The sequence below is a fragment of the Artibeus jamaicensis genome, unplaced genomic scaffold (assembly GCF_021234435.1).
Source record: "Artibeus jamaicensis isolate MK-2021 breed Jamaican fruit bat unplaced genomic scaffold, CSHL_Jam_final contig_490, whole genome shotgun sequence".
NCBI lineage: Eukaryota > Metazoa > Chordata > Mammalia > Chiroptera > Phyllostomidae > Artibeus > Artibeus jamaicensis.
The window spans coordinates 15066205-15354562 of NW_026521861.1; the positions used below are offsets into that span (position 1 = coordinate 15066205).

The following is a 288358-nucleotide window of genomic DNA, read 5'->3' on the forward strand; positions in this document are numbered from 1 at the left end:
AGCAGGGTCCTGCCATCTGTAGCTTACCGTTCTACCCTCTTAGGGCCTAGGAGACCTTGGCTGTTCTTGCGTTGCTGCCTCTCGTCTCCCACATCCCTACATGGGGACAGTTGTGCACATACACTAAGTAGACTGACCACAGAGTGCCTACCACAGAGTCTTATGCAGAATGGGAACTCAAAAATGTTAATTATTGCTCTTGTAGGTATTTCCGTCTCTGGGTATTCTTCTCCTTTCTTTATAAAGAAGAATCATTTATAGCAGATCATCGCATTTTGGAAGAAGTTTCCTCTGAAAAACACTGTTACCAGCTTTGCAGATGGGAATACCAAAATTTTGTAATGGAAAAGTCACATAAGATTCTAATAGATAGATTCCATGGAATAAGTTTCAAGTGATAGCATCATGAATATTAGATATGGGGAAAACTCCTGGAGAGCTTATTTAGAAAAAGATTCTGGGCTATTTCACCAGTACGTGTGGTGGTGTCTCCCTGTTTGCCTGTAGAGACATGGCCCTTGATGGTTTTGACATCTCTACCCCTAGGAAGCAATTAGCCTGTTCTCAAACTGATTGTTGTGGGTTGAATTAAATCCCCTCAAAAGACATGTTCAGGTCCTAACCCCCAGTAGCTGTCAATATGACCTGGACGGAAACAGGGTCTTTCCAGATGTAATCAAGTTAAGATGAGGTCACACCAGAGTCCCAATCCCACAGCTGGTGTCTTTGTAAGAGGAAGAAAATTTAGATACAGATGCAGAGGGAGAACACCATGTAACAAGGGAGGCAGAAATTAGTGATGTTTCTGCAAGCCAAGAATGCCAAGCATCCCCAGCAACCACCAGGAGCTGGGGAAGAGGCAAGGAAGGATGGTCCCTAGAGCCTTCGGAGGCAACATGGCCTTGTCAACACCTTGGTTTTGGACCTCTAGCCTTCAGACTGTGAGAGAATGAACTGCTGCTGTTTTAACCACCCAGCATGGTGTAATTCACCTCGGCAAGCAGCCCGAGGAAACTAACATGCTGCTGACCAAATGGCCACATTTCTTTGTCCCTTTTCTTCTTTATTCTGTAAAACAGGACTACTTCTTTCTCTTGGCAGCTTTGAGATTTCTAATACAAATTTTACTATAATTATTAATATACAGTAGCTTTATATTACAATAGTACATATTTGGATTGGGGAACCTTTCTGGTGATGAGTTTGTAAGCTCCTAGGAAAAAGAGAGATGCTCTTCCTGTAAGCCATCTTCTGTGCTGCTCAATTGGGGCTGGAGATCCTGCCGGGAAAACCCAGGCACCCTGGAAATCGTCTGTAAGGGCTGTGGGCGCTAACTTCCTGCTACCTCAGAATAAAAGCATGTCTTACAAGTATTTTGAGCTCTGTAGAGACTGCTGTGGAAAATTAGATGCAGTATCATCTTCCTTTGCCTCCTTTTCTCCCCCCAGCCTCACCCACCCAGCTGGTTTTTTTTTACACTGACTTTCCCTTCCCCAGAACTTGTTATTCATATCTTTTTCCTTAAGACATCTTCTCCTTGGTACCTGACAACAATAATTCTTGTTCTGATATCATTGGTGAGTCCACACCTGAGCAAAGGTGATATTTTTCCAGTACCAGGAACTCAGCTGTTTATTTCAATCCATTCACAGACTTGTAGCAGAGTAGGACATTTTGGTTGACTATATTCCTTTACTTATCAGATTATAGATGTATCCCTAGCACTGTGGGTTTTTTTTTTTTTTAACAATGTGATGTTGATATAAACTCTGTGGACCTCATGGATTTTCTTGCTTTGTTTTGTTTTGGCTTCTCTCACTACTACAGTGAGTCACATAGAACTTGGAACTAACATGAACTGGTGACCTGAAAAAGGACCCATCACTTAATTACATCATTAGTGATAAGCTCTCTGGTCTCAAATTTTCTAACTCCAAAGAAGGTTCTGTTCTGCCTGTCGAACGAGGAATCCTCTGTCCTGGTGCTAGGGATAGTTTTTCATGCTCCTTTCTGGCTTCAGTGTTAACTCTCCCCTAGAGCACTCCCAGCGTTCCTTTTCCTCTTAAGCCCTAAAGAAAAATATGAATAGCTATTCGGTTTTGTATTTCTATAAGCACAGCCTCGTGGCTCTCATGCTGTCTCTTATACTTAGACTTTTTTCCTTTTTTTCCTGTGCTTTAAGAAGAAGACACTTTTTCACATTGGATGTTGGTTATGATTGAGGTTTTTATGATTGTTTTTAGAAACCTGTGATTATTCTGTTGTCTTGCTCATTTAGACTGTTGGTGTTATTTTTAGCACACAGTGTACCTCGCACCTGCTGTTTTAGATTAGATTAATAATGGAACGAAATTTCTTGACTCTGTTTTTTCCATTTTCTCAGCTAACAAAATACTTGCCAAATGTTTGAAATGATCATTTTAAGAGGTACTCTCATTTATCCAAGAATTTTGCAGAGTATATCAGTTACGGGTGGATTATTGCAAGTATCCAGTTTGTATTTTCTTTCTCTTTTTTAATTATTTATTTATTTTTTATTTTTTAAATATATTTTTTAATTATGCCATTACAGTTGTTCTATTCCCCCTTCATTCCCCTCCACCCTGCACACCCCTCCCCCACCATTCCCCCCTTCAGTTTATGACCACGTGTCTCAAGTTCTTTAGATTCTATATTTCCCATACTATTTTTGCCCTCCCCCCATCTATTTTCTACCTACCATTTATACTACTTATTTTCTGTACCTTCTCCCCCCTTCTCCTTCTCCCACGCCCCTGTTGCTAACCCTCCATGTGATCTTTATTTCTATGGTTCTGCTCCTGATTTAGCTGTCCTCTTAGTTTGCTTTTGTTTTAGGTGTGGTTGTTAATAACTGCGAGTTTGCTGGCCTTTCACTGTTCATCTTTTTTATCTTCTTTTTCTTAGGTAAGTCCCTTTAACATTTCGTATAATAAGGGCTTGGTGATGATGAACTCCTTGAATTTGATCTTACCTGAGAAGCACTTGATCTGCCCTTCCATTCTAAATGAAAGCTTTGCTGGGTAGAGCAATCTTGGTTGTAGGTGTTTGGATTTCATGACTTGGAATACTTCTTTCCAGCCCCTTCTTGCCTGTAAGGTCTCTTTTGAGAAATCTGCTGACAGTCTGATGGGAACTCCTTTGTAGGGGACTGTCCCCTTATCTCTTGCTGCTTCTAGGATTCTCTCCTTCATTTTAATCTTGGCTAATGTAATGATGATGTGCCTCGATGTGTTCCTTCTTGGGTCCAACTTCTTTGGGACTCTCTGAGCTTCCTGGATTTCCTGGAAGTCTATTTCCTTTGCCAGAATGGGGAAGTTCTCCTTTATTACTTGTTCAAATAAGTTTTCCACTGGTGGCTGGCTGTTCCTCTTCCCCTTCTGGTACCCCTATAATTCGGATGTTGGAACTTTTAAAGATGTCCTGAAGGTTCCTAAGTCTCTCCTCCTTTTTTTGAATTCTTGTTTCTTCATCCTTTTCTGTTTGGTCATTTTTTTCTCCTTCTGGTCCACTCCTTTGATTTGAGTCCCAGTTTCCTTTCTATTACTATTGGTTTCCTGTGTATTTCCCTTCATTTCAATTAGTTTAGCTTCCATATGTTCCTCTAATTTGTGACTAAAATCAACCAGTTCTGTGAGCATCCTGATCACCAGTGTTTTGAACTGTGCATCTGAAAGTTTGGCTATTTTTTCATCACTTAGGTTTATTGGCTCTGGGGCTCTGAGTTGTTCTTGAGCCAGGTTTTGATCTGTTCATGCCTGTTAGGTATGAGAGGCGGAGCCTTAGTTGTTCACCAGGGCGGGCAACCTAGTTGCTGGGTTGTGATGCTCTATGTGGGGGCAGGGTCAGAGAGGGACAATGGCGATTCCCTCTGCTGCTTCCCGCTGCTGGGGCCCGAGCGGGCCGTCTCACTGCTCGCTCCTTCATCTGTTTATCTGCGTGCGAATGTGTGACCGCGATCAGCCCTCAGTGGGTCCAATGCCTTGCGCCCTCAGTGGGTCCGTCCACTTCTCCACACCTGGAATCCGCCCACGGCTGCTGGTGCACCTGGGTCTCGCACCCGGGTAGGTCCAGTGGATCTTTCCTGCCTGACCCCGCTCTGCTGTTGGCTCTGCCCCTCTTACCGGTTTGGCTGAAGGGTTCATTGTTGTCAGACTTTCGTGTAGTTCAATTTTCTGTGGTTTGGCTGCATTTTTGTTGCTAAAACTTTGTTGTTTTTAAACTTGGTTGTGTGAGAAGGCACAGTGCTTCTACCTACACCTCCATCTTGGTGGAAGTCTCCTTTCTTTCTTTCTTTCTTTCTTTCTTTCTTTCTTTCTTTCTTTCTTTCTTTCTTTCTTTCTTTCTTTCCTTCCTTCCTTCCTTCCTTCCTTCTTTCTTTCTTCCTCCCTCCCTCTTTCTCTCTTTCTTTTTTCTCTCTTTCTCTCTTTCTTTTTTCTCTCTTTCTCTCTTTCTTTCTCTCTCTTTCTCTTTCTCTCTCTCTCTCCCTTTCTTTCTTTCTTTCTTTCTTTCTTTCTTTCTTTCTTTCTTTCTTTCTTTCTTTCTTTCTTTCTTTCTTTCTTTCTTTCTTTCTTCCTTTCTTCCTTCCTTCCTTCCTTCCTTCCTTCCTTCCTTCCTTCCTTCCTTCCTTCCTTCCTTTCTTTCTTTCTTTCTTTCTTTCTTTCTTTCTTTCTGTTTCTTTTTTTTCTTTCTTTTCTTCCTCACCTGAGGATATGCTTACGGAAAAGAAGGGAAAGCGGGGGAGAGAGAAAGACACCCATGTAAGAGAAGCATCAATCTATTGCCTCCTATGTGCCTCAACCAGGGATCAAACCTGCAACCTAGGCATGTGACTTAGAATTGAACCCTCAGACCTTTGGTGTACGGGACGATGCTCAACCAACAGTGCCACTTGGCCAGGGCTCTATGTTATTTTCTATATTTCACATTGTGTTTGCAAAAAGATTCCACATTTCTGAATGGTCCCCAAGAAGGGGTAGGGGATGATGGGACTAAGAGAGGAGAGTAGGTAGGCTGAAGATGAGATCTTTGGCTGATATTATGGGCTGAATTGCATCTCCCTGAGGTCTTATGTTAAAATCCTCAAACTGTGTCTACATCTAGAAATAGGGCTTTTAAAGAGGTAGTTAGTGTAAAATAAGGTCATATGAGTGGGCTTGAATCCCCTATGAGTGGTGTTCTCATGAGAAGAAGAAATTAGGACACATATGACGTGTAACAGACAGACAGACAATCATGTGAGGACACAGCAAGAAGGTAGCCAGTTGCCAAGGAGGGAGGCGGCGCCAGAAATCAACCCTGATGATAGCTTCCTCTTGGACTTCCAGTCTCCAGAGTTGTGAGAAAATAAACTTCTGTTGTTTAAGCCGCCTGGTCAGTGGCACTTTGTTATGGCAGCCGGAGATGCTGTTATGGCTGGGGATGGGTCACGAGTCCTTGCCTAAGGTGGAGCTCAGCTGGAAGGGCAGGGGGAGGGGCACGGAGGAGAAGGACGGTGGCAGAACCATCGATTGGGACATCAGCTTGGCAGCACTCTGAAACCTCTGAGTATGTCATCATGCGTAGGCGGACTGGCAGACATGGGGGAGGGGATGCAGTGCGGGTGGTGACAACACATGTTCCTGGGACAGAGAGATGGCTGCGGATACTCACACTGCAACAGTCTGCCTCCTGTCATGCTTGGTTCCCTGGTGGCTGCTGTTGTGCCTTTCCTTAAGAGCAGATAAAACTCTACTTTTCAGAAACAGAAGGAAACAAAACAGTTAATTCGTATGGGCTCCTATTATTTTCTACATGACTTTTTATCTGAGTAATGAGGAATTGGTGAATTGAAAGGGGCAGTAAAAGAAAATAAAGCCATTTAAGAGAGCTACAAATCTCTCCTGGGCAGGCGTACTTAGTTTTATAGTGTCTCCCACATCATGTCCATAAGGAAACTGTGAGTGTGACCTTATTTGGAAATAAGGCTTTTTGCAGACATAATTAATTGTTTACATGAAGTCATACTGCATTAGGGTGGGCCCTAAATCCAGTATGACGAGAGTCCCTATAAGACGAGGAGAACCAAGAGATACACATAGATGCAGAGGGAGAAATACTGTGTAATCACGGAGGCTGAGGCCAGAGTAGTGCTCGTGCAAGCCAAGGGAGGGAGGGAATTACCGGGAGGCTGGTGTGGCTAGGTGGTGGGTGGGGACCACCCTGGACTAGCAATTCCAAGGTTGGTTCCTAGGAGGCCTGACCTCAGAAATGTGCTGCCTCATCCTCATCAAGTTCCTGCAACTTTCTGAGTCTTCATTAGGCTAGATGATTGCTAGAGTTCTCCATCACTCCCCACTGAGTGAGAAGGGAGGGACATTGGCCGTGGTAGAATAGCGTGGGTAGAATAGCGTGTTCCCTCCCCACCCCCTGCAAAGGTACATCCAACTTCTAACACTCAGTACCTGTGAATGTGACCTTATTTGGAAACAGTGTCTTCACAGATGCAATTGTCTTCCTCTGAATGAGATCCTCCTGGACTAGGGTGGGTCCTAAATCTAATGACCCATGTCCTCGTAGGAGACAGAAAAAGAGAAGATACACAGACACAGGGGAGAAGGCCATGTGAAGACAGAGGTAGAGACTGGAGTTGGGCAGCTGCAGGCCAAGGATGGAGGGAGGCAGGGAACGGATTCTCCCTCAGAGCCTCCAGAAGGAAGCAGTTCTGCCAACACCTTCATTTTCTATTCTGGCCTCCAGTACCTTGACAGTACAAACTCCTGTTGTTTTAAGGCACCAAGTTTCTGATAATTTTATGGCCACCCTAGCAAATTAATGCAGTCCCCTGTAATCAGGAGGGCCCTGGCAAAATAGGCCCTCTCCACTAGAGACCCCCAGTAATCTTTTTTAAAGAAAATATTTTATTTATTTATTTTTAGAGTGAGGGGAAAGGAGGGAGAAAGAAAGGGAAAGGAACACCGATGTGTGAGAGATTTTACACAGATCTGCTGCCTTTTGCACACCCCCAACTGGGGACCTAGCCCACGACCCAGGTATGGGCCCTGATCAGGAATTGAGTGGGTGACCTTTTGGTTCTCAGGCTGACACTCAGTCCACTGAGCCACACCAGCCAGGGCAACCACAAGTAATCTTGATGCATCTGATGATTAGAAAAAAGCCAGTGCTGTCCAGGTCTGCCAATCTTTGGCAGAGCAAACACAGAATTCTAACAGGTTTGTATTAGTTTCTTGCATGACTTAAAACAACACATTTTTCATTCTCCTATGGCTCTTGAATGCAGAAGTCCAAGATCAGTCTCACCGGGCCAGACGAAATCAAGGTGTCAGCAGGACCCTGTTCCCTTCAGAGGCCTCAGGGCAGAATGGATTCCTTGCCTCTTCCAGCTTCTGGTGGCTGCTGGCATTCCTTGGCTTGTGGCCACGCCATTTGCATCTTCAAGGCCAGCATCTTCAAACCTCTCTCCACTCTGTCTTCATACAGAGGAGTGTCTTCTCCTCTGTGTGTGTAACATCTCCCTCAGCCTCCTTTTCACAAGGACACCTGTGATTGCACGGAGGGCCCACCTGGACAACCCAGGACAAGATCCTTAGTCACTTCTCAAAATCCTAAATAAGTTTGCAAAGACTCCTTTTCCTTATGAGGTAACATTTGGAAGTTCCAGGGATTAGGACCTCATATATTCCTAATTATTCAGCTGGCTACGGAGCTGTGGACTGTGCTTTTATTGAAATGTCAGATGAGCAAACTGAAGCAGTCCGGTAACAGGGCTGGAGGCTGTGCCTTCCTTGAACTGACTCTTCCTCATGCCCTTCAGGGCGAGGGTGGGGTGAGGCCAGTCCTCTCCTTCAGGCCTTCAGAGACCATTCTGAATGGATACTACCTGTGTCCTTGATTCGATCTCTGCAGTTTTTGAGTGTCTGTCTCCTGTCCCCCTATAATCCTGGTCCCAGTCTGATGTCTCCCAGTCCCTATTTTGAAAATTCCAACCTTTCCAACAGACTGGAACCTGTCCTCATCTCCCCAAGTATTTACTACTTTGGCTTCAGCCGGATGTGACTGAGGATGTTCCTTTGTTGGCTCTGGAGTGTGTGTGTTTGTGTGTGTGTGTGTGTGTGTGTGTGTGTGTAGTGTGGTGTGATGAGAGTGAGCTTGGGTTCCTACAAACCGGAGAAGGACTGGGGTGCCTTGTTTTCCAGCGAGTTCTTTGACCACAAAGGGCTGTGGCCAGGCTCCTTCGGGATCACCCAAGGTCAAGCACAACGTGCTACCTGGAGCATTACATTTCCTCCAAAGAGAACCTAGTGTGACATCACATGATGAAAACACTCTGTTCTTATTAACAGCACTTTTGGATCCACTCCTGGAAAAACCTATAACTCCAGCATCATTGAATCAAAGAACTCTTCCTCTCTCCGTTTTCACACTAAGAGCTCCACACCAGCTGGGAATAACTCTCTCTCTGAGTCATTTGGGATGAATGGTGCTATCTTTGAACACGCTGTTTCCGATCTCTAAATTTATCTCTTGATAGAAGTGCGTATGTAGGGTGTGTGTGGGCTGGGTGTGTTCACCCAACTATATGACTGCTAATGAATTAGAGAACTGGAAAGAAGCAGAATATACATCTGCATTTAGAAAGAGAGGAGGAACTACAGTGATACAAGAGAATGATCAAAGAAGGGAGTGCATCCCAAGAGAAGACAAAGATCAGGCCCCCTGCTCCCCAACCCTCCTGTAACGTAGAAGCACAGAACACTCTTTTATGTTAGTGTTGGAAGCAAGGTTTGTGGCACTGGAAGTTTTTTTAAAATAGGGAAGGTCCTCTTTAGAAGGAAGAATACAAAATAATGAATACAGAATTAAGTATAGGGCTTTGGATGAAATAAAAAATCCTGAAGCTTCATCTTTATTAGCTACAGGGCGAATCCTCCGTCTCTGTTGGGGAATCAAAACCAACATCCTACTTCTATTTACATGATTAGTATCTATTACTCCTGTCTCCCAGTGATGTGGTTCCAGGTGAAAACGCTTGAGTTTTGTGTGTGTGTGTGTGTGTGTGTAACAGCAAGACTCTAAAATATAAGTGTTATTTAATGTTAGGAAACTATAATTATAATATATAATGTTATGAATTTGTCAAATAACCTGAAATCTAGAGAGGAAACTTCGCACATAAAGCAGATTTTAAAAATTATAAAATAACATTTCTATAATACTTTATTGTTTAGGGCACTCTTTCAAAGACTTAACTTCATTTAATCCTGACAAGAACCTTGGGAAGAAATTTTATATTTTATCTCCATTTTACACGAGGAAGACTAACTTTGGAGAGTTGGGAGATTCGCCCAAGTATGTAAGGCTCAGGTTAAGGCAGGAAGGGGGTGGGACCCAGGGTTTGACACTTGCCGTTTGTGGACCGGGTGGGCGTAAACACCGTTGGCCAGCACATCTTACAAGGGGTAGGGGAGAACAAGAAGGGAGAGTTCATCTAAACTGCCTGTCTTTCCATATCGACCCTTCCTAGTTGTCGCTCTCCATCCCCTTGGATTTCTCAGCCCCAAATTTGACAGGCAGAAGAGTCAGTAATTTGCTCCAAATAGGGCGGGTCAGCAGAAAACGAGGGACTTCGGATGCCTTGGGGAATGCCCACGGATCCAGAGCTGTCTGTTTCTGCAGGCCGTTATCTGTCCCCAAGCTTGTCATTGTCCTCCGAGCCAGACACTCGAATTCCAATCATGAAATCACAAGGGGAGAAAAGTCCAGATACTAGTCTGGGAACTTTGAATGTAAGGGCCCAAAATAAAATTGTTTATGAGCTACCCTTTTTTCCCCCCTTCAAAATGAAAATAGTTTTACCCAGTTCCAAGGGAGAAATCAGGCTCCTGCTGGAGTGGAGGGATAAACCTGCCCTCTTTCTCCACAGCGAGAGAGCTCTGTGGCTTAGCCTCCTGCCGTCTCTCTCCTCCACCCTCCTTCCCAAACAGGACCAGACCCCTTCAGGGGAAATATCCCTAAGAGGTCAGATTTCACCGCAAAGAGCAGAAATAAAAAAGGAACCTAGAGAGCCATTTGGCCAGGAGAGGCATGGGAGTATCTGTGCTGTATGAGGGCAAGGGTGAGAAGTAAAGAAATAAGATAAAGAAAACCCCCCAAAACATTAAGGGGTTTATAATATTGGGGAAACACACACAAGGGACCTCCACTTCTTCAAATTACTGTTTAATTGTGTGGAATGGATCTTTTTAAAATTTCAGTGTTGCCCTAGACTGAACCCTTTGTGTTGGAGCTTTATAAGTAAGCATTAGCCCTACAACCTAGAACCCCTACTTGATCGAACTACAGAACAGCAATGAGAAATAATGCATAAGGTGCAGGCAATTTAAATGTTCGTATCTCATCATATTCAAGAAACAGAAACAGCAGTCTGCTTCTGAAATCAGACTGAGGTCCAAATTTTAAAAATATATTGGCCACTTTTGCACCTGGTCTCTGGTCGCCCACCCTGAGCCTCACTGAACACACTGTCTTGAAGATTGCAAATCTCATTCCATTCTTCACTTCCCCCTCCTATGTCCCCCCACTCCCTTTGCTCATCCAAACATCCTTCCTCCAACACACACCCTTCACTGGGCTTCCTCTGGTTCCTGGAAGAATTGCTGTAAAATTGAGAGAAAGGATGGAGCAGTATTAGGAAAACCCAAACCCTGTCTTTCCCTTGAAACTCAGGGCTGATTTTACAAAATGATGGAACATTAAGATATTATTTTTCTTTACTTCTTTTTTATTTAAAAAATGTATTTTATTGTATTTTTTCTATTAGCATTTATTCCCCCGCGCCCTCTTTCTTATTTTTCTTTACTCAGGAGAAGAAACAATGGGTTTAAAATCTGATTTTTCCAAAGATGTAAATACCAAGTTTCTACAGAAGTAATTTTGCCCCTGTTGTTTTCTGGTGCAGAACAAAGCATTCCTTGAAAAATCTCTAATGTGATTATCTAACAGGAAGCATTTTGGTCATTGTTATTGATTTGCCATGGTACAGACCCCAGAAGGCCATCAGGCTGAGAATTAAAATTGGCAGAGAGAAAGAACAGGCCACAGCCACTCCCGTGGTTTAGAAAAAGTGTTAAAGAAAAAACCCAAAAAGCCTCTGTTCCTTACACTCCATTTAAAAGAGTATACAGTGCAGAAAGATGGCTTATATACTTAACTATACCTCACTTTGACAGCATTTAAGGTATTAGGACTTCCTGTCAAGATGTCAGCATAAGTAAACATGGCTCATCTCACACAACCACATCAAAATTACAACTGAACTATAGAACAACCATCATTCAGAACCATCAGAAATCAAGCTAAATGGATGTCCTACAACTACAGGATTAAGGAAGAAACCACAATAAGATTGGTAAGAGGGGAGGATGTGGAACAGGCTGGTCCCACGCCTACACGTGGTGGATAAAAATTGGGAGGGATATCTGAGGAGTGAGGGGTCCGAGCCCCCCACCAGGCCCTCCAGCCCAGGGTTCCAGTGCTAGGAAGATAAGTCCCCGTAACTTTTAGCTGCAAAAACTGGTAGGGATTGAGACTATGAAAGATAGAAACTGCTGGCATCTGAGCCAGTTTCTCTTAAATGGCCCCCAGACAGACTTAATCAGACTTACTCCCTCTGAGCTCCAGCACTGGGGCAGCAGATTGGAAGGCATCAGAGACATACATGGAGAAAGTGAATTGTCTGTCATCAGGGTGAGAGCTGTGGGGCAGGTTTTTCCCAGACAGAAGTGCTGGCAGAGGCCTTGGTGTCTTTTCTGAGTCCTTCCCCAACAGAGCCAAGAGCAGGCAGGCAGGTGGCATATCTGAGACTCCATCAACCTGACTCTCCCTGTTTGCTTCACCCTGATGATTCTCTGAAGCCTGGCCCCACCCAACTTCTGGGCCCACCTAAGCTGTTTCCAGTGGCTTTTCCATACAAATGGCTTGTCTTGGCCCGTGCCTCAGATTTTCTTAAATTCTCTCAAACAAGCAGCATCGGCATTTAGCAAGCCCCATGCCTCTACCTAAGTTGCCCCAGGTCTAGCACCAGCAGCAGCTGGCCTTTGTACACAGCTTGGCCTCATCCGGGCACCTCCAAGCCCAGCACAAGTAGCAGCCATCTACAGATCCTTTTATAGCTTATGCTGTGTGACCCTGAATAGAACATAGGGATGGCTGACCTTGGATGTGCCAACAGCAATCAAAGCTCAACTACAACAGGAGGGAGTACACAGCCCATATGGTGGATGTACTTTGAGTACCCAGCTTAGGTAATAGGGGAGGCAGTGTCACTGGACCCTATAGGACACCTGCTACATTAGAACACTCTACCAAGCTTGGGAAACGTAGCAACTCTACCTAATGCATCGGAACAAATACAGGGAGGCTGCCAAAATGATGAGACATAGAAACATAACCCAAAGAACAGAACAAAACTCCAAAACAATAGCTAAGAAAAATGGAGACAAGCAATCTACTAGATGCAGAGTTATAACACTGGTTTTAAAAATGTTTAATGAAGCCCTGGCTGGTGTAGCTCAGTGGATTGAGCATGGGCCTGCGAACCAGACAATTATAGTTCGATTCCCAGTCAGGGCACATGCCTAGGTTGCAGGCTGGTTCCCAGCAGGGGACCCACGAGAGGCAACCATACATTGATATTTCTCTTTCTCTCTCCTTCCCTTCCCCTCTAAAGATGAATAAATAAAATCTTAAAAAAAAAAAGAATGTCTAATGAACTTAGTGAGGGCACTAATTGAAATAAAGAACAATTTTGTAGTGGAGTGGATGAAACCAAGTATCAAATCAGCAACTTGGAATATAAGGAAGCAAAAAACAACCAATCAGAACAGTAAGAAGAAAAAAGAATCCAAAATTATGAGGATGGTGTAAGGAGCTTCTGGGACAACTTCAAATGTATCAATATTCCCATCATGGGACTGCTGGAAGGAGAAGAGAGAGAGCAAGAAATGAAAAACCTATTTGACAAAAATAGTGACAGAAAGCTTCTCTAACTTGGTGAAGGAAATAGATGTACAAGTCCAGGAAGCACAGGGAGTCCCAAACAAGACAGATGCCAAGAGGCCCACTCCAAGACACATCATAATTAAAATGCCAAACGTTAAAGAGAGAATTCTAAAAGCATTAAGAAAAAAGCAGTTAGTTACCTGTAGGGGAGCTCCCATACGATTGTCAGCTGATTTCTCAAAAGAAACTTTGCAGGTTAAAAGGGACTGGCAAGAAATATTCAAAGAGATGGAAAGCAAGGACCTACAACTAAGATTACTCTAACCAGCAAAGCTATCATTTAGAATCAAAGGACACATGAAAAGCTTCCCAGACAAGAAAAAGCTAAAGGAGTTCATCACCACCAAAACAGTCTGACAAGAAATGTTAAAGGGTCTTCTTTAAGAAGAAGAAAATAAAAATGTGAACAACAGTATGGCAATAAATATATATCCACCAATGATTGATTCTAAAAAACAAAATAAACAAGCAGAACAGAAACAGAATCATAGATACGGAGTATGTTTTGATGGTTGTCAGATGGGAAGGGGGTTAGGGGTATGGACAAAAAAGGTGAAGGGATTAAGAAGTACAAATTGGTGGTTACAAAATAGTTATGGGGATGTAAAGTACAGCATAGGGAATAGAGTAGCTAAAGAACATATACTCATGACCATGGACATGGACAATGGTGTGGGGATTGCCTGAGGGAGTGTGGGTGGTCTGGGTGGAGGGGGGCAAAGGGGAAAAATTTGGACAGCTGTAATAGCATAAATGAAAAAATATTTTTAAAAATGATATTAGGAAATCTAAAAATAAAAAGCTGTGTATGAAGAATAAAAACAGCTAGGTCTGGGAACTCCTGGCTTGTCAAGGCAAAATGTTCTAGATCCTTAGGTAATAAGTTACCTAAATATATCTTTTTGGTTGTGGTGGAAGAAAATGAGTTTTACACACACGCATATACACATGTACAAGATAAGTATAATTTTTTAAGAATAAAAACAATCCCACAGGATTTATTGTCATCTGGTAATAACATAAGGGTGACTAAAGCAATATGAATAAATGTTTAAGAACTATGCCCCAACAAAGGACACATAAAAAACACAATCTGTGATAACTTCACAACAATTTCTCACTTTATTAGCCATTTCTAGTTAGAGACACTTTGGAGCAGAGTAATATTGTCTGACACAGTTGTTTTCCTGACTTTGTTTTAGAATGAATCTCTTTTGCATCATCTACTATGGTTCATCAAAAAAAAAAAAATAGCTCATCAAAACCAATGATACAGTCCTCTATCCACATGTTCACTTGCTCCTAAAGCCGCACCTGAATCCGAGATCTATTCTGCAAGTATTTGAAGATGAGGTTGATGGGCTGCACCATCACCTTCTGTACTTTTAAGCCCTGGCTACAGTATGCCATGGTGGAAGCGGACAAAGACTACACTAACCTATGCCTTTTAAAAGTTTTTTAAAGCATTAAAAACACATGGTTATAAGTCCCTGGCTGGGTAGCTCAGTTGGTTAGAGCATCGTACAAATACACCAAGATTATAGGTTCGATCCCTGGTCAGGGCACATACCAGAATCAACCAAAGAATGCACGAATATGTGGAACAGCAAATCAAGGTTTCTCTCTCTCTCTCTCTTTAAAAATTATTTTTAAAATGACAAGGAAAAGTTTCTATTCTCCCTTTATTCCTGATTGCCTTCCACTGCATCTCACCTCCATCCGCGTTCCTCAGAGGTAACCACACTAGTTATGTTTTTGTTTCAGAATGTTCTGGATGTATAAAAAAAATCTCTATCTCATCCTCCCCTTTTAAAAATGCAGATGGAATACTTTAAAATACTGTTCTGCAACTTGGATTTTTTTCAATTTAATGGTATACCTTGGACATTTTTCAAACTAGCTTACTTAAAACTATCTTTTAATTTTTAACATACTTTTTTCAATTTTATTTTTCAATTACAGTTCACATTTAATGTTATTTAGCATTAGTTTCAGGTGTACAGCAAAGTGGGTAGACAACCACATACATTACAAAGTGTTTCCCTCAATATTTTCAGTACCACCCGGTACCATACACAGTTATTACAATATTGACTATATTCCCTATGCTGTTCTTTAGAAGTCTCTAATTTTTAAACTGTCTTATCTTCTTTTTTAATTGACAAGTAAGTGCATAATAGAAAGGAACTGAGAAGGCTGGCTGTCCACAGATATGAAATTATCACTGTAAAAGTCTTTGTCTTTCCTCTGGAAAGAGCTTAGATGCAGAAAACACATTTCATTTTTCTTCTCTTTCATACACACAGAATTATTCTAGCTGATTTAAACAGTAACTTGGGTCCTCGACTATTTTATCAGGCCATGCAATGAAAAAGCCAGTACTTTTTAACCCCCAAAGCACAGAAATGAAGGAGGGATGGTCTTCTTCATTAAACAAAGTAGTCTCTCTCTTTTAGACCAATGGAATGGTCCCCTGAGGGACTTTCCCACTTTCTGTTCTTTGTTTGTTTAATTTTATATGTCTCAATGCTCCAAAGTAGTAATTACAATGTCCAGTTGTCCCTGATAAAGTTATAGGAGGACGTAGTGCATGTTTACTGGCAGACGAATCCATGAGAAATTGGCTGATGTTTAGTCAAGTGTAACAGTTGGCTTCTGAGTATGTTGGGCCCTTAAGTACCCCAACTGCTGACCTAAGAAATTAGCAGCCTCCTGGAAGGCAGAATATGTTTTTTTTTTAAATCTCTTCTTTGGGAGATTTCTTAAATACAAACAAGACTGAAAAAAGTTCTTATAGACCACATACAAGGCTGTGGTCAAGTGTAACAGGAGATGATGTCAAAAGTCAAATTGCAGCAGAGGATACTAGATTTTAATCAGAACCCCAAATCTGAGAGACAAATGCTACACTTGACACTGAAGGCCAAACTGATCATCAAAGTTGAGTCATTTGCCATCTTTATTTGTGTAGGTTTAACTACGTGGACTCATTTTCTTATGTTCTTTGATTACAGGGCTGGAAAAAACCCTAGTGATCATCTCTTTTAATAAATAGGCAAACCGAGACTAAGAGATTTCAGGGTTTGGCTGAGATCATATAGAACTGGCTGGAACCCGACACCCTGGTGAGCATAGTTAAATTAGTATAAATATACCCCACATGTAAAAGAAGATAGGTACGATGGTCTTCACGTTTAAAACCAGAACAGCATCATAAACGTTGCACTATAACCTGGGTGACACCATTCAAGGGCAGGATGGCCTTGAATTAGGAAGCTAGAAGGGAGTGATGAAGACAGGGAGGCCAGCCAGGGAGAAGCTTCAGGAACACCTGACAGGCAAGCCAGCTGAGGCAGTCAGCTGGGGACATAATATCTGCCAAGGCCAGAATATTTTCTCTTTCACTCGTTCTGCTCAGCCAGGCCAGGGCTCTACCTACCTCAAAGTCAAGGAAGTATTTAGAGCAAGAGGGAAGGAACAATATACGACTAGGTCAGCTTGATTCCGGGAAATTTTTCCTTCCGTTTTTTTCTGTAAGGACTCTGCTTGTTAATTCTGGATTTACAGGTACCCAACCCCTCACAGTGGTATTGGTTAAGGGTTGGTTGCTCTTTTGTGCTAAACTGTTGTCGGGCAAATTTTTGCAATTAATTTCGTGGGAAATAGTAGTGCTTACCTCAGACACACATTAGAATTATCTGGGGGAGCTTTGGGAAAAAAAAAACAAACTGATATCAGAGCCCACCACAATTAAATTCTGGTTTATTTAGTCTGAGATCCAAACATGGGTAGATTTGAAAAACTCCCAAGCCCCAACTGCTTCTAACAGCTAGGGTCAGAGCCACTATAGGTTTAAAACATCAGGCAAAGTTTCAGTGGACTAAGCAACTGCTTTAAAAGTTACAATAGCATTGTTTTCTTCACATCTGGCAATGTGATTCACTAAAAAATAATGAAGTCATTTGTAGAATGTTCTGTCTTCGTAGTGCTTTCTCATTATGTATCATTTTGGCTGAGGAAAGTCAATGCATGACTGAATTCAACCATAGATCTGAAACTGATGGTTCCACTGAAACTTCTTACCACCTTATTTCTATTTTCTGTGTCTAAATCACATCACAGTGATTTGATATGTTAATTATTCCCAGAGACTTTTATGTTGCGGTGTCTGGGCAGCATAGAAGGCATGGTACTTATCAGAGATTCCAGGACATTTTGTAATCATGGGACTTTCTGTGCTATGGAAATTCAACAAAGAAATCAGTGTGGGCTGGAATAATTAGTAATGTGGAATTCCTTCCTGCATCTGGGTCCTTTCACTTTGATCAAAGCAAAGGTAAAAAGCATTACCTTGCTTTTCTGGTCTCCCACTTTGTCTTTTTTTCTTCTCTTCTAAAGCAATGTTTAAAATAATTATTTTAGAATGAGCGAGAGACAGAGACACACGCACACATACACACAGGATCAAAAAAATTATTTTAGAAAGAGTAAGAGACAGAGAAAGAGACTCACACACACATACACACAGGATCACACACATACACACACAAACTGGGTATGTCTACCCAGTTTTCAGATTTTCAGCTCAGCGCCACCAGAATTTTTAAAACATACAATACATGACTATTTTAGTCCAGGGCACTGAACTCTTTTCCCTTAGATTGTCAAATGAAAAAATGACAACAGCCAACTCAATAATAGCCATGTGATGTGAATGAATCAAAATAACACCTATTTTTTGTCTGATTGGCAAAAAAAATACATTTTTTGGTGTGCCACAGAATTTTAGTAATTAGTTTTTATGTGTACCAGAAAATGAAAAAGGTTGAAAATCGCTGCTCTAAGTCATTAGAAAATGCAGGAGAGAGGGGAAAGGCTCGCTGATTTATACACCTGGCAGTGTAATGAAAGGTCATTTAATTCAACCACCACCTGAGACCAAAAATGATCCAGGTAGATTACACCTGGAACCGGGCCTGGAACTGGGGCCTGACTAGCACAATTCTGTTCACGAAGCCAGCTGGCCCGACACAGACAGCTCAAGGCCTGGGCCTCCAGGCTCAGGCCCTTCAGCTCAGGGCCTCCTCCTTCCATAAGAGGTTCTCCAGCTATCTTGCCCTTGTTAGACTAGTTCCATCCTCTTCATTAATTGACTTATTTTATGAAGTGTTCTCAGATCCATCCTGCTTAATTGGGGACACATTAGTTTCTGACTTTGTTCCTCCCTCCCGGCTACTTAGAGCCCTGTGCTACTAATAGTAGTGTATTTTCTATTGTTACAGGCTCTTTGTTGACGTGCACTTTTCGAATACCTGCTGTTGTCAACGGCCTCGAGGTTCTAAGAGGAAATGCCAAAATAAGACAGCCCAGCTCTGGCAGAGAGCCTGCCTCGACAGTCTCAGACCCCAGCCCCACCCCAGCCCCACGGCTGGCCGGCCGGCCGGGTTGTGCAGGTTGTGCTGGAAGCTGGTGCCTGCGAGAAGGAGTGGGTTTCGAGCTGGATTTAGGAAGTCGGCTTGGCTTTTCTCAGGGCCGGTGAAAGGAACGAATAACCTGCTGGCATGGGAAGGGAGGACCATGGGTGGGCTTCGGTTCCAAAGGCCACAAGGAAGGAGGCCAGCCGGCCTGACTCAGTCCAGACCAAGTTCTGCCCGCGGTGCCGCCAGCGGGCTGGCCGGCCGGCCGGCCGGACCAGCGTAGCGTAGGAGAGGGAGGCTGGAGAGGCGGATGAGGGAGGAAGAGGACTCTGGGGGCAGGAGCCGGGGGAGTAAACCCCGGGGAAGCAGGAGGAGCGCAGGCGGCCGGAAAGGGCAGGCGCCAGAGGAGAGGGAAAAGAGGCGCTGAGCTCCGCCGAAGCCAGGCACTGGGAGGAGCCTGGCGGGAGTCGGGGGCGGGGCCAGGCGGAGGCTGGAGCCGGGGGAGGAGCCGGGGGAGGAGCCGGGCGGAGCCGGACGAGGGGAGGAGCCGAGGGAGAGGCGTCTCCAGCCAGTGCTGCTGCCGGTCGCCGCGGGCCACCGCCTCCGGGGTGCGTTCTCTCGCGGGTCCAGCCGCCTGGGCGCTACCTCAGCCGCCTCTGCGGGGGGCGCGGGCTCCGGCGCCCCGGGCGGACGAACACCCTCCTCGCGCTCCCCGCGCTCCCCGCGGGCCGCCGCCGCCCGGGCCCGGGGGCCGCCGCCTCCCTCAGCTACCCGGGGCCGGCATGGAGCTCTTCCAAGCCAAGGACCACTACATCCTGCAGCAGGGCGAACGCGCGCTGTGGTGCAGCCGCCACGATGGCGGCCTCCAGCTTCGACCCGGTGAGGCTGGCGGCGCGGGGTCACCCTGGGCCTGGCGCGGCGGGGCGGGGGGCGAGGAGGGGGCGCGGCCCGGGCCCCTCAGCCCGCGACCGCGGAGGGCGCCGCCTGCGGCCCTGGCGGGCGCGGCGGGCACCGCGGGCACGAGCGAGAGCGCGCGAGCTGTCATAATTTCCTGACGGAGGGAGCGGGGAGAATCTCCTGGTCCCTGCCCCTCCGCGGGGACAAAGGGGCGGCGACCCTCGTCCCTCGGAGATGCCTCCGCGTCGAGCCCGGCTGGGCGTCCCCGGGAGGGCGGGCCCGAGCTGCCAGCAGTCGGGGTCCCGCCGGCTCCCGCCGGAAAGTTCGAGCGAGCAACCCCTGGCCTTAGCGGCCTCCTCCACTCGGAGCGGCCTCCTCCACTCGGAGCGGCCTCTGGCGCGTCCTTCGCCACAAGTTCTGGGTTCGAATCCCGCCCGCAGGCCAGAGGCGACCCCAGTGCAGTGAAGTGTGTCGCGGGAGCCTCGCTGTGTTGACACCTGTTTCTGGTCCCTTTTTAAAGGCGTGTTCATTCTGGTTCCCCCACAGGCGTCGGATTTTAAAGCCCCTTTCCTTCGATTTTAGTATCGCAATGAAACTGTACCGTAATGTCCAACTCTTAATATTTTTGTGTGATTCAACGTGGGGCGATGCGGCATGGGTCACGGGTCCGTGTTTGGGGTCAGGGAAGCTGCCCTGAGATGCCGATGTCGGTGAGGACCAGTTCGCGTTGGGAAAACCAGTTCGCAGTGGCGAGTGGAACCGCAGCCGGGGGCCCTGGTAGCACCTCCGCCTCCGGGGTCGTCGGTCCTCTTCCTCACCTCCGCAGACATCTTTCCCGGTGGAAGCGAGAGAAGAGAGTTCGTGGAAGAAACAGAGCCTTTCTAATTTGCTCACGTGTGATCTCGGCAAAGGAATTACGTGGTAGGACTTGAAACGTATAAAAGTCCAAAGGAGCTCTTCGTTTCGCAGCAGTTACTTTTGTGGGATGGTTTCCAGGCATCTGGTCCTTCGCGTGTCACTCCCAGTCCCCAGGCCAGGCTTCAGGGGCAGGTGTGGCAGGTGGCGTCGCCAAGGTCACAGGGAGAGCAGAGCTGGCTCCAGAGCACTTTTCGTCTGCAGGGCTGCCCGCGGCCTCGCTGGGAAGGACAGCCGCTGTTTTTCCTAGACTCCCGGGTGTATTTTCTCGCTGGTGTGCACTGTTCCCTCTTTTCAGAATGGAGGAGAGACTACTGCCCCCAGATAAGGTTCTTGATGATTTGGGGACAGAAGTTGTTGTCGATTGGCTAATTTGGGCCAGCCTCCAGCCGTTCTCTTTTTCTGTTTTTTTTCTGATTTGACCATTGTGCCTGGCTCTCCCCCAACCCCGACTTTTCTGTTTTTTGACCATTGTGCCTGGCTCTCCCCCAACCCCGACTTCCACCCTCGCCCCCAGAGTTTGGCTCCAAGTGGAGCTTGTGGAAAGGTAGATGGCAAACTTGCCCAGGCTGTTCAAGAGCCGACCCTGTAGGTTAACACATTACAGCTGCGGGAACTCGCGATCCTGTCCCACTCATGGGCCAGAACACCGTCTGCGCCTCCTTTCCTCAGCTGTGAAATGACGGCTGGCTTCTTAGTCCTGGTCCGTAAGGAGTGTTTGGAACAAGGCCAACTTGTTCAGCGTAGGTCTTGTTCCGCCAGGAGTCGACCTCGATGTGTTTCGTGAGAGACACTCAGAAAAGCTCATGGCAGTCACCTGTGTATCTGGGCAGTGAGCTGGGGGATGCATAAACAGGGTGGGCTGCGTTGCCTCCATTCTTCTTTCTCGGAGCTCCTAAGACTGACAGACATGAACCGAGCTGGCAGAATTACGCGGAACGAGGTGGCATCACAGGAGTCCTCTGAATAGGAGAGGTCTTAGGTGAGTCAGTGGTCATTCAGTTTGGTCTATCCAGTTCTCATCCGAGGGAGGCTCTCCTGACCTGGTGGTCGCTTGCGGGTTAGTCCTCCCACGTGAAGCCCCTCCACTCTTCCAGGACGCTGGCCAGCACCTTCGCTTTCTGTGGGAGGGCGCTTCAGCCTGTACCTCTGAGCTACAGAAGCTCAGCTAAGACACAGATCTGAGGCTTTTGTGGGTTAGGAATATCCACCGGGTAACCTGGGCCCGGATTTGGGGTTAAGCTTTGTGGTTTGAGTTACTGTTTATACATCCAAAGTCCACACCCGAAGGCAAATTAAACTTTTTTTTTCTATATAAAATGGCTGTAGCCTGTGCAATTACATTTAGCTCACTTCTTAGGGTGTAGTCACCCACAGACTGAAGTCGATTGAAAATCTAGAGGAAGGAAGAGGCCGCTGTATTTCAGAAGTAACAGCCTGTTTTGACCTTCAGGTGTTCAGGTAGACCCAGGGAGTAAAGAACCCCATGCACTTGACCAAATAGTTCCTCTTCTCCAGTACTTAAATCCTTTTTAAAGATGGGCTATTAATAATGGTATTTTAATTGGATAAGTGCCTTTCAGATCTTTTTCTATAGAATTACTTAAAATTCTTTTCATTTTATTGGGACCTTTTCTCTCTGCTTTTATAGCCAGTTTTGCTCTTATTTCTAATGACAGCATTTAAACTCATGATTTCCAATTGGCTGTTCAACTGAATAGATTACTAAGTGAATTCTTTGTATCTTTTCCAAATGGCCATATTATAAGACCAAAAAAGTCTGTGGGCATTGTGTGTGGTTTTTATGTTTATGGTTATTGAACAATTTGAATCAGGCCTTTGTTTTGTCTTAGAGACATCAGAAAAATCAGCATTGATATTAAAGTTAAAATGACCAATTTCTTATCCTGGAACGCTTGTTACTCTCAGCCTCGTTTCCTGCCTCGTTTATTCTGTGAGACCCATCTCGGCTGTCATGGCCCCTGTGCTCACCCCAGCCCTCATTCCTGGGGCAGGATTTTATGGTCACAATAAACGTATTACTGTGTATTCAGGTGCTTTATACACCTAGTACACACCTAGTGAACCATATCATAATAGTTTCCATACTTTTTCCTCAGGGGACAGTGCATTTCCCAAAGGCAAGGACCATACTTGACTCATCTTGGTGTCTCAGGGCTCTGGAGTGCTTAGGACACAGAAGGTATTTTTGGTTGAGTTGAGCTGAATTAAATTTAAGTCCAAGTTTTCTCTCAGTAATATCATTGCCCTAAAAATAGGATGTTTCTTGTATTGTTTATTGCTCATTTTAGGCCCTGTTTTGAATATCTTCTAATTGGGGTGGAAAATCTTTGTCCAGCTGGGTGAGGAAAGAAATGAGAAGAGAAGGTGCATTTCCTCTTGTGTGTGTGTGTTTTTTCCTATGTGACCTAACATCACCTTTAAAAAAAATCTTTGACGCTGACCTGTGTGGAGCTCAGTTGGTTGTGTACTCCTGCGCAGAGAAAGGTCGCCGCTGGTTTGCTCCTGTCGGGAACATGCCTGGGTTGTAGATTTGGTTCCCGGCCGGGGGTGCGTACGTACAGGAGGCAGCCAATTGATGTTTCTCTCTCTCTTTTCCCTCTTCTCTCTCCCCCTTCCTTCCTCTTTCTCTACAATCAATAAAAAAAATTAAAGTTTTTGTATTCCTTATCTTTAACATTGTTTATTTTTCCTATGTTTTCCTTCTAGTTAAACAGTTGAGAGTATTGTTATTTTTCCTGTTGTTTTTATTTTTTTAAGCATAGTGAGTAGTCTGTAGCATTGCTTTTTGGTGGTTGCTTATGTCTATTGCAAGGTGGCCACTACAGAAAAACATCTAGGTTGTTTTATTTTCTACCAGGGAAAGTGATAAAACACTGTGTAAACATTCAATAATTCCCTGACAGTGGAGTTTTACTATCTGAGAGTAAAGATTGTACAATGATTTAAAGACTTTAAAAGGAGTATAATAAAGTCTTCCGTTGGGAAAGAGTAATATGGTCTTATCTCTTCAGTTTTGAAACTGTTTCTACTGCCGTGTCTTTGTCTGATATGATTGTGTTATGTAATTTACCAAAAAGACCGTGACTTGTCTGGCATACACATGTCATTCATAACACTAGGGAGACAGAGAGAGAGGATACTCCGAATGCTGAATACTGGTGAATGTTTTTTGGAGGGGATACTAGCTGTCAATTAGAATTTACAGAAACATAAAAAGGTGTTTCTACTTAGAGTTATTTTTTGAAAATAAAATTTTTAGTATGTCTTGTTTTTGACGAGAAATTGTAGTTGTGGAATTGAAATCCACATAGAAGCTTTTTATCTCTTTTCAGGATCGATCATATTTTATGAAACTATATTCAGTGTATTTAGAGTTTTGTGTCATTCAATATTTACTTTGACAAAAAAGATTTTGAAATTAAAAAAAACATGTTTGCTAAAGAATCACAAATTCCCATGACAAAATATAATAGCACATTTTAATTTAAAGATTAATTAATAAATATATTGTAAAAATCATTGTTCTTCTTGTTGTTGAATGACCAGCTTTTTTCTAGCGGCTTTACCCTTCAATTTCTTTAAAGTAGCTTAGCAGTTTTTATATCTGGAACTACTTTTTACCCCATATTTTGTGTTTCTATTAAGCTGTTGGTTAGATCATGTCTGTGTGTTTGGTTTTATGAACACTTATTTTTAAGCATTTATATTCCCTCATCTTTCCAAAGTTTTTTCTTCCTTCTTGGGCTAGAAAGAAAGAAAGAGTCTTTCTAAGAAGGCAGATGACAGTTTTTGGATTCAGATTTCGTAGGCAGAGGGAAATTTTTTAGTACACTTTGTTGTCTACATTGCTAAATGAGATTCACAGTAGTTAATAACAACTTTTATTTATTGAGCATTTTTCTGAACCAGACACTGTATCCCCACAAACCTCAGAAGGGTTTATTATTATCATTGTTTTGTGGGTGAGGAGACCCATCACTGAGGCACAGAGAGGCAATGTGTTCAAGTTCACAGAGCAAGTGGGAGGGAGTTGGGCTTCAACTCAGCATGTGACTCCAAAGCCAGATTTCCCTCAATATTGACAAAAATGTTTTATAAACCTTCCTACCTTTTTGCCTATGAAATGGTAGGGTTTATATTTTTATGGATAATACTGAAATGTATCTTTAGCTATTATAATCATTGTAGTATAGCCTGAATAGAGAATTATAGCCTCTCATATGTCAAAGCACAAGCACTGAGGGAGGATCAATATAGAAAGAAAAGGTTGATAAAGGGACTATGGATTGTTTCTTTGACCCAACACCTACCCCGGACTTCTTGCAAAATTAGTTTATATGGTTACAGGGGATGTTATTATGTAATAGATTGACTAGTTTTTCCAGTCCCAGTTTATCAGGTTTCTCTTCTTAAGTTTTTAGAGCATCTTCAGTTTGGGAAGGGAATAGATACAGGGTAGATCTTTGTGCAGAAACATTGATAAGCACTGGATGGGAACTATTTCAGCCCGTGATGAGCAACCTGAAGCCCTTCTCAGTCTAGCTTTGCAAGAGTCCTAGATCCAATTTCACAGGCGTCTTTTCAGAGCCTACAAAATAGAGAGAGGGAATGGCTGAGAAAAAGTCTTTAGGGCAACTACCTTCAAAGAGGGGAGGGACTTTTGTAGAATCACTGGTTCCTAAATGCTCTGCTCTGACCAGGTACAGCCAGAAACTGGGGTGCCCTGGCAGCTTGGTCTTTCAGGAAACTGGCCACATTGGTACTGCTCCAGGATGCCTAGCAGAACAGCTACCCCTTGTCCTGCCTGCCCAGCCTGATTCATCCAGAGCAAGGAGGAGAAGATGTAGATTCATCACCATACCCCTAGCACCTGGCCCACAGCAGGTCTTCTGTAAAAATTCTGTTGAATGAATTGAAGTAATACTAGTCCCTGGATAGCCCTCTTTGAGCAGCAAAGAGGTTGTTGGGAGGATTAAATGGAGAATATAACAACAGAAGGCTAGAATGCTGCCTCTCTTGCTAACTAAAAAAATCGTGGTAATTTCTCATTTTATTCAGTAAGGTGGGGAATCTAACTTCTAAGTCTGGGATTCAGTAAACTTGTTCTCTTTTATGTTAAACTGTCTTTTTTTAAAAAATATTTTATTTATATTTATAGAAAAGGGAAGGAAAGGAGAAAGAGAGGGAGAGAAACATTGATGTGCAAGAGATACATTGATTGGCTGCCTCTTGCACGCCCCCAACCTGGCCCACAACCCAGGCATGTGCCCTGATTGAGAATCAAACCAGCGACCTTTTGGGTCACAGGCTGCCACTCAATCCACTGAGCCACATCAGCCAGGACAAATTTGTTCTCTTTTTGAATGAAAGTAAATGGGACCCAGAGACATTTTCATTTTTCTTGAACTGGCCCTTATGCAAAAAAGAGAAAAAAAAGTTGATAATTGTGGTTCTTGTGATTTATGACAAAATGAGCTGTTGTATTTGCAGATATATATTAGACTATTGGAAAAATCAAACTAGTTTGTCTGTGCTATTTATTGATTTGGTGAATTCTCAGAGCCATAATCTAACTTTAGTGTGGTTTAAAATCTAACCTTGGTGTGGTTTTGTGGGGATTTAAATATTAGATCTTTATAAGTTGTATTACTGTCTCTGTGTATCTTTTTGTTAACTTCTATTTCTATTCAAGTATATTTTAAAATGTCACCCTTTAAAGTCTAGCATTGCAAACACAAGTCTGAGAAGTAACAGCAATGTCATAGAACTGTAACAAATAATTACTTATTAGCTGGTTAAGTCATAATTATTATGTGCCAACTGACCAGAATTGAACTGAAAAGGACATTTGAATTAGATTATGTTTAACAAAATAGAGCACTTTAAAAAATATATCAGTTGCTATTGATGATCTTAATAATTATGTATAAATATATATTTTTAAAATTTTATTTAGTTATTTTTCAAGTACAGTTTTTTGTCTATTTCTCCCATCCCAGCCCCCCCGCCACGTGCTCCCCACCTCCCTCCCATTTTCTCCCCCCAAGTCCTCATCCCTGTGTCTTTCATACTTGTTTATAAATATTATTTTAAAAGTGAAGATACTTTCAGTGGTGGAGACAGAAAAGCAGCACAGACATGATAATTGAATTTGGTTTGGATGGTCAAAATCTGTGTGATCCTACAGCTGTATTTTCTAAACCATTCGCTTGACTTTAAAAAAAAATAAAATAAAATAAAAGTGAAGATAAACACTGAACACTTAGTTTTGTAGTACTATCACAACATATATTGGTAGTATCTTAATTAAATCCCATGCTCTGTTAGAATGACTCACTTTCTAGTTGCTGTGAGACCCTTAAAGGAACTGCTCATTCAGAAAAAGCATCCATGCTGCCTGCTTTCTTTGGAAAGGCTGGTTGAATGAAATACAGGTTGGTTTTAGATCAGTGTTCCTTGGTGTTTTTTCTTTTAAGTTATTTCATTTTAATTTCAGGTTCTTTCAAGTTTAATCTTGCATTTCTTCCACTTAATGGTGGGATGTTTAAAAGTACATTCAGCCCAGGCAGGTGTGGCTCAGTGGATTGAGGGCTGGCCTGCAAACCAAAGGGTCCCTGGTTTGATTCCCAGTCAGGGCATGTGGGACAGGTACCCAGTTGGGGGCACATGAGAGGTAACCATACATTGATGTTTCTCTCCCTCTCTTTCTCCCTCCCTTCCACTCTCTCTAGAAATAAATAAAATCTTAAAGAACAGTACATCCACTTTCTTTATGAATCTTATTTTTCGAATCAGCTTCTACAGGTGCCCAAACTTTTGGCATCTCTGGGCCACACCTGAAGGAGTTGTCCTAGGCCACATTAAATACATTGCAACACATAATCACAAAGAACTCTCATAATGTTTAAGTAAGTTCACAGTTTTGTGTTGGGCCGCATTCACAGCCATCCTGGGCTGCATGCGGCTTGTAGGTACAGGTTGGACACCCCTTATGCTGAGCTGAAATCCCACAATTTCTGCAGTGGTCAAAATATACAACCTGAAGCAGTTCATACCATCTAACTGAAATGTTAGGAAATTTGAAACATGCCCTACGCTTATACTTTTAGTTTGCATATATAATAACGATGCTCACAGTGTCATTACACATTGCTTTAATGGCAGATATAAATGTTTTTTTCTCCTCTAGGGAATAGCTGTGATGGGCAGACCTGAGTTTAGCCGAGTCATGGTTTGCCAGTCTCCCTTCTGGGCAGTGGTGCTTCTTGACTTCCAGGATTTGTTTCTCCTTCTTTAGTAGCTATTGCACTTATCCTCCTTTGCAGCTTTCAAAAATTCCCTTTTCTCAAAGAAGCATCCCCCTCCCCCTTCTAATTTCGTATTCTGTTTCTTTCTCCTTCCAAATATATGAAAGTTGAGTTTCTGTGTAGTCATTTACTTATTCTTTCAGCAATCATTTACCGAAGACCTGTCTGCTGGGCATTGTGCCCAAGTGAAAAGCTGCTTAAAACACTCTCTGCCCTTGCCAAGGACTTGGCCCAGGGCAGGAGGGACATGTACAAGCCTCTAGAGTGAAGATGCTGTGATGGGGCTGCGAGCCGGGTTCTGTGCGAGATTTGAGCTGGGTTTGAGGTCTCAGTGTTTGGTTTCTTTTCTCCCAAGATGGCAAAAATCTCTTTTTTTCCTGATAAAGAAAATGGGAAGAAAGGTGCTCTTTAATTTTATTCTGTGAAGTTTCTGCCAGCTGTAAGTAGTCTGATGGTTTTTCTCTCTGAGTGGAAAGCCATGGAAGAAACAGGCTCTCTGCACTTGTGGACTTCTACGGTTTTTGTTTTTGTTTTGTTTTGTTTTTGCCAGAAATAACTGTTTTTATGTTCAATGCCTTCATTCTAAGTGGGTACTCGAAACAACAAAACAGAAGTTTCTGAGGACGAACAGTGCCTAACGGGCTTCCAGTTGTGGTGGTCTTTGCCTGATCCGGTAGCAGTTCTTCGTTTGACCGGAGGGTGGGTTTGAAGGCAAACTTTTTGTTGGTGAGGACTTACAGGGCAGAAGGACTATGCAAACAATCCTGCATGGAAGAGAGTAGGTCAGTTTTGAACAAAGTTTACAGGGAAAGCTAGGAAATTAAGCACCAGGTGGGAGGAAAGTTGCACTTAGTTAATGATGGAAGTGCCAATTTTCTGTATCTCAGTTTAAGAGCTCTAAAAAGAGGGAAGGAAAATACCAACTGTTAGCTCAGTTGTGCCCTCATTTGGCTCTCAGAATCCTATTTCTGAAAGTTATGTCAAAGGATAATTTTTGGGAGAGCAGAATGTAAGAGACATATTTCAACACATTGCTATGTTTCTTGGGTGATGCATTGTGAATTTATCCAAAGGTTCATTTAATCCTCGTTTGAACTGGTTATTTTTTCAGCCTCTTTAGGTAATGTATTTGGGAAGTTGTGACTTAAGCTGTACTTCCTTTCACTTATTCTTAAGCCATGTCTTTTAAACGTGTGTCCCCTGCATTTTTATTCCAAATGTACTGTAATCTCCACACCTCTCATAATTTTATATGTATCCATTAGGTTTTCCCAGGACCTAATGACATTATTTGATCTTTCATGAAAGTCTCTTTAGTTATCTCCTGTTCTTTTTTGAGTTGCACTGGATCTTTCTTGAAATGTCACTATTAGGACTTTATGCTTCAGCATACGGTTTATGCTACAACTTTTGGTGTAGAGTTTAAAAATCAGTTTCTAATATCCTTCGTGATCATGATCACAGCTTTGTGACCCCTTTGCTGCACTGTAATCAGATGCCTCTTTTAATAGAGAAGTCTAGATATTCTTTTTAAAAAGATCTTATTTTTATTTATTTTTAAAATACATTTTTTTTTAGAGGGGGAAGGGACAGAGAAAGAAATGTCAGTGTGTGGTTGCCTCTCGAGTGCCCCCTACTGGGGATATGATCTGCAACCCAGGCGTGTGCCCTGGCTCTTAATCGAACCAGCAACACTTTGGTTCACAGGCTGGCTGGCGCTCAACCCACTGAGCCACACCAGCCAGGGCAAAAAAAGATCTTATTTATTTTTAGAGAGAGGAGAAGGGAGGGAGAAAGAGTGGGAAAGAAACATCCATCAGTTGCCTCCCAACTGAGGACCTGGCCCTGCAACCTAGGCATGTGCCCTGACTGGGAATCAAGCCGGTGACCCTCTGGTTTACAGGCCCACACTCAATCAACTGAGCCACACCAGCCAGGGCTAGACCAGCTTTTGTGCCAGCCGACTATATTATGAGATCTTTATGCAATTTATAGTATTTTATTACATGAAAGAGTTTAAAGTTGTACATGGCATAGGTATCATCTTTGAAGCAAATTGATAAGATAAAACAACCTACTCATGCACGTTCCATCCATTACCTTATAATTACTTAGGCTAGTACAGTAGTTCCCCCTTATCCGAGGTTTTTCTTTTCTCAGTTTTAGTTACTCTCAGTCAGCTGAGGTCTGAAAATATTAAATAGAAAATTCCAAAAATAATTATAAGTTTTAAATTGTGTACTGTTCTGAGTAGTGGGATGAAATCTCACACTGTCCCTGCCCATTAGTCACTTAGTGTATCAAACTGTCGAGGTCCTGTAGTGCTTGTGTTCAGTAACCCTTACCTTACTCCGTAATGGCCACGAAGTGCAGGAGTAGTGATGCTGGCAACTCAGATATGCCAGAGAGGCCATGCATTCCTTTAAGTGAAAAGATGAAAATTCTCCACTTAACAAGGAATGAAAAAAGTCGTATACTAAGATTGCTAAGACCTATGATAAGAATGAGTCTTTTATCCGTGAAATTTCCAGATTTGTAAATTAAACTTAATCACAGGTAGTGTATGTATAGGAAACAATTAAATATAGGGTTCTGTACTATGGTCCGTTTCAGGCCCCCACTGCCCCACCCCAGCCCACAATAAGGGAGACTGCTGTGATTCCCAACCTGGCTGCACTCGAGAGTCACCTGGAGGAGCTTTACAAAATACCTGCGCCAGAGCCCCACCCAATCCATTGAGTCAGACTCTCTGAGGGTTGGGGCCCAGCCATCAGTATTTTGTAAACCCCCCAGATGATAATCAGGAGCAGCAGGAATGAGCAGCCAGTGAGTTGGTGTTCACACTGGGAAATCACCAGCTGCTAGAATTTCTAAATTGGATTAGCTCTTTAACTTGCTGAATGCCAGAAAATCATCACCATTAGAGTGTTCAAAAAACTGTGTATCAAATTTTGCATTTTTAAGATGGCTCCTAAATCCAAATATTCTTTCATCTGTTTACTCTGACCAGTTAAATTCCAAGAGCTGAAGCATAGATGAGCTAACAATTGGAACTTTCAGTTCCTCCTTTTAGAACCCTTTTCCTCATCTGACTTTAGTGATTGTCTTTTCAGACCAATAATATCCATTGTTTTTAGCAGGAAATGAGACTTGGGTCTGATTATTTATGTGTACCCTGGCACCACCACCCTGCCTTTTTTTTTAGGCAAATGAAACTGCCCATAAAGTTCACCAGCAGTGAAAAACCCACGGTTGTTCTTGGGCTGAGGGAGTGTCGTCACTCTGGGCTCTTGGAATAAATGACTCATGCACTTTGCAGGCACATAGTATTTAATCACTTTCTGTGTACCAGGAAGAGGAGGGCGTGTGAAAATAGAAGCCATGAACTGCCGAATGAATCTGGAAATGTTGACCTACTGGGTCAAATCATTGAGCTTATGACAAAATACTTATATCTTTAGGTGTTTGTTGCTGTAATTATTTCACTAATTAAAAATTGGCATTATTCGTAAAATGGTGTACTTTTGTAATTTATAAGCAACGTCTGCTCTTTTACTAGATAACTTTGATAATGCCGAATTTCAAAACCTATTTGCAAACTTCAAATGTTTCTCTTTTCAATTTGTATGCTGCATTGGAATAAACTTTCTGAAGGAAGGATTAGAAAGCAGTGTGCTTGTTGGAGCAGATGACTTACATGGCTGTTCTTTGTGGAAATCGTGAGCCCACTGCCCATTTTCTTTGCCACTCCAATGCCTTCTGCCTCTAGAGTAGCCATTAATATTGGTGAAGAGTATCTGAGTGTATTTAAGACACATGCTTAGACTAATATCACTTATACATCTCCTCTGTACTGACGACTAATGCCAACTTTTTCCGTTCCCTCAATGAAGAGTAACAGATTAAAACACACACACACATTTTGAAGTGTGTGTCTATTGTGTGCCAGGCACTGTACAGGGCAGCAGCCACAGCAGTTCAGAAAGACATGTTGAGCTTCTTTGCTTGTTCCAGTTACATTGCCTGCCTCAGGGCTTCCTTTATGCCTGTGTCTCTCGTCTCTGTATTGGTGTAAGGAACCATGGGCACAAGCTAGAGATTGTTTCTCTGAATTTCTAGGGAAGTCTTCCGTTGTAAGAAATCAGATGCTCATCATTTATTATATTTTTTGAAAGATAAATGTTTTTATCAAAAGCGCTCGTATAGCAAAGACTGGTGTTTTAGGGCTTCCTTTAAAAATGTTAACAATTTAAAATGTTAGTCCTAAAAGTCACTGAAAAGAAGCAATTTGTAGGAGAAATCCAATTTTTGGTTTGCTTCTTTATGAATACTTTTACTCATTTATTTATTCATTTGGCTCAATAATTATTGAGTGAATGCCTGCTAGGCCACAGGTATACAGTGGTAAACAAAATAGTCATAGAATTAAATAAACTGATAGAGAGGTTGAGACTTAATAGTTGAGACTTTTAATTGGTTAGTTGAACTTTGTATTTAATATATTAGGAGTTATTTCTACCTTTTATTCTTGTTTTCCATTTATTGTACTTTTTCTTCTGTATTTATTTATTTTTTTCCTGTTACCTTTTCCTGTCTTCCACCCGATAGCTTGAATTTTTGCCAGGGTTTTTCTGTTGCTGATTGAAAGTTACCTTCCTATTTATGTTCTTCTATGGTTTCTCAAGACTTAAAACCCAGTTTCACACACGTAACTAAAATCTACCAATGGCTATGTCTTTTTCCCAAGCATAATTTTACCTCTATTTAGCCTCTACTTCTAGTTATTCTCTCTCTCTCTCACCAACCCCTTCTCCCCGCACTGTGGGGGATTTAAAGGAGAGGAGGAAGCTGGCAGTCATGCTTGACTTGCCATTTGGATCTGACCTGGGTTGCTGGGACTGAGACTGGATGTTTGGTTTGGGGCTGCATCCGAGATGCAGATCTGCACTTCATATTATGAGGAAACAATCTTAGGGGCTTATCTAGGTATTGAGATTTTCATAAAACATTTGTTACTCTGAGGGGGTTTTCAGGAATTATGGTCTCACTGTAAGATTTAATAAGTGAAAAACCACTGGAGGCTGTTACTTTTAAAGCCATATGTAGATCTTTGAAATAAAAATCTATGAAGAGATTTACTGAGTGGTAGGAACCTGGAATTTTAAATGCACATACATTTCCCAACTTGAGCTAAAAGCTACTGAACATTTATGCCCCAGATATTGTGCTGGGCACTTTCACATAATTATCTCATTTGATCTTAATAAAAATCTTATAAATGAGATTAAATTCCTATTTACAAAAGAGGGAACAGAAGCTGAGAGGGCTTCAGAGACTGTAGCAGAGCTGGGAGTCTTTTCATGGGACACCACGCTCAGGCTGTGCACACATCATGCCTGCTCGTTTCAGGCTTCCAGTTCCAGAGTCAGCTCTGGGCTGCCCTTGTACACGTGCTTATCTGGATCTCTGGCTTTAGGCCTGCCCTCTCGTGTCCATCCTCTACACAGGCCCCGATGTTCAATTTCAAATGCAAATCTCCCATGTCTGGGGGAAATAGCTCCTAAACTCACTGTCTGTTGGCCTCCTGAATTTGTCACTGTGTAGTTCTTCAGCCTTGTTCTTGCGGCCCCCTGCCTTCACCTTGGGGTCCTGCAGAACCAAACTGTCTGGAGTCTTCATTGCATCCAATCCATATTTGAGTGCCTGTTGTGTATTAAGCAGCCTGCTAGATAAGGGGCTGACAAGAGCTTTTTAATGATGTTGATGGAGGAGGTCTCGACCCTGGGCAAGGGCTGTGGCAGTGGGATGGAGAGAAGTGACCCATTCATCAGCTATTGGGTTAAAACCAACAGGACTTGGTGCATAAGAACAGTATTTTGCTGAGTGGAGGAGGGCAAAGGGGGGAAATTGGCACAAATGTAATAGAATAAACAATAAAAAAAATAAAAATAAAAGGGGGGAAAAAGAAAAGCACTGTGGATGTTGCCAAGATCCTGCTTATGCAACTGGGATGATGGTGGTGAGCTGAAACTCCCACACAAAAGCAAAATGAGAGTATTACACCTGAGAACATTTGGGAGGGGGACTTGTGATGTTGGACGTGTGGTTAGAAGGAGCCCTGGTCTGAGAGTGGGAAATGGCATTTTTATTTTGATACTCTGTGTAGTTATTGGACAGCTGCTTTACCTCTGCCAGCCCTAATATCTTTATCTGAGATGACCAGATGACTTTGACTTTTCCACTTTAAGTAGTAAACCCTTCTAACGTGATTCACAGCAAATTATCTGACTTCCACTTGCCTCTCCATTCTGTATCATACATTCATTTGTTCACCCAGCTTTTTGGAGCCTGCTGTGTCATGCACTAGGGACATAAAGCTAGATGAGACTAGGTCTTAATGAGCTTCCTGCTCTTGATGAGCTTCCTGCTCATTCGGGGAGACAGGAAAGTCAGTAATTAAGTGTGTTAAAACCAAGATAAGGTGCTATGCTGGAAATATGAGCAAGCTTCAGAGGAGTCACAAAATAGATCCTGATCCAGTCTGCTGGGTGGGCGGAGGAGGGAATATGTCAGGGGACACCAGTGACCCTTGTCCTGAGTCTGGAATGAAGAGCAGGCAGAAGTGGGTGGGGAGCAGCATTCCGTGGCCAGCCTGTGCATACTTCTGCAGGACTGAAGGAAGACCAGGATGCTGGGGGTGGGGAGGCAGGAGGAGGGTGGATGGGACCAGCCCATGCGGGGCTTTCCAAGCCTTTCCAAGGAATTTGGACCTTGTTTCTAAAGCTGTGGGGAGTAGGAGAAGTAATACAATTGGATTAGCAATGTTCATATTTATCCCTTTTTATACCTTATGTGTTTCTTTCACAATATTAGTGGTAGGCAAGCTAGACTTTTGGGGCAAAGAACATTATTTGAAATAAAGTCAGTTATTACATCCTGATAAACAGAGCAGTTTACCAGGAAGATATTATAATCCTGATTTATATATGCCTAACAACATAGTCTCAAAAATATAAAGAAAAAATTAAGAAAGAAAAATGGAAAAAACACAAAGCATGAGATTAAAAAAATAAACCCCCTGCCAAAACATATTAGGTTAAACAATAAAAAAAAAAAGTTAGCAAATACATAAAGGATTTGAACAAAATAATCAACAAAGTTGGTATAATGAGTCCTGGCCCTGAAGTTAAAGAGTGAGTTCAGATGTTTTATGTCCATAGTAAGAAATGCTTTTATAAACATAACCTGGTGAATAAATATGTATGTACTAGAAACAAAAGTTTCATGAAGTGTTTCCCTTACATGGTACAGTTTTTGTTTTTGTTTTCCTCAAAAACACTAAGTTAAAAATATACATGCTTTTGAAACACACATAGAATATCGACAAATTGACTTTGTGTATGTCCTTCACCACACCAAACCTCTGCTGTCCCTCTGTTCTTCTCTGTCCTTCGCCCGCTAAAGCAAAGCTGCCTTTGACTCCTATTTTTACTGAGTCCAGGCCATCCAATCTGTTCATCTGCTTCTCTTCCCCATTTCTATATTTAGCCTTTCATGTCTGCTTAAAAAAAAGTGACTTAGAAAAAAGTGGTTCCCTTCCTTTTCAAAGGTTAACTTTTACACCTGTACTTCTAATGTCATCATATTCTGGGTTTGGTTTTGGTTTTTTTTCTCTTTAATATCTCTGGTTCTTACATCTGGACATTTCTCCTTGATTATCCCACTGTCAGTTAATCTTAATGGGTATAACTGGTTCTCTTTCTGAACCTCAAAGACTATGAGTGACTATTATTTTTAGTCTTTATTCCAAAAACTTGGTTATCGTTTTTGTTTTCTCAAGCTAAAAAAAATTTTTTTGAGTGGCTGATGTATTCACATGGTTCAAAATGCCAAAGATGCAAAAAGGTCTTGAGTTAGGAGGTTCTACCCTGCCTTTTCTCCCTGGTACTGCATATTCTGTCCTTTCTGTACCCTCTTAACTCTTCTCGTCCATGTCTTCATCTTCTCCCACTGGGGAGAGATTCACTGTTTCAGGGTCATCTTTGATGTACTCTCTTCCTGCCCCTTATACAACTTCCTTTGAGGTGTTTTATGTTCATCTTTTTTGCATTCTTCACATACTTACTGCCCACCGCACTCCCCAAGCTAGGGTAGCTCTATGTTTTTTCAAGCCAAGACTTATTGTCAGTCTCCACCTCTTTCCAATGTCAGCTCGTTGCTGGCTGCCATCTTGTTCTACATGTCATTATCTGCCTGCCTTGGTCTCCAGGAAGTGGGGGCTCATTAGTCTTATATCTCCTTAGCCTGAGAGAGTGCCTGATTCCTGGCAAGTACTTGAGTGGCATCGGTCATTGGCCATTCTTGGGAGAACTGAGAAAACAGTCACCCAAATCATTCTCTGTTCTGTGGCTGAGGTGAGGAACCCTGATTGGTATGCCTGGTATACAGTAGGCACTCAATAAATGGAAGCGGCTCCTATTATTTTTTGCCCTAGAAGTCCCATGAAAGAGCACTGGCTTTCTGGATTCCTTTGCTTGGTGTAAGTTCCTTTGGGAAAGGGTGCTTCCCAGACTGTGATCCAGTAAGTGGACATCTCAATGGCTGTTTTGTAGGCCTGGTGTTTGGGTTTGGGGCTGGCTAGGGCGGTAGGCCAGATGACTGCTCTCTTTGCCGTTTTGTAGTGCACCAGCCTCTTTCCTCCACTGCAGGGCGCCAGAGTACTGCCTCCAATCTGAGCAGAGTTGCAGAATGTCACTTTTCTTCCCATAACTGTCCTTGTGACAGAAGCCTTATTCAGGCCTTGGGTTTAATGCTTTTTCAAAAGTTGCTTGCTAGTAATGTATTCAGTTCTGGGTGTTTATAACTGCTCCTTTTGGACACTGATCATTTTTTAATATACTGTTTTCTGATGAATGTTTTCTCATGTCTGTTTCTTATTTTATTTTAGCTACTGACCTACTTCTTGCCTGGAATCCCATTTGTTTGGGTTTGGTAGAAGGCGTTATTGGGAAAATTCAGCTTCATTCAGGTATGTTTTTGGAACCTCCTTACACTTGTCAAATTTAATGTGGCATTCTATGACGTTTTCTTCTTTGAGGATACATGTAGATTCTGTTATGGCTTTGATTCCTTCGTCTTCACTATGGGTCTCCCCAGAGTGGGTATATTTCCATATAAGTTTCATGAAATAAAAATGAAACTTTAGAGAAAAGGAGGTATAATATTACAACCCTTTCTTCCTTTCTACAAAAGAAAATCAAATGCCTACCACATGTCGGGAATTGTGCTAGTTGGTAGAACACAATAGTGAGTGAAAACTGACCCATTCTCACCCTCATGGATATTACTCTGTGGGAGAGAAGACAGACATTAGTGAATAATCACTGAAATAAATATATAATTATTTGATAATGGTGGTAGGTGCTCTGATGGAAAAATATCCCAACTGCACTGATTTCAAGGGAGAGGATAGTGGGAATAAGGCTGGAGAGGTAGGCAGGTGGCAGACCATGACTGATGGCTCTGGGTCAGCTGGCCATTCCTGATACAGTCAACTCTGGGCAGGAAAGAGTGTGGGTCTCTGAGTATGGAATGGTCCTTTCCAGGAGTCCACTCCGGTCAGGCAAATTGATGGAAGGTCTAGGCATGTCCAACCTTTTGGCGTCTCTGGGCCACACTGGAAGAAGAGGAATTGTCTTGGGCTACTCATTAAATATACGAATACTAATGAAAACAAAAAAAAATCTCATAAAGTTTTAAGTAAGTTTACAATTCTGTGTTGGGTCGCATTCATAGCCATCCTGGGCTGCATGCGGCCAGTGGGCCGTGGTGGGCTCCCCTGGACAAGGCCTTCTGTTTGAAGGACAGGCAATGTGGTTTTAACCCAGGTGCTTTAAAGGTAATTTTGTTCCTGAGAAAATAGGTGTTTTATAGGTGGGTCCTAAAAAGTTTTGAAAAAGGCTAAATGAAATAGTTTAAGCATTGAATTTAAATATGTGTTTTTCTTTTGGTATCAATTTTAATCTGAGTTATGAACTATTGGAGGCTTTACCATTATTGCTGGGTATTTGGGAGTAAAAAGTGTGCCTCTTTTAATTGTAAAATAGAATTTTGAGCATTTGGGAGTTAAGTCGATTTCTTGGTATTATAAAGCACATATTGCTGGAGACAACCTAATTTTCCTTTGTTGGATTTTTTGTTTTTGAAAATCTGTTTTCATTATGAAATATATTTTAGATACAAAGCTGCTTATCACAGATATATGGTACAGGTTATTGTAAAACAAGCACATGTCTACCACCCAGCTTAGGAAATGAAACGTGAGCAGTGTCTTTGGAGCGCTCCCTGTGCTTTTTCTCCAAGTATATCCTGCTTCCTTCCCTTCACAAGAGCCTGCTGTTTTAACTTTTGTATTTACTTCCTGGATTTCCATTATTGCCTGTATTATATATGTATCCCTAAACAATGTGTTGCTCAGGGTTGTATTTTGGGGATTTTTTATAGAGATATGAAGCTGTTAGTGTTTTTTCACTTTTTTCCTCTACTTTATATATTTTTTAGACTTATCCATGTTGATGTATGAAACTTTAGTTCTTTCTTTACAGTATTGTATGAATATATCATCCTGTTCTTAATCACTGGGTAATAGCATTCTTTCCTTTTCCTTTCCTTGTTCTTCTCCTTCTTCTCCTTCTCCTCCTTTTGTTTTGTTTTGTTTTGCTATTGAAAAAAAAAACCTACATGATTTTCTCTCCCTTTCTCCTTCCTTTCCCCTCTAAAGATAAATAAATAAAATATTTTTAAAAAAAAGAAAGAAATAATTCTGCTACAAGCATTGTTGTATATTCTGCCGTTGATAGTTTTAAAATTCTTTCAATACAATGGAGAAAGGCATTTAGATATTGTGTAACCATGATAAGTATTTTAGTTAACTCTCCTACCTGTCCACATTTACATACATATATTTTTAATTCATTTATATGCTGACAAGATAATTTCACAGCTGAATGTTCTGAACTAACATTCATTTTCTATTGTTTAAACGAAGTGTATGAAACCTTTGAGTTATTTTTCTTCAATTTGAGTCACATCTTGGAGCAGTGAATAAATCACTGAAATCAATCAAAAGACCTGGATTCAAGCTTTATTTATAAGCTTTGAGATATAAGGGAAGTTACTTAACATCCTTTTAATCTATTGATTGCTGTGTAACAAGCCACACCAAAAGTTCATGCCTTAAAACAACAGTTTGTAATGGCTCATGAGTCTGTGGATTGCCCCAGACGCTCTTCTGCTCTTGGGTGCTGTTGGCTGGGGTCCTTACTGCAGCAGCCGTGAGCCGATGTCTCCGTGTTCCTTCACGTGGCATCTCCTTCTGTGTTCTCTCATCTCTCGTGGGTCTTCTCTGTCCTGACACCTCTCCTTTGGGAGGAGTCAGGGTAGTGGCCAGAAGACAAGTTCCAATGTGCAAGGGTTAGTTAAGCATCTGCTTTGTCACTAAGTTTGCTAATATCCCATTGGCCAAAGGAAGTCATATAGCCAAGCCCAGAGTCACCATGGGAGGGAGGGGATGTCACAAGGGGCATCTGGTTCATTGGGGCCACAATATGCCTGAGCTTCTACTTTGTAAGCAGTAAAACACGAGTAAAAATAACTGCCCTCTTTTCTTCCTAACATATGATCAGTCTCCAATGAGATAGTATATTTGAAGGTACTTAATAAATTATAAATCACTATTTTATCAAGACTCTTTTGGTTGCAAATACAAATCTGTCAGCTAATGCAAAACAAAACAAAATAAAAAACAACCAAATTTCATAAAGAACCTAAGGAACCAAAACCAAGAAGTGGACATTGTATAGGATCCAAGGTTACTTTTTCTGGATGCAGGTGGTTTTTGACCACCACTTCTCCCTGTACCTTCCCTTTCTTCTTCTCTCCTTTTGGCTTTCTGTTTCTGTGTATGTAGGACAGAATTTTTGCCCTTATATGGTACTCAAACCAACTGTAACCCTTAAATCAACCAACATCCTATAGTCAGTGGAGACTGATTAGCTATCAAGGATTGAGTGGGAGTCTAGTTCAGGCCCCAAGGACAGAGACTCCTTTTGGGCTGAGGGCCTTCCCTGGTCACAAAGTTCACATGTTTTCAAGAGGAGCTCTTCTCTAGGCAGGAGGGACGGTTAGAGCAGTAAGATCTGAACTTGGCAGACAACCCCAAAATTGTCTCCTATAAACAGTGTACAGGTATGTTACTGGCTGATGAGTTTGTGGTGCTGTGAAAGTGCGGTCATTAGGGGGTGGTGAGTTATGGTCATCTCCTGTGGGTCAGCCCCACGTACGTGTACTTCCCCTTCTTGCACTGCTTACCTTTCTTTGGACAAAAAACAAGCAGTTGACAGGAAGTGGGGTATTTGTTGTATAGGATATTTTGGAAGAGGGAGAGGTGGAGGATAGAGTGAACTGGAAAGTGTTTCAGTTTTTCACTTTCCTAATCTCTACCCCCACCCCCCCACCCCCCCACCCCCATCACATCACTTTAAGGTTTGGCTGTTAACAAAGGGAGTGGAGAAGAAACACAGGAAAACTTTGCTGGGCCCCCTGCTGCTCTTCACCCACGGAGAGGATTGCAGCCCCACCCTGTGTGTGTCATTCCACCCCCGGCTCCTCGCTTTTTGAGCATTCATCTTATTCTTCTTGCCTTCTCTTTCTTCTTTCTCTCTCCTGGGATGCCTCCTCCCCTCCCAGCACCCCAGGAAGTTGCTTGCTGTGGCCACACCATCAGCCTGGCCCATGGGTGGTGTGCCCCTGGTTTGCACTGGAACCGAGGGAGTCGCTGCAGGCATGCTTTCCCCTGGGAGCATCTTACCTTCCGAGGGGAGAGGATGAGGGGCATAAACATATGTACCCAAACTTTTTCACCCTCCTACTTACTCTCTACATATTAATGCATGATTTTTGTTCTCGCCTGATGAGATGGGAACATAAATTTATTTGAACAGATGTCATTGACAGTCTTAAAACGGCGTGGGTGAGCCCTGCTGCTGTTCGTGACTGTCACTGAACTCTGAGCTCTGGGAATGTAAGCAGGCGTGACTTGGGAACTGTTAGTTTGCTCAAACTACCACAGCGAAGTTCTGCAAGCTGGGTGGCTTGAACAACAGAAATTTATTTTCTCACGATTCTGGGGGTTTGAAGTCTGAGATCAGGTTGTCATCAGGGTCTGAGGCCTCTCCTGGGCTTGTAGATGGCCATCTTCTCCGGTGTCTTCACGTTCCATTAACTTCTCCCTCTCTCTGGCTGTGTCCAGGTTTCCTCTTAAAGGGGACACCAGTCATATTGGGTTAGGGTCTACCCTAATGATCTCATTTAAACTTAATTACTTTTTGAAAGACCTTTCTTTTTCCTTTCTTCAAATACAAGCACAATTTTATTTAGAAAGTCAAAGAGGTAGAAAAAGTGAGCCAGCTGGGCTGTGTGGGCTCAGGAAATAAGTTACAGAAGCAAAAGCAGGGCCCTTGGAGCTGAGCAGAGAGAGAGAAAGGTTTGCGCCTTGAAGGAAAAGGAGGGGGAAGGTGGCTGTCGTACTCTGAACCCTGCGGACCACACAGTGGCCTTGGGTGTGGTTACTTCATCTAAGCCTCTGTTGCTGACTCTAAGACAGAGACGATAACACCTCCTTGATACAGTTATTGTAATAAAACTCACATAAAGTGCTTCACATGGTTCCTGATAATAGTAAGCATTCAATGGATGTAGGCTAAATTTTTTTTCCTTAGTTTTAAAGGTAACTTGGAGGTGTCCAATAGTCTATTAGAGAATAACTTGAGTTCTAGCTATACAGTTTTGAAGAAATTTTAAACTCGCACTGTTTTTTCCAGTAATGTTAATATTTGCTGGAACTATAGTAATTTTAATGTCACTAAAAGACTACATGATATTTATACAAATTAATGTTTTTGGTAGTAAAATGTTAGTAGCATTTGTGAAGGTCATATTTCATAATCCACATGCCCTTTTAAAAAAATGTTCGGTGAAAGAATTTCAAGTAATCTTTGGTGTGGTATTCTTTGCTGAGGATTGCCCTTGCTTTCTGCAAGCTCTGCCAAAACAGTGGTTCTGTTAACCCTGGTGCCTAGAAATGCCTGTTTAAAGCTGCAAACCTGTCTTCCGTGTGGAAGGCCTCTTCCCCAGACATCTGCAGGCGGGCGGACTTTCAGCCCGCGTTTAATATAGCCTGTCTCTGACAACTTGAATGTGTCTGACTGTGGTTTGATCAGTTCGGATTTATTCATATAAGGGACATGTAATGTGCTAACTAGATGAGAGGAAATTAGAGCTTGATGAAAAATCCATATTTTTTTATTCCTGTGGTGTCCAGAAGGAAGTGAGAATGATAGTCAAATTCTTATCACAATTTCCTTTTTTGTTTGTGTTTGTTTTGCACACTGCTATCTCCCCTGTACAGAGGCTGTTCACAAGTATGCGGCAAATGTTTATTTAACAAGTTATTTTTGGAGTGCCTCCTGTGAACCAAGTCCTGCATCAGTGCTGGGGGCTACAGGGTGAACAAAACTCAAAGCTTCCAGAAGCACAGACTTGAATCCAAGGGATGAACATTAATTACCCAACTACACAGTTTTATCATTAGGCTCAAGCTGCTGAAGAAAAATGTGGGTGGTTGTGAGGCATGTGACAGAGGGGCCTAACGGATGGGGCTGGCGGCCCTGCGTGGAAGGCATCCCTGAGGACGTGGCGAAGTTGAGGCCCGAAAGTAAGATCATCTGGACATAGCCAGGGTGAGGGGCAGGGAGTGAGAGGAGACGTGGGTCTTGGCAGAGTAAGTAGCCGTGCAAAAGGCCCACCTCACTCATGTGTTTCCTCCCTGTTCTCTGTGTAATGTCGGGGAGGCAGCTGTATCTTCACACAGCTCTCCATGAAAAGATGGCTTTAAGCTGGAGACTTTACATGGATCTCAAGAGCTCTTTAAATTGAAATCCCTTATGAAGATTGAGATAAGGATAAGCTCTGTTGGGGTAAGAAATATCTGAATATAAAAAGCAAAAGTATATATTCCGTGGTATGTTCAGAAATAGTTTGAAGAGAAAATTGTCAGGAATCTTTATTAATTTGGCAATAGAGGCCCTCAATTTAGAAATGAAGGGAATCACTACACATAGTATTGAACAGCCACAGACACAGTTCACTCAAGTAGCTCTCATTCATTAAAATAGTACTCACCATCTGCTATTTCTCCACTTGTGAAGTGGTGAGGATGTCTCAATCATTAAAATAGTGCAATGTATTATGCATAGAGTATTAAGTGTGTAATTTTAGTCTGCTGCTGTCTGTGGTGATTTTCTTGCTATGACACTAAGGACATGAAATATTGTATATATTTCAGTGATGAATGAATGGAGCGTCACTGACATTGCTTTATGCTTTCCTAAAAGGCCATTAGAAAACCCCACTCCTCAAGGGCACTGGAAGAACGGGAAGGGGAGCCTGGCATGGCCCATACAGAGCTTCCAGTCTCTGCTGCAGCTGTGGTCCTTGGGTCACGCCTTTACATAGGGCATCCTTTTTTTATTGTTGTTCAATTACAGTTTACATATTGCTTCTATTTAAGTACAGGTTTCATTGTCTGCGTACAAATTGTTTTATCAGAGCAATAGATTGTTTTATTGTCTATTGACAACTCACATTATTAAAAACTTGTAAGGATTGTGATGATGGTTACACAGTTCTAAATCTACTGAGTCGTTGCATATGTGCTTCCAATGGGTACATTTTATGGCATATGAAGTCATTATGACATACGGTGTATGAATCTATTAAAAACATTTAAGTCAGAAAATAGCCTTTGTTGTAGCTTGTTGTCATTATTTTTTACTTTATCTTAGTTAAAATAATTACATATATCTATCTTTCTGTAACTGATGATTTTTTAATGTATTAAAGTTACTTTGAGGGAAGTATTCTAAAGAAATACCATTATTTGTGACATAATATGTCTACCAAAGTAGGAATGACTTAAAATATAATTTTAAAAAAGAAACAAAGGAAAAAGATAAAACAAAATATGTAATTCAGTTACAGTCACTTCATATTCATTTTGTCATTCATATTCGTTTTAGAGGAAAGATTTTCATTGGTGACTAGGTACCTAGTTAACCCTTAAACGATCATTTCATTGTGGTTTAGCCGACCTGTTCTATTCGTGGTTTTGGGCAGGAAAGTGGTGTGAGAGGCTCCTTTCTTTGGCATCTTCTCACTGCTCTTTTTTGCTCCCCTTCTCTTCTGTTTACTGTCCTCAGTACCTATATGCTAACTGTTCTCTGCCTTCTCTCTTTGCTCCCCTCAGCCTGTTCCATCAGTTCATGCTCAGATACTTCTGTCACTCTCTTGTCCCTAACCTGAGCTCCGTAGTACAGATGGTCCCACCACCTTGGTAGAGCAGTGCTTGAACTAGATACCTGAATGTGACCTACAATTCTGGGCTCTCCTAAGTGTCATCAGACAAGCACGCTTCTTATTTCTGAGCATATTTGTGACTGGCAGATTTTATATTTTCAGGCAGAGAGACACTTGAGAGACAAGCCAGCTTGAGCTTGACTTTCTGCTATTGCACTGGGATTCCATTTTCCAGTTGTAAACCCATTTGTTGTTAGACTCCAGTTGTTTTCCTCAGTGATTCCTATGGTGGTGGTGGTAGAAGTTTTCAGCTTCGGAAAAAGGAGTTGTTATGGTAAGAGTATGTGTACGGGCCACCTGTAAAGGTGCTTTCTATATTTATTTCCTCCTTTATGTATTTTTTAGACTTTTAATCTTACTGAACATTTTGATGCGATTACAATTAAATTATTATCAGGTCTGATTGTGTTTAAGAAAGGAAATTCTTGGTAAATATGGTAAGTTCTCACTTACTTAGAGATGGCCAGTATCAGCCATTCAGAGGAGAAAATGAAGGTTGATTCATTTAATCGACTCAGTGATCAGGTTTGTTACAGCTTGTGGTCTTGGATCCTCTTAGGAGGGGCCAGTTGCCTCCGGCCTTGAAACGTAGTGTGTCAGCTTTCAAAGCAGTGAATTACCCTCATGACTACAAACCTGCATCATGAATGAAAATCCCAAATATATTTAGTATACTTAATTATACTCAGTAGGTAGAGAGGTATGTAATATGTTGTTTTCAATAAACATATAAGAAAACATCTTAGCACTTTAAGAGGATAAGCTATAGTTATCTAGAAAATGTACTCTTATATAAAAGTTCATTTCGCCCAGTGATACTTTAAAAGCTAGACTTTTCTAGTTTTCTCAGACTATTATTGATATAAAAGACTTTATCTTTTTATAGAGTATAAGATTATTTAATTTTATGGCAGTTGATTGTTAGGGATTTAAATTCATCCTAAGTGTCACAGGCTTGGCTGAATATGCTCCCGATATCACTATTCGGTCGTTTCAGATGGAGCCTATTAAAAGTGCCTCTTGTTCTAGACCTTCTCCTTATGAGTCATTATCAATTTGCTATAAGCCCAGACTTAGGAAACCTTCATAAGCTACAGAGCAACCAGTCAAGAAATGTTGAGTAGCTACTATGTGTGGAAGATAAACAAATGAATAATTAGCTCTTGCGTCACTGAGAGTATTAGATGCCCAATATGATGTACTTTTAGGTCCCATGTTCCTGACAGTGAAAATAACAGTGCTGGAGTGGTTGTATTGTAGTAGGGCTTATAATTCCACTTAATCGATGTATAATGTTCCCTGAAATGTAGTCTGAGAAATGTAGTCTGAGATGGATAGGACTGTCTTTCCATTAAGGGGAAAAAAACCCTACATTTCCCTTAAATGTAGTTTAAAAAATAGAAATGGTTTTGAGTGTAAAACAAAAATTATGTCAAACATTACCGTGAATTCATATCTTTAATAGAAATTTAGATTCATGCATAAGTTTGCATAAACCTATGTTACAGACTCATGCTCATGATCATTTAGAAGTACCAAGGGGCCAGCTAATAGTTTATGCAACAGATAGCAATGAAGTCGGTTTTATGCACACGTTGACTGAATTTAAATTGCTGCTAAAGATTTGTAAGGATGAAAAACACGATCCTTCAAATTGGAACATAATTTATCTTAAGATATCCCACGTATTAGATTCTCTTAGAAACATACGTATTTTTATTGTCAGCTTGACACAGAAGAAAGGAAAAGTGAACAGAATATAATTCTCTTTCCTAATTCTTTTTTCTTTTTTTAAAAGGTTTTGTTTTTTTATTTTTAGAGAGAGGGGAAGGGAGGGAGAAAGAGCGGAAGAGAAACATCAAGTGTGTGGTTGCCTCTCACATGGCCCCCATTGGAGACCTGGCCTGCATCCCAGGCATGTGCCCTGACTGGGAATCGAATCGGTGATTCTTTGGCTCACAGCCGCGCTCAGTCTACTGAGCCACACCAGCCAGGGCCTAATTCTTTTTTCTTTACCAACACATCTCCATTCCCTGACATATCCAGCGCAAGTGCAGGTGCCTCTGAGGTCCATCGAGGCATAATCAATCTGCAGAAGCCCTTCAAAAATTTAAATATTTACATTTGAATATTATGTCACAAATGACTTTGTTGTGTATGGTATCTACCTAGTTTAGTATGTATTGGCAGATGGATGTAATTATAAATTCTGTGCTGGCCCCTCCATTCACTGTCAGCTTTGAGTGTTAAAACAGCAGGTGCTCTGTACTTCACCGATCCCTGGCTCTAGGAGAAGTGGACCTAGGAGAGGTGAGGGGGGTGCTTTGTCATCAGGAATATAGTCTGTGGTATTGAGCAAGCTAGAAGAGGTAAACGTGTGAGAGTCATTAGCAGACCCACTTTCTCTTTTTATTTTTACCTTTGGTCATAACATGAATGTTTATAAAGAGATACAGAGAAACTGGAAAGTGTCCAAAAGAGCAATTGAATTTCAATGTTGGCAATACCAGTGTTTTTTGTGGGGATGGGATGCCTTTTGGTTTCCCAAGTAAGCTTATATATGGGGTAAAACTTCCATTTGAAAGTTAATAGTTTTATGTTTTGGTATTATATCACTAGATGGTTTATTGGATAGACATTTATGACATTTGATTATGCACATTATGTTCGTCATAGCTGTAATTTATTAAGATTACAATTCGTGATGTTACCATAAAATGAATCCAAAGTAATAAACTGCAGCAAGAAGGCTTAACTTGGAAGAGGACTTTCTGATGTTGGCTTGTCTGGTCAGCTGGCAACACTCTAAATTGTTCAGTGTAAGATAGAAATCACTCCTGTGAGGTGAAGAGACTTGGGGTAAGGACTTCTTTTTTGTCAATGAAATGTATTGACATCCAATAGCATATTATGTTTTATGCACTTTATTATGTGTTAGGTTTATTGTGTATTAGGTGCTTGGTAACCTTGATTCATGCCTTCCCAGTACACGGTAGGTCCTTGGTTAATGTTTAATGATAATGGATAATGAAATGGGCTGTAGAAGCCTTGAAACTTTGGAGTAGATTTCCACCCTACTTTATAAAGAATTATGAAACACTTCCAAACTCTTGCATTTTATGAAATGCCTAAAGCACATATTCAAAACACTATTCCTAATACTTGCGTTCCCCGGGAGAGAACCGAGTCAGGCCCCCCCTGCTGCCTAGCTTGTTCCTTGGTTCTTGTCTCAATTGCAAGACACAAATTCGAGCAAGAGACGTATATAGTGGAAATGAGATAGCAAGTTTATTTATGAAAGACAAGCACAAAGCTGTAGGCTGGCACCTGACTGGTCTGAATGCCCCACATGCAGAGGAAATAAAGTTGTTAGTAAGTTTGTTCTATACACTTGAGCCGAGACTACAAGTGGGTACTTGGCTAACTTAAGTACACTGCACTATTGGGGTTCAGGGGTCGTATACTTTAGTCAGTTTTTAGGTTCCCCTTCTCCCGCTTCTAGATCTTGGGAATAATGTACAGCTGCAAAGGCTTTCTTTCTCGGTTAGTAAAGGCTCTTTGTCCTAGCGAAATTGCCACAGAGGCTTCCTTTCCCAGCACAGAGTCTCAAGGACTCCCCTCCTCCTGCACCATCCCTGCGGTGATGTTCTGAACACCTGGCACTTTTATCTGACCAGGCTCAGGACTGCTGAGTTAATTGCTGAGACATGACTTCCTTGTGTTTCCAGCCTCCAGTTTTAAGTTCTTTGTTAGATTGTAATGGCAGGGGCCCTCCTTTATTTTCCCTCCGGCTGCTTATTTCTAGCTGCTACCTACAGTAGCACTCCAAGGTTGTGAGTTTGATCCCCAGTCAGGGCGCATACAAGAATTAACCAGTGAATGCATAAATAGGTGGAACAAATTGATGTTTCTCTTTCCCTCTCCCCTTCCCTCCCCACCCCTTCCTCTCTCTCTAAAATCAATTTAAAAAAATTTAAACATTTATTTCATTTGTTTTACTGTCTCCCTTTATCCCTCCTTTCCTGAATGTATTTATTAATTTGCTCATCCTAGTATACATATAAAGTAGTTTGGGAACTGCTAATCCACACCCTTGGGAAAAACAAATTCACGAACAAGAATGCAATTTGTGTTCAATTCTTTTTGTCTTTATACTTACAAAATGCTCTTTTCCAAAGTTATTTAGATTAGTTTTTTCCTCCCTATCTCCTATTTTCCATTTGTAGCTAAGTTGGTTTACTATTTGCGTTTAGTTTTGGGTTTCCCCCACATTCTGCTGTGTTTGAGCTATTTAGTTTTGAGGAGACATGAAAAATCACCATGGTTCTAACAAAGAGGTATACTCAGGGGACTGTTATTTCCTGTTCCCTTTATTATTCCCACTTCCCCCCTCTCCCATTTCATTTATGCCTATACCCTGAAGGTGACCAATCTTATTAATTTCTGACTTACCTTGCCTCTTGTTTTTTGTCCAAATGAGCAGATATGTGAAGATTTTCTATTATATTCTTTCTTATATAAAGGGTAGCATACTTTAGATAGTCTTTTGTACTTTGATTTTATAATATATCCAAGAATCACTCCTTACCAGTCATAGAATTCTTTCAATTCTTTTTCACAGCTGCCTAGTTCTCTATTGAGTGAATGTACCTTAGTTGATTCAACCTGTATTCTCTGTCTGGGCATTCGAGTTGTTTCTAGTATTTTGCAGTTACAAACTGCTGCATTGAATAGGCTTGAGTGTATATGCTTGTGTGTTCGGGGTAAATTCTCAAGAGTGGGATTTGCTAGGTTAAAAGGTAAGTGTGGTGTTTTATTGTTGGGTATCACTAAATTCCCCTCCAGAAAAGTTGTATCTGTGAAGTCCCGCCAGCTCTGCGTGAGAGTGGCTGTTGGCCCACGGCTTTGCCGGCGGATGTGCTGTCATGCTTTTTATTTACCCCAGTCTGATGGGTGAGGTCAGGATCACTCTAATTATGAGTGAGACTGATCATCTTTTCACATGTTTAAGGGCCATTTATATTTTGTTGTGTGCTGTACTTTAAAGGCTTATATCTACTGTACATATTTTGTTGTTGGATTATTCACCTTCAACTTCCCAGGACAGTAGCACTTTGTAGATACTAGACATTAGTGTGACCTTCTCTTTCAGATCTTCCATGGTGGCTCATTTTAATTCGGCAGAAAGCACTGGTCGGCAGACTTCCGGGAGACCATGAAGTCTGTAAAGTCACCAAAATTGCTGTGCTCTCACTTTCGGAAATGGAGCCTCAGGATCTGGAGCTAGAGGTGAGGTTCCATCTCAGGGAGTTTTATGGAAACTTGATGTAAATGTAATAGTGATTATGAAGATTTGGTTTAAGAGACCAGAATAATACAATTTTAGAGATGGATAATATCTTTAAAACAATCCTGTGATTTTCAGACTTCATTTTAGTGGTACGACCTTTGTTTCAAAATCTATGAAATCCGGGATGTGAGGTGCGGGACGGCAGAACTGCTTTGGGTGAGGTGGTGACGGTGGCGTGGGGTGCTGCTGTGAACATCAGGGTACAGATTTTTGGTGGGCATTTCTCTTCTCTTCTCTTGGGTATATACTGGGGATGGAATTGCTGGGTCATATGGTAACTCCATGTTTAACCTTTTGAGGAACGACCATCCTTTTTCAAAGCAGCGTGCCATTAAAAAAAAAAAGATCTATACAAGGATATGAAGAATCCATAAGGTTCAAATAAATAAGAACCTAGATATTCTTTCTTTTGGGAAGAAAAATCCTTTAAAGTTTTATAGGCTTGTGTTTCGTGTCTACATATCGTATTTGCTGTATCTCATTGCCTTAATAGATACCTGCATCATTTTCCATATTTAGTTTCCCATTAGACATCTGTTTAAAATTTTAGGTCCAGATGGACAGAGATAGATACCAGCTTTCAAAGTGAAATCATTTATTTTTATTTCCTTAAACAGCAGCAGCCACATCAGCTCTTAATCTTGATTGTGAAATGTAAGTTGCTGGAATAATAGAAGAACTAGGGGAGCACCGTGGGGCTCGCAGTGGTGGTTTTCTTTGGGGATCCTGTGTGTCAGTGTTGTGATAAGGGCCTAAGCACACGCTGCACAGAATTGGCCGGGCCTCTGGAAAAGGGAAGGCGATCCCGCTGTCAGCACCACATGTTGTGGTCCCAAGAACCTGTCTGAACAGAAGCGCTTTGGGCCTGCAGAGGATCCCGAGAAGTCATTTTCTCTGCATATTCTGCGGTGGGACTTAAGTTAACCTTTTAAAAAAGATAGCTGTCTACACTTTATTTTCTGGAGGTAATGGAATGGAAGATTCCAAAATATTCACTGAAAAGGTTTATGTTCAAAGTAATTTTAAATTTCTCTTTAGAAAAATCACTTTTAAAAGGTAGAGATGGATTTCTGGAGTAGATGGTGAGGTGAGTCTGTGCTTTGCTATGCAGGTCACAATACTTATCTGAAACCTTTGGGGCCACATTTGTTTTAGAATTCAAGTTTTTTGGGGGGGCTATTGAGAAGGTTATTTCATGTATTTCACATATGCCCTGTGAATCTGGGGTGTTATTCTACAATATAACACATTAATATTAAACAATCATATGAATATGCCTACTAAGGGAGGTAAACGATGACATCAGTAGCCTCTTATCAGTTTAGGGTACATTTTGGCATATTGTAAATGAGTTGTAACAAACTTAAAAATAAACTTTCAGATTTGAGAATTTTTTAGATTTTTGGAGTTGTTGATAAGGAAGGAACTTGGGGGCATTGGGCATATATCACCTCTGTTCCAGTCCCAGGAAGAGGACAGATAAAAAAAGAAAAGAAAAAGAAAGACAAGGAGACATTGCTGGGCCTGGAGAGAAGTAGTATCTTTATGGACCATAAACAGAACAATAGTTTGAACTGAGGCTGTAGGCCTTCTGGGCTCTGGACCCAGAAGCAGGCAGTGGCAGGGAGAGATTTGGCCCCTGCCCAGTAAAGAGGAGTAAAAGGGTTGCATGTGGGGTGGAGGCCTGAAGCCGTGCTCAGTGCTTGAAGCCTGGTGCTGGAGTGGGGCTCCCCAGCTCGTGAACGGAGGCTGTTAGGTCATCTACCCTAAGTGGGGTAGCTGTGCACAAGAATTCTCCTGTCAGGCCAGTAGCACTTCCTTTGAGAAACACTGGTGTGGGCAAGGATTAGGATTAATGCAATAGCAATCAGGATTCCGTGGTAGGGTTTGATAGGAGAGACTTTAGGAAGGAGAGTAATGGAAGATGACTGTTAGTTTTTTGTTTAAGTGATCCCATGGGTGGTGTAGTTGTCTGAGATGGGTGGGACCAGAGAAGCAATGAGGTTTGTGAAACAAATGTTGGCCAGTTGGAGATGCTGAATTTGAGGGACTGGTGTGTCAGTGGTGTGTCAGACACCTGAAATTCAACATGCGGGTAATTAAAATGAGGAGAGCAGATGAAATCTTCTAGACAGAGCTTGAACAGGAAGAGAGCTAAAGATGGAACATTGGGAGCCATCGTCCTCTCTAGTGACAAAAAGAGATGCCAGCCAAGGAGACTGAAAAGCAACAGTCAGGTGTGGGAAGAACCCAGAGAGATTGGTGGCATGGGGACCAGAGGCAGAGATGGCAGGGAGGGGTCGTTGTTAGAGAAAGGGTTTTAGCCTTTCAGACTGAGGATGCTTTTGTTTTACTCTGCCTGAGCAGTGTCCTTGGGCCTTCCCTCTGACCTGCCCCAGTAGACTACGGTCCTCATAGTTCCAGGGACGCTGGCCCTGTTTGCACGCTGCAGATTCACCCAGGTGATTCCACAGTTGAGGAGTGGATTTTTAAAAGATTCTGGTAAACTTGAAGAGAAGAGGGGGTGAATGACAGGGTGAGGTCCTGATCCCAGGGGGCAAGCGGCAGGAAACTAGCTTTGAAGGAGAAAACCACTCCCAGCCTTCTCTGAGTGAGGAACGTGTGGGTGTGGGCTAGGTGTGCTGCTGCAGGATTGTTGTAGAATAGCCAGATCTTCAGAATCGGTGGTGGTACCTTTCTAGGGGGAGATTTTGCTGGCTCGAATGCTCTTAAGGGTAACTGTGTCTCACAAACACATAATACCCTGTTTTGAATATTAAGATCGCAGTAATCTGTAACTAGGTTTGGAACATGTTTTCAGATTTTTAAAAATGAAGTGTTATTAATATAACTAGGTAATTACTGACATTCTATTAAAAATTGCTAACTGACAGTTGCTCTGTGCCACGAGCAGAGCGGCAGCAGTAGAGGACTCACGGGGAAAGCGTCTTTTAAAAATTGCCTCTGTGCTGCCCCACTGACTCCGCACTAGGGAGGGTGTGTGTGTGTGTGTGTGTGTGTGTGTGTGTGTGTGTAATGTTCACACAAGAAGGGGAGTGACGATTTTTCCAGGACTACTTACTGGTTGGTGTATGTGCCATGTATGAATCTGGAGGTTACCACTTAGGTTTGTAGCATCAAAGCCCATTCATTCATTTAACAAATACTTACTGCAACCTCTTATACCCGATGCTGCTAAGACTCTAGGGATATGAGTCAACAGAACTAAGGTTGCTGCAATTATGGAGCTTACATTGTAGTGGGGGATCAGACAAGGTACATCAGTTTAATAGTTATGTAACGTCGTATGTTGTAAGGTAATAAATGGTTTGGTAAATAAAAGTTAAGCTCAGTTAAGTAAGGATGGTGGGGGGAGTGCTGGGGAGTGGAGATTGTGGTAAGATATCTGGGCAGAGAGAACAGTTAGAACAAAGTCCCAGAGGTGGAGGCATTCCCCAAGACACTGAGAAACAGCTGGGAGGCCATTGCGGACAGAGTGGAGTAAATAAGCAAGGGGTGGAGACAAGTAGGAGGTGAAGGCCGTGGGGGGAAGGTGAGGGTCTAGTTTGGGACATGTTGAGTTTGAGATGTCTGGTGGAAATCCAAATAGAAATGTTGGGATTTGTAAGGTTCAAATTTTTGGAGAGAGTGGGGCTGGAAATACACATTTGGGAGGGAGGGGTTGAAATACAGGTGGTGTTTGAATCCATGAGACTGGATGAAGTCATTGAGAGTTAATTCGGATTAGAAAAGGGGGTTAACAACTGAGCCTTGGGTTGCTGAGACATTAAAAAGTCAAAAGGTTGGAAAGGAACCAGTAAAAACAGATAAAGAAAGTGACTAGCGTAGGGCGAGTGAAGACAGTGTATCAGAGTGAGGGAGTGATGAACTATCAAAGTCACTGAGAGGTTAAGATAAGGACCAAGAATCCGCTTTAGGGTTTAGGCAGGTGGAGGTCATTGGTCTCACTGAATATAGCAATTCAGGTGGACTGGTGTGGGGCCGAAGTCAGACTGGAGTGGGCTGTGGGAAGAGAGTGGGAGAAGAGGACTTGGAGGCAGTGAGGAGCACAAAGAAATAGGACACCGGCTGTCAGAGGAAGAGACTTCAAGTGGAGGTGGTAGAGGGGAGAGATATCAGTATGTTTGCAGTTGATGGGAGTAACCCAGCAGAAAATAGGGGAGAAGAGAGAACTGCCCAAGTGGTGTCCGTCCACTGAGTTCTTTCCTTCCCCATCAAGTTAAGATCTTGTCAGTTTTGCTCATTGGGAGGCAAGTTAAGTTAGCTTGGTGTTGGCAGTAGGACTACGAATCCTTTCAACATCATCTGTAGTTCCCTTGTCTTTTTAGTTTTATTTCTAGAGAGAGGGGAAGGGAGGGAGAGAGGGAGAAAAACATCTATGTGAGAGAGACACTAATCGGTTGCCTCTCACACACCCCCAGCTGGGGGCCCCACCCGCAACCCAGACACTTGCTCCGACTGGGAATCTAACCAAACCGGTGACCTTTGGGTGCTCACCCCACTGAACCACACCAGCCAGAACGGTCCCCTTGTCTTTAATGGTAGGCAGGAGCAGTGTAAAATTGTAATCATGTTTGGAAACCCATGTGGATCGAGTTTTTGATAGTTTTAATTTTTGAAAAGGCATAAAATCCATATGATTCCAGTTGGTGCAGTTGATTCATGTTAGTTAATGGAGTTTTCTGGTCTAGAAGGTATCAATAGTTTGCTCAACAGAGAATCCTCAAAGCTGGACATTTCAACCACTTCCTCTCCTCCTACCCTCACACACTAACACTGAAAACGTGGTCCAGTTATCAGTCTCCACTTCCAACTTTTCTTCTAGCTTTACTGATGTATAATTGACAAATAAAATTACTGATTTCCAAATTTGATTCAACAGGGCTGTTCCCTCTCTTTAAAAAATTATAATCAGAGCTTGAACTAGCTTTTGTTCTCATTATGCTTTTTTCATCCTTTGTCTAGTGACAGTTATTTTGTAAGTAAGCATTATTTTGTAAGTTAGCATTAGTTATTTTGTAAGTAAGCTCATGATAGGAGACTACTACTTGGTGTAGGAATAAAACTAGTATGTTAAAAACATGAAGTTGTCTGCGTCTAGTTAACAGAATTCCTATGTACCTTTCTGAATATTTGCTATGGATGTTAAGCCACGTGAAATGATATGTAAAGCACTTGATGTTGGCCAGGTAATTGTCTTCAGAACCTCTGTGCCCTCCTCTGTTCTTAACGTGCCCCATCCTCTTCCTCGCCTGTGCCCATGGGCCTGCACGTTTCCCGAAGTCTCCGCTTACTGCTTCTTCTAATGTAACCTTGGGACCCAAAGGGTGTGTTCATTGCTTATTGTGTTAGTGTGTGAGGGTAGGAGGAGAGGAAGTAGTTGAAATGTCCAGCTTTGAGGATTCTCTGTTGAGCAAACTATTGATACCTTCTAGACCAGAACACTCCATTAACTAGCATGAATGAATATTTAGACAGCGGTCAAATAATGCCCCCCGATGCACAGAAAAATGTGTATTTTGCAGCATATTAAATTTTAGATACCAATTTTTTAAAGAATTAGTTAACCTCAACTGGAGCATTTTATTCTTCAGTTATATTAACTAATTATGATCCTAACTTGAGTTTTCCACCCCTAAATCCTAAGTATATCCTGTCCTGTATTTTTTCGTTATCCTTTACTGTAGTTTGTAATCATTGAAAGCACAGCTGTGATTCCTGGTATCAGTTGTCTACTTACTTGATCATTTTTATAACTCTCAGGTTTACTTTTAACCACAATGCATGAGCAGTAGCATCCACTTCTGCACATTCTTGAATATTTAACAAGCAGATAATAATAATGAATTCTTTCTCTCTCCCTAATTATCTAGCTCTGTAAGAAGCATCATTTTGGACTTAACAAACCCGAGAAGATTATGCCATCTCCTGATGACTCAAAGTTTCTACTGAAGACCCTTACGCATATTAAATCCAATGTGTCTGCTCCTAATAAAAAGAAAGTAAGAGTTTAATGGATATGAGCTCAGAATTAATTTTTGATTAGTTTTAAATTGAGGGGTCATTTTCTTGCCAGTAAACTTAGTTTCAAACCACCTGTCATATTCCAGCACTGTCTCTGCATGTCCTCAGGAAGGTGTGTGTTATCCACATAACGCCTTCCATTTAATTCCTGCAGTGATAGTAGATTCGCTTTTTACAGGTTAAAGAAAGTAAAGAAAAGGAGAAGTTGGAAAGAAGATTACTTGAGGAGTTGCTGAAGATGTTCATGGACTCGGAATCCTTTTATTACAGCTTGACCTACGACTTGACCAATTCAGTGCAGAGGCAAAGCACTGGGGACAGCGACTCTCGGCCCCTCTGGCAGAAGGTACCCGTCACTGTTCAAAGCAATTTATGAACTCATTGGCTTTACAGGAAAACTGAAACAACAGGTTTCTGAACTGTTTACTCTCTACCTTTTCCAGGTCGATGACCGATTTTTTTGGAATAAATATATGATACAAGATCTTACTGAGATTGGTGTGAGTAGTTGTTTCTAAAATATTCCAAGATTGTTATAGTTAAGCAAATATATTTAAATTGTATTAAAATAAATTTAAAATCTCACAGTGATGTTTTCCCCTATAGAATGGAAATCGTTTAGCTAGGGAAAACCAAGGCATTTTGGTAGTTTTAAGGCAGTTCACAATTCCATTGTGTAGCCACAGGCCTATCTTTTTAGCAGGTTCCCATAGGATAGTAGTAATTTAAGGCTGGGGGACTAATGGCCTCAGGGTTCCTGTAAAAGAGGTATTTTTGTTTACCCATTGGAAATGTTGAAACCCAGTTGTCCTTGAATAATACCAAGTCTTTTAGCTTTACTGTTTCCTCCTCTGGGAATTGCACTAGACAGATCTCCAAGGACATTCCAGTACTGCCAATATTTGAATCAGGAAAGATAGGGAACATGATGAGGCTATTTCGTGAGACTCCTTCTGATTTGTGATTACTTTCTTCCCTTAATCTGTCATACGTATTGGAGAATTACGACTGTCCAAGGGCCGTTAACCCAGTTATTCAATCAATCAACAAGTGTTGGTGGAAGGCCTGCTATGCTATGTGCCAGTTATTGTTTTGGACACAAAGTGGGCAAATAGTTGCTTAGGGTCATAAATTATCTTTTTCTTAACCTTTCAAAAATTTCAAACTCTTTTTCTTCTATTTGTCTCCCTTTGGGGGGTTAGTATAAATGATTTTGATCATCCAGTGGCGCCTACCACTAGTTACCTATCACACCTCTGTTGAGAATGAGGCATGAAGATGTTCCTAGCTCTCTTCTTGATGCTGAAACTATGACCACCAAAACTCTGTGACAGGGGATGAGCAAGAAGGGTGTCTGTGATGAATATTTGTCCTGTTTGCCGACATACTGAGTTCCATGTTTTGCAGAGTTTTTTCCATTACCATTAAAACCGATGACTTGCAATAAAGGTGGCATTTGGCAACATACATTTCTCTGTTCCTGTCAAGAGTTTTGCATTTATTGCTAGAAGAAAAAAAATACAAATATTGGGAATGATGATAAGAACAATTAATGTAGGTAGACCCCTCATTATTACCCACCACCCCTATAAGATTCTATCTGCAGGCTCTGTAAAATAAAACTGTGAGCTGGGACCTGGAGCTGTGGTCACGGAGGAAGAGGTGGGTTGGAAGTTGGTGCTAAGGTTAAGGCTAGATAGCATTGTGGAGGCAGGAGAGAAAGAGGGGCTAAGAACAAAGAGCTTTTTATTCTTTATTGTCCCTGTATACAGCCAGTTAAGAAATGTGAGTATTCTAGTCTGAATGACAAAGAAGAGGGAATCTCTAACTTTAATTAATACCACCCTAATTATCTTAGATGGCATTTTAAAATAAGATATTTATGGAGAGGAATTTTGGGGGTTTATTTACTACTTTTTGCTTGGCCAAGCAAGTTTTTTTTCTGTACAGGAAAATAGAGTAGACGTCTGTGTTTTTATAATCAAGTGATCAGAGCTGGTTGTATTTTATTAAAGGCATAATACAATTGGAAATTGAAAAATCAGTCTTTAAGTTTAGTTTTTCTGTTCCAACAAGTATAATCATAATATCTACATTTGCTAAATGGTTACTATAAGCAGTCACTATGCCAAACACTTTTTACATTTTACTATTTAATCTTCACAACAACCACATTGTGGGGCAGTAGTTTTTCCAGTTTTTCAAAGTGAGACGTCCATGCATCGATGAGGTGCAGTGGTTCACCTGGTTGAGTTAGTAAGTGATGGAGCTTGAATTTGTACTCTGGCTGTCTGGCTCCTATGCTCTGGTCCCTCTCAGGTGGCTCCTCCAGTGATCCTTATTTAAAAAAAAAAAGGAAAGGCTCTCAGCTCCACCCCACTTCTTCTCTCGATTCCTTTGTGTTCTCCAATAAGCAGAGAATGTGATGAAAGAATGGAAGGTTTCTGCTTCTAATAAACTGATAAATATGTTCTGGCTACTGTTGGGTTTAAGAAAGTAGCGGCGCTGTATAGCATAGAAACAACATGATGCTCCTATTGTTTCCAGACACAAGATGTGGACTTCTGGATTATCCCCATTATCCAAGGTTTTGTGCAGATTGAAGAACTTGTGGTTAATTATAATGAATCATCTGATGATGAGAAAAGCAGCCCAGAGACCCCACCTCAGGAGTCCACCTGTGTAGATGACATTCACCCACGATTTCTAGTGGCTCTCATTTCCCGTCGCAGTCGGCACAGAGCAGGTGAGTGCAGGGTTGTAATAGTGCGCAAATCAAATCCAGGTAAGAATGGAAAAGCTGTGGGGATGCTGAAATGCTGATGACGGTATGGATCTGGAAACACAGTTGGTTTCAAAGTGCTCTGTGACTCTGATGTGATTGGGGGCAAATTATTGGAGAAAGGTGAATGGGGGAGAGTTAGCAAAAGGAGAAAGAAAGGAGATATATTTAGAAAGAAGAAAGTCACTTGGGATGTTCTTCTAAAATATCATTGTTCCCACTGATGGGCTGCATCACAGTAATAAATCCTTCCTGAGTGCTAGCACCTTTGGGAAGATCCTTATCTTTCGGTGCACAGCAGCTATCTTAGCTTCACCTATAAAAAAACAATGATGCATACAGTTGTGATTTGGTGTAAATTGATACAGTTCTGCCTGACAGTTGCACATTAGATCCCCAAGGCTATCCTGAAAGAGAGACTTGGGTAAGAAGCATAATCTAGTCAGACTACATTTTCAAAAAAATGTTGCTGTTTTCTGTTTTAATTTTTTTTAGGAATGCGCTATAAACGAAGAGGAGTGGATAAAAATGGAAATGTTGCAAATTACGTGGAGACTGAACAGCTAATTCATGTTCATAATCACACCTTGTCATTTATTCAGACACGAGGCTCTGTGCCCGTCTTTTGGAGCCAGGTTGGGTATCGATATAATCCGAGACCTCGGCTGGACAAGAGTGAGCATGTCAATTATTTAGTTTGCAAATGACGGTTTCAGACAGAATATTTTTAAAAATATTAGATACTTTACAGATTTGGATTTGTATTGCCAGATGCTTCATTCAAAAACAATAACTCATACAGCAAAATTTAGTAGAAAGTGATGTAAACACTATAATAATGGTCGTTGACGATTTAAGTAATTTAACAATAAAAAATTCCCCAATAATAGAGCAAAACAGCTTATTTCAAATTATTGTTTCTTTGAAGAATACTTTATTGGATGTTTAATTTTAGAAAAGAGCAAAGGAAGCCACTATTTATAGAAGTAGAAAATATCTTAACATGGCATCTACAAGATAAGATGCCTTTTATTCAAATGTCTCACTGTGTAATGTTGGTTGTTATTGTTGTTTTATTACTGAGTACCTAATTTCTTTCAGTATTTTAACTTTAGCACTAGAATGGCTAAGTCATGCCAATCTAATTATAGTACTGAATGAGGTTAATTTTTAAAATTACTTACATAATATTTTTCTCTCAAAACTTAATTTATATTCCTGAGAATTTGGTAAAACTTCAGTCTTAATATCCTTGGTTTAGATACGTTTTTATTCTTTTATTGTAAACCACATTAAACTTTCTGACAAGTAAGCTGGCTATGCAAATAATATGATTTCACAATTTATGCTTTATGTTTTTATTTAGTTTAATTGGAAAAAAACAAATTAGAGATCTTTGGCTTAGTATTTCATTTTAAAATACAGTTTTAGAAAATCTTGGTTACATTGGGGCTGTCAATAAGTTATTTAAAATCAAAAGTAAAGGTGGAATAGACATTAATTTTTGTCTTAAACATGTGAAAATAGATTTTGTATCGCTTCTTTGTAGGTGAAAAGGAAACTGTTCCCTATTTCTGTGCCCACTTCGAAGAGCAACTGAAAATTTACAAAAAACAGGTGGGCTTTGATCTGTAGTAGTAAATATTTCTTCTTATTTAGAAGTGGTTGTGTATCTCTTTCTTTAAATTTCATGAAAATAATAGTGTACTATTCATAATTAAGCAACATGGCATTTGTCATGAAGTTAAAGAGCACATTTAAGCTAAGAGTATTCTTGATATTTTTTCAGAAATATTGTCAGCTATTTTAGACCATTTTTAGATAAGAAATTAGTCTACTGTCAATTAGGATGATTTAAGAATTATCTAGAGTAAGAAATAAAAAGCTTTTTTTATTACTACCCATGTTGTTCTGCCTTCTAGAGAAAACAGTTTGATATATATCTTTCAGTATCTTTTTTTCTCTGCCCACTTTTCTCATATATTTATGCACTCATCTAGGAATGTGATAATTTAAACCAAAATTAGATGAAAACTGTTAGGTGAAATACAAGTTCAATAAGATGACCAGATTTCAGATAGATTGAGCTACAACAGTCAGTAACTTATCCATTAGTTATGACCAGTTAGAATGTATAATGCCATGGAATGTATTTTTCCAACAGCAATAAAAATAAAATAGGAAGATTTTACCTAAAATCTAATAAACATACAAGAAAGATATGGTGGCGGGGGAGGGGAATTACTGAAGAAGAACACACAAAAACATCTGAATTAGTGGAGAGAAAATACCATGTTCCTAGAAGGAAAGACCTAATATTGAATAGATTTCAGTTCTTCTAAAATTAATATATAAGTTTCATGCAATCCCAAAGAAAGCCCTAGCAGGGAAATAAAAACCAAACTCCAAGATTGGAAAAAAACTGTAAAGTTTGATAATAAGAGACGAAGGCAGATATGTGGGGAAATGAGACTCACACGCATTGCTAGAGGGAGGCTAAGTTGTTGGTACAGCCTTTTTGAATGGGATTATCAATCACAGTAAAATGTGCTCTGTTGTTAACCCAGTAAATTTGCTTCTGATACCTATCCTGCATACCATAAACAAAACTCAGTTCTAGATGGATACGGATTTAAATGTGTGAAGTTAAACAAAAAACCTTTTAGAGCCAAATATAGAACATCTTTTTGACCTTGGGTCTTAAACTGGAATTGAAAAGCACTAGCCATAATGAAAAAAACCCGATAAAATTGACCTTACTAAATTTTAAATTTTTATTAGATTTTTATTTCTTGAAACTTTATCATAAGTATTAAATGCTATTATACATGTTATAAATATTATTTTTAAACCTTTGTTGAAATGAAATAAGACTTTGAAAGCACCAACTGGAATGAAAAATTGATAAATTTGACTTTACTAAAATACTTTATTTAAAAGTATTTATTTTTAGATAGAGGGGAAGGGAGGGAGAAAGAGAGGGATTGAAACATCAGTGTGTGGTTGCCTCTTGTGTGCTCCCCACTAGGGACTTGAACCAGCAACCCAGGCATGTGCCCTGACTGGGAAATTGAACCAATAACCCTTTGGTTCGCAGGCTAGTGCTCAATGCACTGAGCCACACCAGCCAGGGCACTAAAATATCTTTTGATTATTAAAAGGCAGCATTAAGAAAGTAGAATTGGCCCTGGCTGGTGTAGCTCAGTGGATTAAGCACGGGCCTGTGAAGCAAAGGGTCACCGGTTCGATTCCCAGTCAGGGTACATGCCTGAGTTGCAGGCCAGGTCCCCAGTAGGGGACATATGAGAGGCAACCACACATCGATGTTTCTCTCCCACTCTTTCTCCACTCTTTCTCCTTCCCTGCCCCTCTCTCTAAAAAAAAAAAAAAGAAAATTAGAAATGCAATTTTCAAAGTGGGAGTATAGTATCTAGAGTATATAAAAAACCCCTATAAACCCATGAAAAAAGGTGTACAGTCCAAAAGAAAACTGGACAAATGACTTGAACAGACTCTTTATAAGGAAAGATATCCAAAAGGTCATTAAATGTATAAAAGGTGCTCCACTTCATTAATCATCAGGAAATGCAAAGTAAAACCACCATACACACACCAGAATGGCTAAAAAACAAAAACAAACAAGATGGGAAATAACAAGTTTTGTCAAGGATGTGGAACAACCGAAACGCTAATACAAAATTTTAAAATCTCCCTGAGAGAAATACGCATGCCTTAATCAGGGAGGCATGCATAAGAACATTCATTGGAATATAAAAACAACCTAATTGTTCATCAGGAGGTAGTGGATAAAATACGGCACATGTGAAGTGTTGACTACTAATGCTTAACCATGATAAGATGTATCTCTGTGCTAGTAACATGGAAAGATCTTAAAATCACATCCAGCATGGAGTGAGAAAAGAAAATTGTGTAATAGCATATGGTATGTTACTTCTTAAAAAATCCCCAGACCAGAATCATGTTATTTATGTATATGTACTTCTCTTCCATATATGAGTGTTCTCACACATACATGGCACGCTTGCTCATTTATATAGAAATGCATTTATGTGGCCTGAAAGGGTATACACCAAACTGTTAACGGGAGTTACCTCCAGGGAAGGCTGTGGGACTGGGCTGTGGTCAGAAGAATTCAACCTTTATCCACATTACAGTTTTTACAATGTGAATAAATTCACATATTAGCAATATGTGTAGTTATAAGCAGTATTACAGAATAAACCACAATTTACATGCCACCCATAATCATAAAAATTGAAGCAACACTGAGGTGTGTAAAGGAAGCAGAGGAAATTAATTCCTTACCACCCTCATTCCTGCTCCCTGTTGACTTTCAAGATCTGTTTGTGCACATCAGTCTTATAGGAATGCATTTGGAGCAGACTTCCTCGTTTCATGCACCCCCCCAATAATGTCTGCTTATCCACTCTCCTCCCTGGGTAATTGCTCTCCGGGAGGTGGGACCTTGGTGGGCATGACACAGTGGCACCACGCTGGCCTGTGTCTGTCTGTCCACTGGCAGTGGGGGTGGATGTGAGGAGAGGTCTGCTGGGAGCCTGCTGGGAAAGATTTCCTGCTCTGCTAAAGAGAGACGGGAACAACAGTCCTTCTGTGCTGTGTCCGGATTGGCTGTGGTGCTGCTGTAGTTACATCAAGCCCACAAATGAACCAGCCTGAGGATTAACCAATTTGCTGGGGATGGCAGAACAAATAGATGGAAAGAACTGGCATCAGTAACCACTGAATGAAGCAATTTTGGAACCATGCAACCGCCCGACTTCTTGTTCTGAGATTTGAGTCAGTGATTTGTCATTCGCAGCAAAACACACCTTGGCACATGTACGTATACACCTTCACACTTTAAGTTGGAAGAGGCCCACACCATGTACACTGTTCTGCAGCTGTTTCCACTCAGTACCTTGTGACTGTTGAACCACCTCTCCATTGGGGGGCTTTTAGGATATAGTTTTTTGCTCTTAGAAAAAAGTCCCCAGAAGACACCTTTTAGGTATTCTGTATGCTTTGTGAAATAAATTCTAGAAGTGAAGTGGCTGGGTCAAACAGTCCGTGTGTATAAAGTTCTTACCTGTCACTCCGTGCTCCCCCCAAGGTCACACCAGTTTACACGCTCAGCAGAATGGGAGCCAGCACCCGTTCCCACATATTTACCAGTGCTGTCTGTATTTAGCATTCAGTTTTTGCCTGTGTATAGCTGAAACTGGATTTTTTAAAGCGATTTTATTTATTTATTTTTAGAGAGAGCAGAAAGGAGAGAGAGAGGGAGAGAAACATCAGTGCGTGGTTGCCTCTCACATGCCCCGACTGGGGACCTGGCCTGCAACCCAGGCATGTGCCCTGACTGGGAATCAAACTGGCAACCCTTTGGTTCTCAGCCCACACGCAGTCCACTGAGCTACACCAGCCAGGGCTAGATTTTTGTTTTAAATTTTGTGTTTCTCTGCGTATTAACAAGTTGTAGTCGCGTGTTTATTGCCTACTTGTATGTTATCTCTTGTGAATATCCTCTGTATCCTTTACCCATTTATTTCTTATTGAATCTATATGATTGGTTTTTATGTTACAGGTATATTTCCCTAGGTAGTTCTTTTTGTTTGTTTTTTATTTTTAATCTTTGTCATTTGTTACACAGAGGCTTTAAATTTTTATGTTGTCACATCTGTTCATCCTTTTTTTTATGCCTTCTGTGTTTATCTTATGCTTAGAAAGTCATGTTCCATCTTACATTATGAAAACATCATCCCAAATTTTGTTGTAGCTTTTTTAATAACTTGAAGAAAAAATATTTAGGTCCTTCATGCATCTAGAATTTATTTTGTGTATAATAAGATATAGGGAGCTAAGTGAGTTTTTCCTCCCTATGTAGATAATTATCCTGTTCCATTTATGGAATAACCCATATTTTTTTCAGAAGGATATGGCTATTATAGCTTAGATTTCTCAATGTACATAGGCCTGTTCCTAGGCCACCTGTCCTGTTCTGTTGAGTCAATCATTCTGCCCTAGTACCACAGTTTTAATTGCTATAGATTTAGGGTGTGTTTTTCTCTTCAATGGGACAAAGTCTTCTTTTATTATTATTAGCTTTCAAAATTTTTTCACATATTTACTGTTCCAGATGAACTAGAATTAACTTGTCGAGTCCATAGAAAAATCCTGATCGATTTTTAATTGGGATTGTTCGGTATGTAGATTAATCTGGGGAGACCTGACATCTTTACGTATTGCCATCTAGCACCATGGTATGTCTCTTCATTGCTCAGGTGTTGTTTTAAGTATTTCAGCGAAGTTATGTAGTGTACAATATGCAGGGCTTGTGTATTCCCTTTAAAAGTGTTGCTGTTAAAAGGACCTTGTTTTCATTATGTATTCCAGTTGGTTATTTCAGATGTATAATGGATAAAAAAGCTATTAATGCCATTGATGTAAACAGTTCTCACAAACCTAGATGTAACAAACAAAAATCCGATTTTATAGGAAAATATTGATGCTTGAGGGTTTTGATTTCTAAGCATAGCTATAAAATATTTCTAAAACATAATTCCAAATGAATCACATTATGATTGTAGCATCTGATTAAGCTGATTACCCCTCCCCCTTACTCTCATAGGTTATTATTAACTTGGTGGACCAGGCAGGAAGAGAGAAAATTATTGGGGATGCTTACCTAAAGCAGGTGCTGCTCTTCAACAACTCACACCTTACTTATGTTTCTTTTGACTTCCATGAGCACTGGTAAGATGGCTTCCTAAAACGAGTTTTGATCATTTCTAATGGCTGTGGTGGATGCTGTCACAGGAACCTAAGTTTCTCTTTATCGGGAAGAAAAATTTCTTCTCATTGTTGGAAAGGGAAGAGGTATCATTTGTTTACTTTGCTTAAATTTCATATGGATTTTATTTTGGCTAAAGTTTTAACTTGATTGTTCCTGAAATATCTATACTCTTTCTGTTCCAAAATAACTTGGAGACCTAGAGTTCCATTTTTCCTTTTCTCATTTAATTAAATAATTTCCGGAGCTTTACTCTTCTGCTTGAGTCTGAGCCTGGCAGAAATAACAGAGTGCCCTTACTTAACAAAAATCATCCTGCTGGCTCATTTTTATACTCTGTGAGTGACACTTCTTTCCCTTGGATAAACCTCACTAGAATTTGCTCTAGGAAATCAACAATTAGTGAACCAGTACATATTCTGAAAGTTAGGTTCTTTTGTCATGATCCCAGTTCTAATGTGGGTTCATTTACCTAAGTATTAAAAATTTCGAGGGGGAGAAGCTTTTGATACCTTTATGTTTCAGTATATTAAGTATATTTTCTTCTACAGTACAAATTAGCTATATATATATCTATAATTGCCTATTTATAACAGTGTTAACCTTGTCTACTTATAGTAATAATTTTTAAATTATTATTAAAGATTTTTTTCTTTCTTTTGGCCTGCATTTTAGCCGAGGAATGAAATTTGAGAATGTTCAAACACTGACAGATGCCATTTATGACATTATTCTTGACATGAAGTGGTGTTGGTATGTATTTCCTATTTCATAAGAGGTCGGTTTGACAAACTCTTGGTCTGTGAAATCATGAGCATTTGTTAAGTACCAGTAAGCATTAAAATAATAGCAACAAGCTGAGAAAGCATTTTTGTTTTTCTTGTATTGCTTCCCAGTTCCTGTGCTGCTTTTTAAGAGAGTGTTAGTCATGAGGCATTGTTAGCTTAGACAAGGGAAGAGGTGTCAAGTTGGGCAACGTAGCGTGGAATGCTGTATGACTATTCTTTAACTCTTCCTAATGCTCCGTAGTCTTAATTTCCTCTTTCTCCTTTCTTGCCACCCCTAACATGGAAGGGAGGCTTAGAGGACCTTGGTCTCAATTTTCAGGCATTTTAAATTATCGGAGAAGGGCAGTGTTTCTCAGACTACAGGAGGGAGATGCGGGAAGAAAAAATTGCCTTAAATGACAGAAGAGAACTTCTGATTAGACTTTATGCCGTGGGTGGCCTGAGAAATTAGAGGAGCAGGACATAGTGCGCGACTCCCACTGGGTGGCAAAGGGAATGAGTCTGTTCCAGCTAGTTGAGATGCGTTTCTACTTGGATTCGAAAGGAGGGACAGGATGGTGTTTTGAAGTGCCTTTTGGCTTTAAATGTGCCAAAGGCACACTATGTCACATTGTGTGACATAAGGCAAGTGACTCTTCACCTCATTTTTTTTCCAAGATGGGGATAATACCATCCTCGAGTTGTATAATTTAACGGTGTCTACAAAGAACTCAGTAATTTCTGCCACATAATGGTTATCACAAGCAAACTGATAACCAGTGCTACTGTTCTTGTTACGCTTTAAAGAATTGTGGTTTTTGAAAATAATCCCCTACTGTTTTTGAAAAGGGTCGATCAAGCTGGGGTGATATGCAAACAAGAAGGGATTTTTCGAGTTAACTGCATGGACTGCCTGGACCGCACCAACGTGGTCCAAGCTGCCATCGCCCGAGTGGTCATGGAGCAGCAGGTAATTTGGAGTCTGTTGGATTGTGAATATTCATTTTTTTCCACATGTGAACAAATAACTAAAATCTTTGTGCCTTAGGACATTTATGGCATACAAACAACCTTGTCGCATTTAACCCGGAAAGCACAATCTCACTATAAATACCTTGAATCAAGTGGCATTTTCTTAAGTACTTATTGCAAAAATGTGAGGCCCACATTTAAAAATTTATTGGGTGGCACTGTATTGCCATTCACCTTTTCCCCTCATCTCTGAACCCTCCCTTCTGTATTTGAAGCTGGGAGTGTGTGCATTTCGTTTCTGCTTGGCCGGCTAGCTCTGGGTCAGGCCCTGCCAGTCGCAGGCACTAGAAGAAGGCTGTGAGGTTAGAGGAGGAAAAGGGACAAGCATCCTCATCTGTGCTGTGTTCCTGTCAGCGGCGCCATCACTGGGCCGTTGGTTGGTATGGCACCGCAGAACCAGCCTCTTGCCTTACTGCCCTCATTGGTGGCAACTGCCTCCTGTAGACATTGCGTCTGTTACCCATGTCCCCTTTCAGATCTTTTGGGCTGTCGATACCTGAGTAACCAATTCCCAGGTTATTTCTAGCATGGTTTCTAGGTTTGTTTGTTTTTTTTATAGAACCCAGTGACTCTCCTTTGAGGATATGAGTCGGTTCCTTTTAATGTCTCATTGAAGCAGTCAGGCTTTTGAGTTCAAGCCCTGGCTCTTCCACGTACTAGGCGCTGATCCTATGCAAAGAACTTAATCTCTCCCAGCTTCTCTTCCTCATCTTTAAGATGGAGTAACAAGTGCCTTGGCCAGGTGGCTCACTTGGTTAGAGCGTCGTCCTGCACACAGAAAGGTTGTGGGTTTGATACCTGCTCTGGGCATATACCTGGACTGTGAGTTCAGTCCCTGGTAGGGGTATATACAGAAGGCAACTGATCCATGTTTCTCTCTCAAATTGATGATTCTTCCTCACTTATTCTCTCCCTTCCTCCCTTTCTCTCTAAAAAAAAATCATAAACACATCCTTGGATGAGGGTTAAAGAAAAGTTTTCTAAATAAATAATAAAATAGTAATAAGCATATTGATTGCATAGGGTTGTTATGAGGAGTAAATGAGATAATTATTTTAAACATGTCTTGGAACCCTAGCACTAGAATAGACTTAATGTTTATTGGGCAATCAGTGCTGTGCTACTGTTAATTAATATTGCTGTTTCAATGCACTTTTAAAAAAATACTTATTTTTAGAGAGAGGGGAAGAGAGGGAGAAAGAGGTGGAGAGAAACATCAATGTGCAAGAGAAACTTTGATCAGTTGCCCCTCTCATGCCCCCAACTAGGGACAGAGACTGCAATTCAGGCCTGTGTCCTGGCGGAGGACGGAACTGGTGACCCTTCGCTTTGCGGAATGACGCCCAATCAGCTGAGCCCCACTGGTCGGGCCTCAGTGTGCTTTGTTGATAATTTCACTTCATAGCAAGTTTAAAACAAAGACAAAATATAATATGAGCATGCACATTGAAAATCACACCAAAACACCATAAATATCTCCTATTTTCACCTGTAGAATTCATACAATTATTTCTCAAGTGGTACTTTATTTTGAAAAAGTCTGAAAACACCATTTCTTTTATGTAAGGGTCCTAAATTGTACATGAACACAATTCTTTTTTCTGTAGTATACATTTTATGCTATGGCGTCCTGGTTCATATATCATTAATCCACCAATGTGTTAATTTTAGCTGAAAAAATTAGGTGTGATGCCCCCAGAGCAGCCCCTACCAGTGAAGTGCAGCCGGATCTATCAGATAATGTGGGCCAACAACGGTGACTCCATCAGCAGGCAGTACGCTGGGACCGCTGCTCTGAAGGTAAGTACCTGCAGCAAGCATTTATGCATCATTCTGTGGGACATGGGATGTGGTTCAAAACCATCTTTATTTTGAAGAGAAAGGTACATGGGTTACAGGTGGGAGTTGTCGTTGTTCTGCAATGGTTGACTAGGGCAGGGGGTCACACATTTGTATTTTTGCTGGGCCAGGTGATGTGACTCAAGCAGGCCACCCATTCGATGAAAGGGCGAGATGGGGTTGTGTGGACTGAAGGAAGTGCACGTTGTCTCAGAAGGGTGCTCTTCAGCTAATTCCTTGTAGGGAGGGGGGCCCAGGGATGCTAGATCTTCCAGTTTTTAAAGGGAGTTTGGAAATTGGGAATTGTATGTGAAATATTTGGTTTTTAAAACTTAATATAGACAAACCAAAACATGTCTGTTGATGGGGTTTGGTCTCTGGTATGATAATTTGTCTCCCAAATTTGTATCCCAATCCTGCTTCTTACTAGCTTGTTACCTTAGGCAAGTCACTTAACCTCTTTCTCAGTGGGAGAATACATGCTCTTCAGAAGTGCACGTGGAACATTTTCCAGGATAGATCTATGTTAGGTCACAAAACAAATTGCAACAAGTTCAAGAAGAAAGAAAATTTTATCAGAGGGTTTTGTTTTTGTTTTTTGGCAACAGTGGTATGAAATTAGAAATTAGTAACAGTAGGAAGGTTGGAAAATTCACAAATATGTGGAAATTAAACAAAGATAAAAGAAATCAAAAGGGAAATTAAACATATATTGAAACAGCCCTTGCTGGTGTGGCTCAGTGGGTCGAGCGCCAGCCTACAGACCAAAAGGTCACCAGTTCAATTCCTGGTCAGGGCACACGCCTAGGTTGCAGGCCAGCTCCCTCAGCTGGGGGCATGCAAGAGGCAACTGATTAATGTTTCTTTTGCACATTGATGTTTCTCCCCCTCTCTCTGCTTTCCCTCTCTCGAAAAATAAATAAGTAAATTCTTAAAAAATATAAAAATAACTTGAGACAAAGTAAAATAGAAGTATAACATACCAAAACTTATGGCATGCAGCAGAAACACTTCTAAGAGGAAAGCATATAGCTATAAATACCCATATAGAGAGAAAATTTAGACAGCCTAACACCTGAAATAACTAGAAAAAGAAGAAGAAACTAAGCCCACAGTTAGCAGAAGGAAAGAAATAATAAAAATCAGAGTAGAAATATGAAATAGAGAATAGTAAAACAAAGATGAGATAAAACTAAGAGTTGATTTTTTTGGAAGAAATAAAATTGACAAACCTTTAGATAGGCTAACTAAGGAAAAAAGAGAGGATTCAAAATTATAAATGAAAGAGACATGATTACAACTGATAGCACAGAAGTTCATAGGATCATGAGACTATGTTGGCAATTATATGCCAACAAATTGGACAGTTTAGAAGAAATACACAAAAAACCTGCCAAGACTAAATCATGAAGAAACAGGAAATCTGAGCAGACCAGTGAGTAAGACGAATCATTAAGCAAAAACCTCTCAACCAAGAAAAGCCCAGGACCAGATGGTTTCACTAGTGAATTCTACCAAACATTTAAAGAATGCCAGTGCTTCTCAAATTCTTCCAAAAATAGAAGACAATGGAACACTCCCAAACTTATTTATGAGGCCCTGATACCAAAGCCAGATAAGAACAATACAAGGAAGTAAAACTTTAGGCCAATATCCCTGATGAACATGGATACAAAAACTCTGGAAAAATTATAACAAACCAGATTTAATAGGAATACACACCATAATCAAGTGGGATTTATCTCTGGGATATAAGGATGGTTCAGCTTATGCAAATCAATAAATGTGACATCCTCCACTAATAGAATCAAAGATAAAAATCACATAATCATCTTGATGCAGAAAAGGCATATGACAAAATTCAACATCTTTTTTTTTTTTTTAAGAATTTTATTTATTTACCTTTAGAGGGGAAGGGAAGGAGAGAGGGAGAAAAATATCAATGTATGGTTGCTTCTGGTGCACCCCTTGCTGGGAACTGGCCCCTGCTGGGAACTGGCCTGCAACCCATGAATGTGCCCTGACTGGGAATCAAACCGCAATCGTCTGGTTTGCAGGCCCGCACTCTATCCACAGAGCTACACCAGCCAGGGCTCAACATCTTTTTATGACAAAAACTCTCAACAAATGGGTCTAGAAGGAACATACCTTAACATAATAAAGACCATATATGGCAAACCAACAGCAAACATCATACTCAACTATGAAAAGTTAAAAGCTTTTCCTTTAAGATCAGGAACAAAACCATGGTGCCCACTCTCATCATTCTAATTCATCATAGTTAGTACTGGAAGTTCTGGCCAGAACAATGAGGAAAAGGAAATTTGTTTATAGCTGGCATGGTGTTAAAGAGTGTAAAAAATACTTCACCAGAAAACTGTTAGAACTAATAAATGAGTTCAGTAAAGTTACAGAATACAAAATTGACATACAGAAATCAGCGGTGCCATTATACACTGACAACAAACTATCTGATAAAAAAATAATTCCATTTACAATAGCATAAAAATTACTTAGGAATAAAGCTAACCAAGGAAGTGACAGATCTGTATACTATAAACCATAAGACATTGATGAAAGAAATTAAGACACAGATAAATGTAAAGATAGCTTATGTTCATGGGTCAGGAAAATTAATATTGTTAAAATGTTTACCCAAAGCCATCTATAGATTCAATGCATTCCCTAATAAAGTTCTAGTGGCATTTTTCAAAGAAACAGGAAAAAAATCAATCCTAATGTCTCGATAGTTGTATTACATCAAATGGAGAGTACTTTGAAGGTGACTTCATTTAAACATGTGAGAGTAAATACACAATTTTTATAAATTCTGGGTTTGGGGGGGTTCCCCTTCATATAAAATCAGTGACAAATGTTGTTGTACAGCTGGTAAAATATGTTACAAGATGAATAAATTCTGTGGATAATGTTTGACAAGTGAGTCAGTGGTACTCAATGGGGAAAGGATAGTCTATTCAATAGTGCTGAGGAAATGGGGTATTCACATGTAAAAAAATTAAATTGTATCCCTGTCTTATGAAAAATTAACTCAAAATGGATTAGTTACTTAAATATAAGACCCAAAACTTTACAGTTTACTCCTACAATAAAACACAGAGAAAATGTTCCATGACATTGGTCTTTGCAATGATTTTTTTTTGATGTGACTCCAAAAACATGAGCAAGAAAGTAAAAGTAAATAAGAGGGTAAGGATGACATCAGACAAGAAAAGTTTCAGCACAACAAAAAACCAAAACAAAACAAACAGCTAACAAAATGAAAAGACAACCTATGGAATAGGAATGGGAGGAAATATTTGCAAACCATATATCTGATAAGGGGTTAATATCTAATATCTATAATATGTAAGGAACTCATACAACTCAGTAGCATAAAAAATAATTTGATTGAGAAAGGGTAAATGACCTAAACAGACATTTTCCAAAGAAAATATACAAATGGCCAACAGGTACATGCAAAGGTGCTCAACACCAGTAATCATCAGGGAAATAAACGCAAATCAAGATCACAATGAGATGTCACTTCATACCTGTAAGGGTGGCTATTATCAAAAGATAAGAGCTAAATGTTGATAAGGATGCAGGGAAAAGGTAGCTGTTGTATTGGGTTGGCCAAAAAATATGTGTGTTTTTTTCTGTATAATAAAAGACACACTTTTTATTTTCACCAGTAACTTGATTTGGATATTTCCCACATAGTATAACATTGATTGTTCTCCATTAATGTGTCAATTTGATTGTTATCACCCTCAGCTGGTCTCCAACATGAAACTTGGCAAACCACTTTTGGCATGTTCGCTCAGTCACATCATCTCCATATACTGCACAAATCTTTCTTTGTGTTTCAGTTGCTTAAAATAATAAAGCGTAATGTGCCAAAAACATTGCATAATTTTTCCATCTTTAAAATTAAAATGGCTACACAAAAATTTACCAATTTTGATGTTTTTTTTAATGCATGATGATGCAAAAGGTATTATAATACAATCTAACAAAACTGTTTTGAATGAACCTAAAGGCAACTAGAGCCATTGTTTGGAAAAAACAGAAGAACTTTTTGGCCAATACATTGTTGGTGGGAATGTAAATTGCCATAGCCATTATGGAAAACAGTATAGATGTTCCTCAAAAAATTAAAAACAGAACTACTGTATGACCCAGCAATCCCATTTATGGATGTACAGTCATACCTCGGTACTGATCGGCTTCAGAACTCATCAAACCTGGTACTTGTCACATTTTGACAAGAGAAATGTTTCAGCACTCATCACTTGCTTGCTACTCATAGCTCTTCGTAGGATTTGTATGAGTCATGACACCACCCCACAAGAGAAAATGCTTCATTGTCACTTGCTTGCCACTTGTAGGAACAAATTAACAACAAATACCGAGGCACCACGGTATATCTAAAGGAAATGAAATCACTATTTAGAAGAGATATCTGTACTCTCATGTTCATTGCAGCATTATTCACAATAGTGAAGACATAGAAACAATCTGTGTGTTCAGTGATGATGAATGACTAAAGAAAATATGTGTGTGCTATGGAACATTACTCAGTCATGAAAAAGAAGGGAGTTCTGACATTTGGGACAACATGGATTGACCTCGAGGGCATTTTGTTTAAGTGAAATAAGCCAGATAGAGAAAGACAGATACTGCATGATCTCACTTAGATGTGGAATCTGAATAAATCAAACTTCTAGAGTGAGTTGGTGGTTACCAGGGTTTGGGGGAGATTGGGAGATGTTCAAAAGGTACAAACTGAATAAATTCTGGGGATCTTATGTACAGCATGGTAATAATCATTAACATAGTGTATCATAAAATTGAAATTTGCTAAGAGAAGAGACCTTAAATGTTCTCACCACAAACACACACACACAGGCATTATATGAGGTGAGAGATATATTAACTAACATTAATGTAATCAGTTTACTATATATATAATATATATAATATATAAACTGATATAATTGTATATGTATATTGTAAACCAATTATAATCAGTTTATATATAGTAAACTGATTACATTAAGGTTAGTGTGTATGTATATACATATACACATATGTATATGCATGTATATATGTATATGTGTGTATACACACACGTATGTATATATGTATATATACACATATATCAAGTGATCAGGTGGTACACCTTGAATTTACACAGTGCTGCTTGTCAATTACCTCAAGCTGGAAAAAGAAATACTTTTTTCTTTGACATTAAACTTTGGACTCCGCATTTATGTCTCTCTCTTCTGTAATAGATATAAACTGAATTACTATTTCCTGTGGATGACTTAATTAATTGGCAATATCTCCTTCCAAAACTGTCAGTGTTGGGACAGGGTCTGTTTCTGAGATTCCCTTGGGTAGAACTAGGTTGGGGTGGGGGTAAAAAGGGACTATGCTCTCCTTGCCTTAAGTTTAAGTCACTGCCACTCTAAAGACTTGCTCTGACACCTTTATTGTGAAAAAACAGTTTTGACCTGTAAATGATCAAATTCTATATATTGCAAAGAATGGCTTTACCTTAAAGCATTATCGAGCCGAAGACTTGTTGCTGCAAATAATGTGTTTGGCATGCTTGGGTCAGAGTCAAATACTAGTAAATATTTTAACTTAACTACATTGTTTGGAAATTATAAAAGCCTAAAGAATTCCAGTCTTGAATTAAAAGCCCGTATCTACTTTGGGGACATTATTATATTTAAATAAATTGTCAACATGACTTTTTCCTTGACAGGGTGACTTTACAAGGACCGGAGAAAGGAAGTTAGCGGGAGTTATGAAAGATGGTGTTAACTCAGCAAATAGGTATTACCTGAATCGATTTAAGGATGCTTATAGGCAAGCTGTCATAGGTAAGGAATGTAAAAGCCTCTCTTTCTTTAAAATTTCTTATTCCTTCTGTGACTGTTTTATAGAAACCAATTTTATTAACATAGTTAATGTGTTTTCTAATATACTTGTGCTTCTATTTTAATCATCTTACTCAGTGAATCTAATTAAAAATTTTAGATTAGGATCTGATACATTTTTTAGGCTGGAGTAACACACAAGAAACCATCAATTTTCATACATATTTTTCAGTTTGCTGTTCATGTAACCGAAGGCAGCGCTGAGACTCCAGGAGTAAGGAATAAGGGACCCTAAACCTCATCAACTGAAAACTCCGTTTTCCATTTGTTTTTCTGTTACTCAAGTCCGAGAGATGCAACAAGATGATTTTCTTTCTTTCCATGCCATTTATCATGTGTTCTTGCTGTGGACAAATAGACCATCCTTTCTTCCCATTGGTGTAATTTAACAGGACTTTAGGGTATCCGATTGAGAGGTGACCCTAACCAATTCTTAGTTGTTTTTTAGAAGAGCATGGAGGGTAGATTGCCCAGTGGCATGCTTTAAATTTAATTTTCATTACAATACTACCTTATAGTATTAAAATAAATATAGAGTGTTCTGGAGTAGAACCAAATGTAACACCTTGTCCTATGGTGTCCAAAAGTTTTTGTAAATCTAGTTTTTTAACCTGATATTTATCATACATGAAACATTAGGCCAGTTAGTAATATGAGAAATCTGATGCAGAGAAATTTGGTTCATGTGCCATAGACAGGCCATGTGCTAACGGGAAAACTGGATTTTAGCAGTTTATTAAAGGAAAAATCGGATACCTTCCTTCTGTTGGTTGATCTAGTGACTGAGTTCTGTCCTTGAGGACTCAGGTTCTGTCCCTGTCTCAGCTCTACCATCCATAGCATCAGCTTCATCCGAATCCTCAAGCTGATCTCTCCAAGGTTGAGACAGAGGCCAGTGACAGTCTGGGCTATTGCTTCCCCTCGTCGGGCCGGTGCTGGCAGATCTCTCACAAGCCTCCTCTAGTTTCATTGTCCCAGACGACTGCAGGAAATGGGATTATAATGACTAGTTACAGTTTGAGCCACATGCCACACTAGGAAGAAGTTAGCTAGTCTATTCTCATTCTTTGCCCATTTTTAAATGGGCTCATTTGTCTTTTTATTGAGTTGTAGGAATTCTTTATGTTCTGGATACAGGTCTCTTACCAGATATGTGACTTGTAAATATTCTTTCCCATTCTGTGAGTTGTCTTTTCCCTATCACATTATTTCTTTTTGAAACAATAGTTTTTCATTTTAATGATGTACAGTTTATTTTTTCTTTTGTTGTGATTTTAGTGTCCTATTAAAAAAAAGAAAACACATCTAATCCAAGATCTCCAAGATTTACACTTATGTTTTCTTATAAGAGTGTAATGGCTTTAGTTTTTCTTTTGTTTTTTAAAAATGTGTTAGTAGCCCTGGCTGGTGTGGTTCAGTGGATTGAGTGCCACTGAAGCAAGGGGTTGCTGGTTCAATTCCCTGTTGGGGCACATGCCTGGGTTGTGGGCCAGGTCTCCAGTGCAGGGCACATGAGAAGCAACCACACATTGATGTTTCTTTCCCTCTCTTTCTCCCTCCCTTTCCCTCTCTCTAAAAATAAACAAATAAAAAATCTTTAAAAAATGTATCAGTAAACTAAGATGATGTTAGATATTAACACTTTCTATTCTAGACTTGATGCAAGGCATTCCAGTGACAGAAGATCTTTATTCCATATTTAACAAGGAGAAAGAGCATGAAGCTTTGCATAAGGAAAATCAGAGAAGTCACCAGGAACTTATTAGCCAGCTCTTACAAAGCTATATGAAGCTACTGCTGCCTGACAATGAGAAGTTCCACGGGGGCTGGGCCCTCATTGACTGTGACCCCAGGTGAGTATAAGTGGTGTCCTGGTAACTAATGTGTTTATTTTTCTGACGTTGCTAAGTTTTCACAATTAACACTAGAACTTGTCCATAAAGCTGTGAGCATGGTGCCAGGTGAGCATGGATGCACGCTGCAAGGCAGTTTTCAAATACAGGGCCCGGTACTAAGGCAAGCTGACTTCGGTCATGATTAAGGGGGCACTAAAAAACTCAGTAATGAGAAATATTTTAATGTAATATTTGATATTAAAAAAGACAATTGTAAAACGATGGTTTGCAGCTGGCTGCATGGGTTTCCCTCCTAGGAATCGAGGTTTATTGTGCTAACGCACATAACTCGGTGCAACAAGAGGTACAGTGATGCTACTTTGGTTGGTTGTAAAGTGGTCCTGGCCTTTCTTAAAATAAATAGGCCACCTAATGCTTAACTTAAAAAAAAAACCATCCAATTATAATCAGTATTATGGATTAGAAACATTTCAGATAATTTTAGCTCTAAGAATAAAAGGCTCTATTTAGATTTTGTCTTATTTTCTACTTATTGTATTTTTAAAAGATTTTATTTACTTATTTTTAGACAGAGGGAAGGGAAAAAGAAAGGGAAAGAAACATCTGTGTGAGAGAGAAACATCGATTGGTTGTCTCCGGTACTTGCCCCAACTCAGACAAACCCACAACCCAGGCATGCACCCTGATTGAGAATCAAATTAGCAACCCTTCACTTGGTAGTACAATGCCCAACCAACTGAGCCACAATGGCCAGGGCTGCATTTATTGTGTTTTTAATAAAAGAGACATAAAACAAACTAGAAAGAACAATTACTTGCAAAGTATTATTTACATATACTAAAATGAAATTTTAAATTATTTACTGTAGGTTCATAGGAAACTTTCTATGACTTTATAATTTCATGAATTTTGTTTCGTAGTCAATACTATATGTATGGAACAACTTGCTGACTCTTATAGATGAGGTTTTTCTCACACAATTTAGCAGAATATTTCTGTGCTCTTATAAGCCATTTGGTAAAAATTTTTTTGATTCATGTTCCTTGGTTTTTTTGTTTTTAAAATAGCAGACCAACTTAATCCAGCACCAAAAGAGAGAAGGGGTAATACTTCTAATTCCCATTCAGAAATAACTGCAGATATCATGCCTGCATTTTGCTTGTGTGTTAACTTTGCACTTCAGTTTTTTGAAGGTGGCATGATTGTCAATGTCGTCTTCCTTAGATCAAGTATTTTTGTTTCTACTTTGGAGATAAGTGAGATAGGAAAAGACCAAAATGGTTCATGTCTAAAGCTGACTGCCAGCGGCCAGTGCCTCAGTAGTCCCACTGTAGTCACGACCCTGTTTAAATATCTGGCAGGAAGTTACGGCAGGCAGTTTACAAACAGCCCTACGCTGGGCAGCAGGAATGGCTGCCATTACCTTTTCCTTAACCTCCTAGCCCTCCAATTGGAACCGTCCAGCCTGGCCCTGGCCAGTTGCTTGGTTTCTGCTCTCAGAGCATACCTAGTGCCCACTTGCAGCCCCACGCCTTTTTTCTCTTCAAACTCTGTTCAGAGTTTCATTTCCCTGTGGACAGCCTCTGGCGTGTACAGCTCAGACCTCTGACCTCTCCAGCCTTTCTGCGCCCTTTAACTTGCACCACCAGTTGCTGCAGGAAAAGCTGACTTGAGTGACAGCCAGTAAGCACCTGGCGGTGCACCCGGGCGAGGGGAGGAATCTTAAGTGGGAAAGGAGATCAGTGCACTGCCTGAGTGCCCTTCAGCATCTCCACAAAGCCCACTCTTTATTTTGTCCAAGGCATTTTACACACGGGCAGTCGATCACCACTCCCGCTACCGGTTTTAGTGGAGTAGCGAGGCAGCAACACTTAAGCAAGTGACAGTGCAGGGTACAGATGCTCGATCTTGGTGACGCAGTCCACCTGCTAGGGTCCCCTGGAGTAGTGGGCAGAGGCCTTCACTAAGGCCCCTGTGAACTCTGGCAAGGTTGGGTGGGGTGTGTGGAACCTGTGACTACCTCAGCGCCCCTTCTGCGTGGAGCTGTGGTCTGTGGTCTTGAGAGTCCCTCTGAGCTGGACTGGCCGCACATGCGCACTTGCCATGTGCCGTGGCGGAAGTGGGCGGGCAGAAGCGCCGTCGTCCTGGGCGTGGCTTGGCGCGGCAACGCTGTGGTTGCCGCAGTTGCCGCAGTCGCTGCAGTCGTTGTAGGTGTGATTGGTGGCTGTGGCAGCTGTGACTGTGAGCTTTGACTCGTAGACCGACGGACGGACAGACGGGCTGACAAGATGCCTCGCTCCCACAGGCCTCCGCCGACCTCTCAGCGGTCCGCCAATGCCTCGGGCAAAGCCACGGAGCCTAAGCCTGAAGGCAGCAGCCTGGCGACAACTTTCAAGATTTTTCTCCTTTTTGCAGGACTTATGGTTAAAGTTCCTGTGGGGTTATATTTTTCTTGTAAATTACTCCTTTTCCAAACTCTCCTGTTAATGTCCCCTGACGACAGTGGTTTTTACGCGACCATTGTCGCGGTGGTTGGGCTGCATGTGGTCCTGTCCGTTTTTGTCTTCGTGGTGTGGAAGGAGGGCCTGACCGATTGGTGGGAAAACAAAAATGACTAGAGCAGCTTTCAGAGCTGCAGATGGGGGGGGAGGGGTGCAGTACCCGAGGGGGTTTTCTTTCTTTTCTTGTGGGGAGGGGAGTCTTTTTGTTTGTTTATGGGGGGGGCGGGGAGGGAAGTTCAGTATTTACTGCTGCGGACACCAGTAAACTGGGGGTGGGGGAGGGATGGCGTTTGTCGCGACTGCCTGTGCTGTGCTGTGCCAAGTGTTTTTTTTAAAGGACATGATGTTTTTGACTGAGGATCACGTCTGACTGATGTAAATATTAATGTCGAATTAGGAAACTAGGATTAGGCGACACTAATTAATAGTACAATATTTTTCATGTAAGTGTTGTGACGTAGTAATTTTTATCGCTCGACTCAACAGTTTTCAGAATGCACGTAAGTATCGATGCGTAAAACTAAATTACAGTCTATAGTGCTATTCTGTATTCTCGGTGAAGCTACTGGAGTCTTTGAAATTATGTTTTTTTCCTTCCTTTGATTGATTAATTGGTGCTCATATTTTGGACCCATTGGCATATTATCGGCTCTTTGCATCTTACGTTATTCGTTGTATTTTTGGGTATATTTCATTAAGTGAAAATTGGAAATTTGTTATTTTAGATTAAGACTATTAGAGTTACACTGCAACATGGTGCTGCTAATGTAAAACACTGCAGTTTAAGCTTTTGGTGAAATTTTCTCTGCAGCACGGGTTAGACAGTGACCTCATTCTGACGCAGATTAAATACGTGACTCAAAATCATTGTACACATGAGTTTTCCGTTTGTTTTTCAGTAGTAGTTTGATAAGTATTGGCAAATAGGTACGGAATTCTGAGGCCAAATTATCCACTCTTATGGTGGAATTTGGAGACTTATGTAAGGACACAGGTTAATTTCTACCTTTTGTTTGGAAAGGCTGTTGTTAATATTAGTGAATATTAGATTAAAAATTCTGTTTGAGTTCACATTCTCCCTGTGTTAATCAGTTGATTATTTTTAGATTTTATACTTTTACTGTTTTCTTATTTGCAATCTTTATTGTACAGTAAAATATGTACATTTTACTGTAGTTTTTGGTTTATCAACACTCATCTAGGGTTTAACCTTTATTTTGATACTTGGTTTTAGAGTTCAGGTAAATATGGCAAAGTGTACATAGAATAAGGAAATGTTTGCTGTTCTTTAAAAGCCAAGTAAATTAATCTAGAGCAAGGAAAGTGCAAAGTAGCTTGGGCTCAATTCCGTTTTTTGCACGTTATATTTATATAAAGTTCTTTCAAAGGATGTATTCTACATGAGGGTAAAAATTTCCTTAATGTGCAGTGTCATTTCAGAGGTTAGGTCATGTGAGATAATCTAGACGATTTCTTTCTTCTCAACATCACGTTTTTCTTTCCAGTTCCCCCCTTTACTATAGCCCAGTCTCCCCTCCTGCCTGCCCCCCTATTATCCATTCCCCTCCATTTCCATCTCCTCCCTCCTACCCCTCTGAGAAGGGACCTCTCTGCAGCTCCAGTCCTTCCTTCCACCCTCCCCAAGCTGGATTCCTTTTTCTCCTTTAAAAATTTCCAAATGGATAGATTATACACATTTAATTTCAGAAGTAGATGCATTGATTATTTGATTTCTCCCTCCCCTCCCCCAGTCCTTTATGTAAAAATAAGCTTGGCAGAAATGTAGATGAAAATAAAAATGCTTAATGGCTCGTGTCGTGTTTGTTCAGCCTCATTGACGCCACTCACAGAGACGTGGACGTGCTGTTGCTCCTGTCTAACTCGGCCTACTACGTTGCCTAGTAAGTGGCTTATTGGTTCAAAGCTTTTCATTTTGGTTTTAAATCTGAGTGAATGTCCATTTTAGGAAATTAAGAATCTGGATTTGTTACATATTTTGAGAAATGTCATTGAACCCCTTTACCTTACATAACTGTTACATCACTCAGACTTTTATTAATTTGAAAATGTTATATTATAGTTGTACTAATGTGTTATGTAATATTTCTTTAGCATTTAGTATTGTTTCTTATATATCTCCTGAGTTTTGATGTGTCCCACCTATTTTTTATTGTTAATGACCATATATCATTGTTTTTACTACTGTGCCTTAATTAAATGTCTCCCCGTTGTCAGGCATTAAAGTAACTTTTTTTTTACTATAGTGAATGATACAGACAGCTACTTTTTGCTGATCATTTTGTGAGTGTGTTTATAAGGACACTCATGCACACATGAGCACACATGTACTTCTCTTTGGCTATAAAGTTATCATTTTGGTTTTATCACTTGGTTACAGTAATGAGTGTTATGACTTTTGTGGTTTATTGCCAGACAGTGCCACTAGCAAAAACACAAGTACTTCCTCATAGCCTTGCCTTTCCCTAGGATTTACTTTCTTTTCGGCCTTGTGTGAACTGTCTTTTTTCTTTTTAGTCATTGGTCCAGGTACCTGTTGGTCACAATCATTGATCACATGGATTTTTCCTTCTTGATTAGGATGTAATTTATCTGCTGTATTATTTACAAATACATAGCTTCAGTATATGTACCTCTACTTTCTGCTTTCCTTTTAGGTTAAGGTTTAGGTTTTGGGGGTTTTGTTTTGTATAAGTTTTTATAAAACTTAAATTATTTTCCTATGAATTGATTTCTGTAATGTAAGATCTATAAACTGATTTTCCTTTAGCTGTTAACTATGTATATGTTAATCTGATTTCATCTAGTTTTAAAAATACTTAACTGTAGGTATTGCACTATGGAAGATTTTTAACTACATAGTAGTTGCTACTATTAGCAACTGATAAGTTGCTAACAAGACAAATATGCCTTTGATTTTAATCCTCTTTTTAATCCCTTTTCCTTTATCTAGTTACGATGATGAAGTTGATAAAGTAAACCAGTACCAACGACTAAGTCTAGAAGACCTGGAAAAAATAGAAATAGGTAAATTTTAAGATACTAACCAAGTCATTGAAAGCAAATGCTGTTTCTTTCAAGAGCAGGTCAGATTATATATGGCGTCAGCATAACATTTTATTAGACCCAGAAAGGGATATTCCTAGTAGTCTATTTTTCTAGGACTCCTTTCTTTTCTTTAGAGATGAGTGATAGATATAATCTAATAACTATTTTTTTAGTACTTGTGAAGATTAACCCAGGATCAAGAAAGCTTAAATATTTGAGACTGAAAAAGTTTTGATGAATAGTCTCATCAAACCCAATTGTCACAATAAGCTTATATTTTGAGTGCTTTTAGATTATGAAGATAAAGGTGCTAAATATCTTTCGAAGATTTAGAAGAAGGTACATGTGAAACATTTACACATACTCATTTGGGTCTTCAGGTCCTGAACCCACTCTTTTTGGAAAGCCAAAGTTCTCTTGCATGCGGCTGCACTATAGATGCAAAGAAGCCAGTGGCTATTTCCATACCCTGAGAGCTGTAATGCGCAATCCAGAAGAGGATGGGAAAGGTAATGAAGAGAGATGAAATTAATGAGTGATAACTTTTCATCTGCTTTTATAAGCCCACATGGAATCGGGGGGTACATGCCATTACCAACTAAATGATCCAGAGAAATAGCTTTGTGATTTGAGACCTTAAAATAGCAACTTTGTTCTCAGCAAGGCAGGGAGATTACTTGAACTAATGATGTAGTTTGGGGCAAGGGAATCTATAATGGGAATTCTGTGTGTGTGTGTGTGTGTGTGGCCATGTGGATGCTGGGCTTTTTCCACCACATATGCCTCAAGTGGATAGTAGTCAGGGACCATGTCTGTCTTGTTCACAGCTATTACCTTGGCTTCCAGCACTTAATTGCAATTGATTTGGTTCCTTTGCTCTTTATTTACTCTTCTGTTAAAGTTGGTTTTAGATTACTGAATTAAGTGGGGGAGTTAATAAATAAGTAGCAGTTTTCTATAAATTGAAGCAAATAAATAAATGTGTATTTGACTGGAAGGTCACAGATTTCATTTAGGATTCTGAGTTAGAACTGCTGTTTTTTTTGTATGTTTTTGGTGAAAGTGGCAAGCAGTTTTATTTGGGTTTCAGATACTCTTCAGTGCATTGCGGAGATGCTACAGATCACCAAACAAGCCCTGGGGTTAGATGTACCTATAATCGAGAAAAAACTGGAGAGGTGCGTATGCTCCTTTGATTTACTCTCAAGATTAAAGACATTATTATCCACAGTCTTCTTTGAAAGTATTTGCACAGGTCTGGGGATCACATTATGCTAATGAGTTGGTATTGAGAAAGGGAAGTATCACATTTCTGTGGATCAAGAAGTGTAACTTTTTCTTAAAATTTAAGGCCCCAAGTGGTATGTTTTTAAACTTAAAATATACTCAAAGGGGGAGCACTCAAATTTAAATAACTTTGTAGAGAAAATAGCCAGTATATTTGAAACACTAGTTTTTTTAAATAGAATTGTTTCTGTAGTTTTTAATGTAATTTTTATGAAAGTTTCATGACCAAGAGTCAAACGTTTGAGATACCTGTGGCAAAAGCACAGTTCTTTGTAGCTGTTACAAGGGATGCCAAAGAAACTGCTAAGTTTAGTTGTCTTAAATGTCCCAAATCTTTTAAAATAAATTCAGATAATCCATAGGAAACACCAGCAAATGACATTCTTCCTCCTCCCACCTCTACTTGAATTCAGCCAAATTGGGATCTACGTAGACAGCTGTAGTCACAGTGCTGTAGATGAGTGTGTGGGTCTTCCCATTTCTAGTCTGCGTTGCCGTGGCCCATTTAGATCGTGGATGTGGAGCCTTTGAAATGTGATTAGCCTGAATTCTGGGTGTGGGTTTTTTTTGGTGTTTTTGAGAAAAATTTATTCTCAGAATGTGCAAAAACGTGGGCTGAGCTAACAGTCAGGAAGCTTCCCTCCCTTCCTCCAGTCTTCCTCCTCCTCTCTGAATGCCTGTGAGAATACAGTTAAAGCAAGTATGCAGCAGCAGACAGAGACCAACTCTGAAGCCCACCAGAAAGAGCTGCACTGAGTGGGATTAGGACGCTGCGGATGTGGTAGTGTTTCCCCAGCGTGGCTCTGTGTCACCCGTGATGCCTGTTTGAGGAAGATGAGGACAGCACATGTGGGAGATGTCTCTGTCCTTGCTGCACTTGGGGTTAGCGTCACACAGCCAGGCCACAGGTTCCCCTCGTGCCTGGGAACGATCACCAATGTTATGTAGAGGCTTCTGCTGCTGTCCTGTGAAATACTGCCCACCGACTGTGTCAGAGACTTAGTACGAAAAAGAGTAAGATGTACCTCGTTCTCTTTAATAACCAGTATTAAATACTGGTTATCTGCTAAAATGACAACAGTTTGTAGATATTGGCTTAATTTAAGTAAAGTACTGTTAAAATTCATTTCACATGTTTAATTATGGCTGCTAGAAAATTTTCAACTACATATACAGCTCACATATTTCTATCGCACAGTCCTGTTCTCGTATCAACTCCAAGGGGTTATCTGAGTTTATCAATTAGCAGTGCACCATTGTCAAGAAATTGGAGCCAACTTAAATAACAGCGTTTTCACTTTGATAATTGGAACTAGTATGTTGAATTCCAGGGAAAATTAACTTTTTTCTCTTCTAATTTGTAGGAAGAGCAGTAAACCTCATGAAGACATTATTGGCATCAGATCTCAAAACCAAGGCTCTCTGGCCCAAGGAAAAAATTTTTTAATGAGCAAATTTTCATCTCTAAATCAAAAAGTGAAACAGACCAAATCCAATGTAAATATTGGCAATCTACGAAGGCTAGGAAATTTTGCAAAACCTGAAATGAAGGTTAATTTTCTAAAACCAAACTTAAAAGTAAATCTTTGGAAATCAGATAGTAGTCTTGAAACCATGGAAAACACAAGTGTGATGGATAATAAAGTCCAGGCAGAGTCTGATGGGGAAATGTCTTCGGATAACGACTCCTACCACTCGGATGAATTCCTTACAAATTCCAAGTCTGACGAGGACAGGCAGCCAGCTAATTCTTTAGAGAACATAGGGCCAGTAGACTATGTTCTTCCCAGTTGTGGCATTATTGCGTCAGCACCTCGGTTAGGCAGTCGATCCCAGTCCATCAGCAGCACTGACATTAGCATTCATGCCCCTTCAGAGATTACTGTTGCTCACGGAAGTGAGCATGGAAAACGCTGTGAATCTCCTTTGAAAAAAAGTCCTTCTGCTGATTATATACACACATTGACTGGCTTTGCCAAGCCTGTGGATATTTACTGTCACAGATTTGTACAAGATGCACAAAACAAAATGACCCAACTATCAGAAACCAGATCTGTTTCTCAGCAGGCTAGTGAGGAAGGAAATCAAACGACCAGTCGAGTTTCTAATGAAGAAACCCAATCTGAATCGATGGAACAGATACCGTCTCGACCATCTCAATTAGATGTGTCTTTTTCTGCAACAGGCCCACAGTTTTTGTCTGTTGAACCAGTGCATTCAGTGGTATCTCAAAAGAACCCTGGCTCTGGATCCAGCATGCTTGAACTTGAGACAGGACTTCATGTAACTCCTTCTCCTTCAGAGAGCAGCGGCAGCAGAGCAGTGTCTCCCTTCGCGAAGATCCGGAGTTCCATGGTCCAGGTCGCCAACATAACCCAGGCCGGGTTAACCCAGGGGATCAGCTTTGCAGTGGCCAAGGTTCAGAAGAGCCCAGCAGAGCCTGAAGTGGTTAATGAAGTCCAGCAGAATGAACTTAGAAATATGTTTACGCAATGCCAGACGCGAATAATTCAGATTTAGTTTTTAGCCACAAAGAATCTTGTGGCTTTTACTTAATCCACCCCCTTTAAAAAAAAAGTTTCACATATTGGGCACGTAACCTGTACTGACTTTGAATCTAGGGATTTTAAATTGTTTATTGGGAAAGGTTGCCAGAGGTTTCTAAATTTGAGAGGACAACAGAAGTGCATCGTCCTACAATGTGTAGGCCTGAGTAGCTGATACACTACAGAGCAGATTGTCTCTTTGAAGGTAATTCAGGAATAGATTACTTTGGGATATAAAAATCTGAACCTTTCTGGGAGTGGGTGAGTGGGTGAGTGGGTGGGGTGGGAGGGTTGAGTGGATGAAGTGGACACAGGATGGTCATGGATCATTTAGGGATTAGCATTTTATAATTTTTCTTAATTTCTGTGTTACCTCTACAAGGTAATACATTTAGTTTTTAGTGAGTTTAAAGTGTTACTAATACGGAGAAGCATTTGGACATTTAAAACTCAGTTTTGTTTTGATGGCTTAACCATTCCCTATGAAGAATTGAAGGTTATTGGTATAGTCAGGAAATGTCTGCCCATTTAATCCTAATTTTCCCCCTCTAAACAAATTTTAAATTTTCTGCCACCTTGTACACCCCAAAATCTAGGAGCATTAAGACATGTCAGTCAAAACCTGAGACATCCGATGTGAATACCAGCACCTATTAATTTTGCTGTTTTCAGGTAAGAATGTACACTCACTGGATATTATTAATTCTTAAGTCTTCAAGTTCTAATTTTTTGTAGGGGTCATTCCTTAACATCTTATATAGACTGTTACAACTATTGAAACCTAGTCTGAACACAGTTGTGCTAAAATTGGTTTTATGACTAAACCTGACTACATGGACACAGGGCCTCTTCTGTAAGCCCCATACTCTAAGGAAGTTGCAGTTTATTCCGAACAAGTATTGGTTTGTCTGGTATCTTTAGAGCCTTACTCTGTTGAAGTGATTCTCAGCTAAACATTATGTCTGTTGTAACTTTGATGAGTATTTCCACTTTTGTTATTTATTAGTGGTATCTTTTTTTGTGTGTGTGAAGTATCAAATCTTGTGACTATTTAAAAATAAAGTACTGTTGTAATTTAAAGTGACAATGTATGAGAATTCCTTCAGTAACATTTTAAAGGGTTTGATTTTTGAATCAGATTAAAGACTTCATAAGCAAGTTTTCTATAACTAAACACTTGGTCCCAGCCTTTCCAAATATTTTACTCTTTTGAAGTGTTTTCATTTTAAAAAATGATGAAATGGATCACAAACCATCAAATTTTAAAATCCAAACACTGAAAATGAATGTGTTTGGATTTTAAAATAAATAAAATGTGTTTTAAGCTCCACAGAAATTAGTTTTGAAATTAGTTTAGATTTTTGAAAACTAAAATTAAGAAGGTGATTTTTAATTCCAGTTACAGTAATGTCTGTACAGTTTCTTGGTGATGGAAATAGATTAACGTCATGATAGATCGACAGCTGTAATGTCCACGTGTGTAGCAGGGGAGGAAAGGATTTCTGAAGCCTGGAGGTCTCTCCTGTCCTACCCCCTTCAAGTGGGACGTGAGTCCGAGGACGTGGTTTTCCACCAAGAGGCAGCGGGATCTCCTCCACACAGATCACGTGGGATGAGTTTTCTTTCTTTGAAAGGTTTTCCTTTCAAGGGAACTTTTCTGCTAGACTGCACTCCTCTGGTAAATTATAATTCACATTGGTACAGTAAACACACGGTAACTAATCTACGGTTGAAGTTTATTCCCATAAATTCACTGAGTTTTCATTAAAGAAGGTCTAGTTCAGGGATGTCAAACTCATTCACTGGGGGCCACATCAGCCTCACAGTTGCTTTCTAAGGGCTGAAATAATTTTAGGACTGTATAAAAGCAACTACTCCTTAAAAGTTAAAGAGTTGAAATTACATTTGGCCCTTTGGAGGCAGCCTCAAGGCTGATGTGGCCCCTGGTGAAAATGAGTTTGACAACCCTGGTCTAGTCTGAATTATTAAAATGAAAACCAGTCCAGAATACTAAATGATTATTTACATTAGTTTATAAAAATAGATATGAGTTTAGGAAAAGTGAAACTAGTAAGTTTTCACTTTCAATTGCTCGGCATAGTAAATTCCTTGATTTTCAAAGCTGGCCCCATTTCCTTGGTTAGCAATGTCAATTTAGGCCTGGGGGGTGGAATTGAGGGACTGGTAACTGAACTGTTAATGTTCCAACCAGGTAAGTTACTAACTGAAAGAAACTAGTCTTTATATACAACCACTGATTGCTTAAGTAATGTTCGAACCTTCCTAAACATTCTGGATTCCATAATTATACTGTACAGCATTGATTTGCTTCCTAGCTATAAATAATATTTTTGTTCATTTAAACTTATGTAAAAACTAATTGGTCTGAGGAAAACCCTGCTTACAGTTTTATCAGTGCATTCTAGACTAGCAGATAATGTTAGTTAGTTGAGCCGACAAAGTTCAAAATCTAATACAATCATCAAAGCAATTAAATGGCATTAGGAAAAGAATTTAAAATCTTTTTTTTCTAAAGAAGGCTCTTTTTAAAAGTTAACTTTTTTTTGCGCTCTCTTTATATCTGGGCAAAACAACTTCATACGGCAGAATTTGCTTAAATGTGTCCTGTAAAACAGTGGTTCCCAAATGCTCTGGGGTGAAATGAGAAAAATAAGGACAACGGAGTGTCGTCGTTGTTGTTGTTGTTGTTTTCCAAAAAGCTACATTTATTCCATTTAAAGGAGTATCTCATTCTGAGATTTTCCTCTTATGAAAAAAATAATGGTGATAACACAGTGATTTCTTTCAGGTAACTTGGCAAAATAAATTGGTGACCTTGTCCATCTCAAATCTCTGAGGAACATTACTGGTCTGTGAACTCCAGAAATATGGGAGCCACTGCCACATGAAAGGCAGTTCTGCAGGTTAACAACTATCAAATAGGAAAAAGGTCCCATGATCAGATGTTTGGGAAGTCATGTGAAATTCTGTGGTTTCATTTCCCAAACATTCAACCACTAAACACCTTCAGATCCACTGTTAACTGGAAAGACGTAAAAATCTGAAGTGAACAATTCCAGACTTTAGAATTGCTACGACTTTCTTCAAATGACATTGCTGCTAGCATTTTAACAGAGTCTGGCCTATGACTTAGCTGAAGCTAAGGAAATGGTATAATCAACAACATTATCTTATCAATATTAAACTTTTAATATCAAATACATTTTTTGTACATTGTTACTAATTTATATAATTATAAAACAAACTCCAAAAGCTCCATAAAACCAGCAAGGTAAAAGCCCTTACTGAATATGATATAAATTTCAGATGTCACCAGGCTTGATTTCAGGAAAAGTCATTGGTTTTTGATACAAATTATCTACAAAACAATGTGGTATAAATGATATTTGAATTGTACAATAATGTGGCTACAATTTGCCCATTATTCTTTCATAGGTATCAGATGTTTAAAGTTCATTTCCATTCACATATTTCTGTTGCTGAAGCCTGGTTCTTCTCAAAGACTCGAGCTGCTTTGCTCTTAGCCATCGTTCTCTTGACAGTGTGGTCTGACCGGCACTGAGAGACAGAAACCTACGTTGAGAGAGAGAGAGGCACACATAGTTTAAGTCCAGACGCAGGCTGATAACGGTACTTTGTTTCTTCATTTTTAAGACCTAGGAATACTGGTTTAGGAGACAAGATTTCTAGGAGGGACGCAAAGTCAGACTTCTACAAAGGAATCTTTTAAGGCAAATTTGGAGGATGACTCAGTTTTAGAAGCTTAAAGAACAAGCAGCGTGCTGGGTGGTTCCCCAGAAGCATTCATGGGCCAAACACAATGCCACTTCACAAGGTGTTTTTAAAAGGAAAAAGTTCCTTTCTATTCTTAGAAGTCTACCTCAGTTATTCCTAAGTAAACCAGGGGCTGTATTCATGCCTCACTGGAACCAAGCTTGTACTGACGGGCACACTCACCGAGCTACAATGAGCAGCTGGTGGAGATCGTCAGCAGTGATGCTCTGAGGATCGTTCTTGCGCATTTCCACAAAGTCGTCTTCAACGGCCTTAAAGAGAGTAAAACAAAATTTTGACTTTATAACCATTCCTTAGCAGGAAACAACATTTGTATTTAACAGGGAAAAGGGAAGCAATGTGGTCCCTGACTGATGTTAACTGAGGAAGTCAGCCCTGCTTCTTAGACAAACGGGATGATGCGGGTGAAAGGGTAACCAAACTTTATACATATGGATAACGCCACTGAGGAAAGTATTCCAAACAAAGTGAAGCTCAGATTCATTTGAGAAGACCAGGCAAACAGACATGTCAGCAATGTGTGCGGTAAGCAGGACGCTTTTAAACACAGGGAACAATGACATCAGCAAAAATGGCAGAGTACAGGCCTCCGAAAAGTCTCTCCACCATTAAAGGGAATAATGGTAAAAATGATCAACACTAACTTCTTCAAAACGAAATCAACCAGACTCTTCACAGCAATCTGAGGAGCGTTTACTCAAGACAGACACTGAGCTTTAGGACTTTAACTTGGCCTATTTCCCAGCCCATTTCCCAAGTAGCCCTGGAAACAGACAGCCTGGCGAACCCCAAAGAGGGTAGTGGGGCCAAGAATGGTCATCATATGGCTGGTGGTTCCCTGGAAGAATCATTTGCAAAGCTGTCTTTAACCTGCCTTGAAGCATGCCCGGTGTGAAGAGCCTCTTCCCCCCCACAACCAGAGCAGTTATTATCTTGGCTGCCTCAGGCACTAGATAATATTGGGGCAAACAGCAGCTAACTGAAAGCCTTAAGAGGATAAATAGGGAATGAGATGTCTGCATGTATGTGAAAAATAAATTGCCAGAAATTCAGAAAGTCACATGCCATGCACAGGTCTGTGTGCATGCTCACATCTGAGCAGGCCCTAAGCTCGTGCCTCTGAATAACCTTGTGACTCTGCAAGCAGAAAGTGAAGGAAGGCTAGCCCCAACATGGATACAGGGCCCCTTGGCTGAGACTGGGCAACATCCTGCTTCCAGGCATCTAGGGACATTAAATTTCTATCCAACCATTCACCACTAAGCTAACAGCAGAGACTCCAGTGCCCACATTCAACAAAGAACACAAACCACAGACTTAATTCGGAGAAGTCATTAAAGACAACAAGCCTTAGGGAGGGAGGACAATCTCAGCAAAGGGGGAAGGCGGGGAAAGGGGAGAAAGAATTTTAAAGAAACAATAGTCAAAACTCACCAAATTTCTTGACAACTCTCCTAAAATGTGCATTAATCTGCACATCCAAGAGACTCAGCTCCAAGTGGGACAACTCACTGGGTGTGAAAAAATTCACACCTAGACACATCAGAGTTAAACTGTCAAAAGCCAAAGAGAATCTTGAAAGAACAAGAGAAAAATGACTCGTACAGAGAATCCTTTCATCAGAAATAGAGGCCAGAAGATGGTTGGAGGACTCTTTAAAAAAAGATTTTGTTTATCTTTAGAGAGAGGGAGAAAAACATTAATAAGCTGCTTCTCACACACACCCAATAAGGGAACCTGCCCTGCAAGCCAGGCACGTGCCCTGACAGGAAATTGAACGGGCGGCCACCTTCCGGTTCCCAGGATGATGCCCCACCCCTGAGCCACACCAGCCGGGGCTAGGAGGGGTCTTGATGAAGGTATATATGTGTATCCTTTTAAAAAAGAATTCTAGGTCCAGCAAAAACTAGTCTTCAACAATGAAGGAGAAATTAAGACATTTCCAAATAAGCAAAACCTTAAGAGAATTTGTCACAAGCCAATCTACCCTACAAGAAATACTAAAGGAAGTTCTTTTAGCTGAAACGAAAGAACACTGCAAAGTAACTGGATCCACATAAGAATCAGTGGTAAAGGGAACTGCAAAGGTAAATAGAAGCAGTCTAAATGTCTTTTTCTTTGTAACTTTTTTCTTCTGATTTAAAGATAACTGGATAAAGCAACCATGATAATGTTGATTGGACAATGTATAAAGACGTAATCTGTGTGACAATAAAGCACAGGAAGGAAGAAGGAAATTGTAAAGAAGCAAAGTTTTTGTGTATTATTATGATGACACTGACATTAATCCAAATAAGACAGTTAAGATGGTTGACTGTAGCTCCCAGGGCAACTACTAAGAAAAAAAGTATAAAAGACATGGAAATTCAAACTGTATACAGAAAAATCTACTTCAAACAAGACAATGGCAGGAATAGAGGTATACAGACCTAGAGAAAACAAATGACGAAATTACCTTATCAGTCATGACAATAAATGTAAGTTGATTAATAAGTACTTCGAGGTGACACAAGGAAATCCCTTGTTTTACCCCAAACCTACCTTGGTTATTTCATCAGATATGCTATAATCCAGGAGCCTCAGGAGGGTGAGATAAATGCGGAATTTGTTGAGCACAGAAGGCAGCACCGCTGAGAGAAGGCTGTTCATGTACTCCTCCATGTTCGGGGGGGTCAGCTGTGGCTGTAAGTGGACCTGGCAGTCTGCCTGGAAAGAGGAACAGCACACAGTATTTTCCAAGTCCCTAAATTCATAAAAATCTCAGGCAGGTGGACACATCATCTCTACCGCCCCTACGAGAACTGAAGAGACTATTACGGGAGAGGGGTCTACTTTTTAGCATTAAGTTATACTACACCTACCTCAGCCATCGTTACAAGTTAGCCTTTTCTTGGTTACTCAAGTTTCCTCAACAGTATCAGCAAACATATAAAAAGGTAGCCAGCCTCTACAAAGCAGCTAATTAAAATGTTTTAGATGTTCCTTAGTCATGAAATATGTATTCTCTATCTTACTCACACATTCCCACTAAAAACTTACCCAACAGGCCCTTTCATCCTCATTTACCAGTCGTTTTCTCGTGAATCACAGTGAACACGACTACACTGAGACACGCGATGCCCTTCCAACACCTGAGGGTATTTCTCACCATTAAGAGCCCTGTCCGCACCCTCGGTGAGGATACCAGAGCCTTTCACCATAAGGCATGAAAATCATTGTCAGGAACACTCCAGAAGGAACTCTGAAACACTGCTCACTCGAGACTGGCAGAAAACAGTGGGACAGAGGCAGCGAGAACAAGGTCTGGACGTTATCAAGCAAGTTATGGGCAGCTTCTACTTTTTATGCCTAGACATGGGAGTTCATTAGTGCCTTATTAATAATCAGCAGTTTAAATTTTAAAACAAGCTTAACTTACTAATAAGCAGTAGCTAAGAGAGAAAAAAATAGTTATCTTTCCCATATAACCTCTCTCCATTTAAAAATGACTCATCATACCGGTAGGAGCGATCTCCCCTCTGAAGTAATCAAAACATTGATATTGCAGGGGAATTCCATCTGGTGGTAACTGAAATCATAATCCACCTTCTGCCAAGTTATTAGGTTGCTCAGGGCAGTCACATTATGAACACCTAGAAAGGCAATAAAATGACTTTTTAGTTATTTCATTTTAATCACCTAAACAAATCACTGTATTTTGCCATGTAGAGCGCGCACATTTTTGCCCAAATTTCTGAGAGAAAAATAAGGGTGCACCATACACAGAAGCACATTGTACACAGCAAAAATAAGGTAGTTTTGCTGACACTGATTGTAAGACATGAGGTTTCTACTTTTTAAAAACAGTACATGAGACACTATCCAATTCACTAAGCTACGTGTTCATTTGATAATGGGCTTCCCATGTGGTATTTGTCACACTAGACCAATGTTATTTCTGGGGCAAAAGACCCCCCAAAATCTAAACTAGCATCTAGTATGCAAGTAGGCAAAACATAGGTTAGTTATAATTAGTTTTTATGCCGCGTGTTCAAGAAGGCTAAAATATCGTGGTGAAACTAAAATTCTATTTATCCATAGAGATAAGGTTACTGAATTTCACTGACACGCCACTCATTTTTGCCGTATTATGTACCCACGCTACACTGTTTTTAATTCTATCTTTTCCCATTGAACTTATCACCAGCGTAGTGTCTTAATTCTCATTTGAACAGATAAAGCTATTTGCTTTCTTTTTATAATGTTCCATAACTAAGATTAGTTCAAACCATGTGATCTACTACTACCCTTTTTTCTCAGAGATTCTTTGAAAAGATGTTTTTCATTTTCACACTGAGTGGTAAACAATGTTTTTTTGAGACCTTTTCTACACTTTTTTTAGGTAATTGTGACTAAAGGCAAAACCTCTTCCCTGTTCAGACTTTGGCTGTTCACAGCTTGCTTGTTCTATCATTAGACCATTTTCATAAAATGTGACAAAACACAGTTGAGGTTCACAATTTATAATACGTACGTGTTTCAATTAAATTCATGCGGCAAGCCTTTACCTTAAATATTTCTGAAATGTAAATCTTTGGTTACAGTTATTCTTTTAAGAAGCCTCTACCAGATCTGGCTCTCATGGGCCAGAAGTGGAAGGGAAACACAGTGCACGCACCCGGGGCGTCCAGCTGGCCTTGCTCCAGCAGAGTCTCATCTACCACGAGAGACGTGTTGCTGGGGAGCTGGAGAAGCCCGCTGACCAGGCGGTTGGCTGTGTAGTCTTTGTGAGGGATGAGTTTCAGGTGGTTCATGTTCTCTATTGTCATCTGCAGACGGAAAGACTGCAAAGAGAATTTTTAGTGAGCAAGGTGGGAAGTTTCCGGTTTTAAGAAAACATGTATTTAGGACTAAATACTGTGTTTTCTATGGAAAGCTCTTATCAATTCCTGAGAGAGTAGTCTCATGGTTTCTGGAGCTCTTTTAAGCAGAAATTGTACCTAGATCCTAAATCAGAATTTCACTATGAGCTGCTTTATTCTCAACTTGAGAAAGAATACTCAATTCTCAGTAATCTTTCAGATTAATTTTTATTTTACCAGTGAACCATAAACAAATACCCAGAAGCTGAACTTCTTTAACCTTCCACCGGGTAACAAAACAGAAAATGGTTATGTACTCTTCAAGATGGGGAGAGAAGAGCCTAAGTTTCCTCTGTGCTCTCTGAGTGCAAATCACAGTCATTCACCACAGACCACTGCAGATTCGTGAACAAACTGTTCCAGAAACACCAAGGCGCAGGGTGCACGGAGCTGTGGCTGGCACCGCCAGCCCCCAGTGCACTCACCCGAGCTGCAGGCCGCCCCTGCGGCCAGTCGTAACAGCACAGCATCTGTGTAAGCCCCGCACCTCCTCACCCACCTCAGGGGTACCCTTCCCAGTGCCCGCTGCACCCTGCTGTGCACTCGCTCTGCTCTTCCAGCTGTCGGGCGAAGCAGCAGTGCTGTGCTGGGGGCGGAACTGGGGTGGGTGAGGAGAGTGCTGAGGAAGAAACAAGGCACGTGTTCCAAATGTAAAGGATTTTTGTACTTTGGCTTCACTGAAGTCAAAGAAAATAAGAGAGGGAGGCCACATCACAGGTACAGGCAAATCCCCCCAAAGGAAGCAGAGCCCGTCAAACAAGGCGCAGCTCCGTGCAGGGTCCAGCTCCACGCAGGCAGGGTACTCGCTCCGTCGGGAACACTACACGAGTTGTTACAGAGGCGCACGTTCAGGTGCACACACAGGAGTCCAAATCACACAAGCAAATGCACCACTGACAGCAAGTACAATTTTGAGAGCGTAACTGTAACTGGGTTCACTATTAAATTGACAAATTTCTGCTAAGGCAACGGTGAAATGTTTAGGGGCGAGTGTATTTTAAATTATGGAGCTTGGCAGGCTGTTTCCCCATCAAAACATCTACTAAATCTCAAATATTTGGGTTGAACGAAGGACATTCAGATGGATTTTAAGTGTGCTCAGATTTATAATACATATTTATACCGATCTTACCGCTGGAACAAGATGTTGAATGATTCGATATAAGTGTTCCGTGAAGGTACTGTTCCGTGGGCAACCACTCAAGTTAACTGTAAATTTTCCTAGTGGAAGAATGTCTCTTCTTGTATACCTAGGGGGGAAAAATAGCAGCCAATGATACTCAAGTGATTTCCATAGAACAAACAAACATGGGAAAATTAACAGTGTCACTAAAAATAGATTATTCTGATCAGTACTGCAGTATAGTTTAGAATAGAAAAAAACTAGGAAAATCTAACATTTAGGGAAACAGTACAACCATCTATAATGAAATACTGTCCAGCCATTCAAAAGTTCATCAAGAAAAAAATTAGCCCTGGCTGGTGTGGCTCAGTGGATTGAGCCCGGGCCTGAGAACCAAGCAACCACGGTTCGATTCCCAGTCAGGGCACATGCCTGGGTTGCAGGCCAGTTCTCTCCCTCTCTCCTTCCTTTCCCCTCTAAAGATAAATAAACAAAATTAAAAAAAAAAAAAAAAAAAAAAAAAAAAGAAAAAAATTAAAGGCTGTGACTGAACACACATAACCTGACAGCGGTAGCTGATGAACTCAAAAACAGAACAACACACAGGAAAAGAGAAACTTAGAAACTATTTTTGTTATTAACCAGTGACTAATATTAACCAATAAACGAGCCAAGAGTACAACAAAAAAAAAAGTTCATCAAGAATTATGATGGAGCCGTGGCTGGTGTGGCTCAGTGGACTGAGCTGGCCTGCAAACCAAAGGGTTGCAAGTTCGATTCCCAGTCAGGACACATGCCTGGGTTGCAGGCCAGGTCCCCAGTAAGGGGTGTGTGAGAGGCAACCACATATTGATGTTTCTCTCCCTTTCTTTCTCCCTACCCCTCTCTCTAAAAATAAATGGAAATCTTAAAGTATTTTTGATGGATGTTTAATACACATTGAGTGGTAAGAGCAAACTGGATCTGCGTTTGGAGCGCAGCTGAGCACTACGTGGGAATGTGTGCAGTGTAAACAAAAACACGGTGTGAACGTGCACTGGGACGTGTCGATGGAGGTGGTCTCTGAGTGCAGCGCCTGCAGATGACTTCTGTTTTTCTTTATGCTCTTGGAATTTGTCGAAGGTGCACGCCTTACTTTTGAAATCAGAAAAGAGAACTACAGTGACGTGAAAGTGGGGGTGCCCACACCCACACGGAAGCTGGATGTGCACATGACAAACCCTGCTGACTATCAGACAAAGAGCCGTAGACCTACGAACACAGAATTCCAAACACAAAACGAATAGAATACACTTTTCTCCAGGTCCTTGATCTGACTTGGGCTTTTACATTTAAAGAGAGAATCAAAACGCTAAATGTGAAACTTAGAAAAGGTAGAAAAGGAATTTGATTTGGTCTAACAAAATCTTTGATCTGGTTTTGTTACACTGAACAAATAAACCACGTGGTGATGAAAACCTCGGAAACCTCCCTGCTCTTTCTCCCTTTCAACGAGTCCAACCCCTCGATCCCCACGAGGAACACGGCACTCACACGGTGGAGATGAGATGTAATATAAGGTATTCAGCAGCCAAACTGTCTCCCAGAAGGGCGTGGGTTAGGAACCCAAGCAGCTCTGCTCTGACCGGAGACAATTCGGACATGAAGCTTGAAACAACTGGAGAAGGAAGGGAGAGCAGATTCAGAATAAACACACCAGTTCCTCTCAAGTGTCTTAGGTTAAAAAGGTAACTCTGGAACAAAAAGTACTACAAGTCAGTAGACGACCAAAAACAACTTATCAAGATCAGTCAACCAGGGGTGCCAATCTTCAAAATGAGACAGCTTGTAAACTCCCCCGCCCCTCCCCGCCAGCCCTGCATTTTAGCAAAGGGAATTAACCTAAAGGCTGATGGGGCAAAGGAACAGTGATTACTCTGACGAATGAGGACCTCTCAGTTCCATTATGAGCGCATGTCACAGGCAGCTCCCAATACACTGGGGACAACAGTCTCTGGGCCACAGGCCTTAGCACTTACAGGTTTTGCTCTCCTCTTTGTTAAGGCAAGCTGGCAGTAATGGGTTGATGTGCTGCAGCTTCTGGGCCCACACCACATGGATTCTCGGCACTAAGGAAGCGGGGGGGCTGTGCACTCTCTGCTCCTCGGCCGTGTCTGTGCACTCCATCGGGTCCAGAAGGGAACAGGCGTCCCTGCAGAGGGGGACAGAGCTTGGTTCCTAGACCCGTCAATTGTGGATGTGTGAAAATAATGCACCTTGGAGAAAAGTGAGCTTCCAAGCTAGGAACAGTTCTACCTGTACATCTCCTTAAGAACCAGAAAATGGCTCCCCGTTCGTCACCCCCCAGCTTTCCGGGCGGTCTGACCGTGCAATGATACGTGTTCCACTCTTTGAGAGCGGCCCCATTTTTACGCAATGTGCTGTCACTGCGCTCAAAGGGATACAGGAAGTCTACTCATGTGGTTATTTCAAAAAAGGCTCTTGAGCCATCAGTGGGGACATTTGATAGGATGTCTCAAAATGCTGTGTCTTTTCCTTAGAAGCCACCAGGTATCTATTATTCAGTAAGTAGAAAATCCACTCATCTCTAGCCTGCTAACAGTTATCAAAAAACCCCAAAGGACTCACTTTTCCTCATTATTCAGGATACTTAGCACAGGATCCACAGAGAGTATGCCGTATAACTCGAGAACATCATTTACTTTGAAACAATCCCAGTCTTCATAGACCTAACAAAAGACCACACGACAACATGTTGTTAGGACTAAGTAACACCAAAAAGCCTAAGACAAAAGTCCTGAAGTAAAGTAATAATAACAAGCCCTGGCTGGTGTGGCTCTGTGGATTGAGTGCTGACCCATGGAACCAAAGGGTCACTGGTTCGATCCCCAGTCAGGGCACCTGCCTGGGTTGTGGGCCAGGGCCCCCACTGGGGGGGGCGCATGAGAGGCAACCACACATTGATGTTTCTTTCACTTCCTCCCTTCTCTAATTTCTAGAAATAAATCTTTAAAAAAATAAGAGAACAAACTAGTAATATTTTTTATTGTGTTTTAAATACAAATGAGAAATGGATTTTGGCAAGAGAAGGAAGAATGGTGGAAATAAAGTAGATATTAGAAATTCAGAAATAATATAGGAAGAGAGCAGAAAAACGGACCTCCCAAAGTTGTCTATATCCTAATTCCTGAAATCTGTGACTAATCCTTCATAAGCCTAAGTGACTAATTTAAGAACCCCAAGATAAGAAAATTATCCTGGATTAGCTGGGTGGACTCGATCTGAGCACCAGGCCCTTAAAACTGGAGAACCCTTTCTGCCTGTGGTCTGAGGGAGACGGGACTATGAAAAAAATGGTGGGAGAGAGGCACTGTTGCTGGCTATGAAGGCGGAGGAAGGGGCCGCAAACCAAGGAGAGGTGGGTGGCCACTTCTAGAAACAGTAAAAGGCAAAACAAAACAGATTCTCCCCCAGAGAAACGTAGCCCTGCCGACGCCTCGGTTTCACTCCAGGAAGACCCATCAGACGCCGACCTAAAGCCTAGAAGTGATACATGTCTGTTCTTTTAAGCCACTAAGTTTGTGGTGCCTTGTTATGGCAGCAACAGGAAGCTGACACAAATCCCGAGTTTTCCACTGCAGTTTCTGGACACACAACATGTCTAGGTCAAGGGCAGTCTGCGAAAGGCCTACCTTCACGAGGCATGCAGGGCCCTTCTCTCCCGGCAGGGGGAAGTTCAGGTCAAATGGGGGAGACAGGCTCCGGGAGCTCCGCTGTCGTCCGGTAGAAGCTTCCGTTTCCAGACGTTTCGGCTCGCCACACCACTGAAGACCACCAACATTCCCTAAATTCAAAGGAGAGCACTGCGCTTAGCCACTTCGAAGGCCTTCTGGAGATAAAGAACCTTCCTAAGGAGACTTTCCAGTCTGATATAAATGATGCTTCTGAGCTCACAAACTTTTTAAGGAAGTAACCCATATCAACAAAGCCCTTTGCCTGGCCTATAAGGAGAACAAAGACTATTATGATGATGACCTGAAAAATATAATCACCGTTTCTCCATTAAAATGGCGACAAATCCCCACCCCAATTTCCAGTGTAAGTACTCTTAAAAGTTAATATTTAATAGTGTTTCCTTGACATCTCGGACCTAAGGAATACATGACAACAGAACCACCTAGTAGAACACTGTTTTCTACTTAGTAAGCAGAATAAAACCACATAGCAATAAATTCATTTGCCAAATATTATTACCATCCACTATGTACCAGGAACCAGAGTAGTGGTTGGGGGTGCAAAGACGATTGAAAAAGAGCCTCTACCCCAAACTGTGACAGTTCAGGGCTGGTAACCAATTAGAATCGATACACAGCCTGCTGCACCGCAGGGTATGGCTCAGAAATAAAAAGGAATAAGCTGCTGACACACGGAGCCACTCGGATGGAGCTCCAGGGAATCCTGCTGAAAAGGGGCAATCCACGAAGTTAACATACTGTAAGATTCCACTTATGTGACATCCTTCAAACGACAAAATCACAGAGATGGAGAATAGATTAGTGGGCGCCAGGGTGAAGGACTTGGGGCGGCAGAGGCAGGAGGGAGGTGGGCATGCTTCTAAAAGGGCGGTATGAGAAATCCTAGTAACAACTGTCCTGTATCTTGCCTGCCTGCAGAAGCAGGCACACGCATCTACACGTGTTGAAACTGTATAGACTAAGCGCACACACAAAGGTGTGTGTAAAAAATGTGAATTCTGAACAAAGTCAGTGGATTGTATCCAGGTCCGCTTCCTGGTTATGATATTCTACTGTAATTACACAAGATGTTACCACTGAGAGAAACTGGGTCAAGGGTATACAGGATCTCTCTATTATTTCTTACAACTGCTTGTGAATCTATACTTATCTCAGAAAAAGGTTAAAAATATTTATAGCCTGAAAGACTGCCCAGAAACCAGCAAGTTAAACTACAGAAATCATGTACTTGAATGAAAAGTTAAATGACTGGCAGTACAGCATTCAAATAGGGGCGGAAAGGAGCAGCAAGTGCTTACGTGGTAAGAAAGAATTACCGAAGATCATTTACTGTTACAACGCACCACTAGTTTTAATAGACACTGGGGGTAGGTGGAGAAAAATACTACATGTGTCTGTATTTACTGTAAAGCTTTCCAATTTTAAAGACGGTAAAGTATTCTAGACTAATGTATAGTTAAATGAAGTTCATCGGGAATTCTCTGCTCACCGCTGACTTGTGCTTGCCCGCGCAACCCCATCTGTCGGAGCCCAGGGAGCTAACTTGCTTTGCCTCCTCTCCCTTTAACCTGCCATCTCGTTAGAGGCGTAAGAAGTGAGTGAGCGAACACAGAAGGACACACGAAGACAAGTGTATCCACCTGCCACAGCACAGAGCGTCGCCACGCGTAAAAACTGCAATCAGTGAGATCAGTAATGATACACAAATTGTGAAATTCTCTCACCCAGAAAATTTCAACGTTTGGTCTCTTCTTTTAATCAGAACCAGTTGTATTTTAAGAAACAAGCCACAGCAAACGTAAACAGGACAGAACTGCGCCTCTCCTAAGGGCCGCCTCCTTTCAAGTTTAGGAACAGGCCAACGCAGTGTGTCACAGCCGCCTGTGTTTCCTGGTGCTTTCAGTCTCACTGAGATTAAAGTCCCACTACTCCAAAAGACAGTAAGGGAGGCTGTTCTCAGACATAAATAAATCATTTTTAGGGTAAATCACTACGCTTGCACATTACCTAAGGGCTGAGAGGGAAGTGAACATAAAGGGCCCTGCTGGGTAGCTCAGTCTCAGAGCATTGTCCCCACAGGCCACGGTGTGGACTTGATGCCCGGTCAGGGCACAAACGAATCAACCAATGAATCAGTAAGTGGGACAACAAATCGATATTTCTCTTTCTCTGCCCCTTCCCCTCTCTCTACAATTAAAAGCCGTTTCAGCTAACCACTGCAGACCCTTAAAAATGGACAGCAGAGCAGCCATGTCTCATTCCACGATCCTAACTGCGCAGTCTGACCAGCGTCCTGCAAAAACTCTCCACCCTGCAATTCTGCAGTGCTTGTGACTCTGATAACCGTGAACGCAAGGCTGTCAAACCCCCTCTGGCTCCTGAATCCAGAGCTGTGTTAGGCAATGACGCATTCTGAAGATGGATCCAACGAGAGAGGGAGAGCGGAAGTGTGGAGGAACCCACCTGTCCGCCTGGCCCCCGCGTGCTGGTCTTTCTGTTTGTGAGGCTGTAGGTCCATGTCTTCATCGTCTTCATAACTCCTCTTGTGACGGCTGGGCGTGTACGACGTGGAAGGAGTGACTCGAGCTTGGCTGGCGTTAATGTGGGCGTTCAATAGAAGGTTAAGAAAAGACCACCGTGTACTGAGGAACATCCTGAGTTATGTTAATTATATGACTAATAAAAGACTGCTAAATTGGCAACGTGCTCAAAATTAAAATGTATTTTTAAAAGAAGGCTGGACTTCCAGTTTTGGTCGGCAGAACCTAATAGCTTAACCTGTGCCCCCCACTCCTGAACAGAAGTAATTACCAGGTGAACTCCACTCCATGCCCAGCTCTCTCGGGGGCATTTTCTAAACTGCAACAAAAGAGAAGTGACCACCTAATTGTTTACCTAATTACCATGGTAGCCTTCTTTTCCAATCTTTAAATCTGCCTTAAGCTTGTCACCAGCACCTCACTACAGGGAAGTGCCACAATTTTACCGTTTCTAAGTGATTCCAAGTGACGGATACTTGACTGCTTCACAGGCGTCCCCACCCGAGCCCCCACTTCACCGGAGTAAAAAGAGTAAGTTTTTGCAAACTTGAAATCCAAATTATGGTCTTTTCAATTAAGAAAATAATCAGGAACCATTTACTCCAAAATGGAGTGCAGATGAAGGATATTTCTTTTACCCACATGGATTCTCCAGGCACTGGAACACAATAGAAAGTCTGTCTCTCCAAAGTGGTGGTTCGTGGAGAATTTAAATCAACTTCCTGCTGAGGCTGGGATGTGCACAAAAAATAGTTTTTTAATTTTTGTTAAGAAAAACAAAATTAAAAAAAAATCACCACCATATTTTCATGTTATTTATAAAACCACAGTAAATTATTTCACATCAAGAGTTAAGTGAATTAACAAGCAGAACTGTCATTTTTTAAAGAATACTGACATACAATCATTTTGCATGCAGTAATCAGTTTACTGTCTTCCCTCAAATCCGTAATACACAGCATGCTACATTACAAAATTAAATCCTTTAATATACAGGATGTTTCAGACAATTCATATGGTAATCCCACTATCTCTGTCATAGGAAATGTATCAGAATCAGCCTATAAAAAAGAAATGTAACGAAGCACTCATTGTGAGGTAGCTCCAAGGTGAGATCTAAGACTCAGCTATTATTCCTTAGAAAAACATTCTCTATTTCACATGTACTTAGAAAGTGCCCAAAGGTAAAAGGTCTCAAAATGTACCTTTTAAAAATAAACATATCATTTTATAGTACAGAAAATCCTCTTAAAAGTAAGATGTACATTCCGTTTTGTGGGGAAAAAAGACCCAGAAGACACCACGTGCGAGCTCGAGATGGTATTTACAAGCTGGGTCTTCCTGTCTCCCTCTCCAGGCCTAAAGCCCCTTCCCCGGTACAGCAGCGCTTTTGCCCCCAACTCTTCAGCCACACGGCACAACTGGTTTCTCTGTGTCTGGCGGCGTCACAGCTGGACGGTCGCGTCTGTTTTACTCCCTACTTCCAGATGTGGAGCTGCAGTAACACCGCACTGTGTACTAGAAAAAGGTGTGTGTTCGCTGTCAGCTTAATGTGAGACTTAGAGCTCCTTCGACAGGAGGTTCGGTCAGCATTTAGAGGCTGAGTTGTCAACCTGGGAGAACATTTTACCCTATGGAAACACTGGAAGTAAACATACACTGGGAGACCGGAGGGCCAGCACATGTAAGATTAAACAAATTCATCTTTCACAAGCCCATTGCTCTAAATAATTGTAGGAAGTTACGTTTTTGTTTAATAAAATCTTTTCGGCAACTTCCCAGACTGTCTAGACTGGGCCACCGAACTAGAACACTCTGTTCAATGAGAAACAAATCCCATGAACAAATGCTGTGGGATTAGGCACTACAAACCGATCTAGTGAGGTTTGAGTAAGCAGGAATCTGACCTCCAGATTGAGGGGTGGTGATGGGGGCGGGCGGAGAAAGCCCTAGAAAACCTGACTAAACTGAAAGGATGGATCTGCAAAGCAGAGAATTAGACCTAGAATGGAAATGACTCTACCCAGCCCCCACCTTTGTGCTGAGGCCCGGCCTGCTCAACCCAATTCCAAAAATTGAGAGTTACTGCCGGTGTTTCAATAGGACCACATGGAAAATACACAAAGCGCACAAAATAGGGGACATTTTTAGTTAATATATTTATTTTGATATGTTGATAATCCTTTCTTACTATTAAACTAGAAATAAATGTATACCTTTCTCCAGTTACAATGCCAGGTATGTTGAACAGGTTCTGAATGAAGTTAAATTAAGTGTGTCATTCATTATCAGAAAAGTAGTTTCTTAAAATGCAGATATTATGTTCTACTGTAATTGCTCTTCTGTAAGTTCCTACTGCGACTACTCCTTTCACAACTATAATTACACCCAGCATTCCGCGTCTCCCCCTCCCCTGCTGAATATAAGAGCATCTACTGCTTCCTTGCATCAGAAAAGCTTCTTTTCCTCCTGGGAAAAGCAGGAAGATCTTGATCAAATTTAATGAGCGAGTGTTAAACCCAAAGTTAATCTTCCACTTTCATTTTTAAAGAATTTATCGTAACCTGTAATTTTTTTTAACCAAGTACACAGATCTTGGGAAAAGAAATTGGTTTCATCATTTGTAACATTCTACCTTCTAAGAGATTTTTAGAAGCCAAAAATGTAAAAGGCAAAAACATTTCACAGCACTTATTAGAACTTATTACATACAAGATAAATTTAACATAAATCAAAAGAATGTAATAAATTATCTGCTTAGGCAAAAATTCTTATTAATGTTTTATAGATCTTAAGGATACATACCCCACATTCTGCTATATCTCTATATTTTCCAAAATGAAGAACCTATGGCCCAAAAAAAAGGATAACAGAATTATAGCAACACATTTAATTCAAAACTACTGTAACACAAGAACAAAATTAATACCACTTATTATAAACAAAAAGTTCCATGATAAACAGCTATACATACACGTGCTTTTGTGTTTCGGTTAACCGTTTCGTAAACTCCCATGTAGAACTCAGGGTCGAACATATCCTGAATCATGCAGCGAAACTTCACAAAACTGTTAGGTTTCAAATAATGAAGGGGAACCTCATTCAATGATGGTACCTTAAAGGAAAACCAATCCGTCAATAAGGCATTGTGTCCACAAAACATCAAGTTCATACACATACACACACACCAGAACCACAACTACATGCACCAAACACAGCCCTGTTAGGAAGCCAATCCCGCCAACGGTCAACACAACATAGTAACTGCTGGGCAAAACGACTTCCAAGTTCTTCCAAGTTTGCACAGTGACATCTTACCATCCGGTAAATAAAGTACAAAGTACTTTTCCTTCCGATCACTTCTCGAGCAGCGGAAAGCCATTGGCTTTGCCGGGCTCTTCTTTTAAGACTAGTACATGCCAATTCTTTTTAAATGAGTAATAATCGAAGGTTTCACAACTACCGATTTTGTTCTCAGAACATAAGGTAGTCAGTTACTGCCACCTAGAGGCATCAATACAGAACATTTAATTGGCTGGCTAAGTTTAAGCTTAAGTTGCGAGAGACCAAAATCTTCTAATACATATCACTTACAGCAGTGAAGGCAGAAGGCAGAATACATTAATTTCTGTTTTAAAATTTATGTGGGTTAGTCCTCTACTGAGAGAATGGAAGTCAGCCTAACCCTCTCCCCCAACAAAGAATAATAAACTTACCCATTTAGGAGCATTATTTTCCTTCAGCTTTCCCTTAAAATATTCAATTACTTTCTTCTCCCAGTCAGGATTAACTCCATTTTGGGCTGAAAGACAAATATACTTTTCAAAGGCAAAGCTACAATATAAAATAACAGACCATCTTGGGCAAGTGCCAAGTTCACAAAGCCCTGCACACACAAAGCCAGATGCCACCCCCTATATTCTTAGTAAAAGCCAGCCTACAAATATCTTCTACTGCTGGACAATTAAGGGACTGCCTTATACCCCCCCCCAATCAAGTATACAACAGTAACTGCCCATTATTTATTAAGCCCCTGTGTGCCCAGCACTCCGCCAAGTTCTACAAGGACACTGAGAGCTGAAGGAACCCAGAGCAAAGACAAGCTAGGAGGCTGCAAGAGAAGCAGCCATAGCAAAGAAAAACTAACGGAGGTCAAGAATCTCAGAGAGCGCTTCTGACAGACGGGGTGTTGAGCTGGGCCTTGTAAGAAAGCAGAACTGAAGCATGTGGACACACACGGGATTGGCATGCTCTGGATCGGCGATTTTCAACCGGCATGCTGCAGAATTTTAGTAGTTTGTGTGTGCCATAAGATGAAAGAGGTGGAACATCACTGCTCTGGGTGTAGAGCAAGGACAGGATGAGTATCACCAGCGAGGTTCAAGTTCTCAGAGCACGAAGTGCCTGGAAGCTGCAGGTGGCCACAGTACCACAATCCCCCTGAAAACGAAGCCCTCCCAGAGGACAACGATGTGGGCGGCAGATTCCTGCAGACACAGTTTAACTGCTGGGCTGCATCTGAGCCTGACATAGCAGCCCACTTGTGACTTATATTGCTGAGACATGCATTTGTCTTTCCCAGCTTGAGTAGCTGGGGCATTTTCAACCACAGTCCTGCTTAGAGGACACATACCACTCTATCCTATTTCCTGGGAGTTCTCCGCCAGCTGAACTTGAGCACCCCTGCATGTGGCCTTACTCTAGTTTAAGGGGTCCAGGGAACGGAGGTGCTAATTCTTTGTGTAGACTGGATTAACTTTTTTGTCTGATATATGTAAAACAAATAGTTTCTCCTAATCTGTAGCTTTCTTAACATCCTGAATGGCATCTTTTGATGAGGCTTTCATCTTGATTAAGTCCAATTTGTCGGGGGGGTTTTTTCTTCACAGCCACAGAGCATTCCGCTGTGTAAATTTACCACATTGTTTTTCTCCACTCATCTACTGATGGGCATGTGGGCAGTTTCCAGACCTCGGCTGTCGTAAATAACACTACTGTGAACACAGGCGTGCTGCCTGGGAGAACACATTCACCAAGGATACAGCTGATAAGGGCCAATTTTCCTAAATATATAAAGAACCTATACAACTCAAAATCAGGAAGACAACCCTATTTAAAAAATGGGTAAAGGACCTGAATAGACACTTCTCCAAAAAGAACATACAAACGGCCAATAGACATATGAAAAAAAAAGTTCAATGTCACTAACCATCAGACTGATGCAAATTCAAACCACAATACAGTATCACCTCATACCTGACAGAATGGCTACCATCAATAAACCAACAAACGAGTGCTAGCAAGGGTGCAGAGGAAAGGGAACCCCCTCATGCACTGTTAGTAGGACGAGGACTGGCGTAGCCACCTCGGAAACAGTATGGAGCTTCCTCAAAAAACTAAAAATGAATCTGCTATCCGACCCGGCAATCTCACTTCTGGAAATGTATCCTGAGAACCCCCAAATACCGATTAGGAAGAGTATATGCACCCCTATGTTCTTGTCACCTTTCTATTACCATTTCTAATCTAATGTTACAATGGTCAGAACAAACCAGAGGATTTCAGTTCTTTGAGGTTTGTTAGTATTTGCTCTGCGACCCAGGATGTGGTTGACCTTGCTGAATGTCCCCTGTGCACTTGAGAAAGATGCGCACACTGGGGCTGCTGGTGCAGTGCACCACGCGTGTCAACAAGACCTGCCTAGCCCAGGGCGGTACGAAGTTTTCCTACACCCTTGCTGATTTTCTACCTGCTAGAGTTCTACAGGGTACTCAGTGAGGAGCAGTGAAATCTCCAACTGTAATTGTTGTTTTGTTTATTTTTCCTTTCAAGTGTCAGTTTTTACTCCATGTATTTTGAAGCTCAGCTATCAGGTGCATTTACATTTTATGTCTTCCCTTATGATGACAGATACGTGTTTTATACACTTGTCCAGAGCCATGGAGGGGCACACCACCAAGAATGAACCCCAATGTAAACTATGAACTTCGGGTGATAATGATGTGTCAATTAAGTTCATCGACTGTGACAAAGGTACCGTCTGGTGGGAGAGGCTGAAAATGGGGGAGGCTGTGCATGTGTGGGGGTGGGAAGTACACAGGAAATTTTTGTATCTTCCACTCATTGTTGCTGTCAATCTAAAACAGCTCTAAAACAATAAGGTCTTCAAAACCAGGACAGGGGAAAAGTAACGGAGACTCAAATGGAGGATGGATACACACACACACACACACACACACAGAATAATGGTTGTAAGTTATAACGAAGTAATGTAGCTAATGTTTATGAACTCTCAAGACTATGCCAGGCACTAATCTAAGGACTTCATATGCAGCATCTCATTTAATCCATATGACAGGCCTATGGAATCTCTTACACCCATTTTACAGATAGTAAAATATGTGTGGTTGCCTCTCATGCACCTGCTACAGAGGGTGCACCCAGGTATATACCCTAGACTGGGAATCGAACCAGTGACCCTTTGGTTTGCAGGGTGGCACTCAATCCACTGAGCCACACTAGCCAGGGCTCCTGCAGAGAATTCAAAAATAATAAAACCAACTAAAAGTCAGTCTGCTTTTATCAGCACCATATATTTGCAATTCTATGCAGTATCATAGATGAAACATTCTTCCTCAGAAAATCTTTTGTTGGTCTCACTCCTAAACAGTCGTTGTTACTTTTGAGTTTTAATGTGTATGAAAGTGTCAAATTAGCACAATTTTTACTACCTATCCTTTAATAAGCACTGAATTCTGCACATTAATTATTTCAGAGAATCACCCTCAGTTAGGCAGCTGACTCCCAGCACAGACTCAGCTCCGCACACCCTCCTGGACAGGAAAGCTCTAAGCGGTCCAGGACAGTCGATCGACACTTGCTCAGTGCACAGGCAGTACCCCCCAGCCCCCGTGGCGATCTGGAGTCCTACCTGTGTACAATTCATGGGAAGTTAACACAACACAGTGACTGGACAGATGACGAAGCAACCTGAGCGAGACAACTTGGAGTTTTTGCATTTAATCTTTAATACAGTGAAAGTATGAGAAATTTTAGCTCATACATGAAATAGTTTTCTGAATTTGAATTCTAGCTTTAATACTAAAATATATTCTTTTAAAACTGTTATTTGCTTTAAAAGTAAGGAATGAATCAAGAAAATGTTTGAATGAGTCGAGAATGAATCAGCGGATGATTTGGTAATTGCCTCACTTGTCTTTTGCAGAGGTTTCCATTTTATTTGAATTCTCTTATTAGTTGCCAGATAATTCTGTACATAAAATATTATTACATCAAACCATAACCAAAGACCAAAATTCAAGCTATTAAGTAGCTATAAATATTATGGGGTAAAGAATTGAGCATTTTTGTCCTGCAGGAATTTGGGGAGTTACTCTTATTTCAAAGAATTAACTGTGGTTAAAACAAAATTATTCAAATCTGAAGTGTGAAACCCACACCAACATGGAAGTACATTGACACAGTAGAACTCAAAACAACAAAAAACTCTAAAATGGGGGTGGGGGCAGGGGGCGGTGATAAAACAATGATGTCTGCATCAAGCTTGAAATACTGTAATTGTGTATAGCTCTGATACACGACTATTACCGAAAATAACACTGTAGTAAAAAGAAGGGAGTGTTAAAAATTACCCACCCAGGGAGCCGCCTACTCAGTGTAGGGTCCTGGGGTTAAGCAGCAGTCTGGCTCTCGAGTCTGTAATCTTAACTATTCTATGGTATAAAAAGAACTTTATAAAAGCACTACAGATTCAATGTCAGTTCTATCAAAATGCTGTCTTTTTTGCTGAAATGGACACTCTGAGTGTAAATTCACAGGGAAACACAAGGGACTCGGAAGAGCTAACGCTATTTTGAAGAGGAACAAAGGCGGACTCATACTTCCTGATTTCAAAACTTCATACAAAGCTACAGCAATCAAGACAACACGGTTCCGGCAAAAGGTTAAACATACAGACCAGTGGAATGGAACTGAGAGTTCAGAAACAACAGTAATGACTTGAGGGGCAGACAAAGGCGCCAAAACCATTCAGCAGGATAAGAAGAGACTTGAGTTGGCGAAAGCACCCGCATGCTGGGGGGGGAGGGAGGGGGCAGCACGTCCCAGTTCCCTCCATGGACAAAAGCTCCTGAACAAGGGATCCTTCTGGACCGCACCCTACATGCTTCCTCATCTGGTGGTTTATCTACATGCTTTACGCTTTTATAACAAACTGCTAAATGTGAAAAAGAAACCAAAAAACAAATGGTCCCGGGACAACTGGATATCCACATGCAAAAGAATGAGTTTGGATCCCTAGCTCACACAAAAATTAATTCAAAGTGGATCAAAGACCCTAACGTAAGAGCTAAAACTATAAAACTCTTAGGACATAGGTGTAAATCTTTTGCATCTGGCTTCTTTCACTTAGCACATTTTCCACACTTATGTCGTAGCATGTATCAGCAGCACTGGGTTTCTTTTCATCACTGAAAATAACGTTCCACTGTATGACACACTTTAACCTTCATTTAACGCCATCATGCTTTTGCAACCCTGTACAGATTATTTAATGAGTTAAAAATTCACATATACATGTACCGCCTTTTGCCACAGCTGCCCAATCTATTCATCTCTGAGAATCTGCCCCCCGGTTGAGGTGTGGGTCTCAACAGTCATGTCTGTCTTACGGACTGTGCTCTGGCCATCGCTGATCAGTGCAGGAGTGGACTCCTGACTCTGTGCTGGGCCAATCCCATTCAGCGACTCTGGAATCTGAGATTAAATAGAAGGTGCCGACCGGTGGGGGTTGGAACTAAGTGCAGGTGAATTTGGGAGCTGTGTGGAGATAAAGCTGCTCAGTTTCCTGCTAGCTTTCCAGCTCCTGATCCACTCTACAGAGTGGATCCCTCCACTCAGCGGTCTCTAAGGATACCAAGCCACCCTCCCTGCCTACGGATTTCAGACAAATTCCCTTTCTTTTTAGAGGTCTACCAAGGGCGGGATAGTAGGACAGATCTAAGGTGGGCACAGACAAAAGGGTGTGAATTGTGTTTGGGACCACAGTTGACAATGAAAAAGCACACTGACTTTTAGTCTACTTTCTTACCGCTTTAAGTCTTTTAAACCACTAAAAAACACTCCTTCCTGCCATCCTCCACACCCCACTGCTTTTTTGCCTGACATGCTCTATCTCTAGTTGTTAGATACAACTTAAGTACCTTAACTGTAACCAAAAATAGTGATCTTGACCCACCCAACAATCTGAGCAGCATACAGTAAAAGAATCAGAATTGATGAACATTCCCACTGCTGAAATTAACAGAGGTTATTAATTCAAGTTTTTCATCAACTTGAGTAAAGAAAATTTATTTTAAATAAATGAATTGTTAAAAGAAAAAGTGTACAGAACTGTCTTTTTTTTTTTTTTTTAATTAAGATTCCTGCCTTTGCTTAAGGAAGGCAATTGAATACGGGTCACTACATGAACAGGGCCTGGGGATCTGACTCATTAGCATCATGCACATAATAGAACCCAGCAGAGACCTGCTGGACTAAAGTATTCCTAATCTTAATGTAAGCCTTGGACTACAGGTCCTGGACATAAAATCTTTTATATGTGTGGAGTAGACATTAAATATTAAAGGCATTTTATGAAGGTGTAAAAAAATTTTATTTTGGGTTGGCTAAAAAGTCTGTTTAGGTTTTTTTTTTGTAAAATAAAAGACATTTTCCAATTTCACCAATAACTTCATCCATTGATTTGGGTATTTTAAGTATGTCAGCTGTCTCCCACTATTGGCTTCTAGTGGGTAGAGGCCAGGGGCACTGCTAAACATCTTCCAATGCATAAGCCAGTCCCACAGCAAAGAATTATTTTATCAAAATGTCAATAGTACCAAGAAACTTCACAAACCACTTTGACACATTAGATCAGTCATAAGAACCTTCTCCATACACTGCACAAATCTTTTTTTGCATTTCAGTTGCCTTTTTACCTTTCTTGAAATAATACAGCATAAAACACCGAAAATATTGCATATCATCTTCTACCTTCAATATTAAAGTAGGTACACAAAAACTCACCAATTTTGATTTTTTTAATGCATGCTAATATGACAGCTGTCACAATACCATCTACAAATTTGTTTCAAATGAAGTTAAAGACAACAAAGCACCCCTGGCTGGTGTAGCTCAGTGGGTTGAGCACAGGCCTGTGCACCAAAGGGTTGCCAGTTTGATTCCCATTTGGGGCACATGCCTGGGTTGCAGGCCAGGTCCCAGTGGGGGAGTGGGAGTGCGTGACAGGCAACCACACATTGATGTTTCTCTCCCTCTCTTTCTCCCTCCTTTCCCCTCTAAAAATAAATAGAGCCAAAATCCAAGGAACCCAAGATACATGCTAATTCTAGGACACAACACATAGGATTCCTGGAGTAGCATTGAGCAGGGGTACTTACTGAACTTAGGTTCCCAAAGGAAGAGTAAAATTGAGCCATGAAATGTGGAAGTGGGATAGAAAGGAGGACCAGGCAAAGGAAACAGCTGACGCAGAAGCCTAGAGGCAAGAGTCAAAGTCAAAGACAGGAAAGAGGGTTCCATGTGAGGACTAATGTGGTGGTGAGCTCTGAGAGCTAGGTAGGGATGGAATCAAGAAAGGCCTCATAACCCACAACAGACGTGCATTACTTTTCTATCTGGGGGAAAAACATTTAAAACAATTTTCTACTAAACCAAAGTCTAGAAGTTTAATACCTGACACCTCACTGAACGTGCCCATAGTGCTGTTATTAAACAGGTATTCAATATATTCACAGTGACAGGAAAATAGAGCAAAAAATACATACACATCAGAACAGCTTCTAGAAAAAGTCCTGACCACAAGACAATATTAGTTTCTTCTCTGTAGGACACAACCTAGTATGGGAACAAGACATTCTGGGGGGTATGTCCATCAGCAAGGCCCAGGTCCCCACGACTCACAAAATTTTATTTACAAAAAAAATTGTATTTATTTGTTTTTCAAGAGAGGGGAAGGCGGGGAGACTGGGAGAGAAACATCAATGTGTGGTTGCTTCTTGCACACCCCCAACCAGGGACCTGGCCCGCAACCCAGGCACATGCCCTGACCAGTGAGTGACCTTTCAGTTCTCAGGGCAGCGCTCAATCCACTGAGCCACACTAGCCAGGATAATTCACAAAATTTTCAAACTATTTTAAAGTCAGTACTATATGTACAAATTATAACCTTTCTGTACCATGATGAGATGTGCCCCTTCGGATCATACACTTAGAAGACAAAATCTGACACAAATACATTCGAATCTCTATCAAATATAAAATCTTCTCATTTATCCAGCACAACTAGGGTATGGGGTATTTCTCATAAATAAAATTTTCTCAAGACCAGTAACTGGAATTTCACTGTTAAGCCCCTAAAGTTTATACTTTTGAAGGGTTTTTCCCCTAAAGTATGTACCTGCACCCAGGTAAACCAATTGCGCAACTTAACTTTCACTCCACAGCATGAAACATTATTTTTTTATTTTATTTTTTAAAGATTTTATTTATTTATCTTTAGGGGGGAAGGGAAGGAGAGGGGGGGAGAAACATCAATGTATGGTTGCCTTTCTTGCGTCTCCTGCTGGGAACTGGCCTGCAGGGAACCAGCCTGCAACCCTGGCATGTGCCGTCTGAGAATCGAACCACGATTGCCTGGTTCGCAGGCCTGTGCTCAATCCACTGAGCTACACCAGCCAGGGCAGCATGTTTTGATATCAGTTATGGGTTCCAGTATTCATTCTGAACATCAATTACTAGGATTTGGTGGAGAGACATTTGCCCCTTCCTCAAAGCCCTTCTGATAGATACATAATGATTTTTCTGGCTGGTTTTAAAAATTACCTGGGCCCCAGCCAGGTAGCTGACTTGGTTAGAGCGTCTTTCCAATACACGGAGGTTGTGGGTTCAATCCCCCAGGTCAGGACACACAGAAGCAACCAATGAATACATCAATAAGTGGAACAAATCAATCTCTCTCAAATCAACAAGTAAAAATAAAATAAAATAAAATAAATTTAAATACACACATATAGTTTTCCATTTCTTCTTTGTCGAGTTGTCAGTGTTCACTGGCTACCACGAGGAAGCTTTACCAGGATTTCTTCTACTTTGCTGCCTTTTATTTCAGCCTGGGAAACCCGATAACTAAACTAGTTCAAATTATAAGAAAATGATAGTGTTGCTCAATGCCTCCCTCCAAGAAACAGGAGATACATTTTACACCATCAGTTTTGGCTTCTGGGGACTACTTAGCCTCTTTCTGGACGTTCTAATATCCCACGATGCTTTAAACGAGTTAGGGCCACTCTACAGTTTTAAATTATTTGCAGACAAATAAGGTGCTACGGATCAAACACAGTGATTTGTGGTTGAGTGAGTTTGCCTCCACTCCCAACTGTAAGGGAGGTGTCAAAATGCCCAGTTCACCGACAACAAACCTAAACTTTCCTTCCCGTACCCTTAGAGAAGTAGTATTAAATTTACTAAGCTGGTCTGCAGCATCATAAGCTCTTTCTAGGTAGAAATTCATCTGAGTAATTCAACATTTCTGGCTAGTTCTGGCACAGGGGGTGTATACCTAGGCAGGTTTTAAAGCCGCCCTACCAGAAAAAATAAGCTGTTACACGAGATCTTATCTCGAAAAGGGAGGATGTGTGTAATAGTAGTTAGAGCCAACTTCTGCGGCCAGCGAGCCAGCACTCCCCCGGCGCACCGGAAGTTTTGAAATATCCTGCAGGCTTCCCCAGGCAAAGTGCTCGTCCTTCGCCCCATCGCTGTGGGCCCTCTCGCAGGTCCGGGGACCTCTCTGAGTTCTGCGGCGCGCGGGGCTCCGGCCCGGGTCCGGGCCCCGGCGAAGCCAGGCAGGGGCGCGCAGCCGTCAATCACTGCCCGCCTCCCGCTCCTCGCGGCGTAACCTTGGCCGCCTGCGGATCGCGAATCCGGCAGGTGGGAGGCACCTGCGGCCCGACCCGGGCAGGGGGCTGTGTGCGCGCCGGCGGCGCAGGCCCGACTGACCATCTGGGCCGCGGGAGCCCCCAAGACAGTGCCCGCGTGGGGCCCGGTTCCCCGCACAGCAAACTCGGCGGCCCGCCCCGCCCCCCGGCGCCGCCACTCACCGAAGAAGCCCTGCACGATTCCGAGCGGGTGGCTGAGCCAATCTTCCCCACACGGCATCTCGCCGGCCGGCGTCCCGCACCGCGGCTCTTCCTCGGGGGCTCGGCCGCGCCTCGCCCGCACTCTCCCACGCAGGGCGAGACTCGTGGTTCCGGCCGCCCGGCCTCAGGGAGCGGTGGCAGCGGTGGCGGCGGCAGCCCAGGAGCAGCAGGCGACGGGAAGACTGTGCGAATAGGTCCCCAGCCTCCACTTCGCACAATGGCGGGAAATAGGCGCCACCGATCGCGCTGCTTGCGACCTGGGTGGAGCTCGCGCGGGAGGGGCGGCGGGAGCGCGCCGCGCAGCCCCGCGGGCCAGGAGGCGGGGCGGGCCGGCTAGCCCGGGGGCGGGGCGGGGCGGGGCCGCGCCGCCGCGGCGACGCACCGCCATCTTGGAAACGGGCACAAGGAGGGGCATGCCGACCTCGAGGAGACTGGACCGCACGGAGCCGGGCGTCCCGCTCATCGACCTCCTGGGCAGAAGTGAGGAAAGAAGCTCCTGGAGTCCGATTTATCAATTCCTGGAGCGAGGCTTTGGGACAACAGCCCAAAAAGCACAACCCCAGAGAGACCCCAGGCTCATCGATCGCTGGGCAGAATTAATGGGCCCAGCAACCTTTGGAGCCCGCCCACCGCCTCTTTTTCCCCCTAAAAAAGTAGCAACTTTTTATTCTCTGGCACCGTGTCCAAAACCCTATATAGTGACTTTTCCTCAGCCTGATAAAGTCTTAGCCACCGAGGGAGGTCTACATTTAGAAGAGGGGGACTTTGGAAGGCCCACACCTCTTTTGCTGTCACAGGCACTGTGGGAGAGACACTAGTTCCTGAGAGCCAAGCTCCAAATGGGGACCACACCCTGGTCTGCGACTGCCCAGAGGCCGGAAACAGGAGCTTTGGCGAGGTCCCTGCAGAATGAAGAAATTTGGAAAATACCCAAGTTCACTATGTTATTGCGAGGCCTAGAATGTGCCTGAGAAAACTCCAGTCTCATTAGCTGAACTCAGGGCGTGTGAACAGGAGCGTGATCCGAATGGAGCCTGGAAAGCGGGGAGATGAGAACAAGAAGTGAACTCGGATTTCCAGCCCACCTTAGGGCAAAGGGAGGTAAATTTGTGTTAAGGTGCTCAGTGCCGCAGGCTGTGAAAGAATTCACAAAGACAAGAAAGTGTAGAGAATAAAGTTATTTATTCACTCTACAAGAAAGGAGAGGGGCTTGGTGTGGAGAGATACACCAGCCTTGAAGGGTGGGGGCTTTGAGCTTTGATTGGGTTATAATCAGATTAAAAAAATGGTAGGGGCCCCTGCTGTTGTTGGCCCCTGGGCAGTTGGGGGCGTTGTAACGAGGCTGCAGTTTTTTCCACTGTGATCTGCCTGTGGTTGTAGGGAATGGTTAGTTCTGTTTTTGCTTCTGGTCATTTCCTGTCCTGGGGACACAAGCTCAGAAGAGTAGAGTGGCAGCCATGTTTACCAAGGGCAGAGGCCAGCTAGGCAAACGATGCCATGATAGCAAATGGGACTGGCCTTTGTCCTTTCAATTTGTATTTCTCATTGTGAACTAATTAATTGGCACACTGGGTTATAGAATACATTTAGCTCTTCTGAATGTGGATGAGTGAGTGTGGATGAGTTTCTTCTCCGTGAGAAAACTGTTACAAATTTAGGGCGTTACCACCGCTTTTCTCATTCATTCATTTGTTTAGCAGAGAGGGTTGCCAAGTCCGTAGTATTAAATGAAGACTATTCCCTTTTGCAGCTTCCTGGACAGTGATAGGCAAATTACAGTTGACCTTTGAACAATATGGGTTTGAACTGCTTGGGCCACTTTTACTTGATTTTGTTTTTCAATAAATACACAGCCCTCTGTATCCCAGAGTTTTGCATCCTCAGGTTCAAACAACTGTGGTTGGAACTGACAGAGTAGGAAGTTAGAAAGACATGAGCAGAGTAGGAAAGAAAGAAAGGCCAGGTACAGAAAGTCACCAGGGTGGAAAGCCTTGGATACCTAGCAAAGGGCAAAACTAAGCTGGGACCTTGCCTCCAGGGTGACCTTCCCTTCTCTAGCATATTGATGGTCATGTGGTTTTGTAACAGGGCGCAGCCAAGGGGGGGGGGCCAGAAAAGGATTTGGAATGGGGTTCAGAGCTCAGGGTGTCCAGGAAATATTAAGATGTCCTCACCCCCCCCCAAGGTATCAGTTGGGGGAAGGGACAAATGGAGCAGAGCAATTTTGTCCCTTTTTGCTATTTTGCTATGCAAACCATTAGCAGACTAATGGTTTGCATAGCAACAGTTTCGCAGATAACCTCTGGCATGGTCATTTAACATCTCTATAACCTTTAACTAGTTTCATAGATATGTTAAATAGCTGTGGCCATGCTTTGAGCCAGGGAGAAGGGAGTGGCTTCTACCCAGGATGTGACTGGGGGCAGGTCCCCCAAGTTACAGTGCCTGTGTGAGAGCTTGGAGTTGATTGGGGCCATACCTGCTCAGACTAATGATGGCAGCCCAGTAAACTTGCGATAATATGGGAGTCCTGGCAGGTGTAACTGATTGTAGGAGGAGTCGGAAATGGGGCTGCAAAGGAGGATGGGTGCGGAGATTTAAACCCAGACGTGGCAACCATTGAAAAGAGGAGAACCATGCGGTTTTGGCCAGAGTGCAGACCCCTGCAGACAGGTGAAAGGGAGAGCCACAGGGTTTCAGCAGAGTAAGGGTCCCCTCTTGGCCAGGTGAGGGGAGAGCCATGCGGTTCTGGGCATAGTGAGGGCTCGCTCTTGGCAAGGTGAAAGAGGGAGCCACGCGGTTTTGGCAGAGTGCAGACCCCCTCTTCCCCAGGTGAAAGGGAAAACCACACAGCTTTGCCAGAATGGAGATTCCTGCAGCCAGGTGAAGAAGAAAGACACATGCTTTGGGTGGAGTGCGGACCCGTGCAGCTTTGGTAGAAGAGGCCCACGTGGCTTTGGGGTGCCCCCTTTGGCTGAGTGGCCTGGGAAGCAGGAGAGACTTTGACTGGAACTTGGTACAAAGAACTCTTGCCAGTGGACCGTGAGAGGGTACCACATGACTTTGGATTAACTAGAGATCCTGCCTGGATGGTCAATACAGCTGATGGTGCCAGCGGACTGAAACACAGACGTGTGTTCTTTTCCTGATTTACGGTACCTGGAGTTGGGACAGTTGGAGAAGGGAGTGCTGTGTGGGTGTAGGTGTATACCCTAAAGGACTTTAATATTTTAGTGGAGGCATTAAGCCTGAATAGCATTAAATAAACATTTTGCTTCCTTTTCACAAATCTCTGGCATTGAGAGATGTCTTTCCAATTGGCGGTAGACAGAAGAGCCCAGTAGATATTAGTATACTGTCCTTGGGAGGGGCCCCTGTTATTCTGTAGCAGTTTTTGGCATTTCTGGGTGGGCCAAATATTGCCTGCGCCTTGGGCCTCTTGTTCTGTAACAGTTTAGACCGCCTGACCATTCACATTGCTGGTCACGAGGTTTGGACTCTCCCCTGAACTTTCCTCCTCTGGCACATTGCTGGTCCCCTCTTAGAGGAGGAACAAAGGGGCCAGAGAAGAGCCTTAGATGACTTCCATACAAGCCCTGGCACAGCCACTGCCATAAGCATTAAGCCCTCAAAATAATGAGATTCTACAGATAGTGAGCTTCAGAACAAAGCCTCGGATTTGCTTTGGTCAAACTGGAGATAACATTATTCACTTACGACTGTGAAAAGTTCCAGCAAGAAAAAGTGAAGTTCTGTTAGAGGGATGAACAGCTCCATCTCTTGTCCCCAACAACTCTTGTTGTCCCCAAATGCCTTCGAATTTCACTTCAAATGCCAGTGCTGCCACCAAATCTGTTAAAGAACAAAAAATGAACTGAGTAAATTTGAAGATGTAATTGGCTTTACTGAAAAATTCATGAATTGGGCAGTGTTCTATTTAGTAAATGAGAGGTTCTCTGAGGAGCTGTACAAAATGGAAGGTTTTTATGGACAGGAAAATGGGACAAGGAAGTTATTAGCAAAAGAAAAAAACTGTTTCAGGCAAGGTCACACTCTTTTAATCTGAAAACTTATATCCTTCATTTCTGGGAATAGTTTTTTTTCCCCTTTGATGATTTCCTCCCCTGCATTTTCTCTGTCTCTATTCATAGCAGAACTCTAAATAAATATTCAGATATGGGCTCTCCTTGCCTACCACTCTAATTTTCTTATGTTCATCTCCTAAGTTTTCATATTGTTCTTTTTGCTTTATTTTTTGAGGGATTTTCTTACATTTATCTTTCTTCCGTTGACTTTACTTTATTTTTCAATAAATCTCTTTCCCTTTATTCTCTTCCAGCTAATCAACAGGACCACCGAGCCACAGCACTGTTACTGACACACAACATTCAAAAGTGGGGGGCTCTCTTGCATCCAGGAAGTATCAGGTGGGATACGTGGTAAACCAAGGCAGGGAGGAGGAGGGCGACAGTCTCCCCCGTCGACTTGTACTGGTGCAGCCAAGGTGGGAGGCCACCAATTGGGGATTTGCAATGGGGTCCAAAACTCAGGGTGTCCAGGAAATAATAGAAAAATATATACATATAGGATGTCCTCACCCCCACAAGTCTAAGCTGGGGGGTGGGACACATGGAGCAGGGCCATTGAGAGCATAGCAACAGTTTTGCAGCTAACCTCTAGAACGGTCATTTAACATATCTAGAACCTTTAACTGGTTTCATGGATATGTGAAATAGCTATGACCATGCTTTGAGCCGGGGGGACTGGAATGATGCAACTGGGAGGCAACTCCCCCTGGTTACTGAGGCTGCGTGAGAGCTTGGTGATGATCGGCACCACACCTGCCTGTACTTAATATGGCAGCCTAGCAAAGTCGAAAGAATACGGGAATGCTGGCAGGTGTAACTGATTGTGGGAGGAGTTGGAAATGGGGCCGCAGAGGAAGACTGGCCCTGGGATTTAAACCCAGGTATGGCATCCATGTGGGCTTTTTGGGACCACGTGGCTTTGGCAAAAGTTGGGACTGTGCAGCTTTAGGGTGTGCCCTTTTTGCCATGTGGCTTAGGAAGCAGGAGAGACTTTGCCTGGAAGAAAAGGGGTGAAAGGTCTCTTGCTGGTGGGCCATGAGGGTGCCACATGGTTTTGGATTAGCTGGAGGACATGGCGGCAACACAGCTGATGGTGCTGGAACTGAGGGGCTGCCTGAACCATGACTTCTACTTCTTTTCCTGAGCTACAGTACCCCAGACTGGGCAAAGGGGAGGAGGAAGGACTGTGTGTTTGTGGGTATCCTAAAGGACTTTACTATTTTTAATGAAGACATTAAGTCATTACTCTAAATCTGTATAACTTTTCAAATAAATAATCCCTTTCCTTTTCACCAATCTCTGGCATTGAGAGACATCTTTCCCTGGCGGTGGGCAAGGCAAACCTAGTACGGGGGGTGGGGTACCCCTGGAGCACAAGGGTGGGTCCATTTGGTAATAGTATGTCATTCGAACTGCGTGCCTCCCCCCCCCCCCCCCCCCCCAGGTCTGTTCTGTAACACACTCAGTAGTCCTGAGCCTGGTCCAATAAGATTGCCTGGTGTTAGGAACTTCACAGCAGGGATAGTTGGGAGGAGGGGAGTGCTTGAGACTCTGTGACAATTTCACTAAGACAAAGAGCCTTTACTAACTGAGAAAGAAAGCCTTTGTAGCTGCACATTATTCCCAAGGTTTAAAACGGGAAGACAGAGGGGTACCAGGAAGCTGACTAAAGTGTGTAACCCCTGAACCTCAACAGTTATTACTCAGATTAGCTGTGTGCCCGCTCGTAGGCTTGGCTCAAAGCATATAGAACAAACTTACTAACAAACTTATTAACCACTTTATTTCCTCTACATGTGGGGCATTCAGTCTAGCCCGGGGGCTGTTTGCAGCTTCATGTTCATATGTATTTCTTAAATAAACTTGCTGTCTCATTTCCACTGTGTGTGTGTGTTGTCTCACTTGAATTCATTTCCTGTGAGAGGCAAGAACTGAGGAGCTGGCAGGGTGGACCCCAACTGGGGTTTCTCCCTATAACAAAGGTATTGACCTTTTTTTGGTTTCCTGAATTTCTTTTCTTTAAACTTTTTTTATGCTCAATGATTTTAGAGAGAGGGGAAGGGGATAGAGATAGAGGGAGAGAAACACCAATTTAAGAGAGAAACACCCCTACTGGGGACTAAACCCAAAACCTAGGCATGTGCCCTGACCAGGCATTGAACCTGTGAACTTTGGGTTTACAAAACGATGCTCCAACCAACTGAGCCACATTGTCCAGGCTGCTTCTCTATTTTAAATATATTCTGATGCTATTCTTGGTTGCTGATTCTCTTATCCCTCCGAAGATATTATTCATAGATATTTTAATGTTTTGCCTTACTGTGTGGGCTGTTTCTGCAAAGTTGCCATTTTTTGTTTCTTTGACTGTGTCTCATTTTGCTCTTCGATGTTAAAAGATCTCAGCTACGTGGTGATCATATTTATGGTGTGGAGACTAAGAAAGTGGTTGGGAGATCAGAGCATTTACACAGGCCTTGGTGAGGTTTTGTTGTTTCATTTATATAAGTTTATTGTCGTACAAATATTTCATAGAAACAGCAATGTATGACGCAAGGTCAGGGGAGTAGGAAATGACTTTAAAATGTAGGTTTGGCCCTGGCTGGGTAGCTGAGCTGGTTGGGGCGTTGTCCTGATCTGCCAGGGTTGTGGGTTTGACTCCTAGTCGGTCAGGGCTCATCCAAGCGACCACCAATGGGTGCATGATGAGGAAAGCAGTGACTCAGTCCCTCTCTCTCTCTCAAATCAATAAATACAAATTTTAGAAAACAATAGAAAATGTAGCTTTGTACATGCTGTTCTGTTTACACAAGGGAACAGGCTTTTCCAACGTCAGGCTGGTCCAACACGTGAGGCTACAGCAGCAGCAGGTCTCTTCTGCAGGAAGTGTGTTTGCACTGTTTGCACGTTCAGGAGCAGTGCAAATAAGAGTTCAGGAGCCACCCAGCAGGAACATCTGGGGCTCATTTTGAGCTGAGGTGAGGTCAGAGGTCCAAAGCAAGTGCTGACAAAGTACTTGGGCAGGTGGAAGGTGTGCTCTGGGGCATGTTATGAACTTAATTATGGGGTGATCTGGCCGGGCTGTCCTACTGGGCAACCTTGACTTCAGTATCTCTTTCGTTCCCATAACCCAAAGACAATTCTTCTAATATCCTCCTGCCTAGAGGTTGAAGACCTGGCAACAATGTTTCTGTTGTCGAATAGATACATTGGGCTGGGTTGTGGGGGAAATTGTTTTATTACTCAGTATGTACATATTTGCTTAATCTTCATTTTGTTTTATCCTCTCCAGAAGGGAAAATTCACGGTCTTCTTCCAAGAAAGGGGTGGTTTATGTTCCAGTTACTCAAGTCGGGGAGGGGACCTAACTGCTTCTTAAACAGTTTCAACCAATCCTCCTAATAATAGGACCTCTCTCTTCCCCGTCACTGCCAGTTCCAGAGGTGCCTGAGGTTATCAGGTCCTAAACCTTTAGGTGATTCCATGATGCCAATAAAATTGCCCTTGAGCTTTCCCCGTAGTTGGTTTCCTAAACCAGCTAGTACTTGTCCATTTGGGGGATGCCTTCCAAAATGTTGTTGCTGCAGCATCCTCTCCCATTCTCCTTATCGACTGGTGCTTACAAAACCCAACCCATTTGTGTTTTCAACAGTTTTAGGAGAAAGAAAATAAAGATACATCTGTTCAATCTAGTATCTTTCCCTGGGAGCTACCCCTAGTTCTGCTCACTCCAACCGCGACCACTCTATAGCCTGAGCCAGCACCGTCGCTCAGCTGGTCCACTGCGGCAGCCTGTGGACTTCTCAGCCTAGTCCCAGGCTGCTCTTTTCTGACCTATTTTATCACACCAAAGTCAGAGTGGATTTTCTACAAAGCAAGTATTATTATTTCTCCACCCTCCTTTACACACTTTTTTGATTCCCTTTTTCTTTTAACTGTAAGGCCGTGCATCATCTAGCCTTGATCTGTTAGTGGTGATATGGCACCAGAGAATTACTGGTGATTGAAACTCGGTTCAGCAGCCTCGATACTTGAGCTCTGGCTAAAAAAGAATTCGGAGTCAAGACTCAAATACAAGCAAATTGTAACAGTACAATCAGGCCCCCCTCCCAATAGGGATTTGTAGTGGGGTCCTGAACTCAAAGAGTGTCCAGGAAATATTAAAAACAATACAGGATGTCCTCAGCCCCACAAGTTTGGAGGATGGGATGCATGGAGCAGGGCCATTGAGAGTCGCTCTGCATAGCAACAGTTTTGCAACTAACCTTAGGCATGGTCATTTAACATATCTATACTTTTGACTGTTTTCATGAATATGTTAAATAGTTGTGGCTGTGCTTTGAGCCAGGGAGATGGGAGTGATTTCAACCCATAATTTAACTGGGAGGCAACTCTCCCTGGTTACAGAGCCTGCATGAGAGCTTGGAGATGATTCGCTCTATGCCATGGGGTCATGCCTGCCTGGACTTACTATGGCAGCCCAGTAAAGCTGGAAAAATATGGGAATGCTGGCAGGTGTAGCCAACTGTGGGAGGAGTTGGAAATGGGGCTGTGGAGGATGATTGGCGCTGAGATTTAAACCCAGGCACGGCAGCCATGCTGGTTGGGACCACAAAGCTTTTGGCGAGAAAGGAGAGTCACACGGTGTGGGGGCTCACTTCGCCACACAGCTTAGGAAGCTGGAAAGCAAGATGTAGTCGTAATGCAGAGCTCTCTCCTAGCAGTTTGGAAGAATGCAGGAGAGACGCTGTGGGAAGGGGGTGAAAGGACTCTTGCTGGTGGGCCATGGAAGGTGCCATGCAGTTTTGGATTAACTGGAGACTATGGTGACGACACAGCTGATGGTGCTGGGAACTGCAGGAGGCCTGCCAGCCAAGCATGGACTAGTGGGAATAACCAGGGCTACTCGAGCCACACACCTCTGTTTCTTTTCCTGAGCTATAGTACCCCTAACTGGGCAAAGGGGGAAAGGAAGGACTAGGTGTTTGTTGGTATTTTAAGGGACATTGGGGTCTTAATGAAGATATTAAGTCATTACTCTAAGTCTGTATAACCTTTGAATAATTAATTCCTTTCCTTTTCACCAATCTCTGGCATTGAGAGCTATAATCCCCTGGTGGCAGACAAGGATACTCTAGTTACAGGGGGACCCCAGGAGAAGTGGGGGGTCCATTCAGTAATAGAATATCATCTCACCCTGCCTTGGGTCCGTTCTGTAACAAAATGTTTATTTAGAAAGTCAAAAAGGTACAAAAAGTGAGCCAGCTGGGCTGTATGGGCTCAGGAAATGAATTATCGAAGCAAAAGAAGGGGCTTTTGGAGCTTAGGAGAAAGAAAGCAAGGATCTAGATTCCTGGGGGAGGAGGGGGCAATGTTTGGATGTGAGAAAGGGGCAGCATTCACATGGGCTGGGGCCTCAGTACTGGGGTTTTTATCCTCTCTAAAGGTGGGGACCTCAGGGGAGGTCCTAGAGGAGGATCTCAATGAAACATTCGTCAGCTTTCCAGGTGTGTCCTTTCACGGTCACGGTCTCTGCTGATTGGCTGGCACTAGAGCAGGGCGTCTTTAGTCATCACACTTGGTCCTGATGTCAGCTGTGGCATCGCCCTGCCAGGCCTTGCTGCTTTTCCGGACCTGGGGCTGAAACAATGGAAGCCTAGATGTTATCTGTAGTTCGACCAAAACTGTCTCCGACTTTTGGTTAAGATGGCGGCATAGGTAAACATGGCTTGCCTCTTTGTAAAACCACAACAAAATTACAACTAAAATATAGAACAACCATTGCTCAGAACCAACAGCAATTGAGTTGAATGGAAGTCTGACAATCACAGAATTAAAGAAACCACATCCATTCAGACTGGTAAGAGGGGCACAGATGCAGAATGGGCTTTTACTCATATGTGGTGGAGAAAAATTCAGGAGGGATATCTTGGGGCTGAGAAGTCCCAGCCCCAAACCAAGTCCCCCAGCCCAAGGTTCTAGTGCCAGGAGGATAATTCTCCACTTACCCAGCTGCAAACACCAGAGAGGATTGACTCAGTGGAAAAAACTTCTGGAGCCCCAAGCAGTTCCCCTTAAAGAACCTACACATAGATTTATCTACTCAGACTCACTCCCTCTGGGTTCCAGCACTGGGGTGGCAGCTTGAGTGGCATCAGTGGGTGCAGGCAGGGGCTGAGGTATCTGGCATCAAGGTGAGCAGAGGCCATTGTCCCTTTGCTGAGCCCTTCCCCCACAGAACTGGCAGACTGGTGGCATAGCTAAGATTCCATCAACTTCACTAACACTGTTTGACCTGCCTTGGAGATCCCCAGAGACCCTGCTCCATCCAACTTATAGGCCCATCCAAGCCACTTTTCCATATGAATGGCTGGTCTTAGCTCAAGCTGCACAACTTCCTAAATCCTCTCAAATGGCAGTAGCTGTCCTCAGTGATTCCCAGGCCTGGAGTTTGCAGCTTCGATGCACAGCTTGGCTTCACCTGGAAATCTTCAAGCCCAGTACAAGAAGCAGCCACCTCAGATATCTTTATAACTCAGGCAGGGTGGCCCCAAGTAAAACACAGGTGGGGGCTGATCTTGGCCTGCACCATCCAGGACCCCCCAGGGGTCAGTGCACCCAAGTGGACAGCTACAGACCCTGTCAGAGCACCACCACCCTGTCCCTGCACAGCTGATCCTCCATGGAGGGCAGATGGTGGTGGTCAGCGGTCACAGCCAATCCTTGCAACCGAATGGCCTGGGAAAATCCCTCCCATTGATCTGCCAACAGCAACCAAGGCTCAAGAGCAGGGTATACCTTGAGAACCCAGCTTGGGTGATAGTGAAACCAGAAAAGACACCAGCGTTCAGGCTGCCTGTCACTACCAAACCCAATAAGCAGAGACAGGGATTGAATCTTTATGGGCGCTTTATTCAGATGGCTGGCCATCTAAGAATATGGTGGGTTCATACTCTACCAGACCATCTTGTCTTTCCAGGCCAAGATTTTTATAGCAGGGAATAAATGAGGTATGGTAAGAGGTTTTGAAATTCAGGGAAAAGCTAATTGATTAAAAAAATGACTTCAGCATTCTTGTTCTGGGCGGTGGTCTTTAGCTGTGTCCTGGGCAGCGGCTGTTTGCAGTCCTTTTGAGGAACAATGGTGGAACTGCTTATGGTCTCCTGGAGTCAGAGTGGGTCATACCTTCAGCTCCTGGAACGAAAGCTTTTGCATGCATCGATTACTAAGCATATTAGCTATCACTGAAACTAAAATTTTCCAACTCTTAAGTCCCCTATCAATAAGGATGGCTGTGCCACTGGACCCTACAAGACACCTACTACATTAGGTCACGCTACCAAGACAGGGAGGCTACCAAAATGAGATGAAGAAACATGGCCCAAATGCAAGAACAGATCAAAACTCCAGAAAAAGAATTAAACAAAATGGAGATAAGCAATCTATTAGATGCACAGTTCGAAACAATGGTTAAGGATGCTTGAGAAACTTAGTGAGGACCTTAACAGTGTAAAAGAGATCCAGTCAGAAATGAAGGATACACTAATTGAAATAAAGAACAATTTGCAGGGAAATCACTGTCGATTGGATGAAGCCGAGAATCAAACCAATAACGAACATAAGGAAGCAAAAACAATCAATCAGAACAGCAAGAAGAAAAGAGAATCCAAAAAAACAAGGATAATGTAAGCAGCTTTGGCACAACTTTAAGCAATCCAACATTCACTTCATAGGGTGACAGAAGAAGAGTAAGAGCAAGAAATTGGAAATCTATTTGGAAACATAATGAAAGAAAACTTCTCCAATTTGGTGAAGGAAATAGACATGCAAGTCCAGGAAGCACAGAGTCCCAAACAAGATGGAGAAGAGGCTTCCGAGACACATCATAATTAAAATGTCAAAGGTTAAAGATAAAGAGATGGGAGGGGGAGTGTGGGAGAATGAGTGAGAGGCAAGGGGATTAAGAGGCACAAAAGGTGGTTACAGAGTAGCCATGGGGATGTAAAGTCCAGTGTAGGAAAGGGAGTAGCCAAAGAACTTACATGCACGACCATGGACATGAGCAGGGGTGGTGGGGGGATTGCCTGAGGGATGGGGGGTGCTGGGTGAAGGGGGCAAACAGGGAAAAATCAGGGCAACTGTAACAGCATAATCAATAAAATATAGTTAAAAACAAGGAATAATGTAAAACCAAACCAAATCCTGTCTCTGTGATCAGCAGACCACAGGCTTTGTTTCCAAGATTATCTGACCCAGGTCAGAACCTCATCATCTTGAGGGCTTACTGCTGAAGGGAGTGGCTGTGCCAGGGCTTATCTGGGAGTCTGTTCTCTGGCCCCTTTGTTCCTCCCGTCCACCACATGACTAGCCACATGCCAAGGCAGGAAAGGTCAAAAGAGGGTCCAAACTGCGTAAGCAGTGATATGCTGGGGGAGGAAAGGTCACCCCGGGGGTGAGGTCCCACTCTGTAATTGCTGCTAGGCACCCAGGGCTCTCTGCACTGGCTCCTTTCTATACCTGACCTCTTGCTCCTATTCTGCTCATGCCTGTCTGAGTGCCCATTGTTCATCTCAGCTCCCAGTTTTCTCCCATTTGCTCACAGGGCTCCAGCCATACTCTAACCTATATTTCTCTTAACACCCAAATTGTCATCTCAGAGTATCTCTAAGAACTGTCCCTTACCACTTCCTCCAAACCCTCCTCCTCAAGCTTTTCCAGTTAATTTCTACTAGTTGTCTTTTAGGTATCAACTTTGATTTTGCTTCTTCAGAGAAGCCTTTTATGTCACTCTAGACTAGGTTGTTGACAGTCTGATTGCTTGAAATACCTCCCTCTCTTGAGAGGAAATTCTTTACTCAAACTTTCACCACACTTCACTTTATCATTGTTATGGGTTTAACTGTCTGTCTTTCTGACAGACAGGACAACTGCCATGAAGGAAGGGTTCTATGTCTGCACGATGGTACCCCCAGTGTTTAGTATACTGCCTTGTCCCCTCACGGTAACAACATGAACTCTCCTTGGACAAACTTTAGCGCGGCTTCTAGCAGCTTAAGGCCATGTGCCTAGGATGACCCGTCCCCTTTAAAATGCCTGCCTGAGAAAGCTTGAGACTGCAAGAAGAATTTACTGTTTGTTCCAGCCAAAACCTGGTGATAAGCATATAGTCCCCTGAACCCCTTCTTAAAGCAGTTACTTCAGAAAGCTTGCAACCATAAATCCTTTCTCCTCCCCTTTGAGATGCAAATCATGCCGAGCTATCTCCTCCAGGACTGGAGAGCTGTCGCCTCCCAGCTTGGTGTGTACCTTGCTCTAACTTGTGTCACGGCCTAAGGACAGAGAACTTGGTTGCCCCTCCAGATGAAGTTCCAGTGAACAGACTCAGGTGGCCTAGCCCACTGGACCAGTCCGCCTCAGTGCCCTTCAGTGGCTTTGCCTCAGCACAGTGTTTAAAAAGTCTCAAGCCTTTTGTTTTGGGGATGTTTAGTTCGCAATGTTCCCTCTTTCCTATTTCAATAGTTAGTACTTAATAAAAATCTATCCTTACTGCTTTTACTAGTGTCTGGTTTTGTTTTTAGGTTTGACAGTAAACACTAAATAGTTACTGAATTAACCAATAAACAGGTTCTCCATAGGTGTGAACAGCTAGGGGAGGTGTCGTAACTTTGAAGCTCCTTTTGAGGTCTCTTCTATTTCCCTCTTAGAGAAACTGCTTGTCTGTTATTTTTTTCTTTCTTAATTTCTATGAAAAAAATGACAATTAGATCCTTATTATCCACAGTGCATTTTGGGAATGAACTAGTCAGATTATTGTATATATACAAAGCTATTTAAAAAGTCACAACCCTAAATTTTGATTACCTGGTTTCTCTCTCTCTTTCTTAAAAAAGAATTTCCTTACTTACTTTTTTTTTTTTAAAGATTTTATTTATTTATCTGTAGAGGGGAAGGGAAGGAGAGAGGGAGAGAAACATCAATGTATGGTTGCCTTTCATGCGTCCCCTGCTGGGAATTGGCCTGCAGGGAACTAGCCTGCAACCCAGGCATGTGCCCTGACTGGGAATCGAACCGCGATTGTCTGGTTCGCAAGCCCATGCTCAATCCACTGAGCTACACCAGCCAGGGCTCCTTACTTACTTTTAAGAGAGAAGGGAAGGGAGGCAAGAGAGAGGGAGAGAAACATCAATGTGTGGTTGCCTCTCATGTGCTCCCCCACCAGGGACCTGGCCCACTACCCAGGCATGTGCCCTGACTGGGAATCCAACCAGTGACCCTTTGGTTCACAGGCCAGCGCTCAATCCATTGAGCCACACCAACCAGGGCTGGTTTCTCTTTTAAACATTTTTTTCCCCTTATGACTTATAAACTTCAAAAGTTTTACCATTTCTATTTCTAAGCCAAAGACAAGTTCAATTCGGCCTGAAAAAACACATAGGCTAGTTAGATATGGGTGAGTTTGGCTAGGCCTTGCCTACAATTGCCCCCACCCCCCTTCTTCTCTGCCTGCAGACTGCGCCCTGCTGCCTGGTCCCCTGGGCTTCTGCTGTTCCTCCAAAATGTTTGCCACTTACATGCTCTTGTCAGTGCTTTTAAAAAGCTCCCCCTTCAATTCAGGACTTTCAGCGTTAACTGGTGACTCCATTTAGAGGCCACACCACTTCCTCTCCCGCAATCCTGCCCCGAGCCTCCGCCTCCACCTCCAACCTCGCCTCAGCGGTGGCCGGGTGTCACGTGCTAGGACTCGAGCTTGAAGCCAGCGCCGCCATATTAATTCATGGCAGCTCCAGCTAGGGGCAAGGTGAGGGTCATGGACCAATCACGGAGTTCCGGTCCTTGTGCGCAAGTGCGGAAGTGTGTTGGCCCCGAGTGTGACTGGTTTCCGGCCAGTGGTGCTTCACCGGCTTCCCGGAGACGTGTAACGGGTGGTGGGCCACAGCCATGGCCGATAGGAAACCTAACGGCGGGGGCGCCGCCTCCACTTCCTTGGCCGGCACTAATTTACTCTTCTCTTCTTCGGCAACAGAATTCAGCTTCAATGTGCCCTTCATCCCAGTCACTCAAGCCGCCGCTGCCTCGGCCTCCTTGCTCCTGCCTGGAGGTAGTGAGGGATGGGGGTCTGGTGGGGCGAGTGTGTGGGGGAGGCATGTGAGGGGCGGGCGATTGGGTGACGACAGTCAGACTGCAGGTTTTTCTTCCCCGTCTGGACCAGACCCTCTGGGTAGTTGCCAGGTGGCTAACTTTGAGTGGCCTGGGTACTTTAGGACCTTGGAGGCGGGGTCAGGTCACAAGACTTGTTTTGCTCTTCGTTAAAGGACCCCTGTTCCGAGTGCTGGACACCACTGCGCTCCACAGATTTTTATTGAACACTTTCAGGTGTGCCCGGTACTTTCAGGGAATGCACACGAGGTAGACAGTGCTCTCTCTTCTAGGATACAGTAGGGTATCTCCTAGGGTAGACGTGTAACATTCGCAAAGTTGAGGTACGGAATGCAATGCTCGTCTCTAAAGACGCTGCTTCACTTCCTCTAGGGCTGTTTCTTGTTCTCTTTGGTCCCACTCCTATGTGCCCCTTAACTCCTTGTTCACATTCTTGTTATTGTAGCGAGATCGCTTTTTAGCGACTGTGTGGGATAACCCAGAGAGTGGCGTTTAGGAGCACATGCTGTGCTCCTGCCCTGGCCCTGCCAGTAACTTTCTGTGCGACCTCGGGCATGTTGCTTTACCTCTCTGAGCTCAGTTTCCATTGTGTGCAGCCTGATAGGGCTGTAATGAGAAGTGAGTTAATTTTTGTAAGGCGCTGAGTATAGTGCCTGGTGCACAGTGTTACATAAATGTTTGCAAAATAAACACACATGCCTGTTTGAATTGTGGGCTTCTTGAAGTTTGCAGCTCTGACTTATTCGCCTTTTTTATTTCTAGGATATTTAGTGCCTAGCACATAGATCCTCATTAAATGCTGACTATTTTCCCATTGAATAACTTATCCTTGTTTGGAGGACCGAGAGGAGGTTTTGTTGGAGAAGTGAAGGGCAAGCTGGAGGCAGTTGTACATGCAGATTCCCTTTCCCTTGTGGTATGTTTCTTCTTGGTGCTTGTCACCACCTGACCTGCACACATGTTTATCTTACCCCTCTAGAACGGAAGCTCCATGAGAGCAGGGATTTATACCTAGAACGGTTCCTGGTACGCTGTAGACCAATTTGTCAGTGGTTGGTTGTTGAATGAATGAAAGGATGGGAGTCAGGAATATATATGTCTCATTTCGACAACGTGGCTGCAAGGTTAGGCGTTGCCATTTTTGGCGAAGGACTAGCATGGTTGGAGCAGAATGCTGCAGGAGGTTGCAGAACAAATAAGGCCATAGACGGGACTTTCGTCAGGTGCTGGGGGAATTTACCTATTTTGAAAACTCTGGGTTCTTGGACATACCTTATTTTGTAGTGAGAAAGTTAATTTTTTTTGGAACTGAAATTCTGTACAATTATTTTTCCATTGCTAAAAAACATTTGATCATTAGCAACCCATGCATATACTTTCCAGAGACAAAGGAAGCAACAGTTAATTATCTCGGGGAAAGAGAAAACCTCACACATAGGGAGCAATTTCATTCGTTCAGCATACGTGGATTGAGTAGCTTCTGTTTGCCAGGCCTTGTCCCGTGTGTCTGGGAGACCCAGAGCAGATAGCATTGCCCACAGTGATTGCACAGTGTACGTGTACACACTGCCCAACTATGTGAGCAGTTGTGTTGCAGGCTTATAGTGGCTAGAGGGAGGGATTGATAGGCTGCCGTGAAAGCTATGGGTTTCAGTCTGGCTGACCTGGGAGAGGACATCCCTTGGGCCTCAGGGCCTCAAGGCCTCCAAGAAGAGGTGATTCTTGAGCTCAGTGTAGAAGGATACACTGAAATTAGGGAGTCTGGAGAGGCAGACATATGTAAAAGTCTGAGGTGTGAGAGAATATCTGCATATCTGGCAGGGTTTGATGGTAGGTGCTCACATTCTCTCTCCTCACCCATCTCCTCTCCCTGTCCCTTCTCCCCTCCCCCAGTAGAGCAGTGTGACTAGAGGGTGTGCAGGGGAGCAGCTTGAGTGGTCAGTGGGGACCAGATCACGAAGGGCCTCCTATAACATATTGAGTTTGTGGTCACCCTTGATAAACAAGGCAGCGAAATTAGGGGTTTCAGAAAGACTGCAGTGTCTGAGATTGCCCCGGAGTAAAGCTGACGGTAGCAGGAGTGGTCAGCCTGGAGGCCACTGTGAATCAGCAGGAGTGGATAGCACTCTAGCCCTAGTCAGCCACATCGAGTATAGAGAGCAGGGAATGGATGCAAGAGATTTTCAGGCTATAAAATCGTTGGGACTCAGTGACTCATTGGTGGCCAGGCTTTCTACCATAGCAACTCCTCCTAGTTCAGTTTTAGCATCAAGACCTAGCTCCAGTGCCTGGCACATAATGGATGCTTTGTACATATTTCTTGAATGAGATTCGAATGATTAAATGGAGGGGATGGGAGAGAGGGAGGAGTCTGAGAGGCGAGGTTCTGGTTTGAGAGGATGGATGGATGGTTGGGTATTGTGATAGTGAGACGTGGTAAAGGAGCACGTGGAAGGGGACGGTGCTGATGGTCAATTCCAATTTATTCATGCTGAGCTTGAGGTGTATGTGGCTGAGCCTGCTGAAAGTACTGAGGAAGCAGGTGGAAAATAGGTCCTGGAACTAATGAGAACAGTCTTGTTTGAGACAGAGTTGGGAGTGTCACAATATACAGGTAGGTAGGTGCCCATTAAAGGTGTGGGTTTTGATGTTAAGGGTGTTCACATGTAATTAGAAAGTGCCTGTGAGGTGAGACTGGCATTATGGTGAGATCAGTATTTCATTTGTAATTGATGCTAATCAGAAAAAAGCTTTCTGAATGAGGTTGATCCCTAAATTGTCTTAAAGGATGAGAGAGGTTTTTTTTTTCCCCTCCTTGTAGTTATTTTTCTTTTCTTTAAGATTTTTAAGATCTATTTTTAGAGAGAGGGGAAGGGAAGGAGAAAAAGAGGGAGAGAAACATCAATGTGTGGTTGCCTCTTGCACGCCCCCTACTGGGGACCTGGCCTGCAACCCAGGCATGTGCCTTGACTGGCAATTGAACTGGCAACCCTTTGATTCTCATGCCCACATTCAATCCACTGAGCCACACCAGCCAGGGTGATGCTGGTAGTTTTTGAGAGGTAAATACAGCTAAGTCCAAGTGAGGTTTAGATGACTGAAGAGAGAGGTTGGGAAGTGGAAATATGTAGGAAAAGTAGAATGCTACAAGCAGACAAAAGCCCTTGTACAGGAGGTGATATTTTTAGTTACAAAGAAACAACCTAGAAGAGTATTTTGAATAGTGGGTTATTTTTGTTAAGTTGATGAAATATAGTGGGAACAACCTATAAGCTCAAGCCAGAATCCGCCAGCCCAGGGTCCCCCTTCAGCAGATCAGGATGGAGCCTGCAGCTGGAAAGAAGGCCCCCTTTGTCAGGTCTCAGAGTCAACTGTGTACTGGGAGCAGGTCCACCCACGGACAGGCTCCACCCTTCAGGGGTAGGAGATGAGAGGGAATGAAACTAGAGAGGGAAGAGATTAGGGAGAGGACAATAGAAGGTACGCAAGCTAAGGGCTCACGCAAGTTTGGGTGGGTGGAAGAGCGGGCTGGACTTTTGAGGCCACAGAGGAAAAACGCTTTAACTTTACAACTTGGTAGTAGAATAGAAGTTAAATGGTCGGTGATCATACCTACAGTGAAGATCAAGTTGGACAAAGGGAAGTGAGGGAACTTCCCTTGGTTAGAAAAGGACTTTTCTAGTGATTCGGCTCTGATGACAGATTATCTGGTTGTGATGCTCTGCGGTTTTAGGGATGGCAGTTCACGGTTGACCTATTTTGCCTTGTGAATACAAATACCACGTGTTCATTTGTACAATCTGTGCTTTGCTGGTAAGAGCCCTGACATACCCCTTCTTGTCTTGCCATTACTCTAGAAATAAAATATGTGTATTGGGTAGCAGAACACTATGATTTCTTACCAGGAAACAAGTGCGTTCAAAAGAACATGTAAATAAAGGGGGGGGGGAGTACGTGTAAAAATAGTAGGCAGGGATTTTGTTTCTGTTTTTAAAAATTTCTATATACAAACATGTATAATGTTTATATACTTATAAAAGAAATAACAGGTATTTATGTTCATTTAAAAAGTGTGGAAAGGTATGGACCAAAATGTTGTTAGTGGTGATTGTCTCTGGAAAGTGGGCTTATGAATGAATTATAATTTTTCTTTCTTTTTTAGTTCTTTCCTTGTATTTATTTTTAATTTTTAAAAAGTTTTATTCATTTTTAGAAAGGGTAAGGGAGGGAGAAAGAGAGGGAAACATGTGTGAGAGATACATCGATTGGTTGCCTCTTGCATGCTTTCAACTGGGGACCTGGCCTGCAACTCAGGCGTGTACCCTGACTGGGAATTGGACTGGCGAACTTTTGGTTCACAGGCCAGCACTCAATCCACTGAGCCATACCATCCAGGGCTATTTATTTTCTTTAAAATTTTTTCTTATATTGACTTTTAGAGAGAGAAACAGCAATTCGTCGTTCCACCTATTTATGCATTCGTTGGTTGATTCTTATATGTGCCCTGACTGGGGATTGAACCTGCAACCTTGGTGTATGGCTATGACAGTCTAACCAAATGAGCTACCTGGCCAGAACCTTTTTGTTGTTTCTTATTAATATTTTTTAGTTTTTCATTTCAAAAAGTAGTTTTCAAAATAAAAGTTTTTCATTTTTTTCCCTGTAATGCAGAAATGAAAGTTTGAGCAACAAAATAAGAATTATAAGAGCTAGATGTGTAGAATGATGTCATACTTTTGAAACCATTTAGCCTTCTGTCTTTTTCAGAGGATTCCACAGATGTTGGCGAGGAGGACAGCTTCCTTGGTCAGACTTCTGTTCACACGTCTACCCCACAGACATTTAGTTATTTCTCTCAGGCATCAAGCAGCGGTGATCCGTTTGGGAATATCGGACAGTCGCCATTAACGACTGCAGCAACATCAGCTGGACAGCCAGCATTCCCCAAGCCCCCAGCGGCTCTCCCTTTTACAGCCGGGTCCCAAGATGCATTTCCACTGTCCAGCTCAAAGGCTCCACATGGTGCTCCACCGTCGTCACAGATGGGAACAAGTGCTTACTTGCCTCCCCAGCCGAGTAGTCTCCCTCCTTCCAGTTTTGGGAGCCCACCCCAAGGCGTGCCCCAACAAGGGTACAACCCCTATCGCCACACTCCCGTCAGCAGCAGAGCTAACCCTTACATCACGCCACCGCAGCTGCAGCAGTGCCAAACACCGGGCCACCCTGCCCATCCGCCACCCTCTGCACCCCCCGTTCACATGTACCAGATGCCTCCGGGGTCTTTGCCGCCGGTATGGAGACCTGTTTTTGTTTACTTTACTTGTTTTACCAATTACTCACTTTGATTTGTACTCTCCCTCAGTGCTTTTTGTAATCAATATGATGACACATTATTTTCAGAGGATAGCTTTGTAAGCTGTATGCTTTGATTTCTTACCAGGAAAAAAAGAGTATTCAAAAGAACATGTAAAAATAGTAGGTATAGATTTTGTGTCTGTTTTTTAAAACTTTTTTATACAAACATGTTTTAAAGGGAGCACATTGAAACAGAAACATTTTAGTTTCTCTTATCTGTACTGAAGCAGTAATTGATTTTAATGAGTTAATCTGTGCCAATATTTCCAGATTGTAGTGCTAGATAGATACCAATAATTAATGGGATCTAAGGACCAGTGAGAGTCAAAGCAATTATTATCTTAACAGACTGCCAACCTCTCATTTTTTAATTATACTATTCAATCTAGATACTCAATTACAGGGACTAAAATTAATTACTCCAATAATTTCTTTTATTTACATTTATGGAGTTTGGATCTAGACAGTTAAACTCTGTTTCAGGAGAGTGATAGAATAACATTTACATTGGGTAAATTTTGTAAAATTCCCATACGCTTTTTTCCCAACTGATATCCAACTGACTTCCTAGGGGAAATCAGCTAAATCAGAAAAGGGGAAACAGTGGAGAGAAGAGCCCCACCCAGAGTGGCAGAAGTATCAGCGTTATAATAAGACTGTAACATAACTTTACTCCTGGGAATGGAGAATGGGTTTCATTTTATTCAATTTATATCATACTGATACATGATAATGGGTCTGAAGCATATACAAAACCGTTCCTTGGAACAGTTGTGACGGTCGTAACTTCTTGTCCCCTCCAGATTCCTCCGCCAGTGCAGTCGGGGCTGTCCTCCGAAGGACAGTCACCAGCCCTCGCTAGGCCTGCGGGCCCCGCTGTGCAAGGGCCGCCTCCTTTCTTCCTTCAGAACCAGTATGAACCCGTGCAGCCGCACTGGTTTTACTGCAAGGAGGTCGAATACAAACAAGTGTGGATGCCTTTCAGCGTGTTTGACTCCTTGAATCTCGAAGAAGTCTATAACTCAGGTAAGCACTGATCGTACGTCACTTATCAGCATGGCTGGTTTTAGGGGGAGAAGGGGTGAAGGGTGTGTAGCTGTGGCTTACTTCTTGTGACTGTCACGTTGCTTAACCCTCCTAGATCCAGTGAACGCTGTACTTTAAGATGGTGATATTAGTATAATTCCTGGGTTATTTGAGCAAGTTATTTGAAGAAGTGTTTTAACAGAGGCTTTTTGAATCAGAGAAATAGAGCAGTTCATATAATCTAGGTGTCAGTTTTCTTTTTGGGTGTAAATTTTCTTATTTCCCATATTCATTTTAGCTATAGGGTGTTTGTAAAGTGTTTTCTCTGGAAATTTTATTTTTTAAGATATTGTGAGAAAAAGTGACCACGGTCAGCTGAGTCTCGGAACTGCGGAGGCTACGTCTGTTGAAGTAGCCAGCGCACGGGGCGCACTAAGGCTCTGAGAAGCCTTGCAGTGGAGAAGTAGGGTCTGTTGTTTTTGGTGTATCCTGATGATATTTTATCATGAGACTTAATTACCTATTAATATTCTTTAGAAATGCACTTCATGAGTGTTGCTGCTTTGGTTTAAAAAATATACCAGTTATTTCACTTATTTTACCATCATGTTTTTAAAAAGTTTGCTCTGCCTGTTTGTTCACTTGAGCAGAATCATGCCCTGGTCAGCGTGGCTTGAGTTGGTTGAATGTTGTCCCTCAAAACGAAGGTTGCTGGTTCGATTCCCACTTAGGGCACGTGCCTGGGTTGCGGTCTTGGTCCCCAGTTGGGCACGTGTGAGAGGCAACCAGTCAGCGTTCCTCTCACACATCAGTGTTTCGCTCCCTCTTTTTCCTAACCTTCCCCTCTCTCTGCAATAAATAAACAAAATCTTAAAAAAAAGGAATCATAATTTTGATCAGTACAGATTAATCTTAAATATTTTCAAATAAAAATGAGCTTAGTTCTTTGTTTTTCAGGGTCAGTCACTGGATTCGTTATTTATTACTTTTGAACATGCCTTGTAACTGTCCGGTTAAACTGTGGACTTTGTATGCAGTGCAGCCAGACCCCGAGAGTGTGGTTCTAGGCACGGACGGGGGGCGCTACGACGTTCACCTCTACGAGCGGACGAGGAGAGCCGTGTACTGGGAAGAGGGGCCCGCTGAGGTGCGGCGCTGCACGTGGTTCTACAAAGGGGACACAGATAGCAGATTTATTCCCTACACGGAGGACTTCAGTGAAAAGCTAGAGGTATGTGCGCTTTATTCCTTCACGCTTTTGTTGGAAAAACGCAGGCCCTGGGTATATTGGAGCCTCGGGTAATCCCACTCTCAGGAGCAGAGTTTGTTTACTGGAGGGCCGTCTTGGTCCTGTGCACACAGATCACCGTTGGTGTCAGACAGCTGCAGGCAGGAGTGAACTGCAGCTTCGCCTTTGTTGCTCATCGTTGTGTAATCTCATGCAACTCTGAACTTACTTAGCAGGCCTGCTCAGGGGTGAATTGTGTCCCCTCCAAAAAAGATATGTTGGCGTCCTAACCTCCAGTAGCTCAGAATGTGATTTTATTTGCACATAGGGTTGTTGCACTTATAATTCTTTAAGATGAGATGATTGTGGAGTAGGGTGGCCCCTTATCCCATATAACTGGTATTTTGAGAAGACAACATGTTTAGACAGACGTAGGGAGAACGCTCTGTGAAACTAGAAGATCGGAGTGATGCACGTGTAAGCCGAAGGACACTGAAGATTGTCGGCAGGTGGCCAGCAGCCAGGGAGAGGAGAGGAAGGAGTCCCCCTAGGTCCCAGAGGGAAGGAACGTGGCCCTGCGGACACCTAGGGTTCAGGCTCCTGGCCTCCGGGGCCGAGGGATCCGTTTCTGTTGTTTTAAGCCTCCCAGCCCGTGGCACTTTGTTATGGCGGCTCCAGGGAACTGACCAAGTCTCTAATCTTGGCTTTTGCTGCTGTGTAATGTGGGTAATATTACTTAGAAGTGATTGAAAGTAATTAATTAAATGAGGCAATATATGTAAAGTGGTAAGTATGGCAAACAGTTAGTACATGAGAGCTGCTGTTACTGTTATTTTTATTACCATCATAGTTACAATTTTCTCTTAACGTGTCGTAGATTTGTAATCATGAATATATGTTCTTTCCATTATTGTAGGCCGAATACAAAAAAGCTGTGACCACAAATCAGTGGCACCGCAGATTAGAATTTCCAAGTGGAGAGACAATTGTTATGCACAATCCAAAGGTAATGGTATTTTTTAAGATACTAAGAGTTTATAGGTTCATTAAAATAATTATTTTGAGGCCCTGGCTGGCATAGCTCAGTGAATTGAGCGTGGGCCTGCAAACCACACGATCACGGTTTGAGTCCCAGTCAGGGCACATGCCTGGGTTGCAGGCCAGTTCCTGGCAGGGGACTCACGAGAAGCAACCACACATTGATGTTTCTCTCCCTCTCTCCTTTCCTTCCTCTCTAAAGATAAATAAATAAACTATTTTAAAAAATTATTTTGCAGAACATGTCTGATAAATGTTCGTTTTTATTTCTGCAGTAAGGATAGATATATGACAATGCATTACTTTTAAGTTTATAGTTGACATTGATCATAGAAACAAAAACAACACTTAAATCTGGCTCATGAAGTTGCTGTTTGTGGCACCATGTTAGCTGAGCTTAGTCTGCAGCACAGAGGTTGCTTGATGAACTTTTGCACTTGATCAGAGGTCAGCTGACTTATTCTGTAAAGGGCAAGAGAGTAAATATTTAAGGCTTTTTACATCATATGGTCTTTGCTGCAGCTATCAGTTCTGCCTTTGTAGCCTAAAAGCATCTATAGACATCGGGCATAGCTATTTTTAATAAAACTTTATTTGTGAAAATAAGTGGTGAGCCAGTTTGGCCTGCAGGCCCTAGTTTGCCCACCATGCCCTTGATAACTATGTGTTTCAACCTTTGAAATGTAAAATACATTTTTCCTTCTTATTTGTATTGTCTTTAGAAACTTTTTTTCTTCTGCTTATTATTTTTAATGTGCTGTTAGTGGTGTTTGCATCCTTTTATTTACCGTTCTCAGTCTCTGACCTACAGCTTCCCCACTTGCAATAAGATTTACCTCCCTGGGCCATATTTTAGATGAAGTGAGGTAATTTATGCAAAAGCATCTAGCATAGTGCTTGGCATACAGTTGCTCAGAACACAGGCTATTTATTACAGGAAAGTATAAAGTAACCTACACTCTAACTGCCTCTGAGGTCCTATTGATATAAAAATAGCCTTGGCTAGGTGGCTCAGTTGGTCCCATACATCAAAAGGTTGTGGGTTGGGACACATACGGGAGGCAACCCACTGGTGTCTCTCCCTCATACTGAATCTGTCTATCTCTCTCTTTCTCTCCCCCTCCCCTCCCCTCCCCCTCCCCTCCCTCTCCCTTCCCTTCCCCCTCTCTTCCCACCTTCTTCTCGCTCTAAAATCAATTAAAAAACATTTTAGGGTGAAGATTAAAACAAAAAAATAAATAAAAATAAAAACATTTATATGTCAACAAAGTTTAAACAGTATAAAAGGGTATGAAATGAAAAAGAGCCTCAAAATAATAGCCTCTTACTTTTGCATCCCCCCAGTATTTCTCGTCTTGATGGTAACAACTCTTATTCTTTGGTTTAAAATTTTTTTTTAACTTTTTGTTTTGTGCACAAACACAAAATTTTGCATAGCATTTTTTTGAAAGAAATATTTTCATATGACATCAGGTTTAATTTCATACAGTTGGATTTAACAGAATATGTGTCTTCCTGGCTGGTGTGGCTCAGTAGATTGAGCACCGGCCTGTGAACCAAAGAATGACTGGTTCGATTCCCAGTCAGGACACATGCCTGGATTGTGGGCAGGGTCCCCAGTAGGGGACCTGTGAGAGGCAATACACAGTGGTGTTTTTCTCCTCTTTCTGCCTCCTTTCCCCTCTCTCTAAAAAGAAATAAAATATTTAAAAATATATATATTTCTTTCTAAAAAGTGGTGAGTAAATCCGTTTTTGGCAGTGAAAAAGTAGTTGTCAATAGACTCCTGTTGCAGGTAACTTTTCCTTAATTTCTTATGTGTAAAATGGGATGTTTATATTACATTTCTAAATCCAGGTATATTACTTCTGATTTAGTTGTATTATTTTCTAACATCAGCATTGGATATAATGGTATTGATTTGCTTACTTTTAATGGTTACTGAACCCTATCAGGACTGTTACAGATTGGTTTTGGGGGAGTGGTAGTAGTACTTGGCGTATAAATTATCCATACTATGAAGGTACTTTATTATGTACTGAGCCACATATTTAGTCCGTAGTGGAAATGAATTCGGTAGTGAGACCTGTCACAATCCTTCTGTTGTATCTTGAAGGTTATTGTTCAGTTCCAGCCTTCATCAGTGCCAGATGAGTGGGGGACCACACAAGATGGACAGACAAGGCCCAGGGTTGTAAAGCGTGGGATTGATGATAACCTTGATGAAATTCCTGATGGTGTGTATAATTTGTTTAGGACCAGTGTCGTTTCTAGACTTCTCTCTTTTAGCGTAATTTATAGAAGGAGGACGTAAAGAGGCAGTTATTAGGATTACCTGCCATAATGTGCAGAAATCAGCCAGGCTGGCACATATCTTTTAAAATTTTTTATTGCCTTTTTTCTTTATTTTTACATTTAGAATTCTGTGAAGATACACAAATCATGTAAGGTAGACTTTAAAATATGTATTGTTGTAAAGAAATATTTTGCTGGTTGAAACTCAGCTTTTCGCTGTGTTTTTGGGCTTGTTTTGTCATGCCTCAATTCGTTTTTCTTACTTTAGTGCCAGCGTGGCAAATGTTTTCTGTAAAGGCTAAGTAGTAAGTATTTTAGGCTTTGCAGGCCATATGGATTCTGTTGCATCTATTCCGCTCTGCTCTTGCAGTGCGACGCATCTACAGGCTATGTAAACAAATGGGCATAGCTGTGTTTCAATAAAACTTTATAAAAACAGACAGTGAGCAGGATTTGGACCATTAGCCATGGTTTGCTAACCCCTGCTCCAGTGTTTGTCCTTTGGTTTCTCCTGTTTCGCCACTTAAAAGTATAGATTTTATTTTGACAGTTACATACTTTATATTTATTTCATTGTGTTATGAAATTACAAAATGAATGTACTCATTATGAATCTGAATGAAATAACCAGAATAAAATAGTAGATTTAACTTGGAGATGTTCTTATTATAGTATATGTGTATCTAACAAATCAAAGAAAGGGATTTGGGGGAAATATTTTAAAGTTTTATATTGGCAAATTGCTTCTCCATATGGGGTTCAGTGCCCTGTGGAGTTCTGAAGAAATCACAAGGTTATGGAGGCTCTATAGGTACAAACCTGCTGGTCGTCATATGCTGATAACGTCTGGGACCAGAGACAGCCTGCTTCCTCCGCTCCTTGGTCCAGCTCACTGCTATTTGCAGAGACAGACTTTGGGTTTTGTTTTAATTTGGTAGAGGGTAATGAGGCCCATTAGGTCGGAAGGGCCACGTGTCCAGCTTACGTGTGTGTGTATTTCTTTTGTAGGGGAAATGCCTCAGGTTGACCATTTGGTGTTCGTGGTACATGGCATTGGACCTGTGTGTGACTTGCGCTTCAGAAGCATTATTGAATGTGGTGAGTGTTAGTCATTTTACTTCGTGGAATGGTTTGAGAGCTGATAGAGGAGCTTTTAAATGTTCAATTTTAAAATAGCTTCCAGCTGAGGGGCTGTAAGAGGTGATTTATGTGATCACTGGGAATATTAATTTGTACTTGATTTGCTTTTACCATGTGTATAACTCATAAAAATTGAGACTGTGAAGAATTAGGTGGGAATCTAGTCTTGGAAATAATTGAGCCTTTCTTGTAGCCTCTGCTTGAACACCTCTAGCAACTAGGAACATCTGTGTATTAAACTGATTTGTAGTGAATTAGTGGTGGGGAGTTGTTTAATGGGAGTATGAATTCCTGTGGCTTCTAGAAATTTTTGAAGTTTTTTAAAAGTATATTTTATTGGCCCTGGCTGGTGTAGCTCAGTGGATTGAGTGCAGGCCTGCGAACAACACGATTGCAGTTCGATTCCCAGTCAGGGCACATGCCTGGGTTGCAGGCCAGTTCCCAGCAGGGGACTCATGAAAGGCAACCATACATTGATATTTCTCTCCTTCTCTCCTTCCCCGCCTCTTTAAAGATGAATAAATAAAATCTTTATAAAAAAGTATATTTTATTGATTATGCTATTAAGAGTTGTCCCATTTTTTTCTCCTCTTTATTCCCCTCCACCTTGTAATCCCCTCCCTCCAGCATTTCCTCCCCTTAGTTCATGTCTGTGGGTTATACACATAAGTTCTTTGGCTTCTCCTTTTCCTATACTATTCTTAACCTCCCCCTGTCTATTTTGTATCTACCAGTTATACTTCTTATTCCCTGTACCTTTGCCTCCATTCTCCCACCAACCCCTTCCCACTGATAATCCTCCATGTGATCTCCATTCCTGTGATTCTGTACCTGTTCTAGTTCTTTGCTTAGTTTGTGGTGGTTTTTTTTTAAAAGATTTAGTTGATAGTTGTGAGTTTGTTGTCATTTTACTGTTTATAGTTTTGATCTTTTTCTTATTCAAGTCCCTTTCAGATTTCATATAGTAAAGGCTTGGTGATGATGAAGTCCTTTAACTTTACCTTATCTAGGAAGCACTTTATCTGTCCTTCCATTCTAAGTGATAGCTTTGTTGAACACAGTAATCTGGATGTAGGTCTTTGCTTTTTATGACTTCTTTCCAGCCCCTTTTTGCCTACAAGGTTTCTTTTGAGAAATCAGCTGAGTCTTACGGGAACTTCTTTGTAGGTGACTGTCTCCTTTTCTGTTGCAGCTTTTAGGATTCTCTACTTATCATTTAATTATGATGTGTTTTGGTGTGTTCCTCTTTGGGTCCATCTTCTTTGGGACTCTCTGAGCTTCCTGGACTTGCATGTCTATTTCCTTCACCAGATTGGGGAAATTTTCAATTTCTTGCTCTTCTTCTTTTTCTGGCACTCCTATGAATCAGATGTTGGAATGTTTAAAGTTGTCCCAGAGGTCCCTGAGCCTTTCCTCATTTTTTTGAATTCTTGTTTCTTCATTGTGTTCTAGTTGAATGTTTATTCCTTCCTTATATTCCAAAATTATTGATTTGAGTCCTGTTTTTTTTCCCTTCACTGTGGCTTCACTGCGTATTTTCTTTACTTCACTTTGTATAGCTTTCATTTCTTTTTTTACTTTGTGAGTGAACTCAGTCATTTCTGTGAGCATCCTGATTACCAGTGTTTAGAACTCCGCATCTGATAGGTTGTTATCTTGTCACTTAGTTATTTTTCTGGAGTTTTGATCTGCTCTGTCATTTGGGCCATATTTCTTTGTCTTGGCACACCTGTTACATTGTAAGGGGTGGAGCCTTAGGTATTCGTCAGGGTGGGGCGACCCTCTTTGCTGTGTTGTGGTGCAGGGGTTGGAGAGGGAACAGTGCTGGCTGCTCACCTCTCACCCTGCTTTCAGTCACTTCCCCTGTTTCCCACAAGTGAATTGCGCCCTTCCTGGTGCTGCCCAGGTGCCTCCCAGGTGGGTGGGCATGTGTACGTTCTAGGACCCTGTGGACTGTCCCCAGTGGACTCTCCTGGGAAGACTGGCAGTTTCTCCTGCCACTTCAACCCTCACAGGTTTTTATAGCCAGAGGTTTTTGAGGCTCTATTTCCCACACTGGAACCCTGGGTTGCAAGGTCAGTCTCGCTCCCCAGTTGTTCCTCCTGGCTTATCTGCATGTGAATGTGGGCCCACCCGGTCTGCCAGCTGCCAGCCTGCTGCACATCTCTCCCCCTGGGTGCCCGTCCCTGCCCCTCCTACCGGTCTGGATGAATGTTTCTTCTTTAACCCCTTGGTTGTCGGCCTTCCTTACAGTTCAATTTTCTGGCAGTTCTGGTGGTTTTTTGCTTTTAAATTGGTTGTTAGCCTCTTTCTGGTTTTGTGAGGAAGCACAGTATATCCACCTATGCCTCCATCTTATCTGGAGAAATCTGAAGCTTTATTTTTATGCCTGTATAAATAGTTCATATTTGTTGAATACTTAGTATGTGCCAAATATCTTGCATGTATTTACTTATTTTTATCCTCGCCTGAGGACATGCTTATTGATTTTAGAGAGGGGCAGGGAGGGGGAGAGAGAGAGAAACACCGATCGGAGAAACATTGATTGCTTGCCTCTTGTATGTTTCCCAATTGGGCACCAAATCTGCATCCCAGGCATGTGCCTGACTGGGAATTGAACCGGTGACCCTTTAGTTCAGAGGCCCAAGCTCAATCTACTGAGCCACATAACCCAGGGCAAGTTTTTGATAGTTAAGCTAATGTTTTTTACTCATTGACATGCCTCTAAAATAATGAAAAGTTTAAAAGAACTTTCTAAATGGTAGGTTTATTTTTTTTTTTATTCTTGAGAAGTTGGTGTTATAAAAAAATACCAATTTAGTTGAGATAATTGCTAACTACCTATCAAGCTAGGAGGATTTAATGAATATAACTTGTTGTTTTCCTTGATATTTTTTTGAAGTGGATGATTTTAGGGTGGTTTCACTCAAATTGCTGCAGACACATTTCAAGAAATCTTTAGAAGATCGGAAAATAAGCAGAGTGGAGTTCCTGCCGGTCCACTGGCACGGTGCGCTGGGCGGGGATGCCACAGCTGTTGACAGGTTTGTGGGTTTTGGTGACTTGTCCTTCAGAGTCTTCAAACTTAGATTCAAAATATAAGCCATAATGTGAAAGAGTTTATTATGACTTTAACGAATGTATTTTTAAATTTTAAATTTATACTTGCTCTGATATGTGATTAAATACTGGTTACATTTATATGCTGCTTTTTTGTGTGTGCGTACATGCACACACGTATATATGCAAGTATATGTGTATGCATATATTCTTATCAATATTTAAGAGCATCTAGGAAACATACGCTGGTTTTAGAATGCTGATGTGTAGTGCTTTAGCGAGGGGCCGTCCTGTCCGTGGTAGGTGTTTAGCAGCGTCCCTGGCCTCTACTCTCTAGGTAGTAGGAGCGCGTTTCTTCCCACAGTGCGACCGCCAAAGATGTGTCTAGTCATGGCCAAAGGTACCCTGGGGGTGGAACCCTCCTGGATGAGAACCACTGGTTTAGATGATTGTTTCTCAGTGGAGCTCTTTGGGCAGGACAATTCCTTGTCGTGTCGGGTTGTTTCGTGTGTATTGTACGCCATTTAGTATCCTTAGTCTAAATGCCACTGAATGCCCATGGCACTTAACCAGGCACTGTGAATAGTAAGAATGCCCTCACTCAATTTTGAATGCTCATAATTAAGAACCACAGATTTAGGTGATTTTTAACCACCAGAGAAAGGCACCAATTCTCTCCCTCTCTCCTTCTCCTCTTCCCCTCTAAAGATAAATAAATAAAATCTTTAAAAATAAAAAATAAAAAAAAAAACTTAAAAAAAAAGATTTTATTTATTTACTTTTACAGAGAAGAGAAAGGGGGAGAAAGATAGGGAGAGAAATACCCCTCACACACCTCCAAATGGGGACCTGTCCTGCAATCCAGGCATGTGCCCTGAGTGGGAATCAAACTGACGACCTTTTGGTTAGCAGGCTGGCTCTCAGTCCACTGAGCCACAGCAGCAGGGCAGGTAATTTTTAAAAAAGTTTAGGTAATATTTATGCTAGAACACCGGGTCAGTAACATCTGAATTTTGGTAAATGTCATAATGCTTCAGAGCACATGGTTTAATGAAACGGTTCCTACAAACAGCATTCTGTGAATGCCGGGCCCTGTTATGAGGGTGTTTTCTTTTTCTGTGGACGTTCTTGAACTTCACTATGGCCATTCTCAAACCAGGAAGGATTTTCATTTCTTTAAGCTCCTTTCTTCCAGATACTTTCTCTGTTCTCCTTCCTACTCACAGTTTTTGTCATCTTGATTTCCAGTACATTGGAAGACAAATGAAACTATAGGCTTTCTTTAGAAATAAAAATCTTTTTGTAAGCCTTATTTTATATCATAACTTCAGAGAATTCCAAAATTCATAATATAGGTAAAGGCACAAATAGCAAGTTTTTTGCTATAACTCTGTCTATAAATCAGCTCATAATTAGTCTGTAGGATTTTTTTTATGCAGTATATTTTCAGGATTCAAAATCTAAACTTTAAAAAATTCATAAGTTTAAGGTAGCTACTGACAATATACTTTTTTCCCTTTCTGAACAGGAATATTAAGAAAATCACTTTACCAAGTATTGGTCGGTTTCGTCACTTTACCAACGAAACCTTGCTGGATATTCTGTTTTACAATAGCCCCACCTACTGTCAGAAGATTGTGGAAAAAGTGGGAATGGAGATAAACCGTCTGCACGCACTCTTTATGAGTCGGAACCCAGACTTCAAAGGAGGGATCTCTGTTGCTGGTCACAGTTTAGGTAAAATTGTCAAATATCCACATTTTAAACAAAATATTTCTTTTTTATTATTATTTTTATTTTTTTATTGATTATGCTGTTACAGTTGTTCTATTCCCCCCCCTCATTCCCCTCCACCCTACCCCCCGGTCCCCACCATTACCCCCCTTTAGTTTATGACCATGTGTCTCAAGTTCTTTCGATTCTATATTTTCCATACTATTCTTGTCCCCCCCATCTATTTTCTATCTACTGTCTATGCTACTTATTTTCTGTACCTTCTCCCCCCTTCTCCTCCTCCCACTCCCCTGTTGCTAACCCTCCTTGAGATCTTCATTTCTATGTTTCCACTCCTGATCTACCTGTCCTTTTAGTTTGCTTTTGTTTTAGGTGTGGTTGTTAATAACTGAGTTTGTTGTCCTTTCACTGTTCATGTTTTTTTTAACTTCTTTTTCTTCGATAAGTCCCTTTAACATTTCATATAATAAGGGCTTGGTGATGATGAACTCCTTGAATTTGATCTTATCTGAGAAGCACTTTATCTGTCCTTCCATTCTAAATGAAAGTTTTGCTGGATAGAGCAATCTTGGTTGTAGGTCTTAAACAAAATATTTCTTGCGTCATCACTGCTTTCAGTGTGGATGACATTGTTAGTGCAAGATTTAGAAGAATCGATTTTAAGTTTAATGAAGGATAGAAGTGAGTGCTTTGAGTTTAGATTCTGCCTTTTCTATTCACCTTTCATGTTACCCAGTAAGACTTTATATTTTAATTTATTCTGCTGTTGGGTGAAACAAGAATATTTGATTAACATCTAATTTTTGTATGACTTCTGCCTAGGGACTTGGAGAAAAGGAGGAGGATGTATTTCGTGTTATAAAAAGCACCTAGAGCATTGTAAAGCAAAATGTTCTTTTTTTTTAGGTTCTTTAATATTGTTTGACATCCTGTGTAATCAAAAAGATTTGGCTTCACCAGCGTCTCCGAGGCCTTTTGCAGTCGCTAACGGAGCGGTGGGGCGGCCGCATTTTCAGGAGAAGCAGGTGGGGCTCAGTTAATGTTTGGATTGGAGTTGGAGCTGAGCAGTTTCCCAGAATCCAAACTGTTGCTGTGGATCAAAGTCCACTGTTTACAAGTGTAATGGAACAGTGTGGCTCATTGTTGCTATAACAAATGGGAAAATGAGTGATTTATTACATTTGTATGCTTTTTCAGAAGATAAAACTTGGATGACAAACTACTAAAAATTATGATTTGTTTATGGAGCAGAATGATTTTAGAGTTTCTGTAGATTAGGAGACATTTTATGGGAGTTTTTCTGAGCTTTGTAATGTTTCCCCAATTTTTTTTAAAGATGCATGAGGAGCCAAAGCTGACCTTGGATGAGTCTTGTGACCTTGATGTTGAAAATGAAGAAGTCCTAACTTTGCAAGAAACTCTGGCAGCACTTAGCCTCTCTGAATACGTTAGCACTTTTGAAAAGGAAAAGATTGATATGGAATCTCTGGTAATGCTGATAGTTTGATTCATTTTTGTATAAAACTATTTTTCCTGTGTATAAATTGAAAATTCAGAATGATTTAAACACTCTTATAGTCTTACATCATAATACATTCCAGATAAGGCAGAGACTTAAATGTTTAAAAAATGGAAAAACACAGGAGAACTTTAAAAAAAAGTCTGAGGAGATTGTTCTAAGTGTGTCACAAAACCCAGAAGCCATAAAAGCAAAAACACTGCAGAGAGGAGAGGCCATAAACAGCAGCTAAAGACCAGTGATAGGGTCAGAATACTATCTGGAACACACATTGTGTACAAATGTCTCATTTCCCACTATTCAAAGCTTCTACAATTTAGTTGTGCAAAGATATCAACACAATAGGAAAATAGGCAAAGAATAAGAACAGATGATATACAGAAAATAACATGGATTCCTATACTAAATCTCATAGGATAAATGCAAATAAAAGTGCAATGAGATTTTTTTTAACTTACCAGTTTGGCAAAACTAAAGAGTTGCTAATAGTGTGGGGGGGAAAGTAAGTTTACAGTTTGTGAGTACGTGAAACACAGAGTTTATTTTTGTTACTATTTATTAATCATTGTTCATGTTCCATAGGAGTGACTGTAAACCCACTTTTGCCCTACTCTGTGTACTGTGCAGCTAAGACGAGGGGAAGTCGGCACTGTTACATATTGTTGGTAGCAGTGTAAATCACTCTGGAGGGCAGTTTGCCAGTATCTTTTAAAATATAAAAAATACTCTGTGTCCCAGCATGTCACTGCCAGGAATATTTCCTGTAAAGAAATACTCAAGAAGATGCACAAGGGTACTGCACTGTTCACACTAGTAAAACCTTAGAAACACCTTTTACGTCCACTAGTAGGGCACTAGCGAGGTTATTTATGGTGCATCTATGTAATGGTGTACCGTGTAGCTGTTGAATGAATGAGCAGTGTCACAGATGCCAGTGAGAGTGATCGCTTAGGCACGTCATGTGAAAAGACCAAAAGTTCAGTCCTGTTTGCATAGTAGGCCACACACACACACACAGAGAAAAGCATGTAGTTGCTATGTACATATAAGATCTCTCTTGAAGGAGAGCGGATTGCCAGCAGCTGCTGCTGAGAGAGCTGGGTTGGGTGCTTGGGGCAGGACTGGAGGGAAGAGACTTCAGAACTTCAGCTTCACCGTAGCTTTTGAAGTTGCACATCATGCATATATTTTCTGTAAGAAAATTAATACAATGATTTGGATGTGGAGGGCTAAGGTTTTACAGTCTAAATTAATCCATGATTTAAAAACAAAAAAATATTTAAAAAGTGACTGGATCTTAGATTGCTTTCGATGTATAGTTTCTTTTTATAATCATTTTTCAGTTTCACTCTGTCAGACTAACGTGCTTGTTTCTTTTCTTTTTAAGCTTATGTGTACGGTTGATGATCTGAAGGAGATGGGAGTACCTCTGGGACCCAGAAAGAAGATAGCTAACTTTGTAAAACATAAAGCAATCAAACTGGTAAAGTTCATCTCTGCCCCCCAAAGAAAAGAAGACACATCTGGGACTAGTTTGTGTGTATTTTGGAAGGTTCCGTCAATACCGTCACGGTCAGGCTAGTTAGCGTGCCCCTGCCCCAGGGCACAGTCGTGGAGTTGATGAAGTTCTGACAGAACTGGATTTGATTCCAGTTAGGGTAACTGACCACCCAGTTTCCTTGGGACTGAGAATTCCCTTGAAAAAGGACTTTTTATTTATAAAGTGGGAATTTCCTAGAGCAAAAACTGGGTAAATCCCGGACAGATGGATGAGTTGATTACCCTGATGCCCAGTTCAACCACTTATTAACTACATATTTATGAGAAATTTGCTTACCTTTTCTGTTTCTTGGTTTCCTGTATTCCTAAACTGGGAATGATAATAGAGTTGGAGTGAGGATGAAGTAATGCATATGAAGATTGAGACCCAATAAATCTTAGCTCATGTGTCCTGACCAGGAATCAGCCCGGCGACCCTTTCGTTCACAGGCCAGCAGTCAATCCACTGAGCAACACCAGCCAGGGCCATTTTTGAACTTCCGTGTTTCTTTTATCTGTGTTACTTCTTTGAAACTTCACATATGCTATTTATGTAATATGACTGTGGTCATAGGACTGATTTGTTGTGATTAGCTTAAGCAGTTGAGTTAGTTAACATTTTATAAATGCGTGTTTGGGGTCAAGCACAGTGCTTGATTCTTGGAATGTGGAGATGAACTGAGGATATTGTGTCTGGTTAGAGGGAGAGATTTGACCACAGATGATGACACACAAGTCCTGTGACAGAATGCCGTGCAGGCTGTCAGAGGCAGGTGAGGGTGGCAGTTCTGGCCAGGGGAGAAGGGCCTGGGGGTGGTAAGAGAAGACTTTCCTCAAGATGTTGGTGCTTGAGCTTGAGGGAGGGGTAGGATCAGGGGACTTGGCCTTCTAGGCGTGGGCCTGCAGCTGATACTGAAGGTCAGCTGGGAGCCGGGTAGGGCAGAGGGTCCTGAAGGCCCACATGGCAGGCGCGGAAGTCTGGTTTCCTCTTGTAAGGGAGTGGGTCTCAGACGTGTTTTTATGGCCATGAAAGTCATGATGCTTTTCAGTGACCGCCATGAAATGCTGACCTGCATATTAATTCTATCACCAGTTATGACTTAGCACCAAATCACCTGTTTAGTCTAAATCTTAATGTTCACTTTAGACATTTTAAAATATAAACGTGCTATAAACTCATTATAAAATCTTAGCCCTGACCAAATGTTTCTATGATAAATACATTTTAAAACATATTGACTCCTTCCTGGTTTTTCCATGAACATTTTTCTCCTTGGGAAGCATAAGCTTGCAAAAACAAAAACAAGAAATGAGAGGCTGTTTTCAGGCCCTGCAGCATACCCTTGACTTTATTCTGTAGTAGAAGAAAAAAACAGTAGAAAAGCATTTTATTGTCCTTGGAAAACTTGCAGAAGGAGTCTGGTTTATACACTATAGTTGCTTGCATATATGAACTATGTATGGCATTATAAAAATATTTCGAAAGGTGTATATATAAATAAAAAGTGATCTTATTTTTTAACTTATTTTCAGAAGTAATTGCTTCTGGGTGAACCATGACATTTTCTCAGCTGTGTTGCTATTGATTGCTCTTTGTTCTTTACAGATGACAAGGTGCTGCCAGATCAATAATTAGATAGTATGGCATATCCTATTGGTTTAATGGAACTGAAATAATGGGACCAAAATTAGCCAATTATTTTATAATATGGAGATCAAGTATTTGTAGTCTGAGTGCTCTTTTTCCCCTTTGTAAACTGTCTTAGTGATTTTCATTTGAAAAGGAGGAGTTTTGTTTTTTTAAAACATATTTTTTAAATTTATTTTTAGAGAGAGGGGAAGGGAGGGAGAAAGAGAGGGAGAGAAACATCATTGTGTGGTTCCCTCTCACGTGGCTGCCACTGGGGACCTGGCCTATAACCCAGGCATGTGCCCTGACTGGGAATTGAATTGGTGACCCTTTGGTTTGCAGCCCGTACTCAATCCACTGAGCCACACCAGCCAGGGTGAAAAGGAGGAGTTTTTAATGTTGGGAATATTGATAGTCAAGTTATGTGTATGTTGTTTTTGTAATCATTGCATGAGTCTTGGGGGAACAGAACAGTTTGCAACAGGACAGTTTATGGTCTATTTAGGTGGCTCTCTTAGCAATCTGGAGTCAGTTCTGAGAATGTGATGGGTCATACTTCTGCAGGAGAAGGCAAATTTGAACTGAAGAACCCTGGGCACGTGCTTCGTTTTGGGTTTCAGAATTAATCCTATGCTGCCTTCAGAGGGCAAAGATATACCTTCCGAAACATTAACTGTGGAATCAGTTCTGAGCTGGCTGGCAGAGGGTTTACTTTTTTCTGAATTGCTGTTGAGTTAACCAGTTTGACTCTTCCTGATTTCCTAGTACTGCATTTTGCTGTGCACAAGGTGTACTTTTTTTTTGCCCAGATTTTTGAGGAAAAAATAAGCGTGCGCCTTCCACATGGGTATAATGATTATTTACCACAGGTATAATAATCCTGTGCATGAGATGCACAAAAATGTGGGTGTGCATTAATCACGGGAGCACATTATACACAGCAAAATATGGTATTTGGAATTCAGTGAGAGAGAAGACTGATTTGGCCGGCTGTTTTGTTAAGTCATTTCGGTAACTTTAGACAGACTCACACAGTCATTCGCAGCCTGCACATGTACTTGCGGGGTGTAGCCAGGTCCACCCGTGACAGCTGCCCGCACCTCCAGGCATCGTGCTGCTGTGTCAGGCTGTGCTGTCACGCCCGTGTGAGTTTCATCTCCTTCTCTGACATACCTGAAGCTTTCGTTCGCTTGTGGAAACGTGGAGATAAGTTGATCTTAAGTATTTGTAGCAATAAGTTTTGACAGTTTTTGTACCTTTGTAATGACAACCTAAAGCAAGCAGTAGAACATTTCTGTTACGCTTCTTTCTGGTTGGCTCCTCCTGCCCTGCAACTGCTGAAAGTTTTGCCTGTTCGGTATGGTAGAATGGACACTCTGGATGCTCTCTTCTGTGCATTTTTGGCTTCTTTTACTCAAAATGTCCTTTTCGAGATTCACCAAGTTGTTGAATCATCCCTCTGTTCTGAGCAGTCGGTCTGTTGTGTGAGTGTAACAACACCGTGTGCCGCTTCACTCCTCCCAGAGGCTTTCGAGGGAGACTTGGTGGTGGCTCCGTGCAGACACAGGGTCGAGGGAGGAAGTTTCTCCTAAGTTACACATCTTTATAGAAGTATTGTTTTAAGTTATATAGTGTTTCTAAACTGTCTTAAGTTTAGATCTTAAAGGAAGACATTGACATTTTTAAACTTTTTATTATTAAAACTTAATGTGGGAAGGTATTATGAACAGTATAATGATAATCAGTGTTTAGATTGAATTGGAGCTATTTTGCGGTATTTTTTTCATTGCCTCTTAATCTTTTTTTCTTAAGAATTTTAAAGAAAATTATAGACATAATGGCACTTCTTTCATAAATATTTAGTATGCGTCTCTCTAATGCCACAATGTCATTTCTCTAATGCCACAATGTTGTGCTTAAGAAATGACTAGTCGTTTCTTAATATTGAGATAGCATGTTTTGTGGTGCTAGCTCATAAATGAACTTTTCCCTCAAGGTTATGCTATGAAATTGTGGTATTTCACAGGAACAGAAAAAAGCAGCTTCAGAAAAGAAGGCGATGACGGCAGCTTCAGCCAAAGGACAGGAGGCAAGTGCTCAGAAACCTAAAGAGACGGCGTCCGGGAGGAGACCTCCAGGCGGCGCTGCTGCTGCTTCTGTGCGTGTCGATTACGAGTCTTTCGAAGTCGGCACCGGACAGGTAAGTTCACGTATGCCTAAGGCTGCATATTGTATGTTGGAGTCGCATGTCTTTATTATGATCACATTGCTTCAAATTCTTTAAATGTTTACTCAACATGTATGGGAGGGGTAGAGAAAACTGGTTTTAATAAAACTTGTATACTTCTATAATGTTCAGAATAGGGGATCAAATCATATAACTTTTGGGGTTGCCTTTATTTCAGTGGTTTATAGCATTATTCTCTCATAGCCACTGGCAACAGAAGTGGCAATAGTTAGAAGATTATGCTCAGATTACACCTAAATGCCTGTGGGAGAGGCTTGCTGTGTTTACACAGTTCATGTGCTTTTAGTTCTCTTAGTTTTTTTCCCTGAGGAAAAATCGATTAAATAGTTGATGATTCTACATTCAGTAATATACTTTGATGTGCCTGTATTTTAATGGCTGAGAAGTCTGAAAGTTTTTGGATGTTACTTTCAGTATGTTTATTTTACTTTATTTTATTTTAAAAATTTATTTAATCTTTAGAAGGGAAGGAAAAGAGAGAAGGAGAGAAATATCAGTGTATGGTTGCTTCTGGTGCATCCCTTGCTGGGAACTGGCCCCTGCTGGGAACTGGCCTGCAACCCAGGCATGTGCCCTGATGGGGAATCGAACCGTGATCGTCTGGTTCGCAGGCCTGCACTCAATCCACTGAACTACGCCAGCCAGGGCTCAGTATGTTTATTTTTATAAATAAGGTTCCATGATCATAAGTGAGTTCATAACGTGTCAAGAAGGCAGAAAATGAAACTGAATGTTTGCTATAGCTTGTTTCAGTTTTTAAGCCCAATTCATTTATAAAGATTGCCTTTTAAAAATGTCTCTTTAAAAACATGAGCGTATTTGAACAGACTCCAGCAAGTAAAGGCAGGTGTTTCCTCCCCACACGGGGCAGGATCAGGGTGTCAGAGGTTGGTGGAACCACGGCCTCCTTGCCACCAGGACCCTCGCTGTGTGCCTTTCTGTGGGACTTGGTGTGCTTCAAGGCGATGGAATCATGGGCGTCAGTGGCTTTGAGCTCATGTACAGCCGTGTGGTCACAAGAGAAAGGAATCTACCCTGGTAGTAGGTCCTGTTAGGAAATTTCAAGAAGGTATTTTACTTGATCCAGTTTAAGTCACAAGTCCATTTGGGACGAGTTCTTGTTGCCTGGGGAATGGGGCACTGGTTGATGGACCCAGCTCAGGTGGTGTGCCACTTCCGGCATGTGGGGTGGGCCGAGGTGGGCATGTAGGTGCTCGGGCAGTCTGCACTGCAGCAACGGTGCGCGTCATTTCTTGCCAGGAAATACTGATGAAGCAAACGGAGATTAAAAAGAATCTCAGAACTTCCTTAACCAGAACTAACCACCATTAGCTGCCTCAAAGGGCCTTCTAGTCTTTTATTTGAGGGTGTATTTACTTATATATTTTAACAAAAATGGGAGACTAGTACAAACAGTGTTTTACGTGGGGGTCGGCGCTCCAGCCCCCCTTGTGGCCGCAAGTCTGGCTCCCCCAAAACTTCACCAACGGGGTGCCGTGGACTGGGAGCCCGCTGATAACAGGAACCGTCGATTAACGTGTTTTATATGTTGGATGTATTATAGATTGTGTTCTTAAAGTAAGCTAGAGAAAAGAAAATGTTGAGAAAATTGTAAGGAAGGGAACATACATTTACAGTATTTATTGAAACAATCTGTGTAGGCGGACCCATGCAGTTCAAACTCACATTGGTGCAGCTGTATTATGAATATATTTTATATCAGTAAGTATTTTTCTACAATTTCATTTTTTAAAACAATTTTATTTTTTTATTTTTAGAGAGAAGGGAAGGGAGAGAGGAAGAGAGGGAAAGAAACATCAGTCGGTTGCCTCTTGCATGCCCCCAAGTGGGGACCTGGCCTGCAACCCAAGCACGTGTCCTCATTGGAATTGAATCAGCAACTGCTTGGTTAACTAAATTTTCTAAAAACTAACTAAGTTTTTTAGTCTTCTAAGTGATCCAGTGATGAACAGTTGTAAACCAGCTTTTCTGTGCACATTCTTTGTTCTTTCTTTTAATTAAATAAGGAGAAGAAGGTTAGCTGGGCCGAAGGGTGTACACATGAAAATGTTGGTAGTTACTGCCACCGCGGCTTGAAAGGCTGTGGCAATTTGCATATTCCCAGGCAGTTTGTAAGATTGGCTCCCTCACTAGTACACACAACCCCAACTTAACGGAGGTTCAATGTTGGTATTTCGGAAGTGATATATCTGCACTAGAAACTGTACTTTGAATTTAGGGTTTCGGTCTTTTCCTGGGCTAGTGGTGTGTGCCAGGACACTCTCTTGTGATGCTGGGCAGTGGCAGCCGCGTAATCCCAGGGGTGGACAGCCATTGTGTTCTGGATGTGGTATATTGTGTTTTCACATAAATTACATGAGATATTCAACCCTTTCTTATAAAATAGGCTTTGCGTCCGATGATTTTGCCCAACTGTAGGCTAATGTAAATGTTTGGAACATGTTTAAGGAAAGCTCTGCTGAGCTGTGATGTTCTATATTAAATGTATTTTTCATTTAAGATATTTTCAACTCATGATCATTGGAACCGTCATCTTTTATTGCTCTTTGGTTCTTTCTAGGTTTCTGTTGTTTATAGCCCATTAGACTTTGAACCGGAGATTTTCTTTGCCTTGGGATCTCCAATTGGTGTGTTTCTCACGATTCGAGGAGTGGATCGGCTAGATGAGAACTACAGACTTCCCACCTGTAGAGGGTTCTTTAATATTTATCATCCGGTGAGTGAACAGAATCAGCCTCCTGTTGTGAAGAAGGTGAAGAGCCCGTGCTCTCCATCCGAATCTTTTAGGAGTTAATACTGATCTAGGTTTTGTACAACTCAGCTCTCAGTGCTAACAGATACAGTACAGTAAGCTCCAATCTTTTCTACCAAAAAGCTTTTGTTCAAGGAAATAGTTATTTTACCCATAAACCTGAAAGTCTTCTTATAATTACCAATATTTGAATAGGTGTAAAAAAAATACCTAGTTTGCCAGTTTTTGTTTTTTTGCCCAACTAAGGTATATAACTCAAAATAAACTAGCTTTTTATAGATTTTAATTTTTCTGTTTGTAGCTTGATCCAGTGGCATACAGACTAGAACCCATGATTGTTCCAGATTTGGACCTAAAAGCTGTTCTCATTCCACATCACAAAGGCAGAAAAAGGCTTCATTTAGGTAAAAAGCAAATATTATATACTTGTTTCCTTCTTGTTTTTTAATCTGTCATTTGTAATAGATTAAATAAATTTTAACACTTAGTCCTTTCTTACAGAGTTAATAATGGTAAGTGCCTCCTGTGTTTAGAACTTGTTTACTAAATATTTGGAAAAGCTGTAGAGCACATTGTGAGTGAATTCCTTCTCCTTGATGACTTTATCCTTGATGACATTCCAATTGCTGAAATATTTAAGGAACGAGGGGAAGACAGTAATAAAGTGATGTGGTACATATGAGGCCTGTCCAGAAAGTATCCAGCCAAGTATTATGAAAAATAGAGACATTTATTGAACAAGATACAAGAAACATTGTACACAGGACAATGATGCCTCAAACCCCTTCAAAGTAGGGATCAACCTTACATAGTTCTTCCAATTGCTATCAGCTGCCCCATTGTATTTTTCTGAATTTTATCCATGGTCTGAAATCTCTTCCCTTTCAAAGGTGATTTTAGTTTTGGGAAAAGCCAGAAGTCACTGGGCATCAAACCTGGGCTTGTAGCAGGGGCTGAATCACCTGAGTGACTTGATGTTTTGTCAAAAAACTGCGTGAGACACGATGCATGAGTGGGTACGTTATCATGGTGAAGTTGCCAGTCACCAGTTGCCCATAGCTGCAGCCTTCTGAATCATCTGAATAGTTTCCACAGAGGAATGTTCAAGCTTAACATAAAATTTGATGCAGATTTGTTGCTCTACTCTCTCATTCATTTTGAATGCGATGGCCACACAGTGCACACGCTTACTCGACACCGTCTGCCACCCCCACCGACTAGTACAGTGACGTCGTCATTGTTCACATGTGCATATTCCAGTCCATGCACCTTGGCCACCAGGTTCATCAGTGTCTTGCAGACCATTCTCATTGTATTAACAATGGTTGGACTTTTTCTGGTCAGACCTTGTAGATTTTGATAGAGTGTGATTAAAATTTGGGGAATTGGGAAGCAGAGTAACATTTGAACTGAACAAACCATCAGGAAATGAGTTTGATGTTTTTGAAGGCACGTGGACGGCTTTTAAAAATTTCCTTGCTAACTGGACAGACTTTTCCCTTAAAAAATTCATTTAATATATGGATTGATAATAATTCTAAGTGGGGTTTACATTTTTCTCATGTCTATTAATGGTGTATATTACTTATCTACAGGTTTAAAAGAAGGAAAAATGATCATGCCCTCTTATTTAAAAGTTTTTTTCCTTGATTTATTTTTTGTTGCTTTTATGATGCTTTAAAAGAATATTTAAATCTTTGTAGTTAAAATGAGAAATTTGCTATTCAGAGTTCTTGATTTCAAATAGGAATTATTAGACAACAGTAGAAAAGGTGAAAGTGGGAGTTTCTTCATTTTTAAATTAGAAGATTAATTGTGCTTTTTACGTTTTCAAAATCATTTCACTGTTACAGATTAGAAAAAGTCATCTTTTTAACTTTTGGGGTCTATTTTTTAACTCACAGTAAGAAAAAACCACATGCATGTGTTTAGTTACTTCTTTATGGTATTGAACATCTTTTTGGAGAGAGAAAATTTCTAGGTTTTGGTTGTATCAAGTTTAGTCATTACAGAAATGAAAGGGATACGACCCCTCAGAACATTTGAACCTGAAGGGTTTGGTCGAGGTGCTCCAGGTGCCCGATGTGTAAGGGAGGACTGAGTGGCTTCACCTGCTTGAGAATCCTCTTAACTGTTCATTTTTGTGGTGCAGAATTTTACCTGCTGGCTGATAACTCGATGTGTTGTTTTAATCTCTTTAGAGTTGAAAGAAAGTCTCTCTCGCATGGGATCTGATTTGAAGCAGGGTTTTATCAGCTCTCTGAAAAGTGCGTGGCAGACACTAAATGAGTTTGCTCGTGCTCATACCTCTTCAACTCAGTTACAAGAAGAATTGGAGAAGGTAGCCCATCAAATCAAAGAGGAAGAAGAAAAGCAAGTCGTTGAAGGTAAATTTGATGTTTGAGGCCTTTTCCAGTTGTTCCAAATGTTATTTGTCAACAGAATACAAATAATTTAGTAATGTTTGTCCTCTAGTCTTTTTTGTTAAAATGTAAAGACTCCTGTAAGGGAAAATCTTTTAGGATAAACTGTACTTCCAAATGTGTCATCCTTTTGCAGCTGCCTGGTTCTGCCTGGTAGTTGCTGCCCGTTTTTACTCTGCAATGTTAAAATTTTATTGAGATTCCCAAGGCCGGAGTGTGACATCAGGGCGAGAACCGAGTTTGTATTCAGGCAGTTGGAACACCTACTCTGGGAAATTACCTTTTCCGATGCTGCTGTTTGACTGTGTTGTTACATACTTTACTGCAATGTCAGGTCATTGTGCCGTGATGTGTTTGATTTTTCAGATTCTAATTCTATTTCTTTTCTTTCTACAATGCTCTCTCACCCCTTTTCTTCAAAACCTCTGTCAGCTCCTTGGCTCTTCCTCCTCTCTCGGGGTAACCAAGCCCCTCTCCCCCTGGCTCTTTGGAGGATTGGGAAGTGAGCCCGGTAGCTGCCCAGGTTGCTGCGTGTGTCAAGCAATATTCTCATTGAGCCCAGTAAATCAGCTAAAGTCAAAGGAAAATGATTATGTGATTGACTTTGATATTGAAATGGTTTAAATTCTAGCAGAAAAGATTGTTGAAAGTCCCGATTTTTCCAAGGATGAGGACTACTTAGGAAAGGTTGGAATGCTAAATGGAGGCCGCCGCATTGACTACGTTCTGCAGGAAAAGCCAATAGAAAGTTTTAATGAGTATCTTTTCGCTCTTCAGAGTCATTTATGCTATTGGTAAGTATTTTCACCTCTGATCACATTCGTGTGGCCTTTAGGCGCGAGCGTGGGAAGCAGTGTTTGTTTTAGTGAGACTCGCTGATTCATCATGTTATGCAGTATTAATCCAAACACCCACATGTTCAAAGTCAGTGTTTTCTTTATTTAGTTCAGTCACTCACAAGATGGCAGTATGTCATCTGCCTTTGACCAGAGGCCCTTGACACTTGCACACTGTTTTTGCAGGGATGCCTTTCACAGGATGGGATGGCAGGGAGGGCCTCAGAAAAGCCCTTCTTGCACAGATCCCCTCACTCAGGAGAGTCGCAGCGTGCTTGTTCCGGAGCCGAGGGGTCTCCGTCCACTTTTTAAGGGCAGCTTCGAGATCACACTACTTTAATTTTGTTTGCCCTTGGGTGGAATTGAGTGGAACAAAAGCTGCATTTCCCATTGTTAGGCATACAGATTATTTCTACTAATTGTATTTTAAGTAAATATACTTTTTTTTTATAGGGAATCTGAAGATACTGCCCTGTTATTACTTAAAGAAATTTATCGAACAATGGATGTTAGTCCAGAACAGCCCCAGCATTAACTGGACTTCAGTCTCCCTGTGTAAGTTCACCTGTGTTGTGTGTAGATTCTGAATGAAGTCAGTCTCCCTGTGTGAGTTCACCTGTGTTGTGTGTGTAGATTCTGAATGAAGTCAGTCTCCCTGTGTGAGTCACCTGTGTTGTGTGTGTAGATTCTGAATGAAGTCAGTCTGCCTGTGTGAGTTCACCTGTGTTGTGTGTGTAGATTCTGAATGAAGTCAGTCTCCCTGTGTGAGTCACCTGTGTTGTGTGTGTAGATTCTGAATGCTTCATTCCGAAGTCCTGTTTATGGAGTTGACCATAATTTCTTCTTGTTTCTGTTTCCTCTGAGTGCTTTTTGTTTGAAAATTCAGACTGGATGGTAAAGGAAGGGAATTAGTAAACAGTGCATTTCTGACTTGTTGTGATCTTCTAATTCTGCATGGAATTTGAGTTCTTTTAATTTCATTTTCTTTTAATAATAGATTCTCAGGAACATTAGCTAGGAATTTCTTTGGTTGTAGATAACAGCCTAAGTCAAAGTTCCTTAAACAAATAGAAGTTTACTTTTGTTCTGTAACAGGGAAGGGTTCATTTTTTTGAATGATGCCAACAGATAAAAGGTAAAATAAGATGTAGAGAGTGACTGGGTTGCTTCTGGGGAAGGCCTCGCTGATTTAATGACAGTTGAATTGAAATTTGAATAATGGTAAGGAGGGTGGCTGTCTGAAGAAAAGGGGACAAACAACTTAAGCAGAAAGAAGAGCAGCTGCGAAGGTCCCGAGATGGGGACAGCTGTGTCCGGTGTGAGGGACTGAAAGCAGGGCGGTGTGGCCAGAGGGTCGTAAGTGAAGGGCAGGACGGAGGGGGAGTCGGAAGCACTGGGCGTGCTCGCGAGGGAACCGTTAACGCAGTTGCGTGTACTCTGAGTAAAACGGACACGTTGGGGTCTTTAAGAAGTGACATGATTGGGCTTCCGCTTTAGAAACATTGCTCTGGGTGTTGGTTGGAGGGTGGACTGTTGAGTAACGATGGCGGAAGGCAGACTCTGACGAGGGGTGTAGTGGAGGGGTGGTCATCGGGGGATGAATTCAGATCTCCTTTGGAGGTGGAGTTGTTTAGGACTTACTGACGAGTTCATTGTGGAAAATTATTCTTGGGGTTTTGATGTGAGCAACTGGGTAGACGGTGGTACCTTTTCCAGGGAGGGCTTCTGGGACGTTTTGGGGGTGCTGTGCGGGATGAGAAATCAGCGGTTCTGCTTTGTTCAGCCAGTAGTTGCTCTGAAGCACAGAAGAAAGCTCAGAGCGAAAAATAACACCTTTAGAATCGTCGGCATGTGCTTGACTTTTGAAGGCACAGACTGGGTGAGACCGCCTAGGAGGAGTGTGTTGGAGAAGAGAAAGGGCTTGTGGGGGAGGAGGAGCAGTGACGTGAAGGACAGTCTAGGGCTTTGTGATCTCAGGGCAGCGGAGAGAAGGTTGCCTCCGGGAGAGCGTGGGCGACCGCCTCAGACGCCGCTGAGGGGTCCAGTGAGGGGAGGACCAAGAATTTGCCGTTGTCTTGCAGAGGGCTTGGATGGCCATCATTGGTGACCTTGAGCAGAGGGAAGGCGGGCTGAGGCGAGGTAAAGGACCGGGGAGGAAAGAGTTGTGCCGGGAAGGGTAGCAGCTGTAAGATGGGGACGTGGCGTGCCGCTCAGTGCCACTCAGGGGTGTCTGCTTACTAGTGGCAGTGACTCAGTGTGGGGGGACTGATAATGCGAGAGCAAGACCGGGTAATGGTTGGAGAAAACACTTGCAAAGGCAATGGGGTAGCAGGGCCAGGGCAGACTGCAGGGTTGAGCCTTGGAGAAGGAGCCGGATGCATCTTCAGGTGGCACCAGAGGAAGGCAGACAGACCGTGGGCACTGATAGGGCTGCGTGGGTGAAGTTGGCGGTGGGAAGAGGGGCTTCTCCGGTTCCCTCGGCTTCCTCTCGGGAGTGTGGGAGGGGAAGGCCGCCAGTCCAGAGCCTGAGGGAGACTGGGGGGCGGGGGGAGAGGAGTAGAGAGACGCTCATCTCGGAGAGCGGGGAGAGGAGTGTACCAGCCAGGTGTGGTGGGACCGCATGGCAGGCGTGAGTGAGCGCTCATTGGATACTTTGGTCAAAGATCTGAAGTGAGCACAGTGAGCACAGTGGCCAGGCTTTCTTCTGGCCACTGCCACTGCCTCGGTGACGTTCGGGGTGAGCAGATACTCTGTGTTACCGGGTTAAGGTGTTGCTGGGTAAGACGGGAAGAGAGAGACACGGGCGCTGCAGGAGAGACACGCCGCTGCACGGGCGCTGCGGGCGCTGCACGTGGCTCGCTGCACGAGCCACGGAGAGCGGAAAAGGGCGCGGCCGCTGGAGGGGAGGGGTCAGAGAGTCACGGGGAGGGCGCTGTGTTCACGTGGGGACCCGAGGCAGAGCAGTGCGTCGCCGTGTCCTGGGGTCCAGTGTGGGGGCTGTCACACTCCGCTAAGCAAACGCTCTGTGTGTTTAAAAGCAACGTAAAAATTATAAAATAATAGTGCCTCATATAGAAATGTTAGAAACTATAGAAAAGAGTAAGAAGCAAGAGAAATCACCTATAGTCTTGCCAATTAGAAATATTAGAAGTTAATCCTTCTAAGTGTCATGTATTTTATATTATTTATTATTTTGCAGCCTGTTTTTTTCCACTTAGGAATGTATTGTGTAATTTTCCCACAGCCTGCAGTGTGTATTAGTGGGTGTGTTTACAATGTCTGTTGGTTTTTCTGAGTTACACTTACAGTTTGTTCAGCTTTTAAGTGACAGAAGTGAAGGATCTCCCTGTCTCTTCCCCCGTCCTCCTTCCCAGGGGCTGTTGTTGATGGTCTGAGTATATGTTCCTTTTCAAAAGGCAAATAATAGCTAAATAGATAGACTGCTATTACCTCCATGTCTTTGAGACCTTCCCGTATCCGTCCAGTATCTGATGAACGCTGTACTAAGTGCCAGGTACTGTTCTCGCACTGGGGTCGCAGCAGTGGACCACACATGTCTCTGCCCTCAGGGACCTTTTCCTTTGTGGGAGGACGGACAGCGAGTGAACAGTTGGATTGGGTCTGACGTGTATAAACAGGGCAGTGGGGGAAGGGTGAGAGGCAGTGCCTTTGTATGTAAGGTGGCAGAGGACGCCCTAACAAAGAAAGTGTCATTTGATTAGGTGCCAGGTGGATGTCTTGGGAAGAAGTTACTTCAAGGAGAGAGAAGACTATGTCATAACATAAGAGCTGCCTTATTCTTTTTAATGACAGTATAGTATTCCATTGACTGTAAACTGTGCTTTGTATAACCTGTTCCTTGCTGATAGGTATTTACATTATCCTTTTACTAATCTAAACAGTGCTTCAGTGATACATGGTATTTAATAGTTGCATTGTATTCCATTTTATTTTATTTACTAAAATAACATTGTTGGGTGTTTAGTGATTTTTCCAATTTTCACTATTATAAATAATTCTGACATGTGTTGTACATACATTTCTGACTGCTTGGGATAAATTGCTTAGAAGCAGGATTGTAGATCTGAGCATATTGCACATTTTAAAAGGCTTTTTGATTTATACTTATCGCTAAACAACATTTCAGAAAGGTAGGCTCAATTTTTATCTCTATCATCAATATATGTGCTAGTTTTTCTGCTCCCTTGCCAACACTGAGTATAATTGTTTTTTAAAACGTTGCCAGCTTGATAGAAGTTACTATGTCATTGTTTTATTTTATATTTTCATTACTAGTGAAACAGGGTTTTTTTTGGTGTATTTATTTGGCTGTTTGTGCTTATTGTTTTGTCAGTTTGCGTATTCTTGATTTTTACTCATTTTTCTGGATGTGTGGGGTAGCTATTTTTGTTTCTTATTCATTTATAATTGTGATATTTAAAGATAATGACCTTTTGCCATTGCAAATGTATTTGTTTCTGATTTGACACTTGCCACTTATTTTGCTAATGCTTTGGATATTTTGGGGGGATAGAGGTAGAGAGCACTGTTTTAAAATATGTAGGCCAAAATTTAAAATTACTACTAAATTATATTAAGTTCTTAAATGTTTTCATTTGACTTTATAGTTAGAAGAATATGGTTTAGAGAGGGATTTAACTTTTTCCTTAAATATTCTTTTTTGCCTGTGCTATATTTTGAGTAATGTACTTTTTTGTCATTGACTTGATATTTTTATAAGATGCTATTGTTTGACATTTTTAGCATATGCCCGTATTTGTTTTCTAGTCTTTCTGCATCTGTTTTATTGACTTATTTATCTGTCTACCATATTTCACTGACTTCAAATTATATATTTTTCACATTTTAGAATCTTTAAAATTGGAATGCATCTTAAAATCAGCTGTTGCCTGGATGAAAGTTGAGTCCTTCCCAGCGTGGCTTGCATTTCTACAGCCGGTCACTGGGGGGCACTACCAACCTGCGTCTCCTTAAGCTAATTTCTCTGAGGTTTAGCTGGACTCTGCTGGTGTTGTGAATTTAGACCACAAAATTTGCAGGCAGCATGGGGTGGGTGTATCAATTCAGATACCAAGGAAACTTTCCCCTCTTCCCATATTTAAGGAGGAGGTATAAAAACTTCTTTGTCCTCCCTTCTGTGGGAAGGGTTATTTTTTTACCCGTCATTGAAGTTGTAGCCATTCGACGTCCTCACTTTTTGTGACAGCCTCTGTCTCCTTTTCAATCTCCTGTCCTGGGCGTCTTTTCTTCGCGTGGCACGTAAAGCAGTGGTGCATTGGATTCATTGAATGTGGTGTTTGCTGTAACGTTACAGTTTGTACTGTCGGACAGTGATAAGTTACCGGTAGCTGGTAGTCTTGGCTATTATTCCAAATGAACTTTGAAATGATTCAAGTTCCCCAGAAGGCTCTCCCCGCAAAATGAACAAAACTCTAAACTCTACAGTCCTCAGATTTTAATATTACCTACTATGAAAAAGAACCATGCACACTTAATTTGCTCACTGTTTATTGTTTCATTTCTTTGTATACTTTGTTGTAAAGTTTAGGCAAGAATTTTATAGTTCCTAATACTGGCGTGATACCATAAAGTAATTAATTTAAAATACTAGCAGTTCTTCCATACATGGTTCACTCAAGCAGAGATCAGTTGGCTAAATTCTTTCATGTTCATCTCATTTATTCCTCTCTATTCTTATTCTTCCAAAGGCCCCAGATTAGGCTGTCAAAGCTTTCTTCTACTTTCTGCACTCACCGCGTTATAAAGGTGTCATGCTGGTTAGTCTCGCGTGTGCCCCTGGCTGCACTTGCGTCCTTCCCTCCCCAGGGCCTGTCTGCGGGCTGCTCCTGCCTCTGTTGTTCAGGGGGAGGCACTTCGCAGCCCTGGACAGCGCGTTCTTCTGGTTCAGGGGGGCACGGCAGTGCGTTGTTATATTATTACTGTGAGTTCATGATGTTCACCAAGGATTCCTTTTCTCCTTTAAAGACTTTCTTGTCTTTCCAGAAAGTCACAGTATGAATTTCATTGCTGAGAAAATCCTCAGAGGACATTCCCAGTTTGCTCCTGTGATGGATGACAGAAGTGACACATTGACAATTGCTCAGATGTAATTCTCAGATGCAGGGACTCATGGGGAAGAAAACACACAGAACAAAAGGACAGTGGGAACAGCACCACATTCTGACGGTATAGACGAGAATACGTAACTGCCAGAACGACACACTTAAAACCCCTCAGATCATAGGTGGTACCATTGTCAGAACAGTGTGTGGTGCCAGAGAGATTTGTAGCACGCAGATGGCTATTTCTGTTTCCTAAAAACCCAGGGTCAATCCCGTTAAGCTTGCATTTTTTGTTGTAGTATGTTCTTTTATTCAAGTATGGATTTCTTGAGAAACTATAGAAATATGATTTAAGAAAATGTATGTTCTACTTTAAATGTGAATTGTTCTGAGATGCTTTAACGTGGGGTCATTTGTATTTGTGACGAGGCAGTAACAGATCATTGATACTCCAAGTCGAAGCAAAGTTTTTATGAAGCCCTTCGAGCTGTTGCCGGGAGCGAAGCTGTGAAAGGAGATGCACAGGCGTCCTGGGAGCTTCCCCACGTGCCGCTGCCGCTGGGGAGGGGCGCGGGAGGGGCCTCCCGCCGGGCGTGGTGGGGGCTGTGTGCTCGCCTCATCTGAAGTTCCAGTTAACGTGGGAGCCAAACTAGAGGTTTTATGGTTTGTGTTGTTTTGCTTTGTATTAATTAATTTCACGGACACCAGAGTATTTGAAAGTATGAAATGTATTGCTTCTAGACCGTGAGTCTACTTCATGAAAAGACTGTTCTGTAATATTTCATTTTGTTTTACTACATCTTTAAATTATCTTAACTGTTTACTAATACTACATGGGAATGCTGATTTTTCTTCTTTTGTTATGCGGTAGAAACATTTTGCACTGTTTACATAGTTCTCATGGAACATAGAATTTTTTGAAAGCAACATACGATACACATTTTTGTGTATATGTTCTAATTAGTGTGAATAAAACAGTAACATCAATGCATTTTTTTAAGCGGCAAACTTCTGTTTCTCTTGTCTTCCTTGCAAGTATTCCTGTGAATTTGGCATTTATTTACTTTTCATTGTGGGTACGTGTTATATATGGTTAATACATGGCATTTGCTTCTAACATGGAATTAGGACAGTAGATTTCGGGGCTGCCGGTGACCCCAGACGACATGTGTGCCGCGCGCCTCGGTGTGGAGCTGCGGGGCTTTCTCAGGCCGCGCCGAGGTTTCCCCGCCTCCCCTCCGTCCTCAGTTCTCTGCGCCCGCGCTCCCGCTTTTCCTCATTTCCACTCACTTCCCCAAACTGACGGCTTCCAGAAGGACGAGATCATTTGTGTACATTTTAATAAAATCTAGTGTGATTTTTCAAATTACAACTGGTTTTGTCTGCATTATTCAGCCTGTCTTCTGCGTATTGGGCAGAGGAAAAGGAACAGTTAAGGCAGTGTCCATGGAAGAAAGGCGCGCCAGCCGAGTTTCAGGAAATCTTGCGATTTCATTTCAACACCGAGAAAACATAAAATGGAATTTTTGGTGACTCTGCCTGTGATGTTTATGTCACTTTTCAGTTTCCTACAGAAACAGGCAGTAGATTCCTGGAGGGCAGGGCCTCTGTCAGTGCCGAGTTTCCTGTCGGGGCCACTGTGCCTAATAGTCTTGTCCCATAGTAAGGCACTTCCCAGATATTTGGTGAATAAAGGAATTTCGAAAATGAAAATGTAATTTAACACTTGCATGAGACCTTGGAAGACCGTTTATATCAGTGGTTTACAAACTTTTAAGAAGCAGCAAAGTCCTTTTCCAGGTGAAACCTGCACCACATTTCAGTACAGATGAACTAGTACAGTTCAGTACATTTCAGTACAGTTCTGAACTAGATGAGAGTAAAGCTGCTGAGTAAAGCGTCCTCCCTCCCCACCTTCCCCTTTCCCCGGAAGTGGCTCATCCTGGCCTGGGTTAGTGCCCTCATTTTCCCCAGATGAGGGGAGTCAAGTCTCTAGTTATTCTGGTTTCATGTGAACAGTTTGGGACAAACATTGAAATTCTCAGTGTCCAAAGTTGAAGGTCAGAGCACCGTCGTAAAGCTGATGAAGATGATAGCAAAGGCCGGGTTTGTCATTGTGGTGTCGAGCAGGAGGAAACCGCACCCCCGTCTGGCAGTCCTGTGCATTTCCTGAACCTCAGAACCAGAATTCGATTTTAATAAATGGGAACTATACAACTTCTGTTAGTTTGGAGGTAAGTACGAGGTCCGTCCGGGAAGAGTCCAGCCATTAATATAACGAGGATGGTTTGTGCAACATCAATGTAACCTGGCAGCCAAGGAGGGGACTGGAATGCGCATGTGTGAACAGTGATGACTTCACTGTGCTGGTCAGTGGGGGCTGGAGATGCCATGAGTGAGCATGTGTGCTATGTGGCCGTCCATTCAAAATGAGCAAGTAGAACCATGAATCTGCATCAACTTTTGCATTAAGCTTGAACATTCCTCCGTGGGAACTATTCACATTACTCAGAAGGCCAAAGCCATGGGCAGCTGGTGATTGGCAGCTTCATCACAGCAGTGCGCCCACTCAGGCATCGCATCTCATGCAGAGTGTTTTGGTGAAATCAAGTCAACCAGGTAACAGCCCCCCTACAGCCCAGATTTGGTGTCCTGGAAATTTTGTAACAGGGTGCAGCTGGTTGGGCCCCAAATAGGGGTTTGTAATGGGGCCCAGAACTCAGGGTGTCCAGGAAATATTAAAATGTGGGATCTCCTCACCCCCACAAGTCTGAGCTGGGGGATGGGACACATGGAGCAGGGCCATTGAGAGTTGTTCTGCATAGCAACAGTTTTGCAGATAACCTCTAGAACGGTCATTTAATGTATCTAGAACTTTTAACTGGTTTCGTAGATGTATTAAACAGCTGTGACCATGCTTTGAGCCAGGGGGATGGGAGTGACTTCCAACCAGGATCTAACTGGGAGGCAACTGCCCCTGGTTACAGAGCCTGCATAAGAGCTTGGAGATGATTGGCCCCGCACCACAGGGCCCACGCCTGCCCGGACTCACTATGGCAGCCCAGAAAAGCTGGAAAAGTACTCCAACACTGGCAGGTACAGCTGACGTGGGAGGAGTCGGAAATGGGGCTGCAGAGGAAGATTGGCGCTGGGATTTAAACACAGGCTCAGCAGCCGTGACGAGAAGAACCACACAGCTCAGGAAGGTGGGAAACAAGATGTGGCAGTGACACGGAGCTCTCAGCAGTTTGGAAGGATGCGAGAGAGATGCGGGAATAAAGGGGGTGAAAGGACTCTTGCCGGTGGGCCATGGGAGGTGGTGCCATGTGGGTTTGGGTTAACTGGAGATCCTGGTGACACAGCTGGTGGTTCCGGGAACCAAGGGAGGCCTGCCAGCCGAGCCCAGACCAGTGGGAAGAACCAGGGCTACCTGAGCCACAGACTTCTATTTCTTTTCCTGAGATACAGTACCCCAGACCAGGCAAAGGGGGAAAGGAAGGACCGTGTTTGTGGGTGATTTAAGGGACTTTGGGATTTTAATGAAGACATTAAGTTATTCGTCTTAAGCCTGTATAACTTTTAAATAAATAATTCCTTTCCTTTCCATCAATCTGTGACATGGAAAGCTCTAATTCCTTGGAGTTGGGCAAGGCGAACCTACTACAGGGGGACCCCAGGAGAAGGGGGGGTCCATTCAGTAACATTGTGCAACCCCTTCTCTGCTGGCCAATCCGGGAAAGTCATGGGAGACCACATGTGCAGTAGCTTTAAAGTGACACAACCACTTGTACGTGCACAATAAGGACCCACCAAAACTAGCCAAGAAGGATCTACCCTGTAAGAATAGAGTCCCTCCAGCCCATGAGGTCAGTCTGTGCTTGGAGTTCTCTGCTATAAACTCTGTGTGTTAGGTATGATTCTTTGTCCTGATCACCAAGAACCTGGCTACCTGTGCCCACCTGTGACACTTTGGCCAGGTTTTTTTTTGGGGGGGTGCAGTGTAGATGAGACAAGAGGCTGAGTGTCTGCTGCAGGGGCGTCGGGGGGTGTGGGTGGAGGTCTGGAGGAGGGGCGGGTCATTGGAAAGGAGGGTAAGCTGTGGAACCAGTGGGGGCTGGCGGGGTGGGGGGGATGGCGATGCTCATTTGCCTGTCTTTCACGCAGGTTTGTGGGACTCTTGAATGGCCACCTTTAGTAAGTTCTACCCACCCTGGTTCTGTAAGCTCATTTTAGGATAGCACACCTGTTGTTCGTTCCTAAACCCTGTCCTCTTTTCTCCCTGATTTTTACTTCCCTGCTTTAAAATGTCATCTCCGTCGCAGATTTTCTCAAACATGTTGGCCCCACAGAATACTTGAAAAATGACATAGTGTCGTTCACACTCATGGGAACCTAGAGATGCAGCCTCGCACAGTCCCAGGTCGGGTCGAATGAGTCTCGGTGTAGTGGACGTACTTTTTCACGTTGCAGTGAACCGCCACAGTATGTGTTCGGGATACGAAATTGCGTGGTGACCTGTGAGACAGACAGGATGATCAAGGACCCACCCGTGAGACGGTGGGCCAGTCCGTTTGAGGGGTGAGCTTCCGTGCAGGTTCCCGGAGACAGGGCACACTGGGGATGACCCCTGTGCTCTTCTTTCTTCTATTAGAAAGTGGCTTCTCAGAGACTTTATTGTGGAAGTTTTCACTTGCTCGAAATATTATGCAGCGTGGTACAGTGAGTCCCCACGTTCCCTTCCCCAGCTTCTGTGGTGACAACGAGGTAACCTGAAGGACAGGTACGTGGCGGTCGCCAAGGTGCTTTGGAGATGAGGAAAGACAAAGACGTGAGATGGGAAAGAGCTCAGGCTTTTGGGCGACCGGGAGACATTGTTATGCATGAGATGCAAGAAACTATAGAAATGTTGAGTATGATTTTCACTAAAATTGCTTGAAAGACAATGTTTCTAGGGGTCTTTTCTTATTGTAGCCACCTGACCGCTCCCCTGCGCCCCTCGAAACCTGCTCCCCACCGCTTCTCCCAAACCCCTTTGTGTCTCTTTCTGGGGTGTACAGGGGTAGGCAGAAATAGGTTTGCAGTGGTTTGTGTGGGAACAGACATTACCTAAAAGATGAAGTACAAGGAAGGATACAAAATAATTAGAAGACAAATAGATGATACAGTAATTATAAAGAACCCAGGAATAAGTGGCTTTGCACACTCACAACTGCACACCTACTTTTGCCTGCCCCTGTGTTCGTTAGGAGTTTGCGTGGCTGTTTTGAAGAGTATTTCTAACTACTGGAGAAACTTCCCACAAACCCGGCTGTTGGGCGTCCCTGTACGTTACTCCCTGGAAAGAAGCCGGAGGGGGGACTCGGGTGTTGGGCGTCAGCTGTGTGCAGGCGCTGAGCAAGGCCCAGCTCTGATGTGACGTCCACAGAAGCCCGATGGGGACGGCAGTTATCCTCCCCATCTCACTGATGAGAGACCGCGTTGCTGGGGCCACACAGTTCATGGCAGAATGCAGTGCGCTTAGACCTCAAACGTGAAAAAGGGAAACCTCCACTCGGTACAGCAGGACGTCCCTCCAAACACTTGCAGACCGACTGCTTGCCTCTTTTTAAAAACACTAGGCAGTTGCAAAACCCATTTCATGTCTTTCTTTTTCACCTCCCTTCCTTCCTGCCCTCCCAGGAAAACATTTTGAGAGGATGCCTTTGAAAGAAAAGGGTGGTTTTAGGAGACGTAGGTTACAGTCTGCTTTGTCGTTTTTGCCTGCAGTGGTACTTCCTTTTCCTTTTCCTTTTTTTTTTTTTTTTTTTTTTTTATGTAGGGGTAAGAACCTTGTGTCAGTGAAGATTCCCAAATATTGATCTAAACAGGACCTTATCTTTATGTAACTACCCTTGAACCAGAAAGGGAGGAATAAACACCGGATGGTCTCTTGTTCCCATTTTGGAGTCTAGAACGAGTCCTGCCTAATCTGCGTGCCCACCTGAGTTTCTCAGTGGTCACAGCCACGTTTTATTGTTCCCCTTGGTGCCTCTGTTCTCATTTCCATGACCTGGGATTTCCTCAACCCCAGGGAGCCAAGATACCACGCAGACTCCGCAGTCTGTCCCCAAACCACTCCCATTCCCTTCGGGGGCTTTCCTTGTTTCGGAATTTCACATCATCTCCGTCTTCCTCTGCAGCCTTCTCCAGCCTTGCCTCTGCCCGCTGCCTGGGTCGGGCTAGTCAGTCATTCTCCCAGTTTGCTTTTGTTTGCTGCACTGCTCTGAGCTGCTGGGCTTCTCCCTCTGGTTGCAGGAAAGCCGAGCCTGCAGCAATTTTTTGGAAGCTTCCACATGCAGAATCCCTGAGCCAGAGCTGCTCAGTTGGTATTTCACTGACATTAATTTTGCCCTGGTTTGGTCTCAGGTATCTTATTCAAAAAGCAGAGTTCAACAGGGGAGAATGATTAATGGGATTCCGTTCCTTACCCTGAAAGGACATTAAAGGGAGGCAAACCCAGAGCCCACGGTAAGGCTGATAAGAACCCCTTTTCTCTCCAATGCCCTGGCACCTGCAGCCTCTGCCACGCTGTCCTGACGTCTGCACCCGCCCCCAACAAAATGGGGAAGCTCGGATGCACGAGTTTCTTACAGTGACATCTTGGAGGGTGCCTTCACCTGCCCACAAGGGCGGCACGTGCATTACCTGTGAGAGCAGGTTTCAGCCCCCAATGGTGGGCAAGCAGAGCAGGTGGCGATTTCTGAAACACCTGGTGAGGTGGCCTTTTTGGGCCAGAAAGCTCATATTCACTTTAAGGATCTGGACTTAAAGCCTTTCGTTTCTCTGAGTGGAAGAAAACTTTATCACAAAGCCTGTCTTAGACAGATGCAAGATACTTCCTCCCCAGAGTATCCTGTTTCCGCTTCTTTAAATACTCCCCGCAACAGCTTTTACCAGATAGACTTTTCCAGACGCCATCCCGAGACCCTTCATTTGTCTGTTTGGAAGTGTCCCTTTGCTGTCATTCTCATTTGAAGTTCCCTCATGTTTTGGGCATGCGTGTGGGGGGTGGGGGGGGAGGTTTGTTGTGTTTTCAGCATCTGGTAGGCAGCTTTTTGGTCTTACGTTCAACATACACAGTCGTAACACGCAGTGGCTTTATTTTTCTTGAGAATGTGTCTGGTCTCTTTTAGCTCAAACGTGTTTCACCTGACTTCTTTGGAAATTCATTTTCTGGTGCTACTTTTCCTTTTCCAACAACATTTAAGACCAAGCCTTAGATGTCCAGACAATTTTTTCCCTTCCCCAGTTGTTTTGTCAGCGCCTGAATCTGGTACAGCCGTGGTCTCCAGACGACTGTGTGTGATTATCTCCCTCTGTCACCACTTTTGTTGCCTGGGCCCCGTGGACTGCTGTTCTCTATGAGATGACAGTGTTTTAGTACCTGAAAATGATAGCTTCCCTCAACTCTTGTCCCATAGAGTGAGTTTGGAAGTGGTGATTTTGAGTCTCAATAAACCTCCAGAAGAAACAAGTAATGATTAAGATTTGTACCCTGGCTGGTGTGGCTCAGTGGATTGAGTGTGGGTCTGCGAACCAAAGGGTCACTGGTTCCATTCCCAGTCAGGATACATGCCTGGGTTGTGGGCCAGGTCCCCAGTAGGGGGCGCACGAGAGGCAACTACACATCTTTCTCTCTCTTTTCCCTCTAACAATAAATAAATCAAATCTTAAAAAAAAGATGTAAGGTTTCTGGCCCTGGCCCAGTAGGTCAGTTGGTTGGAGTGTCCTCATGATACGCTAACATTGTGGGCTTGATCCCCAGTCAGGGCACATACAAATGAATGCATAAATAAGTGGAACAAATAAAAACCTTTAAAGAAGGATTACGGTTTCCGAATCCTTGGGTGTCTTTAGTTGAACATGCGCAGTTTACATGCAGAGTTAAAGCCAGTCTGCCGGCGGGAGTTCAGGGCCGCGTGTGTCTCTGGGGTGCAAGTCACCCCACTTTTCTGGTCAGTCTCCTTATCCATGAAAGGGGCCCGCACCATGCTTGTGCCAAACACGTGTCTTTGGTGCTGAGAGAACAACAGTTTGTTCGTGGCATATCGTAGAGTTCTAGAAAGCTTTCTTGAATTGCAAAAGGGATCATGTGTCGTTAACTGGAACTAAATTCCCATTTGCTGGGACCCAAGGGAAATGGATATTTAAAGAAGTTTTTAGTTTCTAGGTTTTGTTTAGTGTTGCACAGTAGAAATCACAACCAGCTTAAAAGGGGTCACTTTTTATTTTTACGTCTAGAATTGTCTCCCTCCCGTCTTGGCTGTGGAAGAAATTGCTTCTCAGATTTTCTTATGGCAAATTTGGAGCAATGAAAAAAAATGGGAAAGGGCATGAATAGATAAGATGATTCACTTAAATACACTACTACACTTAAAATAAAATGTTCATCCTCAGCAAGAATACAAGTTAAAATGTAAAAAGAAGGGCTGTTTTAAAAACTCACCATTAAACAAAATCGAGAAAGGAGAGATGGGCACATACTTCATGATTGCTAACAGGAGTATCAGTTGGTACTTTTTTCTAGAAAACAATTTGTGTAATATGTACCAAGATCCTTAAAATGGCCTGTACCTCTTAACCTAGTAATTTCACTTTCAGAAAGAGAGATTTTTTTTTTTTTTTAAATCCAGACAGTGCTGGCTGGTGTGGCTCAGTGGTTGGGCACCAGCCTGTGAATCAAAGGGTTGCTGGTTCAATTCCCAGTCAGGGCATGTGCTTGGGTTGTTGGCCAGATCCCCAGTGCGGGGTGTGAGAAATCACATACTGATGTTTCTCCCCTTCTCTTTCTCTCTCCCTTCCCCTCTCTAAAAACATAAATAAGTAATATCTTTTAAAAAACACCTGACAGATTTATATACACTGGACTATTCACCATGGGAGCATGACGGAGTAAAAACCTGGAAACCAGAGTTCTCTGGAGTAAAAAAATGTGTTTTGTTTGGGAGTCAGTTAGAAGAGAAGAGGAGGAAAGAGCTTGAAGTTTCATAAAATTCTAGTTTTGGCCACATAGACTCTTACTGGACAGGTCAGGGCAAATCTGCTTATTTCTGTAACTGTATAAACCACCCGAATGGATTCCCGTCAGTGCGAGGCTGGCGGGACCATGCGTACGAGGTCAGCACGTCAGACAGAGGCACTGGCCTGGCCTCGAATGGTGGGTGGTACGAGGCGTTCCTGCAAGCACACAGCACTGATGGACACACCCTCCAAGTCTGGTTCCGTCCGGCAGGCAGTATTTACCGGGAGGTGGTGTTTTGTGCCTAAACCCACACGCTGGTTTACCCCGTGGGTGCCATTTAGCTGAGGCTTGCTCCTGTGGTCGGTCATGTCAACCTAATGAGGCAGTTTCTCTGAGTCTTCTGGAAAGATTTTCTATTTCACCGAGTTTGAAATTACCTTGTTTAGGCCCCACGTGTGATTTGCACTCACTTGCTTTCATTGAGATGCGCACATCTTCCCTGGCACTCGGTCTGATTCATGGAGCCGGTGGCATGAGCACTCGCCGTATCTTACATCCCTTCCACGGTGTCGGTGGCACTTCATTTCTTTACTCCTCTCTAAAAATGAAATTTGCCCTTGAACATAAAACTTTCATCTCAGGAAATACAGGTATTGGCTGTAGGTATTGTTTCCTCGCAAACCTGTTCAGATTTCTCTAATTTACCTTCGAAAGATTCGGATCCCAGGCACATGAGTGAGAAGGGCGGAGGGAGAGGGGGTGGCCCCTCAGTGCTGCCTCTCCCCGGGCGGACTTGTGTTCCAGGACGCACTCGACCCTGCTGGCTCCCCCTCCCCCCATTCTCACCACCCACGGCATCTTATTTATTAATTATTTCTAATCCTCGCCTGAGGATATGTTCATCAGTTTGAGAGCGAGAGGAAGGAGGACGACATTGAAACTGGTGCAATCCTCATTTACAAGGGGGACTTCTGCCGGAAGGTAAAGGACCCAGAGTATACTATATGCTGAGATAAATTATTGTGAGAACTCTATAGATGGATTCCCCTTTCCCAGACTGATGTGGAAAACCGCTGTCACAGTTTTGAAGACCTGGGTTTGAATCCCAGCTCCACCACTTGCTGGCTGTGTGACCTTGGGTAAGTTACTCAATATCTCTGAGCATTGGTGTCCTCATGTGTGAAGCGAAGATAATCCTACCGACCTCAGAGCATGGTTTAGAGTTTTAAATGAGATCTTGTATTTAAATGCTTATTAGCACATTGCTGGGACACCCGCGGTCCTGTTAAACGTTGTCATCGTCATCACTGTGTAGACGGCCTGCTTGGGCAGACCGTGTCCCCCTCACAGGGTTTCTGGGAGGGCCGGGTGAAACGAGATGTACGAGAGTGCTCTGCGAGTGTTATTGCACTTTTAGAGACGCCCCTGCACGGGAGGAATTGCTGCATGTAAAATGCATCTGTGTAAGGCCGTGTGTGTCTCAGGGACGGGACATCTGGGCACAGAGGAGCAGCGGGGGGTCGGTGCCGGGTGCCTCACTGAGGTCTTGTGGAGGCCGAGGATTGGGGAAGGTGCTAAGTGAGAGGAGCGAGACTCCTGCAGGGACGCACTCGGCCGAAGAGGCGAGGGCAGGGGTTTCTGGGGCACTCGGGGAACTGCCTGGATCTTCTCTCATGACGGTGGGGTCCGGCCCGTCACAGGGCGGGGCTGAAACTTCGGGCTCAGTGCCAGGGGAAGCAGAGGCTGTGCCCGGGGCCGAGGGTGGACAGAGGGAGGGAAGGGTCTGCGCAAAGGGCCTGGGAACTGGGTCCAAGCTGAAGTGTCAGCCTTGTGGCGGTGACGTGGGACAAACTGCTGGGGAGACTGGGTGGCAGCCTGGGCCAAGGGCTGTGACTACGCTGAGTTGTGGGCCCAGGGGGTCATTCACGTGGCAGACCGGGTACCGGGCCTGCCCACCCACCCGCCCCGCCCATGGGCCACCCGGCAGCTCTGCTCAGTGTGTTCCCGAATCAGAGAGCCTTTCACGTGGCATGGCTCCCGCGGGAATCCACTCGTTGCCTGCCTGTGGGGGAGCAAGCCCTCCACGGGAGAGTCTGATCCTGCGTTTTCATGTTGGTGACGATCCAAAATCAACAGCAACAAAGAAAACAGAACGACAGGGGACATCCTGGGCAGATCCCAGGGCGCAGGGCCATAATGTGTCACTCTGGGTTCAGACCAATTTGCTCTCAAATCCCAACTCCTAACAATTTTTTTTAGCCTTGCTTTTGACAGTTTTTTTAGATGTTATGAAAATAACAAATATTTAAAATATCTGGGGGCCAATCAAGCTGCCTTAGTCCACCTGGGCTGCTGTAGCAGACTGCCCCAGACTGGATGGCTTGCAAACAAGCAGAAACTTATTTCTTACATTTCTGGAGGCTGGAAGTCCAAGATCAAGACATCGGCAGATTCGGTGTCTGCTGAGGGCCCACCATCCCGTTCACAGCCTGTTGCTTCTTGCCCTGCCCTCCTACAGTGGGAAGGGTCCAGGAACCCTCTGAGATCTCCCTCAAAGGGCACCGACCCCGTTCATGGGGGCCCCACCCTCCAGACCTAGTCACCTACCAGGGGCCTTACCTCCTAACACCATTACCCTGGGGCTTAGGATTTAACATGAATTTGAGGGATAAGGAGACATATATGTTTAGTCCACTGTGCCAAGGAAAAAGTAAATTTTTTTTCAGCCCCGACCAGTGTGGCTCAGTTGGTTGGACGTCATCCCACAAAGCGAAAGGTCACTGGTTTGATTCCCGGTTAGGACACCTGCCTGGGGGGCCCCCCGCATTGGGTCCCAAGGTTGAGGCACTTACAGAAGGCAGCTAATCCATGTTTCTCTCCGAGGCCGATGCTTTTCTTCCTCTCTCTCACGCTCCCTCCCCCTCACTTTAAAATCAAAATAAAATTTTGAAAAAGTCAAAATTTTTTTCTTACTCTATCCCCTTGTCCCAATTTCCTTTATGTGTATTTTTCAGTAGATCTTTACAGGGCTTCCGGAGTGTTTGGTAGTTTTGGTTGTGGCTGTAAACGGGATGATTTAAAGAAAACAATTTCAAATTGGACAAGCCTAGTACATGGGGCAGCACTGATTATTTTTCATTTATCTCATGTCCACTGGCCTACTTGCTGGTATTAGTGCTATTAGTTTTCAGGGGGTTGTTTTTGTGTGTTTTTTTTTTTTTTTTTTTTTGCTGAGCATCCGTTTTCTCACCTGCAAAAGGCAGCTAATGTTGACCTTGCTGAGATGTCCTGGATTAAATGAGATGAAGGAGGAAGTGTAGCTGAATGCCTGGCTCAGCCGGGGCTTGATTGATAGTAACTGCATTCTCCCTCCTGTCGGCTTCACGATACTATCTTGTCCTCACCGATCACGGACAAGTGGATCACGGAGAAAAACGATTTGACTACAGAAGGCTCTGCTTACAGCTGCTTCTCCAGAAAGACGGACATCCATCAAGGGGCTGCCGATAGTCTTTTTTTTTTTTTTAACTCTTTACAAACTCTAAAATTGTGGTGAAATACACATAGCATAAAACTTACCATCTTAACCATTCCCAAGTGGACAGTTCAGTCTCATGCAGCACCTGCACCTTCCTGCGTGGCCATCGCCCCCGCTCACCTCCAGAGCTCATTTCGTCTCACAGAAGTGAACCTCGGTGCCCATCAGACGACCGCTCCCATCCCTTCCCTGCAGCCCTGGCAACCGCCCTTCTGTTCTCTGCGTCTACGGGTTTGACCACAGTAGGTGCCACGTAGAAGTGGGATCCCCTAGTGTTTGTCCTCTTGCGACGGGTCTGATTCATTTAACACAACGTTCTCAAGGTTCATCTGTACTGGAGCATTTGCCAGAAATTCCTTCCTTTAGAAGGCTGCATGGCATCCTGTTGTATTGAAGGACCACATTCTGCTTATCTGTTCCTTGGCCAGTGGACACTGGGGTTGCTTGCACCCCTTGGCTACTGTGACTGATGCTGCTTTGAACGTGGGTGTGCCTACACCACTTTGAGTCCCTGGTTTCAAGGCTTCAGGTATACAGGCCGAGGGGTGTTTGAACGCTGTGCAGCACTGAGGAAAAACTCCCATCTGCCTTCCGTGGTGTCAGCTGCCCTGGCTAGACCAGCCTAACGATCATCCCAGGCTCCCCAGCCTCCTGTGCCGGAAAGGAGGGGCTGCGTGTTGAGCTTGCGACGTCCCTGCCAGCCTGCCGCCTCAGCACTCAGGGCTGCAGGAGGTGCTCAGCGAATGCGAGATTTGCCGCGCCTGCTGCCAGTTTCGGGACTTCCCCAAATGTGCATTTTTCTATTTCATTGTGCGATTCCAGCCGTCAAAATGACCCTGAACAGTGTGCAAATTGCAGTAAAGCATCAGCATTTGGCTCCCAGGAGAATAAAAATGCAACAGGAAGACAGAGCAGCAGACGAGAGAAATCACCGGGAAACCCTGACGCAGTGAAGCGCCTGGGCTGTACGTTTCCCCCATTGTTTAAACTCTGCGTGTTACTCGGTGCAGCGTTGTGTGTGATGGTGGAAGACCACGGACACCCGGGGAGTCTGTCAGGGGGACGTGGGACAGCATGGGGCACCACACAGCTGTGGAAGAGAGAGGAGGGCCGCCCCCTCCACGAAGAGCGACCAGACGTGTTGAGTGGAATAAAAAGGGCAAAATGCCGAGCAGATTGGAGAGTACGCTGTCCCTGTGGAAAAAGCCAGCCCATGACGATGTGCGAGTGCACACACAAGACGTTCTCAGGCTTCTGTGCACACAAGCAAACTCTGGAAAGATGCCTAAGAAACCGGTGGTTATGTATAGGGGCGGGAAGGAGACTTTCACAGTAAGACATTATATGTATTTTATTTCATTTTTAAGCCATATGAACATACCATCTATTATAGAGAAAGAGAAAGGGCTTGTATTTCCCCACCGAACTTACCAGAGGAGAGGCTCAGAATCTAAATTAAGTTGATTTATGGGCAATAAACAATTGTACAATTTGTTGTAAGAAAAAAAAATCAGTTAGAGGCTATTTAGGGTTTATCTGTGGTCAAAGAAACCAACAACTTATTCTGCTCCCAGCCTTGGAGATGCCTGAGAAGAGCTGAGGGGAGAGGACCCAAAGCCTCACTCTGACTCTGAACTCCTAGGAGAAAGCTGGAGTAGCTGGGCAGAACCGGAGACCAAAGCCAGGGCAGACCAGGACTGCTTTCTCTCCCCCTCACGCTACCCTGGTGAACCAGGTGGTTGCTGGGAGTTGCTTGCCAGTGCAATGGCCAACTTTAGCTTGTATGGCTAGACCACAACTTGGCTTGTTTACAACCTCACAATCTACAGCCACTCAGAATCAAGCAGGTGAGCCAGCACACTGATTGATGAGTGCCCACCTCCATGTGACCAGAGCTTCTTGCACTGCCAGCCCAGAGCATGCCCAGGCAGAAGTTGCTGGACCTCAGAAAGCCTAGGTAGGGGCTTTCTGTCCCGATACTCCCAAGTCACCTGGAGAAGTGCATGGTAGAGCCCCTTCTCTCTACCAGAGAACCACACCTGGTTGAGGAATAGTTTTCAGGGAACAATAATGGACTCAGGAGAACAATTAGGAGGCATCTGAAGAGCAGGAGCCCCTGAAGGAAGGATGACTGCCAAGTGTGACAGACTTGGGTGGGCTAGACAAGAAAGTCCTGAGGCCCAGCAACATCTGGGGAAGGGCAAAGAGCAATCCCCAAGGACTCTCATCCTCTTTCTTCACTCTTGCTTTCTAGTACCTTTGTTTGGGGTTATGTGAGAAAATGGTCTTTGGGCCGTGACCACCCAAGAGAATTAACCAACCTGGAGAGCTTTCTCCTTTGGCTTTCTTTTAATGTAAAATAATAAGTCTCTCTTATTTAAGGCATTTTAGTTGGTCATTCTATTACTTGTATCTAAAAGCATCCAATTCATTATAACTTACGATATTAATGGGTGTGAAAAGAAAAATCACGATCATTTCAATATTTCAATATATATTTAAAAAGCACTTGAAAATGGTATTTAAAGAAATTCTGTTGTTAACATCATATGGAATATAACTACAATAGACAGAGGGAGGTCTTGGCCAACAGAGGGCAGTAAAGAGAAGTAAGAGGCCTTCAAAAATATGATGGCATCTGCTAAGCAACCCCCTATAGCTGTCTTTCTCTTCTTGTTCTGTAATGGAGTCTTGGAATTCTTGCTGAGGCCACAGCCACTTAGAATAAAGGGTACATTTCCCTGCTTCCCTTGCAGCTAAGATTCTGGACAGTAGGTTGTAAATAGGAGTTGTACAGGCAACTTCTGAGATGTTCCTTTTGTTTGTCTGCTGGAGGGGGTACACACAGAATGCCAGGAGCGACATTGTAGAACATGAGGATGAGTGACACATTCTAAGGCTAGTGAGCTAGCCTGAGTCCCAGATGACTGCAGAGCCATCCCACCAGACTGACTTCTTACAGCCCAACTTCTACTGAGAGAGAAATTTCTGTCCTTTTTAAGCCACTGTTACATTGTGTTTCTCTTAGACGCAGCTGAACCTAAATCATAACGAATAATAAGTTGAAGAGACAAAAATACCCTTATTTTTAAATGGTATGAGACTTTATACAGTAAGCCCATGAAAATAAATAAAGCATCAGAATGAATAAGAGAATTAAAAGTTCATCAAGGTTTGGGGTACAAAATCATTATAAACAGTAACTTCTTCTCTAGAAATAACCTATAAAATGTAAAGGAAAACCCAATTAAAATAGAAGAAAGCTGGAAGCCCCATAAACTTACAAATTCTTTAGGAATTAACATAATAAAAAGTATCAAGACTTCTATGAAGAAAAATTTTAAACTCTTTAAAGGATATAACATAAAATGTAAATAAATTAAGAGCTATAGCTGGGATGATAACATTATAAAACTATTGATTTTCATGTGATCTATAAATTCAGTGCAACTCCAATTATGATTTCAAGAGTGTTTTTAGGGGACTTACACAGATTAAGTATATAAATAAAGTTTCATAAGTAAGATTTTTTTGGGGGAAAAAGGAGCAAAGCAAGGAGACTTACACTATTAGGTATTAACATATATTATAGAACCGGGCATAAAAATAGGCCCAAATAGAACAGGAGAGCATCCAAAAATATACTATGCATATAAAGGAACTTGCTGTTGTATAGAGATGGGGGAAAGATGGAATATTTGTTAAATAATCTTAGGATAATTATGATCTGGATCCTCATCTCATTCTGTATTCGTAAGTAAATTCCTGGTGGATTAAAGACCTAAATTTAAAGTTAAACCTTTAAGATTATAGGGGAAAAATGTACATTACTTTTTGTGATTTTGGGTCGGGAAGGATTTTTTAACAGGATCTTCAGAACACATATGACGAAGGAAAACAGATTTGAATGCACTAAAATAGGCTTTTGGGGCCGCCGGTCAAAGGTTGACGCCACCGTCACAGCACATGGGCAGGGAACATCTGGTGATAGACTGGCAACATCTATGACTGAAGAAAATTAGTTCCTGGACTGGAGAGAAGAGCATTTAAAAATCAGCATGGGAAACAATAGGAAACCAACTAGGAAAAAACAAAAAGGGGCATTAAACGAATAGGCAGATCAGTGAAGGAGGGGCTGGAATGAACGGGAAGGATGTGTGAAGAGGTGCTCAACCTCATTCAGAGAAACACAGAGTTAAATCATGATGAGACCCCGTATACGTCAGGTGGGGGCCGTGTCCCTCCCCTGCAGGGGCTCCCTGTTTAAGAAACGCCCATGGACCTGGGACCTGGGCTGCACATGGACCAGGTACCCAGCCTCTCCACCCCCCTTTCCTTCCACACATCGGATCTACATTTTAGTAAAGCTCTATGACAATGGGGATTGGCCAGAGAAGGCACTAGAAGTGAAAAGACTAGTTAGAAGACCACCGAAAGAGAACAGGAAAAGATATGCCAAAGTTGGGGTCCACAGAGGTGAGGCAAGGTGGAGGAATACTGAGAAGGGAGCACACACAGACCTGCTCCTGGGGGACAGGGCATGGCTGTGACTGAGGGTGGCTTGAGTCCCTTGTTACAGAGGGCACCTCTCACTGACTGAGGCCGAAGGGAGGAAGCAGAGTTTGAAAGGCCGGGTGCCGCCATCGATGTTTGGTGAGTTTGGTCTCAGGGAGCCACAGGCTCTCCGGCGGGGCACGTGCAGTCCAGTGGCTATGGAGACGGGGAGTTTAGGAGCTGCCTGGCCAGAGCTGGTGACTGGGTCGCATCGATCCACAGGGACCCTAAAGCACACCAGCTTCCCATGGTGAGAAAAGAGGGCACTTTCTAGTCATTGTCGGAACACATTTTTTTGCAGAATTGGGTGATTCCTCACTTTTCCAATTTGACCACCTCATTTTTGGCCACACAATAAAACTTATCTGTTGTTTCAGAGTCAGACTCAAAGTGTTTGAAAAGGGACTGGTTACCATTAGTGACAAACGGCAGCACAGTGGAATGGATGAAAGGAAACCTGTGTACCTGCAGATTCCAGTTCATGACCTTGGCCTCTTTAGTGCTGTGCTTGAATCAGAGACCTCGTGGTCTGAAAATGTGGCATGAAAATAAGTGAACGAGCCTTCTTAATGTACTTGATTATTAGGTGACATTTTGAGTGACTTGTAGGCTAAACCAATAATTGCTGTTAGGCTAACTTCCAAGCTATTGATATTCAAAGATTTGTTTTAGGGTCACTTCCTGGTAAGCATTAATATACAAGTTCAAGTTGCAGAGGTTCTAGAAAACTGCCCTGAGCTAATTACAGGCATTTTGTGAATGAGCTACTGTGACATCGTAGGAGCCACAGGTCTGACTTTGCCTTGAGACCATTATCCTGGTAAGTCTTTTGGTGTTTATCCTATAGAAGACACAGAAATAATTCCATTTGAGACCTGTATATTAATCTAAATGCAGTAAGTGACATTTGTTTCGTTTTGCTTTGTATATGGAAAAAGTAAGAATGTTTTTCAGAGTAAAGTACAGAAAAAGTCGGTGGAGTATAAAGACAGGTTAGGACCTGGAAATATTTTGATAGTGGCAGGATACTCCAATAAATCAGATTTGCTTGTTTATGTTTTTTATAATTGATTTTCTGTATATTTCAGCAAGCCACAAAAAAAATCAGCTTTCAACATGCCTGTTTTTATCTAAGACCTTCTAAGGGAAGAAATTACTTGTGTCCATATTTTGAATTATTTGACTTCATGACCTTACCGCCAGCTTGCTATTCCCCGAAAGGGCTCATTCATTCATTCATCTGTTGTTTGTAAAACACCTTGCAGTGGATTCCCCATGATTAGCCCAGTGTCTGAGGTATAGGAGGATGTTGCGAGACGGGAGTGATGTGGAGAATCTGTGGGCGCAGTGGGGAGCAAATGGGAACTTTCTGTTTTAACTAAAATTGTTAGGGGTGAGACAGTGAGGGTGAGAGATGATTTAAGATACAAAATTTATCTTGAAATTCACTGTCACTATTATTTTTCTAGATAACAAAAGTAGAAAAATTGGGAGATACAATTTTAAGAAGAAAACAACTACCCATCATCCCACTACCCAGAGATAAACTTTTCCTGATGTACATATTCCTACATATGTCATGTTATGTAAGAACATGTTATACTTGATGCTTTATAAACATTTCCTTTGAAGAGTCTCTATAATCACTAAAGCAGCACACACACAGATGGACCATATGAACTAACAGGCCCCCTACCACCAGCTAGAGGGTTGCCATCCACATTTGGGGTGCCCCCTTCCAGACATTTTCTTCACATGTGTACTTTCTGCAAACTGACTGCTTTCACTTAGCTATCGGTCCCACAGCCACTGGGCCATGGATTTCCAATATCTCCCTCCTGTTCCCTGTGCCCGTGCCGGATAAGCTCGCTGTGCTAGACAGACTGGGGTCACTGCTTCAGTCCCAGCTAGTGCCCTTGGAGTCACAACCCAGGATGGCACTCCCACTAGACTGGCCATCGAACATGGGTGGGATGGTTTCCAGGACAGTGGCTGACAGTGACAGTCCACTTTCCTTTCTGGGAGACAGGACTCCTCAGGGTGACGTCTCTGGAGGACCACTGGGAACAGGGTGGGCTCTCCCTGTGCATTGGCTCAGGGCTCAGTCATTCTCATCCGCCTGCAGCGGTCCTCCTCGCGGTCATGGGGACTTACTCAGCAAGTGCCGCCCGCATTTGAATTGATTTAAAGACATGAAAGATGGGACGTGTCTTACATCTTAACGCTTGCAGTTGCACGTTCGTATATGTTCCAAACTTGCACTTGATCAGCTTCTCAGAAATGGGAGAGGTAGCTTCTGAGTTGGCCTCGAACTCGTCTGGGAAGTTCTTTCTGCCCGGGGGAGTCAGATCATCTAATTTGCCCCAGCAACATGTCGTCTGCCAAAACTACCCACCTCCTGGGGAGGGTGGTGGTGAGTATTAACATTGGCTTGGCCCCTGACAGAAGAATGGGGGACTCGGGCTCTCAGTTCTGTCACCAGCTGGCCTTGTTCTCTCCCCATTCAGTCTTCCCTCTCTCTGTTTTTCCTTCTCTTCTTCTCTCTCTGATATGCTGCAGGGCAGGCTCAGTGTTGCCAGAAATGCGTTTACAAAGTGCACTTGGAACCTCACATTCTTCTGTGAACTTCTCCGATTTTTAAATGCAGGCAATGAACTCATTTTCCCCAACTCCATGCAAGTGAAAAAGAACCCCATCTCTGAGCTACATCGGGCATCTACGGTGCTGGAGGTGAGGGCCCAACTCCAGCTGCCCTTCTGGCTACATCATCTTTTCACAGATTTTTGGATCTATCTCAAATCCCCAAGTCCATATTTGCCTGCGTCATGGGATTTGTGGGCGATCAGCTGAGTAGTTATGTTAAAGACCCTTTGGCTTGCCCTCCAATGGGACTGAGGGCCTCACTGTAAAACAGAAGGTGACTGTTCTTCCGGATGTGCTTTTAATGTCCACCAACGGGGCTGCGGTTTGAGCAGTGAGTTCTGCAGCCCCGTAAAGGGAGGCCGAATGGGAATTCAACTTACTACGGAAATGTCAGTGGTCCCATTTACCTTCCTCACGTACGTTTAAGCCTAAATTGATTTAAGAGCATTATGATGTTATTTATTTCTTTGAACAGAGTCAGATGGTAGCACAGATAAAAATGGTTGTACAGTTTCTTTCCCCCTTATTACAGTTTAAAGCTCATTCTTTTTCTAAGTTAAATAAAGATGACAATTATAGAGGAAAATACACTCTCTCTATCTGCCCCCCCCCACCACGTATCTTTCTCCTGCTTCTGTGGGGCGTCTGCACACTGCCTACCTGGGCAGTGAGAACGTAAGGTGGCCTCATCCTGTCCAGCCTGACTAGTGATGCATCTGTTTTCTGGCTCATCACCTTTTCCTTTCGAGAAGTTAACTGGCTCCCAGGACTCTGGGAACTGTGAATGAGGGATTCTAAAGGATGATGAGAAAAATGAGTGAATAGAATTAGGCCACAGCCGCTGCCTTCACTCTTCATGTTCTCATCACCAGTGCGGTACGATGACAAAAGCCATTTCTTTGATGCAATTTCTTTTCACAGGAGTATGGAGGCTCCAAGTGTCTAATTTAGTTCCCAGACCAGTGGAGGCTTTAAAACCTTGCCCTTCTATCAACAGCAGGAAGTTTGCCTTCCAAAGCAGCTCAAATATCTGACAATTAGAAAAAATTGCTCATTTGGGGTGTAGGGTAAAAATAGAGCTTCGTGAGATCTAATTCTTCCATTTAATCTGAGGACAAACAATACATTGGAGGGTCACCGAAATTGTTCCTTTGGACCATATTTATTTTTTCATAGTTCTTATGACAATCCATTGGGGCTTAAAATTCACAGATGGTTGCGCTGAACTTGTTCTTGCTCTTGTCTCTGTTGGTGAAGACATTCTCATACATACGATGTCCCTATTGACCTCCAGGAAAGGTCTGCTTGTTGATGTTCTTTAACACAGTTCTGGAAGCCACAGGTTTCCAACAGCAGTGTGTCCCTAATGTGGTACACACTGCCACTAGATAGTAAAAGTGACCTTAGGGGATACATGGATGGTGGTTGAATTTAAGCGGCCATATATTTAGCTTAAAGTAAGTAGAAAAACTGCAGCATACCAAACCAGTCCAGTGAATTCACACATGCACACACACACACACACATATATACAACTTTGGAAGTAAAGTAGATGATTTAAACAAAAGGAGTAAGTAAACAATAGTTTGGGTGATACAGGAATATGGCAGAAGTCATACCGATGGTACAGAAATGACACAAGCCTGGGAAAATGTGGATTAACGGAGTCTCACAGGTCCTGTCAGGGGGTACTATCTTTGACCTTGGAAATTTCAATCGGGTCAGGATAGATGGACCTCAGGGGTCATCGTGGATAATTCCAGTGATTTCATACCTCGAGGAGCCTGAAGAGACTGTCAAGTCAGCTGCTGACCTTAGTGTCCCCTTTTACCATCAGCTCAGGTTCCATTCCTTCTGGGCGCCTTGCTCTGTGCAATAGCTCAGGCTCTGGCCTCCCGACTCTCCCACTTCATCACTGTGTGGAGGCAGAATAGTTATTTTACCGCTTTGGACTTACTTTTTCTCTCTTTTAAAGTGGAGAAAAAACAGTACCTAGGTTGTGAGGTTCTTCTTAAGAATAATAAATCAAAGCATATCGGAGATTTAGGCTGTCAACTCAAGAAGCACTGAATAAATATTAGCTGTTTTTATTTTGTGTCTCTGAAAAGTTGCATAAAGATAATGGTTGAGGTATAAAATTTTATTTATGATGCCGCAAAATAGTTTAAGAGAAATACCTGGCGAGTCTCATTGTGAATCTAATAATCACTGTGAAGCATACTGCTTTTAAAGGTCTGTATTTTTGGATAGAATGGATTTAAGGTGAGGATGTTCTTAGAAACATCTAAGTCCCATGGGTTTGAAAGGAAATTTCTTTCTGTTGGTTTCTCACTATAACTTCGCACAAAGAAAGCTACTTTGAAAGGTAATGTAAATTAGCTCGGGATTCTTGAAGGCAAATATGCCAAACTGTATGTGGAATACTTTAGGACGGAGGTTTGTGTATCTGGAAAAAGAACTTCTACCTTTCTCCTGGGAACCTTTTGGGGGATCTCCAAGTTAAGGCCCTGGGAAATGAGCTTTGGTTTCTATTCTCTGCAGCACCATCTTGATAGGAAGCAATTTCACTTTCTAAAAAGGTTTGGAAGAGACAAATCTTTTGCAGTCGTGTGCCGTGTATTCTTACTTGGAAGAATTTTTGGATGCTAGCTATTTAGGTAGGTTCTATGTAGAATCAGAGACATTTTAGAGTTGGAAGGAGCCTGCAGTCTTGTTGAATTATCTTCTCCCTCCTGTTCTTTTCCTCGCGAGCCCTGGAGAAGTTTACTAGCTTGTCCAAGGTTGCTTGGCTTGTTGGCGTCAGGCTCAGCTAAGAAATAAGTGCAAGTAACTCAGCACATCCCCGACGGAATTCCTTTCCCGGCCAACAGGCTTCCTGAGGGCCAGGATGGTATCTTAATCACCTCTGTGTCCCTTGCCTTCCGCCCCCTTTCTGGCACACAGTAACTGGGTAAAGTCTCAGGATCATTAGATAACACTTATGTGATTTCCACTTTGGAAGAATCTCCTTATTAAAGACACATACATTTTATTTATAAAGTGCTTTTCCAGATATCTCTAGTGAACCATTCCTTAATGTGTGATCTATGGGTTACTTATACCAGAATCTTCTAGCATGCTTGGTAGAATGCAGGTCCAACCACGGAATCCTGGCGGTGTCTCAGAATCAGCATTTGGAATCCCCAGGCAATTTCGGCATTTGCTGAGGTGTGAGAACCGTTGCTCTAGGGACTCTTTGAAAGAGTGTTTATATAGTTCAGTCTTTCGGGTAATTCAGGGTTCTGCATCCCAAGCACAGATTCCAGGTGGAGTTCTTTAACATTTTAAATACAAAATGAACATTTTCTAGTAGGAATGGGGGGCATAGGGCAAGAGATTTCCCTTTCATATTCTGAGCGGGGGCTGTTTTGTTTTTTAAGTTTTTTATTTTTCAATTACAGTTTACATTCAATATTATTTTGTATTAATTTCAGGTGTACAGCATAGTGGTTAGACAATTGGCTATTTTACAAAATGATGCCCCTGATATTTCAGGTACACACTCGGCATCAGACATGGTTATTACAATGTCGTTGACTTTATTCTTTGCGCTGCACTTGACATCTAGCAGAGGCTAGATGAACCACGTTGAACCATGTTGTCTGGTGCCAGGCTGAACGCCGGCAAGTGCCTCTAAGACAAGTCAAGGCAGGTGAGACAGGAGGGGTCTCTCAGCCTTTAAAAATGGGCTTTATTTGCATAAACCAACCACTCCTTCTGCAAGTGCTGGGGGCTGTGACCTCTCCCACAGGCCGGGTTTCCTCTTGTCATTGCACCCCTTGCTTTTGGATCCCAGGACCTTGGAATTGACCTCCACTCCCTGCCCCTGCATTAAAAAAAAATCTTTTTTTTTAATTTACTTTCAGAGGAGAAGGGAGGGAGAAAGAGAGGGAGAAAAATATTGGTCGGTTGCCTCTCCTACGTGCCCATCAGGGGACCGAATTCGTAACCTGGGTGTTTGCCCTGACCAGCTTGAACCAGAGACCTTTCACTTTGTGGGGTAACATCGAGCCCACTGAGCCCCAGTGGCCAGGGCTGCCCCTGCATTTTCTACCTGCAGCACAGGCTCCACGGGCCTGGCCCCTGTTCCTTTCTGTCCTGGCTCTGGAGTACAGGGTCTCCTGTAGATTCATGCTTCGATGTTTGGAGATTCCAGTTGCTCAGACTGTGCTGATTGCATAACGAGAGCAGCAAACATGCATGGAGCCCTGAAGGTTTCACATGTATTAGTTCTCGTGATCTTCACAAGGGATCTGTGAGTGAACTCCTGGTACTTTCTCCTCCGTTTTGCAGAGGAGGAAACAGGTCTGGAGAAGCTCACGGGCCTTTGGCTGGTCAGTTGCAGAGCTGCGTGGAATGCAGACACACCCACTTCTAAGGCTTGTGTCCTTACCCACCGCATTGACTGTTCAGGCTGGCCAGCTCACATCATCCCTTCCCAGGGGCTGGGGGACCAGTTCGGCTCCCCTCCTTCTCCTGTCGAAAAGGTGGCGTGGCTCCTTGTGTTGGGAGCTACCTTTAGGTAGGGGTACCCAGTGGTTGTTGGCAACTCAAAGTCTGCTTGGCAGCAAAGCTGAGGGGACCCGGTGGGACACCCCTGAGCTTGCAGCTAGGGAGCTTGTTGCAGAACTACCACGGCAGTTCCAGGAAAAGGGGGTGGGGGAGAAGAGCTAGGGTCAGTCACCATAGAAGTGGCAGTTTCTCTAGAACATCTCCCCCCCCCCCCCCAGGAGCAAGTCTGGATTTGGTCTGTGAGCAGGCCAGCGTGGACCATGTGCTTCTTGCCTGGCCTATGGGGACCAATGTGGGTGGATTCATTTAGTTGTGACAAACTGTGAGGCCCGTGCAGAGAGCTGGGGCACGTGATCTCTGCAAAGTGGGGGTAGAGTGGATGTGTGAGGGGCACGGGTGTCCCTGGCAGAGTTGTCTGTGAGAACCACGTTTCTGTATGAAGTGTACTGAATCAACGTTTTAGAGCTGCTTGTGGGAGAGGTTACGAAACTGTTTCATGCGTAAAGGTGAGGGAGCCCTGAAACCATAGAGTGTTACCTAGAGACAAGACTCAGATGGGCGAGTTATTTAGGACTTTTATTTTCCTGTCTCTGGGCAAGGGTAGAAAACTCCACTGAGAATCTGGGGGCAAATAAATAAGTGTTAGAAAGAAATTATCCTGGTACTTAAAAAAATCATTTTATTTTTAATTTTTTAAATTATATTTTATTGATCATGCTACTACAGTTGTCCTGATTTTCTCCCCTTTTCCCCCTTCCACCCAGCATCCCCAACTCTCAGGCAATTTCCCCACCATTGTTCATGTCCCTGGATCTGAGTTCTTTGGCTACTCCATGTCCTATACTGTACTTTACATCCCCAGGGCTATTCTGTAACTACCTATTTGTACTTCTTAATCCCCTCATCTCTTCACCCATCCTTCCTCTCCCCCCTCCCATCTGGCAACCATCTGGTAACTGACTTCTTTTCTCTTGCTCTTAAGAGTCTTTCTTTATCTTTGACTTTTGGCTTTTTAATAATAATGTGACTTGGAGTGGGCCTCATCAAAACTGGGACTCTCTGCTCTTCCTGGACTTCATGTCTATTTTCTTCACCAAATCAGAAAAATCCTCTTTCACTACTTTTTTAGTTAGATTTCCAATGTCTTGCTTTTTCTCTTCTCCTTTTGGCACCCCTGTGAGGCTAATGTTGGACCTCTTAAAGTTGTCCCAGGGGCTGTTTATGCTATCCTCAACTTTGGATTCTTTTTTCTTCTTGTTTTTTTTTTTTTTGCTTCCTTATGTCTTAAATCATTGACTTGATTCTCAGTTTCATCCATTCTACTGTTGTTTCTTTGTAAATAAATTTTTACTTTAATTAGTGTATCCTTCATTTCTGCCTGGATCTTTTTTATGCTGTTGAGGTTCTCACTAAGTTCCTCGAGCATCCTTACAACCAGTGTTTTGAACTCTGCGTCTGATAGATTGCTTATCTCCATTTTGTTTAGTTCTTTTTTTAAAAATTTTATTTATTTATCTCTAGAGGGGAAGGGAAGGAGAGAGGGAGAGAAACATCAATGTATGGTTGCCTTTCATGCATCCCCTGCTGGGAACTGGCCTGCAACCCAGGCATGTGCCCTCATTGGGAGTCGAACCGTGATTGTCTGGTTCGCAGGCTGGCGCTCAATCCACTGAGCTACACCAGCCAGGGCCATTTCGTTTAGTTCTTTTTCTGGAGTTTTGATCTGTTCTTTCATTTGGGCCATGTTTCTTTGTCTCCTCATTTTGGCAGCCTCCCTGTGTTTGTTTCTATGTGTTAGGTAGAGCTGCTTTGACTCTGTGTCTCGGCAGTGTGGCCTAATGTAGTAGGTGTCCTGTAGGGTCCAGTAGCAGGGCCTCCCCTGTCACCCAAACTGGGTGCACCCAAAGTGCATCCTTTGTGTGGGCTGAGTACATTCTCCTCTTATAGCTGAGCCTGGTTGCTGTTGGCAGGTCAGTGGGAGGGATTTACCCAGGCCAATCAGCTGCAAGGACTGGCTGACCACTGACCACCAACCTTCACCCTCCAAGGAGGATCAGCTATACTGGGGCAGGATGGTGGTGCTCTGAGATGGCTTGTAGTTGTCTACTGGGTGTACTGGCCCTGGGGTATCCTGGGTAATGCAGGCCAAGGTCAGCCCCAACTTGTGTTTTTCCCAGGGAACACTGTCTGAGCTGTAAAGCAACCTGAGGTGGCTGCTACTTGTGTTGGGCTTGGAGATTCCCAGGTGAAGCCAAGCTGTGACTCCAATCTGGCAGCCGCTCTGGCTCTCTGAAGCCAGCTGTTGCTTGTTTGATAGGATTTAGGAGCCAAGACCAGCCATTCTGATGGAAAAGCCGCTTGGGTGGGCCCATAAGTTTGGTGGGGTGGAGCCTCTATGGATCTCTAAGGTGAGCCACACAGTGTTAGCCAGGTGGACGGAGACTCAGATATGGTACCAGACTACTGGCTCTTGGCGGGGAGGGCTCCTCAAAGGGACAATGGCCTCTGCTCACCTGGATGACAGACACTTCAGTCTCTCCCTGTGTACCACTGGTGCCCTTCAAGCTGCCACCCCAGTGCTGGAGCTCAGAGGGAGGATTCTGAGTAGGTGAGTCCATGTGTGGGTTCCCCAAAAGGAACTGCTTGGGGCTCCAGCAGCCTCCTCCACAGATGCGATCCCCACTGGTTTTCGCAGCCAGAAGTTGTGGGAACTTACCTTCCTGGCACTGGAAACCTGGACTGGGTTCCTGGTACTGTTTAAAAATGAAGACACAAGTTCTAGCTAAAAAACAAACCCTTGACTTACATAGGAGCTGAAGTCTATATTGCTATTGTTAAGAAGAAAGTCTAAAAATAACTGTTTTCATGAAAACTCTGCATGTATGCCCCATTTCTCCATTCACCTCTTGGTGTTGGGTCCCAGCAGCCCTGGTTAGTTCATCCCATTCTCTTTGTTTATGTTTAGCCTGTGCCGCACCATTCCTGGTTCCAACTTGTCTGAGGCAGCATAAATACTGATGAACTAATCTATCTTTTCTGCTAACAATGATAAGGAAGAGTAAATATCTGGGTGTGCTCTCTGTCCCTGCCTTTCTCTCCAAAAGAGTTCACCAAGTAGAGACTTTGGATTAAAACAAACCATCCTTTGGATAGTTCTAAAAGGGGAAGTATCAGCCACTCATTTCTTCATGGAAACATTTAGATTATTTTTCTTCCAACACCCAGTTGAAAGCGACATTAAGGAACAGGCTTATCCATTTATGAGGTGGAGAAGAAAGTGGGGATGAGGGAGAGGGGTGAGGCATCGTATCTGGGTTGCTTTTGACAACTCAGAATGCGCGAAAGGATGGCTGGTCAGCTGGGCGCCAGTGCTGGGAGGCAGGAGGAGGTTGAGGTTAACTCTGGCTCTTTGGTACTTTAGTCCAGAGTAGGAGGAGCTTCTCCAATTCAAGAATGATTGTAGGGACATTACAGTTTCTGCTCTTTCATATGTGTTTACTAGAAAATCATGCTGAACCCGCCTGGTGGGATCTTCGTCCTTCTTTTCATCTAGAGAGCTGTCCGGGGGGGAAACTGATGTACCCAGATTGGGGTTTTTGCTCAGGGAAGCGTTTGCCTTGGCCCCCCCATGCAGCCAGCCTTTCACCCGGTGGCTAATTGTGAATCTCAGAAGCTGAAACTAATTAGGAATCAAGAAATTGGAAATTTCTGTAAACGGGACATTTTGAAGGTCTTTGGGAAACTTTTGTTTCCCTTTAAAAGCAAGTTTTGCTCACGTGCACCTCTTGCTATTATAGTCTAAATGTCTTAACATGATATATTAAGAGAACAAAATACAATCACGTGCCACTGAACTTCGGGGCCACATTCTGAGAAATGGGCCGGAGGGTGATTTGTTTTGCAAACATCATACGGTGACTTACTGAAACCTAGATGGGAGAGCCAGCTGCACCTAGGCTGTGTGCTCCAGCCTCTCGCTCGTGGGCTACAAGCATGTTCCTGTACAAACCACATGAGATCAAATCAAGTACAAGATAAATGGGGCAATCAGCAGATGCTGTAAACACGAGATGTATGCGGATACTGCCAGCATAGCACAGTTATGCACTGTTTTACAGCAAACATTTGTTATAAGCAGAAAGAGTACACTCTTAAAGGAACCATAAAAAGTACAATATTGTAAATACATACACCAGTAGCTGTTGTTTATTATCATTGCGAAGTATTACGTACTGGGCCTGATTGTAGGGGCTGTACTTTTAATAGGGCTGGCAGCGTAGTAGGTTTGTTTGCACCAGCATTGCCACAAACATGAGGGTAGGGCCTTGCCCTGTGATGTTACTCGGCTGTGACGTCAGGTTGGCTATGGTGTCATGCTGGCTACGCCACAGTGACAGGAGTTTTTCGGCTCCGTTATCATCTCATGGGACCACTGTAGTATATGTGGCCCGTCGCTGGCCACCACATCCTCTATGTGCCACATGATGGGAAGTTTTGGGATTAAGCCTTATGGATGATGCATTTTATGTTAAACACGGTGCTGGAGACCCTCTGAAAGTAAATATTTGAGTATGTGTGAGAAAAGTAGCCGTCTCATGAGGTTGGATTAAGAAATATGATGGGTGTAAAGTGCTTAGAACAATGTCTAGCACAGTGTAAATATGTCACAAGTGTAAGCCATTACTATGATGTGATGTTTTTAGGACAATTCGTCCTGAACCTGCAGCCGAACTTACAGCAGTGTAGTGGGTTGGATTTTAGCCTTATCTTTAATGTTTAAATACCTTTGCAATAAAGAAGTATGTTAAAAAATTTCTTATATAATTTAAAATTAGTTTAACAGATTCTAAAAAAAACCCCAAGCAGATACAGTAAGACTGAAAATTTAAGAGGTATCACAAGAAGATCTGCCCTTGGAGCTCGACAGAGGGGACCCTGTCTTGAGCTCCATGCTTTGAGAGTTCTGCCTTGTACCCCACCAAATACACCCCCCAATACACACGAGCAGCTCTGCCACTTGGGAACTAGTTCTCAACGTGGGAGCAGTATAATTTAATGCTGATTTAAACACTATTTACAACCTACGCATCTGCTTTTGTAACTGACTCCATCCAGGCCCCCGGGGAATGTGCTCTGTCTCCTGCCCTGTGTCCTAAAAACACAGGCAAGTGCCCCTGTGCAGGGAAGGTGGCTGCTTTGGAATGTGGTGCAGGGAACTCAGGCAAAGAAAAGGCGATTTAATGAACTTACCTCCAATGAGCTTTCAACAGGTTCTCACTCAAAGAGTTACCGTTTCCTGGCGGTGCCAAGCGCTCATTTTCCTGCTTGTCTTTGTGTTCCAGTTCTTGGTTTCAGCAGCACTTGTAAGTTAGCTGAGGAATGTGTTGCAGTGTTAAAATGAGGTATACGATTCTGAGATTTGTATATATGTAGGTCTGTAACATGCCCAAAGTGTGATAGTGAGTCTTTATACTGTATAGACAACTACATGGACATCGAATGTTAGAATTAAAAATAGTTTCACTTCTATAAGATGTATTTTATAAGCTTTGATGACTTTTTATTTATTTTTTAAATATGATTTTTTGATTATGCTATTTCAGTAGTCCCATTTTTTTCTCTCCTTTATCCCTTCTGCCCCATACCCCATTCCCTCCAGCATTCCCCCCTTTAGTTCATGTCCACGGGTTGTACATTCAGGTTCTTTGGCTTCTCCACTTCCCATCCCATCCTTAACCTCCCCCGTCTATTCTGTACCTACCAATTAAACTTCTTATTCCTGTACCTTTTCCCTCATTCTCCCCAGTGATAACCCTCCATGTGATCTCCATTTCTGTGATTCTGTTTGTGTTCTAGTTGTTTGCTTAGTTTGTTTTTGTGTTTTTAGGTTTAGTTGTTGATAGTTGTGAGTTTGTTGTCATTTTACTGTTCATAGTTTTGATCTTCTTTTTCTTAGATAAGTTCCTTTAACATTTCCTATAATAAGGGCTTGGTGATGATGAACTCCTTTAACTTGACCTTATCTGGGAAGCACTTTATCTGTCCTTCATTCTAAGTGATAGCTTTGCTGGATAGAGTAATTTGGATGTAGGGCCTTGCTTTTCATAACTTTAAATATTCCTTTCTAGCCCCTTCTTACCTGCAAGGTTTCTTTTGAGAACTCAGTGATAGACTTATGGGAACTCCTTTGTAGGTGACTGTCTCCTTTTCTCTTGCTGCCTTTAAGATTTTCTACCTATCTTAAATCTGGCAATTTAATTGTGATGTGATTTGGTGTGCTCTTACTTTGGTCCATCTTCTTTGGGATTCTCTGAGCTTCCTGAACTTGCATGTCTATTTCTTTTACCATATTGGGGAGTTTTCCTTCATTATTTTTTTCAAATAAGTTTTCAATTTCTTGCTCTTCCTCTTCTCCTTCTTGTACCCCTATGAATCAGATGTTGAAATGTTTAAAGTTATCCCGGAGGTTCCTAAGCCTCTCCTCATTTTTTTGAATTCTTGTTTCTTCATTGTGTTCTGGTTGAATGTTTATTCTTTCCTTCTGGTCCAAATCATTGGTTTGAGTCCCAGTTTCCTTCCCTTCACTGTTGGTTCCCTGTGTATTTTTCTTTATTTCAAGCCTTCATTTATTTCTTTATTTTAATTTATTGCATTTATTTCTTTATAGCCTTCATTTCTTCCTTCATTTTGTGAGTGAACTCAGTCATTTCTGTGAGCATCCTGTTTAGCAGTGTTTTGAATTCTGTACCTGATAGGTTGTTTTCTTCTTGTCACTTAGTTCTTTTCCTGGAGTTTTTACCTGTTCTTTCATTTGGGCCATATTTCTTTGTCTTAGCACACCTGTTATGTTGTAAGGGGTGGAGCCTTAGGTGTTCACCAGGGTGGGACAACTCTCTTTGCTGCATTGTGGCACTATATGTGGCAGGAGGAGTTGGAGAGGGGACATTGCTGCCTGCTTAGCTCTCGCCCCACTTTTAGGCACTTCTGTTCCCCACAAGCAAATTATGCCCTTCCTGGTGCTGCCCTGGTGCTGATTCCCAGGTAGGTGGGTTTGTGTATGTTCTAGGATCCTGTGGCCCCCTCCAACAGACTGTCTTGTGAGACTGGTAATTTCTCCTGCTGCTGCAACACCCATAGGTTTTTACAGTCAGAGGTTTTGAGGTTTTCTTTTCCCACGCTGGAACTCCAGGTTGAATGGTCTGTCTCGCTTCCCACTTGTTTCTCCCAGTTTATCTAACACACAAGTGTGGGACCCTCTTCTGCCTCAGTCCTCCAGCTACTGCCGTGCTATGCATCCTCTTCACCCTGGCTGCCCATCTCCAACCCCCCTACCAATCTGGATGAATGTTTCTTCTTTAATTCCTTGGTTGTCGGACTTCCATGCAGTTCAATTTTTCTGGCAGTTCTGGTTGTTTTTTATATTTAAATCGGTTGTTATCCTTCTTTTGGCTGTGTGAGGAAGCAAAGCATATCTACCTACTCCTCCATCTTGACTGGAAGTCTTTGATTATGTTTAAAAAAATTAAATGAAACTTCAGTTTCAAGTACTTTTGACTAAAAAGATTTTATATTTAGTAATTAAAATTTTAATTTGCTCTTACATACCCTCCACTCCATACATACTTTGGAATATTTTAGAAAAAATTAATCTATTTTAAGAGCAGAAAAATAATTTTAATTTTAAAATTCTAATGTTTTCTTTTCACTTATATTTTTAATGAAAATTTGTTGCAATCTTGTACATTTTGAATATTATTACATTTTGATTATTTAATCATTTATGTCATTGCAATCAATAACACACAAATTATGTGAAAAATCTTGCTGGTAAAAATATAGTTATGATTTTACTAAAAAGAAGTTAAAAAAGACCCAGAACTTATAAAATGAGAAACTGTCTGGTCTTCCAAAGTGTGTCATTTGATCCTCCCATGAATAGCTTATGAGAGTTCAAGATGTTCAACATCTTTGTAGACACTTGCTACTGTCAGTCTTTTTAATTTTAGCCATTCTAGTGGCTATGTGGTGGTATCTCATTGTGATTGTATTTTGCATTATCCTGATGATTAATATGCCTATTTGCTACCCATATATCTTCTTTGATGAAGTGTCTATTCAGATCTTTTGCCCATTTGACTTCTTTATATTAAGCTGTAAGACTTCTTTATGCATTTTGGGTAGCTATACGTTTTGCAAATATTTTCTTCCAGCCTGTGGCTTGTCTTTTTATTGTCTTACCAGTGTTTTTTGAGTTCCAAAAGACTTAGATTTTGATGTTTTTTGTGCCTTACTTAAGAAATCTTGGCATAACCCAAGCCCTAAGATATTCTCCCATGTTTTCTTTCTTTTTGCAAATGGAGGATCAATTGTTTCAGGACCATTTGTTGAAAAGATTTTTTTTTTACCTATTGAATTGCGTTGGCACCTTTGTCAAAACCCAGCCAATCATACATGTATGTGTCTAGTTGTAGACAGTGTTCTATTTTCATGTGTATGTATATTATATATATATATATACATATATATATATATATATATCCTTTTGTAAATGACACACTGTCTTAAATGAATAAAGTTTGGAAAGACACTCTAACAGGAGCATTAAAAGCCTCAGCTATCTCAGAAACAACCTGTAATGAAAGAATGACCAGTGGGTGGTGTATATTTGGGGGCACCCCAAATCACACTGGTGATCCCATTTGCAGGGAAGAGAATTTCTATTCTGGAATTAAACCTTCAGTAAAGTTTTTCTATAGGATGCGTTGTGACACTCAAATCCAGTGTACCTCTGTATTTAGGGATACCTAAAACAAAGCAAATCTTAGACACTTACACTGAACTTGGAGAAACAGCAGTAAGTTATTGCTTGCTACCCATCAGAGGCTACATGTGGGGCGTTAAATTGCAATGTCCCTGCAGAACAAATTCTTATCAAGTAAAGAAAGATGAGGTGTCCCTCTTGCTGATAGAAAAACTAAAAACATTTATTGCTCTGTTTACCAAATGCCCAGATCCAATTCTTCTATCTTTGATTGACAGCCTGACCCTTACCTGCGATGCACTGCAGTTTCAGTGGATACACAACGTGACCGTGCTTTTTTTTTTGCCACCTGCCTTTTACAGAAGCAGATTGAACCTAGGAGCTGAGTACAAAGTGGGGTCAGGTCAGAAGGGCATCAGTGCGCATAATCTGAGCCCATTTCCCAGACCACATGGTCTATTTCAGGAGACAAAGACGTGATTAACCCAGGTCGCTCTGTGATGCTTTGGAAAACACAAAGCAAGAGTCTCAACATAGCAAGGCACGCAGGAAAGGTGAGTGGGTCACGTGATAGACTATTTGGCAAGTCATCTGAACCTGGATGTCCCCTTCCCCAACATCAGCATGGAAAATAGAGATTCCACAACCTTCTTGTTATACTGACTAAAGTTGAGTTGCTTATAGACTTCAGTAAGATCTGCTAGACAACATCTCTCTCTGGCAGGCTTGCTAATAGATATTTGTTGACTTGAATTGTTTGATACTGTATTCCTTCACTAATCAATCCATTCCACAAATTCTGCCCTTGTCTGCAACGCAGCAGCACAGTTAACAGGGGCCTTGCTATCGGGAGCCAGAGCGGCCCTCTAGCTGCTTCTCCCGTCTGAGCTCGTCCAGCCTTCCCCAGACACATGACTGGGAGGTAAGGGCCCTAATTCATGGGAACCATCTGGTCATTTCTACCAGTTAGTTCATTCCGAAGGTATTCCTCCCCCCACCCCTTGTTTGTGTAATCAGTTAAGATGGGCTATAGTAAAATTAGAAAACATTAAAATCTAGAAGAATTATGTTTAAAAAATCCAAGTTCTAAATTTATGTTAGAAAAATAATGAGTAGCATGAGGTTCCCCCCCCCAAATAAGAAACTTTTGTAAAGATGTCCATAGGTGTGTGTTCGTATAAGGCTGTGTTTGGGGGGGTAGTCAGGGGAGTCTCACCAATGCTGATGTTAACTCAAGAATAATAGCTTGCTCATTAGCACTGAGACTGACCTTCAAGATGATCACCTAACTTCAAACCTATAGTTTTAGAGGTAGGGAAACTGGGCACAGAGTGACGGGATGACCCTCTTAAGGTCCCACTGAGTCTGTATAAGAGAGTCCTGAGGAGACCAGGTTCAATGGTTTTTGTCTTTCGAGGGGTCACCTTATCTAGTGTATAGTATGTGCATAGCTTTGGCTTGCTTTAAACGGTTTTTTTAAAGCTGCCTTTCTCTGATTAGAATTTAACAAGCAGGGTGACCAACCATTCTGGTTTGCCAGGGACTCACAGGGTCCCTGCAACCCAGAATTTTAGTACTAAAGCTGGAAAAGTCCAGAAATACCAGGATAAGCTGGTGACCCTAGTTACAAGGGTTTGCCGCTGTTCACAGATGGTGTTGTCATCTCTTTCCTGGTGACCTGTGGCTCCTGGCCCAGGCAACATGAAAGGAAACAGATGACTGTTCTGCGGCAAAGAAGCGACAAACCATGACTTTCACTGGGTTGTGAGCAGGATTTAGACCCAATCCGCTGTGTCTTCAGGCCCCGCCACCTCCTCTCCCACCCTCCCTGGGCACTGTGGTGGGCCACAGTCCTACTCATTCATTGGCAGGACTGACTTCTGTGCAAATCATTTCACACTATACCATCAAAGATTCACCCTATACCTATACCACCCTATACCTATACTGCTGACTCTGATTTCACATGGAAAGATTCCATCTCATGAAAGCTTGTAAGGCCCTGAAAGGCAGGAGGGCAGATCTCTGTGTCCAGCCAGGTGAAGTTCATGGACTCTGGAGCCGGGCTATATTACAATCCTGGTTCTGTGCACTTTGAGAGCTAGGCGTTCTGGGCAAGTCTCATAACCTCTCTGTTTCTCGGTTTACTTCTGTGAAATGGGGGATAAGAGTGCCCACCTTGTAGGGGTGCTGGGAGAATTAACTGAGTTAATATCCCTAGAGTGCGGACAGCAGCACCCAACACACGACAGGTTAGCTAAAGAATAAGGTCTCAGTGGATTCGCTGTTTGTTGACTCATTGGAATGCATATTCATAAGACAAATTCCCTTACCTTCAACTCTCGCTGGTGAGCCGTGCACTTTAAAGTGAATATGGTTGCAGAGAATGTTCCTCGCTACCCAGGCTGTTAAAGGATTCCGTCTGTGTGGTTCGTTAGGATTCTAAGTGCAGTGGTGCTGGTCTTGAAATGGAACCTTTAAGCACAGTGCCATCTGAGGGTGTCCGCTGGAGGATTACCCTTCATAAACAAGGCTTAGCATCTTTGAACTGACCAGTTAGTGTAAGTATGTTATCAATCAAAAATAGCTTAAAAGCACATTAAAATGACAACTAATCTCAATTCACTGGAATATACCTTTATTATATTTGGTGCATGATTTGAACTTTATGACAGATAAAAGAGTGAACTGATAGGTAACTCAAATAGCATATGTGATTCACAGGAACTTAACTTTAAATTTTTTATAAACTTCAGTGTAATTAATAAAACATTTCTTACAGTGAAATTGCACAACCGAATGAACGCATGAGCTCCCTGAGTGTTAAAGCAAATCAAGCTACTTCAAATCTTATTTAAAGAATAAAGCTGTTCAAGTTGTAGTGGCCTATACGTTCCTGCCTTCAGGTGGAGGAACCCATACTGCCTTTGGAAGAGAAGGCAAACGTTTTCTGCAGTGTGAAACCACATTCCTTTCTCTTCTCCTGCAAGAAATCCAGCCAACCACGACGGCAGTACATTAATGTCGTGGTTTCAGCACTTGCCTGCCCAGTGCTCTTTACCCCCTTTCTTCTGTTAACGGAGCCCCTCCTCATTTTTGGGGTTACAGCTCTATTCTCCTCTCCACTTGTGTACAGGGTGCCGCTGTTCACAGAAGCCCCCTCCCCCAATCCCTGCAGTGGCACCTGATCAACCTGGGCCCTGCTCTCTGTGAGTTTCCTGGGGCTGCTGTAACAAAGACCACAGCCCAGGTGGCTCGCCACAGCAGAAGTGTGTTCCCTCGCAGTTCTGGAGCCTAGAAGTCCAACATCCAGGTGTTGGCAGCCTTGACTCCTTCTGGAGGCTCTCGGGGAAGATCTGGCTCCTGCCTCTGGCCTGGCTTGTGGTGGTGGCTGGCAATCCTTGGCTTTCCTTGGTTTGCAGCTGCAGCACTCCAGGCCGGGCCTCTCTCGACACACAGTGTTGTCCCTGTGTGTGTATCTCTGGGTCCAGATGACCCTCATCTTCTAAGGACACCAGCCATTGGGTCAGGGCCCATCCTAATCCAAGATGACCTCATCGTAACTTGGTTACACCTGCAAGACTCTATTTCCAAACAAAGTCACACTCCCAGACACCAGGTGTTAGGACTTGAACATGTCTTTTTAGGGGACACACTTTTCAACTCACAACACTTTCTTTCTCACAGTGACGAGTCCCATCTACTTCAGGATGACCTCATCTTAACAAATGGCATCTGCAAAGACCCTGCTTCCAAGTAAGGTCACATCCTGAAGTGCTGAGTGAGGGCTTGAACATATGAACTTTTGGGGGGTGTGAGGGCAAAATTCAACCCCTGACAGGGGGTTACCAAGCAATACACTTACTCTCCCTTGTTCTCAGTTCTCCATTGGTCTTTCTTCATTTATGTTAGAACAGGTTGGAACATGGATTTCTGTAAACTATGAACAGGGCTGAGAAGGGACAAGGACGTTCTCCAAATGTTAACAAAGCTAATAGAATTTTGAGTTGTGTGTGAAAATGACAAACAGGCTATGAATGTTAGTGATCAGATAAAAAATTCTATTGCTCCCCCACCTTGTGCATCTGTGTGAATAAACCATATGTTTTCTTTGGAATCAGAGTGAGGACACCTCATTTTTGTCAGTGTGCAGTTGGGAAGTCGAATGTAGTGCTGTCTTGTGATGGAAGGGCCCAGCCAACACAAGCCTTGTTAGAGGAGACCAGAAATGATGGAGGTGCAAGCCGTTCTCTAGCGCTTGCTGTGGCAGCTCTGCTCCAGGCTCGGGACTCACCCAGTCATTGCCCAACACCTCGCTACAAGGGGGCTGTTAAAATCCCACTGAGAGATGAGGAGATGATGTGCACAGAGTGGCCAGCAGATGGCGCCAGAGCTGGGTGTGCATCCAGGTGGTCTGGTTCCAACCCTGGAGTGGTCGGAAGCCCTGGCAAGGTGCTGCTTCTGACACATTGCTCCAGCCCTGGTTGGTGCCCACATCCTCTCAGGGATAACAAAGCTCCCAGAGAAACATGGCTACCTTTGCAGGGGGCTTTGAAGAGCGTGGTGTTGGTGGGGGCAAAAACCCTTGTGTTAGGCGTATGTGGGTTGTAGTTAATTTTTGACATGTCCTGGTAAAATGCAAAACTCAGTCTTTTGCCTGCCAACAATGCCACCCCATGTGTGACAGCACAGAGTCCAGGGGCATCAGGCAGCCGTGGTGCTGTCCCTGCCCTCCCTGGCCCAGGAAGCGTCTCCTCTCCCTGCGCCTGTGGGGGCCTGTCCCCTTTGGAGCCCCTCCAGCTTAGCGGTCTCCACGGGCCTGCCGGTGGCTGCTGCTCCCTGGACAGCCCCTCAGTTCATTAATGGCTCCCTCAGGGCGGGAGGCGGAGAAATGGGAGGAGCTAACGCGCAGTGTTGACTGTGGCAGACGGGCTGGCGGGAGCAAGCTCGGAACCCATGGCTTCAATGCAGGGAGGGGCTTCTCCGTGTTGCCCCAGCAGGAGGCAGAGCCCCAGCAAGCACCCTGCCTGGTGGCACCAGCTGGTGTTTTAAGAGCATTAAAGACAGACCGACACTCCTCCCCCTTGGTTTCCAAAGTTGGGAAGAAAAGCCAAATGTGGCTGGTCTCACAGTCTTGCCTTGACTGATCTGGAAATTCTGCTTTAGGCTTGACTCGTTGTTGTGGTTAACAGTTATGAAGTGGTCAAGTCACCGTATGGACCGATATGTACCTCTGTTCTCTTATCTGTAAAATGGGATGGCAGCTTCCCAGAATAACGTAGGGCTCGCAATGAGGGTTTTGCAGCCCCAGCACTTCCCAGGTTCCCATCCAGCTCTTCTGCTCTCTGTGGGAACTAGAGCATCTCTAAGTCTAGCTCATCTTTCAGCAGCAGAGAATGAGGGAAATACAGTGGGGTGGGGGGTGGGGAGGGATCTGGTTGGGACTCACATGCTGAGGATCAGGCCCTGCTCTCTCCATGCTGGAACGTGGTGTTTTAGGACTGTGATCGTGTGGATTTGCTTTCTGGGTCTGTGTGGGCGAGACAGAGCCCGGCCGTTCTAGAGGCCAGAACTGCTTCCACTGTTTGCCGTGTGAGACACATCAGCAGGAGCTTGTTGAAAAATGTAAGTAGGGCCAGAGTCTTGGGAAACCACACTATGATGCTAATGAGTTAGTTTAGTTTGGGGAATATCTGCAGACAGGTGCTGTGAATTTAAATGGAAAACTTCTCACAGTGCTGTACCTACCTGTGTAGGTTAAACTCAGGGAAGGCTGGAGGGTTGAAGACCTTTATTCCAAGTAAAATTGATCTGAACTCAAATCTCAAGTGGGCCGGGCCAGCCACTGACTCCTCCCTGAAACGAGCCCGGTGTGGTCGCCCATTGTGGATTCCCTCAGTAGTGTTCCCCTTGTTTTCTAGGGCCTGATTTCAAATTTTACAATTGTTCTCTGCCCCACCCTCCATTCTGGCACATAGTAGGCTCAGCAAAAATGGGTCGAACCAACAGGGTGAAATTCTAAATATGGTAAAAATGGGGGCAACTCCAGGGCTGAATCCAATTTAGGTTCTACTTAGTAATTTGATGTTTTGTGGGGGCCTTTTAAAGTAAAGAGTGTGGAGCTTTATCAAGTCGGCGATCTCTCTGAGAGTTTGATGAAATGTTTGACGCTCCTCTAAGATGTTGCACCTAAGCACAACCTTCTGTAAAAATTCCAGAGACTTCTCAGACTCGGGTGGTCCCTCCCTGGTTACGGATCTCAGCATAAACCTCTGTCTCTCTCGTGTTCCTTGATATGAAGGAAAGACTTAAGGAGAAGGATGCTGTATTTGTGGCTTGAGGCAGGTAGAGATGGACTGTCAGTATCTTGTTATTTTGATGAATTCCTTCCCTTTCCCCTCAAAGACATGCAGAAAATTCTAGAGTGAAGAGAGGAAGACAGATAGAATGGTATCCAACCCTTAGGGCTTATTTTGTTGACTGATTTTTAAATTATTGATTTGATGTACAAATGTTTATTTTTTTTTGGACATCAAGAAAACGACTTCCTCCTTCTCGAGGCGATTTGGTTAGAAACCCTGAGTAGTTCAGGGCGTGTACACTGCGGTGCGTTCTGTGCCCGCATCCGCCAACATGAGCTCCGGTGTAAAGTCGTTTTTAGAGTACTCGTGCATGTTTTCCTGTCAACACTGACCAGTCGGATCCCCCTTTAATACCTTGGAGTTTCTAAGTGGAGATGCTGTGTAAATGTCCCTTTCAGGCTTGCACTGAGCTCCTGCCTCCAGCCCTGCACGACTGCGAATGGAATGTTTTCTGTGGGCCCTCAGACATGTCTATTTTCCAGCTACTGTCCTGTCAACTTGGAAACAGGGTGTGTAAGGAAGCAGTGAGTTCAGATCACGCTCCCAAACCATCCCACATGGGAAGATTGCACCAGGAAACACACCCACTGTGTCTTCCACCAGTTCAGCTTTGAGCCTGCTTAAGCCGATTTGATGCCATTGGTAACCTTGTTCAGCAGTTATTTTACAGTCATGACCAGTCATTTTACAGGTTGAGCAGTTTCTAACTGCAGGGTGTTACTTTCTGGGGGGTGGGGAGCGGTGGGAACAGGGTTGTAGGAGTCATACGTTACGCATCTTTCGTGTGCAGCATCGTTTTTTAGAGTGGGGTTTGTGCAGGCCGCTGTGAAGCGAATCTCGTGGACCCCGAAACCGCCCCAGGTGAACTTGCCAGTGTTCTTAGATTCCCCGATCTGTTCGAAACTCAGGTTTCTTCCTCTCTCTGTGGAGGAGGACAAGGGTAGACCCTGAGGACGAGGGTAGACCCTCAGCCTTCAGCTGAGCCATGAACATGCTGGTGCACTTGGCTCCCACAAACCCCGAACCCGAGGAGCCATCTCTGGGTGGGGGGCAGCTTTGCTGTCCTTCCCCCAATGGGCCCAGACAGAGACAGACCCAATGAAGCACACCTTTAAAGAAGGGCTCTTGGGGGTGTTGCTATTTGCATTTTTTTTTTTTTTTTTTTGCATAAGGAGAGGCAGGGAGAATATTGTGGCTGGGAGTTGTGCTGGTCCGTGAGACCCACAGTTCTCTGATTGAATCCCCATTCTGTCACAAGGTTAGGACCTGCCCAGAGGACACTGTACTTCGATTCTGAGAGCTACAGAGGACAGGAGACCTGCTCTCATCACTGCGTTTGCATTAGAAGCATTTATCACACTGCCCTAACTCTTAATCTTTATTAAAATTTCCATGTGACATTTTTTCTTATTTTTTTAGTTTAAAAGACTTTATTTATTTAATTTTAGAGAGGGGGAGGGAGGGAGAAAGAGAAGGAGAGGGCGCAAGGGTTATAGGCCAGGTCCCTCTTGCGCCCCCTACTAGGGACCTGGCCTGCAACCCAGGCGTGTGCCCTGACTGGGAATTGAACCAGCCACACTTTGGTTTGCAGGCCGGCACTCAATCTACTGAGCCACACCAGCCAGGACTTCCATATGACAGTTTTAAAAGACATAAAGCAAATGCCTTGTGTTACTGCAAAATAAGATCCCAGGAGTCTTGTTTTTATCAAAGTGAAATTCACAGGAGATAAAACTGACCATTTTAAAGTGAGCAGTTCAGGGGCATTTAGAACTTCACGGTGTTATGCAACCACAACCTCTATTCGGTCCCAAAACATTCTCGTCACCCACGAGGACATCCTGTGGCCGTTAGGCAGCCGCTCTCTATTCCTGCCTCTCTCCAGCCCCTGGCCACCAGCAATCTGCACCTGCCTCTGTGGATTTATCTATTCTCATATTTCATATAAAAGGAATCATATCATGTGCAGTCTTTTACATCTGGCTTTTTTCACTTAGCATACTAGTTTCAAGGTTCGCCCATACCGTGGCATGTATCAGAATTTCAGCCATCACTCATTCCTTTTTATGACTGAGTAATGTTCCACTGTGTGGATAGACCTCATTTTGTTTATTTATTCATCTACTGATGGACATTTGGGCCATTTCCACCTTGGATGGGTGCTTCATTTTGGAAATAGACTCAAGAGCACAGGACATTCATGCAGTAATGCATATGGTGGCAGGGAAAGCGTCACTCCCTGGTACATTACTCCCTGGTGCATATAGCCAGGAGGTGATGCTGATTTCAGAGACAGAAAGAGCAGGAAGTTCCTGTTACTTGGCAAGTCAGTGAATGGCTGTGCCTGACCACCCCTGGACTCTCCTTGGCCCTCAGAAATAATTACATAAGGCATAATGTACACTGATTAGCAATATTTCCAGCTGCCTTGCTGCACAGTTACCATTTTGAAAAATCAGCAGCAGCTCAGTAGAACTCAAACATCGCCTTTCATGTGTGTGCTTGCCCTCCACATTTGTCTTCATTTCAATAGACTTTTTCCCAACTCAACACTCCTTAAGCAATCCACAGTGAAATTCAACAAATAAGCCACATTTCCTGTCACTTGTGGAGACAGGAAGTTGAACACAGGGTTCTAGGCCCCAGTTTTTGTGACTCCAATGGCAACATTTTCCAGTGTGTGTTGTGGCCCAAGGCCTTACCCTGAGACCTTTATTTATTTATTTTTTTGAGGAAAAATAGAAGCTGACCTGTTTCCCCATTAAATTTTGATATGTTCTTTGCTTTCATTTAAAATACCTAGGCTCAGCGCTTTTAGAATGCTTTTCTTTTTCTGACCCCCATGAGAAATGTACCCTGATGAGCACTGGTTAAGCAGTCTGCATCTCAGGCTTAGACGTGGCCTTAGGACCAACAGTTAATCGGAACTAAATGCACACTTTCTAGGGATGTGGCCATTGGAAGCCCAGGTGGATTTGTGTAGAACGGCACCTCTGTCTGCAGCATCTAGAAGGAGCCCTCGCGGAGCCCTCGAGTCTTCCTCGTCTCCGTCAGTCTTGGTGATTCTGCAGTTTTCACTGTAGGCTCAGAGAACACAGACCTTATGAACCCCAAGGGGGTTGGCTTGCTGCTGGTAATTGATTGTAGGTTGCAAACTTACTGCTTTCAGGAGATTCCTAATGTGCACTTAGATATATGGTGTTGTGTCAAAATCCCGTGGAGAAGTGAGGAATAATGCTCTGCTCCCACCCCTAGCTCCAGTTCCAGTTTCTACTTGATGATGGATAATGAGAGAATAATGAAAGAAACCAGTATTCTTAGAGCAATAGAAACATTACGTGGGAACACAATGAAATGCCACTCACTTTTAGCGAATCTTCTCACCATGCCTTCGGGTGCTCCTCACACCGATTCTCAGTTCATCTTCTTCCTAGGCTCCCACAGGCAGGGGCTACGGGTGATTTAGAAGCTGATGTCCTGGGTTCCGGGCTCTACCCCTTACCATCGGCATCATGCTGAGCAAGCCTTGACCTCTCTAAGTATCAATCTCCTCATCTGTAAAACAGCGATACTTCCTTAGAGTTATTGTGGGGATTAACTAAGATTATACGTGTAAAATGCTTAGCCCAGTTCCAGCTACTTAAGGATGGGGAGAGTAAAAAGTGCTGATTATTTAAATAAATGCCAAGCATGTCACTCAGCCTCAGTCCTTTGAGAAAAACATCTCGAGATCTGACACCTGTGAGATGGTTTCTAATTAAGTGTTCATCCCACAGATAACTTTGAGTTCACCATAATGAAAGTGGCCTTATATTCCAGAGCAACATAATATTGATAAATGAAGCAATCTCAAGTTCAAATGAAAAATTTGCTTTGCTGGAGAAGGTGCCAGAGCCCCCAAGGCAGGATGACTGTGTGTGAAATTGACTGAAATTGACTGCTGAGAAATAGGATTCCATGGGCAAGAAAAATTGCTCAGGAATTCAAAAAGTGGGGTTTGCCACGATCACTATCCATTCAATAGGACAGCAGGAAGAATTTACCTTCTTGATAATTCATGCACGTGCACAACAGGTGTTTACAGAATTCCCAGGACCCACCATGCTCAGTACTGACACCAGGGAACAGATTCCCTTTCTTCCAGAAACTCATGGTCTAACTTTGTGGGAGCACAGAGGTGGGTCCCAAACCCAGCAGGGCCCCAAAGGCTCCCTGGGGTAGCAGATCCATGAGCTGAAGTTTGGGGTGCATATCCTTCCAGTGATTCTCTTGTCTGCTGGGGAGAGCTCAAGCAATTTTTGTTAATTGCAACCAAAAGAGCATTCATTAGAAGAGACTTCTAAGGACACTAAGTTTATTGACAGAGGAATATGAAGTAAAGAGAACAAAGTGATCCCCCCACCCCAAGAAAAAGAAGAGAAAATAAAGTCTTCGTCACTGACATGGGGTGGAAGCTGACGGCTGGAAACAGAGGCGGGGACCATCGTGGTGAGTTGGAGAACCCGGAGCATTTGGTGTCCCTGGTGCATGAAGGGGAAGGCGCCTCTCGGACAGGTCACGGGCTCCATCCGTTGGTGACTGGAAGTCATAGAAAGCCTTCACACACAGGAACTATGGGTCAGGTTTCTGAGAACTGGTAATTTTTTGTTTTGATTTTAGAAAATTGCTCCTGCTTCATTAGTTTCTCTCTCTCCCCTTTCGTCCTGCTAATCAGGTGAGGACAATTGAATGGTGGTTTCTCTCCCTTGCACTGGAGGAGTGACTACAATTCACAGAACATCTTCCCATCTGTCCCTCCCGGGAACGGTGCAGGCCGAGAGATTTAGGAATGGGCTTGTGCGCTCTGGGAAGGAGGAGGCCACCTCCAGGAGAGTGCTGTTGACCAGATTCGTGTGACCCGTGGTGGGGGGGGGGCAGGTACAAGATCAAATGTTATTTGTGTGGCTCTTGGCTTTCCTAGAAGTAGGTCGCTTACTATGAGGCATTTTTTTGCTTCCTTCACAAGGAATTTAAAAAAGCATTTTAAATTGGCTCCCTTGTGTGCGTTCCCAAGTGGCCTATTAGCGTTGAGCGCACATTTGATATTTGTGGTCATGAAGAGTTGGAGGCCAGTCATCCTGGGCACGTGAGTCTCTCCAGAAATGTCCCACCACATGCTTGGATGAAACGGGGCCGGGTTTTGTCGGGCGAGCGCGGTGGAAGGAGAGAGCAAGAAGGGAGTGGAATGTTCGCAAGAAAGTGTTTCCGGTGCTGGCCACAGACTTTAGATTGGGCAAGGAAGTGAGAGCAGGATGGGGCTTCTGGATGGTGAACAAATGGTCAGCCCAGTGGATTGTACCAGGCGTTCGCGGGAGAGGGAAGCGAGAGAAGGCGAGTGGGAAGATGGGAAGGGATGGTCCACAAGCTGGATGATCGACATTCACACTGTGGAGGTGGCACTGTCACTGGTGATGATTTCAGTTGTGAGGCTGTGGTGAAGTAGAGGAAAAGGTGACTGAAGCTAGGAGTAAAAGAAAAATAACAGGATGGTCATCCAGGTGGACACTGAATCACCATGAATAATTACAGTGTTAGTGGGAGGAGAAAGGCGAGAGACAAATGCCAAAGACACAGTGAATGGGGAGGGGTGACCAGGAGGCTGGGAGGTGAGAACCACAAGGAATAGTCAGGTCTGATCATGGGCTCTCTGAACCTCCAGGTTTTGTGCGATGTGAAAGTGCAGAAGAAAAAGCAGCCTCCCCTTGACCATGATTCATGGTCACGAAATAGAATGATCATTGTGGAATAACAATGTGGAACAACATCTGCATCTATATGACTGGTGCCCTCTCCTAATGAACTTTCTCAAATGGTGGCCTTGACTTCAGGGGAGGGGTGTGCGTAGAGGCCATCTGGTCCCCCGAGGAACAGGAAAGAAATGTTCTGAGGAGAGGCTGAATACTTTGGGTGTGTGTTGATAACGGACTTGAGTGGCAGGGTTGGTTCTGAGGCCAGTGGGGTGAGAGGTGGGCTTGCAGAGTGGGTGCATGGAGTAGCGTGTTGGACCTTGCCTGGAGCTCGCTAGAAACAGAGTTACCCCATGTAAGAAGCACAAGTCGACAGCATTCAACTCAGTGAGTTTGATCTTGTGCTCATACCAGAAGCCACTGTGCATTTCCTTTTTTTCTGGCATCATGGGACATCTTTTTCAACAGATCATGCCTTGGGCTTTCGCTGAGGCTGAATCTCACTAGCCCTGGGAATGGCCCTAGGAACCTGACAGCCAACCCCTGGGAGCGCTGCAAGGTCTGTGTTTAATTCATGCCCCTCGAATGTCCCCCACATCGCTGCTTTTGTGTAACTTGGTAGTAAACTGCCAGAATCTTAACTTTACTTGCACAGATTCCCTGCCTTGTTCCACAAAAATATTATACCCTCCTATAATAATATGTTTAGTTTAATGAGATAAAAAAAAGAATGAATAATGAAATGGAGGTCAAAGGGAAATAAGGACACGAAAGAGCCAATGGCAGCCAAGAGAAGGTTAGCACATACGGTGCCATAGGATGATCTCAAACATGTGACTGTGAGGTTCTGAGCCTCTGAAGCTCAGAAGTAAACAAGGGCTGTGGTCCCCTAAAAGCTCAAACACAAACCAGTGTTTCAGAGATGCGTGGCTATCCTCATTACCGAGGGCTGAGATTTTTCTACCATCGGTCTTCAACAAGAGGCTCCATGAGATGTAGCAAATAATGTCCTCAAAAATGTTCAGATAGAACATGTAACAATATAGAAAAGTGAGCTTCCCAGGGTTGTTTCTCACAGTATCTTTCAATGTAGGTCAAGGGCATAATGAAGAAGTATATTTTAGTAAAGACTTTTACATGGGAAGCAAAAATGGCTCCATTCTTCTCGAAGGGTCTGGCTGACTCAGGGGGCAGCATTTAAAAGGAAAGAATGGACGCCAGGCAGTCCTCCGTTGGTTGGTGTCACTTCTTGTCACCAAGTGAGAGTTGCCATGCCCTGTCTAGCAGTGAGTTTGATGTTCTGTCCTCTGACTCACAGCAGAATGGCGTCGACAAAGCCACCCTTTAAGGGCAGGGCAGATCCCTGGGGTGGAGATGGGGAGGGAGTCTAATCAGGGCTTGTGCGAAAGCTAGATCACATTTCATGCAGGCATCTATGTGGGGTCTAGTCCCGTAAATGCAGTTTCTGTGTCCGAGGGCCTGTGTTCTTTATTGGTAGGCCCGTCAAACTGCCCTCCAGGAAGGCCCTATCAGGGCCCATTCCCCTCCACGGTGTCCAAGAGCCCTGCTTTATGGAGTGGTTATTCAAGGCCAGTGGCAAGCTTTATTTCACATTTTTATTAATTCTCTGCCTTTGAGCAGAACTGTGGGTAGATTTTTTTTTGCAGCAACATGGCTTTTCTACACAGGTGCTGGTTGCCCGGGGGCTGCCATAACAAAGTGCTGTGAACTGGGGTGGAAGAGCAGAAAGGGATCGTCTCCCAGCACCAGAGACCAGAAGTCATATCAAGGTGATGGCGAAGCCAGGCTGCCTCAGGAGGTGCTGGGGAAGGACCTGTCCAGGCCTCTCTCTCCCCGAGCTTCTGGGGCCGGGGGTGGGGGGGCAGTCCTTGGCTTCTGGCAGCATAACTCCAGTCTTCACAGAGCAGTCTCCCTGTGTGCATATCTACGTCCAAATACGTCCCTTTTTTTTTTTATAAGGACACCAATCATATTGGATCAGTATGACCATATCTTAACTAATTATATCTGCAAAGACCCTGCTTCCAAATAAGGTCACATTCTGAGGTACTGGGGGCTGGGACTTCAACGTAAGAACTTTTGGAGTGAGGACACAATTCGGTCTAAAACAACAGGTGTGACAAACACATCGCTCTAAAACACACAACAGAACAGTTTCTTCCCTCACTCTGGACAGCAGACCTCGCCCACCCCCCTGTGTGTAACAGCAGGTCCCCCTTTTGTTCCAGTCGCCCACACACACTTAGTGCTTTCCCTTCCCAGTGAGTTGAGGTGAATCCGAGAGACCTGCGCTCACACTGAGCACAACCAGATCCCGAATTCCCGAGAGAGAGTTCCACCTGCCCAGTGGGGTGCATGTGACCCAGGTGTGCAAAAGTACGGAGCTCAGAGCGATGCTCTGGCTGAAGTCTTTATGACGACAACCAGAGTGTGAGTCGAGACTAACAGGCAACCTTGACAGAGCACTGATGACCTGCTGGCCCTGCCCTAGGCACTCGGCAGGTATGAACTCACCTAAGCCTCACAACAACCCTGCAGAACAGGTTCCGTTAATGGCTCCGATAGACCAGTTCTCCAGGGTACGTCTCTGAGTCACGGGCAGTTCCTCACCCTTACCTGGTGGGTGACCCCGGTTCTGTTTTCCCGTCTCTACTCATTACAACTTATGTTTAGGAGTAAAAGCTTCATTTCACAACCAGCTGCTAGCACTGGTTGGAAAGTGGTCCCAGGAAACATGACCTTTACACAGCTGGGTGTTTAGACAGGGCTAGCGGGATAAGTCCTTGGCCATGTCAAAGTTCTCTTTTAAAATGAACTCTAACATGTGGAAGTGAGTGAAGACCACCCAAATGAGAACAAGCAAAGGCTATTTATTCAAAGCTTTGCTACAGCCAGAGTCAGCCTCTGTCACTGGCTTCTGGCTGAGACCCTAAGGCAGGCAGAGGAGTGGAAAAGTTTTGCAGCAAAAAAACAAGAGCTGAGCTTTCTAACAGGCAGCACCAACAGCTGTGCTCAAGCCAAACATCTGGCTGGACTGTAACTACAAGTGTGTGGGTTCATGTAGGTGCAGGTGGGGCTGGTTGAGGTTGGGTGGTTTGAACTGAGATGACTCACTGAGTATTAGTTTCAGCTTGTATCTCATGCCAGGTAAATGCTGACTTAATGACTTACAAAGTGATTTTGAGTTGGGAGAAAATATGCAACAGAGTTTCCCCCCCCCCCGTCTTCTGTCCAAGGCAAAGTTCCCCACACAGTCGAGATGATTTCATTCTGCTTGTTGCAATAGAGAGACTATTCATTGATGAGGAAACATCTCCAAGAACAGGGAGGAAAACTATGGTTTTAAAACATAAGGGCATCATTGGGGGAAGGTGGGGGTGGGTCGTAGCCTGGAATCTGTTAGAGAAGGGCGGTCCTTGTGGTTAGTCTCTTCTCTGCTTTCCAGGAGCACAGGGCTCAGGGGAAGTCCGACACTGTCATTTCCAACCTCCATCCTTGGCATTGAAAACCCAATCAGCGCATGCTCTTCTGGTCCTCCCGATTCCGAGTATCTGGACATGCTTCAGAAAGGTGCAAACATGCCCACACAGCTGCCAAAGTATATACGTCTATATGTATATGTATGTATGTGTGTGCGTATACTCACACAATGTACATGTATACATGTTAGTGTATATATATATTACTTTACTTACTTTTAGAGAGAGAGAAAAGGGAGGGAGAAAGACAGGGAGAGAAACATCAATGTCAGAAAGAAACATCGATTGGTTGCTTTCTGCATGCCCCCAAATGGGACCTGGCCCACAACCAAGGCAAGTGCCCTGACTGAGGATCCATCTGGCGACCTTTTGGTTCACAGGTGTTGCTCAATCCACCAAGCTGCACCAGCCAGGGCCATAATATATATATATATATTAAAGGCAGAGTTACTAGGACATTGTCTCTTAGAAAATCAGTTCTAGCATCTTCATTATCTGCCAGCAAATGAACCCTTTGTTTCCAAAAGTGTAGTGATTAAACCTTCCCCCCAACATTTAATGATTTCTTTACAGAAACTGTCTTTATAATTAGCATTTCTTTAGAATGGAATGAAAGTAATTATGGTTAAATTCACAAATATTTTCTCTATCACGGTTTTAACCAGAGTTTACGACTCTAAAATTATGGGCACAACAAATTCAAATTCCTCTGAAATTAAGGCATTTGAATTCTCTTTGTCTCTTCAGATGAGTTATCATCTATTCAACGTGAACCTCTGGGGCATTCACAAGGAAGTCAAATTAGCCAAAGGCATAGGGGTGACAATGACTAACACATCAATAAACTGGGAGTCAGCTCAGAAAGCTCTGGCGCCCCCTCTCTTTGGTGGGGATTATTGCGGCTGGGATGACGTAACATTCCGTTCACACCCATGTTGGGAATCAATGAATCCTCATATGGCACAGGTATGACAGCTGAATGCCCACAGGTCCACCCTTCTTAAACTGAGGAATGGGTTTATCGCCTCTAGTAAACCCAACTGAACGGAGGCGCAAGGCCAGGAGACAATATTCACAGAGAGATCTGGATCTCGAGAGTGTCTCTGCTTCATTTCTCAAACAAGCACATGGGGACTGGAGGAGCTCGCTGGCCACGATGCACCAAGGCTTGTCTCCTTCAGCGCTTCATGCCTGTGACCACGTCAGCTAGAGAGAGAGCAGAGCGCATGGTGAGCACGACAAAGGGGCCACGTACTGCACCTGACAAGTTCGGGGCAGGGGCTGCTGCATGGTGGGCCTTACAAACCACACAGGCTGGTCTGAAATGAAAACTTCTTAGCGAAAAGCCAGTCTTGGTGGGTAGTCATGTCCCAGGCCCTTATCTTCCTTGACAAGGGACAGTTTTGACCTTACGCGAGCCTGTTTATATATAGTTGTTTTGCATCTAAGGTAACATCCTTCGGAATGTCAGAGGTAGCCCCTCTGTCCAGGCCACTCAGGGCACAACCTCCCACCGGAGCATGAGACCACAGAGACCCTCGCTGTTCCCTCGTCCCCCAAATACCCTGTGCATCTGCTGTAAACATTCCTGGTGACCTGCCCTGCACCCTCTGATGTGAAAGAAGCATGTGCTTCTCTGCCCTACCTTTCGTCTGACCCCAGATCTCCCGGCTTGCTTTTCCCCACCTCCCTAATCTACCGCAGTGGGTTTCATGTGACCCCTTTACACCTCCCCCTTTGATTCTGATGTATAAAATAAGTGGGAAAACTGCTCCTTTCTGGATCATTTTCTGAATCTGTTGAGATTTTGCTTCCTGGTAATTGTCAATTTGGCTCAAATAAACTCATAAAATTTCCCATAGATTTAATGTTTGCTACATTGACATTGATATATGAAAACTCTGATGTCCTTGGGGGGTTTAGGAACGAGGAGAGAGAGAGAGAGACCGACCAGAGAGTGAAATTCTGTTTGTATTTAAACCAGAGCAAATGTTTAACAAGGGATTTGATGTGTTCAGCTGCACTAGGTCAGAAGCTGAGGTGCAGAAGCTCAATTACTGGCTTGGTACTCGTGTTATTTTTATTTTTATTTTTACTTTTATTAGTATGTATTTTATGCTGAATGTACTTCCGGCCATTAGGTTTTGTTTCTTTCCTTCTTCTGGGATGCTGTTTTCTTCTGTGCAGCCTCCTCTTCTGGTTTAGGGATAATCTGCCCTTTTTCGGTGGGGTCATCTCGGTGTGGCGGGGAGATGGTGTGTGTGGGTTAATCTACCCACGAACTCTGCAAATTCTGCATTGCATCTTGGGAGCTTTGTTCACCCGGATGTGCTCAACGACCAGAGAATCTATATCTAAACCCTTAAGTACAGCATTACTCTTGGCATTTTTAAGCATGTGCAGCAAATATTCAGCACTCTTTTTGGGCCACCAACCCTGTGCCCAGCCCCACTGTTTGGCCTGGGCACACCTACCAACTTCACCCTGGCAGAGATGGGGCGGAACACATTGCTTTGGTAAAGTGACATCTCTCAGACACTTGGTGGCTGTTTGGATATGCGTGCCCTTGATGGCCTGGCAATTTCATGTATGTTCTTAAAGTGACCATGAAGATTTGAAACTCTTGATTTGCATGCTTTTGTGGGGTTTTCTAGGTCAAATGAATAGTGAACCATTTTCAGAGGTCACCTCTGGCTGCTTTCGAGAAGAGTTAGCTCCTGGGTTCTTGACACTATGCTGGTTGTGGGCCAGGCACTGGGCCACATACTCATTTTCTAGCTTATTTCCATGTTTGTATCCACACCATGGAATGGGTGGGTACGATCAACCCTAAGTTTATATGAGAAGACTCACCTGTCCAAGGACGTGCACTGAGTAAGGGGTATAGCTGGGATTGGAACCTGCATCCATCTGACTCTAATTCCCATGGTAAATGGCTTGCTTACCAGTACCTGCAGCTGGACTGGGGAGTTAAGGTGTGGTAATATGAATGGTAACTAATAATTCACAGAACATATGATAGATGCAGGGGTGGTCCAGGAGCACATAGACAGTCTCGGCTGGAGGAGGTGTTGGCAGAGAGTGCTCTACAGCAGGTGTGGGCACTAGTCTTGACCACAGGTACAGAGATGAGTGTTCTCTTCAAGGGCTGGGGTGGGGCAGTGATGCCCTGAGCCCAAGGTTTTCACATTTAAGCCCGAGACAGAACCACCCAGAGTGCTTCCTGGAGCACAGATTGCCGGGCTCCCACCCCTGACACTCTCGTCCAGCCAGTCTTGTATAAGAACTTAGAATTTGGATGTCTTACTGGTTTCCAGGTGATCATGGTCCAGGACCATACTTTGAGAACCACTGCTTTAAGCAAAAGCAAGAACATGTAGAGTTATAGGCTATATTTGGAAACTAGTAATTTGGCCACTCGAGAGCCAGGGGAAGTTTTATGTAAACCAGAGCATTTGTGGAGGTGAGGCTGGAAAGGTAGTTTAGAGCCACATGCATTCCTGGCACCTAGAAATAAAGTTTCATAAAAAAATAAAATACTGGGCCCAATCATAAGGGGAAATTTCCATTAATATACATCATGGGAAAAGTGCGTTCTCCTCTAGGAACACTGTGCTACTGGATTATAGGATTGCATTGCGTTGACCCCAGCTCTTGCCCCAACACATAACCACCCTCCTTGTCACGTGACCTTGCATTTCTCCCATAAAGGTGGAACACATTTCCCTGCCCCTTGATTTTGGGTTTAGTTCTGCACTTTGGTTTGGACAATAGAATGAAGCGGAAGGACCAGGTCTGAGCCTTGTAGGCCCAGGGACAGTATGGGTTTCCATTTGCTCTCTTATGTCCTGGCCACCACCACGAGAAGGCTGTGCCCGGCTGGCCCACCAGCGCAAGGCACATGAGTCACACGTGGAGCAGAGCCATCCCGCTGAGTGCAGGCTAGAGTCGTCGCCCCCCAGCCGCTAGACGCATGAGCAAATAATAGCTGATTGTCACTTAACCCACTGAATTTTGGAATGGGTTGTTCACTCATCAATAATTTACTGATACCTCCTCTTTAAAACACATATATAAGATTTTATGGGGTAACTCAGTACACTGCCCCTCTATGACCTCAGAGAACAGGGGGCTGCCTGGCCAGCAACCATAATAAAGGAGAAAAACAGTCTGAATCTGGATGTCTCAGCCCCCACGTCTCGAGGCCCCTGTGTTTATCACAAGAGTGTAGAATTTTCACACACTACTCCCTCCCTAACTCTACGAGTATCAATAGCACCAACGCTGGAGGCAGGGTGCGGTCTTTCTTGCACTGACCTGCCGCCATGGGAGCGCTCCCCTGTAACAAGAATAACGGACAGCATGTCCCCAGCATGTCCCCCTCTGTTGGTCCCCTGGGTGGTTTTTCACACAAGTGCAGCTCCCCGGCTTGGAGCTCCAGCGTGACAGATTTGCATTTTCTTAATGCTACCAAATAAAAATGCCAAATTCATTATTCATTTTTCTTTGTATGAAAGAATCCTAAATGAAACTTCTTATGCTTTCCAGTGTGGTGATAATCTTCTGCAAAATGCACAGTGCAGCACCCAGACAGCTCCGTGGTGAGAGTCTGCTTCCACCTCTGGGTGTTTTCCACATTCTCGTCTGTGGCTGCCTTGATTTCAGGCTCAGGCAGGGCCCCCTCACTCAGCTGGGACTTATTATTCTTGAAGGATCTAATGAACAGTCCATTATGTTGTCATCTCTCTGATTAAGAGTGTCTTCAGTGAGACAGGAGATCATTGTTATGCAGATTTCCCCGCTCCTATCTATTTTTCCTAATGAACTGGGCACAAACGGGGACGGGAGCTTGATGAGAGAAAAAAGGGAGCTATTAAAGCAAACACTGGTTCAGCCCAAATAGTGGTTTAGCATCTATAAAACATTGTACCTTAATTTTTCGTAAATACTGGTACCTTGATTCATCGCTTAGGTCCTTGGTCTGCGTCCTTCTGCTGGTTTCAGACGTCAGAGTGTCTTCATTCTGGAAGCTGAAGACCTTGGTGCCTTCTCTGTTCTCACGAAGAACCTCCACCCTGGTCTTTCACAGGAGTGCGGCGTTTCTGAGTGTCATCTGCTTAACTAGGTGGGATCCGAGTGTCTCAGTGAAGCTGAGCCGTTGCAGCTGTGACCTTTCTTTACTCCAGTGTCCGGCCACACTGTCATCTGCTCTGTGGGTTCCTGTTGGACCTTCCCCAGTCCTATCTCATAGGAGGGCCCTTCTGCTCCCTCCCATGGAGTGTGCCAGGCAAACCTGACTCTTCTCTGCACCGGCACTTCTCACAGTTCAGTGCGAATGAGAGACACCCAGGGAACTTGTTCAGTCACACTGCTGGCCTCCCCCCGCAGACTCTGACCAGCTGGTTTGGGGCAGCACCCTAGAATTTGTCTTGTTTTTAACTTCATATGCATTTATTATTTTATTGTTGTTCAAGTACAGTTGTCTGCAGAATTTGTCTTTCTAATGAGCTCCCAAGGGGTGCTGCTGCTGCTGCTGGTCTGCAGAACTCACTGCTCGACTTGCCTTTTCGATGCTTACCCCGAATTCCTTTCCACTCGGTTCTCTGAGCTGCTTCCTTCCCACCCTCACGGGTTTCGTTATCACCAGGCTGTTCCTTACACAGGAAGCTCTAACTCCATCGGCTCTTCGGCTTCCTCTGGACCCGTCGTCAGTCCTCTCTCTGCGAGTATCAGTGGGGCAGGGGCCTGCACGGCGAGCCCTCCACTTCTCAGAGCGAGGCACGTGCCAGATCATAGTGATGGTGGGAAGTTGATGGTGTTTCTGCTCTCAGGGGCTTGAAGATCTGGACAGGAAGAACACTTCCCAGTAAAGGATGAACCCGGCCTGAAGAAAGGTTCCACTCTCACCCGGCAGCTGGGAGGTAGCCTCTAATGCTTTGGGATTTCTTGCCTGGGAAAGAGGGTCTTTGTCCACCCGGATACCGTGGTTTGTACCAGGTAGTGTATGCGAACAGTATGATTCATGGTGGGGGCCACGGGCCACATGGTGTCAGCTTGACATCTGGGGGGGGGCAGAGACTAAGGTCAGCCACACAGGCGGTCTGTGATGCTGACATGACCACATCCCATCAAAATCCTGGACCCCAAGGCTAGAGCGAGCTTTTCTGGTGGCTGCCACTGTGTGCGTGATGCTGTTCATGGTGGCCGGAACTGTAAGCTCTGCCCAGGTGATTCCTCTGGGAGAGGACAACCCGAAGCACATGCCTTGTCTCTCTTGGACCCTGTCCTATGATGCTTTTTTATTGGCTGATCTTAATTTGAGTCCTTTTACTCTAATAAACTGTAACTGTAATGAATTTTCTGAGTTCTGTCTGTCTAATGAAACTTAAAACTAAGGGTGGTCTTGGAATCCTTCTAAACTGAAATAAATATATATAAAACAAATATCCAAAGATAACACGTGCCAACTGCTAATGAGAAAAAGTCGTAATTTCATGGGTGCTCAGCGGAGGAAGCCAGCTGTGGGTGGAAAGGCTCGGGGAGGCCTGGGGGAGAGAGGACGGAGGTGGTCCTTGGAGGGTGGGTCGCGTTACAACAACAATACCCATAAAGCATCGGACACTTCTTAGTTTTTTATAATACAGAAAAGTATGGAGAAAATATGGAAATCACCAATAATGTTAATTCTAAAGGCCATCAGCAACTTAACACATTGTTGCATTTTTTTCTCAGTCTTCTTTCTATGTGTATGATTGTTTTAAAGTTTTTAATATGAAAAATTTTAAACATACAAAACCGTAAAGAAGAGTATAATGAACCTCTTATATTGCCACCCAAGTCTTATGGCCAATCTTATTTCCTTCATGTGCCCTTTCATTACACCCACCCCCTAAACTATTGTGGAGCGAGTCCCAGACGTTGTATAATTTACTTGTAGACATTTTAATATGAATCTGAGAGAGGAGGACCCCCTTTTAAACGTACCGCAATACCGTCATCACTCACCCCACGTTAGCAAGAATGGCTTAAAGCATAAAATTCCCAGGTAAGGTTCATATTTTCCAACTTGTCCTGTACATTCTTTTTTCCTAAACTATTTAAGTCAGAACCCAAAACAAGATCCATACCTTTCTAGTGGTTTAACAGGTCTTTTCAATCTTTTTAAAAAGTCAGCCGTATGAAGTGAGAGAGTGAATAGACAAACAGACAATGGCTGTACGTGTGAAAATAGAGCTTTGACCCACACCCTGCAGCGGTCTGCCTGGGGAACCAATCCCTTGTCAACAATGCCGGCCCCGGAAGCCGACCCGCTGTAAGTCAGACCCGCAGGAGGCCAGACTGCTATCGCTAGTGACAACCCAGGAAACTAAACTGTAACTTCTGTAATAATTAGCTCCAAGTGTCCAGGACTTGATCGATAACTAACAGCTTACCTAGTTTTTGTTCCTCTTTCTAACTTAGGACCAATCAGAGAAAGCTAGATGTTGAGTCGCTCCAAAAGTCTGTGTAGTTTTTTCTGTAAAGTAAAAGACACATTTTCATTTTTATTAATAACTTCATTGATTTAGATATTTTGAGTATGTCTCCTATCTCCTGCTATTGGCTTCCAGTGGGTAGAGGCCAGGGGGGCTGCTAAACATCTTCCAGGGCATAAGCCAAGTGCATAGTAAAGAATGATTTGGCCAAACTGTCAGTAGTACCAGGAAACATCGCAAACCACTTTTGACACGTTCTATCAGTCACGGCACCTTCTCTGTACACTGCGTGAATCTTTTTTTGTGTGTTTCAGTTGTGTTTTCCCTTTTCTTGAAATAATAAAGCATAATATGCTGTAAACATTGTGTATTTTCTTCCATCTTCAATATTAAAATGGCTGTACAATAATTCACCAATTTTGATAAGGTTGTTTTAAATGCACGCTGACATTACAGCTGTCAGGATACAATCTAACAAAATTGTTTCTAATGCAGTTAAAGACAACTAAGCACTACTAGAGCCATTGTACAGAAAAACTAAGTAAACTTTTCGGGACTTCTGCCAAGATGGAGGCGTAGGTGGAAGCACTGCACCTTCTCACACAACCAAGTTTAAAAACAACGTTTTAGCAACAAAAACGCAGCCAAATCACAGAAAATTGAACTACATGGAAGTCTGACAACAACAAACCCTTCAGCCAAACCGGTAAGAGGGGCAGAGCCAGCAGCAGAGTGGGGTTGGGCAGGAAAGATCCACTGGATCAACCTGGGCTTGCGACCCATGTGCGCCAGCAGCTGTGGGTGGATCCCAGGTGTGGAGAAGCAGGCAGACCCACAGAGGGCGGACCGTGGTTACACATTCACGCGCAGATAAACCAGTGAAGGAGCTAGCGGTGGTGAGACGGACCACGCAGGCCCCAGAAGCGGGAAGCAGCAGAGGGAACCGCCATTGTCCTTCTCTGACCATGCCCCCACACACAGCATCACAAACCAGCGACCTGGGTGGCCCCACCCTGGTGAATAATTAAGGCTCCGCTCCTCATACATAACAGGCATGAACAGATCAAAACATGGCTCAAGAACAACTCAGAGCCCCAGAGCCAATAAACCTAAGCGATGAAATAGCCAAACTTTCAGATGCACAGTTCAGAACACTAGTGATCAGGATGCTCACAGAACTGGTTGATTTTAGTTACAAATTAGAGGAACATATGGAAGCTAAACTAATTGAAATGAAGGGAAATACACAGGAAACCAATAGTAATGGAAAGGAAACTGGGACTCAAATCAAAGGAATGGATCAGAAGGAGGAAAAAAAATGACCAAACAGAAAAGGATGAAGGAACAAGAATTCAAAAAAATGAGAGGCTTAAGGAACCTTCAGGACATCTTTAAATGTTCCAACATTAGAATTATAGGGGTACCAGAAGGAGAAGAGGAACAGCCACCAGTGGAAAACTTATTTGAACAAATAATAAGGGAGAACTTCCCCATTCTGGCAAAGGAAATAGACTTCCAGGAAATCCAGGAAGCTCGGAGAGTCCCAAAGAAGTTGGACCCAAGAAGAAACACACCAAGGCACATCATCATTACATTAGCCAAAATTCAAATGAAGGAGAGAATCCTAGAAGCAGCAAGAGATAAGGGGACAGTCCCCTACAAAGGAGTTCCCATCAGACTGTCAGCAGATTTCTCAAAAGAGACCTTACAGGCAAGAAGGGGCTGGAAAGGGGTATTTCAAGTCATGAAATCCAAAGACCTACATCCAAGATTGATCTACCCAGCAAAACTTTCATTTAGAATGGAAGGGCAGATAAAGTGCTTCTCAGATAAGACCAAATTCAAGGAGTTCATCATCACCAAGCCCTTATTATATGAAATGTTAAAGGGACTTACCTAAGAAAAAGAAGATAAAAAAGATGAACAGTGAAAGGACAGCAAACTCACAGTTATTAAGAACCACACCTAAAACAAAAGCAAACTAAGCAGACAGCTAGATCAGGAGCAGAACCATAGAAATGAAGATCACATGGAGGATTAGCAACAGGGGAGTGGGAGAAGGAGAAAGGGGGAGAAGGTACAGAAAATAAGTAGCATAGATGGTAGGTAGAAAATAGATGGGGGGGGCAAGAATAGTATGGGAAATATAGAATCTAAAGAACTTGAGACATGGTCATAAACTAAAGGGAAGGAAATGGTGGGGGAGGGGTGTGCAGGGTGGAGGGGAATGAAGGGGGGAAATAGAACAACTGTAATGGCATAATTAATAAAATATATTTAAAAATTTTGAGTAGAATATTACCATAAAAGACTGTAATCATACCCAACAGAAAAGAAAACAGATGTTCATGTCAAAACTTGTACACAGATATTCACAGCAGCATTGTTCATAACATCCAAAATGTAGTAGCCATTCCAATTTCTATTGACTCGTGAATCGATAAATAAATGTGGGTATCCATTTAATGGAACATCATTCAGTCATAAAAAGGACAGAAGTACTGATACATGCTGCAATGTGGATAAAAATGGAAAACATTATGCTGAATGAAAGAAGACAGATCAGAAAGACTGCATACATGTATGTTTCTATTTATGTGAAATGTCCAGAATACATATATAAAGTAGAGAAACAGTTCTTGGAACTGGTGGGAGGAAGTAAAGAGGAGGAACTGCTAATGAGTATGCGATTTCATTATAGGGTGATAATAATCTTCTGGAATTAGTGGTGATTATTGCATGACCTTATGAATATACTTTTAAAAAACCACCAAACAATACACATTAAAAGGCTGAATTAAAGCAGACAGATAGCAGCTATAGGAGGGGAGGGATGGGGAATGGTGAAAGGGAGGGAAAGGAATTGGTCAAAGACCATGTATGAATGACTCATGGGCATAAACAATGAAGAGGGGACTGACTGTGGGAGAGAGGGGTGGTCTGGATGGAGGGGAGCAAAGGGAAAAATTGGGACAACTGTAACAGAAGAAACAAGAAAAAATAAAGTAGAAAAAAAGGAACATGCCAATTGGGGGACAAATATAAATTATTATCTTAAAATTAAATAAAAGACTGAATTTTATGGTATGGAAATTATATCTCAATTTTTTTAATTAAATACATTAAAAAAAAACTTTTCGGCCCAGCCAATATGCTCCCCTAACCAATCACATAGGTGACTGTGCCCTGCACCTAGCTCCGTGCCTCCGCTTTCCTGCGCCAGTGGCCTCCATCAGGGCCTGCCTAGAGCCTTCTCTGTCTCTTTCTCCATTCTGAAGCTTTCCTGGGCATTTGCTCATCTTTGATATGTGCCAGATGCAAGTGGTGCTGGCTGACTCCTGCCATAGCATGCTCTGAATAAATAGTCCCTGTTTTTCTCATGTGGTTGGTCTTCATGTATTTATACATCCGGTACAGTTTGCATGTAATAAAACCCACCCATTTTAAGTGCACAGTCTATTTAGCCATGTAACCACCATTCCAATCAAGCTATAGGACATTTTCATCATCCCCAAAGTCCCCCAGTGCCTCTCTGAAGTCAATACCCCCACCCACCCACCACAGCTCCAGGCAAACACTGATTAGTTGTGATCTCTGTGCAGTGTTTCAATGAATCATCCTGGTCATGGTCACCCACCAACTCCTGCACTTGGTTTCTCTCTTCCACCCCATTGGAGTTCTCAAGAGATCGTGGGATGAGCCTCGCTCACCCCAGCTCTTGGGGTGCGGTGTTCTCAGTGCTGATTTTTTCTACTGCTTTAACTCCATCTGCTGTCTTCCTGGGATTTAAAAAAAAAACAAAAAATGGAGGCTTTTGATTGCCTTTCTTGTTTGCCTGTACTATCATGGTTTCGTTGTTAAAATAAAAAAATCCAGAAGCTGTTAAACTCAGTGGGGATATAAACAAGAACTAGTTTTTATTTAAGTCATTGCCTCTAGCCATACATACTTTGTCAGTTTCTTCTTTCTGATCACTTGATAAAATCTTGGGAAAATTCTTTAACTTTACTTGCTTTCAACTTGGGTCCCAGTTAGAACTTTAAAGTTGCTTTAAGCTCTTCCTCTCCTATCCTGTGGCTCTAGGGACGTGTAATGTTGTGGGGATGGAGGCTTACTCTGCTCATGAAGTACAGTCCTCTTTACCCGTGTCTGCTTCTTCCTGAATTAGGAGCAGGTAGAAGGGACAGTGAAAACAGACCCGATTGCCTCTGAGCGAGAAAAGACGCCCTGACTTTGCTCTGGCTTGGAAGGGTCCTGTGTGGAATGGGTAGGCTGCCCCATGTAGGTCTGGCACTGTAGCAGTGTCTGACCGGGGAGGGCTTCCTGGTGGTCTAGCCATCTTGCTAAGGGGCAATGTCAATGTCCCCTAAACCATGGTCTTAGAATTGGGGGGTACAATTCCTCACAGAAAATCTGGGGCATTCTTAGCATTACGAATGGGAGGAAAAAGAGGCTAAACCAAAAGATGCCCAACACATGTGTTTAAAGAACTCACCTTTTAAATAGTTGCGTAGAGAAAAAGAGAAGCCATTTCCCCAAAAGAAAATGGGATGGTCTGCAACCAAGTCCTGACTTTTAATCTGCCCCTAATCTGTATGGAATAGTTTATTTTTCTGGAGATATATGGTTGGTAAAAAGTTTGGAATTTAAACTTCCAGCAGCTGCAGTGTTTTTCTTTTAAACAACTTCCTTCCTTTCATGAAGGTGATGGTGAGAACATCTTTGACTTCTGTCATCACAGCTCGAGAACAATCTCATGTCGGCATTACTTCCCATGTCTCCCTGGGCCCCTGGGCTCGTGGCTCTTTCAGGAGTCGAGTTGCAAATTGCCTCTAACCATTTCCCACCCCTGAGGCCCTCAGTGGTCTCCAGCTCTCTCGTCTTGGTCTTCAAGCGGCCTCCTCCGAGACCCGGCAGCTTTCATTCTCTACTTCCCAGGCTGTCATGACACGTGAGACTGAAGGCTGTCCAGCCAGGCTTATGAACCTGGGACAAATTGATTTGCGTTAGAAAATGAATGATCGTGAGGATTTACTGATGCTAGAAACAAATGGGATAAAGGAGCTTCTTTAGAGGGCGGAAAGCCGATGGTTTTAAATTCAGAACCTTTTTATTATTATTTTTGCCCAGATTTCAATGGACACTTCCGGGAGTTTACAGAGGACACACACTGCAATCTGCACCCAGACGTCTCTGGCCACCAGGTTTTACTGTGTCAGAAACAGTGTCACGACTGATGAAAGCATGTGACCGAAGAACACACTACATTTTTTTCTGCCCTGTAGGTCCTGTTTCACGAAGACAGTCTAAGGCACGTGAAACAATTACATGATCTCCATGGCATTTACCAGTTATTTTTCTCAAGTCCAACAGCATTTTGAGTGATTCTTTTGGCATTCAAACCCCTCTAATGAAAATAGCAGAAGACAGTGGGAAAAGCAATGGACTGGATTTGGCTTCCAGTTTTCACCTATAGCTTCGTGTAAACTTAATGAGCATATTCCAGTTGTGCAAACTCCCTGGGAGACAGTTTCCTCTTCAGCCAATAAGGGGCTCGGACTAGATAATTTTAAAATCCACCGATTCTGTGTTGTACACGCACACACACACAATCAAGAAATCATTCCGTAAATGATCCATATTATTCTCTAGATCATTAACTAACAAGCCTATGTCCTATGTTGCTTTATATTTTGAGAGGCATCTACTATTCCATTATGTTTTCTAATATTGCTTTGGAAAAGGGAAGCTTTGGTTTTTGTATGTTTGATTTGCATTCAGTTATGTCACAAAGTGCTCTGTATTCTAATAGGTTTTTAGTTGAAGTGCTTGGATTTTCTGGGAATAAAATCTAGATATAATAATTTTAGAACCTCAAGAACAGTGCTCAAAAACAGTGGTGTTCTTCCTCTTTTAAACTTGAGTAGTGTGTCCTCGTTTAATATATTACTATTATCATATTACATATCGTCATATGATGAGTGCTCTCTCAAATTTAGGATTTCTTTCCTATTTCAACTTTACTTGGGATTTTTTGTGCAATGCTTTCCTGGCATCTACCAAAACAGATGTGTGAGTTTTTTTTCTCCTTCAATCTACTGATTAAGTAAATTACATTAATAGATTTCCTCGTGTTTAACAATCTTAGAATTCTAAACCACCCTAAAATTCCTGTAATACACCCAACTGGCCATTATGCTTTAAAAATATACTATTAAATCCAGTTTGCTAATATGTTATGTAAGGTTTTGGCCACATATTGTTGGTAATGTAGGCCTATGATTTCTTTTCACTTTAAAATAATTATATTTTGAGCCAGGACTATGCTTATGTGGGGGAAGAAGCAGCTTTCCTCTACCCCCCTAGGTTCTGCTGGCTGCTCTAATAACCAGGTTGGCATGAGACATGTTAACAAAAGAAAACAACCTAATTAATTAATTAATTAGTTTATTTTTGCATTTTTTATTGTTCACATACAGTTGTCTCTGTTTCCCCCCACCACTTTCCCCTGCCCCACCCACCCCAAATTTAATGATATGCATACACACGGGACCCCCCCCCCCAACTCGGGAGGTTCAGAGGCAGATGGGTAAAATGAGGTCTCCATGGCGCCCTGAGCTAAGGGGGAGGTGAGAGCCCTGGGAGGAAAGCCTTTGGAGGGTGGTGAGAAGGGCAGGTGATCAGTAATAAGAGGTTCGCCCTGCCGTATAGACAGGGGATAAGAAGTTTCTTTTGGCGATAACTCTTATTACAGGCAAGGTCTATAGTTTCAGTTCTCTAAGGGAGCGGTAGAAGTTTCTCTTGAGCCTGCAGGGGCTCCGTAGCCTTCGGTTCAAAATGATCCTTGTACCAAAGTAGCACATCTTGGGAAGGCCTGTGTAGAATCTCTTCACTTACCTCCAAAATGATTTGGAAATTAATTAAAAAAAACTTTCATGCTCTGTTGGAATTTGAATAGTATGGGACTTCGCTGTCCTTTGAAGGACAGGTAGAGGTCGTGGGCAGCACCATCCAGGCTTGGCTCCTACTGCAGTGGTAGATGTTTGACATACTTTTTCTAGTAATTTTATGGTTGTTGTTTAGTTCTACCTTTTCTTGAGTCTCTGTTGGTAATTCAAATCTTACTAACAGCCACCGATTTCATCTCATTATTTAAATTTATTGTCATAGGCAGGTATTTTGCATGGATTGTTTAATTGCTTCTATATTTGTAGTCTCGTTTCTAATATTTATGACTTTCCTGCTTTCTTTTTTCCTCGTTTTTTTTAATTAATGAATTTTTAAAAAACTGAGGTTTGATTGGCATTCAAGATTGTATCTCTTTCAGGTGTACAGCATAATGATGCGATATTCGTCGATGCTGTGAAGTGGCCACCACAGGGAGTCTGGGTCACATCTGTCACCACCCATGTTCCCCTCGTTTCTTGAATTGCTTTGCTGGGGGTTTATTTTTTCACTCAGCATTTCAAAGAAAAATGTTTAGATTTTTAAACAGGAAATGAATTTAACTTTTGGGTTCATTATTTATTTGGCCCACCAAATATTTCAGAAAGGCCAATTGTTACCTTGCCAAGAGCACCCCCCCCCCGGCCCTCCTGTGCAGTGGGGAGGAGGGCCAGGTGGGGGACAAGGGGCAGGGAGTCCATCCTGGCTAGACTGGGAGCCGCCCTGAGTTTGTGACTTTATTACCACGAACACCGAGTAACATGTGGTCTGCAGCTGCCCGCTGGGGGGAGACAGTGCTCGGCATCCTGAGGGCAGCACGTGTGTGGTGAAGGTGAAGGCGGAAGCATTGGACAGACCTGTGTTTGAATCCTAGCTCTGCTACTCACAGGGGGTGTTACTTTGGGCAAGTGCCCCGCTACTGTGTCCCCTTCTTGTTTACGTAGGGAGGGTTAAGTGAAACACTGTACGAAGGGCTTTTAACTCAGTGCTCGGTGCTTAGTTAACCTCAGTGGGTGGTAATAGCAGAAGGAGTCGTTATTAATCTAGTATCTGGTCAAATCGTGGAGCCTCAGTTTCTCATTCCAAAAGGTAGTAAGTTTCTGTCCGCTGGGAGCTACTCCTGGCAGCACGAGCCCATTTCCCATCCTTGGCCGGAGCAGGGCAGGCCCGGACGGCCAGACGCATGGATGCTGGCCTTCCTCTGCACCTTCCCAGCCAGCGGGCGCGTCGAGTTAGGCGGCCTCTGTTAGACAAGCTCGACTCCTCACCTTGAATGCCACAGCATGTGGGCACTAGGGCTGTACGTGGGCAAAGACGGTCTGTATATCACTCGTCTGGTCCTTCCCCACCTGGGTTGTAGATTTAGTTATTTCTGAGGGTAGACAGGTCATTTTGGGAGTCCATTGTGGTCTCTTTGGAAAGGCAAAGGAGGATGAGAGGCCTCTGGGTTCCTTAAGACAGGATAGCTGGCAGCCACGCTTTGTCTCCTGAGGTGTTTCCCACCCTCCCCGCCCTCCCATTTCCTTCACATTCTGACATGAGTGGTTACCGTGCTGTGTCTGGAGGAGACAAAACGGGAGGGTCTTGAAAATAAGCTATAACGTTGGAACGTACACATCTTGGTGGAACCTTAGCTCCTATTCCATGGCACGTGCTACACGGCCACCAAAGTCTCTTCAGGTTTCTCCCACTGCTCTTACTTTTATCCCTTGGGGATTGTGAGGCCCATGGCTACTGGAGAGGGTGAGCCCTAGGGCCGTAGCAGCTTGTATAGTTTGCTGCAATTTACAAAGCCAAACGCCAACACTGTCTCCGTGACTTCTTAGAACAACCTGTGAGGTCGATAGAGCAGGTAGACGTATTCTCTCCATTTCGTATGTGAGGGAACCAGGGAGGTGAAGAGCTTCGCCCAAGGGTGAGAAGACATGAAGTGGACCGGGGCTCCTGCTGCTGATTCCTAGGCTGCTTCCACTGCAGGTCAGTATCTCCTCCACAGGGACCAAAGCTCAGGTCAGAGGTCAGGCATCTAAAAGTCTTAGTGTCTAGAGTCCCCAACTTGGCACATTTCCCTTAGTGTGGAAAAGGAGAGGAGGAAGAGGGACAAGGGACAGAGAGGAGGGAGGGAGGGGACAGAAAGGGAGAAAGCCTTTCTGGTTATCCAAGCCCTTCCCAGAGACGTGATCTTCTGATGCCCCGATTTCTGATCGCTTCTGAAAAGTGCCCCGTGTGGTTTAGCTCTTCACGTCCTCTGCTGGCAGAACTGACAATATAAATGTAAACTGTCATCATCATGGCACTGGGCCCAGGGGAAAGGTGACATTTTCTTGGGAAACTGAAGGGGAACAGAAGCAGATGTGGGGAAGGGCTGTTTTGCAAACCAAACGCCGTGGATTGATTTTTATAGTCCTGGGAGAGACACTGTGCTTATTCCAAGGGAGCAGACGATGTTCCCCGGGTTGGTCTGTTTCTACGAGCAAGAAATAAGCAGACTAGTCCAGGGCCCTGCTTGGTGCTCCCACTGCCCTTCCTCCCTGCCCCAGACAGATGCCAGCTTTGCCCTCAGCCAGAGCCACAGAGTTGACAGCCCCTTAAAACAAAGGTGGCAGTCACCGGCTCCCTTTTATAAAATAAGCAAACATTAGTTCTCCACCAGGGTGATTTTCCCCATGAATACACTTGGCAATATTTGTCAAGGGATGATTGTTACAATCGGGGATGTAGGTAGGTACCACTGGCCTCTAAAGGATAGAACCAGGGATGCTGCTAAGCATCCCACAATGCACAGGGGCAGTCACCACAACTGAGGAGTAGCCAGCCTAGAATATTGGGTTGGTAACCACATCAAGGAGCTGGGAGGGTGGCTTGCCTGGAGGGCAATGGAAGCCTCAGACTCTACTTCCCCCACCTTCCATCCTATGCATCTCGTCGGTTTGGCTGCTCCTGAGTTGTATCCTTTATAATAAACCTGTAAATTGTCGGTGTGTCTCCTGCATATGTTCCACAAGAAGCTGGAGGTGCGCTGGGACACAGAAGGAGCTGGAAGGACTTACTAAGGAATCAGGAACCTGCCATTTCTTCCCAAAGCAAACAACTAAGGGCTGCAGAAAATGCATCTGATGCGTAACTGGCACAGAAAGTCAAATGGCTCTGTTATTTTGCTTCTCTTTTCTCTCATGGAAGAGGTTCTCAAGAAGAATTGTAGGATACACACTGATGGAAGGGGAATCAAAGCTAAGATATTGAGGTTCTCTAAATAATTTCAAGTATTTTGAGGCTAAGGAAATATTTCCAGGTGGGGACACCGAACTGCTGGGAGTGGAGGTGAGGAGCTGTGAAAGAGAGGAGCGGTGGTGGAAGTTTGGGGACCTACAAAAACAGCCTTGACTTCTGCAAATGGAAAGTTGGCACCCCCTCTGTCGTGCATACGGCCTGGTGAGCTTGACAACTGAGGCCACTCAAGAGTCTAGAAGAAATTACTAAGGGAATTGCTTGTGACCACTTAGAATGGAAAGTGACTGATAGAATTAGTGTGGGTTTACCTGGAATAAGTAAAATCTGATCTCATTTCCTTTTTTCTAACAGGTTGTAGACCTAACCATCAGTCACCTAGTTAGAGTTTAACAAGGCATCTGGCAGAAACATAACAATCTCTAGATAGAGCGGAGCATTGTACCAGGGGTTAGTACGATCAGGTGATTCACACCGAGTCACCTGAGAGTCACTCAGAGAATAGTGATTAATTGACTTGGTCTCCCACAGAAGGTTTCTAAGCTGGATACAGACATCGTCTAACATTTAAAAATGCTGTACTTGGCATTTTTATTTTGAGCCCCGATGTTAGAGTGCATGAATAGCGAGAAGAGGGAAAATCATTTAGATGAAAGAATAATTTTGGAAAGGTCCCATGATTAAGTTATGGACCCAAACCAAAGTATTTATTGCTGCATTTTATGTGTAGAGTAGGCTGTAGAAACAAATAGACCTAAAATGTTGCAATGGCTCACACACAATAGAAATTTGTTTCTTGTTCACCTAATGGTCTAAAGCTGATGTCCACGGTCGGTTGATGAATTTCTATGAGGACCTAGGTTTCTTCCATCCTGTGGCACCTTCCAACCTCAAGGGCCTCATTAACATCGACCTCCAGATGTGAACTTGGAAGGAGAAAGAGCATGGAGGAGGCATACTTGCTTTCTTTTCTTAAAATTTTTATTTCTTGTTATTATATTTTCCTGATTATGCTATTACAGTTGTCCTGATTTTTCAGGACAACTTTGCCCCCCTTCGCCAGCACCCTCCACTCCCTCAGGCAATTCCCACACCACTGTTCATGTCCATGAGTCACACATACCAGTTCTTTGGCTACTCCATTTCCCGTACCATACTGTACATCCCCATGGCTATTCTGCTTTCAAGGTTCATCCACACTGTAGCATGTATCAGTGTTTTATCCCTTTCTTATGGTGGGATAATATCCTGAGATATGGATAGGGCCCATTTTGTTTATCCATTCATCAGTTGATGGACAATTGGGTCATTTCCACTTTTTGGCTGTTATGAATAGTGATGCTATAAACACACAGACATAAGTCTTCTTGTGAACCTCTGCTTTTATTTCTTTTAGGCAGATGCCTAGGAGTGGATTGCTGGGTTATAAGGTATATTTCAGCCCTGCTAAGAATCCTGTGAAACAGAGATTATTATTCTCATTTTACTACTAATAAAACTGAGGCTGGGAGGTTAAGCATCTTGCCAATGAGACATAGCTAGAGATTGGCTGAGTGTGTGTTTGAACCCAAGTCTTTCCAAAGCTGGGCCGCTTTCTACTATGCTCAGCAGCCCAGGTTTAGCTCTGTTTCTGGTCTGCACATTTGAGGTAGGAAGGCTACCATCAGCTTATGGAATTGGCCCCCTGCTTGTGGCCCTCACCTTTCTAAAACACACAGCTGTCCTGCTAGGAGCTCATGGGGTCAAGCCCAACATGAACTAGACTTAAACAGAATCCTCTCTCTACAGTAACATTTAGAAGTTTAACCTATGACCAGACAAACACTTCAACTGTAAGTGCTTTCCAAGTTGCAAGTTGCCCACCGCCAACTGTTAATTGCACTTTCATCCCCTTCTTTGTCCTTGACCCCATCCGTTCTGGTTCAGCAGCTGGTACGCCCCTACTGGGAACACACTCCTCTTTCCTTGGCTCAGCGGCTGCAGCCAGATTGTTATTACAGTAATGCGCACCTCTGACAATTCTTGGCAGGTCTGTGTACGTCTTGTTGAGGTATTTTGATTTCCATCTTGGGGAAGGCACGCAGCAGATGGCAAGGACGATGCTGACATGGGAACTGTGTGCTCAGGAATCACTGAAGGGAGGTACCCATCACGGGAGCAAAGCTCGGTAGGATGCGTGCAGTGATTTTGGAGGTGAAAATATTTAACTGGGTTGACATTTTCCTCCCCGAATATTGTTATGTGTAAACAGATGCTTCTTGCTGAAAGAGCTTCAAAAAAAAACTCACAGCGACATTTTATGTTTATATATCACAGTACCCCTCCCGATGAAGCCAGCTGCTTTGCTAATATTTAGAACCACTCATTCTATAAGCCGAGGTGGGGTGTAGACAAGATTATAAGAGGACCCTATTTTCATTATGAAATTTATATGAGACAAGGAAAATTTATACTATACTAACACAGCCTATACTAACACAATCCTTTAAGTGTTTTGCTTCATTTCCTACCAGTCTTTCTTTTTAATGCACAGATTAAAAACAAACCTAGTTCTAGACATGCTGCCAACACAATTTTATTTCACCCCATTCCTTATTATAATTATATAATATTATATGTATTATTGTGATTTCCCCTATGCTATTATATTATGTTTATGACCATTTTAAATGCTGCCAACATTTGATTAGGTATAATAATTTATCTTACTATTTGCCTAAATTGGACATTCAGATCATTCTTGTGCTTATAGAATTATTTCCTTAAGAGACATTCCCAGAATTGGCATTTAGAAGGATCTCTACGATCCATTGCCAAATTGTTTTTCAGAAACAGTTGAGCTGGTTTCCCCATATTTTTAGCAGCCTAGGCTGGCTGGTGTGGGGAAGTTCAAGTGCAGGGTGGTAAAATCATGCTTAAGGAGATGATGGGAACTGTTCTCCATCTCTGGGGAGGGTGTCCTGGGAAGGCAGGGAACTTGTCTTGAGGAGGGGGAAACTGGGACAGCAAGACAGAACTCTTTCTGTTAACCCTTTTAAGAGAACAGACGTTGGTAAAAGACAAGAAACAAAAAACGTTATTTGAAAGTTTTGAAACGCAAGACGCTGCAAAAAGAATTCTGCAGTTCAATGGAGTTGTGCACTCATCACCACAGTCTAATTCCAGAACATTCCCATTGTCCCCAAGGAAACCATAAGCTGTCACTACTTGCTTCTCTGTCCCTCAGTTCCTGGGAACCACCACTCTCCTTTCTGTCTCTGTGGGTTTCTTTATTTTGGACACTTTGTGCAAATGGAATCATATAATATGTGGTCCTGGTGACCGGCACGATGTTTTCAAGGGTCATCATGTTGAAGCAGGTATAAGAGCTTCATTTTTTAAAAACATTACTGAATAAGGTTTTATTGTATGAATAGACCACATTTTGTTCATTCCTTAAACAGTTTGTGGCTATCTGGGTTGTTTCCACCTTTTGGCTGTTTTGAAAAATATTGCTGTGAATGTTTATGTGAAGTTTTTTGTGTGGGTGCATGGTTCCATTTGTCTTGCCTAAGAGAAGTTGCTATCTTGGAGTGAAAATTGCTGGTTATATTGTCAATGTATGTTGACTATTTTGATGAACTGCCAGACTGTTTTCCAAAGTGGCTGCACCATTTTCACGACCTCACCAGTCCTTGTCAACACTTGTTATTGTCTGTCTTTAAATTTAGTTACTCAGTGGTTATGAGGTGGCGTCTTCCTCCACCTTTAATTAATGTTTACTTTGCATATTTAAGCTGTTTTATCTTAATGATATCAACACATGGAGGGGCATTCATTACACCCTGATTGTAGAGACAAGAACAGTACATTCACCAATTTTTCTGAATACCTACAAGTTTAGCAGATAAATAGATTTAAAATTATGTTTAAGCCCTCTTTGAGCCTTTGGTTCTACTTATTAAAACTCAAACTATATTCTTGGTTTATTTTATTCTGACAGTTTTAAATATCCAGGCAACAGTAGACCACTACTTTCTATTTCACTACAGGGCGATGTTTTTGAGCAGGAAATGGTTCACCCACCCCCACCTAGAGCTCCGTCCAGTTCATCTTATTTTCAACAGTACTAATTTCATGGGACGGCTGTGAGAGCTAAATGTGAAATAAGATTATGTGTGTCAAACGCATAACAGTAAGTCTTCAGTAAATGTTAGCTGATAAAAAAACTCGCCCTGATTAGATGTGTCAGTTGTTGGGCAGTGTGGCCTCATTTCAGGTCTTTTTCTAACCTTTTGCACCCAGATCACATCCACAACACTGAAACAGGAAGCGTTTCCGTGGGCTCCCACCCGTGGCTGCTTCATTCCGTTGGCCGGAGTCTAAACATCATCAGAGTGGCCCGAGTCCTCGATGTTTCTGGCCGAGTCGCCCAGAGAGGAAAGCCTGTAGCCGGAAAACCCCCTCTGGCTGCCTGGGGTCCTTAGTCCCCCCTGTACATTTCTCGAGGGGGAAGAATTTATGGTCTTGGGGAGTCTTTTCCGCAGCCAGCGTTTGGGAGAACTGCCTGCGTCACCTGAGTCCTTGCTTTCTGAAGACCAGCTGCCGGCCACAGTCTCAAGAACTGCCCTGTCCAGCCAGACTTTCCTGCAAGGGCAAAGAGCTGAAAGGTCACCTCTGATGACACTCCAACCGCTACAGTCCAGTAACACTCACCTGGGAACTAACCACAGTGTGGGCAAATGGAAGGGTTTCATTGGTTGATTTTAAAAGCATACTCCCATGTAAAAGAAATTCCTGTTTCATCGAGAGGATAATCTCCCCAATTAAACTCATAAATATTTTAAAGCCAGTAGGATGTGCTGATTGAACCCCACAGGCAGAACCCAGTGTTGGCTTTGTTCAGGGGGTTAGAGATGTTGTTTATATGAAAGCAATGGAGGCCTTTGATCTTGACCTACAGAAAACCACGCGTGAAAAATAAGAGCCAGAAGAATGAAAGCAAACAAATCTTTGCCTAATCTCTGGAGAAATGTCAAAGGGGAGAGCACCGTCTCGGTGTGTAGAAAACTCCTTTTTAAAAAAAAAGAATAGAGAAGGAAAGTAAATTGAAATTCATCTCTATAATATCTTTTTTATTTTTTATTTTAATTGTTGTTCAAGTACAGTTTTCTGTCTTTTACTCCCAGTCCAGCCCACCCCCCCACCATTCTCTCCACCTCCCTCCCATTTCCACCCCCCTCACTCCAGTTCTTGTCCATGTGTCCTTTATACTTGTTCCTGTAAACCCTTCCCCTTTCCCCCTGAAATTCCCTCCCCTCTGCCTTCTGGTCAATGTCAGCCTGTTCCCTATTTCAGTGTCTTTGGTTTTATTTTGCTTGTTTTGTTGATTAGGTTCCTGTTAAAGGTGAGAGCATGTGGTATTTGTCTTTCATTGTCTGGCTGTAGAAACATCTTCAAATCCTTTGCAGAGGTATCTCTTTCACTCACAGTCCTTCTCTTATACCAGATGGTGAGAGAATGAAGTTCTATTGTTTAAAGCCACCCACTCAGTTGTGGAAATCTGTCACAACAGCCCTAGGAAATCAAGAGGTCAGCTGCCACACAAGAAGTGTGACTACCCTACGACCGTGCTTTGGAGGAGCCTAAGCCAGCTGAGTAAAGACAATGGGGTACCCAGCTGGCCAGCCATCAGCTGTGTGAGAGGAGTCACCTTAAGTGTCTGTCCCACGGCTTCATCTGGTGGCCTCTGTGTAAGAGACTCAAGTGAGAGCAGCCCAGCGAAGGTCCAGCCCGAGCTCCTGACCCTCAGGGGTCCACAGCTGGCTTGTGGTATGAGTGAACACACCCTGCAAATGTGTGCAGAATTTCCCGGTTCCCTTCATGTATTGTTCTGGTAAGAGCATCCATACTTGGACTGCATTCATGAAGGAGGTGGGGCCTGGCCCCACATGGAAGAACCAGGTTTCAAGGAAACAGTGAGATATACGTCATGCACATAATATGATTTTTAAGACAACGCACATGATCACAACACACAGTCATGTTGCAGGCACACACAAAGGCGCCCAGCAGGCACTCCAGAGTGGTTGCCTTTGTTAGTGGCAGCGAGTATGTGTGGTTCAGAGATGAAGGGTGAAAAGAACCAGTGTCTGAGCCAGTGGCTGCCTTCCAAGTGGCCTGGCTCAAGAACTTGGGCCAGTGGGACACTCCATATTGGAAGATGACAAGCTGACAAATGGAGTCCTTTGTCTGGGGAAGTTTTAACGTGAGTGGCCTAAATGGAGCAACCGTGAGATAAGACAGAGCCTGGAGGAGCCCTGCGGAGTGAGAGCAGATGCCTGCTTCTGCACAGGGGACAAGACGCACGGGCTCTCTGAGTGGTTCTCCGCCCACCGCAGTGACTCGAGTTAATGCCAAGGAGAAGCTGCCTCGTTGATCTAATGCACTGTAGTCTTGCTGCGGACCTGGGAGTGCAAGAGCCTCCAAGGACTTACATTCCAGCTTATTCCAGGTCAACGGCAACACAAGTGGTGCTCAAGTGGCGAGAAGACTGCCAGCCTGTGCACGTGGGAATGGTTTTGGGGTGCAGCCCTGGCCTGTTTCGGTGTTCCTGAGCCCGGCTGTCTGTGTGCTTGCAAACCACAGGACACGTGTCTTGTTTAGGCTTCCTAGGCTGAGGCAGCTGGTTAAAATGCATCACGCCGAGTGACTGCAGAACTAATAGCCCTCATCTCAGGCTCCCACAAGCAGCACATCAGTCCGCCGTTGGCAGGAGGTCTGGGGAGTTCATCCAACTCAGGGGCAGTGTGGGAAAATGGGCTCTGGGTCGACACAGGAGGGAGACCATTACGGGAATGGCGTTTCTCCGTGGAGTGGCTGGGGTGTGCAGCTGGGGCTTGGGCTGGCACTTGTCTGTTCTGGAAGAGAGGAGACACATTTTCGCCCACATAAATTATCCATCCAATTAATGACCAACCACTGGTTCCCAGGCTCGGTGGAACGCTGTGGCTTTCGCCAGTGGTGGCCCCCTGAGATCCACGCTGCCGCTGAAACATTCTTAATTAGTGGTGTGCAGTGATGCGGCTTGTACGGGCTCCTCTCAGTTCCCTGGGGCAGTCCTTGTTCCACAGTGCTCACGGCTCTGTACATTCTGTTCTTTAACGTTGAGGAGGAGTTTGACCCTCTGACATGTTCCTTCTCAGAGCAGAAACATCGTGATGGACCCTGATTCAGTCCAGAAAAGACAGGATTATTACCGTTACTTCGCAGTGGCTGGACAACGTGGTCCCACTGAGACGTGGAGGGATTTCCTGGTGTGACCTGACGTCCCATCTGGGGGGAGGATGAAGTGGGGTAACTTACGGCCTTTGGGGTTCGGCAGACTGACATTCAGTTCTCGTTTCATTTTTCAGCTTGAACAGGTTGTAACAGTGTACTGCCCAGTCCTTGGCCCCTGTGTAGGGTGGGTCCATGTGGTCATTAGTATTCACCTGCAGAGCCTCAGCCCAGTGTCTGGCAGGTGGCAGGGGTCCTGACACTGTTTGCTCTGTCCTCCCCCACATCGCTGGCTGTCAGCTCGCCTTGCCTGCCGTGGGAGTCACGGACTCTAGGCTGGAACAGACACCTTTGTGTTTATTTCCAGCTCTAACAGACATTGCTTCCAGAACCCAGGCTGAAGATGGGACCTGGCTGACTTGACGTTGATGCCTTGGCAGTGGGCGATGTTGATATGACCGGACAGATAACCGGGGGAGCATTTTGGGTGCAGCTGGAATCCCTGGGCTGATTGTTGATGTTCTCTGAACTTAATAAGGAAGTCCCAACATCTAGGGAATGATGTACGACAGCTTCATCTCTTTAGTGCTGAGGTTTTTGTTAAAATTCAAACCAAACCGGAAACAAGTAAAAGGGTAAAACACCATAAGTCCAATGTATTTGTGAGACAACACATAATCCAGAAATAATCAGAATGGATATAAAGACATCACAGAGATGGTTTCTAGTATTTGTGATCACTGTCACCAACACTTGTAAGATTATGAAACTCGGCAAGAAAAGGAGTAGGTTTGCCATGTTCAACAGTTGACTCCCGAATGGAGCAGCAGCCGAGAGAGAGAGCGAGAGAGAGAGAGAGAGAGAGAGAGAGAGAGAGAGAGAGAGAGAGCGCCGGCCCTCTGGGGAAGAAAAGCAGAGCGATGATGGAGAAGGCTCCGGGCACCCGGCAGCAGGGAACAGCTTCCTGCAGGAGCTTTTGTCTTTAATACGAGGCTGCGGGCCAGGTGGCAGCACCATTACCCCTGGCTACACAGGAGGTACATGTCCCATGACTCTTTGCAGTAATAACAACGGGCAATATTTTTTGCACACTTGTTCTGGGCTGGCTTTGGCAGAGATTCCAGCTGATCCCCGGTCTCCGACGCCTGACATCATTGCTCTGTGCCATGCAATGGAGCACCCCCACCTTGCTCTCTGGCTCTTTCTCCTGTGCCATGTGTGCTTCCTTGGTGACACTGAAAACAACCTGAAGGGAGAATGTGTCTTTCTCATGTGTCCTGTGCTCGGCACCCCGCATGGGCCAGGCCCAAAATGCATGCTTGGTTTGATGGAATAGCTTGCAGACTCCCCTTATCTGATGATGATACCTGACACTGACGAAGGGCCTTGGGCCAGAACCTGCACTTGGTACTTTATCAGCACAACCTCATCTCATCTTTGCAACAGTCCCAGGAGGTCGGCAATTTCGTTTCTACCTTCTGTGTAGGGGATCAAGAGGCATGCCATTTACCCAAGGTCACAGTCGTAAACTTGTCAAAGTGAGTTTTGGACCTGGGTCGACCTGACTCCGAGGTTATGCCCTTCACCCCTAGGACACATGCTGTGCTGGGGAAAGGCCCTGAAAGGAGCCACAGAGAGCTCTTTTGCAGGTAATGAAGGGCTAAGGCACTTACGCAGAAACTTTGTATCAGGCCCAGGAACATAATGCTAAACGCTCTCCTCCGCTTTTGCCGACAACCTCTCACCTGAGGAGGTTTAGGAATAAGCTGAGTGGAAGGGACGCCGGCAAGCTGGAAGGGCAACTCGGTGGAGAACCAAAACTGGAAGTCAGTAGCGGGAGTGGATCCGTGCTCTCTTCCCTTTAAAACAACCAACCAACAAGTAATGCAAATGCATCCTAAACACTCTGTATAGTGTGTCCTTGTTCAAGGGCGTGTGCGTTCCTATGCAACATGTAGAAAACCAAGTTCTAGAAATAACCCAAATGATAAATGGTCTCTGTCTACAGATAGTGTTAGCAACGGTGCCAGATTATTTGTACAAGTTCGCTAACAGATGTGATCTGTTTAGCTAAACGGTTATTAATTTTCCAGCTCTTTGACCAGCTGATACATTGCATCCTGTTGGAGAGACGTCATGACAAGTTATAGCCAAGGCTGACGTTGCGTATGATTGTGGGGACATAACTCAGATGGGACGAAGGCTCTCCTGTCACAAACGGTGTCCTTTGGTTGGAGAATAGCCAAAATGCTATTGATATTGTAGGGTTTTTTAAAAACTATTTTCATGAAGTGATGTATTAATCCCAATGGGGTTCTCAGCACTTTGAGCCATTTATCATACCCGGGGCCAGGTTTTGGAATTTGTGATGCCTTTCAGAGCGGCGCTTTTCTCTAGCTGGTCTGCCTCACGTTTTGGAACCTCACACCTGCCTTGAATGTTGCTAGACTACAAAATAAAATCCCTCAGGGGTGCCCTAGGCTATGTGTGGCTTTTGTGTGATGGATGATCATGATTCGGAGTTCCCAGTAACTGGCGGGTGGCTGTGACGCCAGCTGATTTGTTTCATCTGTGAAAAGCAGATTTCTCAACCTCAACACTGTGGACACATTAGACCAGATAATTTTTTTTCTGTGTGTGTCTGTCCTGAGCATTATAGGATATTTAGCACCATCCTTGGCCTCTACCCACTAGATGCCAGCAGCACCCTCCCCAGCGGGACAATCAAAATATCCCCAAAGGTTGCGAAATATCCCTCAGGGGCAAATTTGCACCCCCACCCCCATCGAGAACCACTGATAATTAAACTTCAGAAAGTTCGATGTCCACAACCTTCTGCATGTTGCCCTGATTTCTTGGGTAGTAACAGAGCATTTTATACGTACTTTCCCTTTGCAGCACCTATTAACATAAATATTCTTATTTGTGTTTTTGGCAACAGCCTGGCAGGGAAGATTAATGGAAGGAAAAAGCAAAGTACATCCTCCTGAGATACTGCAGTGTGCTGAACTACAGGCCGTTGAGGTGCCAGGAAAGAAGGCCATAAAGGGAACAACCTTCAGTGAAGTGTCGTGTCCCCAGAGGACACCGACTTCCTGTTTTATGGTGTCCCTCACTGCAGTCTACTCTTCCTGAGCAGTTAATTGGACATTTCTTTTTCACCTTCATTGGTATCACCGGGCACTGACTCCCTAGTATTTCATTTTTTAATTTTCATAATCAGTGAAGCTCTGCTACCCATTTGTCATTAAAGTGTCAGCTTCCTTCTCATCCCATATATCTGGCTGACTTCCTGCTGGGAGGGATGGAAAAATCTATTTGACTTTGATGAAGCTAAGATTATGTCACTGTCGATCAGCAGCTTTTGCATGGCAATGCTTGTTCAGGTGAACTCATAGAATTTATACCTGTGCAGGTGAGCAGTACTACTGAAGACAAAAGCCACCAATAGTCTGTTAACAGGTTGAAGATAATAATCTCTTCAACTAGATCCTAGAACTAGGATCCTATACCTTCCAGTTTACATAATAATGTAATTTGGACCATGAATGTAGAATCTTGGAATCTTAGAGTTTAAAGAGCCACTCGAACACCATGTCACTTTGTAAATGAAAAAATTAAGGTCAGGTGAGAAAAAAAGTAATGCCGTTAGAACCGTACAGTCAGAGAGTTCCAGAACTAGGACCAGAATCCTGCGTGGAAGACTGTTCTACGCCAGGGGCTGGCAAACAACGGCCCTGCAGGCGAATCTGGCTGCTGCCTGTCTTCCTGAATAAAGTTTTATTGGGACACAGCCACGAGCTTCAGTTCACTTATTATCTATGCCTGCTTTCATGCCATAATCACAGAGCTGAGTAGAGGTGGTAGAAGCAGGCAAAGCAAGAAGGCAAATATATACTATATGGCCTTTTATAAAAAAGTTTTCATATGCCTGGAAATTCTTCACTCCCTCTCCACCTCTCCACTTCCTGATGCCGGGCTCAGTCACATGACTGCTTTGGGCCTGTTTGCTCTTGTGCATCTGCCGTTGGTAAGGAAAAGCGCCCGAGCTGGCCTGCTGGAAGGTGAGGGGCGTGTGGAACAAAGGTGGGTCATCCAGGTTCTCCCAGCTAAGGCCGGCCTAGGTCAGCTCCCAGCTGAGCCACACCAGTGAGCAGGGTCAGCCAGCAAGTGCCTATTCGTGCAGGAAAGCCCTGGTGTGTAAACCGGATATAACTCTCTTAAGAATTATGTGGTAGTTAAGGACCCAGATTTTAGACGTAGATAAATCTGGATTTGGGTCCTGTTGCTGCCACTTTTATGACCTTGTTACTTCTTAAATCATGTTGCTTCTCAAATCTCTCCTTTGCAGCTGTCTGTAGTAGATATCACTGCTTGCTGGACATCTGATTTCCTCACCTCCGACCAGCAGGAGGATTGGATTTCTCTGCCTTCCTGAAGATGGGCAGGGCTCTGTGACTTGCTGTGTGGGGCAAAAGCAACGTGCGTCACTCTGGATGGGAGCATTAATTTCTGATGCTGGCTCTCCACCCAATTCTCCCCTCGATGGGCATCTGTGGAAGAAGGGTGGATGTGGAGGTCGACCCTGAGCCACTGCATACTGGACAGTGTCACTGGGGAGTCATCTGGACCCATAGTGGACTCGGCATAAATGCAAACTTGACTTTTGGTAGATTAAGCCACTGGAATTAGGAGGGCAAGGGTGCTGGTTATCACAGTTGAACAAATAACTTTTTGAGAATTTTAATGTTTTCTGAACTAGAAATTACTGCAAGTGGAGAAACACTTGTGGAGAGAATGGTATCACTATGAGTTAATTGACAACTATGTGTTGGAAGAGATCTACTGAGTGCCAAGGAGTGATGAGAAAAATGATGCATCTCCTGGGGTCCGATCCAGAAATTGCCACTAAGTAACCTGTATGGTCTTTGGCAGTGACTTCATCCTTTTGATCCTCAGTTTCTAGTAAAATAGGAATGAACCTATTTATCCTTTGTAGGATGTCACGAGGGATTCAATGAGGTAGGATTATGATGATAAAGTATCCAGATTCTTGGATGAATTGGTGGGACTGTTACCTGCAAGGCAGACTAGATGAAACATTCTGGAGCCTGGGCCAGGCTGGGATACACAGTAGCCCAGTGGGCCATGGAAGCTGAGTTGTTGGGGAGAAATTAGGTTGCTTCCAGAAAGGTTTGGAAGGTGTGTAAGGACTTCCGGTGCAGGGGAAGTGAGGACAGTTGGGGGACGCTGACTGGTATGTCAGGAACCATGAGAGGCAGAGTAGAGGCCAAGGACAGAGCCTTGGAGTTAAGGAGTCCTGTGTCTGAATTCTAGTCTGCTCTTACTTGCTGTGTGACTGTGGGAAACTTGTTTAACCTCTCTGGGCCTTAGTTTCCTCACCTATGAATTGGGGATGATAATGCCAACCTGGTAGTGTTATTGCAGAGAGAATATCTGTATAAAGTACACTTGGTAAGTACTTAATTGCTAGATGTTATTCGTTATTTTTGGAGTTAATCTACAAATTTGGGGGCTCTGTAGGCATTGCCCAATTCAGATGATATCCACCTAGTGTATGTCTACCTGGTACACACAGCTGAGGTTTTTTAAAAGGAGGTAGGTGGGGTGGGGTGGGCAACAAGCCTGTTGCTCTGGCTAATGTGATTCGGAGGTTACTTGGCCAGTGTATAGAGTCTAAATACTGTAAAAAAGGGCATCTAACATTTAGGCATCTCTGCGCCACACTGGCAGAAGAAGAGTTGTCTTGGGCCACACATTAAATACAGTGCAACATGTAATCACAAAAAAATCTCAATGTTTTAACTAAATTTATGATTTTGTGTTGGGCTGTGTTCCTAGCCATCCTGGGCCACGTGCTAGACTCCCCTGATTAAGACCTTAGGGGAATAATATTTTGGAAATAGACTGAACTTGCCATGTTATAATAATAAGCTCCTTGTCTGATGATGCTAAACAGAACTAACCCCCGTGGGGCCCGTGAAAACAGAATGACCTAATTTGATCCTGGCTGAGTATCTCTGTGATGAATACTTGAATGGCTTGCTCAGTCTCCTGTATCTCCTAGCCCAGAGCAATTCAACCTGAACAGGAAATCTCATAGAGGCTTTAACTTTTTAACTTCTTTTAGGGGAGGAAAACAAAAAAAATAAAGACTTCTTAATCTATTATCTCCTCACTGCATAAAGGTAACAATTGTGCACAGATTAAATGATCTCTCTGGGCAATGCTGGTAATAAGGAGACGCTGAAAAAGAACGGTTAGGTTTTACGCAGGATGTACTATTCCAACCTGATGCCTCTGGTCCCTTCGTTTAATTGTTAAGTGCCCCTGGGGTTTAGCTTATTGGAAGGATCAGGAAGCAATATTGTAAGTGGGCCAAGTTCCAGAACAGGAGGATGAGAGCAGAGAGGCTTTCTTCCCTGGTGAGTACCACGCTGGGTGCACACAGATGAAACAGCCGACTTAGATCTAAGCAAGGACTAGCAAACCGAGGGCAGCCTGCTGGAAGGCCTCTGCAGAGAGCTCAAAAAGGACTCTTCATTCAGTAGCTCCCAGTGGGCACTTGGGGGCCCCTTTCAAGTTTACAATTATATTCTGGTGCAGGAAAGTCATGCAGCGCTTGATGAAAGACGTTGCCGTTAAATCTGCTTGAAACCAAGAGTTAGCATTGTCGTGTCTGTAGGAAAAAAAACTTTTCATAACCAGAAAGAAACACCCTGTGAATTAATTTTCCAAGCCTTCAACTCTTGCTTTGGATACCGCCTATGCCTGAGAGCGAAGGTGTGAATCTCAAAGAACTGAAATGATGAAACAAAAACTCTTGGTGATTATTAAGCTAACACCACGGGACTGTATTTACTTTGGAAGCCTTTGAGTCCAGAAGTATTCCTCTCCACTGCTACGGTGGTAATGCATGCAGAGTAAGATATTAAAACACTTCCATGCCTGAAACATCAAAGAGGATGTGGCCCTGGTTGTGTGTTGGACTCATAAGCGGAGCGCCTACCATCAGCCTCAAAAGAACCTGCTATCATCTAGGACTTCAGGTAACTATTTTAAAGAACAGTTCCCCCAAAGTAAGCAGTATTATCAAATAAGAATGCCTCATATTTGGAGATATGACTTCTAAGGGCAAACTTTATTTTTGTCCTTTTACTTTGCTTCTCTCATCCTCCTTTTCTTTTCTTCTTGGTCTTTTAAGTTGTTTTAGGATATGTGATACTTTTGCAATATTTTTCTAACTTAGTTTAAATTTTATGTGAAATCAGTCTTCTCAGGGGACCTTGGGGTACAACTTTCTCTTGTTTTAGCTTCAGAAAATTCAGAACATATCTCAGCAGTGCTGTGAAGCTTAATTAAAGTGATTAAGTTGCTTTGATATTCCAAGACAAAAACATCTAGGTAAGTCTTGAAGAAGAAAGCCAGTCCTTGTCCCTATAGCTCTATGGAAGGTGGGCAGAGAGTCATGGGAAATGGGAAGTGGTTGCCCAGGTTCTATTCTACCTGCAGCTGAGACATCAAAGTGTATATGTCCACATGCACATGTATGTTTTCATATGTGTGTGTTCGCATATCTTCCTATGTAATTATGATTGTTATAGGCATTATCCTTGGTTTCTACCTTCTGTACATAAGATCACACAAAAATGAATTCAAAAGTAGAAAGGGCCAAAGCAATGGGCAATTCCGCATTTGATTAATTGGCTTTTGGAATTGGAATGTGATGCTAAGTGGAGGGAAGTGGGATTTACATTTTGCATAGCCTTGAGACCCAAACTCCGAGCCAGTGTGCAAAAAGGCTTTTAGGTCAACGCCTGGGGACACCATGGTTTTTATTGGTCTAGTTCAGGATGCTTTCTGCCCCCCCCCCCAGGGCCTGAGGAAGCACAGTGCTTGGAAGAAAACCAATGTACACATTGCAGAAATATGAACATCAGTTCAAAGCCTGTGATTAATATTTTAATTAAGAAGCTCTTCGGTGTAAAACTAAATCTAAAAAATGAGTGTACCAGATACACTTTGGATTTCTACATGCAAAACAGTGGCAGAGTTTGAATGGCTGCTTTCCTTGACACATTGAACGCTCTAATTGCAATGCACTTCATCCGTGCTCAGATGAAGCCACGACGGAGCTCCCTTGATGATCCCAGACTCACCATGGGGAAGATTTCCTTTCCCAAAGGCTCGGAGTTTGGCAGCCTTTGAAAAGCTGCCCACCAAGCCAGGTCTCATTGAGGAAAGGGCCATTCGTCATCACAGGCAGGCAGGTGTCCAGTCATTTCGGAGCTGACGTTACTGTGGCCGGTTTGATTTCTTGGCTGTGTCTTGTTCTGCCGCCTCCTGAGCCCACCCAAAAAATGGCCTGACATGATCGACTGGTTTTAAACCTTCAAATTAATTGAAATTACGTTGGTGTTGCTAGTTTGTAAGTATTACTTCCCTTTATATGTTTTTAAATGCTCCAGAGCATCGTACACCTAAGAGCAGAATCAATAAACTGTAGAGAGAATTTGACTTATTTGTCCTGGTGATCGTTTGAGTTTTTCCCAAGAATGTGTACTTTTTTCTTTTTAAAAAACTTTTATCTATGAGGCTCCTTTATTTGAGAACGGTGATAGCATGAATTATTCTGCCCAAATTAGTCTTTAACCTTGTTGCAAGCACATACGGTGCCTTTAATCTTTTCAGTAAGAATGGTCACATGTTCCGTGGTGGGAAGTATTTTTAATGTGTATTTCCTCACACTCAATACAGCTCTGGGTTTGTGACAGATATTCTGGAAGTAATCTTTAATACTACATACATGGTCATGTGTGTTTGCCTGGTTAGTGTGCCTCAGAGTTGGTTTTCTTGGGCTCTGGGAGTCTCCTTGGGGAGCTGGAGAGCAGTCTCCCTGCAGAATCTTTCAGGGCTGGGCAGGAGGAGAAACTCTTAATTTCTTCTCAACTGATTTCTGTGTCTTTCTCCCCCTGCCATGGTCCCCACTTGGCCTGTAACTTTTTTCTTTGTTGTGTCTTTACCTGGTTTTGGATTTGGGATGATACTGACCTAGTAAAAGGAGTTTGGGAGTCTTCCCTCTTCTTGGATTTTTTGAAATAGTTTGAGGCGGACAGGTGTTAGTTCTTCTTTGAGTGTTTGGTGAAGTTTGCCTGTGAAGCCATCCCGTCCAGGGTTTTTGTGTGCTGGGAGTTTTTCGATTATTGCTTCAATTTCACTAGTTGTTATAGGACTATTTGGATTTTCTGCTTCTTCCTGATTTAGTTTTGGAAGGTTGTATGTTTCTAGAAATTTACCCATTTGGCTCAGGTTGTCTAATTTCTTGGCATGTAGTTGTTCACAGTAATTTCTTACAATCCTTTGTACTTCTGTGGTGTCAGCTACTTCTCTTTCACTTCCAATTTTATTAATTTGGGTCTTCTCTCCTTTTTTCTTGATAAGTCTGATTAAAGGTTCGTCAATTTTGTTTACCTTTTCCAAAAACCAGCTCCTGGATTTACTGATCCTTTGAAATTTTTTTTTTTTAAGTTTCAGTGTCATTTAATTCTGCCACGATCTCGATTGTTTCCTTCCTTCTACTTGCTCTGGGCTTTGTTGCTGTTCCTCTAATTCTTTCGAATGTAGGGTTAGGTTGTTTATTCGAGATTTTTCTATCTATTTTAGGGATTGCTATGAACTGCCCCCTCAGGACTGCCTTCTCTGTGACCCATAGGTTTTGGGTTATGTATTGATTTTCATTTTTTTAAGATACATTTTGATTTCTTCCTTGATCCCCTTGTTAACCCATTTATTATTTAATAATATGTTATTCAGCATCCATGTATTTGAAGGTTTTTTAGTTATTTTCTTTAGGTCGGTTTTTAATTTCAAGCCATTGTGATCCCAGGAGACATTTGATAGGATTTCAATTTTCTTGATTTTGTTGAGGCTTGTTTTGCCTCCTACCACGTGGTCTGTCTTTGAAAATGATCCATGTGCATCTGAAAAGAATGTACGTTTTGCTTCTTTAGGGTGAAATGTTCTGTAAATATCAATGAAGTCCACTGAGTGTCCCACCTGCAGCCTGAGGGCCACATGTGGCCCAGGATGGCTGTGAAGGCAGCCCCAACACAAAATCGGGAACTTACTTAAAACCTTATTTTGCTCATTAGTGTTCGTTAGTGTTTGTGTATTTAATGTGTGGCCCAAGACACCTCTTCTCTTCCAGGGTAGCCCAGAGCTGCCAAAAGGTTGGACATTCCTGACAGTGTGTTGTTCGATGTCCCAATATCCTTACTGATTTTTTGTTTGGAAGGTCTATCCATTGTTGGCAGTGGGGTGTTAAAATCCCTGATAATGACTGTATTGCTGTTTATCTCTTTCTTAAAGTCCTCCCGTATTTTCTTTATAACTTATATATTTAGGTGCTCTTATATTGGATGAATATATGTTTAGAAGAGTTATATCCTCTTATTGGACTACTCCCTTAAGTATTATGTTGTGATCTTCTTTTTCTCTTGTTATGGCCTTTGTTTTGAAGTCTGTTTTGTCTGATATAAATATTGCTACCCCAGCTTTTTTTCCTATGTTTGTTTGTTGGAATATTTTTTCCATCCCTTCACTTTTAGCCTGTGAATATCTTTTGTTCTAAGGTGGGTCTCTTGTAGACAGCATATATGTGGTTCATGGTTTCTTATCCATTCAGCTACCCTATGTCTTTTGATTGGAGCATTTAATCCATTTACATTTAAGGTTATTATTGATAGCTCCTTATGCATTGCCACCCCCCCAGGGTCAACTTCTCCCTTACCTCTGCACAGCTAACTAATAATTATCTTAGATCTCACCTCTTTGTGGAAGCCTCCTTCTTTTTCAGGCTAAATGAGGTCCCCTTGATCAATGTTCATTTAGCAGTCTATTCTTTTCATCACGGCACCCAATATATTTGTGATTATTTTGTGTCAGGCTTTTCTGCAAGGCATGCAACTGAATGAAGACCAGGCCTTGGGTCTGTTTTCTTCATCATTTTCTCTAGCCTAACACATACTAGGAGCTCTGATACGAGCTGATTGATCGATGGCTGGAGAAATATTCAGTTTGGCTACCCGAGAATTAGAAGCTAAGGAGTAATTTCAACATCCAAACAAGATCCAAGAGTAAAAGTCAAACCTAGAAAGGTAACTCTGTCCATAGAAAGTTGGCGAATCATGTCTGTGAGACAAATTAACTTAATTAACTGTTTCGTATACAATGATGATTCATTCACTGAGCTGGCTCTTGTCACTCACCACCTCATCTTACTGCTCTGGAGATCAGAGATGTAGAGCTGTGTGTTCAGAAGAATGAATCAAATCGCCTTTCCAATACAATGCAAGTCTTTGGGCATGGCACATTTTTCCAACCATCCCCATCCCAGCTCCAGGAGGCTGATCTGGGAGAAGGAGAGCAGGCATTCACTTACCTTCTTGTTCTTCTGTATTCTCTTTGTGAGTTGAAGATTCATGCATGGAGTCCTCTCCTTCGCTTCATTTTATTTAAGTTATGAGAAGATTCAAACCATTAAATGTGAAACTGAACACATCATTTGACAGTCTTTCCTCGGACAGCTGGGCTGGCCTTAGATGCTGTGAGGCCCTGGGCTCTGCCTATTTGGGGAGGGAAGTGGCTTCATCCAAAGCTCTGCCTCATCCCTCCACTCCCTCTGTACCCACTATTGGAAGTGTCTCTGTGTCTATATGGGCGGAGATGGTTATGCATCTTGAACCTGGCTCCTCCCACCCTGCAGGAGAATAGCTTGGTTTGGGTGGGGTGGGAAGTATCATGTCCTGCAAACTAGGAATTAGAGGAAAGCTCATTTCTCAGTCTAAGCTCCCACTCATGGAGGGGGCAGGGAACTCCTGCACTCCGGGCTCCCAACTCTCACCAGGGGGAAGCTAGGTTGACCCAGTTGGGTATTACTTAAGTGCTCTTAACAATGAGACTTTGGCTGCCCCCAGGGCCAGGTGTATTGGTGGCTCTTGAGAACAAGTCTCATCTTTTCCTTTCTGTTTTCTCATGGAATCAGCCAGAAGGAACATTTACTGAGCCCCGTTTGTCCTCTGGGCCCAAACCACTGAGTAAGGTCCCAGGGAAGTACCTTGCTCTTCCTTTTCCTTCTCCTCTTGAACTGAACTACTCTGAACCCTTCCAGAACTTTGTATCCACCCTTGTAGCTATAATGCAAGGTGATGTGGCTCCCAGGGGATGTTTGCCAATTTTGGGAGACACTGTGGGTTGTTACAACTGGGAAGATGCTGCTGGCTTCTAGTGGGTAGAGGCCAGGGATGCTGCTGAACCTGCTGCAGTACACAGGATAGCCCCACAACTGAGAATGGTCAGCCCAAAGAGCCAGGAGCGCCGTGGCCGAGAAGCCCTGCTCTAAAGCTGCATTGCAGACACATCATAAACCACGGTTTAGCGTCTCCCCGACAGGATGAACATGGGTGGAGCCGGACAGAGTTGTAAGCACATGGTGTCTCCGGTGCCCAGCACAGAGCTGACCACACGGTGGGCTCTGGGGGATACAAACACTAAGAAGACACAACCGCTGCCTTCTGGAATCCCACCATCACAGGGGTTCCTTGATATGTGTTTTTTCAATTATTTGACATTTGATATTATTTTCTATTAGTTTCAGGTGGGCAGCATAGAGGTCAGACAATGATGTATTTTTATGAAGTGAGCTCCCTATAGTTCTAGTGTCCACCTGCTACCACACATTGTTTCTGCAATATTATTGACTATGTTCCCTATGCGGTGTTTTCCATCCCCATGGCTATGTTATAACTACTGACTTGTTCTTAATCCCTTCGGTTTGCTCACCCATTCCTTGCCCCCACCCCAGTCTGCTCTCAGTATCTATGAGTCTGTTTCTTCGCTTATTTTGTTCTTTGCCTTGATCTGTGGGGGGTTCCCCCCCACCCAGGGAGCAATGGGAATCTTTTGATGTTGACAGTTTTCCCAACTTTTTCATTGTTAGCTACTTTCAATGCCTATGGAAAAAGAAAATAAGCTATTCTTTGAAAAATAGGGGAAAACAACAGGATAGGTTTTTTTTTTTCCACCAAAGACTATGTTTTCCTGCAAGTCAATGAAGCTGACTAATCTTGTCATGGAAATCAATATTTCCATTTGCAACCATTCTCTTTCTTTGCAGGTCTGAGAAGGCTCTCAGAAGCACAGTTTAATAAGGTGCAAACATGCAGCCCATTGCGCTTTGACCTAGAGATATTCCCTGAGGGACTCGATTGGACCTTGTCTCCTCCAATCAGGGAGAGGTGAGGGCAGTCTGCCTGTGGATCATGCTGGGGGCAGGGCGAGAAAAAAAGGAAGTTGCATAGCTGCTGTCCTGGACTGTTCAGAACTTGAGTCAATATTTTGAAATGTTACTGAGGGATTGAAGAGTGCAGAGAATAGGAAAGTCCACCAGGCGCTTGAGGTTAAGAATCAGTCTGCATTTTAAAAAATAATGGATGCATTGATTTTATTTTGCTGCTTTTAAAAACTTAGCTAGTGAGGTGACAGTTGGTGGCATCTCATTACTCCATCTCTAAGCAGATTAGAAATCAAATTAAGTGTGCTGCTTGCTAAAATTATAGCTCCTCCCTGGCAAGGAAATTCCGGATTTCTGAGAGTCAGTCTGGCACTCTGAGTGCCAGACAGTTTTCTCCTGAGACAGCCAGGTGCTGGTATGTCACCTTCACATGGGAGGGTGGTCTAGCTCCTGTCCTGCCGCTGAGGAAAGCGAGGACACAGCGACTCTCACCTGAATCAAGGAGCCCGTCTCACGCTTTAGGAGGACTGCTTTAGAGAACAGGAGTGTGGTTAAAGGAATATGTTTTTGTTGGCTTTTCTATTAGTGTGGTTTTTTTCCTAAAAAAGACCATCTGATGGGAGGCAAGGAACAAAGAAAGGCGAGAGTGTGGATTTTGGTGTGATGATACGGTCAGATTTGTTATTTTTATAATGGCCTAATTGAGATATAACTCATATATTATTACACCAGTCGCCCATTAAAGTGTACAGTTCGGTGGGTGTTAGCCCACTCACACAGGTCTGCAGCCACCACCACAGTCACTCTGAGAGCATTTTCATCAGCCTGAAGGAAACTCTGTATCCATTAGCATCACTTCCCATCCTCCCGATGCCCAACCACCTGGCCCCTGACAACCACTGGTCCACTCTACTTCCTGTCTTTACGGATTTGCTTGTTCTGAAGAATTCACTTCAGTGGAACCACACAACGTGTGGCCTTTTGTGCCTAGCTTCTTTTACTTTAATGTTTTCAAGGTTTGTCCATGTTGTGGTACTTCATTCTTTTCTTTTTTAAGGCTGAAAATATTCTATCGTATGCATAGACAACATCCTATTTATTTGTTCATCGGCTGTATTTTAATCACCCAGCAAAATCCTCTGGTGCCTGATGAGTGCTCAATGAGTGAAAGGATGAATTGATCCAGCCAACACGTATTTATGGATGGTCTACCGTGTGCTAGCAATTAAAGATTTGGAAGTGAACAGAGCAAAGTGTTTACTCTCCTGGGGATTAATGGCACAGGAGTGAGACAGGGGACAGATGGCTATGTAATATGGTGGGTGATGGCTAGTACTATGAAAACTGTCAAGCAGGGTGAGGAGCACAGAACTTGGGGGGTGGTTATGATAATACATATGAATGTAGTTTCCTTTCCCTGCGTGATCCCAGTACAGCCCAGGGAAGGGTGGTAGCACTGAGGGAGAAACCAGGTCTCCCAATTTCCAAGGGGTGCCTGTGATGTCATAGGTTGGCTTGACTGTGGAGCATGCTGGCCCACATCTTGCTTGCACCTGATGTCAGTTGTCCCTAGAGAAGGCACTCACCTTCTCCTCTTCCTTGCACACTGTGTACTCTAAAGTATGGATGTGTACATGAAGTGTTCACTGTCATTTTCTCTCGGTGCTTTTGTGGCCATTGAAGATTCCTTTATTTACTTATTTTAATCTATTTTTAGAAGGGAAGGGAGAGAGCGAGGGAGAGAAACATCAATGTGTGGTTGCATCCCTCTTGTATGCCCCTCACTGGGAACCTGGCCTACAACCCAGGCACATGCCCTGACTGGGAATTGAACCAGCAACCCTTTTGTTCACAGGCCAGCACTCAGTCCACTAAGCCACACCAGCCAGGGCTGAATATCCCTTTTTAAAAATCAATGGGATTTCATTTGTATCAATTGTGGAGGAAGCTTGCTCGTGGCCCCTCCTCAGGGGCTGGTGTTTTCAGGGATGTAGAGAATTACGTGGGGATTACCTGGTGCTCCGAGGACTGGCCTCACACCTGCGTTTGCAGGAACAGTAGCTGCCGATCATGTGCTGTGTGTTCAAACTCACCAAACACATCTACCAAAATGCCTTAAAGAGTGATCGCTCCCCTTGCAATGTTGACAATTCGGTTTTTAAGAGTCAGAGTGGGACTTTACAAAAATTGTGAGGAATGGTTTGCAGACATTAAAAAAGCCATTATTTTTTTTCTCTGACCACAAAAATGTGTATTTGAGATAACCCCAAAGGAGGGGTTGAGGTCCACTTGGGAGAAAATAACGTTGTAACTGTAACATTCCTTTTTAAATGAAAATATCTTTTCTTCCTTAAAAAACGCAGAGCCGAACCCACTGGGTCTTAGTCTTTGTACCATGATCTTTAGTCCTGGGGGGGCATAATGTCTGGCTTTTGGAACCACAAATAAGAGCCCCTTGAGTGTGCAGGGTCGGGTCAAAGCTCCATGCGAAGGGTCTGGGGTGCAGTGGAGAGGCTTCCTGCTTGCCCTCTGACTGCGGGGAAGAAATGAGCTCTCCTGGGAAAAGTCGTCCACCCAAATGAGGTCTGTTCACTGCCTCAGGGAGAAACACAGGCAGCGGAGCTCCAGGGAAACCTAGTATCCGAGGCTCTGTAGGTGTTTTCTCCTTATTTAACTAGTTAGGGTCCTTGCATGGGAAAGCAAGACTGTTTATTAAGAGTCTGTGGGGTAAGCAGAGGGTGAGGAAGACAAGTTAGCTTGCTCTGGGGCTGACCAATGGGCATTAAGCTGAGTGGGTTGGGGATGGGAGGGTAGATGCTGCTGACACCTGTAAATTAACTGGTCTGGTTCATTATTCTCTACTTGGCAGGCCTCCTATGACAGCTGGGGACCCTAGCTGCTGCTCCCAGGGTAGCCTTCCCTTTCTTAGTTTAGAGCTCAGACGCTGGCCACATACCGGTTTCTTTTCAGCACCAGGGCCAAGGGACAGCTCCAGGATGTTCCCTGCAGGGATGCCTGCTCTTAATCCAAAGGGTCACCAATTGTCCTGTTATCATCTCCCTATTTTTATTTATTTAGAATACTTATAAATATCTAAATTTCTCCTATTCCTTCATTTGTCTCATACCTGTGAACAACACTCTCACCATGACAAAGTACAATGTGTGGCAATAGTAAACCGTCCATAATAAAAATGGTGCTTGGAAGTTAGCAGTTTCTGGAACGTGTTTTTGAATGAATGACTACATCCCTTTCTAAAACTGTAGCATTGAATTCCTAGAGGTGCAGCGGTTCCTTAACAAGTGGTCATAGATCCAAATGATTTTGAGAGCACCTTCGTAGGCCCCCTTTCTTCCCAGAGTCAGAGCGGGTCTGGGATATAGGTATCTCCAAAGTCAGCTGGTCAAGCTTCCCTCTAAGTTTTGAATTATCCTCATAGCAAGGTCAGGGGCCCAAACACCTCCCGTGGGAGGAAATTCCAGCTCCCCGGAGGCTCCCGTCATCTCTGGGCAGCTTTGACTCTCAGAAAGCTGATCTCACAACCCAGCCCTTCTGTTCCATTCTGATTCAAGGGATTAGGCCATGTGATTGCTGGGCCCATGAGTGGATATGCTCATGTTTCTTCATCCTGCACTCTTTGCTCCTCATAATAATTCACTTGAGTTTTGCTCTGTCCCTCCTTTCCCTTAATTTTGTCTAAAATGAAGTAGAGATCAGCTTGTTCGCTTTGAAGACACGCAAGTCATCTTGGGTTCATAAATCTTTCCTGTTGCTTGATTGTCACAGGATTTCCTTTGAAAATTCTTTTTCCCCTTGAAATATTTCCCCTAAGTCAACGTGTTTTGAAGGCATTGTCATGCTATTATGCTGGTTAGCTGTTTCTGATCAGTTGTCCATTTGGGAATTATTTAGAACATATGTTCTTATTACTAGTGTAAATGAAGGACATTTTAAGAAGAATCCAAGGGGATGCAAATACAAAATCTTGTACTTGGTGCAAAATTTTTATACTCATTAAATTCAAGGCAACAGAGAATAGCTTGCAAGTGGTCAATGCCAGACTGGTATCTTCCCTTTAGAATTTTATGATCTTGTTCATTGAAAAAAAAAATTTTTATTGGAAGACCAGGGCATGATCCAGAATATCTGGTGTCACCAGCCCTCACATTATAACACCCTATTATTCCATCAGCTCTCAGATGCTTGGTTTACCTCACTGACCCTTGAAAAATGCTGGCACAAGGGAAAGGACAGAACACAAGGCGACCTTGGGAGCTACGTAGCAACTCTTGGCCTCAGTTCATTTCCAGCTGTGAAGTTGGAATGGCCTCGTATCCACTCGTCAACATGAGTCCCACAAGGACAGGCAGGGATGACACGTTTCAATGCACATCGATCCAAGTGAAAGATGTTAAACATGCTGCTAATAACTTACAAGTTTGTGATCCATCTGTAACCTCATCTGTTCATCATCCTGTCTGAGTGAGGAACCATTTTATAATATACACAAAGTAGAAGAGCCAGTGTAGGAAAGGCTAGGTACCACAATTCTACATAGCGTGTATTTGGTTCTGGAATTTCATCACTGGTGGCAAGGACTCCACTTTGCTTCTGGAGAGAAGGACTGGTCCAGGGAGAACAGTGTGGGGGACAGAGAACTGCGGGGAGGAGAGCCTTGGTTTCACTCAAAGCGCACATGGGCTTTACTGGGAACTTGGGGTAAGTGGCCAGCCTTTCTGTAAAATGTTATAACATGTGAGTCAGAGGCCTCCATTCTTGAGGTCAAAGATGATGCTGGTGAGGACCCACAGCACCTGGGTCTTTGCAGGGATTCTTGAGAATGAGGGTTGTACCAGAATATCCTCCAGTTTCATAGTTTTAATCATCACCTCACACAGACCCCTCTTTCTAACACAGGGATGTCCCCTGAGCTCTGTTTCTATATTTCTGGTCCTCCGCTGGGTGCACCCACCTGGAGGTAATGCTGGGACCCTGCGCACAGAAAAATCAAGATGGAAATAACTGCCTGTCTGTCCTCTACTCTCTACAACCAGCTTTTCTCCCTTCTCCTTATTTCTATGATACCCTGTTCAACTAGGCTCCCACTCAGAGATCTTTGCCTGGCCCTGGCTGGTGTGGAACACTTGGTTGGAGCATCGTCTCATAAACTGAAAGGTCATGGGTTAAATTCCTGGTCAGGACACATGCCCAGATTTCTGGTTCGGTTCCTGGTTGGGGTGCAAACAAGAGGCAACTGACGTTTCTCTCCTTCTGTCTCCACCTCCCTAAAATCAATAAGCATGTTCTTGGGAGAGGATTAAAAAAAAGACCCTTGTCTGACCATTATTTCCTTGCTGTTTCCTTCTATTTGGCCATCCTACGGTTCTTTAACACAGTGCCCATTTTCTTCTTTTTCCTGTTCTTCCCCCATCACCTTTGATCTCTTTCTCCAGACATGGACAAGAACTCCAACTTGGGCATATTTTCTATGCTCAGACCGAAACTCAGGACCCTGCATAACTAGGCTCACACAGCAGTTCAGTCCCAACCCCACTATTCTCCACTCCACCCAGCCAAACCATCCTCCCCACTGCTCACTGATCTTACCAGTGATTTTTTTCACCTCCCAGGTTTGTTCCCTTCTGTTCACTTCCCTGGGATACCCTCTTCTCCACCCCCAGCTCTGTGTCTCAGTATCCCCTTCATCCTTCGAAGGCCAACTGAGGCCCAGCCTGCCAGGCAGCCTGACTTCATCTCTCACCCTGGAAGCGGAGTCTCTGCTGTGTGACACAGGGGGAGTGGGCGCACTGGGGTCAGACAGAGCTGGGCCTGGGTGCTGCCTCCGCCGTGATCAGCTGTGGGACCCTCAGGCTCACTTTCCATCCATTTGAAATGAGGGTAATAGACCCTATGGGGCATCCCTATGAGGCAGTGCTCATGGAGCTCCTATAACAAGATAGATGAGTCCCGATGAATGAGCACTTCCCCCCTTCCCTCCCAGCTTTGTCTGCACTCACAGGTATCCACGGGCTTTCCTTTAAGGTTAATTCAGAGAGGCATTATTAAGAGACAGTCAAATTCCGGCTCTGTTGCTTGTGAGCCATGTAATTTGAGGCAAGTTACTTTACCTCTCTGTGCTTTGGGTTTTTGATCTGTAAATGGGGATCATAATAGGAGTGCTGACTTCACAGGGTCATTTAATGAGCTAATCCATGAGTTTGGCAAACTTTTTTTGTGTGTGTGGGGGTCCAGGTGGTGAATATTTTAGGCTCACGAGTCCAATGTTTCTGTCACAACTACTCAATGCTGTCATTACAGGGGAAAGCAGCAGTGACAGAACATAAATGAATGCACAGGGCTGCGCTTCAGAAAGACAGTGGCTGCCGCTGGCCAGCCCCTCAGTTCGTGCACCCACTGCTCAGCACAGAGCCTGCTACTCAGTTGCCACCGGCAGCTCCTGTCACTGTGGAACACACTACATTGCCTTTGCTTGATTGTACGAGTCCCTAGAGCAAGGTGTGTGGCTCATTCAACATAATCTCTGTGGTTGGCAGAGTAATAGTGTCCCCCCCACTCCCCACAAAGGTATCCTAGTCCCTAGTCCCCATGACCTAGTACGCAGACTGTGGTAGGTCACCTTTTGTCGTAGTGAGTTCAGAGCGCAATAACGAAATTGCCACGGGCTTGGTGCTTAAGCAACATGCATTCTCTCCCCAGGTTCTGGAGGCTGGAAGTCTGAGGCTAGGGTGCCAGTGGAGTCAGGTCCTGGGGAGGGTGGGCTGCTGGGCTGCAGCCTGCCAACCCCTCACTGTGTCCTCCCGTGGTGGACAGGTCCAGAGCGATCTCTGGCCTCCTCTTATAAGGGTACTAATCTCACTCATCGGAGCTTCGTTCTTATGATCCAATTATCTTCCAAAAGCCCCACCTCCCAATACCATCATATCAAGGGTCAGGATTTCAACATATGAATTTCAGGGGCAAGGGGTGACCCATTCAGTCTATAACATGTGGCAACAGGGAATTCAGGTCGAAAGTGAAATTAGGTGGCTAATAATCTGTCCTTAAAATAGGGAGACTGTCCTGGATTATTTGGGCCCAATCCAGAAGGATCTTTAAAAACCGGAGGAGAGAGATGGTGGTGTGAGAAGAGCTCAGTTGGCTGTTCCCACTTCGCAGATGGACAAGTGGGGCCACGAGCCAAGGAACGTGATGGCCTCTACAGCTGGAAGAGGCGAGGGCCTGGCTCTTCGCCTGGAGCCTCCAGACACGAATGCACCCTGCTGACAATTTGACCTTGGCCGTGGGAGACCTGTGTTGGATTTCTCATGTGCAGGACTGTAAGATAATGGATTGTGTTCTAAATCGCTGCAAGTGTTACAGTAGCAACGGAAAACAAGTGCAATCGCAGAGGGCGCCACTAACCATTTGTTGAATGGATACATTTCTCATGCCTGTCTCATGTCTGTGCTGGGAAGTGATTTGACCACATGTCCCTATTATAAACATGGATATGCTTTTAAGGCATTTTTCATCAGCTACTTATTGTCATATGGTTGCTGAACCTTAAATACTTATTGAATCCTCCAAGCACTGCTGACAATGTCTGCTTTTGGACATTTCTTTTTTTTTTTTCTCTCCCCAGTTTCCATTTTATAAATTGTTTTTACTTCCCAGGACATTATTTGAAATGTTATTGTGTAATACTTCACATCCTCCCAGACTTAGTGATTTACAAGAGAATTGCCTTCCCCCTTTCTTTTCGTTTCTGCTCTGAGCTTCAATTGTGCAACATGGAGACTGTTACTAGAACTTTCCCTTTGTATTCTAAATCTGTTGTCCTCTGCTCTTCCTTGTCACCAAAAGGGAGCATTTTTCCTACCCTTCTGGAAGTTTCCCTGACCCGGTTTCCCCGGCGCCCACAGAAACTCGGCAGCATGGCCCCCTGTGTGTTTTTGCAGAGTGTCTGTGACAGCGTTTCTTAATTTTGCTTTGACTTAAGAAAAACAAGGGTTCCCCAGGAAACAGAATCTTGTCTGAGTTAGAGCCCTCTGGATATGAATGTTCCTCCTGTTTCCCACTCAGTTGGCTCTTACAGCAGCAAAGACAGGCAGCAGCAACATCTCCTCTGCTGCCTACTGGAATTAGGGACCCCGAGAGGCACATGTCCCCCGGATTGTTTTGTTGGCCGTTGAAGGAATGTTCATTTAGCCACACTGCCAGGCGCGTGGAGAGTCCACAACAATGGAAACACTGCCCTCCATGTCTTTAAAATGCTCAGACCCCGGGGAGGAATACACCTATAAGCAACAAACCATTGGCCGTTTTAAGATTTCTCCTCCTCTCCTCCTGGCTTGTGGCCACAGCACACCCGTCCCCCAGCCTCCTGGTGTGTGAGCCAGGGAATGTGAGTAAATGTGATGGGCACCCCATTCAGGCCTGGCTATGACCGTCCAGCACGCTCTCCCAGGGCAGCCAGACTTTTTACTCTTTCAGGAGAAACTAGAAATTCCTCCGTTTATGGGAAACTTCATTTTATAACATTGTGCCAGCCAAAAAATAAACAAGAGACAGCCCAGGGAAGACCAGTTTCTGCCCTGAGCTGGGGAGGAAATGTCTACTTTGGACTAAACTAGGATCTTTAGGAACTTCAGAACATGGTTTTCTTACCCAGTGAACTTCAATGTGCTGAGGGGGGGCAGGCATTCCTGGATGAGGAGGTCTTGGGCCCTGGCGCTCAGGTCTGGCCAGCTTGCATGGAAAGCCATCTTGCCCGATGAGGCTGCTCCTGATCACCACAGCTCAGAAGGGGGGCTCCTCCTGGTCTGGCCAAAGCTCTTCATCGGGACTTGTCGCTGCTCATCTGAACTTGTGCACAACACCTGTCAGTCAGCGCCATTGCCTTCTGGGCGTAAATTAAGTCCTGTGACTATGGGATGTGCCCGCCCTGGCATCTCTGTTGCATGTGTGGCCCGTCTGCACCCGGATCAAAGGCTCAGGGACGGCCCACCCATTCTGTGGTTAAGGCGGCGTGTAGTTCCTCTGGACCTCTGAGTTGCACCAGGGATGATCCCCAAGCAGCCTGCTGTTCCCGTCTTTGTGAGAAATGCAAAGGAAACAAATTCACCCTGAGCAAGACTCTGCCTCTTCCGGTCTTCACTTACTTATCCGCACAGTGGAAACAAAAGCCTGCCCTAATTTGTGTCTCCATAAAAGCAGACCCTGAGACGAGCATTTGAATGCAGGTAGTTTATTTGGGGGTTAATAACAGGCAGCAGAAGTGAGGAAGTGGGAAGGAGAGGCAGGGAAGGTTCCGGTACCCACAGCATGTATTAAATAGTGGGTGTCTCTGAGGACACCAGGGCCCGCCCCAGTGGGTCATACAACCTTGGACAGATGGTGCTGGCAGGGCACAGGGAGGCTGGGCCACTGTCCTGACTCACCCTCCCTCTGGTTGAGGGTTGTCCAGGGGAGGGGTGATGGCAACCTTGTGCCCCTCACTCTGGATTGCACCTGTGTGTGATAGAGCCGGCTCCCGAGGGTTGGGGCCGGGTTCCAAGGGGACCTGCCATGAGGAGCTGCAGGTGAGCTCAGCTGGGCCAAGGAGATAGGCGGCAAGGTATCCATAGCAACCATCTGCTCTACACCCTGGGGTAAACTGAGAGTTGTGAGGAATAGATACAATGAGATAGGTAGTCCGGCACAAATGGGAGCTGGCCCTGTGATTGGTTACTTGTGATGAGATTCTTCCTCCACACCCAGGTTTTTCTTTCTGCCTTTTGGTTTTCTCTTGCCTCGCCTCTCCATGGGTGCTGCAGGGTGTCCATGTGGAGGATCTCAGGGGGCTAGACCACCTCGATGGTTTGGCCAGGACCAGAGGCAGATTTGGAGTATCCTGGAAAGGCCTGTTGCCAGAGAAGCATCAGCACTGACACGCACTGAGTGCAAGCAGCTAAAACACCCACATTTTTCACAATTCTGGGGTTACTCCCAGCTTCTGGGATATGGCACGGTTCTTAATGCTGCCACAGTGATGGATGTTGAACTTGCTGAGCTGAAAGAAAGAGCTGCTTGCAGAAACACAGTTTAGAAGGTCAGACATCTGGTCAACCTCACTGTAGACATTTAATGCACCATTCATTTTAATCTTTGCAACAACGCCGTGGGCAGGTATTACCTTTCTATCCATGAGGGAATTGTATATCTGAGTGGCAGTCGAAAGAGTCTGTCCAACGAGAGGAAGGGATTGAACCTTGGAATGTGGTTTCTGAGGGGTTGATGGTGGTTGATGGCGGTCGTGTGCAGAGCTGTAGTCAATGAATTCTGAATGCGCTTGGCTGGAAAATTGAGCTGTGTTGGGTTCAAAACACCTGCTGGTGGCAGGTGAGAGAAGCAAGGCAACAGCTGTGCCCCGTTTTGCTGTTCGGCTACAATATTTAGTTGTAATCACAATGATGTAAATCAGTGCTCAAGCCCCAGATAGTGGTTTACATGATTTGCAAATGAGATAATTTCTCAAGAAATGAGAGCTTGAAAAATTCTCTGAGTTTTACAGTCTATGATTTGAAGCTAAACCATTTCATACCAACGTCCTCCCATTCAAACACCTGCATTCTGCCCACCCTGCTTCTCTGAGAAAAAAAAAACCCAGAAAGGACGCTATTTTGTGAGCTGGTCCAGGTAGGCTCTGGACTCGAGCACTCGGTGAATTCCAAGTTCACGTGCCTGTACTTGCCCCAGCTGCACCCAGGACGTGACGGCAGGTGCTTACAAGAAAAGTGGCACAAGTGGGGGGTCCGCAGACGTGAACACGAGAGGAATAAGAAAGAACTGCAGGTATTAATAGTAGAAACAGGAAGAAAAGTAGAAAGTATAAATATAAACTGAATAAACTAGACCTGACTTATAATTTTATGTATTTAGACAGCACCGTTATATGTATAACTTTGTAACTATTAAATATATAGTAGACACAGGAAGAAAAGCAGAAACGGCCTAACCCTGGCTTGAGTGTGTGGCGCTGTCCCGGGAAACCCGTGTTTCCAGGTTTCACAGAAGGAGCCTCTTGCATCAGTAATGGTCTGAAGCCAGTGAGAGGCTGGAAACCATGGCCGAGTGTTTAGAAGATCCAAGTGCTGATTCCACACTGCAGGTCTGGGGACCACGGTGAACTTGTGAATGCAGGATGTCACACTGAGCATGCCATCTTTAGAGAAATCTGCGGGACTGGGGGGTGTGGTCCCTTGGGCTTACATGGCAAATTTTCACGAGAGGTAGGGTGTCCCATTTCCCAGAGACTTTGAGTGACGCCCAGGGCTCCTGCCAAAAATGAAGACACTTGTAAGAACAGCCCTTTATATTCGTTGAGTGGTTCATTTGTTTATTCTTCCACAGCGAGTTATCGAGTCCTCAGGAAATGTCGGGCACTGTGCTAAGTGTCGGGAATTCACTAGGGAGTGACACAGAGGTGTGCCTGCCCTCCCGGGGGTCACTGTTCAGAGCGGGGAAACCAGCACAGGGGAAGAGATGAATTACTGGCCTGTTGTGGACCGCTCTGCCTGGCTCTAGGAATTGTAACTCTACCCCTTGTGGCTAAGGACCTCTGGAATTTGAGCCGCAGGAGACAAAGCTTGTCTCTGTTGGCACACGCTGCCTCAGTTTCCTCCCTGCCCCCAAAGCATGGTCAGACGGGTAAGACCCCTCAGAGGAGGGGCAACCTAGGCCAGACATGATCACATGGGAGGCCATCATGGAAGGACTGGGGGGGGGGCTGCAACAAAGAGCAACGGACTCTCGCCCCCTGGCTTTGACAAATCCCAAGTCCCCATATCTTCTGGGAGAAGTGCTTCCTGGCTCTAACCCCCTTAAGCCTGAATACCTGATGGGGAGAGGTGCAGCTCTTTTCCTTGCTAGAGCGTGTATGTATGTGTGTGTGTGGGGGGGGGGAATCTGGCATCACAAAGATTTCCTGATAAACCTGTGAAATCTGCTCTGCTAAGAGTACTTTCATTCATATGTTAAGGGTTCGAGCAGGAAACCCTAAAACTCTGTTCCTGACAGACACTGACTCAAACTAAGCCTTCAGATTTCTTTGAAATGTTATCTACCGTGTGATCCTTGCCGCCCTGTATTCCTGTGTGTTACAACCCAGTAAAAGCCCTTGGAGGAAGGGGCTCATGTCTTTTTTTCCCCTGAGAAACTGGCCACCTCTCCTCTCCAAGCAGATCATGTCTCAGTCATGTTTCCTCTCATTCGCGGTACATGGGGGAACTTGCAAGGAAAGTCACCCCCACACTGGCCCATCTGCAACTGTGATGGAAATAACAGCTGGGGCCTGGGAACCGCATGGGGAAGGGCACTGAGTGAGGAGGGAGAACCTCCTTCGGGACACAACATCCTGGGTGACCAACCTTTGGCATCTCTGGGCCACACTGGAAGAAGAAGAGTCGTCTTGGGTCGCACATCAAATACACAAACTCTAATGAAAACCGATGAGCAAAAAAAAGGTTTTAAGTAAATTCACAATTTTGTGTTGGGCTGCATTCGTAGCCATCCTGTGCCATGGGTTGGACACCCCTGAAGTGGAGGTATAACGTGAAGAAGCTGGCAGTGAGCAGGGAGTCTGATGAAAAACACGTGGAAAGTTTGCAAATCATTGGTAAGGGAAACTCGTGCATTTGAACAGCTCTAGATAATATCGTGGACGTAGCAGTTTCTGGAGACAGCAGACCCAAGCTCCCTGCCCGTCTTGGCCACTTCTGTGTTGTGTGGTCTTGGAAGAAAGATGCTGATTCCTCAGAGCCTCGTTCTGTAATCTTGCAGGGGTGTGAAGGGACCAGTGGTGTGGAGGGCTTACCCTGATCTGAAGCTGCAGTCCTCTGCTTCGAGTGCTCGTTAGGACACCTGGAGACTTTGCCAACCCAGAGGCCGAGGTTGCTGCCCCGGCCAACACATTGGAATCTTTAGGAGTGGTGCCCAGGCGCCCAAGAGGGTTACAACTCCCCAGGCGTTTCCAGGGTGCAGCCATGGTTGAGAACATCTAGGTGAGCAGGTGGCAACCAGATCTGAAGCTCAGAAGCATTTATGCTCATTATTTGAAAATCTGGAAATGAGGGAATCCCCTGTAAGCCCGCATTCTGCTTTTGTCTCCGTTCCTCCCAGCTTCTGGTCAGTCATTCCACTGCTGCTATTGTCTGGAGTCCGGCATTCACGTTGGAAGTGTCTGAAGAACATTTTTAGTGAAGCAGAATACACATACATCTGCTAAGTGTCCAGCTCAAAGGATTGACACAAAGCGAACCCTCGTGTGTAACCAGCAGCCAGGCTGAGAAGCAGGGCGCTGTTCTCAGTCCCCCACGAGCCCTCACCTGCCCCAGCAGGTGCCTCCTCCATCCTGGCCCCACAGGCCATCACTAGGCTGACTTCCAACAGCTGCATCGGGACTCGGCTCCAGGTTGGCCCCGTCATCCACGAATGGATGAAAAGACATCCTCCCTTGGGAGACAGAAAGCAGCGAGGGGCGCATGCAGACAGCGCAGGCTCCCAGCCTGCCATTTAGGGGGCGATGGTGCTGATGGATTTGGAGGGGGTTACTTGTTGGCAGGAATCGAGACCCCTCCCCACTTGGGAAGAGCTGCAGAGGCTTCCTGGGCTGGGTCCTGGAACCCGGAGCTCGGAACTCCCAGCCCTGCTCTGGCGCCGCCTCTACTGAGTCCCAGCTAGGAGGCCGGGCAGCCGCGACCCCTCCAAGCCTCCGCCTCACCATCTCCAGATGGGATGCCCCGTGTCCCGTTTCCCATCTGACAGGCGAGGATGAAATGAAGTCCTGCCTGGGAACACCTTCGTCCAGTGTCCGTCCCGCAGTCAGTGCCGAATCAACGCTGACTTGTTCCGACACAGATATTTGCAGAATTCCCACAGAGAACGTGCAGCACAGTCGGGTGCTTCCCCTCCCTCCTTCCATTGCGTCACTTCAAACCCCTCCAGAGCTTGCATTGGTTCCCCTAAAAGAAGTTTTGGTAAAATACGTGTAACATCGAATTGATCATCTTGACCCCATTTAAGTGCACTATGGTTCGGTAGAGTTAAGTGTTTTCACACTGTTGTGAATCCGATCTCCAGAACGTTTTCATCTTACCAAACAGAAACTCTGTCCTGCTGAATAACGCCCACTCCTCCTCCCCTGAGCCTCAGGAAACCACCGCTCCACCTTCTGTCTCTAGCAGTTTGTCTCTGGACACCTCGTGCAGGTGAAATCACACAGTATTTATCTTTTCTGTGCTGGCTTCTTTCACTGAGCATAATGTCCTTGAGATTCACCCATGATGTAGTGCACATCAGGATTTCCTTCCTTTTTAAGGCTTCAATATAATAATATTCCATTGAATGCGTGTACTGCATTTTGCTTATCCATTTATCAGCTGCAGGGCGCGTGGGCTGCTTCCTCCCCGGCTGCGGTGATGCATGCTGCCCTGAGCACGGGTGTGCAAATGCTGCTTGGAGACCTGGCTTCCAGTTATCTTGGACATAGGCCCGCAAGTGGGGCAGCTGGATTGCATGATAGTTCTATTTGTAATTTTTTGAGGAGTCGCCGTACTGTTTCCATAGCAATTGCCCTGCAATTTTACATTCTCACCAACTGTGTCCAAGGGTCTCACTTTCTCCACATTCTCTCCAACACTTGTTGTTCTCTCATTGTCGACAGTAGCCACCCTGATGGGCGTGATGCACTGGTGTCTTCTGAAAAGCAGGCCTTTGCTGCCTCGTCCCAAAGCCCCGAGGTGCCACTTAGATACCACTTGTGTTGGATGGAAGAGGAGGGCAGCTGGGAACCACCGTGGAAATTTCCAGATGGGCCACTGCGGTAGACGCTGGCAGAGCTGAAAGTCTGCGTGCCGAGCGTTTCAAAGGGTGACAGACACCTGAAACCCATATAATTTCATTAACCAATGTCACCCCAATACATTCAAGAAGAAAGAATAAAAAAGGGTGACAGTTCACAGAAAACTCTGTGAGTTGTTTGGAATTCACTTGAGCTCAAGTCTTACAAAATCTGCCACGTTGTCTCGCAGAAACAAAACCCATCAAGCCCAGAGGTGAACATCTATACAGACGTTGCTTTTCAAGGTTGCGTGATGTGAACAGTCCACTGGGGTCAGCTTGCCTAAGAGAAAACAAGAACTGCAGATGGGTGTGTGCGGACCGGGTCAGCCTGCGCCCTGAAAACTGGGCTGTCTTCAGTTATTACATGGATCTCCTTTTTCCCTGCTTATGAAAAGTGTTAGTCAGCTTGGGCTGTCATAACCAAACACCATAGACTGGACATTTGAAACAAAAGCTATTCATTTTCTTACAGCTCTGAAGGCTGTGCGAAATCCAAGTTCGAGGTGCCAGCTGATGTGGTTCCTGGTGAGCGCCCTCTTCTGGCTGCAGACGGCTGCCTTCTCGCTGTGTCCTCAGCTGGGGGAGGGAGCATTTCTGGGGTCCTCCTCTTTTTAGAAGGACATCAGCACTGTTGGGTGAGGGCCCCACCCTTATCCTTCTAGTTAACCTTTAACCCCCGCCCCCACCCGCACAAGACCTGTCTCCAGATACAGTCACACTGGGGGGTTAGAACTTCAACATAAGAATTGTTTTTTTTTTCCCCCCAGGGGAAGGGGAGAAGTAATAAAAGAACCCATACACTGCAGAAATAAGTAATGCAGAAAGTGAAAGCCCCTAGTAATTCCATCCTCCATCTAAAACTACTGCTTACAGCTGGTGTCTGTTCTTCCCAATTTTATCCCTCTGTGCGTATTGACATGTTTTGGGGAAACACACGCTTAAGTCTTGAACATCCACGTGGGTTTTAACAACCATGTTTTTACTGGGACTTCCCAGGGAGAAGGCTTCTCAGCCACTTTTCTTGCAGGAATCAAAGCCCAGGGCCATAGCCAGGGCCACAGGAGACTCAGCCAAAAGAAAGCCCGGAGAGAACCCAAATTTGTGGGGAGAGAGTCTGAGGCAGAGAAGCGGATGCACACATCTGCTGTGATTCCGCTTTTTGAAATTTCTAGGTTTGCTTTCAGAGACCATCATTGATCGGATGATCTGTCTTCTAACCTGGCCTCTCACTTGCTCAATAATACATATCTGATAAACAAGGCCTGACTCAGGGAGCCGATTCCGCCCAGAATGCACTTCTGATCTCGGGTCCGCTGACAACAGTGAGTACCCGTGGGGATGCTGCCTCATCTCTCCAATGCACCTGAGCCTGGCCTGGGCATGACCTTCCTATCTTCCCTGTATTGATACAATGTTTCTGTTCTGTGGTCTGCCGGTCAGCACCCATGGCCTATTCAGTTCTTGTCATTCGCAGTAGTTATGGTCTACAATGTTGCCACCAGCACTGACTTGGCCAATACTGAGCCATTGCTTCTACAGGAAATACAGAGCTAGGTTCCTGTGAGCCTGTGGTTACAAGAATATTGTCAACTGGTTAATCCATAAACTTGTTTTATGTATGTTTCTGTTTAAAGACACCATATTTAATACATGGGGTTAGGGCAAATGTAGGTTTACAGTTGTTTGTATGGAAAATAATACAATAATTAATAATAATACAAGCATAAGCTGTGTTTTGCATACTCACAACTGGTTAAACATACTTTTGCTCCACCTTGCATATGGTTGTCTAAGCAGCATTAAATTCACTGCAAACAGCACGAGAACTCACGCCGGAAGGGAGGTTGCCTAACGCATGTATTTTCTCTGTAAGTCACATCACAACCTTCTTGCCTTAAGAAATGCTAGACCATGCTTCAGCACCATGCCGTTTCAAACACTGTAATTGCCAACAAAAAGCATAAAAATGTAAAAAGATGACATCAAATAGGCCACCAAAAGAACACTTGTTTACAATACGAGAGCTGGGACAAGTATGCAAAGGGTAGCTCTGTCAACCTTGGCTGGGAGCGTGCATGTCAGGTGCCTGGAAGTTTCTGCAGCTCTGTGCATGAGCATGAAGGACTGGGAAAGCCCAGGGGTACTGATTTTGGAGTTGCAAATACATACAGAATTAGTGAATAATGAGTGTCGCATTGTATTTCCAGCTTCGGGGAGGGGAGAGCTTTGAAAGAGCAGTGTGTGGGCACAAAGAACACTGGACCCAGAACCACATGATGGCCTGGGGTCTAGCCTGGCCCCGTCCCCAGTGAGCTGTGTGACGATGGGCAAAATCTACATCTACTGTGAGCCTTTGTCTCCTCATCCATAAGCAAGGAGTCTGACTTGAGTTATACCTCAGATTCCTTTTGCCTCTATAGTTTGTTGATTCTGCCTCTCTAGTTTGGTGACTGATTTCTGCTCTCAGGTAGAAGCCAAATGGATATATTGGGAATCAATTTTGTCAGCTGCTGCATTGTGTTAAAGAGATAATCACCTCCCTGTCCCTGCCAACCCCGAGGCACTGCATTTTCTCAAGTCTAGACCGTGAGCCTCAAAATAAAGCTTTCATACATTGCCTTGGGAAAGAATCTCCCCAGTAGCAATTGTGTCCAGAGCAAGGTGACACATGAGGCTTTTGCATCTAGAAAGAGCATGCAGTTCCAGAGCTGAGGCTGCCTTTCCCAAGGCAATTGGAGGCATTTTAGCAGGACTTCCGGTTACTATACCAACAGAGGTGAATGGCATTGTTAATCCTCAGGGCGCACTCTCTGTAACTTTGCTCAGCAGGTGAAATGGCAAGAATAACCTGGCAATGTTTTCAGAAGGGAAACATCCAAGGCTTGAACCGCAGTGCCATGTTTATTGTGAAGCGAAATTATCTGTTAGAAGAATTAATGAACACTCAGCATGTGGATACTCTCAGTGATTTTTAATAAGAGTGGGAAGTGTCATCATACAAGTTTATTTGGTCATCAGTTAATTAAATAAAATATAATGCAGTAGGAACTCCCATTTGTCCTCATCACTATGAGCGAAGGGCCTGGATGGGCTGGAGAGGAAGGTGAGCCTTCCAGGTAGGCAGGTGACAAAGCCACCAAGGAACACCCTGAAATTCATGCTTTCTATCATATTTTTAATTAACTTGGCCCCATTCACTGGAAGGTGAAGTAAATCCATAATGTGTTAGAGCATTTTAATTTCTTCCTAAATCAGAGCCCAATTTGTCACTGCCAGATGAGAAGTGAAAAGGTCATCTTCTCACTTTGAAGTTTCTGAATCATTTAATAGCTAATTTGTACTGCTAATTACTACCTCTCACTTCTGTAATTATTATGAATTATCGTCCCCTACTATAGTAATGAGGAAGGCAGGGGACAATGAAACCTGGCTCTAAGTCCAGTTGGTTCGCCTGGCCATCGAGCCACTTGGATGTGGCCGGCAGCGAGGGATTTTCTATTTCACTCGGCTTTGCTGGGTTGCTGACAAAAATTAACAGCTGAAACATTATTTGCAGTTTCCCAGGCTGGAGCTACTTTTCATTAATATTTTGTGTGGCGACTCTCTTTCTGGCTGAGCACCAGCAATTAGGCGGTTAAGGACATTTTCCCTGCTATTCTCATGGTTTTTGTGGTCCCCAGAAGTATCTGAAACATCTGGAGGCTTCATTGCCATCCATAGACCTTCTGCAATCAGCTCACCGGTCCAGTGACCAGACCTTAAGCAAAGTCTTTGTCAAAAGCTGAGAGCAGATTAGATGACATACATCTTGGGAAGATTTATTTTTTTATCCTCCCCTGAGGACATTTTGTTTTCATTGCTTTTAGAGAAAGAGGAAGGGAGAGAGAAAGAGAAGAAGAGAGAGTGAGATGGAGAGAAAGAGAGAGAGAAGCATCAGTGTGAGAGACACATCGATTGGCTGCCTTCTCAGATGTGCCGGGACCAGGAATCAAACCCACAACCTGGACATGTGCCCTGACAGGGAATTAAACCCGTGGCCTTTCGGTTTATGGGATGACGCTTCAACCAACTGAGACACACCAGCCAGAGCTTGGGAAGATTTTTAATGTTACGATTCTAGAATAACATTTCTATGAACTTAGCCTGTTATCTTATTTTCTGAGGCATTTTTGGTGAAGTTATACAGATTAACCTTAGATGTACAATTGTGTTTGGTAGGCTGTAAAAAAAAACTAGAAAGGTTTTTCTGACCCAGATTTCTCCCAAGCAGTAGCTCAAGGGTCCAGATTTATTCCTTTAAATCCAAGGGTTCTTTCGGTTTTTAAGAATGCCCTATTTACGAGCAGATATCCCACGGAAGCCTAGTGTCTTAACATCTGTCACCTACCACGTCACCAGGGCCTCGGGGTTGGATAGGGCTCTGGTGAGATTGGGGTGGCCCCTGAAAAATGGGACCAGTTGAGAACAAACTTATACGTTCTGTGCTTTTTGCCCAGGGTATCCCCTACTCAACATTTGATGGGGTTACTGTGATGTCTTTTATTGGTATACTTTCCACATTATATGGATTCCTTGATTTTGTTCAAATGGATTGAATTGGCTACTACTAGGCATAGGTGGAAAGAAAAATTTGGTGTAGATATGCCAGATGGAGGTCCGAAGGTATGGAATTTTGAAAGTGCAGTTTGGGGCACCTTAGAAGTGATGGGCTGATGGGTTAACCTCACACAAGATTCATTTGCCATGGGTAGGAACGACAGCGTCGGAGAACATGATATCTTTGCCTTCCAGCGTTAATTGTTGCCATCTGTCAGCTGTACTGGGTCCTCATGGCATTGTGGAGTAAGTATAGGATTTGAAATAATAAACATAATAGCCACCACTTATTATGTTATTGCTTCTAAGCTGTTGCTGTGCCCAGTTCCTTTCATGCATTATCTCATTTCCCTCATTATTCTTTTTTACAGACCAGGTAGTTAAGTAAATTCTACATGGTCACATAGCTAGGAAATGGCAGTTACTGGACTTGAGTTTCAGCCCCAAGGTTTTTTTTTTTTTTTTTTGGTCTCCGAGACCCACATTCCTAACCAATGTGTTGCTATTTCAAGGGGTCCAGAAAGTTCTTCCTCTTAGTAATAGGAAAATGAATAGCCATATTCTAACTCATAAAAGGAAGGCATGTATAGATTAGAAAAACTTGAACTTGTTGTCCCTGGGGCTACAGGTCTTCCAAGAATCCTGCCTCAGTCTCCCGGATGCTTCTACTCCCAACATCAGTAACCGAATCAGTTTCCAACCTGTGGACCCGTGGGATGCAGTCCACCCTGGTTTCAGGGAGCCCCTTTCCTGGAGGGTTTAATTATTGAAATAAGGGCAGGGCACCCTAACACAAGCCCCTCCCCTGTGGTTGTCTAACGCTTTTCTCGCACACCGTGTTCTAGTTGTGAGGTGTATGTGGCCTGGTGGGAAGGGCTGAGCTCTGTACGTGAGGGCCTCTGAAAGCAGAACTGCTTGGTTCTACTTCTTTTAAAAAAGTAAATTTGTGGACTTTTTTTAAAGAGAAGTTTTAGATTTGTAGGAAAAAAATGAGCTGAAATACAGAGCTCCCATATTGCTGCCCCGCCTCTTTCTCTCTGGTCTCTCTTATTATTAACATCTTGTGTAAGTGTGGTAGGTACATTTGTTACAATCAGGGAACAAATACTGATTGATATGTTATTAACTGAAGTCCATAGTTTGCATTATGGCTCACTCTTTGTTTCGTAGTCCTGTGGGTTTTGACAAATGTCAAAATGACACATATCCATTATTATCATATCATACAGAATAGCTTCCCTGCCTTAAAAATCCCCTGTGCTGCTCCTATTCACCCGTCTTTCCTCCCCCTTGAATCCCTGGAAAGCACTGATCTTTTTACTATCTCTACAGTTTTGCCTTTTCCAGAATGTCACATGGTGGGAGTCATGCAGTACGTCACCATTCCAACTGGCTGCTTTACACACAATGTACTTAGATGCACGCACCGACTAGGGTACGTTTGCCTGCCTCCTACAATGAGAAGGCGTACTGCTCGCTTCCTGTTCTTTGCTGGAGCTCGCAGCCAATCTGCACCCGAGTTTCGTCCGCGGCCCGCCCCCCTGCCCCGCCCTGTGCAGGGCTCGGGGCAGCAGAGCGCTGTGTTTTCACTGCCTGCTCTGGCCTAGATCTTTAGTGTTAGTTTATATTTCCTCTGGCTCTGTTTCTCTTTTCACTTTATGTGTTTCTATTTTACTATATGTTATATTTGGTATTGTGAGCCTGTTTCGAACCCATTGTGGAAAGAGGTCGGATATGAGTAAATAAGGAAAGTTTGATAGCCACATGCCAGGCTCCTGGTAGTGACTTCATAAATGTTTATGAGCCGGAATGGGCCGGCTCATGAAGCACCCAGTGCTTCAGCAGTGGCTCTCATCTTTGCCAGTCGGGGTGGCAGAATCACTAGGGTGCTTCAGGAAACCCCCATCTGGGTTGACCTGGTGCAGAAGCTCTGACACAGAGCTGACCCCCCAAATGTGACCCCTCAATTTTCACCATTCTGGAAACACACAGAAATCTTGGCATGGCTTTGGACTTTCCGTAATTCATTGGTAGAAATATCCCAGCTTGCATATGGTTCCAATCCATTCATTTCACAGAAGGGTAAACCAAGGCCCTAGTGAATAAGATCATACCCTTGAACGCATATCACAGCCTGGACCAGGAACTGGGTCTCCTAGCTCCAGTCTGCATCCCCAGGGTTAGTGGCGCTTGACGCGAGAACTGGCGAGGACCCCAGACCCACTTGGGTGCCAGCTTGGTTTACCCTGATCCGTCTGACAGAATCTTCTCTGGGGGTGGATGTGGGAAGAGGAAACTGACCCTTTCCGCACCCAGTGCAGGAGTCCCGTGCATGCGCCCTCCCCATCTCAATAATCAATCACATGTTGGGGGAGGTAGGGACAGGACCGTGAGACATGGAATGGATGGGAATGGGTGCACGCCTCCCCCCTCTTACAATTTATATTATTGTGTCTAATAACTCTCCTCTCTGGCGACCTATCAAGCATGTAAATAAGCAAATCAGTACCTTTTGGGGAAAAAATTTTTTTTAAAATCTTTGAATTAAATCCTTTGAATATATATTCAAACCCAATATATATTGGGTTTTGAAAAAGGCAGTTTGCTGGCTCAGTGATATGTATCGGACTCCTGAATTCACACCGTTAATGAGATGGGTCAGAAGAACCATTTAAAAACAGGCATTAGTTATGGAAATGATAGGCCTATTTTGAAGATAAAAGGGCTTTACTTTGGTGAAAAAATTGAAATGGGACAAGACTAGGAAGAAACACTGATAACCCCCAAGACTCCTGGAGAGGCATAATAGTTACTGCCCGTGACGGAAAGTTAAATGGTTTGCAATAAAAATTATGAATTTTCTTGCTTCCTGGTTAGAGGGGCTGAGAGCGTAGAGGCTCCATGGATGACACTGAGACTTGTAGTTTAGTTGTAACAGATTTTCATAAATGGATTCAGAACGGGATTCTATATATTAAAAACTGAGTGCCACAGGCCGCCAGCAGCTCTAATTACAATTTCTTGGGTGTTTATGGTCCGCGTCGTGAATATGTGAAGGCCGGGAGTGGAGAGCAGTTTTCACGGCACTGTGTGTTCACTGAACTTGACTGGCTGGGTCCCTTGGGGTCTTTTCTCTTCCAGCTGGAAACTTGTTCAGGGTACAGACTCTCTTGTGGTCCCGAAGCCTGGTTTTCCCCATCCTGGAGGCCAGCATTCCTGTGAGTTGGTGGCAGCAGAGACCCCTCCTGCCTGCCTTCTGGAGAAGAGCAATGTGGTACTTCTGGGTGTTGGTGGTTCAGATAAAGACCAGGGGACTTCCCTACTGCTCCGAGCATAATTCTTCCTGGAATGTATTTGCTACCAGCTCTTACTCATCTCTGAGCTTTAGGAAAATTCAAGTATGACTACTTTTAGCATTTTTTCCTGATGATAAAAATAATAATGCTTGTGGCAAACATTATAGAACCTTAGAAATGTATATTTAAAGAAACAGAATCTGCTCTGGGGGTGGATGTGGGAAGAGGAAACCGACCCTTTTGGCACCCAGTGCAGGACCCTCAGATATCTGCTATTAATATAATATTTTGGGGTATAGTCAGTCATTGAGAATTCTTTTTTATGCTTAAAGATATTTAAATCTACATACATATATTTAAACATAACGTGCTACCGTACAATATACACACTTTTGAAAACTGTTTCATTTACTGATGCATCATGGACATATTTTGTTAATGGTATTATTGGTGATGTTTGGGTTATTTTCAGTTTTTCAATATCATTGTAAAAACAAGGCTGCCCTGTATATCCTTGAACCTGCAGCCTCACAGACTTCCTCAGGACAAATTCTTAGAGGAGGAATTTCTGGGAAACAAGTGCACAAACTTTTAAACATACTGCTCAATGGCCCCTTCCCCCAAACCATCTTTTAAATATTCGACAAGGGAGTGGGAACTCATTGCTTTAATTTGCGTTCCCTTCATTGTTAAGGTTTTTGTTCTCCTTATTTGATTTATTCTTTATTTACTAGAAGACAAATTTCTCTGTTTCACTTATTCTCTATATTCTGTTCTCAGAAGAGAACTTGATACATAGAAGGAGCTCAAATATTTGTTGAATTTTTCAAAGAATTACCTTTCCTGTCATTTTCTCACTTTTTTCTAAAAGATGCTAGTCTTTTTGTTATTGCATTTGTAGAAGGTTTTTTTAAAAAAAGATTTTATTTATTTATTTTAGACAGAGAGGAAGGGAGAAAGAGAGGGAGAGAAACATCAATGTGTGGTTGCCTCTTGCTCGCCCCCTACTGGGGATCTGTTTGGCCTGCAAACCAAACATGTGTCCTGACTGGGAACGAACCCGCGACACTGGCTGGCAGGCCGGTGCTCAGGCCACTTAACCAGCCTGGCAGGGCGCATTTGTAGAATTTTTCTATCCTAAAGATATTAGCTCCTTGTTCTACGATGCAAGTAATTTTCCCAGTGTGCTTTCTATATTTTAACTTTGGGGATTTTTATTTTTGCATATAGAGTTACTAATTGTTTTACAGGGTAAATTTTATCAGTGTGTTTTTAGGTTTACCTTTTGTCGTTGTTTAGCTTGAGAAAGGGGATTTCTCATTCTAGAATGCTAAAACCGCAATCTCAATTTATTCTCATTGCTTTTAATGGTTTCATTTCAAACCTTTATGTCGTTAATCTACCTGAACGCGTGTTGATGAAAGGGAGGGATTTGCTTTGAATTTTTTTTTCTCCCAAAGGATTTGCCAGTTGTCACAATAATCTCTCATTCCTCCTTGGTTGTAATATGTTTGACGACAGGGAGCTGGAGGGAGGGAACTAACATTTATTGCGGGGCTGCTGGCTCTATGTATTTCCTGACGTAGTCCTTCAGGGTAGACGTTATCCGCAGTTTGCGCCTAGGAGACTGAGGCTTTTAGAGGTAACCTTGGGCCCCCAGACTTTGCTCCTGCCACGCATTTGCTGCCTCCTCTGCCCCAGCCCTGCCTCAGCTGGGGTGCTCGGCTCAGCTGTGGGGCTGTGGGAATTTCACAGTGCTAATGGTAGATCCTGTTAAGCCATTACAAAATGAATTCTCAAGTTAAGAAGTTTAGAGAAAAGTAGTATTTTGGTGCAGGAAAAAAAAGTAAAGATGTATTTATAATCTCCCTTTCTAGAGCTTATATGTAGGACCCATGGACATGAACTAAGGTGAATGGGGGCGGGAGGTGGGTGCAGAGCGGAGGGATTAAGGGGAAAAAATGGGCAACTGTAATAGCATAATCAATAAAATATACTTTAAAAAAACCCTCCCTCTCTATTCTTAATATCTGGTAGAGTCCACCAAACATATACTTCTTGGCTCCTCGACTTGATGTTGCCAAAGATAGGTGAAACAGTTAAAAAGAGAGAGTATGCATTTTAAGCACTTCACGTGGAACTAAGGTTAACATGTGAAAAATGAGAATAACAATAATTATTTAAGATGTGTAAAATGCATTCAAAGTCATAAATGTTTGGCAATTCTAAGATGGCAGGCATTATTATTTTACTGTTAAACACAGTTTGCTCTATTAAGTGAGGGCCCAGCACTTAAGGTAACAAGTTATGAAAAAGCAAGGTTTTGTTCATAATACGCTTTGTGGGAGGTTTTTATGCAACAACAGTACTTTACCATAATGCTCCTTCTAGGTCGTTAGCTCAAAATGATAATCACTGGAGCGGTGTTTTTGGGACGCTAAGATTTTAAATTCTGCCCCAGTGTTAATCACTGACAGGCAACATGCTGACTCCTAAGGTCACCAAAAACAACTGTGGCTTTTCAGAGGCTTGTTTATACACACTGCACATGAATCTGTGTTTTACACTCATTCATCTTGATTATTGCACACAGTTAATCTGACACATGGACTGGTAATAATTTTGTTTTACAAGAATTAAATATGATTTTAATATATTGTATAATTTATTTGTATAAGTAATATATAATGAATAATATAAAATAAGTTAGAGTAAATTGTACATAATAGACAATATAAAATAAATACCACACAAATATGCATATTATATATTGAGTATATAATTATTATAATACATTATAATAAATGTTATCACTAATGTTTGCATTTTAGAATTGAAAGATGATATGGTGTCAGTTTCTGCAAATATTTTCTCCTGACGTGCTTTGCTTTTTCATTTTCTCAGCAGTTTTGTTTGAAGAGCATCTACCTTAATGTGATGAAGTTCGTTACATCTAAGCTGTCAAATTTTATTGACATAAAGTATTCACAATATTCTCTTGTTTTAAAAAATCTGTAGAATCTATCATTTTTCTGATATTGATCATTTGTTTTCATTTACTAGTCTTACTAGGGGTTTATCAATTTTATTGATTTTTTACTATGAAGCAACATTAGATTGCTACATTTCTGTACTATTAGACTATTTTCTGTTTCATTTATTTCTGCCTTTACCTTTATATTGGGTGTTTCATAGGTTCTTTTTCTAGCTTTTTAAGGTAAAACTTCGATCACTGATTTTTTTATTAACATTTTTTTATTGATTATGCCATTACATTTGTTATATTCCCCCCCTCCATTCCCCTCCACCCTGCACACCCCTCCCCCAACATTCCCCCCCTTTAGTTCATGAACACGTGTCTCAAGTTCTTTAGATTCTATATTTCCCTTACTATTCTTGCCCTCCCCCCTATCTATTTTCTATCTACTGTCTATGCTACTTATTTTCTGTACCTTCTCCCCCTTTCTCCTTCTCCCACTCCTCTGTTGCTAATCCTCCATGTGATCTTCATTTCTATGGTTCACTCCTGATCTAGCTGTCCTCTTAATTTACTTTTGTTTTAGGTGTGGTTCTTAATAACTGTGAGTTTGCTGTCCTTTCACTGTTCAACTTTTTTATCTTCTTTTTCTGAGGTAAGTCCCTTTAACATTTCATATAATAAGGGCTTGGTGATGATGAACTCCTTGAATTTGGTCTTATCTGAGAAGCACTTTATCTACCCTTCCATTCTATTTGCTGGATAGAGCAATCTTGGTTGTAGGTCTTTGGATTTCATGACTTGGAATACCTCTTTCCAGCCCCTTCTTGCCTGGAAGGTCTCTTTTGAGAAATCTGCTGACAGTCTGATGGGAACTCCTTTGTAGGTGACTGTCCCCTTAGCTCTTGCTGCTTCTAGGATTCTCTCCTTCATTTTAATTTTGGCTAATGTAATTATGATGTGCCTTGGTGTGTCCCTTCTTGGGTCCAGCTTCTTTGGGACTCTCTGAGCTTCCTGGATTTCCTGGAAGTCTATTTCCTTTGCCAGAACGGGGAAGTTCTCTTTTATTATTTGTTCAAATAAGGTTTCCATTCGTGACTGTTCCTCTTTTCCTTCTGATACCCCTATAATTCAAATGTTGGAACGTTTAAAGATGTCCTGGAGGTTCCTAAGCCTCTCCTCATTTTTTTGAATTCTTGTTTCTTCATTCTTTTCTGTTTGGTCATTTTTCCCTTTCTTCTGGTCTACTCCATTGATTTGAGTCCCAGTCTCCTTTCCATTACTATTGGTTTCCTGTGCATTACCATTCATTTCAATTAGTTTAGCTTTCATATGTTTCTCTAATTTGTGATTAAAATCAACCAGTTCTGTGAGGATCCTGATAACCAGTGTTTTGAACTGTGCATCTGAAAGTTTGGCTATTTCTTCATTGCTTAGATTTATCAGCTCTGGGGCTCTGAGTTGTTCTTGGGCCATTTTTGGTCTGTTCACGCCGGTAAGTTTGAGGAGCGGAGCCTTAGTTGTTTACCAGGGCGGGGCCACCCAGGTCGCTGGTTTGTGACGCTATATGTGGGGGCGGGGTCAGAGAGGGAGCAATGGCGGTCCTCTCCACTCGCCCTGTCCGTCCCACCACTCGCCCCACCTGTTTATCCCAGCGGAAATGTATGAGCCCGCTGCCCTGAGCAGTGCTGTGTCAGTGCTCGCCTCTTCACTGGTTTATCTGCAGGCAAATGCGTGACCTACCGCAGACAGCCAGCCGCACCTCTTCCCAGTGTCCACGCGTAGCTAGCCCGCACCTGGGATCTGCTCCTTCGGCTGCTTGCACACTACTAGGTCGGGGATCTTTTTGGTCAACCAGCTCCGCTGCTGGCTTCGCCCCTCTTACCAGGTTAGCTGAGCATTTCGTTGTTTTTGGACTCCGTATTGTCGATTTTCTGTGTGGTTTGGTTGTGTTTATTATTGTTAAAAATTTGTTGTTCTTAGATTTGGTTGTGTGCGGACGCAAGGTGTTTCCACCTACACCTCCATCTTGGCGGAAGTCTTCCGCTCACTGATTTTAAATCTTCTCTTTTCTAGTACAGGCACTCAATGCCGTAGCTTTCCTTCTGAGCCAACTTTGGATGCATCCCACGCATTTTTATATTTTGTGTTTTCTTTATTATTCAGTTGAAATATTACCTTGTGCCTTTCTTCATCCAAAGATCATATAGAAGTATGTTATTTACTCTTCAAATATATGGAGTTCCTCTAGATACTAATATTATTGATTTTATTAACTTATGTTTGTTAATTTCTAATTTAATTTTATGATGGATAGAAAACTGTAAGAATTCAATAATTTACAATTTATTGGAGCTCATTTTATGGTTTAGCATGTAGTCTATCTTGCTACACATGTTCTGTGTGCACTTAAGAAGCATGTGTGTCTTGACCTTGGTTTTAGCCTTTTGTAAATACTAAGTCAAGTTGGCTTGTAGTATTGTTCCGATGTCCCTCCTTGTTTAATTTTTGTTTGCTTTTTCTGTCAACTACTGAGACATGGATAGAAAATCTCCAAAAATAATTGTAGATTTGTCTTTTCTGTCTTTGGTTCTGTTAGTTATTGCTTCATGTATTTTGAAGCTGTGTTATTTGGCACATATATATTTAGAATTGCAAGTCTTCCTTATGAAATAATTCTTTTATCATTATAAAGGAATTATATTCATTTTATCATTACATTTACCATCGCAAATCTCTTTGTGTCATATGATATTTCATTTCTTAGCATTTAAGTTATTTGATAATTATATGGGCACCCAGCTTTCTTATGATTACTCTTTGCATGGTATATTATTTTCCATTCTTATAGTGTCAATTTATATCTTTACCATTATAATAAATTTACAAATTATAAATACATTTATAAAATAAATTATATATTTTTATATCTATATGATAAAGATATAAAAAGATATCAATGATAATTGATAATATTGCTGTTTGTTTACTATTGTCACTACTGAGATTTGTTGTTCACTCCTTTCTTGGCTTTTTGTAGGGGTTAAATATTTTTTAGTATTTTATTTTATTTTCTGTATTGGTTCCCTGGCTATGTTTTTTTATTATTGTTCCTTTAGGGGTTGCTTTTGGGGCCAAGAATATGCATCTTCAACTTATTAAAGGTTTGGAGTTTATGTTGTTTCACTTTATGTATCAGTTTTTACATTGTTATACCCAACACTTTCCACTTCCTACTTTCCCCTTTCCATGTAACAAATGTAAGAACTTTTAAATAGTTTTTTTAACATACTCATATCATTTTCTTTATGCTGTAGTTGTCATACAGTTTACTTTTTCATAATTACAATCTGTAACTTACAATATTACTATTTTTACTTTGAACCATCTTTTTAGGACTTTAAAGAAAATCAAGAGAAGATAAACACAGTCCGTTAGACTTACCCACATATTTGCCTTTACTGGTGTGCTTCCTTTCTATACATCGATGTACATTTGATTCACTCTGAAGAACGTCCTTCAACCTTTCTTGTAATGTTAGTCTGCTGGTGGTGAATTCCCTCAAATTAAAAAAAAATTGAATGTCTTCATTTACTCTAATATTTGAAGGTTATTTTCAGTGGGTATAGAATTCTCAGTTTCTACTTTCATTATTTTGTTTCGATCCATTGTCTTTAATGGTGTCATTCCATTGTTTGGGGATTCTATTATTTTTTTCCCTTTTTTTAAAAATTTATTTTTGTTATTCATTATGCCATTATGGTTATTCTATTCGCCCCCTTCATTCCCCTCCACCCTACCCCCCATCCCCATCATTACCCCCTTTAGTTTATGACCATGTGTCTCAAGTCCTTTAGATTCTGTATTTCCCATACTATTCTTGCCCCCCCCATCTATTTTCTATCTACTGTCTATGCTACTTATTTTCTGTACCTTCTCCCCACTTCTCCTCCTGCCACTCCCTGTTGCTAACCCTCCTTGAGATCTTCATTTCTATGTTTCCACTCCTGATCTAGCTGTCCTTTTAGTTTGCTTTTGTTTTAGGTGTGGTTGTTAATAACTGTGAGTTTGCTGTCCTTTCACTGTTCATGTTTCTTCAACTTCTTTTTCTTAGGTAAGTCCCTTTAACATTTCATATAATAAGGGCTTGGTGATGATGAACTCCTTGAATTTGATCTTATCTGAGAAGCACTTTATCTGCCCTTCCATTCTAAATGAAAGTTTTGCTGGATAGAGCAATTGCTCCGGCCCGCGGAGCAATCAACTGGGGCTCGACCACCTACCTAGAACAAATGAGTTGGGGGGACAAGAGGCGCAAAGAATGGCAGCAAGACAAAAGATTCTGATCAAGCTGCAAACTTTATTTTTCCGAACTGGGTATATATATAGGGGGGAGGGAGAGGAAGGAGATTAGGTTGCTTGCTATTGGCTAGCTTGAGACAAAGAAGGGCCCGCTTATTGATTACTTGGGTACAACTGGTACTCGTGGACACCTCATGTGCCTGTAGCCGATTGGCTTTGTGGAGCACACAGGTTCCTATAATCAATGCAATGTTTTTAGCTAGAAGCCAGGTGTAAGGTTCCCAACAAGCACTCTTGGTTGTAGGTCTTTGGATTTCATGACTTGGAATACCTCTTTCCAGCCCCTTCTTGCCTGGAAGGTCTCTTTTGAGAAATCTGCTGACAGTCTGATGTGAACTCCTTTGTAGGTGACTGTCCCCTTATCTCTTGCTGCTTCTAGGATTCTTTCCTTCATTTTAATCTTGGCTAATGTAATTATGATGTGCCTTGGTGTGTTCCTTCTTGGGTCCAACTTCTTTGGGACTCTCTGAGCTTCCTGGATTTCCTGGAAGTCTATTTCCTTTGCCAGAATGGGGAAATTCTCCTTTATTATTTGTTCAAATAAGTTTTCCACTGGTGACTGTTCCTTTCCCCCTTCTTGTACCCCTATAATTCGGATGTTGGAGCGTTTAAAGATGTCCTGGAGGTTCCTAAGACTCTCCTCATTTTTTTGAATTCTTGCTTCTTCACTCTTTTCTGTTTGGCCATTATTTGCTTTCTTCTGGTCCACTCCATTGATTTGAGTCCCAGTTTCCTTTTCATCGCTATTGGTTTCCTGTGCAATTCCATTAATTTCAATTAGTTTCGCCTTCATATGTTTCTTTAATTTGTGGCTATAATCAACCAGTTCTGTGAGGATCCTGATCACCAGTGTTTTAAACTGTGTGTCTGAGAGTTTTGCTGTTTCTTCATTGCTTAGATTTATAGGCTCCGGGGCTTTGAGATCTTCTTGAGCCATTTTTGGTCTGTTCTTGCCCGTTAAGTATGAGGAGCGGAACCTTGGACTCCCAGGTCGCTGGGTTGTGATGCTGTATGTGGGGGTGTGGTCAGAGCGGGGAAATGGCGGCGCCCTCTGCTGCTTCGTGCCACTGGGTGAGGAGCATAGCCTTACTTAGGTGGTTCACCAGGGCAGGGCCACTCAGAGTCACTGGGTTATGTTGCTGTATGTGGAGGCGGGGTCAGAGTGGAAATGGTGGCGCCCTCCACTGCGGCTTGCCTTGGGGACCCGCTGGGTCCTGTCCAATTGCCCACTCCCTTGTTTGTTTATCCGCGCACGAATGTGCGACTACATTCAGCCTGCAGCCCTGCTCCCTTGCCGTTTCCCCGCGGTCGCTCGCTCGCTGGGTCGCTCACTAGGTCCAACCCTGCGCCTGGATTCTGCGCGCCTGAGTCCGTCTGACTGAGTTTGCCTGTGCAACCCCGCTCCACCAGCTGCTGGTTTCGCCCCTCTTACCGGTCAGGCTGAAGAATTTGTTGTTAACAGACTTCCGAAAAGTTTAATTTTCTGTGTTCTGGCTGTGTTTTCGGTTGCTAATATTTAGTTGTCTTTAAACTTGGTTATGAGAGAAGGCACAGCGTCTCCACCTATGCCTCCATCTTGGTGGAAGTCCCAACAATTGTCAGGAATTTTCCTTTCTGATACCACCACCACAAGTGACATGAGGGCATGAATTCAAATTAACATGAACACTGGTATTCAGGAACCCAGGAATGGATTTAGTACTTGAAGTCCTTTTGTGTGCTGGTTATTAGATATGGAGAAGTTATTTTCCTGAAGAAATATGTATTTTGGGGAGATCCCTTTTAGTTGCTATGTTGAGATGCTACCCAATTTATGTGCTGTTCAATAAAGCCAATTAGATCTTAGAGGGGGAAAAAGACATGGTTTTGCAACCCTCACCACTTGGCGCGCACGATGCCCTTCTTCTGCAGCACGAAAGTGGACCCGTTCACCAGGCTCGAAACCACGGCCTCGCCCAGGCTGAGCAACACGGCGGCGGGGCTCGGGCTGCGCGCCCCCTCCCTGGCCGCCGCTGCCGCCGCCGCTGCAGTCCCCATTCCGCCCGCTGGATTCTATTATTTCTGATGAGGAGTCAGCTGTTGTTTGTATTATTGTTTCCTTGTGTGTAATGAGTTCCCCCGTGACCCCCGCCCCCAGCTGCATTCAAGATTTTCTATTTATCTTTGACTTTCAGCAATTAGACTATGTTGTACCTGGGTGTGGTTTTCTTTTTATTTATTCTGCTTGAGTTTCATTGTATCTGTTGCCCTTTTGATTTTCAAAAATAAATATATGTATTTTTAATTTCAGGATCTAAAAATGTTAGAATTATTTATAATCTGCAGTACCTTTGGCAGTATTTTTCTATTCAAATCTATTTGCTTTTTTGGTGGGGAAGAGGAGTGGTTTATGTTAGAAATGCATGAGAGATAGAGGTGGGAGGAGCCGTACGGTCTGATCCAAGTGCCTTTATTTCATGCTGTGCTTACAGGTGGGCTGAGCCTGGACTGACTGCAGCCTGGGAAGGGGAAGCATGAAAGGTTTTTAAAAGAAAAAGCTGAGGTTTTGGGGGAATTGGGGAGGGGTTATTCTCACATTCTTCTGGGTAGTTGCCTCAGGGTTTCAGAATGGGAGTCAAGACAATGGGTTAGGTAAAGGGCTGGGCTGTTCCCAAGTACAGAAAGGTCAGTCTGACCACCAGCCATTATGGCTGGCAGTCAGATGTCTATTGTACAAGGTGGAAGAGAGTTTCCATTAAGCCTCTGCTAGCAAGCCAGTTGGGATAACTGAGTCATGAGCCAATGGGTCAGAAAACTGGCCTGACTGTTGGGAACTGCCCTGCCTGGTTTCAGAAATTGTAACCCTTTGCGGCTAAGGCTGAGTAGAAACACCTTGGGGCCATAAGCCATTAAGGAGACACAGCTTCAAGAAGTCTCCTAATCTCTTGGCTACTTTACTTGCCCTGCCTGACTGAAGCCTGAAACAATGACAGAGGGCAGTGAGGTCCTGTTCTGGAAAGGGTGGGCTCCCTGGACGATCAGGCTTAAGAGAAAGAAAGCATAAAATCCTATGAATCCTGCTTTGCTAATACCCTCAATTTAAATGATAAGGATCTAAGCATGAAGTGAGTTTGTCACCCAAAGTTTTATGGCCCATTTAACTATCTGATCCTGACTCAGAATAAGCCCTCAGAGTTCTTTGAATGTTATCTATTGTTTAATCATTTCTGCCTGACAATGATTGATGAGATTTATATATACACTCTGTATTCCTGGGCAAATTAAACACAGTAAAAGCTTGTCAAGGCAAGGGCTGGGGAGCTCTCCTCTTGAGAGGGTGGCTGTGCTGTCCCTTTTCCTCCACAGGACTTCTGTGGTCTGTGTGAATTTCTCTAGTATCTCATCCACAATGCTGTGGACACTGTGGGCCAGTGTCCACATCACCTGACCTTTTTGGTTTACTGGTGAGGTGTATTTTAAATTTTTTTCCTTTCTATTGTCTCTCTAAAAATCTTATATGTTAATTATTTTTTGTTTTTATAAAAAGGGGAACACCTAAGTGTTTTCTATATCTCTGTTCTCAGTCACACTTATTTTCTTTTTTGTGGCTTCTAATATAGCTTTAAGAAAAAATATCTCTGAAGATATTTTTATTTCTTTTTCTGAGCTCTGCTACTTGCTTGACTTTCATTTTCTTCTGTTCTCTCTCTGTGTTTTGTTCTTGTTGTGAATCTTACTTGAACCCTTTTCAGAGAGTTGGGTTATCTGTCATGTTTTCAAATTTGGGTAGAACTATTTGTCTGCACTCTGTTTTCTAGATTAATGCTTCTGTTCCTAAATGTTCTCTTCCTTCATTCTTCTTCTTTCACTCTCCAACTCTCATTCTTGTGACTTTTTGTTCCGTGTTCATTTTTTTCTTGTTCCTACTCACCTTTACACATAAGTGTCTCTTTTTTGGCTATGTCTGTGCTGAGAAGTAGTAGGGGCAACTGTTGGACTGCTAGTCTACATAGATACCACATTCTTAGGTTTTCTGTTCTGAGGATACGTTTCTATTCTACTTTTGGCCTTGAGAGAACAGTGTACTCATGGTAGAGCCATTCAGGTCATGGGCATTCTGAATCATAATGTGGAGGCAGATCACTGCCTCCCCTCTCCCCATCCTCAGCCCTCCAGGAGAAGCCCCCGTGGCCAGGAGGCCGCTGATAGGCCGTCAAAATGCCACATCTCATGGTTCCTTCAGCCCCATCTCCTTGGCCATTCGGCACTGACCGATGGAGAATCCACAGCAGTAGCATTTCTTGCTTCTTGCACTGCTTGTCAGGACCCCTCCCATCTTGGTGTCCAATGGGTAAATCTTTTGGTCACATTTTTGGGAGATCTGCATCCTGCTCTGGATGCAAGGTATTATGTATTAACCCTCAGAGTTTTGCTTGGCCTATATTTTATAGTATTTGGTAGCTAGTCTTAAAATGTTGTGTTTTGGGGTTATGACCATTACTTTGTTTCATTGACAATGAATTTTTCAAATAATTTTTTATTAAGTTTTAAAGTAAGAGGTGAAGTACAAAATGCCTTTCCTCTGTCGTATCTCACTGGGAGTCCATACCCTGAGTTTGAAGTGGCCTCGGTTGAATTAGTTGCTGCAGATGGTTTTGAATAATAAAATGCTAGCAACAAGGGCAAATGCTGTAGAAGCTTCTGAACAAAGTATTTAACTGGATGCAATCTTATTACTTGATAAAAATGATCTGATTCTCACCTAAAATTTGCACTGTGGCAACAGTATAATCAGCTATAGTCATATATATCTATATCTATCTATTATGTATTGTCTATTAGTAACTCCCAATAAAATGTATGTCACTCATGCACATCTTATTAATTCAAAAGGTACTTAGTATGCACTAACTGTATGCCAGGCAGTATGGCCATTACAACTTTAAAAGGGCAG

General features: G+C 43.3%; 3 protein-coding genes, 1 long non-coding RNA gene and 1 pseudogene across 8 annotated transcripts; 2 read left to right on the forward strand and 3 right to left on the reverse strand.

Annotated features, from left to right (window-relative positions):
* Positions 1-14212: 14212 nt before the first annotated feature.
* On the reverse strand, positions 14213-14899 carry LOC119063491 (small nuclear ribonucleoprotein E-like; annotated as a pseudogene).
* Positions 14900-19059: 4160 nt separating this feature from the next.
* INPP5F (inositol polyphosphate-5-phosphatase F) lies at positions 19060-86605 on the forward strand. 2 transcript variants are annotated; one of them, XR_005085196.2, is made up of 21 exons: positions 19060-19373; positions 36585-36665; positions 49263-49399; positions 55355-55483; positions 55684-55851; positions 55949-56005; positions 58053-58251; positions 58783-58962; positions 59837-59904; positions 64937-65061; positions 65774-65851; positions 66715-66835; positions 68569-68697; positions 74510-74627; positions 76339-76537; positions 80871-80942; positions 82013-82086; positions 82488-82616; positions 83198-83285; positions 84759-86145; positions 86537-86605. XR_005085196.2 is itself a non-coding variant. In XM_037164841.2 (20 exons), the coding sequence occupies exons 1-20, from the start codon at positions 19277-19279 to the stop codon at positions 85912-85914; spliced, it is 3405 nt and encodes a 1134-aa protein (XP_037020736.1). In that variant the 5' UTR covers positions 19060-19276; the 3' UTR covers positions 85915-86605. The 2 variants fall into 2 exon arrangements, 1 of the variants encoding a protein (XP_037020736.1); XM_037164841.2 differs by having other exon boundaries at positions 84759-86605.
* Positions 85856-115338, reverse strand: MCMBP (minichromosome maintenance complex binding protein). Its single transcript, XM_037164843.2, has 16 exons — positions 115254-115338; positions 105792-105877; positions 105050-105190; positions 104881-104922; positions 102705-102806; positions 101999-102143; positions 99473-99624; positions 98409-98509; positions 97799-97971; positions 97314-97437; positions 95790-95907; positions 94414-94579; positions 93255-93388; positions 92298-92462; positions 89919-90007; positions 85856-89534 (listed from the first exon to the last, which is right to left on the reverse strand). Exons 1-16 carry the CDS (start codon positions 115309-115311, stop codon positions 89408-89410), a joined length of 1923 nt encoding a protein of 640 aa, XP_037020738.2. The 5' UTR covers positions 115312-115338; the 3' UTR covers positions 85856-89407.
* Positions 115339-115387: 49 nt separating this feature from the next.
* Positions 115388-167827, forward strand: SEC23IP (SEC23 interacting protein). 4 transcript variants are annotated; one of them, XM_053668388.1, is made up of 20 exons: positions 115388-115476; positions 116090-116393; positions 135302-135825; positions 136693-136915; positions 137953-138146; positions 139060-139149; positions 141298-141418; positions 142485-142574; positions 145519-145660; positions 147205-147413; positions 148317-148435; positions 148747-148899; positions 150317-150412; positions 154125-154298; positions 156928-157083; positions 157421-157523; positions 159321-159506; positions 160174-160336; positions 160832-160933; positions 165249-167827. In XM_053668388.1, exons 2-19 carry the CDS (start codon positions 116342-116344, stop codon positions 160911-160913), a joined length of 2877 nt encoding a protein of 958 aa, XP_053524363.1. In that variant the 5' UTR covers positions 115388-115476; positions 116090-116341; the 3' UTR covers positions 160914-160933; positions 165249-167827. The 4 variants fall into 4 exon arrangements, with proteins under 4 accessions (XP_053524363.1, XP_053524362.1, XP_037020721.2 ...); XM_053668387.1 differs by lacking the exons at positions 115388-115476; positions 116090-116393 and adding an exon at positions 130237-130475 and having other exon boundaries at positions 160177-160336; XM_037164826.2 differs by lacking the exons at positions 115388-115476; positions 116090-116393 and adding an exon at positions 130238-130475.
* On the reverse strand, positions 124585-130136 carry LOC119063493 (uncharacterized). Its single transcript, XR_005085189.2, has 3 exons — positions 129949-130136; positions 125491-126583; positions 124585-125017 (listed from the first exon to the last, which is right to left on the reverse strand). It is a non-coding gene; the product is annotated as an uncharacterized LOC119063493 (long non-coding RNA).
* Positions 167828-288358: the final 120531 nt, after the last annotated feature.

Excerpts from the sequence above, each read along its gene's own strand:
- INPP5F (XM_037164841.2), top strand. The coding sequence starts at position 19,277 with ATGGAGCTCTTCCAAGCCAAGGACCACTACATCCTGCAGCAGGGCGAA. Across the intron at positions 49,400-55,354 it reads CTCAGGATCTGGAGCTAGAG|CTCTGTAAGAAGCATCATTT; the intron begins GTGAGGTTCCAT and ends CTAATTATCTAG. Across the intron at positions 56,006-58,052 it reads AAGATCTTACTGAGATTGGT|ACACAAGATGTGGACTTCTG; the intron begins GTGAGTAGTTGT and ends TATTGTTTCCAG.
- MCMBP (XM_037164843.2), bottom strand. The coding sequence starts at position 115,311 with ATGCCGTGTGGGGAAGATTGGCTCAGCCACCCGCTCGGAATCGTGCAG. Across the intron at positions 105,878-115,253 it reads AATCGTGCAGGGCTTCTTCG|CCCAAAATGGAGTTAATCCT; the intron begins GTGAGTGGCGGC and ends TTTGTCTTTCAG. Across the intron at positions 90,008-92,297 it reads TATCTGATGAAATAACCAAG|GCCGTTGAAGACGACTTTGT; the intron begins GTAGGTTTGGGG and ends ACTCTCTTTAAG.
- SEC23IP (XM_037164826.2), top strand. The coding sequence starts at position 130,316 with ATGGCCGATAGGAAACCTAACGGCGGGGGCGCCGCCTCCACTTCCTTG. Across the intron at positions 135,826-136,692 it reads CTCCGGGGTCTTTGCCGCCG|ATTCCTCCGCCAGTGCAGTC; the intron begins GTATGGAGACCT and ends TGTCCCCTCCAG. Across the intron at positions 160,337-160,831 it reads CAGAGTCATTTATGCTATTG|GGAATCTGAAGATACTGCCC; the intron begins GTAAGTATTTTC and ends TTTTTTTTATAG.